Below are 288,358 nucleotides of genomic sequence, written 5' to 3'. Positions count from 1 at the left end.
ACCCCTATGGGTGTGGCCGTAGGACCTTCCCTTTTATGAACCATTGGACAGCTGGGCATCCCAGTTAGTGCATCACCATGGGGAGTGGTGCGAGGGGGGAATTGGGCACTGACAGTATTTTATTCGCTTTAGTCATATGGGCTCCACAGTCATTCCTTATGCAGTACGGGGCCTGCCATTGTCCAGGTTTCGCACCAGTATATTCCTACTGAAAAGACCAAACTATGTGCAAGCCGTGTCTTCATCACCAGGGAAATATTCCTCAATTTGAAGACCTTGTTCAGTGACCTCATTATTGATTTGCCCATAGATATTCTCCTATTGACTTCTGGTGTCATCTTGAGTCATCATCGATCCGAGTAGGTTGACGTCCTTTACAACTATTTACACCACACACGTTATATATACAACATAGAACTTGCAACATCAAAAAAGAAATGTTGTGTAATGATAGAAATCTTAGGATGGAGACGTTACTGACCTGCAAAGGATGGAAAAATGGAAACACAGTTTTTAAATGTCTAATTTAATTCGGCCTGGAGTCTGAGCCACATGTAGAAATCCCGGCACTTCCAGCCTCTGAGATCATTTATGGTCGTCTGAGGAAGGTTCTGCTGCTGAATACAGTACTGTGCAAAAGACTTATGCAAGTGTGGAAAAAATACTACAGAATAAGAATGCTTTAAAAAAATAAAATTGTTACTATATTAATTTTATTCATGAATAAAATGCAAAGTGAATGAACACAAGATAAATCTAAATCCCATCAATATGTGGCGGGCGCCCTTTGCCTTCACCAATTCTACTAGGTCGGTTCTCCAAGATGTTTGGAACAACCTCTTAGTGAGTTCCTTAAAAAAGCAATTTGATGAAAAACTGTGTGCACGTGTACAGAGAAGAAGTGATGAAGACAAAGGGCGGTCACCAAATATTCATGTTCATTCACTTTCCATGTTGATAATTGATAAAAATAAACAATAACACTTCTATTTTTAAAGCTTCTTACTTTGCAGCATTTTTTCCACACCCTGCCTAATACTTTTGCACAGTACCGGATGTGTATATACGTTTGTACCTGTATGTGTGTATGATTGTCCTGGTTCACTCACATAGAATAAGCAGAGATAATGATGGACTCTATAGATCCGCACATTCTTGCACATTAAACTCGGAGGGGCAGGTTGTCGTTCCTTTACCATAATCACTCTCATAGTGGTACCAGTGTACATAGGGCATAGTGGGCTCCTTATACTGTTCTTACTGGGAGGAACTGGTAATACAGAAATGTCACGTCCATACTCTGCTGTATCATTTCCTGCCTTTGGTTACAGGCACGGAGCAACTTGTTTCATCATCCAATTCTTACTATTACAAATATACAGAAACTACTAGTAAGAACATGGAGGAAAAGCAGGGCCAGAATGGGACAAAAAAGCAGCCCTGCCACACAAACCCCACCAGCCCACAAACTATAACACTCCTCACCCCCAGTAAACTTTGCTATACTTTGTCGTGAAAAAAACCAAAAACACAAGGATCCCTAAAATATAACTTTTAATAAATAAAGCTAAAAACTCTTTGTTCCAAATTTAAAGACATTAATATAACTATACATAACCACAGGATTTATCAGATAAGGACTATCTGACCCTCTCAGGTGCCATAATACTGAACGTTACCTGCCTCCGGAGGTTGGCACCCTAAGTTTCTGTGGTTGGCGCCCCCGCTCCATGACGACTGGCCCTGATAGCCCTATATATATTTCCCTGTGATCCCTGGACCTCAGCGGTGCAAGCGTCTGCCTCCGTTCCTAAGAGTGCAGTGAGTGTAGGACCTGCGATGAAGTCGCGGTCTTGTGACTGGTCGCAACACAGGACAACACAGGCGTGTACTACGGAGGACAGCGAATGAACTTCAAGCCAATATTGTGGCCAGCATGCAGCCAGTGGGAAAGGAAAGGGTGAATCAAACACCGGAAAACACCGCCCATTGGACCGAAAACCGGTCCCGCCAAATTCAGGTGACAGGTTCCCTTTAAGGCATCAAAACTATGAATTCCACACATGTGGAATTATATACTTAACAAAAAAGTGTGAAACGACTAAAATTATGTCTTATATTCTAGGTTCTTCAAAGTAGCCATCTTTTGCTTTGATGACTGCTTTGCACACTCTTGGCATTCTCTTGATGAGCTTCAAGAGGTAGTCACCGGGAATGGTTTTCACTTCACAGGTGTGCCCTGTCAGGTTTAATAAGTGGGATTTCGTGCCTTATAAATGGGATTGGGACCATCAGTTGTGTTGTGCAGAAGTCTGGTGGATTCACAGCTGATAGTCCTACTGAATAGACTGTTAGAATGTGTATTATGGCAAGATAAAAGCAGCTAAGTAAAGAACAACAAGTGGCCATCATTACTTTAAGAAATGAAGGTCAGTCAGTCCGAAAAATTGGGAAAACTTTGAAAGTGTCCCCAAGTGCAGTTGCAAAAACCATCAAGCGCTACAAAGAAACTGGCTCACATGAGGACCGCTTCAGGAAAGGAAGACCAGGAGTCACCTCTGCTTCTGAGGATAAGTTTATCCGAGTCACCAGCCTCAGAAATCGCAGGTTAACAGCAGCTCAGATTAGAGACTAGGTCAATGCCACACAGAGTTCTAGCAGACGACACATCTCTACAACAACTGTTAAGAGGAGACTTTGTGCAGCAGGCCTTCATGGTAAAATAGCTGCTAGGAAACCACTGCTAAGGACAGGCAACAAGCAGAAGAGACTTGTTTGGGCTAAAGAACACAAGGAATGGACATTAGACCAGTGGAAATCTGTGCTTTTGCCTGATGAGTCCAAATTTGAGATCTTTGGTTCCAACCACCGTGTCTTTGTGCGATGCAGAAAAGGTGAACGGATGAACTCTACATGCCTGGTTCCCACCGTGAAGCATGGAGGAGGTGTGATGGTGTGGGTGTGCTTTGCTGGTGACACTGTTGGGGATTTATTCAAAACTGAAGGCATACTGAACCAGCGGCTACCACAGCATCTTGCAGCGGCATGCTATTACATCGGGTTTGCGTTTAGTTGGACCATCATTTATTTTTCAACAGGACAATGACCCCAAACACACCTCCAGGCTGTGTAAGGGCTATTTGACCAAGAAGGATAGTGATGGGGTGCTACGCCAGATGACCTGGCCTCCACAGTCACCAGACCTGAACCCAATCGAGATGGTTTGGGGTGAGCTGGACCGCAGAGTGAAGGCAAAAGGGCCAACAAGTGCTAGGCATCTCTGGGAACTCATTCAAGATTGTTGGAAGACCATTCCCGGTGACTACCTCTTGAAGCTCATCAAGAGAATGCCAGGAGTGTGCAAAGCAGTCATCAAAGCAAAAGGTGGCTACTTTGAAGAACCCTGAATATAAGACATATTTTCAGTTGTTTCACACTTTTTTGTTAAGTATATAATTGCACATGTGCTAATTCATAGTTTTGATGCCTTTAGTGTGAATTTACAATTTCATAGTCATGAAAATACAGAAAAAATTTTAAATGAGAAGGGTTGTCCAAACTTTGGTCTGTACTGTATGTATATATATATATATATATATATATATATATATATATATATACTAGATGGTGGCCCGATTCTAACGCAACGGGTATTCTAGAATATGCATGTCCACGTATTATATTGCCCAGTGACGTAGTATATTGCCCAGTGACATAGTATATTGCCCAGTGATGTAGTATATTGCCCAGTTACGTAGTATATTGCCTAGTGACGTAGTATATTGCACAGCCACGTAGTATATTGCCCAGTTACGTAGTATATTGCACAGCCACGTAGTATATTGCCCAGTGACGTAGTATATTGCCCAGTGACGTAGTATATTGCACAGCCACGTAGTATACTGGCCAGTTACGTAGTATATTGCCCAGTTACGTAGTATACAGCACAGAGCCACGTAGTATATTGCCCAGTTATGTAGTATACAGCACAGAGCCACATAGTATATTGCACAGCGACTGTAATAATTATAGGGGATAACTCAGGAGACTCTTTGCGTGGAACAAGACAACTACAGGACACAGTTTTATAAGTGGTAAAGTCTATGTTATCACACGGTGATTCATACAGGTGCAGAGAGAAACTCAAGTCAAAACACTTGGTGAAAATATCAAATGCAGCTCAGCAGTCTATAGGAAACTTCAGAGGAAAATGCAATCACGCGGAAAGTCTATGAAGCACAATTATTCTTGAGGATACTTGACGCGAATAAGTCCTTGCTTAGTCCAAAACACAGATAGATATGCTTATAAGGCAGTTCAAATAATATCTTAGGCTAGGTTCTCATTTCGTTTGTGTGTGAGCGCTAACGGACAGCATTGCTCGGCGAAATTAACGCTGTGCAATGCGTCCGTTAGCGCTCCCATTGCCAGCAATGTTAAAGCGCCTTGCTAGCGCGTGCCATTTTCGGCACGCGCTAGCGATGTGCCGTTCTTTTGTGGCGCGCCTCGGACGCTGCAAGCAGCGTCCGTGGCGCGCCCGAGGTCCGTTCCCCGCTCTGGCAGATCGGGGATCTGAGCTAGCGGGGACGTTTAACGCGACCCCTAAAAAGACATTGCGTTAGCGCAATCCGCTAGCGCTTAGCGCTAAACGTATTGCCCTAACGCAATCTGAACCTAGCCTTAGCGCAACCAGGGCGGTCTGGGTAATTCTCAGGTTCTTGCAAAGCAGCAACAGCTTACATGTCCAGCAAATGCAGATGGAAGTAAACACGAGCAGCAGATGAAGGAGGATTACTGGAACTGGTGTATGCAGCAGGAACTCAGAGCAGAGTAGCAGGATAACCCCACAGGTTCACAGGAGCAGGTAGATAGCCAGGGAGTAACCAGAGGTCAGGAGCTGGATGCAAGCCAGAATACTCTAGCACAGACTAAAGGCTGGGGTGGAGTTTTATAGCAGGAAGACACAGTGCACATGAGACCAAAGACGCCATCTTGGAAAAGGGCCGTAATGCACAAAAGGGTAATAAAAAATGTTCAGAGTCCTGACATTACTCTCTCCTTAGAAGCGGCCTCAGGATGATCCTGGACCTAGTTTCTCAGGGAATCTCTGATGAAAACGAGAAATCTTCTGTTGGGCATTGATGTTTTCCACAGGTTCCCAAGAGTCTTCCCCAGGGGGATATCCCTGCCATCTTATCAGATATTGGAGCCGATTCCTGCGAATCCTGGAATCAATAATTTCCTCCACCACAAATTGTTCTTGCCCATCAATCACCACAGGCTGCGGAGGTGGCACAACACGTCCCTGGAAGGTATTAGGAGATACAGGCTTTAGTAAAGATACATGAAAAACTGGGTGTACCTTCATAGTCCTAGGCTGCTTCAGCTGGCAGGCCACAGAGCTCACAATACCGTTGATCTTGAAAGGGCCAATTAATGTCTGTCCCAAGTTTTTGTGAAGGAACGTTTAACTTCAGATTCTTAGTTGATAACCACACGGAATCTCCTACCTTGAACATGGGTGCAGGTTTACGGAATCTATCAGCCGATCTCTTATAACGTTCTTGAGCTGTGGTCAGGGATTCCTTCAGAACCTCCAGATTTTGCCTCATCGCAGTCAGCCTTTCCTCCACTGCCGGAACCGGAGAATTAATTGGAGACCTAGGTAAGATACACAGATGATAACCCAGATTGGCAAAGAAAGGTGTAAATTTAGTGGAGGCGCTCTGAGAATTGTTATATGAAAATTCGGCTAACGGCAGCAACTCCAACCAATCATCCTGGAGATGGCTGACATAGCATCTTAGATATTGTTCCAGAGTCTGGTTGGTACGCTCAGCCTGGCCATTTGTCTGGGGATAGTAAGCGGAAGAGAGACAGACATTAATATTGAGTGCAGAGCAAAACCCCTTCCAGAATCATGAAATGAACTGCACTCCACGGTCAGAGATGATCTCATCCGGAACCCCATGCAACCGAAAGACATTCTGTATAACCAAGTTCACTGTATCTTTAGCTGAGGGGAGGCCGGTGCACGGAACAAGATGAGCAGCTTTAGTCAGGCGATCAACTACCACCATGATTGTATTCATGCCCCCGATGTAGGCAGCTCCATAATAAAGTCCATTGATATAGACCCCCAAGGGCGGGACGGAACAGGTAATGGTTGTAGAAGACCCGTAGGTGCCACATGAGGAGTCTTGTAATGAGCACATACCTCGCAAGAGAGAACATAGTCCTTGGCATCCTTCAGGCAAGTTGGCCACCAGAAGAATCGGCTCAGGAACTCTTGTGTCTTCTGTACCCCCTTGGGACCAGCCAACTTGGGGTCATGTACCAACTTGAGGATTTGCAGACAAACGACCTCAGGGACGTAGATACGTCGATCTCTGAACCACATGCCACCCTTAAAGACAAGATTAATATCCACATGTGGGTTGGCCAGAAATACATCACCGTCATAGGCCTCCCTGCACTCCTTCCACAAGTCCTGATCGTGGATAACTCCGATGAAATTGGCATCAGATAGAATGGTTTTGGACGGGGCTCCAGGTACGGAATCCGCAGCATGGATTCGGGATAAAGCATCAGCCTTCCCATTACGAGAACCTGGACGGTACGAGATAACAAAGTTAAATTGATTTAAAAATAAGTTCCAACGAGCCTGACGAGGACAAAGACATCTAGTGGATCTAAGGAACTCTAAGTTGCGAGGGTCAGTTAGCACTATGATCTGTTGTGCAGCTCCTTGCAGATGATGCCTCCATTCTTTGAAAGCCGCAATAATAGCCAGCAGTTCCTTGTCTCCCACGTCGTAATTTTTCTCTGCTGAGGTTAGTCTACGGGAAAAGAGAGCACAAGGATGTAGCAGACCCTTCTCTCCAGTTCTTTCGGAGAGAATAGCCCCCAAAGCATTATGAGAAGCGTCCACCTCCACAATGAAAGAAAGTGTTGGATCTGGGTGTATCAACAGCGGTGCTGATGTGAAACAGGTCTTAAGCCAATCAAAAGCTTCTTGAGCCAGTGATGACCACTTAAAAGGCTTTTCCTTCTTTGTCAAGGAAGTAATGGGACGGACAATATCAGAAAAATTTCGAATGAAGCGTCTGTAGAAATTTGCAAAACCAATAAAACGTTGGACCTCCTTGACATTCTTGGGTACCGGCCAGTCAAGGATAGCCTGAATCTTACCAGATTCCATGTGCAGCCCCTGGGGAGAGATGATATAACCTAAGAACTGTATCTCAGAACGATGGAACTCGCATTTCTCCGGCTTAATATACAGATGGTTCTCTTTCAGACATCTTAAAACAGTTTTGACATGTTCTTCATGTTCCTGTAGAGAGTCAGAAAAGATTAGTATATCGTCCAAATAGATCACTACAAACTGGTCCAACAAATCTCTGAAAATGTCATTAGCAAGGTGTTGAAATGCTGCAGGGGCGTTACAAAGCCCGAAGGGCATCACAAGAGATTCAAAGTGTCCATACCGGCATCTGAATGCTGTCTTCCACTCATCCCCTGGACGAATACGCACCAAATTATAAGCCCCACGAAGATCCAGTTTAGAGGACACCTTAGCATGGCGGACTCTTTCCAGTAATTCGGGAATCAGAGGCAAAGGGTAACGGTTTCGTACGGTTACCTTATTGAGTTCCCGATAGTCAACACAGGGTCTCAGGGTCCCATCCTTCTTCTTTACAAAAAAGATAGGTGCCCCTCCTGGTGAGGAAGAAGGACGTATGAAGCCTTTGGCCAGATTTTCATCAATATACTCCTTTAAGGCTTGAAGCTCAGGTGCCGCCAAAGGGTATACGTTACCAAAAGGAAGAGCTGCCCCAGGAAGCAACTCAATGGGACAGTCATAATGCCTGTGTGGAGGAAGCTGATCTGCATTCTTCTTGTCACAGATGTCAGAGAACTCTTTATATGCTGGAGGTAAAGAAAATACCTGTACATGTGGTTCCGTAGCCGTGGACTCAGGGACAGCATCTGTTAATGCTGAGTTGCTCCTTGTTGGAAAGATAATCTCCTTGGACTCCTAGTTGATAATTGGGTTCTGAGAACGCAACCAAGGAATGCCTAAAATCACAGGAAAATGAGGAGAAGAAATTAGCAAGAAAGAAAGTTGCTCCTGATGATTAGGCTCCAACAAAATTTCAAGGGGTACGGTCTCCTGATCCACAGGCCCAGAGATTAAAGGTGACCCATCCACTGTTTCCATGGTAATTGGAGAGGCTGTTTGCTGAATTTCAATACCATGTTCCTTGGCAAATGCGATATCCATGAAATTGCCACCTGCACCAGAGTCAATCATAGCTGCACTGGAAATCCACTGTCTTGAACACAGGATCTTAATAGGGAGAGAACAGTGAGAGTTCTTTTCCTTCAGCTCCTTGGGGGGTGAAGTCATAGAAAGTGAATGGAATACCGCGTTTAAAGGCAGGCTACATTCAGAGATGTCAGATTCATCATCACAGTTGTCATACTCCCCTACTGCTGCTAGCACCTTGTTAGGCCATCTAGGACACTTAGGACAATTGATCAAGAAGTGGTAAGACTGGCCGCAGTAGAAACATAGACTTTCACGAAGGCGATGCTCCCGGTGCTCATTGATCTCGTGCCTCTGAACGGAATCAATTTGCATGGGCACCTCCTCCACCTCCCGAGATGTTTTACCTGCAGGCTCTTTGGAAGGAAGGGAAAAGTTAGAAATACGGTTATATGCAGCAAACTTCTCCTGCCTACGCTCAGTAAGGCGAATGTCAATGCGCACACAATGCTGTATAAATGTCTCTAGCTCTTGTGGTGACTCAGAGCGAGCTAGTTCATCTTTTACAATACTAGACAGACCCCTTTTAAAAATAGGCAATTGTGCATAACTCTCCCAATTGGTATCTACCGCTAATCTCCTGAATTCAGTAGCATACTCAATAACAGAACGTTTTGCCTGGCGTAAAGACAATAAAGCAGATTCAGCGGTTGCACGGCGATTAGGATCATCAAACATTAATGCCATAGCGGCCAAGAAATCATCCAAGTTATTTTGTCAAGTTGAAAATATACTTTCTTATATACTTTTTGTACTTTTATATCTTATACTGTAAAACAATAAGTTTTTCCTATCTGCTTGCAAATGTAATTGTATTAAAGATGGCTGCCAGTGTTCATTCTTACTTTAGTTTAGTGTCTAAAGAGTTAAGTATCATTTCTCCTGAAAAGATAACTCAGGAATGTGAAGAAAGAAGTAACCACCGGGAGACGTTCTGACGAATCAGAGAGAGAGACTGAGCACTAGATGTATACTGCTTAAACCCCGCCTAATGCATTCCTTTTTCCTAAACAATAGTACTGTGTATTAAAAAAAAAATAAAGTTAGTTGCTGTACTGCTTCTGACAGATGTGGATGCAGGACATCAGCTAAACTTGAATCAGCTGCGTGCCTGAATCATTTTTACTCGGTACCAGATGTTCTGCGCTCACATTTTAATTTGGAATGACTGGTGAATGAGGGTTTATTGTCGTTACGACCCCGACAATTTGGAGCCCAACGGGGGGCGTGGACAGCGATCCGAGACCCTCTGGATCCATGCCTGGATGTCTGTGGATGATACCCGTAGTGGCTGACCTCGAGGACTGATCACCCTCCGAACACGGTAAGTGGCGATCATATACACTGTATGTGTCACACTTGCTAGTGTCTCAGCCGTTATTGGTTTGTCTGTGGTCTCCTTGGGTCCGAGAGGTGACCGGTTGAGTGGTGAGACCGAGCGCGATCCTGTGCCACGCTCTGAACCAGCAACTGAGAGACGTCGCATCCGGCGCGTCCTCATGTACACCACACCTCCACCGGTCATTGTACTCCGTTCAACCACCCTACCCATGACTATTGTTTAGTAGTGAAGAGGACTGAAAAATTGAGCTAGTTGTAGATTGTGGGGCAGCTTAGAGAAAGGGATAGGAAACGCAGCCTCTGTGATATTGTACTAACCGGTAATTAAGACGTCCCAAGTGGGGGACCACCAGAATTTTGAGTACAAATAGGTAATTAAGACGCCCCGTATGGAGCCACCAGAAATAGGTAATTAAGACGTCCCGGAACGGGACCACCAGAAACAGGTAATTAAGACGCTCTGTACGGGACCACCAGAATTTTTGTGGAGGGGTCTCATTAGGAGGCTGCCTCCCAACGGTTTAGAATATCGTGGCAGGATAGTCTGTAATCACTGTTGTTCAGGTTAGGGACAGACAGGAAACATTGAGCGTGAGGCTCTTTTCCTAGTACGTCGAACGTGAGGCTCCGTACTATATATATAGAACACAGTGTTGATATCACTGCCAGTGGCCTACTGCAGGAGGACATAGTATTCTGTGAAAAGATGTTGCGTCTCTTAAAGCAGAAGAAGTCCGTGCCCCACAAGTTAGATGAGGATGCTGTGGAAGTCAAGGCAATAGTAGAGTCACGGGAGGGCAAGAGGCAGTCAAGAAGCTTATCTGCGAGTTGCGCGAGGCTTGAAGAATGAAGGATGAAAATAGGTTGATGGAGAGGAAGGATCAGAGAATGCAGAACCCGTGTTTGGTTATAAAATGCCTTTGAACTGTGATCCCACAGATTGTAAAATGGCCGCCGTGCCACTGGTGATGAAAACGCAGTCCCAGCCACCTCCCTATAATGGCGGCAGGACGAGGTCTCTGGAAGCATGGGTGTGTCCTGTTTGTGGCATGCAGAATCCAACCTGGGTGGAAACCTGCCGTGTGTGTGTGGGGCGGGCCGTCCTTGATGCTCCGCCCAGACCACGGAGGATCATAGGAAAGTTTTGTAGAAATTGTCTGAAAACTGCTGCAATTTGGTACTGTGTAGAAGAGACGGAGCTCTTATCAGCGCGGAATACTGGATGGGAGGGGGGGGAGCAGACCGCTGCGCGACTCCTTTGTCATTTCTCCTCTTTTCTCCTTATCGGTGCTGCCTGTCAGAGAAAGGGGGGCATAGAGCTGGGCTTTTGCATTCTCCCTTCTGCGCTGAAGAATGCTGTGATTTCTCTTATCTACGTGTTTCTGGTAGGGAGGGTGCACGCATGTGGCTGCGCTCTTCAGTCTCTCTGTATTTTCTTGGTGTAGATTACGCGCTGGTAGATTTGTGTTCTGTTTAAGGCGACAATATTGTTTTGAAGTACAAAGAAATATTATAATCTGGAAATTTGAAAGTGAAATAGACCTGTGCCTAGTCTTAGAGGAAAACTTGTAAGTAATTGAAAGATTGGTAAAAGATTTACCTGTATCAAGTTGAGTGGTTGATATATATATATAGCAAATTGAAGATAAACAGGGGGGGGCTCCTTGTTAGATAATATGGTCTTTTCTCAGGAAATTAAGCCTCTACTCCCAACTGTAAGCCCTGTGCCCCTTAAAGCCAAGGCACCAATATATATATATATATATCCTGGACTGCCGAGAAGTTCTATGGGCGTCTTATGGTAGTGTCTAAAGATCAGGGATTCTCATTGTAATAAAAAGCCCATTCATACCTTTCTGTAGTAGACCCGATATTGAGATTTCCACTCCGGATGATGCATTGAAAATAGTAAAGAGTTTTCAAAAGAATTTAGCCCTGCAGGAAAGGAAAGGGGTTAAATCAGCAGCGCTTCTTACTCGCTACCTGGCCCCCACCGCTGCAGCTGCGAGGTCACAGCTATGTTCCTTATCTCTATGTAACAGAGTTCAGCCTCTGCCCTCCCCCCACTTCACACACAAGTCCAGCTTCACACTCCAATACGCCTTTAACCCTGTATGGGAATCTCACTCCCTCCCCAGCTTCGTTATGTCAATTTTCAGACCAAGAGCTTGCTTTAATCGGTGTAAATGGCAGACCCCCCAGCCTGGAAAGGCCCTTACATCTCCTCTTCCCGTGAAACCTTCACACTTACAAGGCCAGATTTTCCAAGAACCTGAAGTTTGGTTTCCCTGTCATTCACGCTACTACATCACACCTCAGGGCTCCCAGGTTCTTTTCTCAGTGGGGTATGGGGACATAATTACCCACCAGGTAGGAGCCATAGTGAACCCAGCTAATTCTACCCTGTCACATAGAGGTGGTTTGGCCCAACAGATAGCCAATAGGGGGGGGGGGCAGCCATAGCCCAAGAGTGTCAGGCCTACCTTGCCACTTGTAGCCCCTTGCATCCAGGAGACGCTATGTCCACTTAAGGAGGGAATTTGCCCTGTGATATAGTGTTACACACCGCAGGCCCTATATATGATTCCAAGACACCCGAGCACTGCCGTCAGGAATTGCAGACAGAGCTCACCTATGCAGGACATGCTACAGGTGTGCTGACTCAGCTTCATGGAGACAAACAGAGACCTGTTGCTTATTACAGCGGCCGCCAGGATAGGGTGGAAAGAGGAAATCCCTTATGTGTTTGGGCTGTGTTGTCTGTCCAGCTGTTGCTACACAAATCTTCAGAGATTGTTTTGGATTACCCACTGATGGTCCATACCCCACACGATGTATATAGTATCCTTAATCAGGTACAATCTAGGCACATGTCCATGGCTGGACAGCTGCGACTTTGGTGTGCTATTCTCATGCCTACTAATGTGACTTTGAAAAGGTGCACTGTCCTAAACCCCACTACTTTTCTCCTAGTTCCTATGGATCCAAAGGGGGGAGGAGTAGGTGACATGAAAAAGGAGACTCTTTTTCTTTCTAGAATGGATCCAGAGGAACAAGATTAGGTTTCCAAACCACATGATTGTCTAGAATTGATGTCTCAGGAAACGGCTGGTCTCTAGTGTGCCTATTCTAATGCTGATTTTGAGCTTTTTGTAGATGGATCCCGTCACCAAGATGACCAAGGACGCTTCTGTACCAGATATGCTGTGGTCTCAGAACATGAGGTAATCAAGGCAGAGTCAATGCCAGCTCATATGTCTGCACAAGAAGCAGAGCTCAAGGCGCTTACAGAAGCGTGCAAACTAGCAGAAGGTAAGACTGTAAATATCTACACTGATTCCAGGTATGCTTTTGGCATTGCACACAATTATGGGCCTATCTGGAGAGCCAGGGCTTTCCTGACAGCAAATGGCCACCCCATTAAACATGCTGAGGCAGTCCAGCAACTTATGAATGCACTACAGTTTCCCACCGAAGCAGGCATCATAAAGGTAAAGGCACATACCAAAGGCACTGATGGACGGACAAAGGGTAACGCACTGGCAGACCAGGCTGCCAAGAAAGCAGCAAGCACTCCTGTAGCCTCTAAAGTACATCACCTAGACACCCCACCATCTCCACTTGTGTTGAAAGACATCTTAGCCCGGTTACAAGAACAGGCAAGTAAGGAGGAGAAAAATAGGTGGCAAGAGATAGGGGCTTGCTCTGATACCGTCACTGGACTATGGGGGAGGGGTGAAAAGGTCTGCCTACCACAGGTACTGTACCCAATGATGGCACAGGTTCTGCACGGGAATGTGCACCACTCGAAGACGGCCATGTGTGACACCCTACAGAAACAATGGATTGCCCCCGGGGTTTTCCACCTGCGCAGAAAGGCAGGTACAGAGCTGCATGATATGTGCCACATATAATCAGGGTAGGACAGTGAAAACCACATCCAAACACACTCCCCGACCACTTTACCCATTCCAGAGACTGCAGATTGATTATATTCAGTTACCCAGGGTAGGGACGTATGAGTATGTGTTGGTCTGCATTGATTTATTTTCAGGTTGGCCAGAAGCCTACCCAGTTGCCAAAGCTATGGCTAAGACAACGGCGAAGAAACTGATGGCTGAGATCATATGCAGGTATGGAGTTCCTGAAGTCATTGAAAGCGATTGGAGTTCCCATTTTACTGGAGAGATCATGTCAGAGGTAATGGCAGCACTGGGGGTAAGTCAAGCATTGCATAGTCCATACCATCCACAGAGCAGTGGAAGAGTGGAGAGACTAAATGGAACTCTTAAGCTTAAAATCCAGCAGGCAATGGCAGAGACTGGTAAACCATGGACAGAATGCCTTCCTCTAGCTTTGTTTTCAGTAATGCTACGTTCACATTTGCGTTGTGCGCCGCAGCGTCGGCGCCGCAGCGCACAACGCAAACAAAAATGCAGCAAAACGCATGCACAACGCTGCGTTTTGCGCCGCATGCGTCCTTTTTTTAATTGATTTTGGACGCAGCAAAAATGCAACTTGCTGCATCCTCTGCGCCCGGACGCGGGCGCCGCAGCGCCGCATGCGGCGCAAAACGCAAGTGCGACGCATGTCCATGCGCCCCCATGTTAAATATAGGGGCGCATGACGCATGCGGCGCCGCTAATGTGAACGTAGCATAAGATATACCCCAAATAGGAAGACAGGACTGTCACTGTATGAGATTCTGTTTGGCAGGAGCCCCAGTCTTGAATGTTTCTTTCCACAACAGTTGCAGCTCAAGTACCAGGACTTGACTAGCTATGTGCAGGCCTTACATGGACACCTTGCCAAAGTGCATTTAACTGTCTTCAGTTCTCTTCCAGACCCAGACAAGGTTCCTGGACACCACCCCTTTGTGCCAGGAGACCTGGTGTATGTGAAAAAGTTTGTGCGCAGAGATTGTCTCCAGACAAGATTTAAAGGACCCCACACGGTGATCCTGGTCACCCCCACTGCAGTAAAACTTGAAGGAAAGAGCACCTGGATCCACGCCTCACACTGTAAAAGAGACCGAACCAGTGTTTAGTCACAGTAGTGACTGAAGGGAAATGTTGCTGTTGTTTTTGACCTTGGGACTGGGGGCCATCCTCGCCCCTACCTCTTTGGCCCCTATTGTAAATAAGAATCCTGGTCCCACTATTCTCTGGGTAAACCTGACCGCCCCGGTGAATATCTGGCGATTTGATTTCTGTGATGTAGTCAAGTGCCTCGAGACTGAACGGGTGGTAGAGAGAATCATCCAGTTTTATATGTGTGTTACCAGAAATTACAACAATAACTGTTATTATTGGTCAGATGCTGCCTGGAATACAGGGGATGATTGGGGATATAAACCTAGCGAAGCCATATTCCCTAAGGATGGGACAGGTAGAAGTCTTTGTGAGAGAATGCATCTAACAGCCCTTCTGCAACCACTCAGGGGCTGTAAATGGGGTAGAAGCTGTCACCCCCTCCTCCTAAATCTTGAAAACCCCCAATCTGCTGATCTGCAGATGTTTGTACTGGGAAGACATTATAATTATGTATTTAGTAGTGGATATTATGGGAACTTAGGCCACATACAGCTCCGGGATATTAACTCCAAACCAACCAAGGCCCGTTACCAGTACAGCTAAACTAGGCCCAGGTGAGCGTTTGCAAAATGTAGTTAATGAAGTAATCCCCATTCCAGGTCTCAGTTGGCAAGAAGTTTTCTCCATAGAAACCCAAACAGCCCCAAGGAAAAACCTATGGTTAGAATGGGTGAGATACAATGTAAGAGTCCAGAACATCTCTGTAGGATGTATTGCTTGTGCTGCTGTGAATACACACCTATACACACATGCATTGCTTTTTCCTGATGACAACACCACTGCCTGCGTCATGAATCTGTTGAAAGGTCTGAAGCCCACTGATTGCCCAGATTATGTCCCACTAATTCATGAGAAACCCAAACTAAAGGTTCCAGGAGAAGTAACCGTATTAGCTGACAATTACACCTGTTATAAATCCCATGACACCACAGGTACACCAGTAGGGATCTTTGTGACAGGTTTCTGCAAGGAGAACAGTTCTCTAGATACTGACTTGCTAATTAAACATACACAATATATGTACGACATTTATTGGTTATGTGGAGATGGTAAGCTCCGTCCTAGGTTGCCTAATGCCTGGATAGGCCAATGCACCCTTGTTAAACTAGCCATGCAGTTCAAGATTTTACCTTGGGATCCAGAGGCACCTGATGAAGCTACCAGAAAGAGGAGAAGCCTTGATCAGCTCCACATGAGTTATGAAGAAGATCCACTAGTATATATTGATGCCATTGGAGTGCCAAGGGGGGTGCCTGACCAGTTTAAAGCCCAGAACCAGATCTATGCTGGCTTTGCTTCTATAATCCCACAGGTGCAGATTAATAAAAATGTTGAATGGATCAAATATATATATATATTACAGTGAACAAAGGTTCGTCAATTATAGCTGTGATGCCTTTCAGGATATAGTTGAGGACTTGGGCCCTAACACTTGTATGACCCGTGCTGCAACCCGACCTAAGAGAATTACACTGAATCCTGTCCAGACAAGATCACATGTAGTGACATAAGAAGCTGACACAGGATTGTGGTTGGTGGATAGTGGGGACATTAACTTTTAGGAGTAGGCTGACAGTAATCCTTTTGGGAAGGAGCTGTAGACCAGCATGTCATGTCACTCCCCACCACCAGAGAACCAACCACATCAGGTAGGGTAAGACAGATACAGGAGTATTATCCCTGGAGGCCCTCTGACTAGCTAGCTGCGCAAAACAATTGGCTGACCCTGAGAACCAACCTTTCTCATTCTACAGACAAATAATGATCATATGATGGACGTATAAGTGTACCTGGGCAGGCCTAGGGAGTTAGTGAGCACAAAAACAGGTGACGTGCTAGGACGCAAATTAAGATTTTCTACAGATGTGACAAAGGAGAGAGTGTAGAGCTATACTTTGGACGGTTACAGCTGAAATGGGAAGATATGGAGTACAGTCCCATAAACCCACTTGATGTTAGAGTATTGGTAAATACATTCATTGACGGTACGAAATATAGACAGCCAGATCTGAATGGCAAAATGTAGATCCAAAAGACCTGAAGGTTGCTAAAAGAAGTTGAACAAATTAGGACAATAAGACGACGTGTCATGTATGCTGGAGTGGACACATCTTTCTTCTCCAATTGGTTAGGTGGGATCGAGGGATTCCTTCAACAAGCTTGTCTAGTACTGATTGCCCTCCTTATAATTGAATCGATAATTCTCTGTTGTGTTATTCCCTAGTATAAAAAGGTTATTGCCAAAGCAACTCCAACTGGCACCTTCCTCAATCAAGAAGTAGACTTACCAGAGTACGATGGTACTGATCTAGGAGAGATTCCTAAGTATATTCCTCTCAAGAGAATAGACAAAAAAACCCCATTCTCAGATGATACAAAGAGATTTAGTTTAGGGACAGTGGGAGAACTCCATGTGAGGTTAGTCTACGTTCACATTTGCGGTCTGCGCCGCAGCGTCGGGCGCCGCAGCGTCGCCGCATGCATCATGCGCCCCTATATTTAACATGTGGACATGCGTCGCACTTGCGTTTTGCGCCGCATGTGTCCCTGCGGCGCCCGCGTCTGGGCGCAGAGGACGCAGCAAGTTGCATTTTTGCTGCGTCCAAAATCAATGAAAAAAAGGACGCATGCGGCGCAAAACGCAGCGTTGTGCATGCGTTTTGCTGCGTTTTTGTTTGCGTTGTGCGTTGCGGCGCCGACGCTGCGGCACACAACGCAAATGTGAACGTAGCCTTAGTGAAGGGTTCAGCTGCCTGGAGGCCTCTCGCTAGGGGAGAGTTTCTGAGGTGTCTGGATGAAGAAATCCACCTCCCTTTTTCCCATCACATGGACAGTCTCAAAGGATCTTTCTTAAGGGAAAAACTTAATGTTTAGGGGGGAATGTCAAGGTGAAAATATACTTTCTTATATACTTTTTGTACTTTTATATCTTATACTGTAAAACAATAAGTTTTTCCTATCTGCTTGCAAATGTAATTGTATTAAAGATGGCTGCCAGTGTTCATTCTTACTTTAGTTTAGTGTCTAAAGAGTTAAGTATCATTTCTCCTGAAAAGATAACTCAGGAATGTGAAGAAAGAAGTAACCACCGGGAGACTGTTATGATCCCAATGACAGAGGATCTCTGATATTCCGGCAAGATAGCAAAAATATAAATACTGCTCTAGGGAGGTGGAAACTGGGCTAACCGCATACCTGATCCTGACACAAACAACTAAAAGTAGCCGGTGAACGTGCCTACGTTGGTTCTAGACGTCTCGAGCCAGCCGGAGAACTGACTACCCCTAGAGGGAAAAAATAAGACCTCGCTTGCTTCCAGAGAAATTGAACCCCAAAGATATAGAAAGCCCCCAACAAATAATAACGGTGAGGCAAGAGGAAAACACAAACGTAGAGATTAACTAGATTCAGCAAAGTGAGGCCCAATAGTCTAGATAGCAGAAAATAGATAGTGGACTATGCGGTTAGCAGAAAACCCTACAAAACATCCACGCTGAACATTCAAGAACCCCCACACCGACTGACGGTGTGGAGGGAGAACATCAGCCCCCTAGAGCTTCCAGCGAGTCAGAAATCAAATGTAAAGCAAGCTGGACAAAAACACCGAATAAGGTGTGAGGTTAGTCTACGTTCACATTTGCGGTCTGCGCCGCAGCGTCGGGCGCCGCAGCGTCGCCGCATGCATCATGCGCCCCTATATTTAACATGTGGACATGCGTCGCACTTGCGTTTTGCGCCGCATGCGTCCCTGCGGCGCCCGCGTCTGGGCGCAGAGGACGCAGCAAGTTGCATTTTTGCTGCGTCCAAAATCAATGAAAAAAAGGACGCATGCGGCGCAAAACGCAGCGTTGTGCATGCGTTTTGCTGCGTTTTTGTTTGCGTTGTGCGTTGCGGCGCCGACGCTGCGGCACACAACGCAATGTCGCCACTCCTCAAATGCCCACTTCATGGCCAACAACTCCCGATTACCAACATCGTAGTTCCGCTCAGCAGGCGAAAATTTCCTTGAAAAGAAGGCGCATGGCTTCATCACGGAGCCATCAGAACTTTTTTGCGACAAAACAGCCCCTGCACCAATTTCAGAAGCATCAACTTCAACCTGGAAGGGAAGAGAGACATCTGGCTGGCACAAGACTGGTGCTGAAGTAAACCGACGCTTCAGCTCCCGAAAGGCCTCCACGGCCGCAGGAGACCAATTCGCAACATCAGAACCCTTCTTGGTCATATCCGTCAAAGGTTTAACCACGCTGGAGAAATTAGCGATAAAACGACGGTAAAAATTAGCAAAGCCCAAGAACTTCTGCAGGCTTTTAACAGACGTGGGCTGAGTCCAGTCATGAATGGCACGGACCTTAACTGGGTCCATCTCCACAGTAGAAGGGGAAAAAATAAAACCCCAAAAAGAAACCTTCTGTACCCCAAAGATACATTTTGAGCCCTTCACAAATAGAGCATTCTCCCGCAAAACCTGAAACACCATCCTGACCTGGTTCACATGGGACTCCCAATCATCAGAAAAAAACAAAATATCATCCAGATAAATAATCATAAATTTATCCAGATATTTCCGGAAGATGTCATGCATGAAGGACTGAAACACAGAAGGAGCATTAGATAATCCGAAAGGCATCACCAGGTACTCAAAATGACCCTCAGGCGTATTAAATGCCGTTTTCCATTCATCTCCCTGCTTTATGCGCACAAGGTTATACGCACCACGAAGATCTATCTTGGTGAACCAACTGGATCCCTTAATCCGAGCAAACAAATCAGACAACAATGGCAAAGGATACTGAAATTTAACAGTGATGTTATTCAGAAGACGATAATCAATACAAGGTCTCAGAGACCCGTCTTTCTTGCCCACAAAAAAGAATCCTGCACCAAGAGGGGACGAGGATGGGCGAATATGTCCCTTCTCCAAAGACTCCTTTATATAACTCCGCATCGCGGCATGCTCTGACACAGATAAATTAAAGAGTCGTCCCTTAGGAAACTTACTACCAGGAATCAAATCTATAGCACAATCACAGTCCCTATGAGGAGGAAGGGCACTGGACCTGGCCTCATTAAATACATCCTGAAAGTCTGACAAAAACTCAGGGATCTCAGAAGGAGTAGAAGAAGCAATAGACAACAATGGAGAATCGCCATGAATCCCCTGACACCCCCAGCTAGACACAGTCATAGCTTTCCAATCTAAAACTGGATTATGGGCCTGTAACCATGGCAGACCCAAAACGACAACATCATGCATTTTATGCAGTACCAAAAAACGAATCACCTCCTGATGTACAGGAGTCATGCACATGGTCACCTGCGTCCAATACTGAGGTTTATTCTCTGCCAATGGCGTAGAATCAATTCCTCTAAGAGGAATAGGATTTTCCAAAGGCTCCTGGACAAAACCGCAGCGCTTGGCAAACGACAAATCCATCAGACTTAAAGCAGCACCAGAATCCACAAAAGCCACAACTGAGTAAGAAGATAATGAACAAATTAAAGTCACAGACAAAATAAACTTAGGCTGAAAAGTACCAATGGCGACAGGATTAACTTTTTTCTTTAGAGCATGCTGAGATAACATGTGTTGAATCACCACAGTAGAAACACAACCCATTTTGACGTCTATGATTTTGTCGCTCGGCTCTGGTCAGAATTCTGTCACATTGCATAGAATCAGGTGACCGTTCAGACAGCACCGCCAAAGGATTATCAGATTTGCGCTCCCGCAAACGTCGATCAATTTGAATGGATAGAGCCATTCAATCATTTAGACCTGTAGGGATAGGAAACCCCACCATCACATCTTTAATGGCTTCAGAAAGACCATTTCTGAAATTTGCGGCCAGTGCACACTCATTCCATTGAGTAAGCACGGACCATTTCCGAAATTTTTGGCAATATACCTCAGCTTCGTCCTGACCCTGAGAGATAACCAGCAACATTTTTTCAGCCTGATTTTCAAGATTAGGCTCCTCATAAAGCAAACCAAGTGCCAGAAAAAACGCATCAACATTCACCAATGCAGGATCTCCTGGCGCCAGAGAGAAGGCCCAATCCTGAGGGTCGCCGCGCAAGAAGGAAATAACAATCTTAACTTGCTGAGCGGAATCACCAGAGGAACGAGGTTTCAGAGACAGAAACAATTTACAATTATTCCTAAAATTCAGGAATTTAGATCTATCTCCAAAAAACGGCTCAGGAATAGGTATTTTTGGTTCAGACATAGGGCTATGGATAACAAAATCCTGAATGCTTTGCACCCTAGCAGCAAGCTGATCCACACTAGAAGTCAAAGTCTGGACATTCATATCTGCAGCAGAGTTTCAGCCACTCAGAGAAAAAGGGGATGGAAGAAGCTAGGCAAACTGCAGCAAAAAAACAAACAAAACAAAACTCAGAACTTCTTTTTAATCCCGCTTCTGCGATGCATTAAACATTTCCTTTTGGCCTGGCATTCTGTTATGATCCCAATGGCAGAGGATCTCTGATATTCCGGCAAGATAGCAAAAATATAAATACTGCTCTAGGGAGGTGGAAACTGGGCTAACCGCATACCTGATCCTGACAAAAACAACTAAAAGTAGCCGGTGAACGTGCCTACGTTGGTTCTAGACGTCTCGAGCCAGCCGGAGAACTGACTACCCCTAGAGGGAAAAAATAAGACCTCGCTTGCCTCCAGAGAAATTGAACCCCAAAGATATAGAAAGCCCCCAACAAATAATAACGGTGAGGCAAGAGGAAAACACAAACGTAGAGATGAACTAGATTCAGCAAAGTGAGGCCCAATAGTCTAGATAGCAGAAAATAGATAGTGGACTATGCGGTTAGCAGAAAACCCTACAAAACATCCACGCTGAACATTCAAGAACCCCCACACCGACTGACGGTGTGGAGGGAGAACATCAGCCCCCTAGTAGAGCTTCCAGCGAGTCAGAAATCAAATGTAAAGCAAGCTGGACAAAAACACCGAATAATGCAAACGATCCAAATTGTACAAAACAGACTTAGCTTTTCTTGCATGAGGCAGACTGAAAGGAATCCGGAGGAGACCAAATAGGTCTGGATACAACGATGCCAGGCAAGAGACTGAGTCCAGAGGAGACTCAAATAGGAAACACCTGCTGCTTAACGACACAGCTGGAGCTCAGGCCTGCAACAAGACATACCTAACACAATACCGTTAGTGACCACCAGAGGGAGCCCAGAAACACAGTTCACAACAGGAGACGTTCTGACGAATCAGAGAGAGAGACTGAGCACTAGATGTATACTGCTTAAACCCCGCCTAATGCATTCCTTTTTCCTAAACAATAGTACTGTGTATTAAAAAAAAAATAAAGTTAGTTGCTGTACTGCTTCTGACAGATGTGGATGCAGGACATCAGCTAAACTTGAATCAGCTGCGTGCCTGAATCATTTTTACTCGGTACCAGATGTTCTGCGCTCACATTTTAATTTGGAATGACTGGTGAATGAGGGTTTATTGTCGTTACGACCCCGACAATTTAACCGTGGGTCACGAGACTCAATCATCGGATCCACCCAGGCGAGCGCTCGTGCGGTCAGCAGCATTATTACACACAATACTTTGGATCTATCATTAGGAAAACGGTCAGCATGCACATCAAAATATAGCATACATTGATTCACAAAGCCACAAAATTTGTCGCTATCACCATTAAATCTGAATGGGGGCAACGTAGGTGGGCTAGCTGGTGGCGGTTGCCCAGAGGGAAAAGTCGCTTGTGCAGCTATTTGCGTGCTTATGTCCTGAAAAGCCCGTCCATACTGGGACTCTATGCCAGCAAGTTTGTTTTCCTGGGCTGCCATGCGGGTGCTTAAGTCCTGCAAAGTCTGTCCAAACACTTGTTGATTGTGTTCAAAGCTTCCAAACTTCTTTTGCAGACCCTCCACATCTTTCTGCAGTGATCTAATTATGGAAAACACCTGCTCTAGTCTGCTTTCTGCAGTCATTGTTCCAGCAGTCTCCTTTTTTTTTAGGCTAGAGTATCCTGTAATAATTATAGGGGATAACTCAGGAGACTCTTTGCGTTGAACAAGACAACTACAGGACACAGTTTTATAAGTGGTAAAGTCTATATTATCACACGGTGATTCAAACAGGTGCAGAGAGAAACTCAAGTCAAAACACTTGGTGCAAATATCAAATGCAGCTCAGCAGTCTATAGGAAACTTCAGAGGAAAATGCAATCACGCAGAAAATCTATGAAGCACAATTATTCTTGAGGATACTTGACACGAATAAGTCCTTGCTTAGTCCAAAACACAGATAGATATGCTTCTAAGGCAGTTCACATAATAGCTCAACCAGGGAGGTCTGGGTAATAATCTCAGGTTCTTTCAAAGCAGCAACAGCTTACATGTCCAGCAAATGCAGATGGAAGTAAACACGAGCTGCAGATGAAGGAGGATTACTGGAACTGGTGTATGCAGCAGAAACTCAGAGCAGAGTAGCAGGATAACCCCACAGGTTCACAGGAGCAGGTATATAGCCAGGGAGTCACCAGAGGTCAGGAGCTGGATGCAAGGCAGAATACTCTAGCACAGACTGAAGGTTGGGGTGGAGTTTTATAGCAGGAAGACACAGTGCACATGAGACCAAAGACGCCATCTTGGAAAAGGGCAGTAATGCACAAAAGGGTAATAAAAAATGTTCAGAGTCCTGACAGCGACGTAGTATACAGCACAGAGCCACGTAGTATATTGCTCAGTTACATAGTATATTGCCCAGTGACGTAGTATATTGCCCAGTGACGTAGTATATTGCCCAGTGATGTAGTATATTGCCCAGTGACGTAGTATATTGCACAGCCACGTAGTATATTGCCCAGTTACGTAGTATATTGCACAGCCACGTAGTATATCACCCAGTGACGTAGTATATTGCCCAGTGACATAGTATATTGCCCAGTTACGTAGTATATTGCCCAGTGACGTAGTATATTGCACAGCCACGTAGTATATTGCCCAGTTACGTAGTATATTGCACAGCCACGTAGTATATTGCCCAGTGACGTAGTATATTGCCCAGTGACGTAGTATATTGCCCAGTGACGTAGTATATTGCACAGCCACGTAGTATACTGGCCAGTTACGTAGTATATTGCACAGCCACATAGTATATTGCCCAGTTACGTAGTATATTGCCCAGTGACGTAGTATATTGCCCAGTTACGTAGTATACAGCACAGAGCCACGTAGTATATTGCCCAGTTACGTAGTATACAGCGCAGAGCCACGTAGTATATTGCACAGCGACGTAGTATACAGCACAGAGCCATGTAGTATATTGCCCAGTTACGTAGTATATTGCCCAGTGACGTAGTATATTGCCCAGTGACGTAGTATATTGCCCAGCCACGTAGTATATTGCCCAGTTACGTAGTATATTGCCCAGTGACGTAGTATATTGCCCAGTGACGTAGTATACAGCACAGAGCCACGTAGTATATTGCACAGCGACGTAGTATACAGCACAGAGCCATGTAGTATATTGCCCAGCCACGTAGTATATTGCCCAGCCACGTATGTCACAGGTTAAAAAATAAACATATACTCACCTTCCGAGGGGCCCCTTGTAGTTCTGTCACCTGTGTTCGGTTCAGGCGGCAGCTTCTGGTCGGAGAGTGTGATGATGTCGCGGTCACATGACCGTGACGTCACGGCATGTCCTTCTCGCGCAGGCGCGCAGGGCCTGCGATGACGTCGTGGTCACATGACTGTGACATCATGGCAGGTCCTCGTGCAGGCGCGCAGGGCCTGTGATGACGTCGCGGTCACATGACCGTGACGTCATGGCACGTCCTTGTCGTACACCAACCTTAGCACCGGAACCTGCCGCTTGCATGGACCGGTCACCGGAGCGTCGGAAAGGCGGCGGAAGGTGAGTATATAATGATTTGTTATTTTTTTTTTTTTTTTAACATTAGATGTTTTTACTATTGAGGCTGCATAGGCAGCCTCAATAGTAAAAACTTGGTCACACAGAGTTAATAGTGGCGGTAACGGAGTGAGTTACCCGCGGCATAATGCGGTCTGTTACCGCTGGCATTAACCCTGTGTGAGCCGTGACTGCGGGGAGTATGGAGCGGGTGCAGGGCACTGACTGCATGGGAGTAGGGAGGGTCTAATCGGACTGTGCCCGTCGCTGATTGGTGGCGGCAGCCATGACAGGCAGCTGGCGAGACCAATCAGCGAATGAATATCCGTGACAGAAGTTGCCGACAGAGAGACGGAAGTACCCCTTAGACAATTATATACATATATATATATATATATATAAATCCAGAAACATTCTCTTCTTTCTTTGTGCTGCTCCAATTTTCTTCCATATATATATACATATATATACCGTATATACTCGAGTATAAGCTGACCCCCCTAATTTTGCAACAAACAACTGGGAAAACTTATTGACTCGAGTATAAGCCTAGGGTGGAAAATGCAGCATCTACCGATAAATGTCAAAAATAAAAATAGATACCAATAAAAGTAAAATTAATTGAGACATCAGTAGGTTAAGTGTTTTTGAATATCCATATTGAATCAGGAGCCCCATATAATGCTCCATACTGTTCATTATGGCCCCATAAGATGCGCCATATACAAATATGCCCCATATAATGCTCCGTGCAGTTCTTTATGGCCCCATAAATGTCCCATATAATGCTCCATGCAGTTCTTTATGGCCCCATAGATGCTCCATATAATGCTCCATGCAGTTCTTTATGGCCCCATAGATGCTCCATATAATGCTCCATGCAGTTCTTTATGGCCCCATAGATGCCCCATATAATGCTCCATGCAGTTCTTTATGGCCCCATAGATGCTCCATATAATGCTCCATGCAGTTCTTTATGGCCCCATAGATGCCCCATATAATGCTCCATGCAGTTCTTTATGGCCCCATAGATGCTCCATATAATGCTCCATGCAGTTCTTTATGGCCCCATAGATGCCCCACATAATGCTCCATGCAGTTCTTTATGGCCCCATAGATGCTCCATATAATGCTCCATGCAGTTCTTTATGGCCCCATAGATGCCCCATATAATGCTCCATGCAGTTCTTTATGGCCCCATAGATGCCCCATATAATGCTCCATGCAGTTATGGCCCCATAGATGCTCCATATAATGCTCCATGCAGTTCTTTATGGCCCCATAGACGCTCCATATAGCATTGTGCCACATGTAATGCTGCTGCTGCTGCACTAAAAAAAATAAAATGACATACTCACCTCTTGTCGCTGCTCCTCAGCGTCCTGTCTCTCCGTGCTGACTGTTCAGGCAGAGGGCGGCGCACACACTAGTACATCATCGCGCCCTCTGACCTGAACAGTCACTGCAGAGGACGCGGAAGGCGAGGTGGCGGTGGAACGCGGAAAGGTGAATATGAAATACTCACCTGCTCCTGACGCAGTCCCTGCATGTCCCACGGTCTTCGGGAGCGGCAGCTTCTTCCTGTAGTGAGCGGTCACATGGTACCGCTCATTACAGTAATGAATAGGCGGCTCCACCCCTATGGGAGTGGAGTCCATATTCATTACTTTAATGAGCGGTACCAGGGACCACTGAACAGGGGAAGAAGCTGCAGCGCCTGAAGACCGTGGGACATGCGGGTACCGCGTCAGGAGCGCAGGGAGCAGGTGAGTATTTGACAGGCGTCGCTCCCCCTCACCCGCCGACCCCCCCGCCTTCCATGACTCGAGTATAAGCCGAGAGGGGCACTTTCAGCCCATTTCTTGGGCTGAAAATCTCGGCTTATACTCGAGTATATACGGTATATATATATATATATATATATATATATATATATATATATATATATATATATATATACTGCTCAAAAAAATAAAGGGAACACTACAATCCCACATCCTAGATATCACGATATCGCTGAATGAAACATTCCAGTTGTAAATCTTTATTCATTATATAGTGGAATGCGTTGAGAACAGTAAAACCTAAAAATGATCAATGTAAATCACAACTAATATCCCATGGAGGTCTGAAGTTGGAATGATGCTCAAAATCAAAGTGGAAAATCTAATTGCAGGCTGATGCAACTTCAGTGGAAATGCCCCAAGACAAGGAAATGATGCGCAGTATTGTGTGTGGCCTCCATGTGCCTGTATGACCTCCCTACAATGCCTGGGAATGCTCCTGATGAGGCGGCGGATGGTCTCCTGAGGGATCTCGTCCTTTGTCTCTGTTCTAGACCAACTGTCTATGATTTTTCTTCACTTTAGTATACACGCACCATAGAAATACATTGTCATATATCCAATGTATCTTTATGGATATGTATATTGTGTTACTGAGTTCAGTGCCTGCACTGAAGATGACCAAATTTTCACCTTTGTCTTGTTATTGCCTGCGGCTCTGTGGTAGAGCAACAGCATATGAATGTAGAACCATGAGTTTGATTCCTGAAATCAGGAGAAAAAGCTAATATATAAAACTAGATTTTTATAATTGGTCATTATTATTTTTACTAATTTTATAGGAAAAAAACATTATTTTTCTTCACTTCAGTATACAGGGACCATAGAAAAACATTGTTATATATCCAATGTATCTCTATGTATATTGTGTTACTCGGCTCAGTGCCTGCAATAGAGGTCAAGGTGACCAAATTCTCTCCTGTGTCTTGTGATAAGCTGTTGCTCAGTGGTAGAGCAACAGCCTATGATCGTGGAGAAGTGAGTTCAAGTCCCGGTGAGTGCTAATCAGAAGATTATATATAAATTAATGTATGAAGAATTCTTGCTCACTGAGTAGTAAGGGTACGTGTCCATGTTCAGGATGGACAAAGTGGAAAACCTGCTCCGCCCAAAGCTTTGCCCCCTTCTGTAGACGCGATAATGCCGGATGTGTTCATTGCACACATCTAGCATCATCGCACCCCACATATAGGGCTCTGTGTTTTACCTTGCGGCAGCGCAGCGTCCCCGCAAGGTAAACGGACATGCTGCAATCTAAAAAGACGTGCCGCATGTCTGGAATCGCAGGGCCGCCGGGTGCGTGTTACCACACATAGTGGAGACAGGATTTCATAAAAACCCCTCCACTATGCTGTAACATCTGGGCTCTACGCAGCATCAAACACGCAGCATTTCCTGAGCGTGGAAACATACCCTAATGAGTGTTAAAAAAGGTGGATATAGATTCTGTGATGGGATGCAGGGGTAGATATACAGGACTATGTGAGGTACATATGGGGGTTGCAGGACTATGGGGTAGATATGGGGGTTCTGTGGGTTTGCAGGGACATATGTAGGTGGGTATATGGGGGTTGCAGGACTATGTGGGAGGTAGGTATGCAGGGGTAAATATGGGGGTTGTAGGGCTATGTGGGGGGGTACATATGCAGGGTTGCAGAACTATGTGGGGGTACATATTTAGGGCTATATCTAGGGGTACAAGTACAGGGCTATGTGGGGGAGACTACGAGACTGTGGGGTTGTAGGGGTATGTGGGACATATGTGGGGGGTATGTATGGGGGCTGCAAGACTGTTGGGTGATAGATATGTGGGGGTTGCAAGGCATATGTGGGGGTATATGTGGGGGTTGCAAGGCATATGTGGGGGTAGATATGCAGGGGGCATATATAGGAGTTGCAAGACTATATGGGGGGTACATATGTGGGTTGCAGGGCTATGTGGGGGTACAAATGCAGGACTATGTGGGGGTAGATATGCTGGGTACATATGTGGGTTGCAGGGCTGTGAGGAAGGTGCATATGTAGGGGTACATACGGGGTAGATATGCAGGACTATGTGGGGGTACAAATGCAAGACTATGGAGTACATATGCAGGTGTGTGTGGTTGCAGAGCTAAATGGGGTGTAAGTAGGACTATGTATGGGGGTTGCAGGACTATGCGGAAGCACTATGTGGGGAGTACATATGGGGGTTGCCAGGCTATGTGGGACATATGTAGGACTATGTGTGGGGGTATATGCAGGTCTGTGAGGTTGCAGAACTATATGTGGAGGGACATGTGCAGTCACTGTGTACATACCGCACATTACATTATTGATCCTGAGTTACATCCTGTATTATACCCCAGAGCTGTACTCACTATTCTGCTGGTGCAGTCACTGTGTACATACATTACATTACTGATCCTGAGTTACATCCTGTATTATACCCCAGAGCTGCACTCACTATTCTGCTGGTGCTGTCATTTTGTACATACAGGCCCTTCTCACAAAATTAGAATATCATCAAAAATGTAATTTATTTCAGTTCTTCAATACAATAAGTGAACCTCATATAATAACGTAATTACAAACAGAGTGATCTACCTTAAATGTGTATTTCTGTTAATGTTGATGATTATGGCTTACAGCCAATGAAAACCCAAAAGTAAATTAGAATACTTTATAACACCAGCTTTAAAAATGATTTTAAAATCTGAAATGTTGCCCTAATGAAATGTATGTTCACTAAATGCACTCAATACTTGGTCAGGGCTCCTTTTGCATCAATTACTGCATCGATGTGGCGTGGCATGGAAGCGTTCAGCCTGTGGCACTGCTGAGGGTTATGGAAGCCCAGGTTACTTTGATAGCAGCCTTCAGCTCGTCTGCATTGTTGGGTCTGGTGTTTCTCATCTTCCTCTTGACAATACTCCATAGATTCTCTATGGGGTTAAGGTCAGGCTAGTTTTCTGCCAATCAAGCACAGTGATACTGTTGTTTTTACATCAGGTATTGATACTTTTGGCAGTGTGGACAGGGGCCAAGTCCTGCTGGAGAATGACATTTCAATCTCCAAAAAGCTTGTCGGCAGCGGGAAGCCTGAAGTGCTCTAAAATTTCCTGGGAGACGGCTGCGCTAATTTTGGTCTTTATAAAACACAGCGGACCTACACCAGCAGATGACATGGCTCCCCAAACCTTCACTGACTGTGGAAACTTCACACCAGACCTCCAGCAGCTTGGATTGTGGCCTCTCCACTCTTCCTCCAGACTCTGGGACATTGATTTCCAAATGAAATGCTAAATTTACTTTCATCTGAAAACAACACCTTGGACCACTGAGCAACAGTCCAGTTCTTTTTCTCCTTGGCCCAGGTAAGACACTTCTGGCATTGTCTATCAGTCATGAGCAGCTGTGTGGTGGCTCTGTGGCTCTGTTGTAGACCACCAGTCTATGAATTTGGAGACTTAAGTTCAAGTCCTGAACACAGGAAAAAACTACTTTTATAGCAAAAATCATTATTTTTCTTCACTTCAGTATACAGGGACCACATAAATACATATTATACAATAATACATGTTATATATCTAATGTATCTCTATGGATATGTATATTGTGTTACTGGGCTCAGTGCCTGCAATAGAGGTCAAGGTGACCAAATTTTCACCTGTGTCTTATTATTACCTGTGGCTTAGTGGTAGAGCAAAAACCTACGAATGTGGAGATGCATACCTCCCAACTTCTGGGGAAGGGAAAGAGGGACAAATTTTAGGCCACACCCATTTCACAACTAGCCACGCCCCAACCACACCCATTTAGCACTTCTGATCACAATGTTTCGTTAACAATAATTATGAACAAAAAAATATGGCCACACATGACGCTCCATACTGTACAATGGCCACACACGACGCTCCATACTGTACAATGGCCACACACGACGCTCCATACTGTACAATGGCCACACACGACGCTCCATACTGTACAATGGCCACACACGACGCTCCATACTGTACAGTGGCCACACACGACGCTCTATAATGTATAATGGCCACACACGATGCTCCATACTGTACAGTGGCCACACACGACGCTCCATACTGTATAATGGCCACACACAACGCTCCATACTGTACAGTGGCCACACACGACGCTCCATACTGTACAGTGGTCACACACGACGCTCCATACTGTATAATGGCCACACACGACGCTCCATACTGTACAATGGCCACACACGACGCTCCATACTGTACAGTGGCCACACACGACGCTCCATACTGTACAATGGCCACACACGACGCTCCATACTGTACAATGGCCACACACGACGCTCCATACTGTACAGTGGCCACACACGACGCTCTATAATGTATAATGGCCACACACGACGCTCCATACTGTACAGTGGCCACACACGACGCTCCATACTGTATAATGGCCACACACGACGCTCCATACTGTACAGTGGCCACACACGACGCTCCATACTGTACAGTGGCCACACACGACGCTCCATACTGTATAATGGCCACACACGACGCTCCATACTGTACAGTGGCCACACACAACGCTCCATACTGTACAAGGGCCACACACGACGCTCCATACTGTACAGTGGCCACACACGACGCTCCATACTGTACAATGGCCACACACGACGCTCCATACTGTACAGTGGCCACACACGACGCTCCATACTGTACAGTGGCCACACACGACGCTCCATACTGTATAATGACCACACACGACGCTCCATACTGTACAGTGGCCACACACGACGCTCCATACTGTACAATGGCCACACACGACGCTCCATACTGTACAGTGGCCACACACGACGCTCCATACTGTACAATGGCCACACACGACACTCCATACTGTACAGTGGCCACACACGATGCTCCATACTGTACAGTGGCCACACACGATGCTCCATACTGTACAATGGCCACACACGACGCTCCATACTGTACAGTGGCCACACACGACGCTCCATACTGTATAATGGCCACACACGACGCTCCATACTGTATAATGGCCACACACGACGCTCCATAGTGTACAATGGCCACACACGACGCTCCATACTGTGCAGTGGCCACACACGACGCTCCATACTGTACAATGGCCACACACGACGCTCCATACTGTACAATGGCCACACACGACGCTCCATACTGTACAATGGCCACACACGACGCTCCATACTGTATAATGGCCACACACGACGCTCCATACTGTACAATGGCCACACACGACGCTCCATACTGTACAATGGCCACACATGACGCTCCATACTGTACAATGGCCACACACGACGCTCCATACTGTACAGTGGCCACACACGACGCTCTATAATGTATAATGGCCACACACGATGCTCCATACTGTACAGTGGCCACACACGACGCTCCATACTGTATAATGGCCACACACGACGCTCCATACTGTACAGTGGCCACACACGACGCTCCATACTGTACAGTGGTCACACACGACGCTCCATACTGTACAGTGGCCACACACGACGCTCCATACTGTACAATGGCCACACACGACGCTCCATACTGTACAGTGGCCACACACGACGCTCCATACTGTACAATGGCCACACACGACGCTCCATACTGTACAATGGCCACACACGACGCTCCATACTGTATAATGGCCACACACGACGCTCCATACTGTACAATGGCCACACATGACGCTCCATACTGTACAATGGCCACACACGACGCTCCATACTGTACAGTGGCCACACACGACGCTCTATAATGTATAATGGCCACACACGATGCTCCATACTGTACAGTGGCCACACACGACGCTCCATACTGTATAATGGCCACACACGACGCTCCATACTGTACAGTGGCCACACACGACGCTCCATACTGTACAGTGGTCACACACGACGCTCCATACTGTACAGTGGCCACACACGACGCTCCATACTGTACAATGGCCACACACGACGCTCCATACTGTACAGTGGCCACACACGACGCTCCATACTGTACAATGGCCACACACGACGCTCCATACTGTACAATGGCCACACACGACGCTCCATACTGTACAGTGGCCACACACGATGCTCTATAATGTATAATGGCCACACACGACGCTCCATACTGTACAGTGGCCACACACGACGCTCCATACTGTATAATGGCCACACACGACGCTCCATACTGTACAGTGGCCACACACGACGCTCCATACTGTACAGTGGCCACACACGACGCTCCATACTGTATAATGGACACACACGACGCTCCATATTGTACAGTGGCCACACACGACGCTCCATACTGTACAAGGGCCACACACGACACTCCATACTGTACAGTGGCCACACACGACGCTCCATACTGTACAATGGCCACACACGACGCTCCATACTGTACAGTGGCCACACACGACGCTCCATACTGTACAGTGGCCACACACGACGCTCCATACTGTATAATGGCCACACACGACGCTCCATACTGTACAGTGGCCACACACGACGCTCCATACTGTACAATGGCCACACACGACGCTCCATACTGTACAGTGGCCACACACGACGCTCCATACTGTACAATGGCCACACACGACACTCCATACTGTACAGTGGCCACACACGACGCTCCATACTGTACAGTGGCCACACACGACGCTCCATACTGTACAATGGCCACACACGACGCTCCATACTGTACAGTGGCCACACACGACGCTCCATACTGTATAATGGCCACACACGACGCTCCATACTGTATAATGGCCACACACGACGCTCCATAGTGTACAATGGCCACACACGATGCTCCATACTGTGCAGTGGCCACACACGACGCTCCATACTGTACAATGGCCACACACGACGCTCCATACTGTACAATGGCCACACACGACGCTCCATACTGTACAATGGCCACACACGACGCTCCATACTGTATAATGGCCACACACGACGCTCCATACTGTACAATGGCCACACACGACGCTCCATAGTGTACAATGGCCACACACGACGCTCTATACTGTACAATGGCCACACACGACGCTCCATACTGTACAGTGGCCACACACGACGCTCCATACTGTACAATGGCCACACACGACGCTCCATAGTGTACAATGGCCACACACGACGCTCCATACTGTATAATGGCCACACACAACGCTCCATAGTGTACAATGGCCACACACGACGCTCCATAGTGTACAATGGCCACACACGACGCTCCATAGTGTACAATGGCCACACACGACGCTCCATACTGTACAATGGCCACACATGACGCTCCATACTGTACAGTGGCCACACACGATGCTCCATACTGTATAATGGCCACACACGACGCTCCATACTGTATAATGGCCGGCCACACACGACGCTCCATAGTGTACAATGGCCACACACGACGCTCCATACTGTGCAGTGGCCACACACGACGCTCCATAGTGTACAATGGCCACACACGACGCTCCATAGTGTACAATGGCCACACACGACGCTCCATACTGTACAGTGGCCACACACGACGCTCCATACTGTACAGTGGCCACACACGACGCTCCATACTGTATAATGGCCACACACGACGCTCCATACTGTATAATGGCCACACACAACGCTCCATAGTGTACAGTGGCCACACACGACGCTCCATACTGTACAATGGCCACACACGACGCTCCATAGTGTACAATGGCCACACACGACGCTCCATACTGTATAATGGCCACACACGACGCTCCATAGTGTACAATGGCCACACACGACGCTCCATACTGTGCAGTGGCCACACACGACGCTCCATACTGTACAATGGCCACACACGACGCTCCATACTGTACAATGGCCACACACGACGCTCCATACTGTACAATGGCCACACACGACGCTCCATACTGTATAATGGCCACACACGACGCTCCATACTGTACAATGGCCACACACGACGCTACATAGTGTACAATGGCCACACACGACGCTCTATACTGTACAATGGCCACACATGACGCTCCATACTGTACAGTGGCCACACACGACGCTCCATACTGTACAATGGCCACACACGACGCTCCATAGTGTACAATGGCCACACACGACGCTCCATACTGTATAATGGCCACACACGACGCTCCATAGTGTACAATGGCCACACATGACGCTCCATAGTGTACAATGGCCACACACGACGCTCCATAGTGTACAATGGCCACACACGACGCTCCATACTGTACAGTGGCCACACACGACGCTCCATACTGTACAGTGGCCACACACGACGCTCCATACTGTATAATGGCCACACACGACGCTCCATACTGTATAATGGCCACACACGACGCTCCATAGTGTACAATGGCCACACACGACGCTCCATACTGTACAGTGGCCACTCAAGACGCTCCATACTGTACAATGGCCACACACGACGCTCCATACTGTATAATGGCCACACACGACGCTCCATACTGTATAATGGCCACACACGACGCACGACGCTCCATAGTGTACAATGGCCACACACGACGCTCCATACTGTACAATGGCCACACACGACACTCCATAGTGTACAATGGCCACACACGACGCTCCATACTGTACAGTGGCCACACACGACGCTTCATACTGTACAATGGCCACACACGACGCTCCATAGTGTACAATGGCCACACACGACGCTCCATACTGTACAATGGCCACACATGACGCTCCATACTGTACAATGGCCATTGGCCACATTATGCTCCATACTGTATAATGGCCCCACATGATGCTGCGTACAGTATATTTGCCCCACATGATGGTCCATACAGTATAATGGCGCCACATGATGCTTTGTACAGTATAATGGCCCCACACGATGCTGGGTATAGTATAATGGCCACACATAATGCTGGGTGCAGTATAATGGCCACACATGGTTACCCCACCCCCATCATTGCCTTCTCCATCACTACACACAAACACCTTTCACCGCGCTCCCTCGCAGCAGCCGGCAGCTTCCACTCCCACGGCGCTGAATGGTGTCATCCAGCTGCGCCGCTGACTGCTCACGTCGCTGCAGCTGTGATACGCCACTGATAAAGACCTCCGTTTCTCCTGTGCCAGTCAGTGTCAGAGCGAGGAGCAATATCTGCTCCGATCCGACACAGCCAGCGTCCGCTCCATACACCTCGTACACATGCGACTCCGCTCCATACACCTTGTACATACACGACTCTGCTCCATACACCTTGCACATGCGGCTCCGCTCCGTACACACACGGCTCCGCTCCGTACACCTCATACACACACGGCTCCTCCCCATACACCTCGTACACACACGGCTCCTCCCCATACACCTTGTACACACACGGCTCCGCTCCATACACTTTGTACACACACAGCTCCGCTCCATACACCTCGTACACACACGACTGCGCTCCATACACCCTGCACTTGCGGCTCCGCTCCATACACCTCGTACACACACGGCTCCGCTCCGTACACCTCGTACACACACGGCTCCGCTCCGTACACCTCGTACACACACGGCTCCACTCCGTACACCTCGTACACACACGGCTCCGCTCCGTACACCTCGTACACACACGGCTCCGCTCCGTACACCTCGTACACACACGACTCCGCTCTGTACACATTGCACACGCTGCTCTGCTCCGTATACCTTGCACAGACACGGCTCCACTCCGTACACCTCGTACACACACGGCTCCGCTCCGTACACCTCGTACACACACGGCTCCGCTCCGTACACCTCGTACACACACGGCTCCACTCCGTACACCTCGTACACACACAGCTGTTGTGGATTCTGTTTTTGGGCTCCCTCTGGTGGTTACAACTGGTACTGGGTGACTTTGGTGGGGTGCGGTCTCTGGTTTCCACCTGTCCATCAGAGGCTGGGTGTTTCCTATTTAACCTGGCTTTCCTGTCATTCCCTTGCCGGCTATCAATGTATCAGTGTGTCTCTGTTACCTTTGCTACCTGCTCCTAGGCCTTCAAGACAAGCTAAGTCTGGATTTCCCTGTTTCATGTTTGCTTTCATGTTTTTAGTCCAGCTTGCAGATATGTAATTCTCTGCTGCTGGTTGCTCTAGTGGGCTGAAATTACCACTCATGTACCATGAGTTGGCACATGAGTTCAAGTAATTTCAGGATGGTATTTTGAAGGGTTTTAAGCTGACCGCGCAGTTCACCTTTTGTATCCTCTGCTATCTAGCTTAAGCGGGCCTCATTTTGCTGAATCTGTTTTCATACCTACGTTTGTGCCTTCCTCTCATTTCACCATCATTATATGTGGGGGGCTGCTATTTCTGTGGGAATATTTCTCTGGAGGCAAGATAGGTCTGTGATTCTTCTGATAGGGGTAGCTAGATCTCCGGCTGGCGCGAGACGTCTAGAGTCCCCCCAGGAACGTTCCCCGGCTGCTGTTAGTTGAGTGTTGAGGTTCAGGATCGCGGTCAGCTCAGGTTCCATCACCCTAGAGCTCGTCCTGTTTTTGCCCGTGTTATGTTGCTAAATTCCCTGCCATTGGGAACATGACAGAATAGCCGGCCCACAAAGTGTTAATTGTTTGGGCTGAAGCAGGAGAAAAAGAAGTGTTGAAGGGAAATTTTTTTTTTTTTTTCCCCTCAGAGTTTTGCTGCCTAGCCCTTAATTGCTGTCTAGCTGCTTCTTACCTCCTCTTAACCCTTGAATGGCTCTGACCTTAGCTGTTTAACATGGATGTCCAGAGTTTGGCTTCCAGCCTGAATAATCTTGCTGCAAAAGTTCAAAACATACAGGATTTTGTTGTTCACACTCCTATGTCTGAACCTAGAATTCCTATTCCAGAGTTTTTTTCTGGAGATAGATCTACCTTCCTGAATTTCAGGAACAATTGCAAATTGTTTCTTTCTTTGAAATCTCGCTCCTCTGGAGACCCTGCTCAGCAGGTCAAGATTGTAATATCTTTCCTGCGGGGCGACCCTCAGAATTGGGCATTTGCATTGGCACCAGGGGATCCTGCATTGCTCAGTGTGGATGCGTTTTTTCTGGCACTGGGATTGCTCTATGAGGAACCTAACCTGGAGATTCAGGCTGAAAAGGCTTTATTAGCCCTCTCTCAGGGGCATGATGAAGCGGAAGTATATTGTCAAAAATTTCGGAAATAGTCGGTGCTTACTCAGTGGAATGAGTGCGCCCTGGCTGCAAACTTCAGAGATGGTCTTTCTGAGGCCATTAAGGATATTATGGTGGGGTTCCCTGCGCCTACAGGTCTGAATGAGTCTATGGCTATGGCCATTCAGATTGATCGGCGTTTACGGGAGCGCAAACCTGTGCACCAGTTGGCGGTGTCTTCTGAACAGGCACCTGAGACTATGCAATGTGATAGAATTCAGTCCAGAAGTGAACGGCAAAATTATAGGCGGAAAAATGGATTGTGTTTTTATTGTGGTGATTCAGCTCATGTTATATCAGCATGCTCTAAACGCACAAAAAAGGTTGATAAATCTTTTGCCATTAGTACTCTGCAGTCTAAGTTCATTTTGTCTGTAACTCTGATTTGTTCACTGTCATCCATTTCCGTCAATGCCTATGTGGATTCGGGCGCTGCCCTGAGTCTTATGGATTGGTCATTTGCCAAACGCTGCGGTTTTAGTCTCGAGCCTCTGGAAGTTCCTATTCCTTTGAAGGGAATTGACTCTACACCATTGGCTATGAATAAACCGCAGTACTGGACACAGGTGACCATGCGCATGACTCCCGTTCATCAGGAGGTGATTCGCTTCCTTGTACTGTATAATTTACATGATGTACTAGTGCTTGGGCTGCCATGGTTACAAACTCATAATCCAGTCCTGGATTGGAAAACAATGTCTGTGTTAAGCTGGGGATGTCAGGGAGTTCATGATGATGCACCTCTTTCAATCGCTTCATCTACTCGTTCTGAGGTCCCTGCGTTTTTGTCTGACTATCGGGATGTTTTTGAGGAGCCTAAGCTCAATTCGCTCCCTCCTCATAGGGATTGTGACTGTGCTATAGAATTAATTCCTGGCAGTAAGTTTCCTAAGGGTCGTTTATTTAATTTGTCAGTGCCAGAGCATACTGCTATGCGGAATTATATTAAGGAGTCCTTGGAAAAGGGACATATTCGTCCATCTTCGTCCCCTCTGGGAGCAGGTTTTTTTTTCGTGGCAAAAAAAGATGGTTCCCTGAGGCCTTGTATAGATTATCGCCTTCTGAATAAGATTACAGTCAAATATCAGTATCCATTGCCATTATTGACTGATTTGTTTGCTCACATTAAGGGGGCTAGGTGGTTCACTAAGATAGATCTTCGCGGTGCGTATAATCTTGTGCGGATAAAGCAGGGTGATGAGTGGAAAACCGCATTTAATACGCCTGAGGGCCATTTTGAGTATTTGGTAATGCCTTTTGGACTTTCTAATGCTCCTTCAGTCTTTCAGTCCTTTATGCACAATATTTTCCGTGAATATCTGGATAAGTTTATGATTGTGTATTTGGATGATATTTTGGTGTTTTCTGATGACTGGGAGTCTCATGTTCTACAGGTCAGGAAGGTGTTTCAAGTCCTGCGGGCCAATTCTCTGTTTGTGAAGGGCTCAAAATGTCTCTTCGGAGTCCAGAAGATTTCTTTTTTGGGGTACATTTTTTCTCCTTCTACTATTGAGATGGATCCCGTCAAGGTTCAGGCGATTTGTGACTGGACACAACCTACATCTGTTAAGAGTCTTCAGAAGTTCTTGGGTTTTGCTAATTTTTATCGTCGGTTCATTACTAATTTTTCCAGTGTTGTTAAACCTTTGACTGATTTGACTAAAAAGGGTGCTGATGTTGCTAATTGGTCTCCTACGGCTGTGGAGGCCTTTCAGGAACTTAAGCGCCGGTTTTCTTCTGCTCCTGTGTTATGTCAACCAGATGTTTCACTTCCTTTTCAGGTTGAGGTTGATGCTTCCGAGATTGGAGCGGGGGCGGTTTTGTCACAGAGAAGTTCCGATGGCTCGGTGATGAAGCCATGTGCGTTCTTTTCTAGAAAATTCTCGCCCGCCGAGCGCAATTATGATGTGGGTAATCGGGAGCTTTTGGCCATGAAGTGGGCATTTGAGGAGTGGCGTCATTGGCTTGAGGGTGCTAGACATCGTGTGGTGGTCTTGACTGATCACAAAAATCTGATTTACCTTGAGTCTGCCAGGCGTCTGAATCCTAGACAGGCTCGTTGGTCGTTGTTTTTTTCTCGTTTCAATTTTGTGGTTTCATACCTGCCAGGTTCAAAGAATGTGAAGGCACAAACGTAGGTATGAAAACAGATTCAGCAAAATGAGGCCCGCTTAAGCTAGATAGCAGAGGATACAAAAGGTGAACTGCGCGGTCAGCTTAAAACCCTTCAAAATACCATCCTGAAATTACTTGAACTCATGTGCCAACTCATGGTACATGAGTGGTAATTTCAGCCCACTAGAGCAACCAGCAGCAGAGAATTACATATCTGCAAGCTGGACTAAAAACATGAAAGCAAACATGAAACAGGGAAATCAGGACTTAGCTTGTCTTGAAGGCCTAGGAGCAGGTAGCAAAGGTAACAGAGACACACTGATACATTGATAGCCGGCAAGGGAATGACAGGAAAGCCAGGTTAAATAGGAAACACCCAGCCTCTGATGGACAGGTGGAAACCAGAGACCGCAACCCACCAAAGTCACCCAGTACCAGTTGTAACCACCAGAGGGAGCCCAAAAACAGAATCCACAACACACGGCTCCACTCCGTACACCTCGTACACACACGGCTCCGCTCCGTACACATTGCACACGCTGCTCTGCTCCGTATACCTTGCACACACACGGCTCCACTCCGTACACCTCGTACACACACGGCTCCGCTCCGTACACCTCATACACACACGGCTCCACTCCGTACACCTCGTACACACACGGCTCCGCTCCGTACACCTCGTACACACACGGCACCACTCCGTACACACACGGCTCTGCTCCATACACCTCGTACACACACGGCTCCACTCCGTACACCTCGTACACACACGGCTCCGCTCCATACACATTGTACACGCTGCTCCGATCCACACACCTTGTACACACACAACTCTGCTACATCCACACTGTAAACACCTCCTGACCTCACACATGCTTACCTTCCAGCGTCATGACAACCAGCAGAGTCCTGTACACGAGGTCCTCCCGTTCATGTGACCCCTGACTCCTCCCATCCTGTGACTTCATCACAGGTCCTGAGCCTGTGCGCACAGAGCAGCCAATATGCTGCAGTTCTCTAGTCTGCGGGCGGGTGCAGGGGCTCAGGGACTGGGTGATATGTACACCTCCCAACCAGCGCGGGACAACTAATGTCCCTCCCGGGATCCCGGGGCTGACTGTCAAAATCAGGACAGTCCCGCGGGATCCGGGACGGTTGGGAGGTATGGAGATGTCAGTTCAGGTCCTGGTGAGTGCTAATCAGAAGCTTTTATATAAATTAACGTATGAAGAATTCTTGCCCACTGAGGAATAATGAGTGTTAAAAAAATTTGGATATAGACCCTGTGATGGGATGCAGGGGTACATTTGGGTGTAGATATTGAGGACTATGTGGAGGGTACTTATGCAGGGGTAAATATGGGGGACCAAATGGGGGTTGCAGGACTATGTGAGGGGGTAGATATGCAGGGGGTATATATAACCTGTAACATTATACTTTTCAAGAAAGGCATCCAGTCCCCTCCTAAATTTAAGTAATGAATCACTCATTACAACATCATACGGCAGAGAGTTCCATAGTCTCACTGCTCTTACAGTAAAGAATCCGCGTTTGTTATTATGCTTAAACCTTCTTTCCTCCAGACGTAGAGGATGCCCCCTTGTCCCTGTCTCAGGTCTATGATTAAAAAGATCATCAGAAAGGTATTTGTACTGTCCCCTCATATACTTATACATTAACATAAGATCACCCCTTAGTCTTCGTTTCTCCAAACTAAATAGCCCCAAGTGTAATAATCTATCTTGGTATTGCAGACCCCCCAGTCCTCTAATCACCTTGGTCGCTCTTCTCTGCACCCGCTCTAGTTCAGCTATGTCTTTCTTATACACCAGAGACCAGAACTGTGCACAGTATTCTAAGTGTGGTCGAACTAGTGACTTGTATAGAGGTAAAATTATGTTCTCCTCATGAGCATCTATTCCTCTTTTAATGCATCCCATTATTTTATTTGCCTTTGTAGCAGCTGCCTGACACTGGCCACTGAATATGAGTTTGTCATCCACCCATACACCCAGGTCTTTTTCATTGACGGTTTTGCCCAGAGTTTTAGAATTAAGCACATAGTTATACATCTTATTACTTCTACCCAAGTGCATGACCTTACATTTATCCCCATTAAAGCTCATTTGCCATTTATCAGCCCAAGCTTCTAGTTTACATAAATCATCCTGTAATATAAAATTGTCCTCCCCTGTATTGATTACCCTGCAGAATTTAGTGTCATCTGCAAATATTGAAATTCCACTCTGTATGCCCCCTACAAGGTCATTAATATGTTAAAAAGAAGAGGGCCCAATACTGACCCCTGTGGTACCCCACTGCTAATCGCGACCCTGTCCGAGTGTGCTCAATTAATAACCACCCTTTGTTTCCTATCCCTGAGCCAGCTCTTAACCCACTTACACATATTTTCCCCTATCCCCATTATTCTCATTTTATGTATCAACCTTTTGTGTGGCACCGTATGAAAAGCTTTTGAAAAGTCCATATACACTACGTCCACTGGGTTCCCTTGGTCCAGTCCGGAACTTACCTCTTCATATATGGGGGTTGCAGGATTATGTAGGGGTACAAATAAATGCAAGGCTGTGGGGGTTCATATGGGGAATGCAGTACTATGTGGGGGTATATATGGGGGTTACAGTACTATGAGGGGGTAGATATGCAGGGGGTATGTATGGGGGAGTGTATATGCAGGACTGTGGGGGTTGCAGAACTATGTGGGGGGTACATATGGGAGTTGCCGGATTATGTGGGGGGTATATATGGGGGTTGCCTGATTATGTGGGCGGTATATATGGGGGTTGCCAGATTATGTGTGTGGTGGGGGGGGGGGGTAGATATGCAGGGGGGTATATAGGGGTTGAAGAACTATGTGGAGGTACATATGGGAGTTGCAGGGCTATATGTTGGTACATATTCAGGACTATGTAGGGGTACAAATGCAGTGCTATATGGGACAAATGTAGGACTATGAATGGGGGTACATATGCAGTACTATGTGGAGGGATACATATGCCGGGCTGTGGGGGTGCAGGATTATATGTGGAGGTACATATGCAGTGCAGTCACTGTACATACATTACATTACAGATCCTATAGGTGTGGCGCTCTTTCTAGGATAAAACAGCCATGTTTTTCTAATCCTGGACATCCCCTTTAACAGCTAAGCTTTTTGTATCATACTAATGATCTTGCATCACTCGCAGACTTTGTTCCTCTCATACACTATTCACTAATCTGGGAAGATCCTCCATAAAACCTCATAATATTTCTCAGTCACCTAAACTCAGGCAAACAAGGAGGCTGAAGCGTCTGTAGCGAGACACAACACATCTCCACAAATGTCCCTCAGATCCATCCTCACTTTATAGGGTTGTTCCGTGGCTTCCCTTGTACACTCGGCAGGTCACCTACTTATGTAGCAGATTTATATGTCAGCACCAACAAGTTGTACAGAATTTTTTGTTTCATGTTGTGGAAATCCTATTTACACACAATCTAAGAGGATATAACAAGAATTCATGATCACAGCCTGAACTGATGAGTGACAGCGAAGATATAATAATGTTAAAAAATATATATATATAAGGTTTTAACAAAAACAGACTGGACATCTAAAAACCAATGTACCATATAAATTATTTTGCTAGCTCAGCAAATAAAAAAGTCCGGTGTTATACTACCACAAGGGCAAAGTATGTAAGCATCTTGTTACTAAGGGTCAAAACAGTCCATCAAAATCTTATCTTGGCAGCTCAACTACTAAGTGCTCAGGAACAGCGCCACACATGTGGTTGTGGCTGTGTGTGGTACTGCAGCTCAATATCACTCTGCACCCCTGCGCAACAGCTGCCAGGCCACGTTCTTGGCAAACCTACTGTATATAGTCCTAAATCACATATAAATCACAGGAGCAGCTCCTCCATCCTTACAAGATCGGAGCTGGAATCCTGTGGATCTCAGTCAAAATGGGACATGAACTTTGCACAATCCCAACTACGCATGGAAACCGCAAACTCAAAGTTCACTGATCAGCCAATCACGCAATCCGGATATGTAGCATATATATATATATATATATATATATATATATATATATATATATATATATTTATTTACACAGACAGTATGTGTCTGTATAGTAACAATGTTTCTAAAGGCGGGTGACAACCCTTGTGGCGACCATTACAAAGGAATGTCACTCAGTAGTGTCAAACTAAAACAGTTTAATATTCCAAAGCTAATACTATGTCGCAATCCATGAAACTTGTGCCACAAAGGGTGTATTAGTTATAAGTGACCTTCGATTGTGTGTGAACTGGCTGATCAGGTGGCCGCCATTAGTGGTAGTTGACGCCATAGGGAAGGGAAATCCCACTGGGATGTCTAATATAATGCTGATCCCTTACATCTGGTATGAATCAGCATCGTTCCTTTATGGTAGACTACTAATGTACAGTATAAAGTGTATATATCTTATATTCAGCTTTAAATAGAATATTACTGCAACTGAGGCCACATTATGCCAAAACTGAACCATGGAGTAACTTGAAGCTTCAGCTCAACGCAAAATGGGTAACAAGCTCCCACCTATCAATATGTGCCATTTATAATACTGGGGTCTTATGTGGTAGAGGGGACTTTAGGCATTAGATATAAGGTTTACACTAAACTGAGACTTTGTATCTCTTCTTGTTCATTCATAAACACGCTGTAAGAATCCTCATCGCTGTTTTCCCGGCCTCGTCCTTGCTTGCTCCTCATCAGATATGGGACCATATCCCATATTATAAGGTCCATCATCCGACCCAAGGAATAGTTAAATTTTGGGGGGTCGTGCTGCGTTCCGGCCCTCAGTGAGCTCATATGGATGATATGATTTGACACATGACTGGACATTTTCTCAGCTTCACTTCTCAGCTATTTCTCCTTGTTTTTAGGATTTAGATAGGAATGTTCTTTTTATTCCGTCAATGAAGGAGAAGAATAACAAGTGGTCGAGGGCTTCACCCTGGGGGTCTCTGCTTAGCTTGCAATCAGTCTGTCATCTGATTCTATATTCATGCTGGGACATGGGGCTGGGGTCTTTCAAGATGCCCTATTATGTCATATAAAGCAGCATCATAAACAGGAAAGAAATTGTTAACCTGTTAATCTGTAACCTGTGAACCTGTTAATGACCAGGGATTTCCATTATACACCTGCCCAGCGGATGCCAGAATAACACTTACATGGACAGAGTCCATAGGGCTTTATACAGTAGATGTCAGGCAGTACTGTCCTATTGTAACTTTTCTACTGTATTGTGTGAAGTCTGGTTGTCCTCTAGTGGTCAAAGAAAAAAGCGCACTTAAAAAATTAAAACCAAACACTACATGAAATCTAATTCCCTCTTGACTCATCTTCACTTTCGATTTTTTTGTTATCACCTTCCAACAGCTAGAATGCGTTTATATTTCAGTTCATAGAGTTGTATCAGGCATATTTTTTAGCAGGGCGTGCTGTAGTTTTAATCATCACTATTTTGGAGTACTAGTAACAACAGATGAGGTCACAGCTCACCTCCTCCTTCTCCTGTACTATGACTGATAGAACTGCTATACACAGTAGATAACATAGCGTCCACCATTCACAATAGGTGATGTCACAGCTCACCTCCTCCTCCTGTACTATGACTGATAGAACCTCTATATAAAGTAGATAACACAGTATCCACCAATCACAATAGGTGAAATCACAGCTCACCTCCTCCTCCTGTACAATGACTGATAACACCTCTATATACTGTAGCTAACACAGGACCCACCAATCACAATAGGTGATATCACAGCTCACCTCCTCCTCCTGTACAATGACTGATATCACCTCTATATACAGTAGATATTGAAGCGATGGCCGGAGGACCACCACGGTGCAGGAAGACTACTGTACACAAGATGAGGTGCAAACAACAAAGGGTAGATTTATTGGAAGGCAAGGGATGAAGTGAATGAGGAAGATGCAAACAGGGGTATACAATGGTAAAAGACATTTTACAAGAGTTATAAACTATATCTTTCCCGTAAAATAGCACGGTGCTACAACTATTACAGACTCAAAATATGTCTAGCAAGCAAATGTAAACAATAAACAAGTGATGATGCTACTCTACATATAACCTCCCTGGCCTTTACTAAGCAGGCCACACGGCTCCCGTGTACTGACTATTGAAGCCTACACTAGGCCCTAACAGGTGCCCCAAACAGGAACAGACTCACGGTGATGTTGGAGAATCAGCTCCAGTCCCAGGGGGGCCCCCAGCAATCTAATATGGTGGTGCGCACGGCTTTCTGTCAGCTCTGTGAAGCGTGGTCTTCTCCTTGCTTCTGGATCCTAGGGATGCTCCTGGAAACTGTAAAACCCTTTCTCTGTATCTTCGTGGCTCTCTTGCAGCTATATCAGGGCACAGTTCTTCTCTCTTTCAGCTATCAGCACAAAAAGTCCTCTCTGCTGCAGCCTCAGCTCACACACACTGCTCCAGCTCCACACCTGCACTCTGCCAGACTAGTTCATCACACCGACTATTGCAGAGGAGAAGCAGAACATTCCATCACGCCAGACAAGGGGGTGCAGCCTCTTAAAGTGATAGCGTGTTCCTTACTGTCCATAACAGCACCACCCTCTTACAATAACACAGGATCAACCATTCACAATGGGTGATGTCACAGCTCACCTCCTCCTCTTCCTGTACAATGACTGATAACATCTCTATATACAGTAGATAACACAGGATCCACCATTCACAATAGGTGATGTCACAGCTCACCTCCTCCCCCTCCTGTGCAATGACTGTTAATGCCTCTATATACAGTAGATAACACAGGACTCACCATTCACAATAGGTGATGTCACAGCTCACCTCTTCCTCCTGTACAATGACTGATATCACCTCTATATACAGTAAATAACACAGGATCCACCATTCACAATAGGTGGTCACAGCTCACCTCCTCCTCCTGTACAATGACTGTTAACGCCTCTATATACAGTAGATAACATAGGTCCACCATTCACAATAGGTAATGTCACAGTTAACCTCCCCCTCCTTCTGTATAATGACTGATAACACCTATATATACAGTAGATAACTGTTGTGAACTGTATTTCTTGGCTCCCTCTTGTGATCACTAGCGGTATGACACTTTGATTGTCTTTCTCCAGGTTGGTACCCACCTGGTTCGTTAGGCCTTGGGTGTTCCTATTTAGACTTCCTGGAAGCTCAGTCTAGTGCCTGGAATTGATGTAATTAGTCTATGTCTGTTTTCTCCTGACTCCTGGTCCTCTGATTTTTGCAAGAAAAGCTAAGTCCGCTTTCTTATTTTGGTTTATTGCATTTGTTCTTATTTTGTTCCAGCTTGTACAAAATGTGATTCCTGTTTTTGCTGGAAGCTCTAAGGGGGCTGATATTCTCCCCCCACACCGTTAGTCGGTGCGGGGGTTCTTGGATATTCAGCGTGGATATTTTTGTAGGGTTTTTGCTGACCGCATAAGTCCGCTTCCTATTTTCTGCTATTAATTAGTGGGCCTCTCTTTGCTAAATCTAGTTCATACTTACGTTTGTCTTTTCTTCTTACCTCACCGTTATTATTTGTTGGGGGCTTGTATTTAACTTTGGGGTCCTTTCTCTCGAGGCAAGTGAGGTCTTATTTTCTCTGAAAGGGTTAGTTAGTTCTCCGGCTGGTGCGAGACGTCTAGAACCAACGTAGGCACGTTCCCCGGCTGCTTCTAGTTGTTTGTGCTAGGATCAGGTATGCGGTCAGCCAAGTTACCACCTCCCTATGAGCTGGTTTTTGTGGTTGCGGACTTAGCTACAACTCCTGAGATCCTCTACCACTAGGATCATAACAGATAACACAGGACTCACTATTCACAATAGGTGATGTCACAGCTCACCTCCTCCTCCTGTACAATGACTGATAACGCCTCTATATACAGTAGATTACACAGGATCCACCATTCACAATGGGTGATGTCACAGCTCACCCCCTCCTCCTGTACAATGACTGTTAATGCCTCTATATACATTATATTACATTATATAGGTGATGTCACAGCTCACCTCCTCCTCCTCCTGTACAATGACTGTTAACGCCTCTATATACAGTATATAAAACAGGATCCACCATTCACAATAGGTGATGTCACAGCTCACCTCCTCCTCCCTTACAATGTCTGATAACATGTATATATACAGTAGATAACACAGGATCCACCATTCACAATAGGTGATGTCACAGCTCACCTCCTCCTCCTCCTGTACAATGTCTGATAACACCTCTGTATACAGTAGATAACACAGGATCCACCATTCACAATAGGAGGTCACAGCTCACCTCCTCCTGTACAATGTATGATAACACCTCTATGTACAGTATATAACACAGGATCCACCATTCACAATAGGTGATGTCACAGCTCACCTCCTCCTCCTGTACAATGACTGATAACACCTCTATATACAGTAGATAACACAGGATCCACCATTCACAATAGATGATGTCACAGCTCACCTCCTCCTCCTGTACAATGACTGATAACACCTCTATATACAGTAGATAACACAGGATCCACCATTCACAATAGGTGATGTCAAAGCTCTCCTCCTTTCATAACTTTTGTCCAGATTAGAGCATGCTCATATAACGGTTCTCTACTAACGCATAGGATCAGAGTTCGTTTGCTGCTGCTAAAGTCCATGGGAAGAACAGGAAGTACAAGTCTAATGTTAGGACCAGTGTACAATGTGAAATTTGCCCAATTTATTTTTAATATACACTCCTTGACATTGAAATTACAACACCAAGAAGGTGGAAGATGGAAATCCCAGGAACTAGACATTGCTAATATGAAAATTATGTAAAATGGAAACAAAGTGTTCATAACATCTGGTTTTCTTCAGTCTGGAGTATGAGCCACATGCAGAAATCCCGGCACTTCCATCCTTGGCTGCTATCACTGAGGTTATTAATGGTCGTCTGAGGAAGGTTCTGCAGCTGAATGCACTTGGGCAAATCATCAAGATCCTCTGCTGGCAGCTCCTGTGTAATCACCAACTAATGACAGACCCTATTTTAACCCGATCTGAATGGACAGAAGTGGTGTGTGTATTATAACAGCAATCACATGTTCAAGTTTCCTAATTAAAGACAAAAAAAAGAAAGTTAGACTGTAAAAATAAATAAATCCGTTCATTGTTCCTAATACACGTGTTGTTTCCTGAAACCACAGGAAGCTGAAGACTAAAAAAAGCTCCTATGGCTAATGTGAAAGTTGCAGGGTTTCCATTTATTACACTGGTCTACAAAAAAAATAAAATAAATTTCTGGCATGGACTTTAAGAACAGTTTTAGACTAATTTGAGGGTGCTGAATTCAAATCTGATCTTATAATTTCTCTATCACATCACGTTTTTGAGCTATAGGTATATAGCCCATTTTCAAGAATTCCATGATAAATATAAGTAGTGTATGAAAAGTGCCGGTTTATACTGTTCCCTAAGGTAAATTTAGTTTTCATTTAGTCTCCCAATAAATCTGAGAATATCTTTGTTTTCTTTGAACATGCAGAATTCCCATTTGTTATGATAACACCCTTGTTTTCTGTGCTACTAGGATAGCAGAGCATTGGGTGAAAACTGAATGGCCTCAGCGACAGAGTTTGGCATCTGGCGATAAGAATGTCATCCATGATCCTCTAGTGGATAGGAAGGACATTGTCTTTCCTCCCTTACACATAAAACTTGGATTGATGAAGCAGTTCGTCAAAGCTCTCAATCACAGTGGAGAATGCTTTAACTATACATGTTCAACTTTTCCTGGTCTTAGTGAAGAGAAGAAAAAGGCTGGAATAGTTGATGGACCTCAAATAAGAACACTTATGAGAGACCCAAATTTTATCACATCAATGAATGAGACAGAAGAAAGAGCTTGGAATGCATTTTGTAATGTGCAGAAGTTTCTAGGGAATAAGAAAGCAGACAACTATGAAGAGATTGTGGACTAATGAGTCTGCGAAATCTTGGATGTAGAATGAGTATCAAGATTCACTATTTACACAGCCATTTGGACTTTTTTTCCAGAGAACCTTGGGGATGTGAGTGAGGAACAAGGGGAGCGTTTTCATCAGGATATTAAAACAATGGAAGAACGGTATAGAGGCCGGTGGGACTCACATATGATGGCTGACTATTGCTGGAGCTTGATGAGAGGCAACCCAGAAGCTGTACATCACAGATCAGCCAAGAAAAGAAAGTTCAAATAACTGCTATTTGTCATTCATCTGTGTGCCATATATATGTGTTTTTATATCTTGTATTTTAATTTTGGAAGTATATTTGATTTGCTGTACATAGACTTTGTAATCTTTGTTATTCCTTGATTAAAAATATACAATGTAGTATCGAAAATCATGTGTTTTTATCATAAAACATTAGATAGGAGTAATTTTCATCAAAAATTGAAAATATCTCGAAATCCTGATGTGATAGCCAAAAACGAAGTTCATATTCGTAATCAGCAGCCAAAATTGACTTAAAATATGTTTTAAAACCTTTTGCCAGAAAAATTGCGTTGACCAGTGTTATATTTGTAATACAGATTATGATGGGGAAAACATATTGGCAGAAAAACTTCATTCAAACAACAGGTCCGCTTCTGATGACACCTTCCCTTTAAAAACAAAATGACAAAATTGTGTTTCTTATTTATTAAAGAAGTCACATACACCCCAAAGTGACATCAGGAGAGACTGCAGGTCGCCCTGAAAGTCTCCCACAGCCGTCCCCAGAAAAATACCAATAATGTCGGTCTCTGAATTAAATAAAAACAATAAAAATATATAAAAGTTTTTAATTAAAAGCAGTAAAAAACCTAATAAAAACCTATATTAATTTAGTATCGCCTGAATCGTACCGACACCTTAAAGGGTCACTGTCACCCCCTCCAGCCGTTATAAACTAAACGAGCCACCTTGTGCAGCAGTAATGCTGCAGTCTAACAAGGTGGCTCTTTTAGTTTTTGATTCATTTATTACCTCAAAAAAGCGTTTTAAAAATTGGCCACAAATACCAGATATTATACCTGGAGGCGGTCCGAAGCGTCCTGTATGAATCCCCCAACTGCCGTCACTCTTCTCTTCAGGGCCGATGGTCCCCGCCCCCTGAGCGCTGTTATCTTCTGAAATCCGGCGCCTGCGCTGTGCGTGCCTGCCTGGGGCCTGCGCAGTGTTGTCAGTGCGGCCACCTGAATCCCCCGCCCCGCACTGTTATTCATTATGCACAGTGCGGGGCTGGGGTTCCTGGGAAGGCGGGGGAGCGTCGGAGCTGGGGAGCGTCGGAGCTGGGGAGCGTCTAAACAGTGCAGTGCGCATGCCCAGGAACCCCAGCCCCGCACTGCACATAATGAATAACAGTGCGGGGCGGGGGATTCAGCAACAGTGTGGCCGCACTGACAATGAACACTGCGCAGGCCCCAGGCAGGCACGCACAGCGCAGGCGCCGGATTTCAGACGATAACAGCGCTCAGGGGGCGGGGACCATCGGCCCTGAAGAGAAGAGTGACGGCAGTTGGGGGATTCATACAGGACGCTTCGGACCGCCTCCAGGTATAATATCTGGTATGTGTGGCCAATTTTTAAAACGCTTTTTTGAGGTAATAAATGAATCAAAAACTAAAAGAGCCACCTTGCTAGACTGCAGCATTACTGCTGTACAAGATGGCTCTTTTAGTTTATAACGGCTGGGGGGGGGGGTGACAGTGGCCCTTTAAAAAATGAAACCCCAAGAGACACCTGCAGAACTGGTTGTGGGAAAGTGACTGCTATATTGGAGAAAAACTGTGATTTTTATCTCACAGTATCCATGTAATTAATGCTATATAACAACTATACTCAGTATTTATTTGTGGTGTATAAGTAGGATACAGCCGTCATTTTTTTGGTGGGATTTCCTCAAAAGCGTCATATTTGCGACACAAGCCATCAATGAGCAAGCGATTAGCAGAGAGGCGTTTGATTGGTGAATTTTGCTGAGACCATGAAACCCCAAATAACCAATAGCATAAGCCGTTTTCTACTGGCCAATGAGCTTCCATAATTCTCTGGGAGCTGTCATCGGCGGCCATGTGATTCTGAGTAGCCAATGAGCGGCCGAGGCTGAGCGGCTGTACGCAGGGGTAGTTTGGACTGCGCGAAGCTCCGTAGTTAGAGGTAAAGGAAGGGAAGCAGAAGCGGCGAGTGGGGCCGCCTGGGAGCATGGAGCTGCTGCCTGTGTGCGCCTAACCGGAGCGGTACGTGTCTGCACACCTCCCGTGTACACACCCAGAGACGCACCGTGTGTACGTGTATCCGTAGTGACTGCTGCCTCGTATGTGCTGATACACAGTGACGGCACCAGGTGCTATTACACTGCTGACTGCCCGGAAACCTTTACCTTATATATGGTAATACCCAGGCCTCATAGTCCCGGAGCCCTGCCTTATATAGTGAGATACTCCGGCCCCTGTTCCTGATGACAGCGCTGTGTCTTAGTACTGGGGGTCTCTAGCTCTTCCCCACCTTATGTGACGCAGACAGCAATGACAGGCGAGGATCAGAGCGACTGACGGGGCCAAATTGTGACGGCTACACCAGTGGGTCCTAGTATCTACATAATGGCATGTTCTATGCAGTGTTCCCATTGTGCAGGGGGTCCTGTGGGGCGTTCCCTGGGTGCAGTGGCTCCTGTGGGGCGTTCCCTGCGTGCAGTGGCTCCTGTGGGGTGTTCCCTGCGTGCAGTGGCTCCTGTGGGGCGTTCCCTGCGTGCAGGGGCTCCGGTGGGGCGTTCCCTGCGTGCAGGGGCTCCGGTGGGGCGTTCCCTGCGTGCAGGGGCTCCGGTGGGGCGTTCCCTGCGTGCAGGGGCTCCTGTGGGGCGTTCCCTGCGTGCAGGGGCTCCTGTGGGGCGTTCCCTGCGTGCAGGGGCTCCTGTGGGGCGTTCCCTGCGTGCAGGGGCTCCGGTGGGGCGTTCCCTGCGTGCACGGGCTCCGGTGGGGCGCTCCCTGTGTACAGCGGCTCCGGTGGGGTGTTACCTGTGTGTGGTGGGTCAAAACTGGACCATGGAGCAATTTTGATGGGTCGATATTTTGCTGGGAAGCCTTGGGTCCTTGGACCATGTGGATGTGACCTGTACCCCCTAACACTGCTCTGGCCACGTACCTCTGTTGATGGCAGCTTGTCTCCCCGGTGGCAGTGGCCTCTCGGCAGGTTAGTGCCTCCTGCCACATTGCAACAGATCGGAGAGATGAAGGTGATGACTTCACCAGATCTCAGTCTGATCGATCATCGATGGGATGTGCTGGAAAAAGAAATCTGATCTGCTGCCAATGTCTTGGTGCCAGATCCGCCGGGACATCTCCCGAGGTCTGGTGAAGTCTATGCCTCCGAGGGTCAGAGACTCTTTTTTTTGTCCAATAAGAGGAAACCTACAGAATATTAGGCAGGTGATCAGCCTATATAGTGATACACGGTACAGCACTGTGTCCTGGGGTACAGCTGAGCCCCCAACCTTACAAATCGTCATACACCTTCCTCTGCACCCGGTGACAGTGACGACCTTCTAGTACCCCATGTGCTCGATGACTCCGACATTTACAGAATGACAGCTTCTCACCATATCACTGAAGTATTCCCACGGATTCTTAGACAAGCAGAGATATATTGGGGTTAACAAATATGTAACCCACCTTATAGATATGAACACGTGAAAAGAGCCCCCTAACAGAAACTCACCATAAGTGTATTTACTAGCGACAGGTACAATGTATAAACTGATCCTTTCTGCATAAGAATAACCAGCAGCTTAAGTGTCGCAGTTTGCTGGAAGTTGTAGTTCTGTAAAAGGCACAGTTTGGGGATCGCTATATTAGATGCCCTTGTCCATTACAGTCAGGTTCCTGCTTTGTTTTTTTTCTAGGGGCTTTATATGAGTGAGAGCTGGAGTCTGTTAATAAATCTCCCCCGACAGCGCTGACCCTTTATTCCCAGAGTATCCCGGCACCTGTCTCTGTGCGCTGTGACATTACTCAGCATTTGCTGCCTACAAGCTTCCATTGACTTCATCATCAGTCATTTATTACATTAGTTTAATCACCGAGACTGAACCGCAGCCAAGAACTGGGGACGCGGAGATCAGACTTTATTTTACACGCAGATAATGGTCTTGTATCTCTCACTGATTAACACTTTATGCTCCCACCTCTGTCCAGTTAGGAAAAACTCATGTTAGTTACTGGGGTTCTAAATTATTACTGATCCACAGGAAAGGCGATAAGTTGCTTATTGTGGGGTGACCCAGGAACGAGGGTGGCTGTCTTGAGTTCTCCTTATGAATGGAGTCTTGCACCATCCATCACTTTGGATGGAGCTGCATAGTCCCTTCATATGGCGGTCTTAGAACTCTCTTCTCCTGATCGCTGGGAACCCAACGCTGACGTAGATCAATATCTTGGTTTAACCCCTTTAGAGAGGTTACATTTTTCAATGTTAGATATTTGGGGTCTGACTCATTGCTAAAACAAGGGGGGAGACCGGCTTCTCCCAACTAACACATGAACGGATGCAACTATAAAAAAAAAAAAAGCTAATGGCTATTTATATACTTTCCATAGGAGACTGGTGCCCCCTATTTTAGTGATCGGTCAGACCCCCACAGATCTGGCATGTGGGCAGGTGACACATGTGAAATGGTGGAATACTCTGCTTTCCTTGAGCCATTAAGAGTTAAATCTCCTATGTATTGGGGGATAGAGGATGGGTCTCTGCATAATGAGCAATTTGCCTTTCTGGAACTTTGTAAAGCTGAGTGATTAATCCAGTGAGTGCCGTAATGATGCAATGAACAGACACAACTGGGCTACTCAGATTTCCTTTTTTCTGTTGTCGCTCTCCTGCCCCTGTAGGGTTAACAGATGCCATCACTCTCATCATCCTGTCATCTTCCACTAATCTCTCCTGTCGCTCTCCTGCCCCTGTAGGGTTAACAGATACCATCACTCTCATCATCCTGTCATCTTCCACTAATCTCTCCTGTCGCTCTCCTGCCCCTGTAGGGTTAACAGATACCATCACTCTCATCATCCTCTAATCTCCCTTCCGGTCTGACTCCTTTCTTATCCCCAGCCCTCACTGTGATGTGACTCTTCGGATTATCCCCTCCACTTGTCACCTGTCTCGTCATTGTACCTTGTGCCCCCCACAGCGCCCGTGCTCTCTCCTCCATGGCTACGTCATCCGAAGAAGTGTTACTGATCGTCAAGAAGGTGCGACAGAAGAAACAAGATGGGGCCCTCTACCTGATGGCCGAAAGGGTTGCCTGGGCCCCCGAAGGGAAGGACCGGTTCACTGTGAGCCACATGTATGGAGACATCAAGTGTGAGTGAGCACCGAGGGGACATTTTTTTTTTAGGCAGACACTTTTACTGATAAACCCACATCTCAGATACATTGTGGGTTGGAACACGAGGCTGCAGAAGGCTTGAAGGGCTGGTCCAGGTTGTATGTAGTATTAGACTTCATCTCCATTGAAGTGAATGAGCTGCAATAGCACAAACAACCTGTAGACAGGTGTGGTGCTGTTTTGTTTTTGTTTTTAAGAAAGCAGTCATAGCTTTCTAATCTCACTCCCATGTATGACTTGTCCCTATTTGCTGCTTCCAGGTCAGAAAATTAGCCCCGATGGCAAAGCAAAAGTCCAGCTTCAGCTCGTCCTGCACACGGGAGAGACCACAAACTTCCATTTCTCCAATGACAGCACAGCAATAAAGGAGAGAGACGCCGTAAAAGAGCTGCTGCAGCAGCTGCTCCCGAAGTTCAAACGGAAGACGAACAAGGAATTGGAGGAAAAGAACAGGTGAAGACTCTGAAATAACCTCCTGTCTGAGTAGTGATCGCGGCCTCTTAAAATGGCTCTTTCAGTCTCAGGTTCAGAATCTTTCAGGGATTAACTTTCCTCTTTCCATTGGCTTTTGACAGGTTCAAATAATAAACTCACTCTCCCCAGGTTCAGCCATGTCTCTTTGCTGCTTCTTCGGTCTTTGTTGACTTGCTTCAACAGTTTCTTCACTACTACAGCACGTGTGACTGCTGCAGTCAGTCACTGGGTACAGCATTTCTGCTAGTTATGATTGGCTGCAGTGGTTACTTGCTGTGTAATCATGATATCACCACTGCAGCTTGTCGGCAAACATCAGGTCAGCAGCGGAGAGCCAGTGCTGGACATGGGGAATACGTGGGTGTCTCCTGAGATTATTATTTTGACCTAACGGAAGTCGATCGTGAGTAAAAAGTGAATCCAGGAAACTTTCATAACTGCAAACAATGAGGTTTCCTTACACTGACAGCTCGTAGAAATCTTGAAAATAAAGAATTTAGAAAAAGTTCATAAAAATGTTTTATTCTCTCCTCGTAGGATGCTGAAGGACGATCCGGTCTTGTTCCAGCTCTACAAGGATCTCGTGGCCAGTCAGGTGATCAGCGCCGAGGAGTTTTGGGCTAATCGTCTGAGCCTCAACTCCTTGGAGAACAGCCTGTCCAATAACAAGCAAGACGTGGGGATCTCAGCCGCTTTTCTGGTGCGCTTTTAGTCTGGATTGTATTGTTTGTGTCCGGTGTACTTATTGTATTATCTGAGGGAGTCATCAGTGGAGATAGCGTCGCGCAGATATCAGGTCATTGATAATGAAGGAGAACATTACACCATTATATTAGACAATACACAATGGGCTAGTGTCTGCTGCCAGATCCAAGAGAAAATAAGCAGAAGAGGAAGTCCCAGTCTGGAATCTAAATGTCTGGCCGCTTCCACTGATTATTGGATATGCAGAAATTTGCCTAACAGCAGGCAATAAAATCAAATCCGCATTACTCACCCCGCTGCTTCAGCACCCATCAGTTCAGAGGTCCCCACCCTTCTTGCTTTGGTTACGTCACCGTACATCGTTTGTGACTTCGGGTGATACTGACTCTTGACCATTGATTTGATAGTCGAGTTATGGGTATTTTATTGCATCACCTACTTTTAGGTAAATGTCACCAATTACTGGAAAACTCTGTTGATTTCACTCTTCCCTGTAATTAGCAGATGGTGTATATATTGCTAATCGATCACAATGTATTTTGGGGCTTGAGTAATTTCAAGTACAAACATTAATGCAGAGAAACACTTGATTAATCCAACAGTCTTTTCCAGTTGTGGCAGATGAGATAATAGTAATTAACCATCACTTCCAAAAAAAATTGTGACTTCTTGCCAGTTTTTGTTGTTTTGTTTTTGTTATCCAACCATAGTTAACATTTTTTTTATTACAGAAAATGTATCTGGTGCTTTGCACAAATTAAGTTCAATTTTTTTTTTTTAATTTATTTTTAAAGGCTGATGTTCGTCCCCAAACTGATGGATGCAATGGTCTGAGATACAACCTGACTCCGGACATCATAGAGTCCATATTCCGCACATATCCTGCAGGTGAGATTGCAGTGGATATTCTGGATGACAGCGGTTACCCCAACCACATGAGAGATGGAGTTGTAGCGAGCATGTGCTACCACTGTTAAAGGGGTTTCTACTACTCTGACAACTCCCTTCTCGATCCCTGTGTTTCACATCAGTAAAGTAACACTCTGCTGGCACAGTTCCAGCAGTGTCGGCACCGGCTCTCCCGGGCATTCCTGCCACCAATCATGTTTTGTGAGCCTCGAGAGAGCCAGTGCTGACACCGGTGCTAAGTATAAGTGTTAATGTTTTACTGGGAGCAAACAAAGGTATTCAGAAGGGGATATCCGATTGTGGACAGCTCCTTTAAGTGGCGGTCACACATACTACTGTTTTATTTGCACTGGGAACTGTGGAGTCCCATTCTTGGTATTGATGGGTCCAAAGTGATCTTAAGTTTATCCTGTGTATAGATGACAAATTTTGTGTATGGGACAACTCCGTCACAGAGAACATACAATCTACAGGCAGGTATGTGGCTCCTGGTTGGATTTGAACTGGGGACCACATTGCTGCAAGGAAAAGTTGATGACCATGAAATCTGCTGCCCAGCGCATTCACCCCAGCCAGTCACAACCATTTCAGAATACATTACAGTCCAGTCCTGCATCTGATAGTCCACAAATGCTCGATGTGTGCAGCCTATATCTGATTCCGAACTGCATAATAATGTGAACCAGATTTTACACGCACCTCACATGAAGTTGTGCATTTTCTGGATACTCAGTAACCATTCCTGGCAGTCGTGAATTCATTATTCCTGGACTTATAACCTCCATTTTCCTTTCCCTTGCAGTGAAGCTGAAATATGATGAAAACGTTCCCCACAGCTTAACAGAAAAAGAGTTCTGGACCCGCTTTTTTCAATCTCATTATTTCCATAGAGATCGACTCAACACTGGATCCAAAGACTTGTTTGCAGAGTGCGCCAAACTCGACGATAAAGGTCATTAATTTTGGTTTCCGTTCTTTATTCCGTTCTTTGTAGAGCACTAGCCTACTCTGCATCTGACACTGATACCGGCATGGTCAAGTGGGTCACAGGGAGTAAAAAGGTTTTTAACACACTCTATAACATCTGCACTGGTCCTGGTGACTTGTCGTAGCACCCCATGGCCACAACCGACAGTCACCAGAAAGTCAGGGAGGACCCTGGGGACCATTGTCACGGAGCACACCATCAAATTGAAATGGAAGCAACTTTGGCAATGCCGCTGTGTCTATTGTCTATATTCAGTTTTTGTAAAGGATAATGCAAACAGTGACTTCTCCCTGCTCTTATCTGATCACTCCTGCTGGTAAAGAGAATTATTCCTATGTGGTTAGGGAAGTAAAATAAGAGCATTATAAGTCTCACTATGGTTAGATGCTTATTTTTAAATTAGACTAGAAAAGGTTTTAATAGGTTTATACATTCATTTGGAAACAGATTTTCAAAGCAAGTACACCAGCATCATCAGGTCTAAGCTAGGTTAATGTATGCAGGTTTTATTGTGAAATCTCATGACAGATGAGTTTTAAACAAGTTATTCTTAGAAGACATTACATAGCCATTGTTCCAATTTTTACATGGTTTTCTCTTAGCTGAACCTTGGCACAAGCGATCCTCGGGGTTCAGGATCCTCTGGGCTCAGGGTCCTCACAGTTAAGGACCCTCAGGGCTCAGGACACTCTTCATATCTACACTTCCACATAATGAACATGTCTATTGATCTTTTACTAGGTCTGAAATCCTTAGTTTCCCAAGGGGTAAAAAATCCTATGTTAGATTTGATGTCTCTGGAGGACAAGTGTCTGGATGAGGTAAGGCCGTAGATTGTATTCTGTCGTTCTACTGACTATTGAGCTTTATATTTCAGCAGAAATCCCATAATGATGGAGCTCTGGTTCTGGCTCGTATCTTGCATAGACGGTTATGTATGAATCTGAAGCCATTCGGGATTTTACTGCCGAAATTCTGCAGGGATCAGTCCCATGTGGACGTAATCTTAGGTTAAGTTCACACATGTATTTTTGGTCTTGCACCATTTGTATCCTGTTTGCAGCATGGAATAATGTGGTCTCGTTTATTACCTAGACCAGTGCAGATAAATAGCAGGCAGCTCCTGCACCCGTCTGCCATGTGTTCAAGTGCACAGAGCGACACGTGGAGCCCGTCACATCTGCAACTTGTGTATGTGACTTGCCTGATTTTTCACCTGGCTATCTGAGCCCACCTTTAAAGACACAGATATTATCTGCTTGGGAAATCCTCTTTACTAGGAACCAGTAATTGCTTTAGAACTTTTGCATAGGATAATATTTTACAAGTAGACTGCAGAAGCAGCCATGCGTTGTTGATGCAGCCAGTTTAGCAATGGTGACTGTGCTTGCCATCACTGTAACTTCAGCATATTAAATAATATCAGAAACCGGAGAACAAACTTTTATAATTTCCTCGTGTATCAGAGCAGGATCTGTTTACTGCACATTAAAGGGTTTTCCACGGTCATCATTTTGATGGTCTATCCATGGGATAGGTCATCAATATTCGAGCAGTGGGGTCCGACACCTTTTACCGCCAACGATCAGCTGTTTTCACCGCTGGAGTTGCAAACATTTGTTGATTCGGGTAGTCGGACTGATCCTATATCGATGACCTATTGTAACGACGGGTCCTTAGTATCAGACATGGAGACAACCCCTTAATGCTTCGTTATCCCCAGTGATCTTGTGGCTTCTAAGGTGACTGTGATTGATCTTCTTTTTCAGGGATACGGGATTTCGTCTGTGCCATCAACGTCAAGTGCAAAATCTGTGAAGGAGAATAGCAACGCTGCCATCATCAAACGATTCAACCACCACAGTGCCATGGTGCTGGCGGCGGGACTGCGAAAAGAGTGAGGCTTTCCTCCATATAGTACTCAGATCTGATGCTGCCCGTAGACATTTTTTGTTTAAGAAGTTTTTTATTGAAGGATATAATATTCATATTCACAACATATGCAATACAGAAATCAATACAATAGTATACAATTTTACATCTCATGGGTATTATACAATAGAAACATGTAACATTGCAATCAGAGTCCATGAGAACAATAGAATCAACAGCATTGCACACTCAAAAAGAAATGGCCTTCATTTTTAACTTATTTTATTTCTTTTTCCAAACACCAAAATAAAAATAAAAGAACAAACCAATAACTTTACATTGTCAGTATCACATTAACCTACTGGTAACAATTATTAAGTGCATTGTCGCTTCAGTCACACCCTAGCATGCCCTCCATGACAAATCGGAGGATCTCCTGCTAGTATCCTATTAATATACCACGAGGACTGTTCAAAACAAGCCATAAGATGGGTTTTCATCTCCTCAGATAACATATTGATAAAACTCTCCCAAGTATCAAAAAAGCGGGACACCAAACGATCTTCGCCCAGCTGTGCCTCTATCCATTCCATACGAAACACATGTTTTAATTTATTTAGGAACATTGTCAGCGTAGGAGGTTCCGCTGTTATCCACTGTTGTAAGATACATTTTTTCCCCACCATGGAAACTATAGATATCAGACGTTTGGCCCCTCTTGTGATTCTTGATCCCTCTCCCGGCCATATTCCCAATATCGCCCATTCTGGCGTACAAGGCATATAATTTAGGAGGTGATCTAGACAAAAATTTTCCACCTCACTCCAAAATCCCCTAATCACTGTACAATCCCAAAACTGGTGGTAAAGATCAGCCCCAGGAGCCTCACATTTCAGACAATTAGCCGATTGAGATAAACCCATAAGAAACGAACGATGTGGGGATACATATGTGCCATGGTACAATCTAAGCAACATCTCCCTATAAGAAGAAGCCGGTAAGGCCTTCCATATATAAGACATTGTCCTGAGGATATGTTCCAAAGTTAAATCTGGAAAACGAGTAAGCCATCTTGGGAGACCTGTTTTTCGTTTAGTATAGTCCACCTCCCCTCTCAACAAGCTATAGAATCTGGAAGTGGAGTAAAATAATAAGGACCCGTTTCGTAACATGGTGTCTAGTGGGTTATCCCAATCAAGCTCCGAAAGCCGTACTCCTACCCCTGTAGCATAATCCTCCAAAATTGCGCAATTCACAAGACACCCCACAGTCAAAGGAAGGCATCGCCTAATATATGTCCAAGAGTATGGTCACCGTAGACATTTTTTAACATACCGACATTTTGTTCTTGAAAGGTCGAGATATGAGTTATTTGCTCTATTTTGGCGTTATGTAAATTTCATTCTTTTTGGGGTTCTGGGAAAAAAACAATTCTCAATTATGCCGATACGTCTTGGGTTTAGTTCTTACTCTCAGTTATAAATAACTTTATTCTCGGTCCTTGCAAATATTTTCTCCTTCGCCACATTGGGGGACACAGGACCATGGGTGTTATGCTGCTGTCACTAGGAGGCTGAAACTAAGTTGAGACAAAAAGAGTTAGGTCCTCCCCTGCAGTATACACCCTCATGCTGGCTTCCCGAGACCCAGTTCAAGCTTAGTGTCCGTATGAGGCACACTGGATTTAAACCTTCTTTTCTGGACGAAGGGGCGACGGATTCTTTCATGTTCCGATCTCCCCGAACCAACAACAGGCGAGCACGGGAGTTTTACCTCTCCGTATCCTCTCCTGCGACGTGGGATGCCACTGCCTGAGCTGACTTTTGGGGCGACAGGCCCCTTCAAGGGCACCGATCTCCCCCCTGTTTTACAGATGAGCACTGGAGTGTCACCTCCAGTATCCTCTTCTGCAGCCAGGCCTTATTGCCGGACATCTGCCCTGCCCACCAGGTCTCACCCTCGGCTGTTCAGAGGCACCTTTCCCACTGTGGCGTCCGTGCAGCCCCTCACCTGCATCACCACTGAAAAGGTGGATGATGGAAGGAGGCGGACGGTTCCTCTCCACCCCCCTTTAAATGGGATGGTGGATGGAGGCTCCCCTAACCCTGCACCGTCCTTTTTTTTTCGACCTGGACAGGAGATCCGACGTTTTCAGGCCCCCTCGTGTTCCGGCGCTTTGGGAGGGCTCCAAGGCGGTAAGGGCTCCGTGACGTCTTTCCGGCGGTCCGCGGGTGTGCGCCAGCCGAAGCCGAAAATTTAGTCCCCGGCTTCGGCCTAGTACAGGCCGCATCCCGATAAGCCCCACCCACGCTCGCGTCATTCTTGCGGCTCCGCCCCCGGTCCTGGCGCTTCTCGCTCCCTGTGAGACTACCCCACAAACTCTCGCAGCCATCTTTCCCTCTGCACAGCAGAGCCGGCCGGTTTCTTTCACACGCCTGCAGCTCTGGAGGTTCTTTTCCACGCCACCTATCTGACTTGCGGGGCACAGGACCTGGGTAAGGAGACGACGCTTAGCGCTTCCCTGCAGCAGTTACCCCTCAGCTTCCACTAGCAGCCTCTTTTCTCACTTTGGGGTACAACATGTCAGTCAAGGGGTAAAAAGACCACCAAGGTGCATACCACCTTTTTTACTGCGTGTACCACCTGCCAGGCCTCACCCTCGGCCTCAAAGTTCCCCTCTCTGCCCTGCCTGTGATACCCAATGTGCCCAGGAGCCCTCCGCCGCTACCGACCCCAGTGTATCTAGCCCTCCTCAGTGGGCCGCGTCTGTCACAATCCATGGCTTCGTTGGCCAAAGCGATTGAATCCCTTCATGACCCCTCTGGGGAGCGGGGCACTCTTTCATGGGTTAAGAGATCCCTCTATATCAGGGGAAGCGTCGGCCAGCAGGGGCCGCTCTCACCGCAAGGAGGCACGGTCATCCAAAATACGGATCCTGTTGTGAACTATACTTTTTGGCTCCCTCTTGTGGTCACTAGTGATTTGGCACTTGGATTGTCTTTTACCAGGTTGGTGCTCACCTGCTTCGTTAGGCCTGGGGTGTTGCTATTTAAACTTCCTGGATTCTCAGTCCAGTGCCTGGCTTCGTTGTAATCAGTTCACTTCTGTTTGCTCCTGTCTTCAGGTCCTGGTTCTTTGCAAGATAAGCTAAGTCCTGCTTTCGTACTCTTGATCATTTGCATTGTTCATATTTTTTGTCCAGCTTGTACAATATTTGATTCCTGTTATTGCTGGAAGCTCTAGGGGGGCTGATATTCTCCCCCCACACCGTCAGTCGGTTTGGGGGTTCTTGGATATTCAGCGTGGATATTTTGCAGGGTTTTTTGCTGACCATATAAGTCTTCTTACTATATTCTGCTATTAGTCAGTGGGCCTCTCTTTGCTAAATCTAGTTCATTCTTACGTTTGTCTTTTCTTCTTACCTCACCGTTATTATTTGTTGGGGGCTTGTATTACTTTGGGGTCTTTTCTCTGGAGGCAAGAGAGGTCTTATTTTCCCTGATAGGGGTAGTTAGTTCTCCGGCTGGCGCGAGACGTCTAGAATCAACGTAGGCACGTTCCCCGGCTGCTGTTAGTGTTTGCGCTAGGATCAGGTATATGGTCAGCCTAGTTACCACTTCCCTATGAGCTGGTATTTATGTTTTGCAGACTTTGCTGTAATCTTGAGGTTCCCTGCCATTGGGATCATAACAGTAAGCCAGGCCAATAAATAGTTAATGCATTGCTGAAGTGGGATTAAAAGAAAAGAAGTTCTGAGTTTTTTTTTTTTTTTTTTTTTTCTTCCTCCCCTTTATCTCTGAGTGGCTTGAAGCTTTGCTGCAGACATGAATGTTCAGACCTTGATTACTAGTGTGGATCAGCTTGCTGCACGTGTGCAGGGCATTCAGGATTTTGTTGTTAGCAGTCCTATGTCAGAGCCTAAGATACCTATTCCTGAGCTGTTCTCTGGAGATCGATTTTAAATTTAGGAATTTTAGGAATAATTGTAAATTGTTTCTATCTTTGAAACCTCGTTCGTCTGGAGATTCAGCTCAGCAAGTTAAAATTATTATCTCCTTCTTGCGTGGCGACCCTCAGGATTGGGCTTTCTCGTTAGCGCCAGGAGATCCTGCATTGGCGGATGTTGATGCGTTTTTTCTGGCGCTCGGATTGCTTTATGAGGAGCCTAATCTTGAAATTCAGGCAGAAAAAGCTCTACTGGTCATCTCTCAGGGCCAGGATGAAGCTGAGGTGTACTGCCAAAAATTTCGGAAATGGTCCGTGCTTACTCGATGGAATGAATGTGCTCTGGCCGCAAATTTCAGAAATGGCCTTTCTGAAGCCATTAAGAATGTGATGGTGGGTTTTACAATTCCTACAAGTCTGAATGATTCTATGGCGCTGGCTATTCAGATTGATCGGCGTTTGCGGGAGCGCAAGTCCGCTAAACCTCTGGCGGTGTTGTCTGAACAGACACCTGTCTCAATGCAATGCGATAGAATCCTGACTAGAACCGAACGACAAAATCATAGACGTCAGAATGGGCTGTGTTTTTACTGTGGTGATTCTACACATGTTATATCAGCATGCTCTAAACGCCTAACCAAGGTTGTCAGTCCTGTCTCCATTGGTAATTTGCAGCCTAAATTTATTTTGTCTGTGACTTTAATTTGTTCATTGTCTTCCTACCCTGTTATGGCATTTGTGGATTCAGGTGCTGCCTTGAGTCTTATGGACTTGTCGTTTGCCAAGCGCTGCGGTTTTGTCCTGGAGCCTTTAAAGGTTCCGATTCCTCTCAGAGGAATTGATGCTACGCCACTGGCGGAAAATAAACCGCAGTATTGGACACAAGTGACCATGTGCATGACTCCTGAACATCGGGAGGTGATTCGTTTTCTTGTTCTGCATAAAATGAATGATTTGGTCGTTTTAGGTCTGCCATGGTTACAGACCCATAATCCTGTTTTGGATTGGAAGGCTATGTCTGTCTCAAGTTGGGGTTGTCAGGGAATTCATTGCGATTCTTCGCCCGTGTCTATTGCTACTTCTACTCCTTCAGAAGTTCCTGAGTATTTGTGTGACTATCAGGATGTATTCAGTGAGTCCAGGTCCAGTGCTCTTCCTCCTCATAGGGACTGTGACTGCGCTATAGATTTGATTCCTGGCAGTAAATTTCCTAAGGGACGATTATTTAATTTGTCTGTACCCGAGCATGCCGCAATGCGTTCTTATGTCAAGGAGTCTTTGGAGAAGGGGCATATTCGTCCATCCTCTTCCCCTCTCGGTGCGGGATTTTTTTTTTGTGGCCAAGAAAGACGGGTCTTTGAGACCTTGTATAGACTATCGGCTTCTGAATAAAATCACTGTTAAGTTTCAGTATCCGTTGCCGCTATTGTCAGACTTGTTTGCTCGGATTAAGGGCGCCAAGTGGTTCACCAACATAGATCTTCGTGGTGCGTACAACCTTGTGCGCATTAGGCAGGGAGATGAATGGAAAACTGCATTCAATACGCCCGAAGGTCATTTTGAATACTTGGTGATGCCCTTTGGGCTCTCTAATGCCCTTTCAGTGTTTCAGTCCTTTATGCATGATATCTTCCGGAAGTATCTGGATAAATTTTTGATTGTGTATCTTGATGATATTCTAGTTTTCTCGGATGATTGGGATTCTCATGTAAAGCAGGTCAGGATGGTGTTTCAGGTTTTGCGTGATAACGCTTTGTTTGTGAAGGGCTCAAAGTGTCTCTTTGGAGTGCAGAAGGTTTCCTTTTTGGGTTTTATTTTCTCCCCTTCTGCCGTGGAGATGGACCCAGTCAAGGTCCGAGCTATTCATGATTGGACTCAGCCCACGTCTGTTAAGAGTCTTCAGAAGTTCTTGGGGTTCGCTAATTTCTACCGTCGCTTTATCGCTAATTTTTCTAGCGTTGTTAAACCTTTGACGGATATGACCAAGAAAGGTTCTGATGTGGCTAATTGGGCTCCTGCAGCCGTGGAGGCCTTCCAGGAGCTGAAGCGCCGGTTTACTTCGGCGCCTGTTTTGTGCCAGCCTGATGTCTCACTTCCCTTTCAGGTTGAAGTGGATGCTTCTGAGATCGGTGCTGGGGCTGTTTTATCGCAGAGAGGCTCTGGTTGTTCTGTGATGAGACCATGTGCCTTTTTCTCTAGGAAGTTTTCGCCTGCTGAGTGGAACTATGATGTTGGTAATCGGGAGTTGTTGGCCATGAAGTGGGCATTTGAGGAGTGGCGTCATTGGCTCGAGGGTGCTAAGCATCGTGTGGTGGTCTTGACTGATCACAAAAATCTGATGTATCTCGAGTCTGCTAAGCGCCTGAATCCTAGACAGGCTCGTTGGTCATTGTTTTTCTCTCGTTTTGACTTTGTGGTCTCATACCTGCCTGGTTCGAAGAATGTTAAGGCTGATGCTCTCTCTAGGAGCTTTGTGCCTGACTCTCCTGGAGTCTCGGAGCCAGTTGGTATTCTTAAAGAGGGAGTGATCTTGTCGGCCATATCTCCGGATTTGCGACGTGTGTTGCAGAGATTTCAGGCTGGTAGACCTGACTCGTGTCCACCCGACAGACTGTTTGTTCCTGATAAATGGACCAGCAGAGTCATTTCCGAGGTTCATTCCTCGGTGTTGGCAGGGCATCTGGGAATTTTTGGTACCCGAGATTTGGTGGCTAGGTCCTTTTGGTGGCCTTTCTTGTCACGGGATGTGCGGTCATTTGTGCAGTCCTGTGGGACTTGTGCTCGGGCTAAGCCTTGTTGTTCTCGTGCTAGCGGGTTGCTTTTGCCCTTGCCCGTCCCGAAGAGGCCTTGGACGCACATTTCCATGGATTTCATTTCTGATCTTCCGGTGTCTCGGGGAATGTCTGTCATCTGGGTGGTGTGTGATCGTTTTTCCAAGATGGTCCATTTGGTACCCTTGCCTAAGTTGCCTTCCTCTTCCGATCTGGTTCCTTTGTTTTTTCAGAATGTGGTTCGTTTACACGGCATTCCGGAGAATATCGTGTCCGACAGAGGATCCCAGTTTGTGTCCAGATTCTGGCGATCTTTTTGTGCTAAGATGGGCATTGATTTGTCGTTTTCATCTGCCTTCCATCCTCAGACTAATGGTCAAACGGAGCGAACTAATCAGACACTGGAGGCTTATTTGAGATGTTTTGTTTCTGCAGATCAGGATGATTGGGTGACCTTCTTGCCATTGGCTGAGTTTGCCCTCAATAATCGGGCTAGTTCCGCTACTTTGGTTTCGCCATTTTTCTGCAACTCTGGTTTTCATCCTCGTTTTTCCTCGGGGCATGTTGAGTCTTCTGACTGTCCTGGGGTGGATTCCGTGGTGGATAGGTTGCAGCGGATTTGGAATCATGTGGTGGACAACTTGAAGTTGTCACAGGAGAAGGCTCAGCGTTTTGCCAACCGCCGCCGCGGTGTGGGCCCCCGACTTCGTGTTGGGGATTTGGTTTGGTTGTCTTCTCGGTATGTCCCTCTGAAGGTTTCCTCTCCTAAGTTTAAGCCCCGCTTTATTGGTCCTTATAAAATTTTGGAAGTTCTTAACCCGGTTTCTTTTCGTTTGGATCTTCCGGTGTCGATTACCATTCACAACGTGTTCCATAGGTCTTTGTTACGGCGGTACGTTGTGCCTGTGGTTCCTGCTGTTGAGCCTCCTGCTCCGGTGTTGGTTGAGGGCGAGTTGGAGTACGTGGTGGAGAAGATCTTGGATTCTCGTCTCTCTAGACGGAGGCTCCAGTATTTGGTCAAATGGAAGGGCTATGGTCAGGAGGATAATTCCTGGGTGGCCGCCTCTGATGTTCATGCGGCCGATTTGGTTCGTGCCTTCCACGCTGCTCATCCTGGTCGCCCTGGTGGTCTTGGTGAGGGTTCGGTGATCCCTCCTTAAAGGGGGGGTACTGTTGTGAACTATACTTTTTGGCTCCCTCTTGTGGTCACTAGTGATTTGGCACTTGGATTGTCTTTTACCAGGTTGGTGCTCACCTGCTTCGTTAGGCCTGGGGTGTTGCTATTTAAACTTCCTGGATTCTCAGTCCAGTGCCTGGCTTCGTTGTAATCAGTTCACTTCTGTTTGCTCCTGTCTTCAGGTCCTGGTTCTTTGCAAGATAAGCTAAGTCCTGCTTTCGTACTCTTGATCATTTGCATTGTTCATATTTTTTGTCCAGCTTGTACAATATTTGATTCCTGTTATTGCTGGAAGCTCTAGGGGGGCTGATATTCTCCCCCCACACCGTCAGTCGGTTTGGGGGTTCTTGGATATTCAGCGTGGATATTTTGCAGGGTTTTTTGCTGACCATATAAGTCTTCTTACTATATTCTGCTATTAGTCAGTGGGCCTCTCTTTGCTAAATCTAGTTCATTCTTACGTTTGTCTTTTCTTCTTACCTCACCGTTATTATTTGTTGGGGGCTTGTATTACTTTGGGGTCTTTTCTCTGGAGGCAAGAGAGGTCTTATTTTCCCTGATAGGGGTAGTTAGTTCTCCGGCTGGCACGAGACGTCTAGAATCAACGTAGGCACGTTCCCCGGCTGCTGTTAGTGTTTGCGCTAGGATCAGGTATATGGTCAGCCTAGTTACCACTTCCCTATGAGCTGGTATTTATGTTTTGCAGACTTTGCTGTAATCTTGAGGTTCCCTGCCATTGGGATCATAACAGGATCCGCACTTCCTCTCCTGAGCATTCACCATGCCATTCAGCCTCTGGTAGCTCCACTTCTCTCTCACCCTCTCCAGGGACTCGTAGCGATCACGACTCTGAGTATGAGTCTGATGCATCCTTAGATCCGGATGCTCCGGAGTTTAGATCTACTGTTGACTCCCTCATCGAGGCAGTCAATCATGCGCTAAAAGTGTACGATGACCCTAATTCTGCACCGGACCATTGTCTCCTTTACGAGAACCAAGCGTTCCCATAAGGTGTTCGCCTCTCACCCAGATTTCCTGGATATAGTCCGGCGACACAGGGACCGACCGGATAAACGTTTTACAGGCAAAAAGGCCCTGGAATCGAAGTATCCCTTTTCCGCAGATCTTGTTAAAGATTGGACGGAATCTCCACTAGTAGATCCTCCAGTATCGCGCTTGGCTACCAAGACTTTCTTATCCGTACCTGATGGTGCTTCGATTAAAAATCCCACAGAACGCCAGCTAGATTCCCTAGCTCGCTCAGTGTACGAGGCCTCAGGTTCCTCTCTATCTCCTTCCTTCGCGGCGGCTTGGGTCGCCAAAGCGATGGTTTTCTGGGCAGATGCCCTGGCAAAATCCATTCAGGAACAGGATCTCCCGTCTGAGGCAGCGGACCTTGCCAAACAAATTGCCATGGCTGGAGATTATGTGATGTACGCGTCTTTAGACGCAGCGGACTGTGCGGCAACTGCGGCTTCAAACGCCATCACCATAAGGAGAGCTATCTGGCTTAGAGAGTGGCGCGCAGGTTCCTCCTCAAAGAAGTCTCTGATTTCCCTTCCTTTTCAGAGCGGACGCCTCTTTGGAGAAAAATTAGACCAGCTTATTTCCGACGCTACAGGTGGGAAGAGCAAGTTCCTCCCACAACACAGGCCAAAAACTGCTTTTCAGCGGCAACAATATTTTCGCTTTCGGCCCTTTCGCAGTAGCCCATTCTGGTCCAACTCAGCAGCCTCTTCCAGGTCAGAACGATCTCCACGCACAGACAGAGACTCCCGGCCTTCATACCGGCCGAATCAGTCCTGGCGAGGAAAACCTAGACAACCCAGAACCAGAGGGTCCAGGCCTGCCAGATTCCCTTCACAATGACTCGGGGACTCTCCCAGTCGACACCTCCAAAGTAGGCGGACGTCTTCTTCTCTTTCAACAAGTCTGGCTTTCCGTCGTCCACGACGAATGGGTCAGAGATTTGGTGTCTTCTGGTTACAAAATAGAATTCTCCGCCTCTCCTCCAGCAAGGTTTTTCCCCCCTCGTCTCCCAAGTTCGGGGGCTCAATCTCACGCACTTCATCGCGCCATCAAATCCCTCCGCCAAAACGGGGTCATTGTTCCGGTCCCAGAACACCAGAGATTCAGAGGTTTTTACTCAAACCTCTTCGTCGTTCCGAAAAAGGACGGAACGGTGCGCCCTATTGTGGACCTAAAGCTCCTAAACAAGTACGTAAAGGTTCGGCACTTCAGGATGGAGTCACTCCGGTCAGTCATCTCCTCAATGGAGACAGGCGAATTCCTAGCATCAGTAGACATCAAAGATGCTTATCTCCATATCCCAATCTTCCCGCCACATCAAAAGTTCCTCCGCTTCACCATCCAAGAGGACCACTTTCAATTCACGGCCTTACCCTTCGGCCTTGCCACTACGCCCAAGGTATTCACAAAGGTCATGGCGGCGGTCATGGCCATTCTTCACTCCCGAGGAGTGGTCGTTTTGCCATACTTAAACGACCTCCTGATAAAGGGTCCGTCTTATCAGGCCTGCGAAGCAAGCGTCCGCATTACCTTGGATTCTCTTTTGCGCCTGGGATGGTTAATCAACTTGGACAAGTCCTCCCCCATTCCTACACAACGGACCTCCTTCCTAGGCATGATCCTGGACACGTCAAAGGGGCTGGTCTTGCTACCTCGGTCCAAGACCCAAGAGCTTCAGCAGGGAGTTCGGACGCTCTGTCATCCGCACCCGTGGTCCATTCGGTTTGCCATGAGGATCCTGGGGAAAATGGTGGCCGCAATAGAAGCGGTTCCCTTCGCTCAGCTCCATCTCTGCCCTTTACAACAGGCTCTGCTGGACAATTGGGACAGGAGTCCCTTGTCCCTCATCGGCCATGTCCTCTGTCCCCACGGATCAAGCAAGCCCTCACATGGTGGACTCTAAGATCATCTCGCCTCCAGGGGAGGTCTTTTCTCCCGATCCGCTGGCTGGTGGTGACTACCGACGCCAGTCTCCTCGGTTGGGGAGCGGTGTTTTGCCACCACACTGCCCAGGGGATTTGAACAATTCGGGAGTCGAGACTTCCCATAAACATTTTGGAGATTCGAGCGATCAGACTTGCTCTGAGATGCTTTCACTTCCTGCTCGCGGGTCACCCAGTTCGAATCCAATCAGACAACGTCACAGCGGTGGCGTACATAAACCATCAGGGGGTACCCGCAGCAGGGCGGCGTTGCAGGAGGTCTCCCACATTCTCCGTTGGGCCGAGGCCAACCACTCCACCATTTCTGTAGTGCACATTCCAAGCGTCGAAAACTGGGCGGCGGATTTTCTCAGCCGTCAGGGTCTCGCCTCGGGGGAGTGGGAACTCCATCCGGAGGTTTTCCAGCAGATTTGCCTTCTCTGGGGGACTCCGGACGTGGATCTGATGGCGTCCAGAATGAACGCCAAAGTTCCCAACTTCATAGCATGTTCTCGGGATCCCCAGGCCATCGGGGTGGATGCACTGATATCCCCGTGGCATCAAGTTCCAACTCCCGTACGTGTTTCCTCCGCTTCCCTTACTACCGAAGGTGATCCGAAAAATCAAGGCGGAGGGGGTTCCGGTGATTCTTGTCCCCCCGGATTGGCCACGTCGCGCATGGTACGCTGTGCTCGTTCAGCTCGTATCAGACGTCCCCTGGCGGTTACCAGACCGTCCAGACCTGCTTCGCCAAGGGCCGATCTATCACCAAAGCTCAGGGGCCCTACGTTTAACAGCATGGCTGTTGAAACCTGGATTCTAACTCAAGCTGGTTTCTCCCAGCAGGTCATCCCCACTATGATAAGCGCTCGTAAAACGTCTTCCGCTTGCATCTATCACCGCCCTTGGAAAACCTTCTTCTCATGGTGCAGGCTCCGAGGTCGACCCCCGCTTGTTTTCTCAATCCCTACCATTTTGGATTTTCTACTGTCCGGCATGGATTCCGGCCTGGCGCTCCGTTCCCTCAAAGGTCAGATCTCAGCGTTATCTGTGTTCTTCCAACGTAAGATCGCTGCCAACTTGCAAGTCAGGACCTTCATTCAAGGGGTCTCCCACGTGGTACCCCCCTACAGAATGCCTTTAGAGACCTGGGATCTCAATTTGGTTTTGGGCGTGCTTCAGGAACCCCCGTTCGAACCTCTGCAGGATGTCCCGCTATCTGTCCTCTCCTGGAAGGTCGCCTTCCTTGTGGCGGTGACATCTATCAGACGGGTCTCGGAGTTGGCCGCACTATCCTGCCGGGCGCCTTCTCTTTCCTTTCACCAGGACAGAGTAGTCCTACGCCCATCTCCGGATTTTCTCCCTAAGGTGGTTTCATCTTTTCACCTTAACGAAGATATCATTCTTCCCTCCTTCTACCCACAGCCAAAACACAGGGTCGAAAAAGCCCTGCACACCCTGGACATGGTACGGGCCCTCAGGAGGTACGTTTCTAGGACTGCTCCCTTCCGCAGATCGGACTCCCTCTTTGTCCTCCCGGAGAGTCACAGAAAGGGTTCAGCCGCGTCTAAGGCCACAATAGCCAGATGGATCCGTTCTACAATTCAAGAGTCCTATCGGGTCAGTGGCAGGCCTATCCCGGCTGGGATTAGAGCACACTCCACTCAGTCGATGGGTGCTGTTATGGACCTGGTGGTTAGGTGCACCTGGAATGACCTGATGGTTAAACTAGAAGACAGGACAAGCTCTGGGAAGTGGGAACTCTGCTGACCGCAAATCCTAATCCTATAACACACACACTAGAAATAGCTGTGGAGCGTACCTAACTCTCCCTAGACGCCTCTTCACAGCCTAAGAGCTAACTACCCCTAAAGATAGGAAAATAAGCCTTACCTTGCCTCAGAGAAATTCCCCAAAGGTAAAGGCAGCCTCCCACATATATTAACTGTGAGTTAAGAGGAAAGTCACAAACACAGGGATGAAATAGGTTTCAGCAAAGGAGGCCAGACTTACTAAATAGACCGAGGATAGGAAAGGGATCTATGCGGTCAGCACAACAAACTACAAAAAGCCACGCAGTGTGTGCAAAAAGACCCCCGCACCGACTCACGGTGCGGAGGTGCCACTCTGCAACCCAGAGCTTCCAGCTAGCAAGGCAATATCATGTTAGCAAGCTGGACTAGAACTTAGCAAGTACTAAGAAATATATTCAGTACACAATGAACAACAAATGAACTAGCAGGGACTTAGCTTCTGCTGGAGTAGACAGGTCATCAGAAAGATCCGAGAGAGATCTGAACCAGTACTGATACATTGACAGCTGGCATGGAGTAACGATCTGAGTGGAGTTAAATAGAGAAGCCAGCCTAGCCGCAAACGAGGGCAGCTGAGGAAGCAACCTCAGAACCAGCAGTTCCACTCACAGCCACCAGAGGGAGTCCACGGACAGAACCCGCCAAAGTACCATTCATGACCACAGGAGGGAGTTCGAGAACGGAATTCACAACAGGGTGCTTCCTGGGCCATCCGGCACCAGGCAACGGCGGAGCAGGTTTGCAAGGCTGCAACGTGGTCGAGCCTGCATACTTTCACAAGACACTACAATGTCCACATTCAATCGTCTACGGATGCGGCCCTTGGCAGATGTATTCTGCAAGCGGCTTTCGCGCATTTATAGTCAGATGGTACACAAAGTTATTTGGTTGTATTGTTTCCCACCCAGGGACTGCTTTGGGACGTCCCATGGTCCTGTGTCCCCCAATGTGGCGAAGGAGAAATAGGGATTTTTGTCTACTCACCGTAAAATCCTTTTCTCCGAGCCACTCATTGGGGGACACAGCACCCACCCTGTTAGCCTTACGGCTCGTTACCTTTTTGTTTCTTGACTTTCTCTGACATGTTATACTCTGTTATGTAATATATTGTTATTAATCTCCTACTGCTTTTGCACTGAACTGGGTCTCGGGAAGCCTGCATGAGGGTGTTTACTGCAGGGGAGGAGCTAACTCTTTTTGTCTCAACTTAGTGTCATCCTCCTAGTGACAGCAGCATAACACCCATGGTCCTGTGTCCTCCAATGAGTGGCTCGGAGAAAAGGATTTTACGGTGAGTACACAAAAATCCCCTTTTTTTTTTTTTATTTTTTTTTTTGTAGTTTTGGTCATTTAAAACACTTCACAGAACATGTATCTGTGTCTTTATATTTCTAGAGCCATAACATGACTATTTTTATGTTTCCATCAGCTGAGCTGTATGAGGGCTCCTTATCTGTGAGATGAGTTGTAGTTTTGATTGGTGCCACTTTGGGGTTCAAATAACTTTTGAAACCCTTCATTCAGCTTCTTGATTACGCAGAGAGCAAACTTCAGTCTCCACGAAGAAATAAGGATCTTAAGCTGTTCTTATATCTTTGTAGGAGCTTCAACTTGGTCTTTCCATAACAATACTCTAATTCTGCTACGCATACTTAAGTTTATTTATTCATTTTTTACAAAGTGTTGTTCCCAAAATTGTAAGTTAACCTTTTCATGTGATAGAGGATAATTTACTGACCATTGGTGGTCCAACTGATGAAATCCAAAGTGATCCAGAGTACATGGCTCAGGATCCCAGGAACCAGGATCGGTAGAGCCCTGACTTGAATGGAGTAGTGATGAGCGAGTGGGCTCGTTACTCGGATTTTCCAAGCATGCTCGGGTGGTCTCGGGTTGCCTGTTTGTTAGGAAATCCCCACATGTATTCAGGCTGTCAAGCAGCTGCAAATCATGCAGCTGCGGGCCACTCGAACCTAATCTCTGAGCACGCCATAAATACTTGGAGACCACCCGAGCATGCTTGGGGAAACCCGAGTAATGAGCACACTCGCTCATCACTAGAATGGAGCGAATATCTTACATTTTCTTTATTCATTGTCTATAGGACTGCCGGAGAAAGCTGGTGAACAGCGCATCGCTCTTTCCATCAGTCCCATAGACAATAGAGGTTCTGCTTGCACACAACCTCCCCATTCAAGACTGGGCTCTGCTAAGATCTAAAGCCCTATTCTCGGGATCATATCCGCAATTGAACCTCTATTGATCAGTAAGTTATCCTCTGTCATATGTTAAAGGGGATGACGTACGATTTTGGCAATGACCCTTTGACTTTGCCAGCTGCCACCATTTGAGGGAGCTCACTGTAAACGGTTTATACACTGAACTCAATCAGATTGCAGTATACAGTATGTTCCTTGGCTCCCCCTAGTGGTGACTGCTGGTGGTCAAAATGGTATTGTTTAACACCTTCATGACCTTTGATGTATATTTACGTCAAAGCGCGGATGAAAATGTGCATTTAACAGAACCCGCTGCTGTTTAATCAGTTAAATCCCACTATCAATCACTGAAAGCGGGATTTAACACGCACTGGCCAGAAGCTCGTTATTCATACTGCCCATCGGCATCCCTGTCACATGATATTGAGGCACCGATGGGTTGTCAGGACAGCTGATGACTTTTTTGGCACAAAAAATAAGTTCATACTATGCCCCAGAGCCCAAAAAATGAAAACTCTACAGGTCTCGGAAATTGGCGACATACGGTAAGGGAATTTTTTTCCACCACTTAAAAAAAAAAAAAAAAAAAGACACCTATACATGTTTGGTACTCGTACTGACGTGGCGAGTCATATATTGCCAGGTCGGTTTTACCATATAATGAACACATGATGTGTGTGTATATATATATATATATATATATATATATATATATATATATATATATATATATATATATATATATATATATATATATATATATTCCGTTGTGGAATTGCACTTTTTTTGCTATTTCATTTGGAGTTTTTTTCCCACTTTCCAGTACATCACAACATGAAAAAATGAATGATGTCATTCACAATTACAACTCGTCCTGCAAAAAACAAGCCCTCAAATGGCAAAGGGGACGGAAAAATAAAAAAAAAAAATGTTATGGCTCTTGGAATAAGGGGAGGAAAATACAAAGGGCAAAAATAGGAAAATCACCAGGTCATAAAGGGGATTAAAGGGAACATGTCAGCAGGATTTAAACCCCTCGTCCATAGTGAAGGAGTAAGCATCGGCTTCATGATGTTAGACCAACACACATTGGTAGATGACTGTCACTGCAGGCTTACTACGGTACATAGTAATCGACTAAGACTTTTTCTTTTATTGCAGAGAAGCACAAAATGACCAAAACAGTGAGACGAGCAGCACAGATGGCAATTCCCGGGACTCTGACTTCTTCCAGCCCCCTGTAAAGAAGGTAAGAAATAAGGGGTAGACGTCAGCTAAATGGTGCCAGCGAGGTCAGGCTCTTGCATGAGTTCTTTAGTGTCGGCCCCGTTTCATTTCCTATAATAAGTTACTGCAGATCTTCCATATGTATCAGCGCCGTTGTCGATTGTTGTAGGTGAAGTTGCAGGAGGCCATAGACTACGAAGATTTAGAAGAACAGAACGGTATCAAACCAATAGCACTAAACCTCAAGAAATCAGATAGGTAAGATGACACAAATGACACAGAAAAAAAGGCTGCTTTCTTGTAAAAACAGCGCCTCCCCTGTCTATATGGGGTACACGCCATTCATTTAGATGGACCAAAGCTGCAATGTCTGACACGACCTGTGGACAGGAGAAGCCCCGTTTCTTAAAGAAAACAGCAGCGTCTTTTTCATAATTCTGTACGACCCCTTTAAAGAGTTAAAACCCGTTTTTCTTTGCTGTTTGTGTCTGCGTTCATTGCTCTGTTGTTGTATTTCTCCAGGTATTACCATGGTCCTACCCCGGTCCAGTCCCAGCAATACACAACCAGTCAGGATATTATTAACTCCTATAATAGTATTAAACAACAAATGGAAAACTATGTACCAAGACTAACTCAGGTGGGTGCAGTCTGTGGCCATAGCGACTACTGGATTTAAAGCGTAAATTTAATCTTTTTTTTTTTTTTTTTTTTCCTAGTCAGTTTGACAATTTAAGGGATTGTCCAGCATTCATTTTTTTCCCTAAGGCATGAGCTGGTATAAAGTAAGAGGCATGCTCTCCTCCTGTCACCCATGTACATACAGCGTAAGCTGCGCCACTTGTCAGGACATGACTGCACCGTCCAGATGACGTAGGATTGCTAAAACCTGTGATTGGCTGCAGTGGTTACGCATCTGGAACAGAATCATCAGAGATACACCTGATGACGAGCTGTTCCACTCACCTGATCGCTTTGGTGGTCCTGGAAATTTTAGGCAGTGCAGTCGTTGCTCTGCATCCACAGGGTGACAGCAGGAGAGTATGTGTCCGTTAGTTATTTTATACCAGCCTGTGCCTTCGAAAAATAAAAAATGATGCCGGGAAGTCCTTTTAAAGGAACATTGAAGCCAAAACAGATATCCTGTGTTATTCATGTTCTCCAGGTTTGAATGGGACAGAACAGGACACAGCATTTCAGGAACAACATAATGAATGTTTAAGTCAGATTCACAGATACACTAGACATGTATGGCCACATGTGTACCCAAGGAAAAGATGTAGTGTGTACCCATGGAGGAGCTGTATGGCCACATGTGTGCCGTGGAGGAGCTGTAGAGCCACGTATGTACCATTGGAGGAGCTGTATGGCCACGTGTGTACCCGTGGAGGAGCTGTAGGGCCACATGTGTATCCGTGGAGGAGCTGTAGGGCCACATGTGTATCCGTGGAGGAGCTGTAGGGCCACATGTGTATCCGTGGAGGAGCTGTAGGGCCACGTGTACCCGTTGAGGAGCTGTATGGCCACGTGTGTACTGTGGAGGAGCTGTATGGCCACGTGTGCACCATGGAGGAGCTGTATGGCCACTTGTGTACCCGGTGGAGGAGCTGTAGGGCCACGTGTACCCGTTGAGCTGTATGGCCACGTGTGTACTGTGGAGGAGCTGTATGGCCACGTGTGCCCGTGGAGGAGCTGTAGAGTCACGTGTGTACCTGTGGAGGAACTGTATGGCCACGTGTGTACCTGTGGAGGAGCTGTAGAGCCACGTGTGTAGCATTGGAGGAGCTGTGTGTACCGTGGAGGAGTTGTAGGGCCACATGTGTACCCGTTGAGGAGCTGTATGGCCACGTGTGTACCCGTGGAGGAGCTGTAGGGCCACGTGTGTACTGTGGAGGAGCTGTGTGGCCACGTGTGTACCCATGAAGGCGCTATATGGCCACGTGTGTACCCGTGGAGGAGCTGTATGGCCACATGTGTACCCGTGGAGGAGCTGTAGGGCCACGTGTGTACCCGTGGAGGAGCTGGATGGCCACGTGTGTACCCGTGGAGGAGCTGGATGGCCACGTGTGTACCCGTGGAGGAGCTGTGTGCCCACGTAGAGGAGCTTAATGTATCTTCCTTTGCTGGGTTCTGCACATTATCCCTTTTGGGAATATTATATTTAGATCATACTGATCTTATGTTACATTATGTTACATGTCACATAGAAAGTTGGTGCAAAAATGAAAAAATGAATTGCTTCTTTTCATTCTGATTTAGGTTCTATCAAACAGCGCTGCTAGTAGTACCATATCTGCTTTGTCCCCTGGGGGAGCCTTGATGCAAGGAGGGACCCAGCAAGCCATAAACCGTGAGTTCTGATCCCACTTCCACAGTGCAGTGACCGCAGCGTCATCCTGGCGGCCAAATGATCATATTACGTACAACTCAGTGTTTTAGTTTCCACTTTATTGTTTAGCGTTAAGGTACCTTCACACGAAACGACTTTACAACGAGAACGACAACGATCCGTGACGTTGCAGCGTCCTGGATAGCGATATCGTTGTGTTTGACACGCAGCAGCGATCAGGATCCTGCTGTGATGTCGCTGGTCGTTGATTAAAGTTCAGAACTTTATTTGGTCGTCAGGTCGGCGTGTATCGTCGTGTTTGACAGCAAAAGCAATGATGTCAGCAATGTTAAACATGGAGCTAACGACCTGTGAGAACGATAAGTGCGTCACCGCTATGTCACAGGATCGCTCCTGCGTCGTTCTGGAGCTGCTGTGTTTGACATCTCTACAGCGATGTAAACAGCGACGCTGCAGCGATCGGATCGTTGTCGTTCTCGTTGTAAAGTCGTTTCGTGTGAAGGTACCTTTACACAGACGCACGGGCTGAGATCCTGCAGAGCTTACAGTCCATTTGAGTTGAGTGCAGTGCTTCCTTTCGTCCTATAGGGCCATATCTCTCCATTGATAGGGTATCCATGTGTGATCGCTGGTGACTGGACCCCCCACTCTTCACCGCAGTACATGACATGCCACCGGACGCTGGTTCTGGTCCCATTTATCTGTTTATTTTTATGTCAGGTGACAAAGCCGAGAGACCAGTGGCACGATGTTGGAAGTAATAAGGGAACTGACCCCCACAGTCACGTTTCAAAGACAGAAAATATTCCAAGATTCCATTAATCTTCATTTAAAGAAGTTGCTTAAACTATGATAAAACCCATTGGAACTTGCCTATTGTCCAGACGATTTAGTGCTGACTTTCTGACGGTTCTCAGTATTTGCTTGTACATGTCTGTGGTCATCTGCTGTCCTACTGGCCTCATTGCTGAATGATGGGAGTCATGATTCCAGTAATAATTCACAGGTCATAGCTGCTTATAAAGAGGCTTTAAAGTGCTTTTTGCACCATTTCTTTAATGACCCCATAGTGCCAGGAGAACGTGCACCCCTATAGGTGCTGAATAAAGTATCGCTGTCCTTTTTAGAGATGGTGCCAAACGACGTCCAGTCTGAGCTGAAGCACTTGTACGTGGCGGTGGGGGAGCTTTTACGCCATTTCTGGTCCTGTTTCCCCGTCAATACTCCCTTCTTAGAAGAAAAGGTAAGTGTCGTTAGCGCATATTAGTTCTGGGAGCTGTATTGTTAGCGCACTAGTTTAACACTTTATTCCCATCCCAGCCCACCCTTGTTTTAAAGGTCCCCACTTTTAACCCCTTCATGACCTTGCCGTTTTTTGCAATTCTGACCAGTGTCCCTTTATGAGGTAATAACTCAGGAATGCTTCAACGGATCCTAGCGATTCTGAGATTGTTTTTTCGTGACATATTGGGCTTCATGTTAGTGGTAAATTTAGGTCGATAATTTCTGAGTTTATTTGTGAAAAAAACGGAAATTTGGCAAAAATTTTGAAAATTTCGCAATTTTCACATTTTGAATTTTTATTCTGTTAAACCAGAGAGTTATGTGACACAAAATAGTTAATAAATAACATTTCCCACATGTCTACTTTACATCAGCACAATTTTGGAAACAAATTTTTTTTTTGCTAGGAAGTTATAAGGGTTAAAATTTGACCAGTGATTTCTCATTTTTACAACAAAATTTACAAAACCATTTTTTTTAGGGACCACCTCACATTTGAAGTCAGTTTGAGGGTTCTATATGGCTGAAAATACCCAAAAGTGACACCATTCTAAAAACTGCACCCCTCAAGGTGCTCAAAACCACATTCAAGAAGTTTATTAACCCTTCAGGTGTTTCACAGCAGCAGACGCAACATGGAAGTAAAAAATGAACATTTAACTTTTTAGTCACAAAAATGATATTTTAGCGAAAAATTTTTTATTTTCCCAAGGGTAAAAGGAGAAGCTGGACCACGGATGTTGTTGTCCAATTTGTCCTGAGTATGCTGATACCTCATATGTGGGGGTAAACCACTGTTTGGGCGCACGGCAGGGCTCGGAAGGGAAGGAGCGCCATTTGACTTTTTCAATGAAAAATTGGCTCCAATCTTTAGCGGACACCATGTCGCGTTTGGAGAGCCCCCGTGTGCCTAAACATTGGAGCTCCCCCACAAGTGACCCCATTTTGGAAACTAGACCCCCCAAGGAACTTATCTAGAAGCATAGTGAGCACTTTAAACCCCCAGGTGCTTCACAAATTGATCCGTAAAAATGAAAAAGTACTTTTTTTTCACAAAAAAATTATTTTAGCCTCAATTTTTTCATTTTCACATGGGCAACAGGATAAAATGGATCCTAAATTTTGTTGGGCAATTTCTCCTGAGTACACCAATACCTCACATGTGGGGGTAAACCACTGTTTGGGCACATGTTAAGGCTCGGAAGGGAAGGAGCGCCATTTGACTTTTTGAATGGAAAATTAGCTCCAATCGTTAGCGGACACCATGTCGCGTTTGGAGAGCCCCTGTGTGCCTAAACATTGGAGCTCCCCTACAAGTGACCCCATTTTGGAAACTAGACCCCCCAAGGAACTTATCTAGATGCATAGTGAGCACTTATAACCCCCAGGTGCTTCACAGAAGTTTATAACGCAGAGCCGTGAAAATAAAAAAATAATTTTTCTTTCCTCAAAAATGATTTTTAGCCCAGAATTTTTTATTTTCCCAAGGGTAATAGGAGAAATTGGACCCCAAATGTTGTTGTCCAGTTTGTCCTGAGTACGATGATACCCCATATGTGGGGGTAAACCACTGTTTGGGCGCACGGCAGGGCTCGGAAGGGAAGGCACGCCATTTGGCTTTTTGAATGGAAAATTAGCTCCAATCATTAGCGGACACCATGTCGCGTTTGGAGAGCCCCTGTGTGCCTAAACATTGGAGCTCCCGCACAAGTGACCCCATTTTGGAAACTAGACCTCCCAAGGAACTAATCTAGATGTGTGGTGAGCACTTTGAACCCCCAAGTGCTTCACAGAAGTTTATAACGCAGAGCCATGAAAATAAAAAATAATTTTTCTTTTCTCAAAAATGATTTTTTAGCCCAGAATTTTTTATTTTCCCAAGGGTAATAGGAGAAATTGGACCCCAAATGTTGTTGTCCAGTTTGTCCTGAGTACGATGATACCCCATATGTGGGGGTAAACCACTGTTTAGGCGCACGGCAGGGCTCGGAAGGGAAGGCACGCTATTTGGCTTTTTGAATGGAAAATTCGCTCCAATCATTAGCGGACACCATGTCGCGTTTGGAGAGCCCCTGTGTGCCTAAACATTGGAGCTCCCGCACAAGTGACCCCATTTTGGAAACTAGACCTCCCAAGGAACTAATCTAGATGTGTGGTGAGCACTTTGAACCCCCAAGTGCTTCACAGAGGTTTATAACGCAGAGCCGTGAAAATAAAAAATGTGTTTCCTTTCCTCAAAAATATTTTTTTAGCCCAGAATTTTTTTATTTTTGCAAGAGTAACAGGAGAAATTGGACCCCAAAAGTTGTTGTCCAGTTTCTCCTGAGTACGCTGATACCCCATATGTGGGGGTAAACCACTGTTTTGGCACACATCGGGGTTCGGAAGGGAAGTAGTGACGTTTTGAAATGCAGACTTTGATGGAATGCTCTGCGGGCATCAGGTTGCGTTTGCAGAGCCCCTGATGTGCCTAAACAGTAGGAACTCCCCACAAGTGACTCCATTTTGGAAACTAGACCCCCAAGGGAACTTATCTAGATGTGTGGTGAGCACTTTGAACCCCCAAGTGCTTCACAGAAGTTTATAACGCAGAGCCGTGAAAATAATAAATGTGTTTCCTTTCCTCAAAAATATTTTTTTAGCCCAGAATTTTTTATTTTTGCAAGAGTAACAGGAGAAATTGGACCCCAAAAGTTGTTGTCCAGTTTCTCCTGAGTACGCTGATACCCCATATGTGGGGGTAAACCACTGTTTGGGTACATGCCGGGGCTCGGAAGGGAAGTAGTGACGTTTTGGAATGCAGACTTTGATGGAATGGTCTGCGGGCATCATGTTACGTTTGCAGAGCCCCTGATATGCCTAAACAGTAGAAACCCCCCACAAGTGACCCCATTTTGGAAACTAGACCCCCCAAGGAACTTATCTAGATGTGTGGTGAGCACGTTCAACCCCCAAGTGCTTCACAGAAGTTTATAACGCAGAGCCGTGAAAATAAAAAATAATTGTTCTTTCCTCAAAAATTATGTTTTAGCAAGTAATTTTTTATTTTTGCAAGGGTAACAGGAGAAATTGGACCCCAACAGTTGTTGCCCAGTTTGTCCTGAGTACGCTGGTACCCCAAATGTGGGGGTAAACCACTGTTTGGGCGCACGTCGGGGCTTGGAAGGGCGGGAGCACCATTTGACTTTTTGAACGCAAGATTGGCTGGAATCAATGGTGGCGCCATGTTGCGTTTGGAGACCCCTGATGTGCCTAAACAGTGGAAACCCCTCAATTCTAACTTCAACACTAACCCCAACACACCCCTAATCCTAATCCCAACTGTAGCCATAACCCTAATCACAACCCTAACCCCAACACACCCCTAACCACAACCCTAACCGCAACACAACCGTAACCCTAATTCCAACCCTAATCACAACTGTAACCCCAACACACCCCTAACCCTATCCGTAACCCTAACCACAAGCCTATTCTTAACCCTATTTCCAACCCTAGCCCTAATTGCAACCCTAACCCTAAGGGTATGTACCCACGTTGCGGATTCGTGTGAGATTTTTCCGCACGATTTTTGAAAAATCTGCAGGTAAAAGGCACTGCGTTTTGCCTGCGGATTTACAGCAGATTTCCAGTGTTTTTTTGTGCGGATTTCACCTGCGGATTCCTATTGAGGAACAGGTGTAAAACGCTGCGGAATCCGCACAAAGAATTGACATGCTGCGGAAAATACAATGCAGCGTTTCTGCACGGAATTTTCCGCACCGTGGGCACAGCAGATTTGGTTTTCCTTAGGTGTACATGGTACTGTAAACCTGATGGAAAACTGCTTCGAATTCGCAGCGGCCAATCCGCTGCGGATCCGCGGCCAATCCGCTGCGGATCCGCGGCGGATCCGCGGCCAATCCGCTGCAGATCCGCGGCCAATCCGCTGCGGATCCGCTGCCGATCCGCTGCGGATCCGCGGCCAATCCGCTGCAGATCCGCGGCCAATCCGCTGCCGATCCGCTGCGGATCCGCGGCCAATCCGCTGCCAATCCGCTGCAGATCCGCGGCCCATCCGCTGCCGATCCGCGGCCGATCCGCTGCGGATCCGCGGCCGATCCGCTGCGGATCCGCGGCCGATCCGCTGCGGATCCGCGGCCGATCCGCTGCCGATCCGCGGCCGATCCGCTGCGGATCCGCGGCCGATCCGCTGCCGATCCGCTGCCGATCCGCTGCGGATCCGCGGCCGATCCGCTCTGTGTGCACATGCCATAACCCTACCCCTAACCCTAACCCTACCCGTAACCCTAACCCTACCCCTAACCCTACCCCTAGTTCTAACCCTAACCCTAGTGGAAAAAGAAAAAAAAATATTTTCTTTATTTTATTATTGTCCCTACCTATGGGGGTGATAAAGGGGGGGGTTTATTTATTATTTTTTTATTTTGATCGCTGTGGTAGAACCTACCACAGCGATCAAAATGTACCTGTAACGAATCTGCAAGCCTGCAGATTCGGCGGGCGTACTGAGCATGCGCCCGCCATCTTGGAAGATGGCAGCGCCCAGGGAGAAGACGGACCGACTTCGGGAGGATCGGTAAGTATGAGGGGGTGGTGGGGGGGTGGATCGGAGCACAGGGGGGGGATCGGAGGACGGGGGGAGCGGACAGGAGCACGGGGGAGCGGACAGGAGCACGGGGGAGCGAACAGGGGGACGGAGGGGGGTACCTGACAGAACGGAGGACTGGGGAGGAGATTGGGGGCGGTGGGGGGGGGCCAGTACATGATTTCCAGCCATGTCAGATGCTATTGCAGCATCGGCCATGGCTGGATTGCAATATTACACCATTTTCATAGGTGAAATATTGCAAATTGCTCTGATTGGCTGTTGCACTTTCAACAGCCAATCAGAGCGATCGTAGCCACGTGGGGGCAAAGCCACCCCCCCTAGGCTGGAGTACAACTCCCCCTCTCCCTGCAGATCGGGTAAAATAGGAATTAACCCTTTCACCCGATCTGCAGGGATGCGATCATTCCATGACGCCGCATAGGCGTCATGGGTCGGGAAGGGGTTAATGACTAAGGGGGACCCCCAGGGTGAGGTCTACCCCGGCGGGAGCTTTCCTCTTAGGTATTCAGTCCCTGATTATCAACCACTATGTAGATTTTAGCAGCACACGTGATGGTCTGGATTTCTATTATTTGGCAAATTTGCAAAAATTGTGTTTTGTTTTTTTTTCCAGCTCATTAAGATGAGAAGTAACTTGGAAAGGTTCCAGGTGACTAAACTGTGTCCATTCCAGGAGAAGGTGAAGAAGCTCTACCTTAGCACAAATGTAAGTCCGGTATGAGGTTTGGTTATTTGTCCAGCACGTGAGAGGGACCCATGCTGTCCCCAGTAATGCACAAGGACCTGGAAGATTTAGAGTTGGTGCAAATCAGTTGGAAGGACCCGATCCATCGGCAGGAGCCCAGAAAACCACCTCTCACCTGACGGCATCCACGGCTCTTCTTTTGATTTGCTGGTCTGGCATCGTCATTGTCACGTGACGCATGTGACATCATACCAGGTTGTCAAATCAAGCGAAGAGACGCTGATGCCGCCAGGTAAGAGGTGGTCCTCCGGGCTCCCATCCAGCACTGGCCGATGGACTGAGGTCCTGACAAATCTATTCACACCAACTCTAAACCCCCGAGGAGTCCATTATTCCTGCTAAGAGTGTGGATGAGTCTCCAGGGGATTCCTAAATAAATGGACTATGTTATAATCTGTAATATACTAAGATTGTACAGTCACTTAATGTAGCTGCACCCTAATTAGTTTCAATAAGGGCCAAAGGCTGCTGCCGCTCCCCTCTGTGCACATTACATAAACACCGTAATGCCTGTATTGGAATATTGGAAACCCTCATTAATTGTTCAACGCCTGGTGCACAGAAAACAATTTCCAGAATGAAAATCACCAGCACAAGCTCGGTGAAGACCCTGAACAAGCAGGAAATGTTGGAAGAATTTAGCTCTGAAGTCAGCAGAACACAGAGTGCTGCTCTGGAGTATTATGCAGAATCTAATATAGGATCAGTCCAGGATCAGTAATGTAATGTATGTACACAGTGACTGCACCAGCAGAATAGTGAGTGCAGCTCTGGAGTATAATACAGGATGTAACTCAGGATCAGTAATGTAATGTATGTACACAGTGACTGCACCAGCAGAATAGTGTGTGCAGCTCTGGGGTATAATACTGGATGTAACTCAGGATCAGTAATGTAATGTATGTACACAGTGATTGCACCAGCAGAATAGTGAGTGCAGCTCTGGAGTATAATACAGGATGTAACTCAGGATCAGTACAGGATCAGTAATGTAATGTATGTACACGGTGACTGCACCAGCAGAATAGTGAGTGCAGCTCTGGAGTATAATACAGGATGTAACTCAGGATCAGTAATGCAATGTATGTACACGGTGACTGCACCAGCAGAATAGTGAGTGCAGCTCTGGGGTATAATACAGGATGTAACTCAGGATCAATAATGTAATGTATGTACACAGTGACTGCACCAGCAGAATAGTGAGTGCAGCTCTGGAGTATAATACAGGATGTAACTCAGGATCAGTAATGTAATGTATGTACACAGTGACTGCACCAGCAGAATAGTGAGTGCAGCTCTGGGGTACAATACAGGAGGTAACTCAGGATCAGTAATGTAATGTATGTACACAGTGACTGCACCAGCAGAATAGTGAGTGCAGCTCTGACATGTAAGCTGTAACATCTAACTGATGCTGAACAGTTTATTCTCCACATTTGTAGTTTGTCTCTGGTGCTTAATTCTGTGATGTTTTTTTCCTTGCAGCTGACGAGTCACTTAGAAGAAATGCTTCAAACAGCCTACAACAAGTTTCAGATGTGGCAATCCCGCCGGATGTTAAAGAAAACGTGAGGTTTTCTTTCTAGGACTAAAAAAAATTTAAAAGCAAAAAAACATATGTCTCGCAAATTGCGACAGGTAAGCCCATGTAGGAAAAACAGATCTTAATCGTAACACCTGGCAGACGTGAGTGGCGCGAGGTGTTGTTCTGCTGAGGAGCCTCACACAGTCGGCGGCGCCGATCCGAAGCAGCAGGAGAAACTACGACAAAGTAGAACCTTAAAGGAACCAAAAGTTTTTTTTCTATTCAAGCGGCCAAAAACAAAAAGGAGGTGCTGACGTCACATGATCCTGTTCTGTGCGGTCACTCAGGAAGACGCGAATCCTCTCCATAAGAAGCTGCTCCAGAAAAGTCGCTTATTTTTCTTATTCCTGAATATTCTACTGACCATTTGATACAATTCTGGTTTCTTTGCAGTTCCCAATGACGGCTACACGGCACAGGGTGCGGGGTCCGGCTCTCGGCTTTACGTAGATTTTATTTCACGTTTGTACCTGTTTATACTTTTGGTAATTTTCTCTTTTTGAAAGTTAAAAAAAACTTTTGCAAAAGTTATAAAACTTTCACCCCCCTCGTCCCCAAAACAGGAGCATTAGTTGCACTGCCGGGTTCGTCTCATGCAATTCATATATGCAAATTCTTACGTACATTGTTCGTATTGGTCAGAATGGCCGAAGGGAGAGGCAAAACAAAATTTTTTTATATTTTTCATGAACTTCCCGGGATATTTGGGGAGGATCATCCTCTCCTCATGACTGTTATGGTACAGTCGGCGACTGATAATCATCGGCCACTGAGGAACGTGACCGAAATCGGCAAGTCTGTGCCATAAAACATCATTTCATTTTTGGAATCTGCGCATCATCGGACGACGTGTTGTATTACAGGAGATGGTTTCTATGTCGTATTCTCCTCTCTGGCAACATTATTATCTATGCAGATGGGACGATGGCCGGGGAGGTCGAATTTTATTTTTTTTTCTCCCATTTTGCTTTAGAGCAAGGTGTATTCAGTCCTCGGCATGTTGCTTCTTTCCACCCTTTCCCCAGATATTGAACCTACCATGATGATAACTATAGTTTGTTTTTAACTGTAGGTGCGTCTGAAATGAGCATTGTATCACTGGACTTTTTTGAGCCAGGATCTGTCACTTGAAGTGTTGCAAATGGATTCCTTGTTCTGCAGCCAATGTTAAACAGATCTCCGACTTTTTTTTTTTTTTAATAAATAAAATTAAAAAAAATAATTCCTAATTTCTTATGGTGTGGTACTTACTGAAGGGGTTACGGAATCCAAGAACTGAAGGTTCACAGTTGTGCACTGGTTAATTTCATATTCGATAAAATGGTGAGTGCAGCGCTGGAGTATATCTCTGGATCAGTACAGGATCAGTAATGTAATGTCTGTACACAGTGACTGCACCAGCAGAATAGTGAGTGCAGCTCTGGAGAATAATACAGGATGTAACTCAGGATCAGTAATGTAATGTATGTACACAGTGACTGCACCAGCAGAATGGTGAGTGCAGCTCTGGGGTATAATACAGGATGTAACTCAGGATCAGTAATGTAATGTATGTACACTGTGACTGCACCAGCAGAATAGTGAGTGCAGCTCTGGAGTATAATACAGGATGTAACTCAGGATCAGTAATGTATGTACAGTCATGGCCAAAAGTATTCACACCCCTGCAATTCTGTCAGATAATACTCAGTTTCTTCCTGAAAATGATTGCAAACACAAATTCTTTGGTATTATTCTCTTCATTTAATTTGTCTTAAATGAAAAACTACAAAAGAGAATGAAGCAAAAAGCAAAACATTGATCATTTCACACAAAACTCCAAAAATGGGCCAGACAAAAGTATTGGCACCCTCAGCCTAATACTTGGTTGCACAACCTTTAGTCAAAATAACTGCGACCAACCGCTTCCAGTAACCATCAATGAGTTTCTTACAATGCTCTGCTGGAATTTTAGACCATTCTTCTTTGGCAAACTGCTCCAGGTCCCTGATATTTGAAGGGTGCCTTCTCCAAACTGGCATTTTTAGATCTCTCCACAGGTGTTCTATGGGATTCAGGTCTGGACTCATTGCTGGCCACCTTAGAAGTCTCCAGTGCTTTCTCTCAAACCATTTTCTAGTGCTTTTTGAAGTGTGTTTTCGGTCATAGTCCTGCTGGAAGACCCATGATCTCTGAGGGAGACCCAGCTTTCTCACACTGGGCCCTACATTATGCTGCAAAATTTGTTGGTAGTCTTCAGACTTCATAATGCCATGCACACGGTCAAGCAGTCCAGAGGCAGCAAAGCAACCCCAAAACATCAGGGAACCTCCGCCATGTTTGACTGTAGGGACCGTGTTCTTTTCTTTGAATGCCTCTTTTTTTTCTCCTGTAAACTCTGTTGATGCTTTTGCCCAAAAAGCTCTACTTTTGTCTCATCTGACCAGAGAACATTCTTCAAAAAAGGTTGTAGGCTTTTTCAGGTAAGTTTTGGCAAACTCCAGCCTGGCTTTTTTATGTCTCGGGGTAAGAAGTGGGGTCTTCCTGGGTTTCCTACCATACAGTCCCTTTTGATTCAGACGCCGACGGATAGTACGGGTTGACACTGTTGTTCCCTCAGACTGCAGGGCAGCTTGAACTTGTTTGGATGTTAGTCGAGGTTCTTTATCCAACATCCGCACAATCTTGCGTTGAAATCTCTTGTCAATTTTTCTTTTCCGTCCACATCTAGGGAGGTTAGCCACAGTGCCATGGGCTTTAAACTTCTTGATGACACTGCGCACGGTAGACACAGGAACATTCAGGTCTTTGGAGATGGACTTGTAGCCTTGGGATTATTCATGCTTCCTCACAATTTGGTTTCTCAAGTCCTCAGACAGTTCTTTGGTCTTCTTTCTTTTCTCCATGCTCAATGTGGTACACACAAGGACACAGGACAGAGGTTGAGTCAACTTTAATCTATGTCAATTGGCTGCAAGTGTGATTTAGTTATTGCCAACACCTGTTAGGTGCCACAGGTAAGTTACAGGTGCTGCTAATTACACAAATTAGAGAAGCATCACATGATTTTTCGAACAGTGCTAATACTTTTGTCCACCCCCTTTTTTATGTTTGGTGTGGAATTATATCCAATTTGGCTTTAGAACAATTCTTTTTGTGTTTTTTTTCATTTAAGACAAATTAAATGAAGATAATAATACCAGAGAATTTGTGTTTGCAATCATTTTCAGGAAGAAACTGAGTATTATCTGACAGAATTGCAGGGGTGTGAATACTTTTGGCCATGACTGTACACTGACTGCACCAGCAGAATAGTGAGTGCAGCTCTGGAGTATAATGCAGGATGTAACTCAGGATCAGTAACATAATGTACAGGATGTAACTCAGGATCAGTACTGGATCAGTAACATAATGTATGTACACAGTGACTGCACCAGCAGAATAGTGAGTGCCGCTCTGGAGTATAATACAGGATGTAACTCAAGATCAGTAATGTATGTACACAATGACTGCACCAGCAGAATAGTGAGTGCAGCTCTGGAGTATAATACAGGATGTAACTCAGGATCAGCAATGTGATGTGTGTACACAGTGACTGCACCAGGAGAATAGGGAGTGCAGCTCTGGAGTATAATACAGGATGTAACTCGGGATCAGTAACATAATGTATGTACACTGTGACTGCACCAGCAGAATATTGAGTGCAGCTCTGGAGTATAATACAGGATGTAACTCAGGATCAGTACTGGATCAGTAACATAATGTATGTACACAGTGACTGCACCAGCAGAATAGTGAGTGCAGCTCTGGAGTATAATGCAGGATGTAACTCCGGATCAGTAACATAATGTATGTGCACAGTGACTGCACCAGCAGAATAGTGAGTGCAGCTCTGGAGTATAATACAGGATGTAACTCAGGATCAGTACTGGATCAGTAACATAATGTATGTACACAGTGACTGCACCAGCAGAATAGTGAGTGCAGCTGTGGAGTATAATACAGGATGTAACTCAGGATCAGCAATGTGATGTGTGTACACAGTGACTGCACCAACAGAGTAGTGAGTGCAGCTCTGGGGTATAATACAGGATGTAACTCAGGATCAGTAATGTAATGTATGTACACAGTGACTGCACCAGGAGAATAGGGAGTGCAGCTCTGGAGTATAATACAGGATGTAACTCAGGATCAGTAACGTAATGTATGTACACTGTGACTGCACCAGCAGAATATTGAGTGCAGCTCTGGAGTATAATACAGGATGTAACTCAGGATCAGTAATGTCATGTATGTACACAGTGACTGCACCAGCAGAATAGTGAGTGCAGCTCTGGAGAATACACGATGTAACTCGGGATCAGTAATGTATGTACACAGTGTCTGCAATGCTGAAAAGGGAGTGCAGCTCTGGCATATAATATAGGATGTAACTCAGGATCAGTAATGTATGTACACATTGACTGCACCAGCAGAATAGTGAGTGTAGCTCTGGGGTATAATACAGGATGTAACCAAGGATCAGTAATGTAATGTATGTACACAGTGACTGCAATGCTGAAAAGGGAGTGCAGCTCTGGCATATAATACAGGATGTAACTCAGGATCAGTAATGTAATGTATGTACACAGTAACTACACCAGCAGAAATAGTGAGTGCAGCTCTGGGGTATAATACAGGAAGTAACTCGGGATCAGTAATGTGATGTATGTACACAGTGACTGCACCAGCAGAATAGTGAGGGCAGCTCTGGAGTATAATGGAGGATGTAACTCACATCGTGTACACATCGAAGGGTCTATTATACAGTATTAGTTTAGGAATGAGCCTGTGGCCCAGAAAACCATTTCTGTGTTTAACTCATGGAGAAATATATGTGAGCAGTTGGGGTGTGAGTAGGTTTTAGCCTGTGAGTGTACAGAATAGCTTAACATCTTGTATATAGGGCGGCATTGTGACTCAGTGGTTAGTACAGTACTATATATAGGGCGGCATGGTGACTCAGTGGTTAGTACCATTGCCTTGCAGTGCTGGGGTCCTGGGTTCAAAATCAACTAGTAACTATTCACTACAATATGCAAATTGCTTCTCCAGAGAGGAGGAGGACTTGAACTCCATAGCGCCACCTGTTGCAAGTAGCGATGCTACAAGTCATTGTTGACTTTTTTACGAGCCTTGCAATATGACTTTGGATAAAAGCCAAATTAGTATCTCAATTTGCAGATACGGTGTTTTAGGCTATTGCCCCTCATCAGTGCAAAGTATGAGAACTGATTTGGCTAGGTGAGAGGCTCTGGACTGAGGTCTAAGGGGTGACATTTCTCCTTGTGGAGAGTGAAACCTCCTTACCTTGCACACCATATCCAGTATGTCACTCTCCAAAAGGAGAAACCTTACCCCCTTAGTCACTACAAAGACGTTCACTCCTAATGAAGAGCGCAGTGCAGCCGGTTTGGCCACTAGAGGTCCCCACATCTGCAGCGTTTTTGGCCTGTAGATTTATCAATTCCGCTGCAGAAAAATCCGCAGAGGACCATTATACGTGTACACATAGCCTTAAGGTACCTTCACACTGAACGATATCGCTAGTGATCCGTGACGTTGCAGCATCCTGGCTAGCGATATCGTTGAGTTTGACAGGCAGCAGCGATTAGGATCCCGCTGTGCCATCGTTGGTCGGAGCAGAAAGGCCAGAACTTTATTTCGTCGCTGGATCTCCCGTAGACATCGCTGAATCGGCGTGTGTGACGCCGATTCAGCGATGTCTTCACTGGTAACCAGGGTAAACATCGGGTTACTAAGCGCAGGGCCGCGCTTAGTAACCCGATGTTTACCCTGGTTACCAGCGTAAACGTAAAAAAAACAAACACCACATACTTACATTCCGGTGTCTGTCGTGTCCCCCGGCGCTGTCCTTCTCTGCACTGTGTAAGCGCCGGGGGACAGATACCGGAATGTAAGTATGTAGTGTTTGGTTTTTTTTACGTTTACGCTGGTTACCAGGGTAAACATCGGGTTACTAAGCGCGGCCCTGCGCTTAGTAACCCGATGTTTACCCTGGTTACCTGGGGACTTCGCATAGTTGGTCGCTGGAGAGCTGTCTGTGTGACAGCTCTCCAGCGACCACACAGCGACGCTGCAGCGATCGGGATTGTTGTCTAGATCGCTGCAGCGTCGCTAAATGTGACGGTACCTTAAATGTGCATATTTTTGGCTGCCGATCACTTCTACAGCAAATTTTGGAAAATCTGGACTGCCATTGATTTCTGCAGATTGTTACCTTATGGTAAAATACACAACATTTCTGACCCCCTGTTGATGGACTTGCACATTTTAGCATATGAGATTCTAAAAAAGTGTCCAAAAGTTGTATGTATTTCGTGCCTCTTAATTTCCCCAGCTCATGTGAATATTGGGACACATCCTTTCGGGAGAACCTTGTGACCGGCCAGCTTCCCAGTCATTTCATTGATGAAAGGCGTCTATTGTGAACCTGTCGCAATTTTTCAGCGTGTTTTGTAATGCTTGCCAAAGAAAAGTATCATGTTAATTCTTTCCATGTGTAAATTGAAGCAAAAGATGCAAGTTTTGCCGCAGTTTTTGGCAAAGATTTTGCAGCGGCGATGCACCGAAAACCTCGCCTTATTGATAAATATAACAATGCATCAAAAACCACTTTGCAAAAACATGTTAAAAACCGTGTGTCCTTACAAAAATCACGCTCCATAATTAACTCCCCAATCTACTAAATAAAATGCCCCATACATAAAAGTATTAAAAATAGCCAATGTTTATTTTATTTTTTTACTTTAACTGTTGATTTTTCACTCCATACTGCACAGTAATTATCGTTTTTATTTATTTGCCTTTTAAATCAGATGGTGATTTTTTTTGAGAGGTCTCATTACTGCAATGTGTGGACGCAGCGTTAGGTGATGTTCACACCTTGCGTTTTTGCTACAAATTAAGTTTCTTTTTTACAGTACCAGCAAACGCGATTAGATTTCAGAAATCTCCTGCACACGCATGTTTTTTTTCCCATGTCTGATTTGGAAAACTATAGAATGTCTCTTCTTTTGGCCATTTGGGCATTTTTTCACCCAGAAAGTGCAGCAGAAACGTTTCCATTGATTTTTTTGCAGCAGGATGTGAAACCCATTTATTTTTGTGATTTTTTTCCAGAGTTTACAGCATAGACTTGAGGTCATCACATGAGCAAACAGTCATTAGCACAGTTTAATTAAATTAGTGATATGTGTTAAAATAAACAATGCCCTGAACGGGCATTGTTGATCACTCAATGCCCCACAAATGCATTAGGTAACCCATGCCTGAACAATTAATCTCCCCCTGCTGTTTTTAAGGTACCGTTACACTAAACTACTTACCAACGATCACGACCAGCGATACGACCTGGCCGTGATCGTTGGTAAGTCGTTGTGTGGTCGCTGGGGAGCTGTCACACAGACCGCTCTCTCCAGTGACCAATGATCAGGGGAACGACTTCAGCATCATTGAAACTGTCCCCCTTGTAGCACCCAGGTAACCAGGGTAAACATCGGGTTACTAAGTGCAGGGCCGCGCTTAGTAACCCGATATTTACCCTGGTTACCATTGTAAAAGTTTAAAAAAAAAACAAAACACTACATACTCACATTCCGATGTCTGTCACGTCCCCCGCCGTCAGCTTCCCGCACTGACTGTGTCAGCGCCGGCCGTAAAGCAGAGCACAGCAGTGACGTCACCGCTGTGCTCTGCTTTACGGCCGGCGCTGACAGTCAGTGCGGGAAGCAGACTGCGAGGGACCTGACGGACACCGGAATGTGAGTATGTACTGTTTGTTTTTTTACATTTACGATGGTAACCAGGGTAAACATCGGGTTAGTAAACGCGGCCCTGCGCTTAGTAACCCGATGTTTACGCTGGTTACCCGGGGCCTTTGGCATCGTTGGTCGCTGGAGAGCGGTCTGTGTGACAGCTCCCCAGCGACCACACAACGACTTTCCAACGATCACGGCCAGGTCGTATCGCTGGTCGTGATCGTTGGAAAGTTGCAGAGTGTGACAGTACCCATAGTGATGAGCAAACATGCTCGGATTACGTCTTATCAGAGCATGCTCGGGTGCTATCCGCGTATCTTGGACGTGCTCATATATTATGCTCAAGTCCCTGCTGCTGCATGATTTGTGGCTTTTTGACAGCCTTAACACATGTGGGGATTCCCTAACAAACAGGCAATCCCTGCAAGTGTTGTCTAACAGCCGCAAATCATTCAGCTGCTGGGACTCAAACATGATATACACGAGTACGCCCATATTATCGGATAAAACATCAGAGCCCATTTGCTCTTTACTAGTCTGCATCATTTGGAGGACAATCATACAGTCTAATTGAAAATGAACAATCGAGGAAAAAGCCATGATTATCTCCCTCAATCCTGTAGAACCCAAAGTCCTGAAATGGGAGCTGAGGGATATAAAAAGGGGCCTGGTCCTGTTACCAATGTTATTCTACAGGACTTCAGCCTAGGGACCCAGGTCCCAGCTGGTGGATTACAGAAGTGCTTCACTGCCCCACAAATTTGTCCCCTCCGGATGGGGGGGGAAGGATGCCCCAGGTGGGGCAGAAGGATGGTCCCGGTGGGGCTGTCATCCCCGCCCCCATCATGTATGGGGCAGGAGGAAGATCCTGGTGGGGCTGAAAAGCATTAGTGCGCATGCGCCGGCGCACTATGTACCGGAACACAGTGAAATACTTCCGGGACATAATGCGCCGGCGCACTAATGGTTTTCGGCTTTGCCTGCAGTTGGGCAAAGCATACTGCGCGTGTGCGCAAGGGAAGATTGCCTTGCGCAGGCGTGTACTACGGAGGACAGAGGATGAACTTCAAGCCAATATTACAGCCAGCGGGTAAGGAAAGGGTGAATCAAACACCCGAAAACACCGCCCATTGGACCGAAAACTGGTCCCGCCAAATTCAGGTGACAGGTTCCCTTTAAAGTGAGAGTAAGTGGCCTTTGATGTGAACGTTACTTTTTTCTAGATCACAAAAATGGAACATTGTGCACTATATAGGATTCAGAATCAATGGAAGATGAAAAGCACCCCGAAAGCTAAACATATTCCAAATTTATTTTTTTTTTAAGGCAGAAAAATCCACATAAAAACCAAACGATGTGAACGAGTCCTTATTGTAGGAACGCACCAATTTTTTATGTGGATTTTAACTTTGGCCCCCCTTCTAAAACTCAATAAAACTCTTCATGTGAACGTATGCGCGATCAATTTTTTTTTGCTCCGATTGCAGTAAAACTTCAGCTTTTTTCTACAATTTTCGAAAGAAAACAAAATGCGTTGTGACTGTCGCTCTGGGCTTCGTTCACACTGCTATTATTTGGGAGAGGGCTGTAAAATCCATAGCAAATAAAACAAAAACTGTGTGAACAGTCCCTTATACACAAATCATAGTGTTTTTATCTTCTCGTATGACTGTGACTCGAGGAGTTGCCATTTCAGCACTTTTCCCCTTTGCTCCGGACAGGAGGACGTCACATTCCGGAGCAGTCACCGCCGAACAGGAGACGCCGCTCACTAATGAGAGGCATGTGACACGGCGGTGAGACCCAGCACAGTGACTCCACCCTGTTCCGAACACACAGCCAATCACAGGCCTCCATATAAAAGTAGCTACCACAGGCCGCCAATCACCAAGCCTGTCTTATCCTCCCTCATAAATCTAGCCCCTCCCCTCTAATCAGACTGTGGCTCTCACAAGACTTCACCAGTTCCTGAAAGAATCTGCTCGGTGACTGTGAGCGCCGCGGACACCGGAGACGGTCTGTATGTTCGGGGATTACCCTCATTCCGATACGTTGTTGCTCTTAGTTTTAGATTTTTAGTCAGTTTTATGATTTTCTTAGCTTTTCTTTACTTTATGTTGCCCAATTATTGTTGGTTAATTTTCGCCTGACCCGACCGTCTTTCCGGAGTGGAACGGGACACCGTGAAGTGAAGCTGAGGCGCCATGGCGATTACTGGACGTTTATGAAACTGGCTAAAAGGAAAAAAAAAAATAAAACATTTTTTTTGTTGTCCATAGCAACCAATCCCAGTTCAGCTTTCATTTCGGATAGTGCTCTTCAAAAATGGAAGCTGTGCACTGATTGGTTGATACAGGAAAAAAGACAGGTCGGGAGGCAGGTCCTGGCGGGGCCCATGACAGGTCGGGAGGCAGGTCCTGGCGGGGCCCATGACAGGTCGGGAGGCAGGTCCTGGCGGGGCCCATGACGGGTCGGGAGGCAGGTCCTGGCGGGGCCCATGACGGGTCGGGAGGCAGGTCCTGGCGGGGCCCATGACGGGTCGGGAGGCAGGTCCTGGCGGGGCCCATGACGGGTCGGGAGGCAGGTCCTGGCGGGGCCCATGACGGGTCGGGAGGCAGGTCCTGGCGGGGCCCATGACGGGTCGGGAGGCAGGTCCTGGCGGGGCCCATGACGGGTCGGGAGGCAGGTCCTGGCGGGGCCCATGACGGGTCGGGAGGCAGGTCCTGGCGGGGCCCATGACGGGTCGGGAGGCAGGTCCTGGCGGGGCCCATGACGGGTCGGGAGGCAGGTCCTGGCGGGGCCCATGACGGGTCGGGAGGCAGGTCCTGGCGGGGCTGCCCCTCCGGATTTGGGATGAAGGTCCGGCCAAGGCTAGAATGCCTCATTCTGCTTTTTCTGTAGTTGCATTTTTGTCAGTACATTTTGTGAGGTTCCCTTTTAACACCAACCATTAGACTGAACGCTTTTACTGACAAATGCAGTAACGGCACTGTCTCTTGTGTGGATGACTTGTCACAGTCGCCCAGGACTGGCACGCGCTACATCCACTCTTGCAGCCAGGTGGCCTCTGTATTTTGGGCAATGTAAAAACACAGCTCCAATTTCTGATCACCTGTAGACATTGCAGCGATACATTGTCCTCCTGATGTCTGAGCATCTCTCTTCTGCCCATTGTTGGTTGACATCTCTGCTCTTTGCATTTCCTCCCAACACAATGGAGCTATTAGTCTTGTAACCCATTCCTCACTCAGATCTGCACCCATCATCTGTCTACAGATGCTGCAATACTTCACTTCTGCAAGTTATTCTGCAAGTTATCACGGGTGACTGACTGCAGCGGGGAAGTCAGTGTCACAGGACAGGACTGATCTCTGCTCATCTCCCCCATTCAGGGTCCACAGCTGCAGATAATGGAGTCTTGTGACTTGCATTAACCGTTTCTTCTCCTGATTGTATAATTGGTCAGGGGAGGGGTGAATAGTGTGGGAAACACTGAAGCATTAAATAATCCACTAGTTCTGATAGTCTGGCATTAGGCGTCAATATAAAATTACATTTCTCAAAATACCCTAATAATCCAGAATATCTGATAATTTGGCGCCTTTTGCGTTCCATTACTTTTGTGCCATGATTTCACAAATTTGTAAAAATATTTGCAGCTTCAATGTGACTTTAAAAAATTGCAGCAAGAAACGGAAAGTGATAGAAATTTCTGAACGTTTTTTAAGGGCACCTATTGGGGAGCGTATGTATCATACGACACTAAGGATCGGGATAACGGATGAGATCAGCGGCGCCACAATCCATCACTTCTGTAATGACCTTCAGAGGAGGATGAGGACCTGAAATATAATCAATACTGGGCAGGAAGTGGCCGGGAACATAAGTCTTACTGTAGAGCAGCCAAGGTTTTATGTCCTTGATGCGCCTTCCAGAGACCTGTGATGTGACAGGAGGAGAGAGAAGAGGAGCAAAACCACAGGCACAAAGCCGAGTATTGTAACCAGAGAGGAAAGTCACATAGATACTGCTCAGTGCAGCTTAAGAATCCCCCTAGGGCAGTATTATAATACTTATATCCTTGTACATAAGGGGCAGTATTATAGTAGTTATATTCTTGTACATAGGGGGCAGTATTATAGTAGTTATATTCTTGCACATAGGAGCAGTATTATAGTAGTTATATTCTTGTACATACGGGGCAGTATTATAGTAGTTATATTCTTGTACATAGGGGAAGTATTATAGTAGTTATATACTTGTACATAGGAACAGTATTATAGTAGTTATATTCTTGTACATAGGAGCAGTATTATAGTAGTTATATTCTTGTATATAGGAGCAGTATTATAGCAGATATATTCTTGTTCATAGGGGCAGTATTATAGTAGTTATATTCTTGTACATAGGGGGCAGTATTATAGTAGTTATATTCTTGTACATAGGAGCAGTATTATAGTAGTTATATTCTTGTACATAGGAGGCAGTATTATAGTAGTTATATTCTTGTACATAGGAGCAGTATTATAGTAGTTATATTCTTGTATATAGGAGCAGTATTATAGCAGATATATTCTTGTTCATAGGGGCAGTATTATAGTAGTTATATTCTTGTACATAGGGGCAGTATTATAGTAGTTATATTGTACATAGGGGGCAGTATTATAGTAGTTATATTCTTGTACATAGGAGCAGTATTATAGTAGTTATATTCTTGTATATAGGAGCAGTATTATAGCAGATATATTCTTGTTCATAGGGGCAGTATTATAGTAGTTATATTCTTGTAAATACTACAAGATACATATAAGAAACAGAAACATTAATTGTAAAGAACTGTAAACCACCTGGAGGTTAATATTCACCTTCGGAATCTCCCTGATGTTCCTCCCATCCCCCGGCTCTCAGAAGTCGTGGAGTATTTCATAATCTGGAGTGGGTAATCATCTCTGTTCCTCTTCTTAAGTCATTAGTCGTTTATTTCCTAATAACAGGGAAGTCGCCAGACTGATGATTGGACATATGGGTGTAGGTTCGGGGGTGACAAACTGATTAAAAAAAAATCGGCCTCACAGATGTTGCCAATAAGACTTGGCGGCAAATATTTGACACTAATTTTATAGTTACTACAATTAATATATTTTCACTTGTTTCAGGGAACGTGATGTGCAGGAAAGAGCGGTCTTTCCTCCATGAGTGCCCCCGTGCCAGAAGCCCCCAGCCATGTTCTGGCAGAATTTGACTCCCTCGATCCTTTGCTGTCCATCCTGCGCTTAGATTCCAGCAGATTAAAGGTATCAAAACATTTGAATTATTTTTTATATTCAAGGCATGTGTATCCAGGGAATTGCATTATTATAGAAGAGTCTCGGTGTGCCCTATCCTATATCACATTCATTATATAATCTCTGCTTAACGTCAGTGAATAAAAACATTCTTGGCTGCAAATTTGACTTTACACTGATACATTGTAGCAGACCAGCGGGTTTCAGCTCATAGAGCATTGTGCAAACTGGATATAATTGTAACGAACGGTGAAGTATTAGACCCAGATAGAATGGCGGCTGTGCTTGTTACAATGTATCAGGTTTCACACTCCGGGTGTGAATATGGAAGTGTTTGGTCACTGACAACAAGCAGAGGTCTTGAAAATAGTGACGACTAAAAGCAAAAACTGTATAAGAAAGTTCCAGTATATTTTATTATGGAATACATAGTCTTTATTCATATAACACAGGAAAACCCTATAAATGATGTTTTTGAAGCTTGTTGGATCTGCCACCATCTTTATGCTGATTAATCAGTGCTTTACGAGGATTGCTTGTCCTTGTAGTGCACGTGTTTGGACGTGTCCAGGAGATGGCTGGTTCTTGGCAGTTCCGGGGGAGGCCTGAACCTCATCCAGAAAGACGGCTGGAAACAGAGACTCTTCCTTACCCACAAGGTATAAGGGATCTTTGTTTCGGAGTATCCACTTTTCATATCAAAGCTCCCATCATTAACCTCTTGCATCATTATTGTGGTTTTAGGAGGGCGCCATCTCCAGGGCCGCCTGCTGCCCCCATGATGACGACTTTGTGGCTGTTGCAACCAGGTATTGACTTTGTTACAACTTCTTCCTGTAAGAAATAAATAATAAGGAAATATATATATATATATATATATATATATATATATATATATATATATATATATATATATATATATATATATATATATATATATATATATATATATATATATTTTTATACAAATGAAAAGTTCTGTTGTTTTCCAATGTACTTTTTGTTTTTCAACATTTCCAATTGCAGTCAGTGAAGAGAACATTTCAGGTTGGCACCCAAAGCCTGATGATATGTTTAGATCTAATAATTCTGAGAATTGAGAGTTTGATACAAACCCCATTCATTGACAGCAAGCAGAGATCTGAAACATAAAATATAATATAGTTGTAGAACTTTTAATAACAGATGTCGACATCTGGGGTTTCCCATTAAACAGAGCTGATGCTTATAGTAATCGGTGTTCTGGATATTGTATGGCCTCACCAGTCACTAGGTGTTTGATAAATGGCTCTTAGGGCTTTCGGCATCCTTCGCCTTATGTGGCTGATAACTGAGAACAATGCTGCATAAGCTAAAACCAATGTTGCGTTTTGAGGTCCACATCTCATCGCTCCACTCTCACACTGTTCCTCCAGTCAGGGAATCGTGGTCGTCTGGGAATTAAACCAGGAACGTCGCGGGAAGCCAGAAAGGATCTACGTGTCGTCCGAGCACAAGGGTCGCAAGGTGACCGCCCTCTGCTGGGACTCTGCAGCGCTGCGCGTGTTTGTCGGCGACCACATGGGCAAAGTGTCTGCCATCAAATTAAACTCTTCTAAGCAAGGAAAGGTGAGCGCAAGCCATCTGATAACGCTCCACTAAGGTCAAGAATGACCGCTGCACTTATGGAATTACTGGCATCAACATGAGCTGCGCTCCTATCGCTGCTGTTACCGGCAGATGAGTTTATGGGAGTTTGTTTTTTGTTTTTTTATTTTGCTTTATCACTTTTTACCTTTTGGCAATGGTGGTGCTCTCTTGGCCCAAGATATATGCAAGTGACAAACGTCTTACTTGCTTTACTAAATCTTCAGTGTTACCTTTTCAGCTCTGCTACCTCGTGTCACAGTCTTGATCAGTGCCTCCAGCTCCCCTTTGTTGCCTGTTTGAGTCTGTGGTAGTCATAAATCCATTTTCTAGCTCCTTAGAGGCTTCGGCTGCTATTTTTCCACTTTTGCCCACCATGCTTTACACTGCAGACTGCTGTGTTGTGAATTTGCTTTTTGCTCCCTCTAGTGGTTACTAGTTTTTTGACTCTGGTTTTTCTGTCATTCCTTTTATCCGCACCTGGGTCGTTAGTTAGGGGTGTTGCTATATAAGCTCCCTGGACCTTCAGTTCAATGCCTGGCAACGTAGTTATCAGAGCTAGTCTGCTGTGCTCTTGTCTACTGATCCTGGTTCCAGTTATATCCGCTAAGTCTGCCTTTTGCTTTTTGCTATTTGTTTTGGTTTTGTATTTTTTGTCCAGCTTGTTCCAAATCTATATCCTGACCTTTGCTGGAAGCTCTAGGGGGGCTGGTGTTCTCCCCCCGGACCGTTAGACGGTTCGGGGGTTCTTGAATTTCCAGTGTGGATTTTGATAGGGTTTTTGTTGACCATATAAGTTACCTTTCTTTATTCTGCTATCAGTAAGCGGGCCTATCTGTGCTAAACCTGGTTCATTTCTGTGTTTGTCATTTCCTCTTACCTCACCGTCATTATTTGTGGGGGGCTTCTATCCAGCTTTGGGGTCCCCTTCTCTGGAGGCAAGAAAGGTCTTTGTTTTCCTCTACTAGGGGTAGCTAGATTCTCCGGCTGGCGCGTGTCATCTAGAATCAACATAGGAATGATCCCCGGCTACTTCTAGTGTTGGCGTTAGGAGTAGATATATGGTCAACCCAGTTACCACTGCCCTATGAGCTGGATTTTTGTATTCTGCAGACTTCCACGTTCCTCTGAGACCCTCGCCATTGGGGTCATAACACTGCTGCTCTTTTTTTTTTTTTCTAAAGATACTACGTAGAGATTACTTATTTGCCGACAAAGAATCGAAATATGGAAGATCAAGGAGCAGCTCTTATTTATTTATTTTTTTTCTTACGTGCTACCTTAATCCTTTCTTGCCCAGGCAGCTGCTTCTTTCGTGATGTTCCCGGTCCAGATAATCACCAGCGTTGACTCTCGGGTGGTGCAGCTGGATTACATGGATGGCCGTCTGCTCATCTCCTCCCTGAGCCGCTCCTATTTGTGTGACACTGACAGGTGAGCTGCACTACCTGTATACACTCTGGGGCACCCCCTTGTGGATGGGCTGGATAGTGGCACACAGACATGTATATGTGGAGACCTTGATGTGGTTGTTGATTTTAGAGAAAAGTTCTCAGGAACCGTCTATCAATAATTCTACTTATCTGTCATCATCCAGGGAGAAATTTTGGAAGATCGGCAACAAGGAGAGAGATGGGGAGTATGGGGCCTGTTTTTTCCCTGGAGGACGGAGCTCGGGGTCTCAGCAGCCCCTCATATACTGCGCTCGGCCTGGATCCAGGATGTGGGAGGTGAACTTTGAAGGAGAAGTGCTGAGCACTCACCAGTTCAAGCAGCTCCTGTCCTCCGCACCTCTGCCGATCATTAACACCAGGTGTGTAATGACTCCGCTGTGACTGAGGATCCTGTTTCTTAAAGACATAGTCCTACAGAAACTGCTGCTCTTCACCACTAGGGGGTGCGTAATGCCATTGTGTATATATTGCGTCTATTGGACCTGTATCAACAAGTGTATGCATACAGCTCCCTCTTGTGGCAGCTGGCAGAATTAAGAATTTTTCACATTTTATTCTATTGCTGTAAAAAAAAAAAGTTTTATGCTGCGACCAGAGGCTAAAATGTGTTATACTTCAAGATAATGTATGTACACAGTGACTGCACCAGCAGAATAGTGAGTGCAGCTCTGGAGTATAATACAGGAGGTAACCTAGGATCAGTACAGGATAAGTAATGTAATGTATGTACACAGTGACTGCACCAGCAGAATAGTGAGTGCAGCTCTGTAGTATATAATACAGGATGTAACTCAGGATCAGTATTGTAGTGTATGTACACAGTGACTGCACCAGCAGAATAGTGAGTGCAGCTCTGGAGTATAATACAGGATGTAACTAAGGATCAGTAATGTAATGTATGTACACAGTGACTGCACCAGCAGAATAGTGAGTGCAGCTCTGGGGTATAATACATTACATTACTGATCCTGAGTTACATCCTGTATTATATACTCCAGAGCTGCACTCACTATTCTGCTGGTGCAGTCACTGTGTACATACATTACATTACTGATCCTGAGTTACATCCTGTATTATATACTCCAGAGCTGCACTCACTATTCTGCTGGTGCAGTCACTGTGTACATACATTACATTACTGATCCTGAGTTACATCCTGTATTATACCCCAGAGCTGCACTCGCTATTCTGCTGGTGCAGTCACTGTGTACATACATTACTGATCCTGAGTTACATCCTATATTATATACTCCAGAGCTGCACTCACTGTTCTGCTGGTGCAGTCACTGTATACATACATTACACTACTGATCCTGAGTTACATCCTATATTATATACTCCAGAGCTGCACTCACTATTCTGCTGGTGCAGTCACTGTGTACATACAGGATGTAACTCAGGATCAGTAATGTATGTACACAGTGACTGCACCAGCAGAATAGTGAGTGCAGCTCTGGAGTATATAATACAGGATGTAACTCAGGATCAGTAGCAGGGCCGTATTTGCCAATAGGCACTCGAGGGCACGTGCCTAGGGCGGCGACATTGCGGGGGGCGGCACCTGAGCAAGGTTTTTTTTTTTTTTTTTTTTTTTTTTTTTTTTAGCCTCAGGTTACAAGCGACCGACCGCCCCGCCCCCCTCCTCCGAGTCCCACCTGCCCTCCTTGAAGACAATACTCACAACTCACACCGGGCGGATAGGAGGGGGCGTGGAGAGCAGCTGCACCATCCAGGAAGTGTCTTCTCGCGCTGCAGCTCGGAGGAGGCATGGGGCTAGAGAAGGAGGAGGCTGACGCTCGCATTTTCATGGACGAGTTCAGCCGCTCCTCTGCCCCGATGTTGACGCTGGAGAAATCGCATGACAGTCAGCCGGACCGGGACCCGCAAGACTTGAACGGGCACCTGAAGGTGAGTGCTGTGCAGATGTAGCAGAGCCGAGCGGTCCCGGTCTGGCTAACTGGCAAATTCCCCACACGCCATCCAAGTCCTGCTCTGGCACCCCTGTGTATGCCAGGGCTGCAGGCATGGTATATACCTGGTCCTACGGGGGAATATATGAGCCATATGCATGGCTCATATTCCACCCCCCCCCCCACCCCCCCCAGTATGCATGGCTGATGGGCCATCGGGCATGAGCCATGCATACAGGGGGGGTGAATATGAGCCATGCATACAGGGGGGGGTGTGTGTGAATATGAGCCATGCATACAGGGGGGGGGGGGGGAATATGAGCCATGCATACAGGGGGGGGGTGGGAATATGAGCCATGCATACAGGGGGGGGGTGAATATGAGCCATGCATACAGGGGGGGGGGGGTGAATATGAGCCATGCATACAGGGGGGGGGGGGGTGAATATGAGCCATGCATACAGGGGGGGGGGGTGAATATGAGCCATGCATACAGGGGGGGGGGGTGAATATGAGCCATGCATACAGGGGGGGGGGGTGAATATGAGCCATGCATACAGGGGGGGGGGGTGAATATGAGCCATGCATACAGGGGGGGGGGGTGAATATGAGCCATGCATACAGGGGGGGGGGTGAATATGAGCCATGCATACAGGGGGGGGGGTGAATATGAGCCATGCATACAGGGGGGGGGGTGAATATGAGCCATGCATACAGGGGGGGGGGTGAATATGAGCCATGCATACAGGGGGGGGGGGGTGAATATGAGCCATGCATACAGGGGGGGGGGGGGGTGAATATGAGCCATGCATACAGGGGGGGGGGGTGAATATGAGCCATGCATACAGGGGGGGGGGTGAATATGAGCCATGCATACAGGGGGGGGTGTGAGCCATGCATACAGGGGGGGAGTGTGAGCCATGCATACAGGAGGGGGGTCATTATACAGTATCATGGAGAACTGTGTGGCCATTATACAGTATTGAGCATCATGTGTGGCCGTTATACAGTATGGAGCATCATGTGTGGCCCATGGCAATTATACAATATGGAGCATCATGTGTGGTCGTTATACAGTATGGAGCATCATGTGTGGCCGTTATACAGTATTGAGCATCATGTGGGATCATTATACAGTATGGAGCATCATGTGTGGCCATTATACAGTATGGAGCACTGTGTGGCCATATTTTTTCGTTTATAATTATTGTATATAAAACATTGTGATCAGCAGTGCTAAATGGCTGTGGTTGGGACGTGGATATGGGTGTGACTAGTTGTGAAATGGGTGTGGTCAGAGGCGTGGCCTAAAATTTGCCGCGGCGCGCTACGCGCACCGCACACTTTGTGCCTCCTTCCCTTCTTCAAAAGTTGGGAGGTATAGTACCACATTTGCCAGATCATGGCAAGTGCCGCAGATACCATAGGGAATGAATGAGGCCAACCGCAGTGTTGCCGTAAGTGATCCATTACGTGGCAGATGCAGAAAAACTGCCCCATCTGCTGCAAAAGGCGACTTTCACATCAGCGATTCTTGCCAAAGTCCCTGCCAATAGTGTCATACTCACCGATTGGGGGGGGGGGGCAGCACTGAAAGTGCCTAGGGCAGCAGAAACTCTAAATACGGCCCTGATCAGTAGTGTAATGTATGTACACAGTGACTGCACCAGCAGAATAGTGAGTGCAGCTCTGGAGTATATAATACAGGATGTAACTCAGGATCAGTAATGTAATGTATTATACCTCAGAGCTGCACTCACTATTCTGCTGGTGCAGTCACTGTGTACATACAGGATGTAACTCAGGATCAGTAATGTAGGTACACAGTGACTGCAGCAGCAGAATAGTGAGTGCAGCTCTGGGGTATAATGCAGGATGTAACTCAGGATCAGTAATGTAATGTATGTACACAGTGACTGCACCAGCAGAATAGTGAGTGCATCTCTGGAGTATAATACATGTATGTACACGGTGACTTCTCTTTAGGCACATTCTGTCTACTATAAGATTTGCTTTGTGCCGTTGTCTGCAGGTCGGACCCCCAGTATGATGCCTCCCCTGGCCCTCCTCAGTCTTTAGCTTTTGCCAAGCTCCTGTTTGTTGGGTAAGGAGTGAGATGATGGTTTCCTTCTTTCCTCCGGAGCAGATTATAATGGATCTGAACTATTGTTTTGTTCTTTACTGCAGTGATCATAGCGTTGTGACGTGGACAGAGCGGGGGATTTATGTGTTCATCCCTCAGAATGTTCAGGTTTTGCTGTGGAGTCAAATGAAAGGTAAGTCGCTGAACTGGACATTGAACATTTCTGGCTTTTTTTTTGAGAAAGTGTTGGGCCCCATCCCAAACTTCTGAATAGACCAATCTCTCAAGCATTTATCAGACCAATGTGAAAAACTTGTACACCAGAAAAAAATCCCCAAATTAATTTTTATCCTGTGTGATGCCCTTGATTTGGGGACCCATCCTCTGCTGTGCCACCGCGACCTACACTCCCCCATTTAGCTATTTACCAGTGCTGGGGGACGGCGTGTTATCTACGTTTTTAAGAAGGAAAAAATAGCAGAATTTCAACCATGTGCCTCCCTCTGCAGGTATCCAGGACGTATCTGTGTACAAGAATGAACTCTTCTGCCTCCACATAGACGGGAAGATCTCCCACCTCTCCCTGCTCCCTGTGGACAGATGTGTGGAGCGACTGATGAAGAGGAACCTTTGGGGTGCAGCGGCCAGAGTCTGCCATATATTCCAGGGTGCCGTCATTACCAGCAAAGTGAGTGAGACGACGTCCACTCATACCCTGATGTCTGTATATTGGGGGTAACCTGCCATGTTAAATCTAGGCGACATCCACTCGTACCCTGATGTCTGTATATGGGGGGGGGGGTAACCTGCCATATTAGATCTAGGCGACATCCACTCATACCCTGATGTCTGTATATTGGGGGTAACCTGCCATGTTAGATCTAGGCGACATCCACTCGTACCCTGATGTTTGTATATGGGGGGGGGGGGGGTAACCTGCCATATTAGATCTAGGCGACATCCACTCATACCCTGATGTCTGTATATGGGGGGTAACCTGCCATGTTAGATCTAGGCGACATCCACTCATACCCTGGTGTCTGTATGTGGGGGTAACCTGCCATGTTATATCTAGGTGACGTCCACTTGTACCCTGATGTCTGTATATTGGGGGGTAACCTGCCATGTTTTATCATCTAGGCACGAAAGGTGTTATCTATTGAAAAAATGGAGCACCTAAAGGCTCAGCTCGATCTGGTGATCCAGCAAGACCTGATCGCTCAGGTGGAGGATGTCCTGTCCAGAGCGGAGCCCATGGACTCTGCCTGCAGCAGCAGGAGGAGCAGCATCTCGTCTCATGTAAGCAGCAGAGTTGCATCATTTTTTTTTTTTTTTTTTTTTTTATATACAGTATTCGATGCTGTGGAGCGATGGTTGCATGGGTGGACACAGCCTTTATTAATACTTTGGGGTGACACGTCATTAGAGGTGATCTTTATCTCAGATCGGGTTTTTTGCTTCACAGGAAAGTTTTAACGTGTTGGACTGTGGAATCTATCGGGTGATCAGTCGCAGGAACAGTCAGTCCGACGAAGACTCTGGGTCTCTGCACAGTCAGACCCTGTCGGAGGACGAGCGGCTGCGGGAGCTTTCTGTGCAGCCGGATGAAGAACAGGCAGAGCTCGGTAAATCGTGCAGTAATTGTTAATGGAAACAGGAGGATATATTATAAATCAGCGGAACTCTGAATGCAGCTCTGGAGTAAAATATGTGATCTGACCCAAGTATCGTCTGAAAACAAAAAATGTCTATCGTGCCTTCCGCTCTGCTCCTCATTAATGAGTGCTACCCTCATCAGATCTCGGGCGCATCAGTTTTTGATTTTCGCTCACATTTATTTTATTTTCTTTATTTTGCCATGCACGTTCTGCTCATCAGACACCGTTTCTCATGCCTCAGTGAATGCGGACAACGATCGGACCGAGTCCCACCTACCATTTAACATCTCATTACCATTCCGCTCCACCTCACCCCGTGTGTCTCTTCAACAAGTGAAAGAAAGGTAAATCAAGGGTTAACCTCTTGACACTGACACTTCACACACAATATCATATTTGGTCCCAAATGTGTAAAAATGTAAAAAAAACTAAATAAAAAAATAATTAAATATTGCAGTACCACTTCATACCACTGGATGCCACTATGTACCACTGCAGGAATGTAGTTTCTCCCCTATACTAAATATTTGGGGGCCCATTTAATGTTATGGAGTTTCGGTGCAAAATCATAAGCACTTGATATTTATAGACCTAAAATTCCACTTCAATCTTTTTCTTTTTTTTTCTCCTGACAACTTTGTTACCATCCTCATCAATGAAATTTATCTGAGATGTGGACACTGGTGTGGATGGTCACCCACAGAAATACATGGCCAGAAAATCTGCAGGATGTTTTTTCTTTGTCATTCATTATAATTTCTGACTATACAGATGTTTCCTGTAAGGATTTAACGTCTACAAAAAAAAAAAAAAATTAAAAACGGAAATAATATGCGTTCTGAGTTTTGCCTATAACCTAAGCCCCCTCCCTGCATTGATTTTGGTTCCAGTGTTTCCAGTTTTGTTCGAAAAACCACAGAGAAAATTGGGACCCTCCATATGAGTCCTGAAATAAGGAGGAAGCAGGAGCCGACAGATGAGCGACCCCAGGAGGTGTCTGTTAATGGGGTGTCCCAGCCAGAGGAGGAGAGGACTGAGTGAGTCCATTATGACCGAGTAGGGAGAGTGGATTGTAGCGGGAGGAAGGGTTTGTACTGTGTTCGCTGATTTTTGGGGGTGATGAGTTCTCTTAGAATTATGCTGCACTTACCAAATCCTGCCACTAGGTGGATCTCTCTTGGTCCATTGAAGTTAATTTAACGTCTGTCATAAACACTAGAGATGAGCGAATAAATTTCCAGGACCCTGGTGCACGACCCCATCAGTAGTCCGTGACTGCTGGTCAGGAGCCCTGTGAAGCGCCTCCTACCTGCCGTCATTCCTGGGTCCTCTTTAGATTAAAGGGAACCTGTCACCCCCAAAATCGAGGGTGAGGTAAGCCCACCGGTATCGGGGGCTTATCTGCAGCATTCTGTAATGCTGTAGATAAGCCCCCGATGTATCCTAAAAGATGAGAAAAAGAGATTAGATTATACTCACCCAGGGGCGGTCCATCTTCTTACGATGACGTCCTCTTCTTGTCTTCATGCTGCGGCTCTGGCGCAGGCGTACTGATTTGCCCTGTTGAGGGTAGAGCAAAGTACTGCATTGCGCAGGCGCCGGGCCTCTCTGATTTTTCCCATCGCTTGCGCACTCCAGTACTTTGCTCTGCCCTCAACAGGGCAAATCAGTACTCCGGAGCCGCAGAGTGAAGACCAGAAGAGGACGTCATCTGATGAAGATAGGAGGCGCCGGACCGCAGCGTGACCGCCCCTGGGTGAGTATAATCTAACCTCTTTTTATCATCTTTCAGGCTATATCGGGGGCTTATCTACAGCATTCCAGAATGCTGTAGATAAGCCCCTGTTGCTGGTGGGCTTACCTCACCCTCGATTTTGGGAGTGACAGGTTCCCTTTAACTGGTCAGTGCTGTTGGGTAGGAAGCAGCTCCTGACCGTAAGCCACGAACTACTGATGTGGCCGCTGGTCTGGGATCCTGTGAATTTATTCACTCGTCTCTATTAACGACCATTTATTTTTTGCAAATCTTTCACTCTTGCATTACAGATTGGATCTCGTGCAGCGTCCTGAGCCCTCAGTAGAAGAAATTCTAGTAGATGAGCTGAAATCTGCAACTTCTGAGACCCTGTAAGTAATGAATGTGAGCACTTATAGCTGCGATAACAAGCGGGCATTTTTATTGTACAAGATCTTTTGTGTTGAGTACTTTCTCCATATTAGTTTCCATATTGAATGAATCCACATAAAAGTGGAGTGACTGTACATAAATTACGTTAACTGTGTACATGAATTGCGTATTCCGCACTGATTTTTTTATTATACCCCAGAGCTGCACTCACTATTCTGCTGGTGCAGTCACTGTGTACATACATTACATTACTGATCCTGAGTTACATCCTGTTTTATACTCCAGAGCTGCACTCACTATTCTAGATAAACTTGGCTTCAAGTGACAACTATTGTCTAGAGAACTTGATCCCCACAATCCTTGTGGATTTTCCAATTCTTATTTCTGCTTTCTTTAATAGACATAGGATGCAAGAGCCTCAGGTCCTGTTTGAGGTGGAAGCCATGAGGAAGATCTTAAGCTTTTGGCTCGGGTACCTTGATAAAGCTCTTTGGCCCCAAGACCAACCCAACCGGAGCCCAACTGAGTCTTCTCTGGGCACGCAACAGTGTTCTGGAGAAGTAAGCGGCCTCCACATGGACCCCACAGATGAACCAGAGAGGTTGGAGGAGAAGACAATGGTCCATCTTCCGTCAGGGGAGCATCTGGGCTTCCAGGTTGACGCTCCCTTTCTTCTAGAAGAGTCCTTACACCGGGACGTGTCTCAGCTTGCCATGATGTGCCTGGAGTTCAGAGCGTTTAGTACTGAGGCTCCTCCAGATCCGGACGCCTGCGCTACTCAATTCATACAAAAGTACTTATTTCTTCTTGACCTTAAAAGGTTAAAACGCTGTATTGTCCTAAATTATGGAGACACCCCGGAGGTCTGGAGCACCTACATAGAGGGGCTAAAAGGTAATGGATCTGAACCGGGATGAGAAATTACATTAATTATTAAACTGTTGGATGATCCTTAGAACAGGTGATCGAGACAGATCTAATATTAACCAATCAGTGGCTTCCACCTTACATGTACGACAACATGCGTACTGCCTGGCTCAGGAGCTGCGTACTGCCTGGCTCAGGAGCTGCGCTCTCTCCTTACACCATGGATGCTCGCTGTATTACGCAGCCGGCACCTGACAGAAGCTGATGTCACTGTCAAGAGCTAGCTCTGATCATAATGTAATACCGTTTAATTCCACTCTCAAGCATTTAAAAGGCTTTAATATGGTGCCCGTCAGTTTTGATGGCCATCGGCCCCCTTCGAGATGCATTTGTGGGCGTGCCGATTGGTCTCAGGATGGCTTGAAGGCCTTGTGTCTGCAATGATAGAAGTCCTATTGAAGTCCAGTGAGATCATCAATGCAAAGTATAAGTATGGCCTTTGGAAGAAGAGTGGGGAAAAAAAATAAAGTGCAAAAAATAAAAATATCCCCTGGTCTTTTTAAGGGGTTGAAGGCTTGTCTTGGGACATAATGGGTGAAGGTGCACCTGGTGGGCCATCCCAGATTGTGAAGCTATTGGGCTCCAAGTGAAGTTTGGCTTCGAAGTACCATATTACTTTGGTTTGGGGTTCTGTGTTTTTTTTTTTTTTTGTTTTTTTTTTAATATATAGCCTCATTCAACTACATGCTATGCAGATTGAAGACATAATGTTCTATCTGCTGTACAGTGCACTGCCTCTCCATGCTACACAGGATGCAGGATTCCTCTAAACCCTGACCACTTGCGTTTTCTGTTTTCAGAGCTGTCAAGTTCAGCGCCAGAGGTCCAGGCCATCAGAAATGGTGACTTGGGGAGAGCGATCCAAGCGTTGACTGATCTGGAGCCTTGGGATAGCCCTCTCCTGCTGGCGCATGTCTCCAGGTATCTCCTAATATTTTCATATTATCTAATGCTACATTAGGGGCTTTACTCTTGCGTATAATCTGTATAGATACATTTGTGATGGTGTTTTTATTTATTTTTTTTATCTTTGCTTCTTTCAGGATTTATGAAAAGTTTGGTGAAGCAGCAGCGAGGGCTCTCATCACGTTTTACCCGTCAGTCTTACCAGCCGATGTTGTACGGATCTGCAGCGACCATCCGGGACACTTTCTAGCTTATCTCGACAATCTCATGAAGTCTAAACCCGAGGAGCAGAGGTAGAATGCAAATAATCGGGAGTTGGTAGGAGCAAAAGCGGAAATATCTTCTGAAAAAGGGACTCCGAAATTCCCCACCGGAACGAAGCAGTTGCCGCACATGTGTTCAACCACGCCATTCATTGTCTATGTGACGGCCATGGATAACCAAGGGCTTAAGTCTATCTCCGGCAGTCCCGTAGACAATGATTGGAGTCTGAGGTGCTCATGCATGTCCACCACTCTATTCTGATGGGGCATTTCAGAACTGGGAGCCCCAGCAATTTACCACCGATTGTATGGATACGTTTTAATTTTCCAAGCCCATTTTTAAGAAGTTACTTATTGCAGTAATGTTGTGATATTATTATCATGCACTATATTCTGGTATTGTAGACTATCTCTACTACAGTCCCTTGCTCAGCCTGAGTCTCTAAAGCTGGACTGGCTTCTTATGGCCATTTGTCACGATGCTCCTCACCCCAGCAATACCATGAACCCCAGTGGAAACGCAAGGTGAGCAGTTTTGTGTTCCTTACAATCCATATTACCTGTTTTTTATTTCTTGCTCCTGTCTGGCTTGTCTACATGATGGTGTACAGCACCCCTTCCTAGCACCTACCTGCTCCAACTACATGCCCACGGTGTTTGGGATTGCTCCTTGTTCTTACCTGATGCCATATGTATTGATGTATTTGGCATTTCCCTGCCAAGCACCAATATCTCTGTCCTGCTGCTCCTTGCTTCTTTCTTGCATGGTACCTGTAGTTTGCAATGTGCATTTATGTACCTTATGACCCTTCCTCCCAGGCCGCAATCACATCTGTACACGTGGGGGTATGGGCAGCTCATGTCACTTCTGATCAAGCTGCCGTCAGACTTTGCAACCAAAGAGAAAATGTTGGAAATTTGTAAAACATTTGGGTAAGAAGGTGACGATCTGTCTGTCTTAGTATATATAGCGGAGGGCGCGTTTTTAAATGTCTCTTTGCTCCTTTACCTTTTAGTTATTGGCCGGGTTTCATCGCACTTTGTTTGCAGCTGGAGAAAAGACTTGAAGCCCTGACCACCATAGTCCACCTTGATGACCTGCAACTAATCGATGAGAAAAATGGTTAGTAAATCAATAGCTGACTGTTCATCCTCCAGGGTATCGGCAGATAGTTGATCCGTTTTTACTGAAGAGCAGCAGCATAAAGTATGGTGGAGAGAGCTAATTGGGTTTTATGTGTGTTGTTTTTTTGTCTCTCCTTTTTTCATATATTTTTGTATAATATTGATATGTAATTAGGTTTATTACCAGAGACGATGGATGAATGGAAATATATAGTATATCTAGCCCAAAACCAGCACCAGCAACACAGGACTGTGAATGGAGATGCCTCAACTGGTGATTATTCTGACGGGACAAACTGCATTAGCGTGGAGAATGCGGCGCTGCTGTTGGCAAAAGTGATTGGTCCAGATCGTGCAATGCCGTATTTACAAGACTGGGGTGTGACGGAGGCATTATCTGACAGATATTCGAAGATATGTGATATTATGAAAGTGTCAGAGAAAAGACAAAGGTACAGTGTCCTATTATATTAGTTATCACTAATAATACTGCCCCTATGTACAAGAATATAAGTACTATAATACTGTTCCTATGTACAAGAATATAACTACTATAATACTGTCCCCTATTTACAAGAATATAACTACTATAATACTGCCCCTATTTACAAGAATATAACTACTATAATACTGCCCCATGTACAAGAATATAACTACTGTAACGCCACAGGGTGTGACAAGGTAAAGTGGGCTCACTAGACCACTGATGGTGCAGTGGCGGCTGTATACCCGATACTCAAAAGACAGGAGAGTGGATCTCATAAACCAAAAGATATTTATTAACAAGGTAAAACAAAAAAGAAACAGGTGTCAGAGGGAAAGAACCTCTGGATCACAACACTGTACCACGTAGCGGAGCACCGGGCAAGGTGTACCCCTATACAGGGATTCCCCCGTCACAACACCAGGTGGCCTGAATGCTACGAATCCAGGACCAGAGGACGACCCATACTGACAAACTAGCAACACAGTAGAATTCTTGGGCCTGCTGGTGGAGAGAATCCCAGAAGCTCCATGAAATCCAGCAAGGTTGATCCCACTGGTAGCAGGGTCTGGAGGATTCCGTGAGGAGAGGCAAGACAACTTGGAGTGGGAACCGGAAAGACCAGAGGAGTCCAGAATGGGATTCGCCAGAAGAGGACTCTGTGAAAATAGAAATATAAGTAAAGTGCAGAGCGTGGCCTGAAGCTGAGGCAACAATCCAAAGAATGAACACATTGCCCAGGCACCTCCCTTAAGGGGAGGGTGCTTTTTATGCACAGATCATCAAAACACAGACAGCCCTAATAGCGAACAGGTGTCCTGCTGTTTCAAGTATGTTCAGGAAGCGGGGCGCGGCTCCTAAGAGCATTTCCAGGAGACCTGCCAAGAGGATGCAGGTTCTTAGCAGAGAAAGAAGCCGCTGATCGTCTGGAGCCACGGACAGGGTGGGTAAGGCTGTGTGATAGGCGCCGGTCTCCCTGCACAGCGGAAACCGGACCTGCGGCTGAGGGCATGACAGTACCAACCCCCCCCCCCCCCCCCCCTTCTTCAAACCTGTCAGGAACCTTCTAAGAAGAACTGGGGCATTAATTTTCTCCTCAGGCTCCCGGGATCTCTCTTCAGGGCCGTATCCCTTCCAGTCAACCAGAAAGAGTGACTTGCCCCCTCTTTTCTTCATGGCCAGGATGTCCTTTACTTCATAAACGTCCTCGGAACTGACAGGAGAAGGAAAATTACCTGGATCCTGGGTGAAGCGGCTGAGAACAACTGGTTTCAGCAGGGATACATGGAAGGAGTTATGGATCCGTAAGGAGGCAGGCAATTTCAAACGATAGCACACATCGTTGATTCGGTGGAGTACTTCAAAAGGACCGATCAAACGAGGAGCCAGCTTATAAGAAGGGACTTTAAGTCGGATGTGCCTGGAAGACAGCCATACCTTATCTCCGGGATGGAAAGGTGGAGGATCCAGACGTCTCTTATCCGCATGTTCCTTGGTTCGAACCAATGCCTGCTCCAGTGAGGTCCTCGTCTCAGTCCAGACTTTTGTGAAGTCCTTGGCCAGGGACTCAGCTGCAGGATTGCCGGAAGCAAGAGGCAGTGGAGTCGGGATCTTAGGATGCTGTCCATAAACAATGAAAAATGGGGAGTTAGAGGAGGACTCACCGACATGATGATCGTTGGAAAACTCAGCCCATGGCAGCAGGTCGGCCCAGTCGCTGTGGTGACCATTCACGAAGTGTCGCAGATAGTTGGTGAGGACTTGATTCACTCTCTCCACTTGGCCATTAGATTGTGGGTGATAGGCCGAGGAGAAGTCCAGGGTGACATCCAACAGTTTACAGAGGGACCGCAGGAATCGGGAAATGAATTGGACTCCTCTGTCAGAAACAATGTGGAGTGGAAGTCCGTGATTCCGAAGGACCTGCTGAATGAAGAGCTCTGCAAGTTTTGGAGCGGAAGGAAGACCAGACAGTGGAGTGTAATGTCCCATCTTGGACAGCCGGTTTACAACAACCCAGATTACTGTACAACCTGTTGATGCTGGCAGATCTGTGATGAATTCCATGGCAATATGTTGCCAGGGAGCAGACGGAATAGGGAGCGGGAGGAGGTGACCGGCTGGCAGTTTCTTGGATGTTTTATTACGAGCACAGGAGGGACAGGCTGCAACAAAGTTCAGAACATCTTGGCACAAGGTGCACCACCAGTAGTGTCAAGAAATTAGTTGTAACGTCTTCTTTTCACCAGCGTGTCTGGCAAGCTTAGAAGAATGACCCCAGCGTAGAACTCGCTTCTTGTCTCTTTCAGTTACAAGGGTCTTACCGGGAGGGAGCTGCGACAGCCTGACTGGAGCTACCGTGATCATCTTGGACGGTTCAATGATATGCTGAAGCTCCTCTTCAAGGTCGTCTGACAAGAAGGACCTGGAAAAGCGCATCGGCTTTGATATTCTTCTCTGCAGGACGGAAATGGAGAGAGAAATTGAACCGAGCAAAGAATAATGACCAACGAGCCTGGCGAGGATTGAGTCTTTGAGCAGACTGAAGATAGGACAGGTTCTTATGATCAGTGTAAATGATGACTGGATGAACTGCGCCTTCAAGCAGATATCGCCATTCCTCTAAGGCTAGCTTAATTGCCAGTAACTCTCTATCACCAATTGAGTAGTTACGTTCACAGGGTGAAAATGCCTTGGAGAAGAAACCACAGGTCACCTTCTTACCGGTAGGCAGTTTTTGTCTGAGGACTGCTCTGGCTCCGGATAATGAGGCATCCACTTCAAGGAAAAACTGTTTGTTGATCATAGGCCGATGAAGAGCTGGTGCGGTTGAGAAGGCTTGTTTGAGGGAGGCAAAAGCTGATTCGGCCTCAGGAGTCCAATCCTTAGGTTTGGAACCCTTACAAGTCAGGGCAGTGAGTGGTCTTACCAGAGAGGAGAAATGGGGAATAAATTGCCGATAGTAGTTGGCGAATCCTAGGAGCTGCTGAATGGCCTTGATTCCCTCCAGGTTTTGGCCACTTTAACACGGCAGAGACCTTCTCTGGATCAATCTCGAGACCTGTATCTGAAATAATATAGCCAAGAAAGGGTAAAGACCTCCGTTCAAACAGACATTTCTCAAACTTTGCGTAGACGATTCTCCCTCAATCTTTGAAGAACATTCCTCCTGTGAGTTGGTAAGTCGGGAGAAAACGCCAGGATGTCATCCAGATACACCACCACACAAACATAGAGCAGGTCACAGAATACATCATTGACAAACTCCTGGAAGACGGCGGGTGCATTGCTTAACCCGAAAGGCATGACCAGATATTCGTAGTGACCATCTCGCGTGTTGAAGGCGGTTTTCCACTCATCCCCGGATCGTATCCTGACGAGGTTGTAAGCCCCATGGAGATCCAACTTGGTGAAAATCCTGGAACCTCGAAGCCGATCAGAGAGCTCTGGAATTAAGGGAAGAGGGTATCTGTTCTTTACCGTTATTAGGTTGAGACCACGGTAGTCGATGCATGGACGAAGAGACCCATCTTTCTTCTTGACGAAGAAGAACCCAGCTCCAGCTGGGGAGGAGGACTTCTGGATAAACCCTCGAGCCAAATTCTCCTTGATGTAATCGGACATGGCTTGAGTCTCAGTAGGAGAAAGAGGGTAGATCCTACCTCGAGGCGGAGTAGATCCAGGGATTAGATCGATGGGGCAATTGTAAGGCCTGTGCGGTGGAAGTGTCTCGGCTTCCCTCTTGTTGAAAACATCTGTGAAGGACCAGTAGGCAGACTGTAACCTGGGTAAAGCTGCCGGAGGCCGTGGGGTAGAACCAGGCCGTAGTGGTTTGAGGCAGTGTTCGTGACAAGACTGACCCCATCGAAGGACATCTCCAGACCGCCAATCCAGGACAGGTTCATGGAGGCGCAGCCACGGAAGACCTAGAAGGAATGGTGGAGAAAGATTCGGTAACACATAGAAGGTAATTTTCTCCCTGTGGAGTGCTCCGATTAGAAGCTCCACCTCTTCGGTGATACCGATAATGGCATCTTTCAGGGGTCTACGATCTACGGAGGCGATGCGCCAGGACCGCTGCAGTGGAACAATTGGAATCCCGAACTGCCTGGCCACGGCTTGCTGGATGACATTTCCACCAGATCCAGAGTGGCCGTCTCGGAGAACCGCACCTTCCCGAAGATCACCTGTATGGATATGGTTAGCGGGAGAGAAGAGTCATTCTCACCTAGGGAGGTCTCCCTTACCTGTCCTAGGCGGACGAGTTTTTCTGACCTCTCAGTTCCACTGCATTGACCGGAAGTGGAGCGTCCACCATAATGATATGCATTCCTCGTGGGAATCTCCTCCTGCTGATTTCTCTTCACCTTTACGCGGTCAAGCTCCATGGGCTCATCCTCAAAGACCAGAGCAGGACAAAGCGGAAACCGAGGTTTCGGTGAAGAAGACGCTGGATGAGGAAATTGCTTGTCGAGAAGCCTCTCTCTGGAGCGCTGCTGAAGACGCAGGTCAATCCGAATGGCGAGGGATATGAGAACATCCAGGGTCTCGGGAAGGTCCCTGCCTGCCAATTCATCCTTGATTCTTCCAGATAACCCTTGCCGGAAGACTCCGACCAGGGGCTCATTAGTCCACTGGAGCTCCGAAGCCAAGGTGCGGAAACGGATGGCATACTGACCGACAGAGAGAGAGCCCTGTTGCAAATTGAAGAGAGACTCCACGGCAGATGTGGCACGACCAGGCTCCTCAAATATTTTGCGGAATGTGTCCAAGAATACCTGCAGATCAGACACGATGGGATCATTCTGCTCCATTAGGGGGTTGAACCAAGCTAAAGCCTCTCCCTCCAGATGAGAGGCAAGGAAAGCCACCTTGGCCATGTCTGTCTGAAAATGCTGAGGCAAAAAATGAAAATGCAGCAAGCATAGGTTGAGAAATCCTCTGCACAACTTGGGGTCACCATAGTAATGAGGAGGCTTGCAGAGACGAGGAGGACAGGGTCTCATGGTGGGCTCAACCGTCGGATGCTGTACCTTAGTTAACCGGTCATCCACAGAGGTCATGTAGTTCAACAAGCGGGTCTGTGTCTCATGTTGGCGATTGAATTCCAGACGGAGCTCTGCTAGCTGGGTCACGTTGGTGGACTCGGCAGCCTGTAGAGTAGATAAGCAGGTATCCAGAGTTTGCATGAAGGCAACTAGCTGATCCTGGCTTTGACAAAGCACAGCTAGCTCTCTCTGGACTGAGAATCGGGTATCAGCGGAGTCCATGGCCTGGGCAAACTGTAACGCCCACAGGGTGTGACAAGGTAAAGTGGACTCACTAGACCACTGATGGTGCAGTGGCGGCTGCATACCCAATACTCAAAAGACAGGAGAGTGGATCTCATAAACCAAAAGATATTTATTAACAAGGTAAAAACAAAAAAACAGGTGTCAGAGGGAAAGAATCTCTGGATCACAACACTGTACCACGTAGCGGAGCACCGGGCAAGGTGTACCCCTATACAGGGATTCCCCCGTCACAACACCAGGTGGCCTGAATGCTACGAATCCAGGACCAGAGGACGACCCATACTGACAAACTAGCAACACAGTAGAATTCTTGGGCCTGCTGGTGGAGAGAATCCCAGAAGCTCCATGAAATCCAGCAAGGTTGATCCCACTGGTAGCAGGGTCTGGAGGATTCCGTGAGGAGAGGCAAGACAACTTGGAGTGGGAACCGGAAAGACCAGAGGAGTCCAGAATGGGATTCGCCAGAAGAGGACTCTGTGAAAATAGAAATATAAGTAAAGTGCAGAGCAGAGCGTGGCCTGAAGCTGAGGCAACAATCCAAAGAATGAACACATTGCCCAGGCACCTCCCTTAACCCCTTAAGCCCCGAGGGTGGTTTGCACGTTAATGACCAGGCCAATTTTTACAATTCTGACCACTGTCCCTTTATGAGGTTATAACTCTGGAACGCTTCAACGGATCTTGGCGATTCTGACATTGTTTTCTCGTGACATATTGTACTTCATGTTAGTGGTAAAATTTCTTCGATATAACTTGCGTTTATTTGTGAAAAAAACGAATATTTGGCGAAAATTTTGAAAATTTCGCAATTTTCCAACTTTGAATTTTTATGCCCTTAAATCACAGACATATGTCACACAAAATACTTAATAAATAACATTTCCCACATGTCTACTTTACATCAGCACAATTTTGGAACCAAAATTTTTTTTTGTGACGGAGTTATAAGGGTTAAAAGTTGACCAGCAATTTCTCATTTTTACAACACCATTTTTTTTTAGGGACCACATCTCATTTGAAGTCATTTTGACGGGTCTATATGATAGAAAATACCCAAGTGTGACACCATTCTAAAAACTGCACCCCTCAAGGTACTCAAAACCACTTTCAAGAAGTTTATTAACCCTTCAGGTGTTTCACAGGAATTTTTGGAATGTTTAAATAAAAATGAACATTTAACTTTTTTTCACACAAAATTTATTTCAGCTCCAATTTGTTTTATTTTACCAAGGGTAACAGGAGAAAATAGACCCCAAAAGTTGTTGTACAATTTGTCCTGAGTACGCTGATACCCCATATGTGGGGGTAAACCACAGTTTGGGCGCATGGCAGAGCTTGGAAGCAAAGGAGCGCCATTTGACTTTTCAATGCAAAATTGACTGGAATTGAGATGGGACGCCATGTTGCATTTGGAGAGCCCCTGATGTGCCTAAACATTGAAACCCCTAACAAGTGACACCATTTTGGAAAGTAGACCCCCTAAGGAACTTATCTAGATGTGTTTTGAGAGCTTTGAACCCCCAAGTGTTTCACTACAGTTTATAACGCAGAGCCGTGAAAATAATTTTTTTTTTTTTTTTTCACAAAAATGAAATTTAGCCCCCAGTTTTGTATTTTCACAAGGGTATCAGGATAAATTGGACCCTAAAAGTTGTTGTCCAATTTCTCCTGAGTACGCTGATACCCCCTATGTGGGGGGGAACCACTGTTTGGGCGCATGACAGAGCTCGGAAGGGAAGGAGCGCCATTTGGAATGCAGACTTAAATGGATTGGTCTGCAGGCGTCACGTTGCATTTGCAGAGCCCCTGATGTACCCAAATAGTACAAACCCCCCACAAGTGACCCCATATTGGAAACTAGACCTCCCAAGGAACTTATCTAGATGTGTTGTGAGAACTTTGAACCCCCAAGTGTTTCACTACAGTTTACAACGCAGAGCCGTGAAAATAAAACATATTTTTTTTCCCACAAAAATGATTTTTAGCCCCCCAAATTTTTATTTTCCCAAGGATAACAAGAGAACTTGGACCCCAGAAGTTGTTGTTCAATTTGTCCCTAGTACGCTGATACCCCATATGTTGGGGTAAACCCCTTTTTGGACGCACGGGAGAGCTCGGAAGGGAAGGAGCACTGTTTTACTTTTTCAACGCAGAATTGGCTGGAATTGAGATTGGACGCCATGTCGCGTTTGGAGAGCCCCTGATGTGCCTGAACAGTGGAAACTCCCCAATTCTACCTGAAACCCTACCCAACCTCACCCCTAACCGTTTACTGAACATTTTCTGACAGTCATAAGTGCCACGTATTTAAGTGCCACGTATTTAAGTGCCACGTATTTAAGTGCCACGTATTTAAGTGCCACGTATTTAAGTGCCACGTATTTAAGTGCCACGTATTTAAGTGCCACGTATTTAAGTGCCACGTATTTAAGTGCCACGTATTTCAGGCACTGAAAAATACGTGGCACGTAAATACTTCAGTGCCACGATATTTCAGTGCCACGTATTTCAGTGCCACGTATTTCAGGCACTGAAAAATACGTGGCACGTAAATACTTCAGTGCCACGATATTTCAGTGCCACGATATTTCAGTGCCACGATATTTCAGTGCCACGATATTTCAGTGCCACGATATTTCAGTGCCACGATATTTCAGTGCCACGATATTTCAGTGCCACGATATTTCAGTGCCACGATATTTCAGTGCCACGATATTTCAGTGCCACGTATTTCAGGCACTGAAAAATACGTGGCACTGAAATACGTGGCACTGAAATACGTGGCACTGAAATACGTGGCACTGAAATACGTGGCACTGAAATACGTGGCACTGAAATACGTGGCCACTGAAATATCGTGGCACTTATATACGTATATACGTATATAAACGTATATTTCAGTGCCACGTATTTCAGGTTAGGGGTAGGGTTAGGGGTGGGGTTAGGGTTTTTTGTTTTTTTCTTGTTTTCTTGTGTTTTTCTATAAAAACGCATGCGTTTTACCGCGTTTACATGCATTTTTTCACACATGCGGTTTTTTTAAAAAACGCATGCAGATAAAAACGCAAGTGTGAAACCAGACTAAAAGACGCTTTTTATAGCAAAAAAGTTTTTGCGTCTCCACATTTTGAGACCTATAATTTTTCCACATTTTGGTCCACAGAGTCATGTGAGGTCTTGTTTTTTGCGGGACGAGTTGACGTTTTTATTGGTAACATTTTCGGACACGTGACCATTTTTTTTGAACCAGTTACAGAAGAAGAAGTAAGCAGGCTCCTTGCATCTTCTCGCCCGACCACTTGCACCAGCGACCCCATTCCGTCGCATCTCCTCCAGTCCCTTTCCCCGGCTGTCACCTCTCACCTAACAAAAATATTCAACCTTTCCCTCACTTCCGGTATTTTTCCCTCCTCATTTAAGCATGCCATCATACATCCACTACTTAAAAAGCCCTCCCTCGATCAAAATTGTGCCGCTAATTATAGACCTGTCTCTAATCTTCCCTTCATCTCTAAACTCCTGGAACGCCTGGTCCACTCCCGTCTTACCCGCTATCTCTCAGATAATTCTCTTCTCGACCCTCTTCAATCTGGTTTCCGCTCTTTACACTCTACTGAAACTGCCCTCACTAAAGTCTCTACTGACCTACTAACAGCTAAATCTAATGGTCACTATTCCATGCTAATTCTCTTGGATCTCTCCGCAGCATTCGACACTGTGGATCATCAGCTCCTCCTCACTATGCTCCGCTCCATCGGCCTCAAGGACACCGTTCTCTCTTGGTTCTCCTCCTATCTCTCTGGCCGATCCTTCACTGTTTGTTTTGATGGTTCCTCCTCCTCTCACCTTCCCCTTACTGTTGGGGTTCCTCAAGGATCAGTCCTAGGCCCCCTCCTCTTCTCTTTGTATACTGCCCCTATTGGACAAACAATCAGTAGATTTGGTTTCCAGTACCATCTCTATGCTGACGACACCCAATTATATACCTCTTCTCCTGTTATCACGCCGACCTTTTTAGAAAACACCAGTGATTGTCTTACCGCTGTCTCTAACATCATGTCCTCCCTCTATCTGAAACTGAACCTGTCAAAAACTGAACTCCTCGTGTTCTCTCCCTCTACAAACCTACCTTTGCCCGACATTGCCATCTCTGTGTGCGGTTCCACCATTACTCCAAAGCAACATGCCCGCTGCCTTGGAGTCATCCTTGATTCCGAGCTTTCATTCACCCCCCACATCCGATCACTGGCTCGCTCTTCTTATCTGCATCTCAAAAACATTTCCAGAATTCGCCCTTTTCTTACTTTCGACTCTGCAAAAACTCTTACTGTCTCACTTATTCATTCTCGTCTGGACTATTGTAACTCTCTACTAATTGGCCTACCTTTTACCAGACTCTCCCCGCTCCAATCTGTCCTGAATGCTGCTGCCAGGATCATTTTCCTCGCCAACCGTTACACCGATGCCTCTACCTTGTGCCAGTCATTACACTGGCTACCCATCCAATCCAGAATCCAGTACAAAACTACTACCCTCATCCACAAAGCACTCCATGGCTCAGCACCACCCTACATCTCCTCTCTGGTCTCAGTCTACCAACCTACCCGTGCCCTCCGCTCTGCTAATGACCTCAGGTTAGCATCCTCAATAATCAGAACCTCCCACTCCCGTCTCCAAGACTTTACACGTGCGGCGCCGATTCTTTGGAATGCACTACCTAGGTTAATACAATTAATCCCCAATCCCCACAGTTTTAAGCGTGCACTAAAAACTCATTTGTTCAGATTGGCCTACCGCCTCAACGCATTAACCTAATTATCCCTGTGTGGCCTATTAATAAAAAACAACAACATAATCACGTTCCTCCATCATGTTCTCATACACTTTATGCAGTTAATAGCCTCTGTGTCTGTACTGTTACATACTTAGGCAGTTAACTGGTTCATGCAGCTTTACATGAACACCCGAGCCTTACACTATGGCTGGTCCAAATAACTAAAGCAATTGTTACCATCCACCTCTTGTGTCTCCCCTTTTCCTCATAGATTGTAAGCTTGCAAGCAGCAGGGCCCTCATTCCTCCTGGTATCTGTTTTGAACTGTGATTTCTGTTATGCTGTAATGTCTGTTGTCTGTATAAGTCCCCTCTATAAGTTGTAAAGCGCTGCGGAATATGTTGGCGCTATATAAATAAAATTATTATTATTATTATTATTATTATTATTATTTATCACTTTTTATTCCGATTTTTGTGAGGCAGAATAACCAAAAACCAGCTATTCATGAATTTCTTTTGGGAGAGGCGTTTATACCGTTCTGCGCTTGGTAAAATTGATAAAGCAGTTTTATTCGTCGGGTCAGTACGATTACAGCGATACCTCATTTATATCATTTTTTTATGTTTTGACGCTTTTATACGATAAAAACTATTTTATAGAAAAAATAATTATTTTGGCATCGCTTTATTCTGAGGACTATAACTTTTTTATTTTTTTGCTGATGATGCTGTATGGCGGCTCGTTTTTTGCGGGACAAGATGACGTTTTCAGCGGTAACATGGTTATTTATATCCGTCTTTTTGATCGCGTGTTATTCCACTTTTTGTTCGGCGGTATGGTAATAAAGCGTTGTTTTTTGCCTCTTTTTTTTTTTTTTCTTACCGTGTTTACTGAAGGGGTTAACTAGTGGGCCAGTTTTATAGGTTGGGTCGTTACGGACGCGGCGATACTAAATATGTGTACTTTTATTGTTTTTGTTTGTTTTTTTTAGATAAAGAAATGTATTTATGGGAATAATATTTTTTTTTTTGTATTTATTTAGGAATTTTTTTTTTTTTTTTTTACACATGTGGAAATTTTTTTTTTTACTTTGTCCCAGGGGGGGACATCACAGATCGCAGATCTGATAGTGTGCACAGCACTCTATCAGATCCGCGATCATACTTTCATCGGAGCAGGCTGCAGCTTTCATCTGCAGCCTGCTCCGACCCGGGAGTGCTCCCTGCAGGACCCGGATACAGCCCCTCGGCCATTTTGGATCCGGGGACTGCAGGGAGAAGACACTCGGTACAAGGTGAGTACATTCCCTTGTACCGATCGTCTCAGGGAAGCCCGCAGGGAGCCCCCTCCCTGTGCGATGCTTCCCTGTACCGCCGGTACACCGCGATCATGTTTGATCGCGGTGTGCCGGGGGTTAATGTGCCGGGGGCGGTCCGTGACCGCTCCTGGCACATAGTGCCGGATGTCAGCTGCGATATGCAGCCGACACCCGGCCGCGATCGGCCGCGCTCCCCCCGTGAGCGCGGCCGATCGCGTATGACGTACTATACCGTCACCGGGAATTAAGGCCCACCCCACCTCGACGGTATAGTACGTCAGATGGGATTAAGGGGTTAAGGGGAGGGTGCTTTTTATGCACAGAGCATCAAAACACACACAGCCCTAATAGCGAACAGGTGTCCTGCTGTTTCAAGTATGTTCAGGAAGCGGGGCGCGGCTCCTAAGAGCATTTCCAGGAGACCTGCCAAGAGGATGCAGGTTCTTAGCAGAGAAAGAAGCCGCTGATCGTCTGGAGCCACGGACAGGGTGAGTAAGGCTGTGTGATAGGCGCCGGTCTCCCTGCACAGCGGAAACCGGACCTCCGGCTGAGGGCATGACAACTACTATAATACTGACCCTATATACAAGAATATAACTACTATAATACTGCTCCTATGTACAAGAATGTAACTACTATAATACTGTCCCTATGTACAAGAATATAACTACTATAATACTGCTCCTATGTACAAGAATATAACTACTATAATACTGCTCCTATGTACAAGAATATAACTACTATAATACTGCCCCTATGTACAAGAATGTAACTACTATAATACTGCTCCTATGTACAAGAATATAACTACTATAACACTGCGCCTATGTACAAGAATATAACTACTATAATACTGCTCCTATGTACAAGAATATAACTACTATAATACTGGAGAAAAACCTTCTTAAAGTCTGAATTTATTGCAAAAAGCTAAAAGGATGTATCATCCATGTGAGTAATGCAGTATATCTTGGAATATAACTACATAGCAACAGTGATGTGTTTTGATAGGAATGAACTTAATCCTCGTTATTAGACATTGCTACGCTCACCTTGCCGCTTGTTTTTGCAGAGCTCTGATCCAGTCTATGCTGGAAAGATGTGAAAGATTTCTGTGGTCCCAGCAAGTATAACGACACCAGCTCCGAAAACATTGTCCTGGCGCGTGAACTGCAGTAAATCTATAAATGGCAGCTGATATTTCCTTGCCTCCTCGGAACGACAAGGTTAACGTTGATAAGTCTGTTACATGTTACTGATAGAGATAGATAGATAGATAGATAGAGATATATATATATATATATATATATATATATCTCTATGTGATTATATAATCCGGGTGCCAAGAGATCCGTATAACTGGAATCAAAGACTCCACAATGTAAGATGCGACTTCAAGGAAATCGAGTGATCAGACAAGACGCACGGATCCGCTGTGCTGGAAAACTCTTCTCTCTATTTCTGGGTCTGACATTTTCAGAAAGACACAGAACCGAATCACCGCACAATAGTACTTTATTAGTAACTCAAGTATTTAGGACTTTGAAGTGATGCTCTAATCGCCGCTATTAAAAGTTCAAAGCGAATATTGGAAGGTGCTAGTTGCTAGATTTATTATATAACTTTCTGTAGTTTGTAGAAATTCTAATATAAAGTCAGAAAACTTAAGCAGAATGCTAAAACCTATTCGTTTTGTCAGTGATCACCATTAGACAGCTCAATATTTTTATCCCTATCATTAGTTCTTGGTTTCATAAAGAATGGTAAAAGATGTTGGTGCTTTTTCTTATATACAGAGCTCCAAATCCCCAGCTCCTCCTCAGCCTGATGCTAAATTTCAATCTGCCTGCAGTCACCACTAGAGGGAGCTCACTAAAGACTTTATAGTGATTAGTGTATAAATTCTAAGTAGTGAGCTCCCCCTAGTGGTGCCTGCAGGCGGATAGAATTTTTAGAATTGAGAAGTCACCGAGAACTTTTCCTAAATATCTATTTGAAATATTGCCTTTTTTTTCTTCTAAAGTAAGCACAGATTTATCACAACTTGTGACATTTTTTTAAAAAGCCAAAACTGAGATAGATATAGATATATATAATTTTATTTTTTATTTTTTTTAATCTACAGCTAGACAATAATCCTTAATAATATAGTAGTTACAAAGTCTGTTACTTAGGATCATATCGTGAGGTTTGGTCATTGAGTTATGTAGAATGAAGGAAACAAATCTATGTGGGGACATATTCTGTATATCAGGGGTCTGATTCTCACTGTCCCAGGGATGAGACCAACCAGAACAGAAAACCGGTAAATTAGGGAGGTTCTGGTACAGGGGCAACACTGCCACGCTCGTCTTTAAAGAGTGTTTTTTTTAGGATTAGAAAAAAATAGCTGCTGCTTTACTTATTAAAAAAAAACCAACAGTGCCACACTTGTCCATAGGTTGTATGCGGTATTACAGCTCGGCTAAATTTGCTTGAATGGAAAAAACAGGTTCTCTGTATGATATCCCGGCCTTTTGTCTCTTGTGTAAATAAGCTAAAGTGTCCAATATGATTTATAATAAATTATATCCACGAGTCATGAGTCCATATGGACAAGAGGGGAAAACACAATGTTATTTAACTTTTCGGGGAATATTTATTAACCCCTTAAGCCTCGAGAGTGGTTTGCATGTTAATGACCGGGCCAATTTTTACAATTCTGACCACTGTCTCTTTATGAGGTTATAACTCTGGAACGCTTCAACGGATCTTGGCAATTCTGACACTGTTTTCTCGTGACATATTGTACTTCATGATAGTGGTAAAATTTATTCGATATAACTTGCGTTTATTTGTGAAAAAAATGGAAATTTGGCGAAAATTTTGAAAATTTCGCAATTTTCCAACTTTGAATTTTTATGCCCTTAAATCACAGAGATATGTCACACAAAATACTTAATAAATAACATTTCCCACATGTCTACTTTACATCAGCACAATTTTGGAACCAAAATTTTTTTTTGTTAGGGAGTTATAAGGGTTAAAAGTTTACCAGCAATTTTACATTTTTACAACACCATTTTTTTTTAGGGACCACATCTCATTTGAAGTCATTTTGAGGGGTCTATATGATAGAAAATACCCAAGTGTGACACCATTCTAAAAACTGCACCCCCCCAAGGTGCTCAAAACCACATCCAAGAAGTTTATTAACCCTTCAGGTGTTTCACAGGAATTTTTGGAATGTTTAAATAAAAATGAACATTTAACTTTTTTTCACACACAATTTATTTCAGCTCCAATTTGTTTTATTTTACGAAGGGTAACAGGACAAATTGTACAACAACTTTTGGGGTCCATTTTCTCCTGAGTACGCTGATACCCCATATGTGGGGGTAAACCACTGTTTGGGCGCATGGCAGAGCTCGGAAGGAAAGGAGCGCCATTTTACTTTTCAATGCAAAATTGACAGGAATTGAGATGGGACGCCATGTTGCGTTTGGAGAGCCCCTGATGGGCGTAAACATTGAAACCCCCCACAAGTGACACCATTTTGGAAAGTAGACCCCTTAAGGAACTTATCTAGATGTGTGGTGAGCACTTTGACCCACCAAGTGCTTCACAGAAGTTTATAATGCAGAGCCGTAAAAATAAAACACATTTTTTCACAAAAATGATCTTTTCGCCCCCAATTTTTTATTTTCCCAAGGGTAAGAGAAGAAATTGGACCCCAAAAGTTGTTTTGCAATTTGTCCTGAGTACGCTGATACGCCGTATGTGGGGGGGGAACCACTGTTTGGGCGCATGGCAGAGCTCGGAAGGGAAGGAGCGCCATTTGGAATGCAGACTTAGATGGATTGGTCTGCAGGCGTCACGTTGCATTTGTAGAGCCCCTGATGTACCCAAACACTAGAAACCCCCAACAAGTGACCCCATATTGGAAACTAGACCTCCCAAGGAACTTTTCTATATGTGTTGTGAGAACTTTGAACCCCCAAGTGTTTCATTACAGTTTACAACGCAGAGCCGTGAAAATAAAAAATCTTTTTTCCCACAAAAATGATTTTTAGCCCCCCAAATTTTTATTTTCCCAAGGATAACAAGAGAACTTGGACACCAAAAGTTGTTGTCCAATTTGTCCCGAGTACGCTGATACCCCATATGTTGGGGTAAACCCCTGTTTGGGCGCACGGGAGAGCTCGGAAGGGAAGGAGCACTGTTTTACTTTTTCAACGCAGAATTGGCTGGAATTGAGATCGGACGCCATGTCGCGTTTGGAGAGCCCCTGATGTGCCTGAACAGTGGAAACTCCCCAATTCTTCCTGAAACCCTAATCCCAACACACCCCTAATCCCAACGGTAACCCTAACCACACCCCTAACCATGACACACCCCTAACCCTAATCCCAACCGTAAATGTAATCCAAACCCTAACTTTAGCCCCAACCCTAACCCTAACTTTAGCTCCAACCCTAGCCCTAACCCTAGCCCTAGCCCTAATCCTAATGGGAAAATGGAAATAAATACAGTTTTTTAATTTTATTATTTTTCTCTAACTAAGGGGGTGATGAAGGGGGGTTTGATTTACTTTTATAGTGTTTTTTTTTTATATCTGATTTTTATGATTGGCAGCTGTCACACACTAAAAGACGCTTTTTATAGCAAAAAAGTTTTTGCGTCTCCACATTTTGAGACCTATAATTTTTCCATATTTTGGTCCACAGAGTCATGTGAGGTCTTTTTTTTTTGCTGGACGAGTTGACGTTTTTATTGGTAACATTTTTGGACACGTGACAGTTTTTGATCGCTTTTTATTCTGATTTTTGTGAGGCAGAATGACCAAAAAACAGCTATTCGTGAATTTTTTTGGGGGGAGGCGTTTATACCATTCCACGTTTGGTAAAATTGATAAAGCAGTTTTATTCATCGGGTCAGTACGATTACAGCGATATCTCATTTATATCATTTTTTTTGTGTTTTGGCGCTTTTATACGATAAAAGCTATTTTATAGAAAAAATCATTATTTTGGCATCGATTTATTCTGAGGACTATAACTTTTTTATATTTTTGCTTATGATGCTGTATGGCGGCTTGTTTTTTGCAGGACGACGTTTTCAGCGGTACCATGGTTATTTATATCCATCTTTTTGATCGCGTGTTATTCCACTTTTTGTTAAGCGGTATGATAATAAAGCGTTGTTTTTTGGCTCATTTTTTTTTTTTTTTTTTCTCTTACGGTGTTCACTGAAGGGGTTAACTAGTGGGACAGTTTTATAGGTTGTCGTTACGGACGCGGCGATGCTAAATATGTGTACTTTTATTTTTATTTTTTGTTTGTTTTTTTATTTAAAGAAATGTATTTATGGGAATAATTTTTTTTTTTTTTCTTTATTTAGGAATTTTTTTTTTTTTTTTTTTTACACATGTGGATTTTTTTTTTTTTTTACTTTGTCCCAGGGGGGGACATCACAGATCGCTGATCTGACAGTTTGCACAGCACTCTGTCAGATCAGCGATCTGACTGACAGCGCTGCAGGCTTACCAGCGCCTGCACTGGACCCGGAAGTAATCCCTGCAGGACTCGGATGCAGCCCCGTGGCCATTTTGGATCCGGAGCCTGCAGGGATAGGAGGTAAGAGACGCTTGGAGCAACGCGATCACATCGCGTTGCTCCGGGGGTCTTAGGGAAGCACGCAGGGAGCCCCCTCCCTGCGCGATGCTTCCCTATACTGCCGGAACACTGCGATCATGTTTGATCGCAGTGTGCCGGGGGTTAATGTGCCGGGGGTGGTCCGTGACCGCTCCTGGCACATAGTGCCGGATGTCAGCTGCGATAGTCAGCTGACACCCGGCCGCGCTTTCCCCGTGAGCGCGGCCGATCGCATATGACGTACTATCCCGTCACTGGGAATTAAGTCCCAGGTCACCACGACGGTATAGTACATCATATGGGATTAAGGGGTTAAGGTATCTGCTTGCTGTGAGTGAATGGAGCAGGGTGAGGACCATATGGTGACACGGGAGCAGCAGGTCATGGGGGCAAAAATGGGAATGCAGTGACTTATATGAAATAGACCTTCCATTATACTCTCCCTCATTCATCACGGCGAAAGTGGTGATTGTATCTGATCGATGGAAGGACATCACAGCTAGCTAACAGTCTTCTGATTATGTTGTGGAACTACAAATGACAACTATTTTTCAGACAAGTCATTCTGGTAAGTGTAGTTCTATAATTAAAGAAAAAAAACTAATCTCCTTAGATCTAAAAGGTGTAAAGTCCGGTGCAGTCAGACTTGGACAAATTGAGTGTTGTGAGTGTTTGGGCATTACATCAGGTTCAGTGTGAAGAAATGTAAAGTCATGTATTTTGGCACTAATGACCTGTGGCCATCATATGCTGTAGGGAGAGCAAAACTAGGAAAGTCACTTGTAGAGAAGAGAAGGATCTGGGTGCACTGGTCGATCAGACTAAATAATCTGCAATGTCAATCAGTGGCTGCTAAAGCCGGCAGGGTATTGTCATGTATTCTAGGAGGCTTGGACTCGCGGGACAGAGGTGTAATACTATAGCTATACAAAGTGTTATAGCGCAACCTCATCTGGAATATGTAGTTCAGTTTTGGGCAGACAAACGGACAACTCGGCAGCTCTGAGCGACTTGTTCCATCATCTTGGGCAGAGCGCAGAGTTTACTTATTGCCTGCAGTGGTGTAGTGACGTTAGTACGGTAGGATAAATTACACTGAGCGCAGCTTCTGAGACTCAGTGCTGGACCTGGGGAGGGTGAGTAAAGCTCAGTTTTTGTTAAGAAAAAAACAACATCCTCCACCTGTGGCCAGAGGGTCTCCGAAATCAGAAAACCCCCTTAAAAATTCTAACGTCTGTTACATGATACTTTTACATTCGAGTATAAAGTCTGGGTGTCATAAGATACAGCGTGCCACAGAGCCTACAGGACACGGGAACCAAAGACTCCACTATAGCCAGAAACCGATCATCAGCTTCAAGGAAATCAAGTGATCGCCTCATCTGTAACAGTGCGAATATCAAGCTATGAGTTTACGGTGAATTCTGGAAATAAAGAAAATGTTGATGTAACAGAATTCCTTTTTTTTTTTTTTTGCGCCTGACTGTCCTCGCACCACCAGATAAAATGTAATAAAAATGTGTGCAAAAGCTGGTATAAAAAATAACTACAGTTCGGGGCTCCAAAAGCAGCAATCCCTCACCAGCTCCATGGATGGAAAAAGAAAAAGTTACGCATCTCAGAAAATGGCAACTCAACTACTTATTTTTTTATTAGGTAATTTTTACCACCCTAAAAACAGAGGCAGAATGGCTTTTTTAACCATTTCTCTGCACTTGGATTCTCCACAACCCCCCCCCCCTCCTGTTTTTCAATAGATTATGTGGTCAAATGACAACAAAAAAAAAAACAAGCCCTCATACAGGTACGTTGGTGAAAGGATTAAAAAGTGGGGAGACAGTGCTCCTATTAATGCCGGAGATCCTAATTTTACAGGAAAATACATTTGGAGCAGATTCAGTCGATCTGTGTTATACTAAGGGCTCATTTCCACATGCGAGGCACACGTCCGTATCTTGCATGTGGAAACCAAGCTCTGGCGCCGGCACTTTGGAGCGGAGCGTGCAGCTCCATGTGTTCCTATGTGGCCGCACGCTCCGCTCTGGAGTGCCGGCTCTACAGCTTGGTTTCCACATGCGAGATACGGACGTGAGCCTCGCATGTGGAAATGAGCCCTAAGGCCGCATGCACACAGTATTTTACATCAGTATTTGTAAGCCAAAACCAGGAGTGGGTGATAATACAGAAGTGGTGCATATGTTTCTATTATACTTTTTCCGATTGTTCCACTCCTGGTTTTGGCTTACAAATACTGATGTAAAATACTGAACATGTGAACGTGGCCTAAAACTGTATTTTCTTCCCCCATAGCAACCAATCAGAGCTTAGCTTTTATTTTACCATAGCAACCAGAGCTTAGCTTTCAGTTTACCACCGTAACCATACCTCCAAACTTTTGAAGAAGTGAAAGAGGGACAAAGGCTGCTGCGTGCCGTGGCAAATTTTAGTCCACGCCCGACCACACCCATTTCACAACTAGTCACACCTATGTCCACGCCCCAACTCTGCACCCACTTAGCACTGCTGATCACACTGACTGGTACTGAGGAAAAGAAAGAACAGAGAGAGAAGAGAGAAAGGAAGAACAGAGAGAAAGAAAGAGAATAGAGAAAAAGAAAAGAGGAAGAACAGAGAGAAAGGAAGGACATAAAGAAAAAGGTGAAAGAAAGACAAAAAGGGGAAAGAAAGAACAGAAAGAGGGGAAAGAAAACAAAGGGGAGAGAGAACAGAGAGAGAAAGCAAAAAAGAAAGATTAGAGAGAAAGAACAGAAAGAGAAAGAAAAACAGAATGAAAGATTAGAGAGGGAAAGAAAGAACAGAGAAAGAAAGTTTCTATAAAGATACTACAGCAGCCCGGCTCCCATTGTAATGCCCACCTGAGCCTCCCGCTGCAGGACATATCATGATCTGCTCACATGGCCGACATCCCCGATTCCAAGGCGATCCCGCTGTCTGTGCTGTCGGACGAGGACACGGTGATGCATCTGAAGCATTCCCTGAAGTGCTTCCATGGTTCCATCACAATCTCCTCCCGAAATTACCTAATTTCCGGTCAGCTTCCAGCACATCACTTCCGGAGGAACGTCACGTGCGAGTTGCAAAGTGCTCCTCTAGGCTCTGCCAACAGCGGGGCAGATTCTCAAAATCGGGACTGTCCCGCTGGATCCGGGATGGTTGGCTGGTATGAATGCTCCCCACCTTGTACCCGCACGTCTCTGCACACCTCATACACGGTTCCGCTTTGTATGCCTCGTACACACACAGCTCCTCAGTAAACCACGTACACACGGCTCTGCTCCGCTCCGTACACACATGGCTCAACTCCGTACACTTCGCACACAGGGCTCCGTTTCGTACACACGCGGCTCGGCTCTGCTCCGCTCGGTACACCTCGTACACACACGGCTCTGCTACATCCACCCTGTAAACCCCTCCTGACCCGGCAACACATAAACTTCCCCTCATCCAGCACCGTGACAACCAGCACAGCAGAGGCGTAACCTATTAAAACTTAGCTTTCAATTTACCACCGCAACCAATCAGAGCTCAGCTTTCATTTTCCCAGATATGCATATGCATCTTTGGTTGGTTGCTGCTTGCAAAAAGCAGTTTTATTTCAGGCGATTTAGATCAATGTGGCCTGTTGTGTTTTAAATAGATGACAAGAGCTTGTATTAAAAAAATAAATAATTGCCATGTATTATCCCGGCCTTCTATCTGTTTTATCTTTGTGTAGAGATTTTGCAGGGTTCACATCACTTTCCAAAACGAGGGGCCCAGACTGAAGACAACGAAAGTCAAACGTGCTGTTTGTGAGGTGTTTTATCCCTCGCAGGCTTCTGTAGATGCGGCTGTGGTGGGTCACGTGATCTGCGGAGGCTTTCAAGTGTTACCTCACGGGACTGGGCGGGGCTTCTCGTGACGTCGGAGACGGGGAGCAGGATGGGTGAGTGGTGAGTGGCTGCTCCGAGCAGCGGGTGGTTGTCAGAGAGGAGGGAAATTGAAAGTGCCGGCGGCGGCGGCCGCATGATGGAGCCCCGGTGCGCGCCGCCCGCATGTCCTTCCCTGAGGCGCCGTTTAATGAATGCTATGACCCCCCCCCCCTCCGCGCTGTTCTGAATGGAAAGTTCCCGGATATTGACGCTGTAGGCTGCTGTTTGTGTCAGGTGCGGACGCTCCTCGCTCTTGAGGGGCTTTCTGTCTTTTCTGCCCCCACAGTTTTGGGGTCAGTGACGTCCTGAGCTCGCAGATCTCTCTGGATACCAGTATTTGACGTGATAGAACTTCCCCTTTAACCCCTTCATGACCCAGCCTATTTTGGCCTTAATGACCTTGCCGTTTTTTGCAATTCTGACCAGTGTCCCTTTATGAGGTAATAACTCCGGAACGCTTCAACGGATCCTAGCGATTCTGAGATTGTTTTTTCGTGACATATTGGGCTTCATGTTAGTGGTAAATTTAGGTCGATAATTTCTGAGTTTATTTGTGAAAAAAACGGAAATTTGGCAAAAAATTTGAAAATTTCGCAATTTTCACATTTTGAATTTTTATTCTGTTAAACCAGAGAGTTATGTGACACAAAATAGTTAATAAATAACGTTTCCCACATGTCTACTTTACATCAGCACAATTTTGGAAACAATTTTTTTTTTTGCTATGAAGTTATAAGGGTTAAAATTTGACCAGTGATTTCTCATTTTTACAACAAAATTTACAAAACCATTTTTTTTAGGGACCACCTCACATTTGAAGTCATTTTGAGGGTTCTATATGGCTGAAAATACCCAAAAGTGACACCATTCTAAAAACTGCACCCCTCAAGGTGCTCAAAACCACATTCAAGAAGTTTATTAACCCTTCAGGTGTTTCACAGCAACAGAAGCAACATGGAAGTAAAAAATGAACATTTAACTTTTTAGTCACAAAAATGATCTTTTAGCAACAATTTTTTTATTTTCCCAGCGGTAAAAGGAGAAACTGGACCACGGACGTTGTTGTCCAATTTGTCCTGAGTACGCTGATACCTCATATGTGGGGGTAAACCACTGTTTGGGCGCACGGCAGGGCTCGGAAGGGAAGGAGCGCCATTTGACTTTTTGAATGAAAAATTGGCTCCAATCTTTAGCGGACACCATGTCACGTTTGGAGAGCCCCCGTGTGCCTAAACATTGGAGCTCCCCTACAAGTGACCCCATTTTGGAAACTAGACCCCCCAAGGAACTTATCTAGAAGCATAGTGAGCACTTTAAACCCCCAGGTGCTTCACAAATTGATCCGTAAAAATGAAAAAGTACTTTTTTTTCACAAAAAAATTATTTTTGCCTCAATTTTTTCATTTTCACATGGGCAACAGGATAAAATGGATCCTAAATTTTGTTGGGCAATTTCTCCTGAGTACACCAATACCTCACATGTGGGGGTAAACCACTGTTTGGGCACATGGTAAGGCTCGGAAGGGAAGGAGCGCCATTTGACTTTTTGAATGAAAAATTATCTCCATCGTTAGCGGACACCATGTCGCGTTTGGAAAGCCCCTGTGTGCCTAAACATTGGAGCTCCTCCACAAGTGACCCCATTTTGGAAACTAGACCCCCCAAGGAACTTATCTAGAAGCATAGTGAGCACTTTAAACCCCCAGGTGCTTCACAAATTGATCCGTAAAAATGAAAAAGTACTTTTTTTTCACAAAAAAATTATTTTTGCCTCAATTTTTTCATTTTCACATGGGCAACAGGATAAAATGGATCCTAAATTTTGTTGGGCAATTTCTCCTGAGTACACCAATACCTCACATGTGGGGGTAAACCACTGTTTGGGCACATGGTAAGGCTCGGAAGGGAAGGAGCGCCATTTGACTTTTTGAATGAAAAATTATCTCCATCGTTAGCGGACACCATGTCGCGTTTGGAAAGCCCCTGTGTGCCTAAACATTGGAGCTCCTCCACAAGTGACCCCATTTTGGAAACTAGACCCCCCAAGGAACTCATCTAGAGGCATAGTGAGCACTTTAAACCCCCAGGTGCTTCACAAATTGATCCGCAAAAATGAAAAAGTACTTTTTTTTCACACAAAATTTCTTTTAGCCTCAATTCTTTCATTTTCACATGGGCAACAGGATAAAATGGATCCTAAAATTTGTTGGGCAATTTCTCCTGAGTATGCCGATACCTCATATGTGGGGGTAAACCACTGTTTGGGTGCACGGCAAGGCTCGGAAGGGGAGGCGTGCCATTTGACTTTTTGAATGGAAAATTAGCTCCAATCGTTAGCGGACACCATGTCGCGTTTGGAGAGCCCCTGTGTGCCTAAACATTGGAGCTCCCCTACAAGTGACCCCATTTTGGAAACTAGACCCCCCAAGGAACTTATCTAGATGCATAGTGAGCACTTATAACCCCCAGGTGCTTCACAGAAGTTTATAACGCAGAGCCGTGAAAATAAAAAAATAATTTTTCTTTCCTCAAAAATGATTTTTAGCCCAGAATTTTTTATTTTCCCAAGGGTAATAGGAGAAATTGGATCCCAAATGTTGTTGTCCAGTTTGTCCTGAGTACGATGATACCCCATATGTGGGGGTAAACCACTGTTTGGGCGCACGGCAGGGCTCGGAAGGGAAGGCGCGCCATTTGGCTTTTTGAATGGAAAATTAGCTCCAATCATTAGCGGACACCATGTCGCGTTTGGAGAGCCCCTGTGTGCCTAAACATTGGAGCTCCCGCACAAGTGACCCCATTTTGGAAACTAGACCTCCCAAGGAACTAATCTAGATGTGTGGTGAGCACTTTGAACCCCCAAGTGCTTCACAGAAGTTTATAACGCAGAGCCGTGAAAATAAAAAATGTGTTTCCTTTCCTCAAAAATATTTTTTTAGCCCAGAATTTTTTTATTTTTGCAAGAGTAACAGGAGAAATTGGACCCCAAAAGTTGTTGTCCAGTTTCTCCTGAGTACGCTGATACCCCATATGTGGGGGTAAACCACTGTTTTGGCACACGTCGGGGTTCGGAAGGGAAGTAGTGACGTTTTGAAATGCAGACTTTGATGGAATGCTCTGCGGGCATCAGGTTGCGTTTGCAGAGCCCCTGATGTGCCTAAACAGTAGGAACTCCCCACAAGTGACTCCATTTTGGAAACTAGACCCCCAAGGGAACTTATCTAGATGTGTGGTGAGCACTTTGAACCCCCAAGTGCTTCACAGAGGTTTACAACGCAGAGCCGTGAAAATAAAAAATCATTTTTCTTTCCTCAAAAAAGATGTTTTAGCAAGCAATTTTTTATTTTCACAAGGGTAACAGGAGAATTTGGACCCCAATATTTGTTGCCCAGTTTGTTGTGAGTACGCTCATACCCCATATGTGGGGGTAAACCACTGTTTGGGCGCACGTCAGGGCTCGGAAGGGAAGTAGTGACATTTGAAATGCAGACTTTGATGGAATGGTCTGCGGGCGTCCCATTGCATTTGCAGAGCCCCTGATGTGCCTAAACAGTAGAAACACCCCACAAGTGACCCCATTTTGGAAACTAGACCCCCGAAGGAACTTATCTAGATGTGTGGTGAGCACTTTCAACCCCCAAGTGCTTCACAGAAGTTTATAACGCAGAGCCGTGAAAATAAAAAATAATTGTTCTTTCCTCAAAAATTATGTTTTAGCAAGTAATTTTTTTATTTTTGCAAGGGTAACAGGAGAAATTGGACCCCAACAGTTGTTGCCCAGTTTGTCCTGAGTACGCTGGTACCCCAAATGTGGGGGTAAACCACTGTTTGGGCGCACGTCGGGGCTTGGAAGGGCGGGAGCACCATTTGACTTTTTGAGCGCAAGATTGGCTGGAATCAATGGTGGCGCCATGTTGCGTTTGGAGACCCCTGATGTGCCTAAACAGTGGAAACCCCTCAATTCTAACTTCAACACTAACCCCAACACACCCCTAATCCTAATCCCAACTGTAGCCATAACCCTAATCACAACCCTAACCCCAACACACCCCTAACCACAACCCTAACCGCAACACACCCGTAACCCTAATTCCAACCCTAATCCTAACCCTAATCCCAACCGTAACCCTAATCCCAACCCTAACCACAACTGTAACCCCAACACACCCCTAACCCTATCCGTAACCCTAACCACAAGCCTAATCTTAACCCTATTTCAAACCCTAGCCTTAATTCCAACCCTAACTCTAATTCCTACCCTAGCCCTAAGGCTATGTGCCCACGTTGCGGATTCGTGTGAGATTTTTCCGCACGATTTTTGAAAAATCTGCAGGTAAAAGGCACTGCGTTTTACCTGCGGATTTACAGCAGATTTCCAGTGTTTTTTTGTGCGGATTTCACCTGCGGATTCCTATTGAGGAACAGGTGTAAAACGCTGCGGAATCCGCACAAAGAATTGACATGCTGCGGAAAATACAACGCAGCGTTTCTGCACGGAATTTTCCGCACCATGGGCACAGCGGATTTGGTTTTCCTTAGGTGTACATGGTACTGTAAACCTGATGGAAAACTGCTTCGAATTCGCAGCGGCCAATCCGCTGCGGATCCGCGGCCAATCCGCTGCGGATCCGCGGCCAATCCGCTGCGGATCCGCGGCCAATCCGCTGCGGATCCGCGGCCAATCCGCTGCGGATCCGCGGCCAATCCGCTGCGGATCCGCTGCCAATCCGCTGCGGATCCGCGGCCGATCCGCTACCGATCCGCTGCGGATCCGCGGCCCATCCGCTGCGGATCCGCTGCCAATCCGCTGCGGATCCGCGGCCGATCTGCTGCGGATCCGCTGCCGATCTGCTGCGGATCCGCTGCCGATCCGCGGGCGATCCGCTGCCGATCCACGGGCGATCCGCTGCCGATCCGCTGCGGATCCGCTGCCGATCCGCTGCGGATCCGCGGCCGATCCGCTCTGTGTGCACATGCCATAACCCTACCCCTAACCCTACCCGTAACCCTACCCCTAACCCTACCCCTAGTTCTAACCCTAGTTCTAACCCTAACCCTAGTTGAAAAAAAAAAAAAAAAAATCTTTATTTTATTATTGTCCCTATGGGGGTGATAAAGGGGGGGGGGGGGGTTATTTATTATTTTTTTTATTTTGATCGCTGTGATAGAACCTACCACAGCGATCAAAATGTACTTGTAAGGAATCTGCCGACTGGCAGATTCGGCGGGCGCACTGAGCATGCGCCCGCCATTTTCCAAGATGGCGGCGCCCAGCGAGGAGACGGCCGGACACCGGGAGGATCGGTAAGTATGAAGGGGTGGTGGGGGGGTGGATCGGAGCACAGGGGGGGTGATCGGAGCACAGGGGGGGGGATCCTGAGCAAGGAGGGAGCGGACAGGAGGACGGGGGAGCCGGCAGGCGGACGGAGGGGACCGGAGGACTAACGGAGGGCTGGGGGGGCGATCGGTGGGTGTGGGGGGGGGTGACTTCAGGTTTTCCAGCCATGGCCGATGATATTGCAGCATCGGCCATGGCTGGATTGTAATATTTCACCAGTTTTTTAGGTGAAATATTACAAATCGCTCTGATTGGCAGTTTCACTTTCAACAGCCAATCAGAGCGATTGTAGCCACGGGGGGGTGAAGCCACCCCCCCTGGGCTGAAGCACCACTCCCCCTGTCTCTGCAGATCGGGTAAAATGGGAGTTAACCCCTTCACCCGATCTGCAGGGACGCGATCCCTCCATGACGCATACGCTGCGTCATAGGTCGGGAAGGCACAGACTTTCATGACGCAGCGTATGCGTCAAAGGTCGGGAAGGGGTTAATTAAAGGAATTTTCCATAGATGTCGAAGAAGCTGTGGCGGAGGCTTCTTCTCCCCTCTGTGTTGTGGATGTCATTTGTGTTTTACAGCAGCAGAGCAGTGGAAAAGAAGAACCCAAATCTCACCCTCCTGCATGAGAGCATGTATATGTCCGGCAGGGGCGACTGTCACCAGGCAGCGGTATATCGTGCAGAGCTGATGGGCCGGCGGAGGGTTGTGCTCCGGCGTCTCCTGATGAGCCAGATTCCCCTTACTCCAGTATTAATGCCGCAGTATGAGACCGTGCTTAAAAAATGGCCCCACTGGGGAGGAGCTGTTCTCGGATACGACCTCTCGGACGGGTGGAAGGATGCGGTGCTGCCTGGAGGATGGGGCGAGATGTGGCCTTTCTCCAGTACAGAAGGCCGAAAATGATGCTAATCTCCCATAGAGGGGCGGTGTTATTGATGTGCTGATTATAGTCGCCTCTTTCACGTATTGGGGCTGACAGATAATCGTCAGTTATTCTTACACGACCAGTGACGCGTGGGCACAGAGGGGTGGGAAATAAGGTTGATGCGGTGCACAGGACGGCAGTGAATGAAGCGTCTTTTTCTATGTGGAGGAGACTGGTCTCACGTTTTTGCTTTTTGAGGTGCTAAGGCTTTTTCTAGTCCAGGGGTGTCGCTCATTTTCACCCAGGGCCACATCAGAATTATAGCTGACTTCAAAGGGCCACTTGTAATGATAAGGACTCATGCAGACGTCTGTGCAACATGGATCGAGCACAGACTGCAATCTGGCCAGGGGCTGTAAGACTGCTGTCGGTTAGTAGTAGGGATAAGAGCTGTGCGAAGTACTGGCTGCAACTGCTGTGATTTAAAAATGGAGCCACACAATAGTGCTGTCTGACTGCATCCTTTGTGTTCACTTATTGTGCTGTCTGACTGCGTCCTTTGTGTTCACTTATTGTTGCTGTCTGACTGCGTTCTTTGTGTTCACTTATTGTTGCTGTCTGACTGCGTTCTTTGTGTTCACTTATTGTTGCTGGCTGACTGCGTTCTTTGTGTTCACTTATTGTTGCTGGCTGACTGCGTCCTTTGTGTTCACTTATTGTTGCTGTCTGACTGCGTTCTTTGTGCTCACTTATTGTGCTGTCTGACTGCGTCATTTGTGTTCACTTATTGTTGCTGTCTGACTGCGTCCTTTGTGTTCACTTATTGTGCTGTCCGACTGCGTCCTTTGTGTTCACTTATTGTTGCTGGCTGACTGCGCTCTTTGTGTTCACTTATTGTTGCTGGCTGACTGCGCTCTTTGTGTTCACTTATTGTTGCTGGCTGACTGCGCTCTTTGTGTTCACTTATTGTTGCTGGCTGACTGCGTTCTTTGTGTTCACTTATTGTTGCTGGCTGACTGCGTTCTTTGTGTTCACTTATTGTTGCTGGCTGACTGCGTTCTTTGTGTTCACTTATTGTTGCTGGCTGACTGCGTTCTTTGTGTTCACTTATTGTTGCTGGCTGACTGCGTTCTTTGTGTTCACTTATTGTTGCTGGCTGACTGCGTTCTTTGTGTTCACTTATTGTTGCTGGCTGACTGCGTTCTTTGTGTTCACTTATTGTTGCTGGCTGACTGCGTTCTTTGTGTTCACTTATTGTTGCTGGCTGACTGCGTTCTTTGTGTTCACTTATTGTTGCTGGCTGACTGCGTTCTTTGTGTTCACTTATTGTTGCTGGCTGACTGCGTTCTTTGTGTTCATTTATTGTGCTGGCTGGCTGCATTGACGGCGTGCACTGTTCACTCTGACAATGATACCTACCGTACTCCTTGTGCAGTCGTCGGCCTCTCTATTTACCGCTCGCTGCATTTGCTCAGATTCAGGTGGCATCAGCTCCCTGTGCCGGCTGCGTCCCCTTTGCTAAGCACTGGCTGTGTTGATGTAGTACTTATTAGTGGGGGTGGCTGCCATATTAGATTTTGACCTCTGGCGCACACTTTACTGCTCAGTCCGGCTCTCAGCTTTCCCCTTATGGAGAGCTGGTCGGAGCAGTGTTGAAGGTTCATGAGCTTGCGGGCCGCATAGATTTATACTTACTGTATGTTCTAGTCCAATTAATAGAAACCTGAGGTCCAAATAGTGTTGTAATTGTGATGTTAGTCTTGTCCACAATTACAAATGTCTTCACTGTCCTCAAACACTGACACATGGACATCCGATCTGCTCAGTGACGCACTGACGATTGCCACATATCTGTGTGCAGCGACCTCCGCGGAGCTCTGCAGCTATAATGAAGCATCGGGCCATCGGCAGCAGTGATCCTGCTATGTGCCCTGCAGTGGTGTCGTGTCTGTGTTCACACCATGCACTGAGAGGAGCCTTTGTAATTTAGATACTTTGACTCTTGTCTTTTTTTTTTTTATGTTATTAATCCTTTTTTTTTTTTCCCCACTGCTGCTTAAATATTGTTGACTGAGTATTTATAGTCATGTCATTCGCCTGCTTATTGTACTTTACAGTAGAGGGTTTGTTACTGTCTCGTCTTGTGCTTGGCAGCAGTGATGCATCGTATCACAGTTGTGTATATATCTTAGGAATTACAAGGATCTATAAATGTAGCAAAATAATTTTATTGCTGAAGTCTCCATGAATATTGTGTATGTTCCCCGAATCGCATCTAACAAGCCCCCTATAACCTCCTTATAGCCGCAGCAGTGCAATTTTATTTCAAGGTATGAGTCTAGTATTTCTTGGGGAGTCCTTTAGGCCTGAAGCGATTGGGGTCACGGCCGCTGCGCCCCCAGTTGTTTGCCCTCTGATCTGCCGCGCTGTCGGCAAGTCCTCTGCCACCGATGGTCTGGACACGTTCTCTGGCATTACTGCGATAAGATAGAAATGGACAAAGGCTTAGTATATAATGGCCATCACATCCAGAGCTGCCTTTAACGTTCTACTCATTTCCTGTTAACTCTCAAGTGTCGCTCCCCCACCTCTCTGCAGTTCCTCTTTACTTTTCCTTAAAGGGGTATTTAAGTTTGAAAGTTATCCCCTAACTTCCCAAACGCTGAAGGTCCAACTTCTGGGACCCCACCGATCCCGAGAACCAGGGCTCTGAAATGCCCCATGTGAATGACGCGGAGGTTGATTTATATGCACTGCCACTACATTCATTCTTGATGGGACTGCTGGAGATAGCCGAGAGCTGCTCTGCTGGGCTTAGGCACTGCTATTAGGATGAAAGTAGCAGCAGTGCATGTGATCGACCTCCGCTCCATTCACTTGGGACATTTCAGACCGTATATGTCTAGGATATGTAAATGATCAATTTAAGTAATTACCATTGTGTGTGATATGTAGATATAAACTTCACCACAATGGATGATCTCCTACATTTATTAAATCAGACATTATTGAATTTTTAAACATGCAACAAAAGACAACACCCAACCAAACCCCCTCGCATGTCCTACATTTATAGCTTAGTGATAGTTCTGATGGTTCTTGCGCCAGCCCAGGTCTATAGGGCCACTTACCTTATAACCCTAGATGCCCAGACTCCTCCCTTTCCTCGCTTAGCAGCATCGTAATTCCCCCGGGCATGGAAATACTTGTCAGCACCCTTGTAGTTGGCATCTCTCATATCTTTATAGGCTCGAGCCATGTCCCATGATCCTGCAACACATAAGTGCCCCCGCTTTATATTACATTTGGAGGGAAAATATTTATCCGAACAGTTAGAGCCGCTGTATAGAAATGAAGCAGAGAATTAGTTCCTTAGGCTACTTTCACATTTCCTTCTTTTGCAAGACATCGCAATGCGTCGTTCTGTGCAAAAAACGCATCCTGCAAAGTTGCCCGCAGGATGCGTTTTTCCTCCATAGACTTGTATTACCAACGCATCCCGACGTATGGGCACACGTTCCATACGTCGTGCACTGGATACGTCAGTATTTGGCGGACCGTCGTATCGAAAAAAAACGTTCAAGGGAACGTTTTTTCGTACGTCGGGTCCTGCAATTCCTACCGTGCATGCCCGGCCGGAACTCCGCGCCCCTCCTCCTGGGACTTTACAGTGGGCAGCGGACACGTTGAAACACTGCGTCCGCTGCTCACCTTGCACAGAATTTTCACAATGTCCGTCGGTACGTTGCTCCGACGCTTAGCGACAGCCGAGTACCGATGGAAATGTGAAAGAAGCCTTATATAACAAGTCCCCAATATACATTGTTATTGCACCCCCAGTGGAGAGATCTGGTAATTGCAAGACAACTAGAACATATTTTCCTTGACTTGCTTTAAAGAACTTGTAGAAGAACTATAAGGCTACTATGGGTTAATTTAAAGGGGTTGTCATTTACCAGACACTGGAGCAATAATAATGTGCAATCATCACATACTTATTAAACATGTGCACAGATTTGACAAGTTATAGCTCCCCCTAGTGGAGACTGAATGCCTAATTTCCCATCAAACTCTATATTTTAGTGAAGAGACCCATGTGTGTATGTGACTTATTTTCAAACAGTGCATAATGGAGAAAGAAATCTGTAAGTAACTTATAGCAGCCGAACCACAGACCCATAGAAGTCCGTAGCTTCATCATGTCTGGTCTTTCGGTACCTACCTTGCGCGGCCTGCTTCGTAAACCTGGCAGCGTCTCTAACATTGGTCTTGATTTGTCTGCCTTTGTTCTTCAACCATTGCAGCTGTGCCTGGGCCACCGCCACGGACAGCAGCAGCAGGACGAGCACTGACAGCCTCATTGGGAATCAGCAGGGGGCGCTCTTCTCTGCAGGGGATAAAACAAGCTTTTTATGGGACTGCAGCAGCGTGACAGTCATCACACACCCACTCTACATATGGCTGATATTCCCATCTGTGGCTGTCCAGCAGTGGCAGTACTACCATTCCTAGCCCGGGGCATCCTGGGAGTTGTAGTATTGCAACTGCCGGAGAGCCACAGATGGGAATTACTGCCTTGCATCTAAATCCCACTCTCCCACCGACACCAGTGAGGATTATTAGGGAGTCAATATTTATGCAGTTTCATAAATGTAAAATAAAAATAGATATTATCACTTTAAAGTGGATCATCAAAGCGGCCTTCTATAAATTAAGGAACTAATAAAATGAGGGTACTCCCTGAAGTGGTACTCCTAAATAAAATATAAAAATATCCAGACCCTGGATTTAGGTGTAGCAAGATGAAAGTTGGGGTAAATAACCTATTAAATGGGTTTTCCCTTCTAAAAAAAAGTTAATATATAAGTGAATCTTAAGCATGTTTTTGTGATGTAAAATGAGAGCAGCATGATGAAGGGGCAGAGAGCCTGATTCCTGGGATGTTACTTACTGGGATGTTTGGTGCAGTTTTGATAGCATCCCTTTGTATCTTATGTAGATGTAGTAGAGCTCATGTTGAGCTCTGTATAACTCCACCCGCAGTGTCCCGAGTACACTTCTCATTGTTGGTCAAACTGCCAATCAGAGGTGTGGGAAGGGTTACACAGATTAGCCGGACTGCTTGGCACAAGACACCTAGTCCTGCAGTGATAATCTCCTGCTGATAGAACATTGATTGTATTGAAACTTCAGCATTCAGCCTAACAAGATACACATCACTGGAATTGGGCTCTCTGCTACCATATGCTGCTGCTCTCAAATTACAGAGCAAAACCTGTTGACAGTCCTTTTTATTTGGCCAGCGTGGTGTAAGAAAGCAAAGCAGACTCTTCTCCCTCCTAGACAGGTGTCACTCTACGTGCCCCCCACCGGTCTCCCGGCATCAACATCTGATGATGTGGTGACTTGACCACTGCAGCCGATTAGTAGCCACTGATCGCCTGCAGCCTCCTGATTATTAGTGAAAAACCCCTTTAAATCCATGAAAAAAATTACCGTTCTCAATTTTTCAACTTAAAATATATTTACTTCTGTCTCAGTGGAGCCCAAATATCAGATGATCTGCATTATCAGATGGTCGTAATTTAAAATGCCTCCAAGGTGGAAGCTGAATAATATAATGCAGAAAAAAATCCAGATGTTTTAGATTATTTTGGATTAAATTAATTTCACTGCACATTTTAGTTCAGATTCATAAATCCGTCACTGAAAGGACTCTGTGGTCATTGCTTATTAGTGGCCTACTAAAAAAAAGTCATGTGGGCTCCCAAATTCTGCAGAATCTCCTCAGTGTGAGCAGTAAGAGCTGTAGTATCCTCTCACCTGTATGTGGGGTCCTCGGTCTGCGCGTCGCTCTGGGGTCTGCAGTGGAGATGGTGGGCAGTGCTGCTATTTATCCCAGTTGGTCTCTAGTCGTTGCACCAATCAGTGTCGTTGGAGCAATCACTAATTTGGTGACCGTGGAGAGGACTCTCTGGTCTGGACATTTCTCAATCTCAGAATTTCCTTTTTTTTTTTTTTAGGCGTGTTCCAGGTTTACGAGAATCTGGAGCCCTGCCTGGTGCACGAGGCTCGCAGTGCCCCGTCCAGTGTCAGGCAGGGTGGAGGGGGACTCTTGGAATTTCCACATGGACTTTGCAAAGGAGGAGAAAAAGATGTCATTTTCTGCAGTCTGAAGTGTTGCAAGAAATAAATTAGGATTAGTGCACTTCAGTGTTTATGTAGAGGGGGTGAGAGAAGGGAAATGGCTGTTGTAAGATGTAATGTCTGATTTACAAAGATCATGGTCAAATGTACAATTTGGGAATTTTCATTTTATACAGGAGGGTCCCCTGTTCAGACCCCAGAGTTGGGATGGTCTCTTACTTTAGGGGGGGCCCAGCAGGCCCATTTCATTACCATATAATGTACTGGAAAACTGTAAAAAAAAAATTCCAAGCCAAGTGCGATGAAATTGAAAAAAAAAAAAAAATGCATTTCCACAAATGTGCTTTGTGTGCGTGTGTGTGTGTTTCTGTGTGTGTGTGTATATATAATATATATAATATTTATACAGTACAGACCACAAGATTGGACACACCTTCTCATTTAAAGATTTTTCTGTATTTTCATGACTATGAAAATTGTAAATTCACACTGAAGGCATCAAAACTATGAATTAACACATGTGGAATTATATACTTAACAAAAAAGTGTGAAACAACTGAAATTATGTCTTATATTCTAGGTTTTTAAAGTAGCCACCTTTTGCTTTGATGACTGCTTTGCACACTCTTGGCATTGTCTTGATGAGCTTCAAGAGGTAGTCACCGGGAATGGTTTTCACTTCACAGGTGTGCACTGTCAGGTTTATTAAGTGGGATTTCTTGCCTTATAAATGGGGTTGGGACCATCAGTTATGTTGTGCAGAAGTCTGGTGGATACACAGCTGATGAATAGACTGTTAGCTGCTTTTTTCTTGCCATAATACAAATTCTAAGTAAAGAAAAACGAGTGGCCATCAATACTTTAACAAATGAAGCTCAGTCAGTCTGAAAAATTGGGAAAACTTTGAAAGTGTCCCCAAGTGCAGTTGCAAAAACCATCAAGCGCTACAAAGAAACTGGCTCACATGAGGACCACCCCAGGAAAGGAAGACCAAGAGTCACCTCTGCTTCTGAGGATTAGATTATCCGAGTCAGCAGCCTCAGAAATCGCAGGTTAACAGCAGCTCAGATTAGAGACCAGGTCAATGCCACACAGAGTTCTGATCTCTACAACAACTGTTAAGAGGAGACTTTGTGCAGCAGGCCTTCATGGTAAAATAGCTGCTAGGAAACCACTGCTAAGGACAGGCAACAAGCAGAAGAGACTTTTTGGGCTAAAGAACACAAGGAATGGACATTAGACCAGTGGAAATCTGTGCTTTGGTCTGATGAATCCAAATTTGAGATCTTTGGTTCCAACCACCGTGTCTTTGTGCGATGCAGAAAAGGTGAACGGATGGACTCTACATGTCTGGTTCCCACCGTGAAGCATGGAGGAGGAGGTGTGATGGTGTGGGGGTGCTTTGCTGGTGACACTGTTGGGGATTTATTCAAAATTGAAGGCCTACTGAACCAGCATGGCTACCACAGCATCTTGCAGCGGCATGCTATTCCATCCGGTTTGCGTTTAGTTGGACCATCATTTATTTTTCAACAGGACAATGACCCCAAACACACCTCCAGGCTATGTAAGGGCTATTTGACCAAGAAGGAGAGTGATGGGGTGCTACGCCAGATGACCTGGCCTCCACAGTCACCAGACCTGAACCCAATCGAGATGGTTTGGGGTGAGCTGGACCGCAGAGTGAAGGCAAAAGGGCCAACAAGTGCTAAGCATCTCTGGAAACTCCTTCAAGATTGTTGGAAGACCATTCCCGGTGACTACCTCTTGAAGCTCATCAAGAGAATGCCAAGAGTGTGCAAAGCAGTCATCAAAGCAAAAGGTGGCTACTTTGAAGAACCCTGAATATAAGACATATTTTCAGTTGTTTCACACTTTTTTGTTAAGTATATAATTCCACATGTGTTAATTCATAGTTTTGATGCCTTCAGTGTGAATGTACAATTTTCATAGTCATGAAAATACAGAAAAATCTTTAAATGAGAAGGTGTTTCCAAACCTTTGGTATGTACTGTGTGTGTGTATATATATGTATGTATATATATATATATATATATATATATATATATATATATATATATATATATATATATATATATATATATATATATATATGTATGTATGTATATATATATATATATATATATATATATATATATATATATATATATATATATATATATACATACACACTAGATGGTGGCCCGATTCTAACATTCTAGAATATGCATGTCCACGTAGTATATTGCCCAGTTACGTAGTATATTGCCCAGTTACGTATTATATTGCCCAGTTACGTAGTATATTGCCCAGCGACGTAGTATACAGCACAGAGCCACGTAGTATATTGCACAGCAACGTAGTATACAGCACAGAGCCACGTAGTATATTGGCCAGTGACGTAGTATATTGCACAGCGACGTAGTATACAGCACAGAGCCACGTAGTATATTATCCAGCCACGTAGTATATTGCCCAGTTACGTAGTATACAGCACAGAGCCACGTAGTATATTGCACAGCGACGTAGTATACAGCACAGAGCCATGTAGTATATTGCCCAGCTACGTAGTATATTGCCCAGCCACGTATGTCACAGGTTAAAAAATAAACATATACTCACCTTCCGAAAGGCCCCTTGTAGTTCTGTCGCCTGTGTTCGGTGCAGGTGGCAGCTTCCGGTCCCAGAGTGTGATGACATCGCGGTCACATGACTGTGACGTCACGGCAGATCCTTCTGGCGCAAGGCCAGCGATGACGTCGCGGTCACATGACCTTGACGTAATGGCAGGTCCTTCTCGCGCAGGGCCTGTGATGACGCCGCGGTCACATGACCGTGACGTCATGGAAGGTCCTTCTGGCATACCATCCTTGGCACCGGAACATCGCGAGGAGCGGGAAAGGCGGCAGAAGGTGAGTATATAATGATTTAAATTTTTTTTATTATTTTTAACATTAGATGTTTTTACTATTGACGCTGCATAGGCAGCATCAATAGTAAAAACTTGGTCACACAGGGTTAATAGCGGCGGTAACGGAGTGAGTTACCCGCGGCATAACGCGGTCAGTTACCGCTGGCATTAACCCTGTGTGAGCGGTGACTGCGGGGAGTATGGAGCGGGCACTGACTGCAGGGGAGTAGGGAGGGACTAACAGGACTGTGGCCGTCCCTGATTGGTCGTGGCAGCCATGACAGGCAGCTGGCGAGACCAATCAGCGAATGAATAACCGTGACGGAAGTTGCCGACAGACAGAAGGACGGAAGTGACCCTTAGACAATTAATATAGTAGATATACATATTCACTTGCTAAAACTGACTTGATATAATTGCATAATTGCTCAGGTCAGTAAGAGTAGTCAGATACCAAACATGTATAAGTTCTCTTTTATTTGTGGTGAAAAACAATTCCATAATTTGTAAGAAAAAGACTATTTGCTCATGTCGCCGCTTTCTGAGAACCGTAGCGTCCCCATTTTTTGGGATCTGGGACTGGGTGAGGGCTTCTTTTTTTTTTTTTTTGCACCCATAGCTAACATTTTTATTGATGCCGTTTTGGTTTATTACAATGTTTTGATTCCTTGTTATTACATTTTATTGCAATGTTATGGCATCCAAAAAATGTAATTCTGGCGTTTAGATTTTTTTTTCTCATTATGCTCTTCACCGATCGATTCATTTACCGTATATACTCGTGTATAAGTCGACCCTAGTATAAGCCAAGACACCTAATTTTGCCTCGAAAAGCTGGGAAAACGTATTGACTCAAGATCCGTTACTAAGCGGCACTAACTCTATGTAACGGATCCATTAATGCCACCCATTATCATAACGCATGTCAAAATCGGCATGCGTTAGCGATGATGCGTTACTTTGTGACGCACCCTCGAACGCGGTCTACCGCGTTTTCGGATACGTTGGGTCTAACGCACAACGAACGGACGCCTTCACTGTGCATAGAATTCTATTGCCAATGCAATGGTACTATGCGTTAGCGCCATTGTAGAAAAAAAGATTTTACCCTTCGCCATGACAGCACCCACTGGAGAGAGAGGGATCCGCCCCAAGGAACAGGAAACCTACAGAAGAGAATAACCGGGGTGGTCCGCCTCTCCTCCTCAGTTTAGGTTTCCTGTTCCTAAGGGAACCTCAGGATAATTCCACAGAAGAAAATACCTGGGATAAGGCATCCGCTTGTGCGGTCTCTGCGGGAACGGCAGGGGATGCGGTCCAGAGGCAGCATCGGGGGAGTTTCCGTTAGACGGCTCCCCCCTCGTCTGACGGATACAGTGAGGACAGGGTTCGGGGGAGGCCGCCCGGTCTCAGTGAGAAGCTCTGCGGGAAATTGCGGGCTGAAAAATGGCTTCGGGACACCAGCCGGGATATGGGAGGTCCGGGTGTCCGCCGCACAGGCCCCAGCAGCAGCAGCCGAGACACCGGGTAAAGCGGCGTTCCATTACGCTGGCCAAGGTAGGAAGCGCGGCCGCGCATGCGCAGAACAGCGCAAGGTCCTTTCCTGCCCCGGAAGTGATCATAGAATTTCCGGGGCATACAAAACAGTGGTGGGGGTAAGCGTGGTACACGCATGCGCAGTATACCGCGATAAAAAAAACCCTGAATCTTAAGGAAATGGCTTTTAAAAAGGGGGATTGTTGCGGGCAGACGGCGATGCAACATGTCATCCCCAGGCAAGACGGTAGACCCAGCAGGGGATTCAGCCAGCAGGAGGTCCTCAGACATCAGCCGGAAAAGTGATACCGTGGACTCTAGATCCAGGACGGCGCTTCGGCCCCTGATCCGGTACCAGAAAGCTTCACTGGGTGAGTGTTAACTCTCTACCTATTAAGCTGACACTATTTCCTGCCATATTCTCCCCCCCAGGCCAAAAAGAAACAAAAATCCAAGCATAAACAGTGTGCATTATGCGATCAACCTCTCCCAGATGCCTACCCTAAAAAGCTCTGCAAGCAATGTATTAGTGAAACCATGTAAGGTCCATCTATGTCAGTTACGGATATACGGACCATAATTAGAGAAGAATTACAAGCCATCACCCAACCCGGCGTACCCCTTAAAAAAACTAGCAAAGGAAAAGTTGCGACCAGCTCCGAGTCCGATAATGATCAAATAGTCGACTCGCATTCTTCACACGCATCATCCTCATCTTCATCACCATCAGATATTGAAGGTCGGTCATGTTTTCCTATTGAAGGGGTAGACAATTTAGTAAAATCAATCAGAAACACAATAGGTTGTGAAGAAACAAAAGATGACCAGACCACACAAGATATAATGTTTGCGGGGCTAGCGGAGAGGAAAAGGAGAGCTTTCCCAGTAATCCCAGCAGTTAAAGCGTTGATAGAGAATGGGAAAAACAGGACCAGAGAAGTTTTCTCTCATCAGCCTCCAAGAGAAAATACCCCTTTAGTGATGATGAACTGATATCATGGACTAAAATCCCTAAAGTGGACGCAGCGGTCGCCTCAACTTCAAAACAATCCACCTTACCAGTTGAGGATGCGGGCCTACTTTCTGATCCTCTTGACCGGAAAGCAGAGGCATCATTAAAGAGATCATGGGAAGCTTCCACAGGTATATTCAAGCCGGCAATTGCCAGAACATGCACTGCCAGATCCATGCTTGTCTGGATTGATCAATTAGACCAACAAATTGAACAAAGAATCTCTAGACAAAAATTGCGGGATGCTATACCATTGATTAGAGGGGCAGCAGCAGCCTTCATGACTGATGCATCAGCTGATTCACTACGCCTTGCAGCAAGATCAGCGGGTCTAGTGAATAATGCCAGATGAGCCTTGTGGATGAAGAGCTGGAAAAGGGACACGCAGTCAAAAACGAAGATCTGCGCTATCCCATGTGAGGGTGAGTTTCTCTTTGGGAAAGCCCTAGATGATATCCTCAAAAAGGCAAAAGAAAGGAAAAAGGCGTTCCCTGACCCATCAATTCCTTTCTATAGGAAGACTTTCAGAAGGAGACCATTCGGGGAAAAGGAGACAGAATGAAGGACCAACGCGGTGGGCCACAAAAGAAGAAAAGCAGAGGGGTACTATGTTTAAGGGACCCACCTTCCGCAGAGATAATAAATATTGAAACACTGGTCGCCCCAGTAGGTGGTAGACTAAAATTATTCTTCCCACAATGGGAAAAAATAACATCTATTTCATGGATTTTGAATATCATCAAGGAAGGAATTAAAATAGAATTCCTTCAAATTCCCCATGACTCATTTATTATAACAACCCTCAGCTCACCGATACAACAAAGAGCCCTTGAACTTGAAATTCAAAGCCTGATGGATAAAAATGTCTTAGTGAAAGTTCCAAAGGGACAAGAAGGTAGCGGTTTCTACTCTCCATTATTTCTAATCCCTAAACCCAATAGTTCTTTTAGAACCATTATAAATCTTAAAAGCTTAATACATTCATTCGAAACCATAAATTTAAAATGGAATCCATTAGATCCACCATTAAGCTCCTTTTTCCAAACTGTAAGATATTGATTTAAAAGATGCATATTACCATCTCCCTATCCATAACAGATACCAAAGATACTTCAGGGTCGCAGTAACACTCGAAGGGGAAATCCATCATTTCCAGTACACAGCCATGCCCTTTGGCCTCTACGGCACCAAGGATCTTCACAAAAGTGATGTTAGAGGTGATGGCCTACCTTCGTCAAAAGGACACTTTAATCATCCCCTACTTGGATGACTTTTTGGTTGTCGGAAATTCGACTGTTCTGTGTGCTAAACGTTTAGCTTACACTGTCTCATCTTTATAGGACCTGGGTTGGATCATCAACTTCGAAAAATCCAGACTCATCCCCCTTTCCCTCCAGACATTTTTAGGGTTTCATTTAGATTCTACAAAACAAAGATGTCTACTCCCTCAGGTAAAATTATCACTAATAAAAAATAAAGTAACTGCTGTGATAAATAAACCTTGAATGTCTCTAAGGGAAGCAATGTTCTTGTTAGGATCCCTTTCTTCTTGTACTGCAGCTGTCCAGTGGGCACAATACCATACACGGACACTGCAACAACAAATTCTTCGGGAGGAGAAACAACTTCTTGGCCACCTCGAATCAAAGATAACCTTATCGCAGGGAGTCCTACCTTCCTTAATATGGTGGTTAGATAGTAAACATTTAGCGAGGGGTGTCCCTTGGGTAATAACACCATCCCATACTTTTAACTACTGATGCCAGTCCCCACGGATGGGGCGCACATATGGGAGATAAGTTTTGCCAGGAGATATGGAATAAAGAGGAAATCCGATATTAATCTAACCTAAAAGAACTAAATGCAGTAAACTATGCATTTCGTCAATTTCTTCCACAGCTTCGAGGAAAACACATCAGAGTTTTTTCAGACAACACTACGACATTGGCATACCTAAACAAACAAGGGGGTACTCGATCAGACGCTCTAATGTCTTCTGCAGAAAAGATCTTGAACCTGGCCGAAAAACACCTGCTATCTCTCTCTGCCCTTTACATCAAGGGAGAGAACAATCAACAGGCGGACTTCCTAAGTCGATACACTCTACAACAGGGAGAATGGTGCCTAAATCCTCGCATTTTCCACAAGATAGCGTTACTATGGGGCCATCCTCACATAGACTTGTTCGCTATGAGACAGAACAGACAAGTACAGAAGTTTGTATCTCGATCCCGTGCAGACCACCCGGACATTCTAGATGCTCTTCAAATATCTTGGCAATTCAATCTAGCCTTCCCTGCGATAATTCTACTTCCTCAAGTCATACGGCAAATCAGAGAAGAACAGGCCAGGATAATATTAATAGCACCATTTTGGCCCAAGAGACCGTGATTCTCGTGCCTGCAAGCAATGTCAGTGACAGACCCACGGGTCCTTCCTTCAATCCCAAACCTACTTTCTCAGGGACCTTTCTTCCACCCCCAAGTGGACAACCTCCACTTGACGGCCTGGAATTTGAAAGGCAGATATTAAATTCTAGGGGTTTCTCAAAAGGGCTAATCGATACACTCCTGCATAGCAGGAAACAGTTTACTACAAAGATTTACACCAAAATATGGAGAAAAAAAAATTTCAATTCCATACTAATTCTGACTCCTCAGAAATCCCAATAGGACCTATCTTAGAATTCCTACAAAAGGGAAAAGAGTTAGGTCTTTCTGTAAATACACTAAAGGTCCACGTATCCGCTCTAGGCGCCCTCTATGGCCATAATGTTGCAGGGAATAAATGGGTGTCCCGTTTCATCACGGCCTGTGAACGAGTTAGTCCTGTTTACATACCTAGATTATTTCCCTGGGATTTAAACCTAGTCCTAGATTCTCTAACAGAACCTCCATTTGAGCCTATAGATACAGCATCTCTGAAACACCTGTCACTAAAAAGGCCTTCTTAGTGGCACTAACATCGGCTAGACGAGTCAGCGACATTCAGGCCTTATCAATAGATCCACCCTTCCTTCTGACATTTCAGGATAGGTTAGTTTTAAAACCGGACCCCTTATACCTCCCTAAGGTAGCAGGAAATTCCATAGATAACAAGAAATACATCTCCCCACTTTCTTTAAAGACCCCTCCACTCCTGAAGAACAAAAGTTTCACACTCTAGATGTCAGGAGAGTAGTTTTACAGTATATTGAAAGTACTAGAAGTTGGAGGCAGTGTAGGGCTCTGTTCATATCCTTCCAGGGGAAAAAGAAAGGGTATGGAGTCACGAGGGGTACCTTATCCCGGTGGATTAGAGACGTTATCCGGCTGGCCTACTCCGTGAAGAATAAGGAACCTCCGGAGGGCATTAAAGCACATTCCACCAGAGCTAAGGCATCTTCCACGGCCGAAAGGGGAAACGTTCCCATTGAGGACATATGTAAGGCGGCAACATGGTTGGCTCCTTCTACCTTCTATAACCACTATAGGCTTGATCTTTCATCAACTTCTGACCTAAACTTTGACAGGACTGTCCTCAGCACGGTGGTCCCCCCTAGGTGATGGTCTTTGGAAATCTCTCCAGTGGGTGCTGTCGTAGCGAAGGGTAAAAAGCCGGATTACTTACCGGTAATGCTCTTTTAATGAGTCCATGACAGCACCCAGTCACATCCCTCCCTAATGATTAATATGATATATACCAATTGAATTACTTCCTTTATAAAGTAGATAAGTTTTAAATATCGATATATATAATTGTCTAAGGGGTACTCTTCGTCTTTCTGTCCTCAACTTCCGTTACGGAAATCCTGCGTCGCTGATTGGTCTCGCCAGCTGCCTGTCATGGCTGCTGCGACCAATCAGCGATGGGCACAGTCCGATTAGTCCCTCTCTACTCCCCTGCAGTCAGTGCCCGGCGCCCGCATACTGCCCTCCAGTCACCGCTCACACAGGGTTAATGCCAGCGGTAACGGACCGCGTTATGCCACGGGTAACGCACTCCGTTATCGCTACTATTAACCCTGCGTGTCCCCAACTTTTTAATATTGATGCTGCCTATGCGGCATCAATAGTAAAAAGATGTAATGTTAAAAAATATAATAAAAAAAACAACCTGCTATTCTCACCTTCCGTTGATGCGCGCAAGGCTGCCGCCAGCTTCCGTTCCCAGAGATGCATTGCGAAATTACCCAGAAGACTTAGCGGTCTCGCGAGACCGCTAAGTCATCTGGGTAATTTCGCAATGCATCCTGGTAACGGAAGCTGGTGGCAGCCACGCACGCATTGCCAGAGCTTCGCTGGATCCCGGCGGGTGAGTATATAACAATTTTTTTATTTTAATTATTTTTTTTAACAGGGATATGGCGCCCACACTGCTGTATACTACGTGGGCTGTGTTATATACCGCGTGGCTGCTATATACTACGTGGCCAGTGTTAGATACTATGTGGGCTGTGTTTTGTACTGCATGGGCTGTCTTATATACTGCGTGGCCTGTGTTATATACTATGTGGCCTGTGTTATATACTACGTGGCCTGTGTTATATACTACGTGGCCTGTGTTATATACTACGTGGCCTGTGTTATATACTACGTGGCCTGTGTTATATACTACGTGGCCTGTGTTATATACTACGTGGCCTGTGTTATATACTACGTGGCCTGTGTTATATACTACGTGGCCTGTGTTATATACTGCGTGGCCTGTGTTATATACTGCGTGGCTGCTATATAGTACGTGGGCTGTGTTATATACTGCGTGGCCTGTTTTATATACTGCGTGGCCGTGTTATATACTGCGTGGCCTGTTTTATATACTGCGTGGCCATGTTATATACTGTGTGGCTGCTATATACTGCGTGGGCTGTTGTATAGTACATGGGCTGTGTTATATACTGTTTGGGCTGTATTATATACTGTGTGGCCTGTTTTATGTACTACGTGGCCAGTGTTCTATACTGCGTGGCTGCTATATACTGTGTGGGCTGTTATATAGTACGTGGGCTGTGTTATATACTGTTTGGGCTGTGTTATATACTGCGTGGCCACTGTTATATATTGCGTGGCCTGTATTAATGCATCGGGTATTCTACAATATGTATGTATGTATGTATGTATATAGCAGCCACATAGTATATAGCACAGACCATGTACTGTTTGTCTGCTATATACTACGTGGCCTGTGATATATACTATGTGGCTGCTATATACATACATACATATTCTAGAATACCCGATGCGTTAGAATCGGGCCACCATCTAGTAAATGATAAATACTTGGCCAAATACTGGCGGTCCTCCAGGTACTCTGAAATCTGAGGAGGAGAGGCGGACCGCCCCTTTTATTCTCTTCTGTAGGTTTCTTGTTCCTTGGGGCGGATCCCTCTCTCTCCAGTGGGTGCTGTCGTGGACTCATTAAAAGAGCATTACCAGTAAGTAATCCGGCTTTTTTGGCCTCAGCGTTAGTGCATCAGTTTAACGGATGGCACTAACACAATGTGAACCTAGGCTAAGCCGGGTATGCATTGTCCCCTAATCCCTATTCTGGTACGCATGGCTCCTTACTCCCGTCCTTGTCTGCGTGACTCCTCATTCCCGTCCTTGTCTGCGTGACTCCTCATTCCCGTCCTTGTCTGCGTGACTCCTCATTCCCGTCCTTGTCTGCGTGACTCCTCATTCCCGTCCTTGTCTGCGTGGCTCCTCATTCCCGTCCTTGTCTGCGTGGCTCCTCATTCCCGTCCTTGTCTGCGTGGCTCCTCATTCCCGTCCTTGTCTGCGTGGCTCCTCATTCCCGTCCTTGTCTGCGTGGCTCCTTATTCCCGTCCTTGTCTGCGTGGCTCCTCATTCCCGTCCTTGTCTGCGTGGCTCCTCATTCCCGTCCTTGTCTGCGTGGCTCCTCATTCCTGTCCTTGTCTGCGTGGCTCCTCATTCCCGTCCTTGTCTGCGTGGCTCCTCATTCCCGTCCTTGTCTGCGTGGCTCCTCATTCCCGTCCTTGTCTGCGTGGCTCCTCATTCCCGTCCTTGTCTGCGTGGCTCCTCAATCCCGTCCTTGTCTGCGTGGCTCCTCACTCCCGTCCTTGTCTGCGTGGCTCCTCATTCCCGTCCTTGTCTGCGTGGCTCCTCATTCCCGTCCTTGTCTGCGTGGCTCATTCCCGAGCGATCACGTGTCCCCCTCATTAAGGTAATGAATATTCTCTCCACGCCTATGGGAGTGGAGAGAGGTGAAAATTCATTACCTTAATGAGCGGGCATCCACGATAGCCAGGCGGCTGCTTTGAAGCCGGCGAATGATGCTGACACCTGCATGCGCTATAAGAGAAATTAATATTCATTGCCAGTGCAGTGAATATTCATTTCTCATTAGCAGCGGGTGCAGTTACAGCCACAGCCGCCGGCTTCTGCCTCCTGAGACCCGCTGCTCCGCCGCTCTCCCTCCCCGCGTCTTCTGGGACAGTGACTCCTGTATAAGCCGAGGGGGACATTTTCAGCATACAAAAAAATGTGCTGAAAAACTCCGCTTATACACAAGTATATACGGTAAACATATATTTGGAAATTATACTTATCATGTGACTGAACATACAAACCTACGAAATGAAGCACGACTTAATAATAATTTAAATATTAGGATCATTTTATAATATAAAAGCTATATAATAGCAAATCTCTCAACAGGAACAGATTGCGAGAGCCAGGTGATGTAAGTACAATGCAGCAGAAAACATTGTTTTTTACAGGGAGCCCTATATAATGACAATCATGTGACTGCGTATAATAAGAAATGGAAATATAACAGGAATTAATCCAATAGACCACAGTTTAAGGGTCTGTGGGAGAAACCATACACATATAGCAATGATTGTGTGCTCCCACCAAATACAAAGTGCACCAATGTCAAAGTAAAAAACAAGTTTGAGAAGGTCAAATTCTAATTAATCTCAGAACGGATTTTTCGGTACCAGAAACATCAAGACGTGTGAAACCGGCCTTACAGCATTTCCGTTTCTTATTATACGCAGTCTCATAATTATTGTCATTATATAGGGCTCCTTGTAAAAAAAAATGTTTTCTGCTGTATGATACTTAAATCACCCGGCTCTCGCAATCTGTTCCTGTTGAGAGATTTGCTATTATATACATTTTATATTAAAACATTTTTCTAATAAATATTTAAATTCTCATTAAGTCGTGTTTCATTTGGTAGGCTTGAGTATATGCGGTACTTTAAATTTTGATAGCTCGAACATTTCTGAACGCAATGATACAAAATAAAGTAAAAAAAAAATTTTATAAGGGGCATTTGAATTCTTTTAAAATATTTTTAACTTTTTTTTTTTTTTTTTTACTGTTTTCCATAGATCCCTTAGGAGATTTGAAGCTGTAATCATGCGATCTCCTGTGCTACACTTAGCAGGGCTTCAGCACGGCTGTGTGTAGCAGAAATCATGATCTTCTATGAACGCCGGCCAAGGGCCCCAGTTCATAGGAGATTCACGATGACTGGCACAAGACTTTCTTTCAGACTGTCATCACAATCGATCTTGTTATGGGCGCTTCCGGCCGGCACATGTTCAATGCCACTGTCGGTGGTTGACGGCGGCATTTAACTGGTTAACAGCCGAGGGTGGATCTCTGTCTTGTGCAGGGAAAGATGCGGTCTCAACGCCAGAACCCGCATCAAAGCCAGCAACATGACCTAGGTCGTGAAGTGGTTAATGGTCATCTGAGGAAGGCTTCGCAGGTGAATGCACTTGGGCAAATCATCAAGATCCTCTGCTGGCAGCTACTGTTATAACCGAACAATGACTGCCCTGATTTCAATGTTGAGATGTGTTATAAGTTTTTTGATTTTTTTTGTTTTTTTTTTCTCTTGTTTTTTTGTTTTTGTTTTTTTTTTTATTGCGGTGCATCCTTTAGTCAGTATTGGTACTGTTTTGGCCTGAAAACTACTTTTTGTCCCATTTCTTAGACAACGTGATCAAAAGCAACAAATATTATTATTATTATTTATTTTTATAGCACCATTAATTCCATGGTGCTGTACATGAGAAGTGGTTTCATCAAAATACAACTATCACTTACAGTAAACAAACTAACAATGACAGACTGATACAGAGGGAGGAGGACCCTGCCCTTGCGGGCTTACATTCTACAGGATGGTGGGGAAGGAGACAGGTAGGTCGGGGGTTGCAGTAGCTCCGATGCTGTTGAGGTGGCCGTGTGGTCATTACAGGTTGTAAGTTTCTTTGAAGAGGTGGGTTTTCAGGTTTCTTTTGAAGGATCCAAATGTGGTGGATAACCGGACGTGTTGGGGCAAAGAATTCCAGAGGATGGGGGATATTCGTGAGAAGTCTTGGAGGTGACTGGGTGAGGAGCGAATAAGAGTAGAGGAGAGAAGGAGGTCTTGGGAGGATCGGAGATTACGTGAGGGAAGATATTGAGAGACTAGTTCGGAAACATACGGAGGAGAAAGGTTATGGATGGCTTTGTAGGTCAGCGTTAGTAGTTTAAACTGGATGCACTGGGAAATTGGGAGCAAGTGAAGCGATTTGCAAAGAGGGGAAGCAGGAGTGTAGAGAGGAGAGAGAATTAGTCGAGCAGCAGAGTTATGGATAGACTGGAGGGGTGCGAGAGTGTTAGAAGGTAGGCCACAGAGGAGGATGTTGCAGTAGATGAGGTAGGAGATGATGAGGGAATGCACGAGCATTTTGGTAGAGTGAGGGTTGAGGAAAGGACGGATTCTGGGAATATTTTTGAGCTGGAGGTGGCGAGAGCTTGGATGTGCGGTTTTAAGGGCAGGGCAGAGTCAAGGGTTATTCTGAGGCTGCGGATTTTGGGGACAGGGGAAAGTGTGATTTCATTTATTTTGATAGATAGATCAGGTAGGGAAGATGTGCGAGATGGAGGAAAGATAATTAGTTCAAATTTGTCCACATTGAGCTTGAGGAAGCGAGAGAAGAAGGAGGATATGGCTGATAGACACTCAGGGATTCTGGAGAGCAGAGAGGTGACATCTGGGCCAGAGAGGTAGATCTGGGCGTCATCAGCATATAGATGGTACTGGAAGCCATAGGGCTTTATGAGTTGTCCCAGGCCGAGTGTAAAGATTGAGAAGAGTAAGGGCCCTAGGACAGAGCCTTGAGGGACACCAACAGAGAGAGTGGGATAAGGAGGTAGTGTGGGAGTAGGAAACGCTAAATGTGCGGTTGGTAAGGTATGAGGAGATCCAAGATAGGGCGAGGTCTTTGACACCAAAGGAAGAGAGGATTTGTAGAAGGAGGCAGTGGTCAACTGTGTCGAAGGCAGAGGACAGGTTTAGAAGGAGGAGTATAGAGAATTGTCTGTTAGCTTTGGCTGTAAGAAAGTCGTTAGTAATTTTGGTCAGGGCTGTCTCAGTGGAATGGTGGGGACGGAAGCCAGATTGTAGGTTGTCAAAGAGAGAGATGCAAAGTGAGAGGAAAGTTCAGCATGGACATGCTGCTCAAGGAGTTTGGATGCAAATGGGAGCGAAGATATGGGGCGATGGCTGGACATATCACTCGGGTCAACAGATGGCTTTTTCAGGATAGGTGTGATTGTGGCATGTTTAAAAGAAGAGGGGAAGGTACCAGAAGTTAGTGATAGGCTGAAGAGATGGGTTAGGGATGGGAATAGTGTAGTGGTGAGGTTGGGGAGGAGGTGGGATGAGATGGGGTCAAGAGCACAAGTGTGTGTGATTTGGAGAGAAGATGCGCAAGCTCCCCTTCAGAGATTTTGGAGTGGGAAGCTATGGGGTTAGGGCATTGGTCTGGTATACAAAGGGGTTGTGGTGGTTTGACAACAAAGACTTGCCTTGTTTGGTTGATCTTATTTTTGAAGTGCGTGGCAAAGTCCTCGGCAACGATTATGGAACTTGGAAGGGCAGTGGTGGGCGGAGAAGGGAGTTAAGTGTTGAACAACTGTTTGGAGTTGTGGGATAAAGAAGATACGAGGGTCGTGAAGTAGGCCTGTTTAGCAGAGGTGAGAGCTGATTTGAATGCGAGTGTTGCTTGTTTGAGTGCAGTGAAATAGTCTTGCAAATGTGTTTTCTTTCAACGCTGTTCTGCAATTCTGGATACTTGCCGAAGCTTTTTAGTTGTGTTATTGTGCCAGGGTTGTCTATTGATTTGTCGCACTCTGCTAAGCATGACAGGGGCGACCGTGACAATAGCTGATGCGAGAGTGGCATTGTAGAAAGCAGTGGCAGTGTCTGTCGTGGAGTGAGGATATAGAGGACAGTGGTAGGATAGAGTCAGAGTGTGTGTGGGTGTCTAGGTGTGCGATGTTTCTGCGGGGTGCGCATGTTGCTGGACATGGATGACTGGTGAGGAGGACAGGGATGAGAAAGTGAGTAGATGGTGGTCAGATAGAGGGAGAGGGGAGGTGGTGAAGTTAGAGAGCAGAGACGGGTGAAGACCAGGTCTAATGTGTGTCCGTCTGTGTGGATGGCTGCGGAGGACCACTGAGTAAGTCCAAAGGATGAAGTAAGGGACAGAAGTTTGGAGGCTGCTGACTGGTGGGTGTCAAAGGGGATGTTGAAGTCGCCTATGATGGTGGTGGGAATGTCAGCAGTCAGGAAGTGAAGAAGCCAGGTGGAGAACTGGTCAGTAAAGGCAGTGGCTGGGCCTGGAGGTCGGTATATGATGGCCATTTGGAGGGGGAGTAGATGCGGACAGATTGGACTTCAAAAGAGGGGAGGATAAGGGAGGGTAGAGGTGGGATTGGGTTAAAGATACAGTTGGAAGAAAGGAGACGGCCCACTCCTCCACCATGTCTGTTGCCAGGGCGAGCGGTGTGGGTGAAGTCGAGGCCACTGTAACATAGTGCAGCAGGGGAGGCTGTGTCAGAGGGTGTCAGCCATGTTTCGGTGATGCCCAGAAAGAAAAGATTACGAGAGGTAAAGAGGTCGTGAATCACGTGGAGTTTATTGCACACGGAGTGGGCATTCCATAGTGATCCAGAGAGAGGGTGCAGGGGGGTGGGTGTCATGGGCACGAATTTGAGGTGGGCAAGATTTTGGGAGTTTATATTGGGTTGGGAGCGATAGGAGGGGGTGGTAATGGGAGGTATGAGCTATGGGGGGTCCAGGATTGGGAAATATGTCGCCAGCAAATATGCAGGTTTTTTTTTTTTTTTTTTTTTAAATCTACAGAATGGAAAAGGTGGTGACGTGTATTTCTACGTGTTTGATTATTTTATGTATTTTTTTTTTTAAACTTAGCATGGTTCTCTATCCGTGAACCTACAATTTCTGTGGTTGTTGCAAAATGTTGGGAGCGCTGACTATTTCTTACCCCTTTTTAGAGGATATGTGATCACGTTTAATCTGGTTCTGCTGTATGACCGTTTATATTTAGACCCCAGTTCACGTAGATCGGCATTGTTCGTTGGTCTTGATGATGGGACGCTTTAAAGTCAGACGCTTCTGATTCATAAAGGGGCATCTGCCATGTGCCACGACACAGATGTTACTCCAGTTTAAGGCTGGAGTAAGATTTCTGGTGTAAGGAATGCCACATCATGTCATGAATTTTGCAGCTTATCAAAGCATTTTTGTGCCAAACTTTATAGCAATAATACCTTGATGAATCAGGGACATCATTTTTTATTTTTTTTGTGTGTGTGTGTGTGTATAGATATAGATAAATATATAGATATATAGCTCAAAAAAATAAAGGGATAAAGGGAGCACTAACATACATCCATTGCAAATTTTTATACATTGCATAGTGGAATGTGTTCAGAACAATAAAACATAACAATTATCAATGTAAATTAAAATGAATATCCCATGGAGGTCTGGATTTGGACTGATACTCAAAATCAAATTGGAAAATCAAATTACAGGCTGATCCAACATCAGTGGAATTGCCTCATGACAAGGATAAGATGGTCTGTATTGTGTGTGGCCTCCACGTGCCTGTATTACCTCTCTACTGTACAACGCCTGGGCATGCTCCTGATGAGGCTACGGATGGTCTCCTGAGGGATCTCCTCACAGACCTGGACTAAAGCATCCGCCAACTCCTGGACAGTCTATGGTGCAACGTGACGTTGATGGATGGAGCGAGACATGATGTCCCAGATGTGCTCAGTTGGATTCAGGTCTGGGGAACGGGCGGGCCAGTCCATAGCTTCAATGCCTTCATCTTGCAGGAACTGCTGACACACTCCAGCCACATGAGGTCTGGCATTGTCCTGCATTAGGAGGAACCCAGGGCCAACCGCACGTCTGCCACATGTGCTCAGTGTGAACCTGCTCTGATCTGTGAAGAGCACAGGGCGCCAGTGGCAAATTTGCCAATCCTGGTGTTCTGTGGCAAATGCCAAGCGTCCTGCACAGTGTTGAGCTGTGAGCACAAACCCCATCTGTGGACATCGGGCACTCAGACCATCTATCTATCTATCTATCTATCTATCTATCTATCTATCTATCTATATATATACACTCACCGGCCACTTTATTAGGTACACCATGCTAGTAACGGGTTGGACCCCCTTTTGCCTTCAGAACTGCCTCAATTCCTCGTGGCATAGATTCAACAAGGTGCTGGAAGCATTCCTCAGAGATTTTGGTCCATATTGACATGATGGCATCACACAGTTGCCGCAGATTTGTCGGCTGCACATCCCAAAGATGCTCCATACAAGGCAGGATAGATCCATGCTTTCATGTTGTTTACGCCAAATTCTGACCCTACCATCCGAATGTCGCAGCAGAAATCGAGACTCATCAGACCAAGCAACGTTTTTCCAATCTTCTACTGTCCAATTTCGATGAGCTTGTGCAAATTGTAGCCTCAGTTTCCTGTTCTTAGCTGAAAGGAGTGGTACCTGGTGTGGTCTTCTGCTGCTGTAGCCCATCTGCCTCAAAGTTCGACGCACTGTGCGTTCAGAGATGCTCTTAGGCCTACCTTGGTTGTAACGGGTGGCGATTTGAGTCACTGTTGCCTTTCTATCAGCTCGAACCAGTCTGCCCATTCTCCTCTGACCTCTGGCATCAACAAGGCATTTCCGCCCACAGAACTGCCGCTCACTGGATTTTTTTTCTTTTTCGGGCCATTCTCTGTAAACCCTAGAGATGGTTGTGCGTGAAAATCCCAGTAGATCAGCAGTTTCTGAAATACTCAGACCAGCCCTTCTGGCACCAACAACCATGCCACGTTCAAAGGCACTCAAATCACCTTTCTTCCCCATACTGATGCTCGGTTTGAACTGCAGGAGATTGTCTTGACCATGTCTACATGCCTAAATGCACTGAGTTGCCGCCATGTGATTGGCTGATTAGAAATTAAGTGTTAACAAGAAGTTGGACAGGTGTACCTAATAAAGTGGCCGGTGAGTGTATATATATTTATATACAGTGGGGCAAAAAAGTATTTAGTCAGTCAGCAATAGTGCAAGTTCCACCACTTAAAAAGATGAGAGGCGTCTGTAATTTACATCATAGGTAGACCTCAACTATGGGAGACAAACTGAGAAAAAAAAATCCAGAAAATCACATTGTCTGTTTTTTTTATCATTTTATTTGCATATTATGTTGGAAAATAAGTATTTGGTCAGAAACAAAATTTCCTCTCAATACTTTGTAATATATCCTTTGTTGGCAATGACAGAGGTCAAACGTTTTCTGTAAGTCTTCACAAGGTTGCCACACACTGTTGTTGGTATGTTGGCCCATTCCTCCATGCAGATCTCCTCTAGAGCAGTAATGTTTTTGGCTTTTCGCTTGGCAACACGGACTTTGAACTCCCTCCAAAGGTTTTCTATAGGGTTGAGATCTGGAGACTGGCTAGGCCACTCCAGGACCTTGAAATGCTTCTTACGAAGCCACTCCTTCGTTGCCCTGGCGGTGTGCTTTGGATCATTGTCATGTTGAAAGACCCAGCCACGTTTCATCTTCAATGCCCTTGCTGATGGAAGGAGGTTTGCACTCAAAATCTCACGATACATGGCCCCATTCATTCTTTCATGTACCCGGATCAGTCGTCCTGGCCCCTTTGCAGAGAAACAGCCCCAAAGCATGATGTTTCCACCACCATGCTTTACAGTAGGTATGGTGTTTGATGGATGCAACTCAGTATTCTTTTTCCTCCAAACACGACAAGTTGTGTTTCTACCAAACAGTTCTAGTTTGGTTTCATCAGACCATAGGACATTCTCCCAAAACTCCTCTGGATCATCCAAATGCTCTCTAGCAAACTTCAGACGGGGCCGGACATGTACTGGCTTAAGCAGTGGGACACGTCTGGCACTGCAGGATCTGAGTCCATGGTGGCGTAGTGTGTTACTTATGGTAGGCCTTGTTACATTGGTCCCAGCTCTCTGCAGTTCATTCACTAGGTCCCCCCGCGTGGTTCTGGGATTTTTGCTCACCGTTCTTGTGATCATTCTGACCCCACGGGGTGGGATTTTGCGTGGAGCCCCAGATCGAGGGAGATTATCAGTGGTCTTGAATGTCTTCCATTTTCTAATTATTGCTCCCACTGTTGATTTCTTCACTCCAAGCTGGTTGGCTATTGCAGATTCAGTCTTCCCAGCCTGGTGCAGGGCTACAATTTTGTTTCTGGTGTCCTTTGACAGCTCTTTGGTCTTCACCATAGTGGAGTTTGGAGTCAGACTGTTTGAGGGTGTGCACAGGTGTCTTTTTATACTGATAACAAGTTTAAACAGGTGCCATTACTACAGGTAATGAGTGGAGGAAAGAGGAGACTCTTAACCCCTTCCCGACCTTTGACGCATACGCTGCGTCATGAAAGTCTGTGCCAATCCGACCTATGACGCAGCGTATGCGTCATGGAATGATCGCGTCCCTGCAGATCGGGTGAAGGGGTTAACTCCCATTTTACCCGATCTGCAGAGACAGGGGGAGTGGTGCTTCAGCCCAGGGGGGGTGGCTTCACCCCCCGTGGCTACGATCGCTCTGATTGGCAGTTTCACTTTCAACAGCCAATCAGAGCGATTTGTAATATTTCACCTAAAAAAATGGTGAAATATTACAATCCAGCCATGGCCGATGCTGCAATATCATCGGCCATGGCTGGAAATACTTAAGTGACCCCCCCCCACACCCACCGATCGCCCCCCCAGTCCTCCGTTATGGGGTCCGGTCCCCTCCGTCCGCCTGCCGGCTCCCCCGTCCTCCTGTCCGCTCCCTCCTTGTTTGAATTCACCCCCCCTGTGGTCCGATCACCCCCCCTGTGCTCCAATCCACCACCCCTTCATACTTACCGATCCTCCCGGTGTCCGTACGACTCCTCGCTGGGCGCCGCCATCTTCCAATATGGCGGGCGCATGCTCAGTGCGCCCGCCGAATCTGCCAGCCGGCAGATTCCTTACAAGTACATTTTGATCGCTGTGGTAGGTTCTATCACAGCGATCAAAATAAAAAAAATAATAAATACCCCCCCCCCCCCCTTTATCACCCCCATAGGTAGGGAGAATAATAAAATAAAGAAAATATATATATATATATTTTTTTTTCGTTTTCCACTAGGGTTAGGGTTAGAACTAGGGTTAGGGTTAGAACTAGGGGTAGGGTTACGGGTAGGGTTAGGGGTAGGGTTAGGGTTATGGCATGTGCGGATTTGGCTGCGGATCCGCAGCGGATTGGCCGCGGATCCGCAGCGGATCCGCAGCGGATTTGGCTGCGGATCCGCAGCGGATTGGCCGCTGCGAATTCGTTGCAGTTTTCCATCAGGTTTACAGTACCATGTACACCTATGGAAAACCAAATCCACTGTGCCCATGGTGCGGAAAATTCCGTGCAGAAACGCTGCGTTGTATTTTCTGCAGCATGTCAATTCTTTGTGCGGATTCCGCAGCGTTTTACACCTGTTCCTCAATAGGAATCCGCAAGTGAAATCCGCACAAAAAAACACTGGAAATCTGCTGTAAATCTGCAGGTAAAACGCAGTGCCTTTTACCTGCGGATTTTTCAAAAATCGTGCGGAAAAATCTCACACGAATCCGCAACGTGGGCACATAGCCTTAGGGTTAGGGTTGGAATTAGAGTTAGGGTACCGTCTCACAGTGGCACTTTGATCGCTACGACGGTACGTTCCGTGACGTTCCAGCGATATCCATACGATATCGCTGTGTCTGACACGCAGCAGCTATCAGGGACCCTGCTGAGAATCGTACGTCGTAGCAGATCGTTTGGAACTTTCTTTCGTTCGCGTTCGCTTGTAACCAGGGTAAACATCGGGTTACTAAGCGCAGGGCCGCGCTTAGTAACCCGATGTTTACCGTGGTTACCAGCGTAAAAGTAAAAAAAATAAAACCGTACATACTCACATTTCGGTGTCCTTCAGGTCCCTTGCCGTCTGCTTCCCGCTCTGACTGTCTGCCGGCCGGAAAGTAAGAGCACAGCACAGCAGTGACGTCACCGCTGCGCTCTGCTCTCACTGTACAGCGGCACTCAGTCAGAGCAGGAAGCAGACGGCAAGGGACCTGAAGGACACCGAAATGTGAGTATGTACGGTTTTTTTTTTTAACTTTTACGCTGGTAACCACGGTAAACATCGGGTTACTAAGCGCGGCCCTGCGCTTAGTAACCCGATGTTTACCCTGGTTACCCGGGACCTTGGCATCGTTGGTCGCTGGAGAGCGGTCTGTGTGACAGCTCCCCAGCGACCACACAACGACTTTCCAACGATCACGGCCAGGTCGTATCGCTGGTCGTGAACGTTGGTAAATCGTTATGTGAGACGGTACCCTTAGGGTTGGAATTAGGGCTAGGGTTGGAAATAGGGTTAAGATTAGGCTTGTGGTTAGGGTTAAGGATAGGGTTAGGGTTGTGTTGGGGTTACAGTTGTGGGTAGGGTTGGGATTAGGATTAGGGTTAGGGTTGGATTTAGGGTTACGGGTGTGTTGGGGTTAGGGTTGTGGTTAGGGGTGTGTTGGGGTTAGGGTTGTGATTAGGGTTATGGCTACAGTTGGGATTAGGGTTAGGGGTGTGTTGGGGTTAGTGTTGAAGTTAGAATTGAGGGGTTTCCACTGTTTAGGCACATCAGGGGTCTCCAAACGCAACATGGCGCCACCATTGATTCCAGCCAATCTTGCGTTCAAAAAGTCAAATGATGCGCCCTCCCTTCCAAGCCCCGACGTGCGCCCAAACAGTGGTTTACCCCCACATATGGGATACCAGCGTACTCGGGACAAACTGGGCAACAACTATTGGGGTCCAATTTCTCCTGTTACCCTTGCAAAAATAAAAAATTACTTGCTAAAACATAATTTTTGAGGAAAGAACAATTATTTTTTATTTTCATGGCTCTACGTTATAAACTTATGTGAAGCACTTGGGGGTTGAAAGTGCTCACCACACATCTAGATAAGATCCTTTTGGGGTCTAGTTTCCAAAATGGGGTCACTTGTGGGGTGTTTCTACTGTTTAGGCACATCAGGGGCTCTGCAAATGCAACGTGACGCCCGCAGACCATTCCATCAAAGTCTGCATTTCAAATGTCACTACCTCCCTTCCAAGCCCTGACGTGCGCCCAAACAGTGGTTTACCCCCACATATGGGGTACCAGCATACTCACAACAAACTGGGCAACAAATATTGGGGTCCAATTTCTCCTGTTACCCTTGTGAAAATAAACAATTGCTTGCTAAAACATCTTTTTTGAGGAAAGAAAAATGATTTTTTATTTTCACGGCTCTGCGTTGTAAACTTCTGTGAAGCACTTGGGGGTTGAACGTGCTCACCACACATCTAGATAAGTTCCTTGGGGGGTCTAGTTTCCAAAATGGGGTCACTTAGGGGGGGTTTCTACTGTTTAGGCACATCAGGGGCTCTGCAAATGCAACGTGACGCCCGCAGACCATTCCATCAAAGTCTGCATTTCAAATGTCACTACTTCCCTTCCGAGCCCTGACGTGCGCCCAAACAGTGGTTTACCCCCACATATGAGGTATCAGCGTACTCACAGCAAACTGGGCAACAAATATTGGGGTCCAATTTCTCCTGTTACCCTTGTGAAAATAAACAATTGCTTGCTAAAACATCTTTTTTGAGGAAAGAAAAATGATTTTTTATTTTCACGGCTCTGCGTTGTAAACTTCTGTGAAGCACTTGGGGGTTGAACGTGCTCACCACACATCTAGATAAGTTCCTTGGGGGGTGTAGTTTCCAAAATGGGGTCACTTGTGGGGGGTTTCTACTGTTTAGGCACATCAGGGGCTCTGCAAACGTAACATGATTCCCGCAGACCATTCCATCAAAGTCTGCATTCCAAATCGTCACTACTTCCCTTCCGAGCCCCGGCATGTGCCCAAACAGTGGTTTTCCCCCACATATGGGGTATCAGCGTACTCAGGAGAAACTGGACAACAACTTTTGGGGTCCAATTTCTCCTGTTACCCTTGGGAAAATAAAAAATTGTGGGTTAAAAAATCATTTTTGAGGAAAGAAAAATAATTTTTTATTTTCATGGCTCTGCGTTATAAACTTCTGTGAAGCACTTGGGGGTTCAAAGTGCTCACCACATATCTAGATTAGTTCCTTGGGAGGTCTAGTTTCCAAAATGGGGTCACTTGTGCAGGAGCTCCAATGTTTAGGCACACAGGGGCTCTCCAAACGCGACATGGTGTCCGCTAATGATTGAAGCTAATTTTCCATTCAAAAAGCCAAATGGCGTGCCTTCCCTTCCGAGCCCTGCCGTGCGCCCAAACAGTGGTTTACCCCCACATATGGGGTATCATCGTACTCAGGACAAACTGGACAACATTTGGGGTCCAATTTATCCTATTATCCTTGGGAAAATAAAAAACTCCGGGCTAAAAATCATTTTTGAGGAAAGAAAAATAATTTTTTTATTTTCATGGCTCTGCGTTATAAACTTCTGTGAAGCACCTGGGGGTTTTAAGTGCTCACTATGCATCTAGATTAGTTTCTTGGGGGGTCTAGTTTCCAAAATGGGGTCACTTGTAGGGGAGCTCCAATGTTTAGGCACACAGGGGCTCTCCAAACGCGACATGGTGTCCACTAACGATTGGAGCTAATTTTCCATTCAAAAAGTCAAATGGCGCGCCTTCCCTTCCGAGCCTTGCCGTGCACCCAAACAGTGGTTTACCCCCACATATGAGGTATCGGCGTACTCAGGAGAAATTGCCCAACAAATTTTAGGATCCATTTTATCCTGTTGCCCATGTGAAAATGAAAAAATTGAGGCTAAAAGAAATTTTGTGTGAAAAAAAAGTACTTTTTCATTTTTACGGATCAATTTGTGAAGCACCTGAGGGTTTAAAGTGCTCACTATGCATCTAGATAAGTTCCTTGGGGGGTCTAGTTTCCAAAATGGGGTCACTTGTGGAGGAGCTCCAATGTTTAGGCACACAGGGCCTCTCCAAACCTGACATGGTGTCCGCTAACTATGGAGATAATTTTTCATTCAAAAAGTCAAATGGCGCTCCTTCCCTTCCGAGCCTTACCATGTGCCCAAACAGTAGTTTACCCCCACATATGAGGTATTGTCGTACTCAGGAGAAATTGCCCAACCAATTTTAGGATCCATTTTATCCTGTTGCCCATGTGAAAATGAAAAAATTGAGGCTAAAAGAAATTGTGTGAAAAAAAAGTACTTTTTCATTTTTACGGATTAATTTGTGAAGCACCTGGGGGTTTAAAGTGCTCACTATGCTTCTAGATAAGTTCCTTGGGGGGTCTAGTTTCCAAAATGGGGTCACTTGTGGGGGAGCTCCAATGTTTAGGCACACGGGGGCTCTCCAAACGCGACATGGTGTCCGCTAAAGATTGGAGCCAATTTTTCATTCAAAAAGTCAAGAGTCAAATGGCGCTCCTTCCCTTCCGAGCCCTGCCGTGCGCCCAAACAGTGGTTTACCCCCACATATGAGGTATCAGCGTACTCAGGACAAATTGGACAACAACATTCGTGGTCCAGTTTCTCCTTTTACCCTTGGGAAAATAAAAAAATTGTTGCGAAAAGATCATTTTTGTGACTAAAAAGTTAAATGTTAATTTTTCCCCTCCATGTTGCTTCTGCTGCTGTGAAACACCTGAAGGGTTAATAAACTTCTTGAATGTGGTTTTGAGCACTTTGAGGGGTGCAGTTTTTAGAATGGTGTCACTTTTGGGTATTTTCAGCCATATAGAACCCTCAAACTGACTTCAAATGTGAGGTGGTCCCTAAAAAAAATGGTTTTGTAAATTTTGTTGTAAAAATGAGAAATCACTGGTCAAATTTTAACCCTTATAACTTCCTAGCAAAATAAAAATTTGTTTCCAAAATTGTGCTGATGTAAAGTAGACATGTGGGAAATGTTATTTATTAACTATTTTGTCACATAACTCTCTGGTTTAACAGAATAAAAATTCAAAATGTGAAAATTGCTAAATTTTCAAATTTTTCGCCAAATTTCCGTTTTTTTCACAAATAAACTCAGAAATTATCGACCTAAATTTACCACTAACATGAAGCCCAATATGTCACGAAAAAACAATCTCAGAACCGCAAGGATCCGTTGAAGCGTTCCTGAGTTATTACCTCATAAAGGGACACTGGTCAGAATTGCAAAAAATGGCAAGGTCATTAAGGCCAAAATAGGCTGGGTCATGAAGGGGTTAAAGAAGAAGTTACAGGTCTGTGAGAGCCAGAAATCTTGATTGTTTGTTTCTGACCAAATACTTATTTTCCACCATAATATGCAAATAAAATGATAAAAAAACAGACAATGTGATTTTCTGGATTTTTTTTTCTCAGTTTGTCTCCCATAGTTGAGGTCTACCTATGATGTAAATTACAGACGCCTCTCATCTTTTTAAGTGGTGGAACTTGCACTATTGCTGACTGACTAAATACTTTTTTGCCCCACTGTGTATATGTGTATATGTGTGTATATATATACATATATATATATATATATATATATATATATATATATATATATATATATATATATATATATATATATATATGTATATATATGTGTATATATATATATATATATATATATATATATATATATATATATATAATCGGACACACACTGTTATTACACCCTCAGGGAGAATAAGCTGTGAAACTTCTGGAACCACACTGCATCATGTGTTGTGCAATCCTGTGCACGTGGAGAGTTCTGGATGGTCCCAAGTTGCAGAATTTACTATATATAGAGGGGTTGCACCACCCGAATGCGGGAAGTAAAATGACCATTTCAAAATTCTGAGAGGCCAAGGCACCGATTCATCCAACTGTTTTGCCAGGAATTGGGCATAAAACATTTTAAGTCACAAAACATTTCCACTTTTCACAACAGTTTTGCCAAAGTGAGCAGAGCTGTGGCGGGATGGGCATGTGTCGGCACTGAGCGGTGGTGGGATGGGCGTGTGACAGCACTGAGCTGTGGTGGGATGGATGTGTGACAGCACTGAGCGGTGGCGGGATGGGCGTGTGACGGCACTGAGCTGTGGCGGGATGGGCGTGTGACAGCACTGAGTGGTGGTGGGATGGGCGTGTGACTGCACTGAGCTGTGGCGGGATGGGTGTGTGACTGCACTGAGCTGTGGCGGGATGGGCGTGTGACTGCACTGAGCTGTGGCGGGATGGGCGTGTGACGGCACTGAGCTGTGGCGGGATGGGCGTGTGACAGCACTGAGTGGTGGTGAAATGGGCGTGTGACTGCACTGAGCTGTGGCGGGATGGGTGTGTGACTGCACTGAGCTGTGGCGGGATGGGCGTGTGACTGCACTGAGCTGTGGCGGGATGGGCGTGTGACGGCACTGAGCTGTGGCGGGATGGGCGTGTGACGGCACTGAGCTGTGGCGGGATGGGCGTGTGACGGCACTGAGAGGTGGCGGGATGGGCGTGTGACAGCGCTGAGCGGTGGTGGGATGGGCGTGTGACTGCACTGAGCGGTGGCGGGATGGGCGTCATGGCACTGAGCGGTGGCGGGATGGGCGTGTGACAGCAGTGGCGAGATAGGGGTGACTGCACTGAGCGGTGGCGGGATAGGCGTGTGACGGCACTGAGCGGTGGCGGGATGGGCGTGTGACGGCACGGAGCGGTGGTGGGGTAGGGGTGATGGCACTGAGCGGTGGCAGGATGGGCATGTGACTGCACTGAGCGGTGGCGGGATGGGCGTGTGACGGCACTGAGCTGTGGCGGCATGGGCGTGTGACAGCACTGAGTGGTGGGATGGGCGTGTGACTGCATTGAGCTGTGGTGGGATGGGCGTGTGACGGCACTGAGCTGTGGCGGCATGGGCGTGTGACAGCACTGAGTGGTGGGATGGGCATGTGACTGCACTGAGCGGTGGCGGGATGGGCGTGTGACGGCACTGAGCTGTGGCGGCATGGGCGTGTGACAGCACTGAGTGGTGGGATGGGCGTGTGACTGCACTGAGCTGTGGTGGGATGGGCATGTGACGGCACTGAGCTGTGGCGGCATGGGCGTGTGACAGCACTGAGTGGTGGGATGGGCGTGTGACTGCACTGAGCGGTGGTGGGATGGGCGTGAGACTGCACTGAGCTGTGGCGGGATGGGCGTGTGACTGCACTGAGCTGTGGCGGGATGGACGTGTGACGGCACTGAGCTGTGGTGGGATGGGCATGTGACGGCACTGAGCGGTGGTGGGATGGGCGTGTGACTGCACTGAGCTGTGGTGGGATGGGCGTGAGACTGCACTGAGCTGTGGTGGGATGAGCGTGTGACAGCACTGAGCGGTGGCGGGATGGGCGTATGACAGCACAGCCTCATCTAATTCATAACTAGCTGTGGCGTCCATACACCAGAAATCTAACTCCAGTCGCGGAGGTGCACGCTACTCGACAGCAGTTACTGATTCATTAAGATGCTGAATTAATCCTGTCTAACTCTAGAGCGCCCCCTTATGAATACCAGCTTGAACATTGATGAATCAGGACTTACATTGTTAGAAAGCATGCCTAAAATAATCTTTCACTGTAATTTTCAGTTTAGTCTCCGTACCTCCTTCAATTGTCACTGCCCCCTCTGATTCTGGAAAAAAAAAAAATCTTTTTTTTTTTTGTGTCCCTCCATTCTAAAGTTTTGCACCATTACCTTTGGTAAGGCATATTTTCCATTCAAGCAACTGGGCGTGTACCACACAACGTCTGTGGAAGGGGCCGTGTTTTGATTGGCCAGTGTAAGAGGGGGGAATAAAAACACAAATTTTGTAGTACACGCCCAGTTGGCTGAAGGGAAAATTTGCACATGGGGTCTACAAAAATACATTTATTTTTTGGGAAAAACTGCAGCCAACAAAGGTGAGGAGTCAAGCACGTGTGAATATATACTAATTTTGCATACTGGGCGGCAAAAGTTGCAAAGTGAGAATTAACCTTTATAATGAACCTAATGAACGTGGCAGCATTTTGGTAAAGTGGGTGTTTTTTTTTTGTTTGTTTTTTACTATAGGCTAAACTGGATTTATGTGAGGGCCAAGGGCTTCTATTATATGTGGGTGGGGACATAGAGGTTGGAGCCTTGTACGGTGGAGCAGGTGTTTGCCTCTGTTGTTCTCCCCTTGTTTGTACCCTGTCTTTTGAATTAGTAATTGGGGGGCATAATATATTGGCAGGCTCCTGTTGTGCAGTGTGTATGTGACAGATACTCTGGAGACCGTGCCGAGATTACACCTTTATTAGTTTAAGGTTAAATTCATTGTTGAATTGTACTGATCCCGAGTTACACCCTGTATTATACTCCAGAGGTGCACTCACTATTCTGCTGGTGCAGTCACTGTGTACACACATTACATTACTGATCCTGAGTTACCTCCTGTATTATACTCCAGAGCTGCACTCACTATTCTGCTGGTGCAGTCACTGTGTACACACATTACATTACTGATCCTGAGTTACCTCCTGTATTATACTCCAGAGCTGCACTCACTATTCTGCTGGTGCAGTCACTGTGTACGTACATTACATTACTGATCCTGAGTTACATCCTGTATTATACTCCAGAGCTGCACTCACCATTCTGCTGGTGCAGTCACTGTGTACATACAGTACATTACTGATCCCGACATACATCCTGTATTATATACTCCAGAGCTGCACTCACTATTCTGCTGGTGCAGTCACTGTGTACATACATTACATTACTGATCCTGAGTTACCTCCTGTATTATACTCCAGAGCTGCACTCACTATTCTGCTGGTGCAGTCACTGTGTACATACATTACATTACTGATCCTGAGTTACATCCTGTATTATACTCCAGAGCTGCACTCACTATTCTGCTGGTGCAGTCACTGTGTACATACAGTACATTACTGATCCCGACATACATCCTGTATTATATACTCCAGAGCTGCACTCACTATTCTGCTGGTGCAGTCACTGTGTACATACTAAATCATACATTTACATGTGGCAACTTTCTTGGCACCATTTGCATGTTTGACTTTGGCATCATAGAATCATATCATTTTACGCCATTACGGGCCGGATGGCCTGGACTTCTTGTTTAAATGATCTGATGTATTAAATTACTGTACCTTATGACAACATCTCTCTTGTGTGCAAGCTTCCAATTAATATTTGTACCATGTTTGATTGCTTCATTGACATCCCGCATACTTGTTATGTGGGTCGCCATGGTTTCATGCCATACCTGCGTGATTTCCGGCTGGATGGCCGCCTTTGTGGGCACTGTGTACTATATTGGATAATGCTAATATTATATGTGACCCTACATTTATAACTTTATTACATACAAGCTTGTGTGCTGGTTTTCAAATCACATCCGCACCATGCTTGATTAGTCTACTGATGTCCCGCATATCCTCTATGTGTGGGCACACTGTATCATATTGGGTAATGCTAATGCCACATGTGACCCTATGCATATAATCCCAATATATGCAAGCTTCGTTGTACAAAATTCATGATGTTCTACATATACATTAATTTGGTTGTCATGGTTTCTCCTTGCCGACGTCCTTTCCGGCCATATGGCCGGTCTTCTGCGCTGACACCACTTGGTATTCTTGCGCATGCGCTCTATACTGGGAACAACGCCATTGCTACTTCCGGTCTCCGGGCCGGTGTTTCTCCTGCAGCTGAGGTCGATCCTTCTATTGTGTAAGTGTATTTAAGAGGTAAGGTTGGCATACTTGCCCCTGACGAAGCTACCTTGTGTGGCGACACGCGTAGAGCATAGACCCACGGACCTTTTTTGCACTTGACTGACAGGACGGAATGAGACCTGGGGACCCGCACATTTGATTGATACACATGAGTATGAAGCTCCTTGTGATATGAATGCCTGACTGGTATAATTTGGATCAGTATGGGCGCTTGATTTTGTTACATTTTGCAACTTACTATAGCCTTTTGGGAAGAAGGCAGATACAGGGGGTATATGACTCCACATGCATTGTAGGTGGGTGATTTTTTTACCCACATGCTGGTAGCCCCTTTACTATGCTCTGAAGGTATTTGTTATGGTGGGGACCTTTCTTTACTATGAATACCAAAGATTATCTTGAATAACTGTTTAGCAACTATTATATGACCAATTGTTTTTGGAAGGGTTACTCTCTAATCCCCCTGCCTAACCTTCTCAAGTGCCAAATTATATCTCGGTCCGTGGGATATGTTTTTCTCCTTTGTCATTGTGGGTATTTTCTTGCCTTTTAATTGTTTTTAATGTTGCTGCTTGCTTAACTTTTTCTAATAAATATTTATATTTGGGAATTCATCATTGTCCCGTTGATCTCCAATACAACATGTCTTTTTCTGTGTGATTTAGTTTGAGGTTTTTCATGTTGAGGTAGATTCGAGACATTTTCTGATTTGATATATTAGTGGTGGTGCCCTCCATTCTTTGATAATGTGTCACTGTGTACATACATTACATTACTGATCCGGAGTTACATCCTGTATTATACCCCAGAGCTGCACTCACTATTCTGCTGCTGTAGTTATTTTGAAGATTATTTAAAGGGAACCTGTCACCCCCAAAATCCAAGATGAGCCAAGCCCACCGGCATCAGGGGCTTATCTACAGCATTCTGTAATGCTGTAGATAATCTCCCGATGTAGCCTGAAAGATGAGAAAAAGAGGTTAGATTATACTCACCCAGGGGCGGTCCTGCTGCGGTCCGGTCCGATGGTAATAGTCATTTTTTGAATGAACACCTTCTACAGGTCCTTCTCAAAAAATTAGCATATAGTGTTAAATTTCATTATTTACCATAATGTAATGATTACAATTAAACTTTCATATATTATAGATTCATTATCCACCAACTGAAATTTGTCAGGTCTTTTATTGTTTTAATACTGATGATTTTGGCATACAACTCCTGATAACCCAAAAAACCTGTCTCAATAAATTAGCATATCAAGAAAAGGTTCTCTAAACGACCTATTACCCTAATCTTCTGAATCAACTAATTAACTCTAAACACATGCAAAAGATACCTGAGGCTTTTAAAAACTCCATGCCTGGTTCATTACTCAAAACCCCCATCATGGGTAAGACTAGCGACCTGACAGATGTCAAGAAGGCCATCATTGACACCCTCAAGCCAAGAGGGTAAGACCCAGAAAGAAATTTCTCAACAAATAGGCTGTTCCCAGAGTGCTGTATCAAGGCACCTCAATGGTAAGTCTGTTGGAAGGAAACAATGTGGCAGAAAACGCTGTACAACGAGAAGAGGTGACCGGACCCTGAGGAAGATTGTGGAGAAGGACCGATTCAAGACCTTGGGGAACCTGAGGAAGCAGTGGACTGAGTCTGGTGTGGAAACATCCAGAGCCACCGTGCACAGGCGTGTGCAGGAAATGGGCTACAGGTGCCGAAGCGCCTGACCTGGGCTACAGAGAAGCAGCACTGGACTGTTGCTAAGTGGTCCCAAGTACTTTTTTCTGATGAAAGCAAATTTTGCATGTCATTCGGAAATCAAGGTGCCAGAGTCTGGAGGAAGACTGGGGAGAAGCAAATGCCAAAATGCCTGAAGTCCAGTGTCAAGTACCCAGTCAGTGATGGTGTGGGGTGCCATGTCAGCTGCTGGTGTTGGTCCACTGTGTTTCATCAAGGGCAGGGTCAATGCAGCTAGCTATCAGGAGATTTTGGAGCACTTCATGCTTCCATCGGCTGAAATGCTTTATGGAGATGAAGATTTCATTTTTCAGCACGACCTGGCACCTGCTCACAGTGCCAAAACCACTGGTAAATGGTTTACTGACCATGGTATTACTGTGCTCAATTGGCCTGCCAACTCTCCTGACCTGAACCCCATAGAGAATCTGTGGGATATTGTGAAGAGAAAGTTGAGAGACGCAAGACCCAACACTCTGGATGAGCTTAAGGCCGCTATTGAAGCATCCTGGGCCTCCATAACATCTCAGCAGTGTCACAGGCTGATTGCCTCCATGCCACGCCGCATTGAAGCAGTCATTTCTGCCAAAGGATTCCCGACCAAGTATTGAGTGCATAACTGAACATTATTATTTGATGGTTTTTTTGTTTGTTATTAAAAAACACTTTTATTTGATTGGCCGGGTGAAATATGCTAATTTATTGAGACAGGTTTTTTGGGTTATCAGGAGTTGTATGCCAAAATCATCAGTATTAAAACAATAAAAGACCTGACAAATTTCAGTTGGTGGATAATGAATCTATAATATATGAAAGTTTAATTGTAATCATTACATTATGGTAAATAATGAAATTTAACACTATATGCTAATTTTTTGAGAAGGACCTGTATTTGTTTCAGGGCTTAGACATTGTCTGTAATTGACCCTTGGGTGATCCCTCATGAGAGGTCGGACTGGATAAATATTGAGAAACCTTGTATCACAACGATGAGATTTTGTCGCAATAAACACTCAATATCTGATTTTTTTTTTCCAGTCATTATAATTTTTTATTGAAGGGTTCTCAGGTTTTTGTGGTTTTGCAGCAATCTGTTTATTTCTTATGCAATAATTATTATTTTATTTTTTTTTTTGTCGGGAGATGAGAGAAGATCCCTTCGGTTGATTTTAGACTTTAGCCATCAGATCTCTGGAGGAGAAATCTAATATTCCTCATCGTATTCTGTAGTTTGCCTGTAATGATAAATGTACGGATTAGTGTTCTGATACCTTGTGCAGATTATTAAAGATATTGGGTTATGACTAAGAGGGGTTTTCTATCCAAAACAAGTTATCACCCGTCCACCGGACCCTACTAAGCCCCCTGTTTTCCTATGGCTGCTTCATTCACCTGCGGCCCAGGGAGAACAGAGGACACAAGTTACTAATCTGGTGATCGGTGGGGGTCTTGGCAAATATGGGCTTGTGGGTTTTTCGGTTTAATTATTTTTAAAAAGGGGAAAGAGAATAAGTTTGTCTCCCATCACAACAAAAGATTGTTTTTTTAGAAATCCAACATGCCCAATCCTTCATTTCTATCATCATTTGTTGGGAGAACCCCCCATACAGAAGGTGTGTGACGAGTTTTAGGACCCCAGTGTCCTTTTCCATTTGAGCCCTTATCCTCTTCATGGGTGGAGATCAGTGTCCAGGTTTCCATGTTAGTTTAGCGCCTGACAGTGAGGCCAAAACGCCACCAATTGCCGAACGATTTTGTTTCACACTTGTGCAGTCATTTGTTCACCACGGCCCATCACAGCCTTGGCCAACAGTTCCACCACCTCGCGGCCACACTGTCTGGCCCAAACCCTTACAGACAGATCAATGGAGAAGGTCCCCGCTGCTGGTGATAGCCTTACAGCCATAGACAAGTATGACCTAAGGTTTGTGAAGGGGACAAGTATGGATTATTTATAAGATCTATTGTTTGTAGGTGATGGTCACACAGAATTTCTTGAGGTTTTGTTTTGGAACAGATTTTTTCAAAAATACTACCCAAAACCTGCTCGGAAAACTGTTCCCATTCAAATCTACAGTAAATCCACTTTGATGTTCACATGAAAAGTTTTTTCAGAATTTTTTTTTTTTTCCTGAAGAGGTTTTGAAAAACATGCCTCAAAAAGCTATGTGTGTGAACATTCCTCAGATTAGTCAACTCTGGACCCGTATTAAAATATAAGCAATGTATACTCGCCTTCTGCTGTGGCGCTATTCCCAGCGGTGACATGATGTAGTCACATGCAGCCAATGGGCGGCCGTTCGTCATCCGCCTTCACTGACTCATGTGAGTGGACGTCCACCCTAACCAAAGAGTCACCACCAGGAATAGGCTGCTAATCACCCGACAAACAAGCAGAATTCTCATCAGTCAGGTAAAGTTCTAATGTTCAAAATCGTTCTCGGCAGCACATCGTCCTGTATAAACTGGGTGATCGTCCCTACAGTTTTGATTGCAATATGAGATGGGAGCCAGTTTGACACCTTTGACAGCCCGGCACAGGAAGCTCGCCAGGTATTGATGTCTTTTTTTGGAAATGGCACTCGTCCTGATTTGATGTAAGAGTTGAGTTACGAGATTTTTTGGTTTTTAGTAATACATGTAACTGGAGGAGACTTTTGGGGTTTGGGCACTTTAGTAATAGATTCCTGGCCAAGTTTCTTTTACCTCTTATATCCAGAGTTTCTGCCTCGCCTTCCTCCTTTATGTGATCCATATCCTCCAGCTCTGCCCCATTCTTCTTCCCCATCACCATAATCTGATCCGTATCCATTTCTGCCCGATTGAGCTCCTTGATTGCAAGAGCCAGATTTCTTGCGTCGTCCTCCACATCCTCCTGATGAGCCAGACTTCTGTGCTTTCCCAGAAAACTTATTTCCAAGACCTTGTAGTAAACCGTTCAGACCACCCCCCGAGCCCAGAGCCGAGCCAGCCTTCTGGAGTAGTCCAGACAGTGGACAATTACCGTTAGAGCCAGCCTTCTGGAGTAGTCCAGACAGTGGACTATTACCGTTAGAGCCAGCCTTCTGGAGTAGTCCAGACAGTGGACTATTACCGTTAGAGCCAGCCTTCTGGAGTAGTCCAGACAGTGGACAATTACCGTTACCATCTTCTGAACGGGAACCCAAAAGCTGGCCAAGGCCTTGGAGCTTATCTTGTTGACCACCTTGAAATGATGGGTTTGGTAAACCTAGATTTGGGACAAGTCCAGACAGCATGTCCATAATTCCACCCTGAGATGCTTTTTGATCTCCGTTGCCACATCTTCCTGCAGGCGGACCACTATAGTCTCCTGAGGAGACACATAACATTGATGTAAGAAACACCGCCGAAACAATAATTTCATCTACCACTTAATAAAGACCCTCCAAACTTTGACACCTATGGTGGCTCCTCACACATCACTTATTGGGATGAAGCCACCACAGATTTAACGGCTTGCTTTATTTGCACAAAATGTTCAACTTTTATCAATTTTCCACCACTCCTGCCAAATTTTTAAGAGGATGGCGAAACATGTGGCCAATATAATTTACTCCAAAAATTGCCTTATTTCAATAGTTAATCCAGCAGAGAGGGGGCTCACTTGGCTACTAAATAAAGGGACAACTCCATTCTACTTACCTCGACCTCCATACCCAGGTCCCTGACCAAAGGGTCCGCTCTCTGCAAGATGTAGGATCATGGCGAACAGCGCAGTGCCGATTATAGGCTTCATTGTCTTGTGGATCTGTGTAGGGTAATAACATTATTTAATGCTCAACATTGAATATCACAGGATGGACCATTTATATGGATACACCTGGGTGGACCATTTATAAAGATGCCATCCAAAATGGCCGCCATGGTCACCACCCATCTTAAAAAGTTTTCCCCCTCCCATATACTAATGTGCCACATACAGGAAGGTGATATCACCAACCCTGTATATAATCTACAAAAACAGTTGTTTTTTGGGGTTCTTGTTTTACTATTAGAGGAATGTGTCCGACACTGATGGTGTTGAGACGACATTTCTGACAAGTAAAAAAAAATGTAACCGGGAAAAAAAGCAGGATCTGTACCAACATTTTTCCAAAAAACACAGCCCACATACCCAAACACCCATACACAAATCGGCACTATAAAATCCTGGATTTCTTCATATGTGCATCCTCCAATGTGGTGTACATGATGCAATGTACAAGGAGCACCTGATAGAGCCGACATTGGAGAAACGAAGCAAAAACTACAAATGAGGATGAACTTACCCGGACGCCTGCGAGGTCATGTTTCTTTGGACCAGAACACAGTGAGACCGATTTAAGTCTTAATACTGAAAGGTTATTTAAGAAGACAGAGAAAAATCTTGGATTTTTAGCTTAAGGCTGAGTCACACATAACGATATCGTTGCAACGTCACGCTTTTGGTGACGTAGCAACGATCCCGCTAACGATCTCGTTATGTGTGACAGCGACCAACGATCAGGCCCCTGCTGGGAGATCGTTGGTCGTTGGGGAATGATCAGGACCATTTTTTGGTCGCTGATCACCCGCTGTCATCGCTGGATCGGCGTGTGTGACGCCAATCCAGCGATGTGTTCACTTGTAACCAGGGTAAATATCGGGTTACTAGGCGCAGGGCCGCGCTTAGTAACCCGATATTTACCCTGGTTACCATTGTAAAAGTTAAAAAAAAAAAAAAACAGTACATACTCACATTCTGATGTCTGTCACGTCCCCCGGCGTCCACAGGGTTAAAACTGCTTTCGGCAGGAGCGCTGCTAATGCACGCGCTGCTGCCGAGAGCTTACCTGCACTGACGTCACCGCTGTTACTGCCGGCGCTTTTTACTTTTACAATGGTAACCAGGGTAAATATCGGGTTACTAAGCGCGGCCCTGCACTTAGTAACCCAATGTTTACCCTGGTTACCCGGGTGCTGCAGGGGGACTTCAGCATCGTTGAAACTGTCTTCAACGATGCCGAAGTCGTTCCCCTGATCGTTGGTCGCTGGAGAGAGCTGTCTGTGTGACAGCTCCCCAGCGACCACACAACGCCTTACCAACGATCACGGCCAGGTCGTATCGCTGGTCGTGATCGTCGGTAAGTCGTTTAGTGTGACGGTACCTTAAGGAAGTTCAGGTGTTTGACAAAAGGACAAAATCTAACACTTGGATTGATGCCTCTACATGGACACTTCACACCTCTACCAGAAGTGGTTACTCCCACCACCTCTCCAGTTGTAACAAAAACCTTAATTTTGCACCTACCCATTGTCTAATCAGAAAAATAATGTATAATTCCTGGAATACTTTTGTATTTTTTGGCATAGAAGTATTTCACAATCATTAGAAAAGGTGAAAAAAATGCTTAAAAAAAAAGGAAAAAAAAAAACGACAAAGAATTGACATACTGCAGATTTTAGAAATCTCATTCACTTTTGCTGGTACAGAAAAATGCATTGTTTTTCATGGCAAAAATGCAACATATGAACATCCCTGTAGACCCCTGTCCTACTAAGGCCATATCTCATCCTGTAGAATGTAAGCCCGCAAGGGCAGGGTCCTCACCCCTCTGTATCAGTCTGTTATTGTTAGTTTGTTTACTGTAAGTGATGTCTGTAATTTGTATGTAACCATGGAATCAATGGTGCTATATAAATAAATAATAATAATAATTTTCGCAATGAAGACGCAGTAGGTTGCATCATATTGATGGAGGTCTGACATTCACCTCCTCCTCCAATCAGCTGAACATACAAAGTGTACAGAACTGGAACAGAAGTGCTCCATAGACTTTTTAGTGGTTTTTGGGTAATTCTGCACATATTTAGGAGCTGAGCTGCAGTATCCCAGAATGGCCACTATACAGTAGAGGCGCTGTGGTATTCCAGCTCTGTAGGTTATTTACTTCCAGCAGCCTCTGCACCTGATTCCATACTATTGGGGGGGATCTGGGTGACACACCCTCACTAATCTCAAATTCATGACTTTTCCCAAGGTGAGGTCATCAATATCTTTGTACCATTCAAGCCCTTTAAAGAAGGAACAAACCTCCAGAATTTTTTTTTTAAGCAATTCAGGCTTTAGTCTATTCCGTGTATGATATAACTTACTGTGGCTGCAGAGTGACCGGAGGGATCACAGGACACCTCTTCTTAAACGCATTTATGGCACCTGCCTCTGAGGTCAGTATTATATAGTCTATGGGGAGCGAACGTTTTGTTTTTGTTATTTAGGGATTTTCTTATTTTTCGTTATCATTTGTCCAAACTGAAAGGTCAGGTGATTAGCACAAGGTATTAAGTATCCACTAACTGACCCAGGAATTATCAGGGGTTTATTTTTATAGGGATACATTAAAGGAGAAGTAAACCTAGTGAGAGCAGCGATATCGGCTATATGAATGGGTGTGAATATATCTGCAGGATCTGGACATACGGGATATAAAGTAGTGATTATAGGGACAAGAAATGGTCTAAACTTCAGGTGTTCATATTATTATAGTGCTTTGGAACAAAGCACTATATTGTAATTAAAGAATGATGCCCCACTGATGCTCAGTAGCGTTTAGGTCTGGAGACATGCTTGGCCAGTCCAGCACCTTTACCCTCAGTTTTTGTAACAAAGCAGTTGAAGTTTGGGGTCGTTATATTGAAATACTGCTCTGCTGTCCAGTTTCTGAAGGGAGGGGATCATGCTCTACTTCAGTATGTCACAGTATGTGTTGACATTCATGGTTTCTGCAAAGAACTGTAGCCCCCCACAGCTGGCAGCACTCACACAGCCCCACACCATGAGGCTATGTGCACACCCTGCGGATTTTGCTGCGGGTCCGCAGCAGTTTTCCATGAGTTTACAGTACCATGTAAACCTATGGAAAACAAAATCCGCAGTGCACATGCTGCGGAAAAAAAACGCGTGGAAACGCTGCGTTGTCTATTCCGCAGCATGTCAATTCTTTGTGCGGATTCCGCTGCGGGTTGCCCCTGCTCCATAATAGGAATCTGCAGGTGTAAAACCGCTGGTGGAATCCGCACAAAAACCGTGGTAATTCCGCAGTAAATCCGCAGGTAATCCGCAGTGCTGTTTACCTGTGGATTTACAAAGACGGGTGCGGAAAAATCCGCAGAGATCCCACCTACGTGTGCTCATACCCTCAAACTCTCACCACCATGCTTGACTGTAGGCAGGACATACTTGTGTTTGTACTCCTTACCTGGTTGCTGCTACATACTCTTGACACCATCTGAACCAAATGAGTTTTTGTCACATCAGACTGCAGGACATGGTTCCAGTAATCCATGGCCTTAAGGCTATGTGCCCACGTTGCGGATTAGCCTCTGGAATTTTTTGTGCGGATTCTGAATCTCTTGGCAAAAAAACGCAGGTGCAGATTTTGTGCGGATTTCTTGCGTTTTTACCCCTGCAGATTTCTATAATGGAATGGGTACAAAAACGCTGCAGATCCGCACAAAAGTGACATGCTGCTTCTTTTAATCCGCAGAGTTTCCGCACAGAATTTTCCGCACCATTAGCACAGCATTTTTTTTTTCATTGATTTACATTGTACTGTAAATCACTTGTGGATCTGCAGCGTTTCTGTGAGGTAAAAAACGCTGCGGATCCGCAGGAAATCCGCAACGTGTGCACATAGCCTAAGTCTGCTTGTCTTCAGCAAACGGTTTGCAGCTTTCTTGTGCATCATCTTTGAGTCTTCCTTCTGCGACGACAGCTGTGCAGGCCAATGTGATAGTGTGCGGTGGCGTATGGTCTGAGCACTGACAAGCGGACCCCCCACGCCTATAACCTCTGCAGCAATATGTATGGTCTGAGCACTGACAGGCGAACCCCCCACCCCTGTAACCTCTGCAGCAATATGTATGGTCTAAGCACTGACAGGCGAACCCCCCACCCCTGTAACCTCTGCAGCAATATGTATGGTCTGAGCACTGACAGGCGAACCCCCCACCCCTGTAACCTCTGCAGCAATATGTATGGTCTGAGCACTGACAGGCGAACCCCCCACCCCTGTAACCTCTGCAGCAATATGTATGGTCTGAGCACTGACAGGCGAACCCCCCCACCCCTGTAACCTCTGCAGCAATATGTATGGTCTGAGCACTGACAGGCGAACCCCCCCACCCCTGTAACCTCTGCAGCAATATGTATGGTCTGAGCACTGACAGGCGAACCCCCCCACCCCTGTAACCTCTGCAGCAATGTGTATGGTCTGAGCACTGAGTGGCGGACCCCCACGCCTGTAACCTCTGCAGCAATATGTATGGTCTGAGCACTGACAGGCGGACCCCCCACCCCTGTAACCTCTGCAGCAATATGTATGGTCTGCGCACTGACTGGCGGACCCCCCACCCCTGTAACCTCTGCAGCAATGTGTATGGTCTTTCCACTGACAGGCGGACCCCCCACCCCTGTAACCTCTGCAGCAATATGTATCGTCTGAGCACTGACAGGCAAGACCCCCCACCCCTGTAACCTCTGCAGCAATATGTATGGTCTGCGCACTGACTGGCGGACCCCCCTACCCCTGTAACCTCTGCAGGCCACACTCGTATGTCTATTCTGACAAGACAACCCTGGATATGATGCTGAGCAGATGCACTCCTTCTGTGGTCGTCCATGGTGAGGCCGGTTCTGAGTCACCTATCTTGTTAGACACCGTATGGTCTTGGCCACCATGTGCAGCTCAGTGTCAGGGTGTTGGCAATCTTCTTATAGCCTCGGCCATCTTTATGTACAGATTGTGAGAGCAAGAACACCAAATGTTACACCCCTGCTCCCCATTCACACCTGAGACCTTCTAACACTGAGTCACATGACCCTGGGGAGGGAAAATGGCTTATTGGGCACAATTTGGCCATTTTCACTTAGGGGTGTACTCACTTGTGTTGCCAGTGGTTTAGACATTAATGGCTGCATTGAGATATTTATAGGGCACCACATTTACACTGTTATACAAGCTGCACACTGACTACATTGTATCACAGTGTCAGATCTTCAGTTTTGACCCATGAAAAGAAAGAAAATATTTACAAAAATGTCAGGGGTGTGCCCACTGTTATGATATACTGTACATTACTGATCCTGAGTTACATCCTTTATTATTATTATTATTATTATTATTATTTATATAGCAAATAAAAAAAGGAGGTGGAAAGTGCTTGGATGTGTGCTTTGAAGGACAGGGCAGCGTCAAGGTTTACTCCGAGGCAGCAGACTTCCAGTACGGGGGAAAGCGTATACTCCAGAGCTTCACTCACTATTCTGCTGGTGCTGTCACTGTGTACATACATTACTGATCCTGAGTTACATCCTGTATTATACTCCAGAGCTGCACTCACTATTCTGCTGGTGCAGTCACTGTGTACACACATTACATTACTGATCCTGAGTTACATCCTGTATTATACCCCAGAGCTGCACTCACTATTCTGCTGGTGCAGTCACTGTGTACATACATTACTGATCCTGAGTTACATCCTGTATTATACTCCAGAGCTGCACTCACTATTCTGCTGGTGCAGTCACTGTGTACATACATTACATTACTGATCCTGAGTTACATCCTGTATTATACTCCAGAGCTGCACTCACTATTCTGCTGGTGCAGTCACTGTGTACACAAATTACATTACTGATCCTGAGTTACATCCTGTATTATACTCCAGAGCTGCACTCACTATTCTGCTGGTGCAGTCACTGTGTACACACATTACATTACTGATCCTGAGTTACATCCTGTATTATACCCCAGAGCTGCACTCACTATTCTGCTGGTGCAGTCACTGTGTACATACATTACTGATCCTGAGTTACATCCTGTATTATACTCCAGAGCTGCACTCACTATTCTGCTGGTGCAGTCACTGTGTACACAAATTACATTACTGATCCTGAGTTACATCCTGTATTATACTCGAGAGCTGCACTCACTATTCTGCTGGTGCAGTCACTGTGTACATACATTACATTACTGATCCTGAGTTACATCCTGTATTATACTCGAGAGCTGCACTCACTATTCTGCTGGTGCAGTCACTGTGTACATACATTACATTACTGATCCTGAGTTACATCCTGTATTATACCCCAGAGCTGCACTCACTATTCTGCTGGTGCAGTCACTGTGTACACAAATTACATTACTGATCCTGAGTTACATCCTGTATTATACTCGAGAGCTGCACTCACTATTCTGCTGGTGCAGTCACTGTGTACATACATTACATTACTGATCCTGAGTTACATCCTGTATTATACTCCAGAGCTTCACTCACTATTCTGCTGGTGCTGTCACTGTGTACATACATTACTGATCCTGAGTTACATCCTGTATTATACTCCAGAGCTGCACTCACTATTCTGCTGGTGCAGTCACTGTGTACACACATTACATTACTGATCCTGAGTTACATCCTGTATTATACCCCAGAGCTGCACTCACTATTCTGCTGGTGCAGTCACTGTGTACATACATTACTGATCCTGAGTTACATCCTGTATTATACTCCAGAGCTGCACTCACTATTCTGCTGGTGCAGTCACTGTGTACATACATTACATTACTGATCCTGAGTTACATCCTGTATTATACTCCAGAGCTGCACTCACTATTCTGCTGGTGCAGTCACTGTGTACACAAATTACATTACTGATCCTGAGTTACATCCTGTATTATACCCCAGAGCTGCATTCACTATTCTGCTGGTGCAGTCACTGTGTACACAAATTACATTACTGATCCTGAGTTACATCCTGTATTATACTCGAGAGCTGCACTCACTATTCTGCTGGTGCAGTCACTGTGTACATACATTACATTACTGATCCTGAGTAACATCCTGTATTATACCCCAGAGCTGCACTCACTATTCTGCTGGTGCAGTCACTGTGTACATACATTACATTACTGATCCTGAGTTACATCCTGTATTATACTTCAGAGCTGTATTCCCAATTCTGCTGGTTGTTACTGAAAACAGTCAAGCTTGTCATTAGGCACATTAACTAACTAGCAGCTTCTAAAATGAAGCTTGCAATAATTATGGATATAACTGAGGTTTAATGAAGGGATGTTTTACATTGACTTTCTACATTTATATATACGATTTATTTAGCTATTAATTAACGATCGGTAGGTTTGTGTGACCATGGGAACAGGAGAACCGTTATATCCATTAGCCTGGGGTGTAAAGGGCTATTATAGGTTACACTTCTTTGGGTATGATATATGTAGTTGTATTGGTAATAGTTTGTTTTTTTTCTCCAGAGAAGGACGAGGTCGACTCCAGCCCGAATCGCCCAGATATGAATCGCAACCCGTCCCCACCGACAAGCGATGATGAAGAGGAGCAGAAGGAAGACTCCATAGGGAGCACCGTGTACAGCAAGCACTGGTTCTTCAGCACCCTGACCAGGCTCATCCAGGTGATCGCTGCACATCCTCGCAGTCTATACTCTGCCTTTAAATACCTAATATTATTATGTGGGGCCCAGCATACCCAGGTATCACTGCCGCACCGAACTCTGAACACTAGATATGTATTGGTCTATGATCGTGATTCTCTTCGTTTTTAGTTAGTCACTGAAAAAGACAAATCCCAGCCTGCTGCTGCTGGTGGCGAGGAGATCTCGATGGAGCTGGATGAAGACATGGAAAACGACATTTGTAAAGTTTGGGACATGTCGATGAATGAGGTATGGAGACAAATGGGAGGATAGTGGAAAGGTTCTGCAGCAGCACAGAGTATTTCTGGAGCGGGGCATGCTAATTTTATGGGAGGTCAGACTGAAAGATACTTATTGTAGAGTAAACTTTGCTCCTCAAACCCTCTGTTCTGCTGGGAATCCTGCTCTTTACGTGTTGCTACGTTGTAGGCTGACCTGCCACATGATCAGCACGTGCCTACCCTGAAATACTCTGTGCTGCTGTGTAATCCTTCTACTTATATGGCTACCAACAACCTCTGTGCATTCCTTTCCTCTGAAATACTCTGTGCTGCTGGGCTCTGCTCTGTGTCCTCCCACAGGATAAGCATATATGACCAGGAAAGTGTGCTAATTATGTGGTAGATCACAGATTGACAAGTAACATAACGGAAGATCTCGGAGCCCAGCAGCACAGAGAATTTCAGGAGCCGAGTTCAGATGTTGGAAGTCATAAAGTGAGTTACATATTGGAACACATAGCATCTCCAGCAGCATGGACTGTCCCAGGAGAGGGGTTTGCGGATACTTGTGGGAGGATATAGAAGAAGAGAGAAAGAACTAGAAGGTTTTTTTTATTTTTTTAAGCAGCACAGAGCATTTCAGGAGGAAGCGGTGCTGTTCTTGTGCAAAGTCACAGTAAGGGCTCATGCAGACGTCCATGCAACAGGGTTAATGGACGGTGTGGTCACCGGTCAAATAGAAGTATGTGACGCGGCCACGCTTAAGTTGGGAGAACCACGACCAGTCCGTGCTCGGTCAGTGAAGTGTGGGGTACAGTGACCTCTTCACATAATGATGACATGGCTGTGACCTCCCTTGTCTGATAACATTTCAGTACATTAAGGGTGCATCGTAATCTTTGATCCGTAAAGGTCAGACAATTATTGTTTATTTCGCTGTCTGGAATTTTCCTACTTTCTGTTGCCAATCTACAAACACACAATTGTAAATGTCAGATTAGGATTAACCTTTCACGATTGGATTAGACATTGTGTTTGTGATAAGGATCCGCACATCTCAAATTCATGCTATAAAATCCATATCGGGGGTCTGTACAGAGTATTTGTGAGGGGACGCAGTCAGACGACCGTATAAATCGGACCGAGATCAGAACGCAATGCACGGACTGACCAGTGGCTCTCCCGACCCGAGCGTGACAGCTTTATGCATTTCTGTGCAGTTGCCAGTTGTGTTGGGAGAGCTGCCGGCCAGTCTGTGCATTGCCATCCGATCGCTCTCTGATTTATGCTGCCATCTGATTGCGCCCTTACATATAAAGTTGGTGTGTGATGCACAATTTAGCTGCTCAAGCAACATGAGGGATTGAAGACTGCAAGCCGTCATCCACAGCTTTCCTTATCAGGCCGTAGATGTAGCAGTGCTGGCTGATGCCATAGGTGAGCAGGGATTATCGCACAGACATACAATGGAGAATATATTTGGAAAAGTATTTGATACGCTGCCGATTTTGCAAGTTTTCCCACCTACAAAGAATTGAGAGATCTGTAATTTTTATCGTAGGTACACTTCAACTGTGAGAGACAGAATCTAAAGATGCAATCCTGAAAATCTCATTGTATGATTTTTGCATAATTAATTTTCATATATTGCATGAAATAAGTATTTGATAAAATAGAAAAACAGAACTTAATATTTGGTACAGAAACCTTTGTTTGCAATTGCAGAGGTCAGATGTTTCCTGTAGTTCTTGATGAAATTTGCACACACTGCAGCAGGGATTTTGGCCGCCTCCTCCATACAGATCTTCTCCAGATTTTTCAGGTTTCGTGGCTGTCACTGGGCAACATGGAGCTTCGGCTCCATCCAAAGATTTTCTATTGGGTTCAGGTCTGGAGGCTGGCTAGGCCGCTCCAGGACCTTTAAATGCTTCTTACAGAGCCATTCCGTAGTTGCCCTAGCTGTGGGATTTCGGTCATCGCCATGCTGGAAGACCCAGCCTCGACAGATCTTCAATGCTCTTACTGAGGGAAAGAGGTTGTTGGCCAAAATCTCGCGATAAATGACCCCATCCATCCTCCCTTCAATACGGTGCAGTCGTCCTGTCCCATTTGCAGAAAAGCACCCCCAAAGTATGATATTTCTCCCGGTGTTCTTAGGGTTGTACTCATCCTTCTTCCTCCAAACACAGCAAGTGGAGTTGATGCCAAAAAGTTCTGTTTTGATCTCATCTGACCACATGACCTTCTCCCATGCCTCCTCTAGATCATCCAGATGATCAATGGTGAACTTCAAACGGGCCTGGACATGTGCTGGTGTGAGAAGGGGGACCTTGTTTGCCCTGCAGGATTTAAATCCATGACTGTGTAGTGTGTTCGTATCGGTATTGTTTGATACTGTTATCCCTGGTCTCTTCAGGTCATTGACCAGGTGCTCCGTGTAGTTCTGGGCTGATTCCTGACCTTTCTCAGAATCATCCTTACTGCACGAGGTGAGATCTTGTATGGAGCCTCAGACCGAAGAAGATTGACAGTCATCTTGGGTTTCAAACAGGTGCAATTAATCCAGGTAATGAGTGCAGAGTAGGAGGCTTCTTACAGAAAAGTTTTACAGGTCTGTGAGAGCAGAATTCTTGCTGGTTGATCGGTGATCAAATACTTATTTCATGCAATAAAATACAACTTAATTATTTAAACATCATACAATGTGATTTTCTGTTTTTATTTTTAGATTTTATTTCACAGTTGAAGTGTACCTATGATAACAATTACAGACCTCTCCATTCTTTGTATGTGGGAAAACTTGCAAAATCGGCAGTGTATGAAATACTTATTTCTCCTACGCCTCATTGGGGGACACAGCCCGTGGGTGTATGCTGCTGCTGCCACTAGGAGGCTGACACTAAGTGATACAAAGAAGGTTCTCTCCTCCCCTGCAGTATACACCCTCCTGCTGGCTCTCAGCTCCTCCCCTGCAGTATACACCCTCCTGCTGGCTCTCAGCTCCTCCCCTGCAGTATACACCCTCCTGCTGGCTCTCAGCTCCTCCCCTGCAGTATACACCCTCCTGCTGGCTCTCAGCTCCTCCCCTGCAGTATACACCCTCCTGCTGGCTCTCAGCTCCTCCCCTGCAGTATACACCCTCCTGCTGGCTCTCAGCTCCTCCCCTGCAGTATACACCCTCCTGCTGGCTCTCAGCTCCTCCCCTGCAGTATACACCCTCCTGCTGGCTCTCAGCTCCTCCCCTGCAGTATACACCCTCCTGCTGGCTCTCAGCTCCTCCCCTGCAGTATACACCCTCCTGCTGGCTCTCAGCTCCTCCCCTGCAGTATACACCCTCCTGCTGGCTCTCAGCTCCTCCCCTGCAGTATACACCCTCCTGCTGGCTCTCAGAGAACCAGTTCTTGCTTAGTGTCCAACAGGCGAGCACGGCGAGTATACCTCCCCGTACCCTCTCCTGCGACGTGGGAAGCCATGCCTGAGCTCACTTCAGGGGCGACGGTTCCTTCGGGTCCCGATCTCCCCACACCAGCAGCAGGCGACCACATGGAGTGTCGCCTCCATGTATCCTCCTCTGGAGCCAGGCCTAATGCCGGACAACTGGCCCTGTCCACCCGGGGACTGAACTCCGTGGATGTACAGAGGCCCCTCTCTATGGCGTCCGAGCAACCCCCACTGTCCCACCACTGTGAAAGCGGATGGCACAAGGAGGCAGACGGTTCCTCTCCACCTCCCTAACAAAGGGAGGTTTATCCCTCTATCCCTGCACCTGCAGTAGAGTCCGTGCGCTTTCCTCGGTGCTGAAATCCAGTCATCGCGGAGGCTCCATGCCGGGACGCGCACCAATGGTGAGTGGATCCAGTCAGCCGTGAGCTTCTACAGTGGGATATTCACATGCTCACAGGCAGCCTCAGCTTCCCTGTGGCCCACCTCCCTGAGGTAACTCTCTGGCCGGCTACAAAAATTTAGCCCCCGGCTTCGGCCGATGTGTAGGCCGCATCCCGGAAGCACCCGCACGATGGCGCACTAAGGCGGCTCCGCCCACCTTTTCTGGCGCTTCTTCCCTGGCACGGGAGCGATCGCTTCCCTCGGCAATGCTGGTATTGCTCACGCCGGCTGCAGAAATTTAGGCCCCAGCTTGGGCCTATTCATGGAAGTAACGAGGCTCCACCCACATAGTGTTTGTGGCTCCGCCCACCAAATTGGCACCTCTCGCTCTCTGCGAGACTTTACCACCTCTGCAACTCCCAGTGGCCATCTAGGTCCACCCTGCCGGCACACACACACACACACACGGTCTATGGTTTTGCATTAAAGAGGCACAACGACTCTGCAACCGAGTAAGGAAGTACTGCATAAAGGTACAGGACCAGTATTCCTGGTCTTAAAGGCAAATGACCAGTATTCCTGGTCTTAAAGGTACATGACCAGTATTCCCTAGTCTTAAGGGCACATGACCAGTCCGAAGCCGGTCACCCTAAATGAGCTCAGGAGCCCTCCGCCGCCGATCCCAGCTTATCCCAGAGTACCTAGTTCCCTGAGTGGGCTTCGTCACTGCCGCAACACATGGATTCTCTGACAAGAGATTGAATCCCTCCGTGACCCCTCTGTGGCTCGGAGTGCTCGCAGCACCAATATAGATGTCCCTTTCCTTCATGCGAGCCGTAGGCTAGCAAGAGCCACAAGTTTTCTAGAAACGTACAGGCGTCTCGAAACGTACACGCGCCTAGAAAACGGAAGTTTCATTTCCTGATCCCTCATCAATGATTTGCTGAGAACAAGTCTCTGAATATGGATCGGATATTGCCTTGGTTCCAGACTCACCAGAACTTCAGAAAAGGATGGATTCGCCTATTTATATCATCAACCAATCTCTGTAGATGGATGAGGAGTTTGGTTCTACTCTAGATCACGCAGTGTCCCACATGAGGAAACTAAACTCCCTCGCAGAGGATTTGCCATTCACCCGGATAGAGAGCGTCCGGATAAGCTATCCATTGGACAGAAACCTCTGCAAGCGCGGTATCTTTTTTTTTTTTTTCTTCAGCCAATATGCAAACACTCGGGTCCACTCCACGTATACCCACCTAAGACGTGAGATGCCATGCTTGGTCTGATTCTTAGGGGCGACGGGTCCTTTTAAAGGGCACCGATCTCCCCACACCATCGATAGATGAACACATGGAGTGCCGCCTCCATGTATTCTCTACTACAGCCAGGCCTAACGCCGGACAACCAGCCCTGTCCACCCAAGGACCTTAACTCTGTGGATGTACAGTGGCTCCCTTTTTGGCGTCCAAACACACCCTCTGCATCTCCACTATTTAGCAGATGATGCAAGAAGGCGGATGATCCCTCTCCACTTCCCTGTTAAGAGGATGGTGGATCGAGGGTTCATCATTTTATCTCCGCACCATCAAACGACAGCGGCGATAGCAAGAGATATTTTTTTCCTAACCTTCTGCATGCAGCCGCGCATTCTGCCACTTGGCATATTAACTGGGTAGAATCTCCTGTGGTATGCCTACCAGTATCCCTACCCGATGGGTCATCAATTTAAAATACAACGGACTGTCAGATAGCATATCTAGTTCGTTCCGTGTTGCGGCCTCCAGGTCAGCGCTCTACCCTTCCTTAGCCGCCGCATGTGTTACTAGAGCCATGTTCTCTTGGTCAGGGACCTTAACTATTTTGATTTCCTATAGACTCAAACAGCAGTGGATCAGTTGTCCAGGACGGTCTACTGTAGATCTAAGGGATCTTGGTTCCAAAATGGGGACCGAAAAGTAAGACCAACCCTGAACCTCAAACTTCTACCAAGCTTGACAAGGTCCCCCTTCTTCGGATGGAGTTCCTCCGCTCAGCCATTACTTCAACAGAAAAAGGGTGGAGTTTCTGGCATCCACCGACATTCGGGATGCTTACCTTCACATTCCTGTGTTTTCTCCTCTGCAAAAATTCCTTCGCTTTCCCTATTGCGAACAGCATTTTCAAATCACGACCTTGTCCTTCGGCCTTGCTACCGCACCCAGAGTGTTCGCAGGGGTTATGGCAGCTGTCACGTTCCTCTTGCACCCTAGAGGCGTAGTCATCCTGCCCTATCTGGTCGACTTTCTAGCCGCTCTTCCAGCCCTGCGCTGAGTCGTCTATATCTCTTGCTATACCCTCTCTCTCCTGGGCTGGCAGCTAAACTTAGACAAGTTTTTCCCTCATTTCCAGCCCAGCAGATATCCTTTTTTGAGGATGATCCTGGAATCTTCCAGAAGGTTGGTGATTCTCCCTTGAGACAAGGCTGTGACCCTTCAACAGGGAGCTTGTGCACTTGTTCACACTCCCCTCTTTCCATTCGATTTGTTAGGAGGGTTCTGAGGAAAATTGGTGACGACAATCGAAGCATTTTCCTTCGCTCCTCTCGTTTTCTGCAGCTCAATCAGGCTTTCAGAGGGTAGTCTCTGAGCTCCTTCCTCATCCAGGGGAGATCCTTTCTCCCAGTTTAATGGTTATTAGTGACTACCGATGCCAGTCCTCTTCTCCTAATCATTGTTCTGGGTATCCGAACGGTATGGCTAGTTTTACGGCAGGTTCACTGCCTTCTGGCGGGTCACCCAATCCGTTTCAATCGGACAATCCCACGTCTGTCCCATACGTCAATCATCTAGCAGGTACCCACGGTCAGGTGTCATGGCCGAGGTACCTCACATTCTCTGTTGTGCCACGATCTATCATTTGGTGATCTCGGCACTACACATCTCAGGAGTAGAACTGTGGTTGGCGGACGCTGCCAGGGTCCCGCCTCATGTGAGTGGGAACTTCACCCGGAAGTCTTCCATCAGATCCGTCTTCTCTTGAGCACTCCAGATGTAGGTCGGATGGCGTCCAGACTGAATGCCAATGTACTATAAGTTCATGGTTCGGCCTCAAAGTCCAAAAGCCATCACAGTGCATGCTCTGGTCCTTCCATGGCACCAGTTTCTTTCACCCCTCTTCCACTACTTCTGAGATCTTTTCGGAAGCAGGAAGGGCCCCAGTGATCCTGGGAGATCCGCACTGACGATGTCAGGTTTTTCTCGTTTAAAGAACTAGTATTTTTCTGTCTTATTGCAACAAAACTGCAAATATGGACTTCCTCGCAGGGAGTCTTCACATGTGGTTCTTCCCTATCGCATACCGTTAGATGTTTGGGACCTTAATGATCCTGGGAGTCTTACAGTAGACTCCTTTTGATCCAAACAGACTTTACTATCAGGGAAGGTCGCCCCTTTTTTCTCTGCGATCTCCTCATCCTGACGAGTCTTCCGAGCTAGCCGCTCTGTTCTTTCAGACTTTTTCCCTTATTACCATCAAGGCAAGGTTGCCCTCAGGCCATCCCCGCACCTTGTTACCAAGGTGGTATTGTATTCCCACAGTTATGAGGGCATCGTTCTTCCCTTATCTCTTTCCGCACCAGCCCACATAACGGAATGGGTTCCCCATATTGTGAACGTGGTAAGTGCTCTCAGTAGGTACGTCTTGAGGACGGCGTCCTTCCGAAGGTTGGACACTTGATTTGGGCTACCTGACTGTAAGAGGACAGCTTCCTGATGGTTTCAGGAAGGGTTTAGCCGTTTCATCGGCCATGTTAGCTTGGTGGATTTGTTACACCATCCAGGAGTCCTTCCGTGTTAGATGTCAGCCTATCTCCCTGTCTATCGAGGTTTCTTTGATTCTAGGCACCAGACGTTGGCACAGCACACCTGCAAGCTTGCGAGGTCGTCCAGTCCGCATGCATTCTTAAAGCACACTAATTCCCAGACTTCCACAGATGTGAGTCTGGACAGGCGGACTCTGCAGGCCATGGTGTCACACTTGTAAGTAGCGGTTAGGCTACTTTCACACTAGCATCGTGCACTGCACGTCGCTATGCGTCGTTTTGAAGAAAAAACGCATCCTGCAAAAGTGCTTGCTAGCGACGCAGTGCAACACGACGCAACCGTCGTGCGACGGTTGCGTCGGACCGTCGCCACCAAAAAACGTTGCATGTAACGTTTTTTGGTGCGTCGTCTGCAGCATTTCCGACTGCACATGCGCGGCCGGAACTCCACCCCCGCCTCCCCGCACAACGGGGGCATCCGCTGCCCCCGTTGTGCGGCGCTTCCACACTATGCGTCGGTGCGCTGCAACGTCGCATAGCGATGTGCAGTGCACGACGATAGTGTGAAAGTAGCCTTACATAGGGCCTGATGTGATGTTGTCCCCACCCAGCGACTGCTTTGGGACGTCTCACGGTCTGTGTCCCCCAATGAGGCGTATGAGAAATAGGGATTTTTGTGCACTCGCTGTAATATCCCTTTCTCCGAGCCATTCATTGGGGGGCACAGCTCCCACCCTATTATTAGCTTGCGCTTGTTTTATAATTTAACATGCTATACTCTCATATATAATGTGACATGTTATACGCTCATATATTGTTTATTGATCTCCTACTGCTTTTTCACCGAACTGGTTAAATGAGAGCTGGCAGGAAGGTGTATACTACTTTTTTTGTATCACTTAGTGTCAGCCTCCTAGTGGCAGCAGCATACACCCACGGAAAGGATTTTACGGTGAGTACACAAAAATCCCTATTTTCACCACAGTACACCTCTAAGTCGAGGACAGATGGAAATTATCACCTTCAGACCTCGGCTGATGACTAGAGTTGAGCGAATTTGTTCGGATTTGGTCGCTGAATCTGAATTTGCCATATTGGTGCTCTATTCGTGCCGATTGTATGTTTGATGATTGGTTCTGAACATATTCAGTAAATTCTACTCCCATTGACTCTAATGATATTCAGCTGTGTTCCAATATTCTATGCCGATGGGGGCGTGGCTATGTAGCTGTGGAGGAGAGACGTGCCTCGTGAGAGCTCCGGCCGTCCTGATCGTATCCTGCCATTAAGACCCCTTATTTACCAGCGGTATCGGCTGGCATTGGCGCCGTGGGACCCCAGGAGTCGGGTAACCTTCCCGAACGGCTGCCGTGAGGACCCGGGACTCAGAAATCTGTGAGTGGCCTGGACGGACGGAGGGTACCTGTGCAGCGGCGGCCATCTTGGTGCGCGCGCTCCAGCGGGATAGGACGCAGCGCCGGCTTCTTTTGATACCGGGCTTCTCCTCAGCTGGACCCGGTGGAGCTGCGGACTTCAGCGGTGAGCGCGGTGCTGCCCGGGAGGTGAGCGGATAGCCTGGGATAATACAGGGGTCGTGTGATGTGTGCCCTGAAAGATTGGGCCCTGCGCCCCCCCCCCCCCCCCCTGCCAGACAGACACTTCTCCTGCCGGCGCCATAACTTTGGAGGGATTAACCCCCTCCCTGCTGATCCTCCTGTGGAGACTGTGAGCCCACTCCGATATATAGCACCTCAGTGACTGCTACAACTGATACCTTTTACAACTCTCTATACGCCAGCTACCTGTTCAGTGGTCTTCTTTCTCTGGGATACAGCCCTATATCCTGTTGTGCCCGCTGACTTGTGTAGCTCCTTCTGCTGTCCACCATGCATCACTCCAAAGGAGCAGGGGCTGCTGACAAATTAAGGAAATACGCCAGGGAAGATCCCCCTGATAATGTACACGCTCTCAGGAATAATTCTACGCCGGCCCAGCGTAAAAATCGCCTCTCCGATAGTAATGAGGAGGGAGAGCAAGAAGAACTGACCCTTAAACAAGCATCTGAGCAATTAATGCAGGCTATATCCCTCACTAGATCATCCCTTACTGAAAAGATAGAGGACGTGCACACTGAGGTGGGTCGTCTGCGGCATGACATGCAGGCCATGAGAGGGCGTATTTCAGAGGTTGAAACACGAGTGTCCCATATAGAGGATACTATCACCCCTATGGAGACTACCCTGGGAAAAGCCGCTGGTTCTATAAATGCCTGGAAACAAAAGGCAGATGACCTGGAGAATAGATTACACCGCAATAACATTCGAATTATTGGCCTGCCAGAACGCTCAGAGGGTCAGCAGCCTGAACAATTCCTGGAAGATTGGCTTAAAACCTCTCTGGGGAACGGATTCTCCTCAACATTCTCGCTGGAGAGGGCCCATAGGGTCCCAACGAGACCTCTCCCCCCTGGAGCTCCGCCTAGACCTCTTTTGGCACGCCTCCTCAACTGCAGGTATAGGGATGCTATTCTTCGCTTGGCGCGGCAGAAGGGTCCTATCAAATTCAACAATGCTACCATATCGATTTTCCCGGACTTCTCCATGGAGCTCCAGAAACAGCGGGCGCGGTTTATGGAAATCAAGAAACAACTTCGGGATAAAAATATTATTTACTCCATGCTTTATCCAGCTCGACTCCGCATTGTCCACGACAGTTCCTCCTTATTCTTCACGGACCCGGCGGAGGTTGCCGAATGGTTACGGTCCTACAGGGTGTCTACTGTGAAAATAATCCTTAAAAAAATTCCATCAGACCAAAAGATATAGTATAAAATATATTTTTATTTTAAAAATAAATGACAATAACAGGAACACACAAACAAAATATATGGAAATTTTTATTAAAAAAATATTTTAAAAAATAATGTCCACAAATTATTTCATTATTAGAATATAAAATGTATAATAAACAGTATTGGTATTATATAAACTCCTCCAGTCGAGGTATTCTAGGGATTGATGAGTTAATATAAAATATAAATCCCGTATGTGCAGGACATGGCAATCCTAAACTGATCAGTAAAAATTAAATAAATATAATGCAGCAAATAATATTATAATAATATACTGAGTGAAACATTAAATAAAATAAATTAGTGAATAATATGTATGTATATCCCCATATATATACACACACCCTCCATGAGTAGCAACCAAATATTCAATTTATAATAAAGTGCAATAGTGCATTGATAAAAAGTTGCATACAAAACCAAACAGATGTGATTATAAAAATAGTGCACAAGGAATTCAACAATTAATATATTATTACTATCAACGTGCTGCCAAAAATGCCAACCTAATATAAACAATAGTATGTTAGTACTGACCAGTTTCAGGATGCCACTGCCCCGCACAGGAGTCGTGTGTGAATAATTTTTCTTTCCTCAAAAATGATTTTTAGCCCAGAATTTTTTATTTTCCCAAGGGTAATAGGAGAAATTGGACCCCAAATGTTGTTGTCCAGTTTGTCCTGAGTACGATGATACCCCATATGTGGGGGTAAACCACTGTTTGGGCGCACGGCAGGGCTCGGAAGGGAAGGCACGCCATTTGGCTTTTTGAATGGAAAATTAGCTCCAATCATTAGCGGACACCATGTCGCGTTTGGAGAGCCCGTGTGCCTAAACATTGGAGCTCCCGCACAAGTGACCCCATTTTGGAAACTAGACCTCCCAAGGAACTAATCTAGATGTGTGGTGAGCACTTTAAACCCCCAAGTGCTTCACAGAAGTTTATAACGCAGAGCCATGAAAATAAAAAATAATTTTTCTTTTCTCAAAAATGATTTTTTAGCCCACAATTTTTTATTTTCCCAAGGGTAACAGGAGAAATTGGACCCCAAAAGTTGTTGTCCAGTTTCTCCTGAGTACGCTGATACCCCATATGTGGGGGTAAACCACTGTTTTGGCACACGTCGGGGTTCGGAAGGGAAGTAGTGACGTTTTGAAATGCAGACTTTGATGGAATGCTCTGCGGGCGTCAGGTTGCGTTTGCAGAGCCCCTGATGTGCCTAAACAGTAGGAACTCCCCACAAGTGACTCCATTTTGGAAACTAGACCCCCAAGGGAACTTATCTAGATGTGTGGTGAGCACTTTGAACCCCCAAGTGCTTCACAGAAGTTTATAACGCAGAGCCGTGAAAATAATAAATGTTTCCTTTCCTCAAAAATATTTTTTTAGCCCAGAATTTTTTATTTTTGCAAGAGTAACAGGAGAAATTGGACCCCAAAAGTTGTTGTCCAGTTTCTCCTGAGTACGCTGATACCCCATATGTGGGGGTAAACCACTGTTTGGGCACATGCCGGGGCTCGGAAGGGAAGTAGTGACGTTTTGGAATGAAGACTTTGATGGAATGGTCTGCGGGCATCATGTTACGTTTGCAGAGCCCCTGATATGCCTAAACAGTAGAAACCCCCCACAAGTGACCCCATTTTGGAAACTAGACCCCCCAAGGAACTCCTCTAGATGTGTGGTGAGCACGTTCAACCCCCAAGTGCTTCACAGAAGTTTACAACGCAGAGCCGTGAAAATAAAAAATCATTTTTCTTTCCTCAAAAAAGATGTTTTAGCAAGCAATTTTTTATTTTCACAAGGGTAACAGGAGAAATTGGACCCCAATATTTTGTTGCCCAGTTTGTTGTGAGTACGCTGATACCCCATATGTGGGGGTAAACTACTGTTTGGGCACACATCAGGGCTCGGTAGGGAAGTAGTGACATTTGAAATGCAGACTTTGATGGAATGGTCTGCGGGCATCATGTTACGTTTGCAGAGCCCCTGATATGCCTAAACAGTAGAAACCACCCACAAGTGACCCCATTTTGGAAACTAGACCCCCGAAGGAACTTATCTAGATGTGTGGTGAGCACTTTCAACCACCAAGTGCTTCACAGAAGTTTATAACGCAGAGCCGTGAAAATAAAAAATAATTGTTCTTTCCTCAAAAATTATGTTTTAGCAAGTAATTTTTTATTTTTGCAAGGGTAACAGGAGAAATTGGACCCCAACAGTTGTTGCCCAGTTTGTCCTGAGTACGCTGGTACCCCAAATGTGGGGGTAAACCACTGTTTGGGCGCACGTCGGGGCTTGAAAGGGAGGGAGCACCATTTGACTTTTTGAACGCAAGATTGGCTGGAATCAATGGTGGCGCCATGTTGCGTTTGGAGACCCCTGATGTGCCTAAACAGTGGAAACCCCTCAATTCTAACTTCAACACTAACCCCAACACACCCCTAATCCTAATCCCAACTGTAGCCATAACCCTAATCACAACCCTAACCCCAACACACCCCTAACCACAACCCTAACCGCAACACACCCGTAACCCTAATTCCAACCCTAATCCTAATCCCAACCGTAACCCTAATCCCAACCCTAACCACAACTGTAACCCCAACACACCCCTAACCCTATCCGTAACCCTAACCACAAGCCTAATCTTAACCCTATTTCAAACCCTAGCCCTAATTCCAACCCTAACCCTAAGGCTATGTGCCCACGTTGCGGATTCGTGTGAGATTTTTCCGCACGATTTTTGAAAAATCTGCAGGTAAAAGGCACTGCGTTTTACCTGCGGATTTACAGCAGATTTCCAGTGTTTTTTGGTGCGGATTTCACCTGCGGATTCCTATTGAGGAACAGGTGTAAAACGCTGCGGAATCCGCACAAAGAATTGACATGCTGCGGAAAATACAACGCAGCGTTTCTGCACGGAATTTTCCGCACCATGGGCACAGCGGATTTGGTTTTCCATAGGTGTACATGGTACTGTAAACCTGATGGAAAACTGCTTCGAATTCGCAGCGGCCAATCCGCTGCGGATCCGCGGCCAATCCGCTGCGGATCCGCGGCCAATCCGCTGCGGATCCGCGGCCAATCCGCTGCGGATCCGCGGCCAATCCGCTGCGGATCCGCGGCCAATCCGCTGCGGATGCGCGGCCAATCCGCTGCGGATCCGCGGCCGATCCGCTGCCGATCCGCTGCGGATCCGCAGCCAAATCCGCACTGTGTGCACATGCCATAACCCTACCCCTACCCCTAACCCTACCCGTAACCCTAACCCTACCCCTAACCCTAACCCTACCCCTAACCCTACCCCTAGTTCTAACCCTAGTTCTAACCCTAGTGGGAAAAAAAAAAAATATTTTCTTTATTTTATTATTGTCCCTACCTATGGGGGTGATAAAGGATGGGGGTTTATTTATTATTTTTTTATTTTGATCGCTGCGATAGAACCTACCACATCGATCAAAATGTACTTGTAATGAATCTGCCGGCTGGCAGATTCGGCGGGCGCACTGCGCATGCGCCCGCCATTTTCCAAGATGGCGGCGCCCATGGAGAAGACGGCCGGACACCGGGAGGGACATCGAAGCTAGGTAATTATGGGGGGGTGGGATCGGAACACGGGGGGGGGGATCGGAGGACCTGGGGAGCGGACAAGAGGACCGGGGGAGCGGACAGGAGGGAGGAGGGGAGCGGACAGGAGATCGGGGCAGAAAGGACGACTGGGGGGGCGATTGGTTGGGAGGGGCAGATCGGGGTCTCCAGCCATGGCAGATGCTATTGCAGCATCGGCCATGGCTGGATTGTAATATTTCACCATTTTCATAGGTGAAATATTACAAATCGCTCGGATTGGCTGTTTCACTTTCAACAGCCAATCAGAGCGATCGTAGCCACGGGGGGGTGAAGCCACCCCCCCTGGGCTGAAGTACCACTCCCCCTGTCTCTGCAGATCGGGTGAAATCGGAGTTAACCCTTTCACCCGATCTGCAGGGACGCGATCTTTCCATGACGCCACATAGGCGTCACAGGTCGGATTGGCACCGACTTTCATGACGCCTACGTGGCGTCAAAGGTCGGGAAGGGGTTAAAATAAAAATATATTTTATACTATCTTTTGGTCTGATGGAATTTTTTTAAGGATTATTTTCAGAAGTGTTTTTCCTCAGTTTATACAAATTGTATTTCTGGTATTTCTTTCTATATAGCTTTTTGTCTACTGTGAAAGACTCCTAATTTGCCCTTTCTGTCTAATGGCAACATAAAAAGGAGCTCTTCATATGGGTGCTGAGCTTAACAATAATACCGGACGCTGAGTCAGTGAGGGTATCCCCTTTTCTATTTGATCGTAGGAGTACAGGATTGTACTCTACTGTTCAAGTTATGTTGTGTTTGGTTTTTTGTATTAGTTTTGATTGTTCAATGTGTACGGTCGCAGCCAATACTATTTTTATGCCTTGTGTGGTGTCTCTGAACCTGACCCGAGTAATAATTCACATCTTCCTTTCTTTTAAGTATAAACATGGGATCTGAGATCATATTTATGACCTGGAATATACGAGGTATTAAAACCCCCCGGAAGAAAATCAAAGTATTCTCGCAGATTAAACGGTATCGCCTGCATATTGTAACACTAGTGGAAAGCATCTGACTAGAGATACAGCCCGATATACACAAAAAACGTGGGTGCAGTGGTCTCTCCACGCATTCCACACCAGCTACTCGAGATGGGTCTCTTTGTTAATACACAGGGATGTTAGATGGGAGGCCAGGGAAGCACGACGGGATCCTGAGGGTCGCTTTGTCTTTGTGCATGCATTTGTTAACTCGCGAGAATATGTGATATTATGTATCTATAACCCCCCCAGCTAGCACGTCAGTCCTTCGCATGGCATTGGGTTTCTTATTAAATTATCCTGACGCTAGTGTTTGTATGGGAGATTTTAACCTAGTCATGGATGGTTCTCTGGACAGATTGAGACTGGATGACGTGACGACTGGGGAGCTCCTGTCCCGGCCCCCCTCCCAGTTGGCGTTGTTTATGGGTGGTAGCTTATGGCTGGACTTATGGAGAGTGCGTCACCCTGAGACTAAAGGGTATACCTGCCACTCGTCCACCAGGCAATCTTTATCTCGCATAGACTACATATTCGGTTCTAGTAATTTGGCACTGTGGGTGGATAGTGTTGAACATGGCAATAGAGGGATTTCGGACCACAGTCCAGTTATCCTTAAACTTAAATATGGCCAATCATATAATAATATGTCCTGGAAGTTGAATCCTTTCTGGTTAAAATTAATTGACTCTAGTGTTAGAACGGTTGACCAGCTGAATTGTTTCACCTCAACTCATCCGGAACCCCAAAATCTTGGTCTGTTTTGGGATACCCTAAAAGCCTATTTAAGGGGTGCTTGTCCTCCACAATTTCCTATATTAAAAGGATGACGGCGAGGGAAGATGATGAGATAAAGCAGCGGCTGAAAGACTCGGAGGCTGCCTATATAACTAGTCAAACTAGTGGTAACAGGGCTGAGTGGCTCGCCTCCCAGAGGTTATATGCTCAACATGCGGACGCTAAGTCAAAACGCAAATTATTCTTTACCCATCAATCCTACTTTGAACTAGGGAACCAGACCAGTACACTCCTTGCTTTCTTAGTACGCCAACATAATACCTCTAACACTATACTACAAATCCGCACACTTGACGGCTCGCTGGTATCTTCTACAGATGAGATACTTCAATGTTTTCATGATTACTATGAAGCGTTATATAGATCTGGTAGTGGTCTTGATGTTTTTGAATGTTTGGATTATTTATCAGATATAGTGTTTCCTTTATTGAGTCCAACCCAGCGGGCCTTTTATGGACGCTGAGTTCACCTTGGAGGAAGTAGAACATGCTATGGCGGATATGGCCCCCGGGGAAGCCCCTGGGCCTGATGGGTTTCCCATTGAGCTTTACAAGAAATACCGTGATCAACTGGCGCCACTCTTATTGAAGGTACTTCGGGAAATATGGGAGGGAGGATCTATGCCCGAAACATTTTATGATGCAAATAAAGGAAAGAGGGGAAGGATCCTTTGGAATGTGGATCGTATCGTCCTATATTGTTGGTAAATGTAGATTATAAAATCTTTACTAAAATCTTGGCTACTAGACTGAACACAATCATATTAGACCTTATAAACCCAGACCAGACTGGCTTTATGCCTGGAAAAAGCACCTCCATTAATATTAGACGGGTTCAGTCAGTGATTCAGTATAGCTCTCTAGAAACAGATAATAGCTGGGCATTGGCATCGTTAGATACAGCCAAGGCTTTTGACTCTCTCGAGTGGCCCTTCCTATCTGCGTGTTTAAGGAAATACGGTTTTGGGGATACATTTTTGAGAGGGATAGATATACTATATATGAAGCCCAGGGCACGTATAGTTGTGAATAATGCCATTTCTGAGCCCTTTTCCCTATATAGGGGAACTCGTCAGGGATGTCCTCTATCCCCGGCTCTCTTCGCCTTGGCAATAGAGGCTTTGGCAATAAGCATAAGGACCTCCGATGACATTAAGGGAATAAATATTGCAGATCGAGTGGATGCCATTGGTCTTTATGCTGATGACATGATAATATTTATGGACAAAGTAGAGGAAACGTTACCACAAGTGATAGCGACTATAGATAAATTTAGTAAATTCTCCGGTCTCTATATAAACTGGGATAAATCTGCTTTGTTCCCTCTCTCACATACCCCGGCACCCTGCCTTGAAACTCTCTCGTCGCTACCCATTGTCTCCAGTTTCAAATATTTAGGTATCCACATGTCTAAACATAGCCAATTAGATCTGCAACTTAATATCTATCCACTATTAGATTTGGTTAAAATTAAATTTACAACCTGGAACAAACTCCCGCTTTCTGTCGCCGGCCGTATTAACCTAATAAAAATGATATTGCTCACTAAACTTAGCTACTGCCTTCAACATAGTGCCATGCGCATACCCAAACACGTCTTTGCGAGTTTAAATTCCCTGGTTACATCCTTTATATGGGGAAAAACTAGACCCAAACTTAAATTATATGTATTACAGAGGCCGAAGCAGGGGGGTGGGGTGGCTCTGCCGGACTTCTACTTATATTATCTCGCCGGCCAGGCTAAGGCGATAAATAAATGGATGCCCAATAATTCCCTGCCTAACTCGGAGAGCCATTTGTTTCATTCTGCCCGGGTTGATTAGTTCTAGAAACCCCAGTGGACAGAGAAAGTTAATGCTCCCCGTTTGCTGCCTTTGCTCCGGCTGGCACGATTAATATGGAGGCAAATTAAAGTCATTGGATTTGTAGATGTAGTAGTTAAAATGCCCCTGTGGAATAATAGTTACTTTCCGGGATTATTGAGCCATCCATCCACTGATTTTTGGATTTCATATGGTGTTCTCTCGGTGAGAGATGTATATAACCAAGGGATCTTTGTATCCTTTGAACAACTACAGAATACCCACAGTATTCCGAGATCTCAGTTCTTCCGTTATCTACAGCTAAGATCAGCCTTTCAATCACAAATGCGGAATATGGGTACAGATCGAGCTATTTCATCTTTACCTTTGATAGGTATTCTCAACTCACAGGGCCCTCAAGGACTTATTTCCTCCTTATATACTTATTTGTTGTCCATGGGAGTTGGGTCTACTATAAACTCTGTCAAGGGGAAATCCTCCCATTTCCCCTTGACAGAGTTTATAGTATAGATATAGACTTCTTCCTGATGTATCGGGAGAAGACTGGGAGGATATTCTGGAGTCCCCAACTAAAGTCTCTCCCTCAATTAATAATAAAATGACCCAGTTGTATATTATATATCAGTCTTATTTGACCCCGGTGCGACTTTTTAAAATGGGCCGCCTCCGTTCGTCAGATTGCTTGCGGTGCCATTCAAGTGATGCAGATTTCATTCATATGATTTGGAAGTGCCCTGTTATTCTTCATTATTGGAAGGAGGTGACGACATTATTAACATCCTTATTACTGATTCCTGTCCCAATTGAGCCACTGATCTGCTTGTTTGGGGTGTGGGATGCCGAAGCTTGGGATCATTATACCGGAATATTTCTACGAGAGGCACTTTTTATGGCACGGAAGGTGTTAGCATTATGATGGATGGGTGGTTCCTGCCCATCTCTCAGAGCATGGGTCGATCTGGTGAATTCGATCATCCCGTATGAACGTACACTATATCAAAATAGAGGATGTCCAGGTAAATTCGAGAAGATTTGGGGTAAATGGAACTCTTCTTATAATACTTTATAATCCCCATTAACTTGACAATTATGTGAGAGTTGGGCTCGTGGTTTGGGGGGCATCACTTAAAGGGTGAAATCTGTATGGAACTTTCTTCTTGGCAGCGTACTATTAAAAGTTAATGTAGTTAAATGTTATATAATAGGTGATTTATAAGACGTCAGTGATTCAACATGCACAGTTTGTTACTTTTGCAATATTTTTAGATATGATGATGCATTGCACCTATCTGTATTCCATACTGTAATTGATAATAACAAATGCAAACGTGTGTATTGTATAGTTTATTCTGGAATTAATAAATACATAGTAACATAGTAACATAGTTAGTAAGGCCGAAAAAAGACATTTGTCCATCCAGTTCAGCCTATATTCCTATATTCCATCATAATAAATCCCCAGATCTACATCCTTCTACAGAACCTAATAATTGTATGATACAATATTGTTCTGCTCCAGGAAGACATCCAGGCCTCTCTTGAACCCCTCGACTGAGTTCGCCATCACCACCTCCTCAGGCAAGCAATTCCAGATTCTCACTGCCCTAACAGTAAAGAATCCTCTTCTATGTTGGTGGAAAAACCTTCTCTCCTCCAGACGCAAAGAATGCCCCCTTGTGCCCGTCACCTTCCTTGGTATAAACAGATCCTCAGCGAGATATTTGTATTGTCCCCTTATATACTTATACATGGTTATTATCGCCCCTCAGTCGTCTTTTTTCTAGACTAAATAATCCTAATTTCGCTAAACTATCTGGGTATTGTAGTTCTCCCATCCCCTTTATTAACTTTGTTGCCCTCCTTTGTACTCTCTCTAGTTCCATTATATCCTTCCTGAGCACCGGTGCCCAAAACTGGACACAGTACTCCATGTGCGGTCTAACTAGGGATTTGTACAGAGGCAGTATAATGCTCTCATCATGTGTATCCAGACCTCTTTTAATGCACCCCATGATCCTGTTTGCCTTGGCAGCTGCTGCCTGGCACTGGCTGCTCCAGGTAAGTTTATCATTAACTAGGATCCCCAAGTCCTTCTCCCTGTCAGATTTACCCAGTGGTTTCCCATTCAGTGTGTAATGGTGATATTGATTCCTTCTTCCCATGTGTATAACCTTACATTTATCATTGTTAAACCTCATCTGCCACCTTTCAGCCCAAGTTTCCAACTTATCCAGATCCATCTGTAGCAGAATACTATCTTCTCTTGTATTAACTGCTTTACATAGTTTTGTATCATCTGCAAATATCAATATTTTACTGTGTAAACCTTCTACCAGATCATTAATGAATATGTTGAAGAGAACAGGTCCCAATACCGACCCCAGTGGTACCCCACTGGTCACAGCGACCCAGTTAGAGACTATACCATTTATAACCACCCTCTGCTTTCTATCACTAAGCCAGTTACTAACCCATTTACACACATTTTCCCCCAGACCAAGCATTCTTCTCATTTTGTGTACCAACCTCTTGTGCGGCACGGTATCAAACGCTTTGGAAAAATCGAGCTATACCACGTCCAATGACTCACCGTGGTCCAGCCTATAGCTTACCTCTTCATAAAAACTGATTAGATTGGTTTGACATGAGCGATTTCTCATAAACCCATGCTGATATGGAGTTAAACAGTTATTCTCATTGAGATAATCCAGAATAACATCCTTCAGAAACCCTTCAAATATTTTACCAACAGTAGAGGTTAGACTTACTGGCCTATAATTTCCAGGTTCACTTTTAGAGCCCTTTTTGAATATTGGTATATTGCTATGCGCCAGTCCTGCGGAACAGACCCCGTCGCTATAGAGTCCCTAAAAATAAGAAATAATGGTTTATCTATTACATTACTTAGTTCTCTTAGTACTCGTGGGTGTATGCCATCCGGACCCGGAGATTTATCTATTTTAATCTTATTTAGCCGGTTTCGCACCTCTTCTTGGGTTAGATTGGTGACCCTTAATATAGGGTTTTCATTGTTTCTTGGGATTTCACCTAGCATTTCATTTTCCACCGTGAATACCGTGGAGAAGAAGGTGTTTAATATGTTAGCCTTTTCCTCGTCATCTACAACCATTCTTTCCTCACTATTTTTTAAGGGGCCTACATTTTCAGTTTTTATTCTTTTACTATTGATATAGTTGAAGAACAGTTTGGGATTAGTTTTACTCTCCTTAGCAATGTGCTTCTCTGTTTCCTTTTTGGCAGCTTTAATTAGTTTTTTAGATAAAGTATTTTTCTCCCTATAGTTTTTTAGAGCTTCAATGGTGCCATCCTGCTTTAGTAGTGCAAATGCTTTCTTTTTACTGTTAATTGCCTGTCTTACTTCTTTGTTTAGCCACATTGGGTTTTTCCTATTTCTAGTCCTTTTATTCCCACAAGGTATAAACCGCTTACAGTGCCTATTTAGGATGTTCTTAAACATTTTCCATTTATTTCCAAATGAATAAAAAAAAATATATATATTCGATGCCGATCGTATTTGTAACCGAATCCGAACAAATTCGCTCAACTCTACTGATGACACCTTAGCGTAATACAGAATTTAGGAGCCTAATGGTGTGGACCGAGGTACCGATCAGTTATTAGGACACTTGGAAGGCTACAAACAATGGGGATCAAAGGGAAAGTAGAAACATTTTGTGACTGGAATACCCCTTAACCCCATTGCATCCCGCACTGTACCATGCCCCAGTTGTCACCCACTGTAACAGCAGTGACTGGAGTTGGCTCTAATCACTGATAATCACATATACTATTAGTCATATAGATTCCATGTAATTGTGATTTTATTCTATTCCAGGAGGTGGCGCTCTTCCTTAAGGAGTTTAATGCTCCAGAAATATTTTTAGGCATCATCTCAAAGTCAAAATGCAACCGTCTAACAGTAAGTAATAAAATGCCGGATTATCAGACTGATATACAGAGTACAGCGTCCTGTAAAATGTCTCTTCCCTTCAGGAGATCTGTGTGGGGATCCTGGGTAACATGGCGTGCTTTCAGGAGACATGTATAGCCATCAGTAAGAATGAGGACTTGGGGTAAGTGCTCGGAGCTCAGTACTTACCACTGTTTGATCAGAAAGCAATAAGCGATTGACTTTTAACTGTTTTCGGCTTTGCTCATGACTTTTGTTCTTCTCGCCATTTTGTAGAGACTTCCTGCTGCTGCTGATGTGTGACACGGACCCCCCAACCCTGCTGGAAACTACCAGGTAGGTGCATGTATCATCACAAACATGCCTGAATTATCGCCGGAATATGGTGTCAACATACGAGAAGGTCCTGTTGGATCTCCTCAGCCTTTTCCAGATTCTATGAATGTCTATGAACAGAGAAAACATAAAACAAGTAAAAATCGGCAAATTCTATTTTATGTGTACAATGAGTACACCTGTCCATTGTCAGTAAATACTGAAATAGTAAATTTTGACAGACATTTTGAGGGGTGGAGATGGAGGTAAGAAATCTTTTTAGCTGAGCACTGATCTCCTCCAAGGAGAAAGATGGACTCCACTGACGTTCTACTGAGAGTCTTAGGAGAACTGGGTGCTTCTTAATGATTCTTCCCCTGTTTTAATGATCAGTCGGGGGTTCAGTACACAATCCACAACCAAACTTCTAAAACTTAAAAAAAAAAACAACTGTTGTGAGCTTGTCTCAGTTCCTATTTCCGGTGGAGTGAATGAAGGCTGTGTAGGAATTTATCTCTTGCCCTCTTACCCCTTTAACTTACTCTGCCGCAGCAGCTGCGCCCCAGTATAATCTTTGTCGTGTGTCTGGTGAGGTTGTTATTCCGGTTTTCAGAATTGCCCTCTAGAAATGCCCATGGAAGATGTGGAGGATATTGTTAATCTTAGAAAGCTCATTTCATGCCCCCTATTAAAGAATTCTGAATTAATGGTGAGGGTCTCCTTTTCAGGATCCTGATCTTTTATCCAGAATGTTATATGCATACTCCTTCTCTCTTGGGACCAGTCTTGTCCTATATCACACATACAACCTATTAATGGGGATGTGTAATGCTTTCCCTGCAGGAGGAATGAGCCCTTACTTCCAGGCTATCCCACACTGATCGCTGGAGGTCCATTATGTTTAGATCATGTCATAAAGTGTATAGAAATGTAGAGAAGTAAATCCCACAAGACGTATAAGCTTTATCCTAGTCCATTCTCTGTTCCAGGCTGCTGCTGACATGTGTATCTCAGGTTGATGTGGTGAGCACTTGGTTGGAAAGGATCAAGAAACGACCGAGTGTCCGAGACCACCTCTGCTTCATCATGAGCAGCTCCACCAATGGTACAGTATGTAAGGCTATGTGCACCTCACTTTATTGCCTCCGATAACCCTATACACTGGGAAAAGCTTGTGACTTGTATGTTGGACACCTCATCAGAGCCTCCGTATAACAATCACCAGCGAACAAAAAGTCATGAGTTTAATGGAGTCGTTTTTTTCTGCTGGATGGAGTACCATAGAACACTACACTGTTCTGCATCTTCTCTTTTTCTGCTATATAGTGGGCAGACAGAAATCAAAAAGACGTATTCCTTTTTTCTACTCAGTCGGAAATAAAAAACTAAGATGAGCAAATTGTTCTAAGACAATAGACTCCCTATTCTATATAGCTCTACTGTACAAGTATTTCCCAACATACACTGTAAAGACAGGGCAAAATCACAGTGTGAACATAGCCTAGTAAGTCCGGTAGGCGCAGAGATGTCATTAACCCCTTAATGACAGCCAATACGTCTTTTAACTGACCTGAGATATAAGAGAATAGCCTCCACATACAGGTGACAATCCAGCAGCTTTCGGCTGTACACTACAGCTGACAACTTGTTGCATCAGTCACGATCAGTGTTTGCACCGTCCAAATCTGTTTAACCCCTTAGATGCTGCTGTCAATAGTGACTACTTCATTATAAATGGTTAACAGACTGTGGGGGCTTCCTCCTAATCCCAATTGGTGCCCTCAGATCATGATTGTGTGGTCCTGATGTTTGCGATTGGCAATTCATGACCAAATTCTGGTCTAAGAGTCTGCCGGCTGTTGTAACCTGTTCAGAAGTTAGAGGCATTTAGGTGGTAAAAATGCACATTGTCATTTCTGTCATGTCACCTGACAGCAGTTTTCAATATGTCAGGGGGTGCTGTTTTTAAAGTGGTATCACTTTTGGGGGTTTCCCAATATATGGGAACACTAAATGCACTTCAAATATGGCTTAGTCCCTAAAAAAATAAATTTTGTAAATTTCCTTGAAAAAATGAAAAATTACTGCTACAGTTTTAAACCTCCTAAAATGCTAACAAAATAAAAGAACATTTTACAAATGGTGCTGATGTAAAGCCGACATGAGGGAAATGTTATTAATTCATGTTTTGCTGTGGCATAACTATTTGGATTAAAGGGACAATTATTAAAAGTTTGAAAATTGCAAATTTTTTAACATTTTTCTCAAATTTCTGATATTTTTTATAAATAAACACGAAACCTATCAACCTAAATGTACCATTATCATAAAGTATAATGTGTCGCGAAAAAACAATATCAAAATCACTGGGATTTATTGAAGCTTTCCAGAGTTATTACCACATAAAGTGACACTGGTCAGATTTTAAAAATTTGGCTCCGTCACTAAGGGGTTAAGCACCAGAGACTTCTCATATAAGGCTCTACACCTATTCTGTATATAACCATTGCTTTGTATTATGGCTCCGGATGGCAGCTGTATATTTAGTGAGTACAGGATCAGATCCCGTCAGGACAAACTGTTCCTAATAAATAAAATCTCTCATCATTAATTCCCAATATACATTACCGTATTCCGTTCTGTTAGCCCCAAGTCTTATCGAAGTACTATGTAAATGAATATAGAGACTATATACATATGAAATACCACAACCTTCCAACGTTCATTGTATTGGAGATCTCTGCCTGCTGTCAGTGAATGAGGACACTGGTACATAGTCCTGCTTGCAGTGAATAGATCTGTATACAGTCCACACCGGGGATGCACATCCTGCAGCCTGGGGGCCACATGCGATCGCACTGTTTTTGCGGCCCCTCAGCCGACTGGTTACAGACATGCCTGTCTGTTGACTGCTCACATGTATTGCCAGGGTGAGGTGAGCACTAATGCTACACTATGTGGCCGTCTATGGGTTCCCCGTATGTCTGTAAAATGGGATCTTCTGCCCCCTTGTAGCACTGCAGGAAGGATTACATGAAGTGGAGAGTTGGCCATCCGCTCGGCTACGAGTAAACTGTAAACTCAGGGGCATTTAAACTGGGGAGGCGCTAGGCAGGGCTGCCCACTAATACCCCTTATTTTTGCATTGGCATGTCAATTGAGAGAACCAAGGGGTTTTGTGTTACTCAGATGTGGGAAATAGAGGACTGTGTGCCTGTATGCGGATGGCATGCTGCTTTTTATAACTGACATCATTACCTCAGTAGGTCTAATAATGAGTATAAGGCCAGGGTCACACTTGTGAGTGCAATGTGAGAAGCTCGCGCCTCAATACCCGGCACTGCCGCCGGCATTCGGACCGGAGCGTTCAGCTGCATAGAAATACATGCGGCCGCACATTCCAGTGTGGGACACCGGCCTTATAGTGAAATTTGGTCAGTGGTCAGGTTTGTTGATCAATTGGGATAAGCCCGTTTTACTACCAATAGACTCCTTGCCCTCCTCTCAAACATTAGAGGAGTTGTCCACTACTAGGATAACCCCTTCTTAAACTAAGGGTACCGTCACACATTGAAATTTTCATCGCTGCGAAGGCACGATCCGTGACGTCGCAGCGATCGTATGATCATCGCTCCAGCGTCGTAGACTGCGGTCACACGTTGCAATCACGGCGCTGGAGCGATGCCGAAGTCCCCGGGTAACCAGGGTAAACATCGGGTAACTAAGCGCAGGGCCGCGCTTAGTAACCCGATGTTTACCCTGGTTACCAGCGTAAATGTAAAAAAAACAAACAGTACATACTCACCCGTCGGTGTCCTTCAGGTCCCTTGCCGTCTGCTTCCTGCTCTGAGTGCAGCCGTACAGTGAGAGCAGAGCGCGCTCTGCTCTCACTTTCCGGCCGGCACTCAGAGCAGGAAGCAGACGGCAAGGGACCTGAAGGACACCGACGGGTGAGTATGTACTGTTTGTTTTTTTACGTTTACGCTTGTAACCAGGGTAAACATCGGGTTACTAAGCGCGGCCCTGCGCTTAGTTACCCGATGTTTACCCTGGTTACAAGCGAAGACATCGCTGGATCGCTATCACACACAACGATCCAGCGATGTCAGCGGGTGATCAAGCGACGAAAGAAAGTTCCATACGATCTGCTACGACGTACGATTCTCAGCAGGATCCCTGATCGCTGCTGCGTGTCAGACACTGCGATATCGTAACGATATCGCTAGAACGTCACGAATCGTAACGTCGTAGCGATGGAAATTTCAATGTGTGACGGTACCCTAAGTGTTTGTCCCCGATAAAATAATAAATCCGATTCTCACCTCCTGTGTCGGCGCCGTTCCCGCAGTGTCGGCACTCTCTCTCTCCCCGGGGCTGTGATGCGGTATGGTGACACGTGATGCCGACACCCAATCGGCGCTGGAGCCACTGTCTACTCCGCCTTTGGTCAATGTGAACATGAAGAGGAAGTCTGGGATTAGCTGCAGCCAGAACTTCATCTTCCTGTTTAGTTTGTCCGAAGGCGGGGACAGTGGCACCAGTGCTGAATGGATGCCAGCATCACATGTCACAACACCGCATCATAGCCCCGGGACCGCGAATGCTGACACCGCGGGAATGGAGCCAGCACAGGAGGTGAGTATAGGATCTATTATTTTATTGGGGCCGAACATTTAGTTTTAAGAAAGGGTTGTCCTAGTAGTGGACAACCCCCAAAATGTGGGATAGAGGAAATAGTTATATGGGCTTCTCAGGGTGTACTTAATTCCCACCGATCTGGTGTAATACAATTCTCAGTGAACTGTTAGAACTGGGGAGATTTTCTGGTTGGTAACCAAGAAAGATTTGCATGCTAGATCAGTAACACACACATTCTACCCTTTAAAAGTTTGCAGCAGCTTCAAGAAGAATTTAATTTGCCAAATAATGTCTTTAATCAATATTTGCTAATTAGACATGGCCTTCTGCTCAATCAAGCATAGACCTTGGCATATAAAATCATCCTGTAGTGGATGCTATTGCCTCTGCTGATCGCCTCCATGCCACGCCGCATTGATGCAGTAATTGATGCCAAAGGAACCCCGACCAAGTATTGAGTGCATTTAATGAACATACATTTCAGTAGGCCAACAATTTCGGATGTTAAAGTCATTTTTTCTCAGTCGCCCATGACAGCACTACCAGAGAGGGGATCCGCCCTTCAGGGACAGGAAACCTATAGGATAAAAGGGCGGTACCTCTCCCCTGCATCAGTTTGGTTTCCTGTCCCTGACAGGGAACCTCCTAGGAATCGGTACCTGAGAACCCGGAGCCGGCCAGTCGGGTTATGGCAGCGAGAAGGCCCCTGTTCCGGCTGGTGCGGTGTCCGAAGTCGCCACTGCTGGGACCGATGGGTCTGCAGAGTGCGCAGGGAGAAGCGCAGCCGGCACTCCGGATAGGAGGTAGGGGCTTCAGGGACCCGGACGCCAGGAAGACAGCGCCGTAGCCACTACAGCCGCAGCAGCAGTGCCACCACCAACGTAAGCCGGATGTACAAAGGAAGAGGTCCTCCACCGACACTCGCAATACCCGGTCCAGCAGCCATTCTACACAGCGTAGCAAAGGCTCCAGTGTTGTGAACCAGCCGACACCACCACCTACGGATCTGATACAGGATCCTACACCTCCTCCAGAACCGGTACCTGTGGCTGCGCAAGATGGGTGAGTGATCTCCGTGAAAGTTCACTAGTGTAATGGGGTCCCCTCTTCTCCATTTATTTTAGGCAAGGAAAAGAACGGGGAAAACTAAACACAGAACCTGCCCACTGTGTGAGAAACCCTTTCCGCAGTCCTGGGATAAGAAGTTGTGTGATTCTTTTATAGGACAAGTCCTCTGTGAGGAAACCCCTAACTTATCCTCTGAATTACGATCAGTAATAAAATCAGAGGTAGAGACAGCATTTAAATCCCTTAAAGGAGAAAGGGTTAAGAAAAAAGCACCCATACCCTATTCCCACTCCAATTCCTCTATTTCTGATTTTGGAGACTCGGATAGACGGGATTCTTCCTCCTCTTCCTCAGATAATGAGAGCGGAGGTCGCCACTGCTTTCCTTTAGATGAAGTTGATGCGCTTGTGAAAGCAGTAAGATCAACCATGGGTGTCCTAGATCCACGGGCTGACAAGACAGTACAGGACATAATGTTTGGAGGATTAGGCCAAAAAAAGCGCAGGGTATTTCCAATTAATGAAAACATCCAAGCCTTAATTAAAAGGGAGTGGGAAAAGCCAGAGAGAAAAAACTCGTCAGTACCATCCCTTAAACGGAAATATCCCTTCGACTTCATGGGATAAGGCCCCTAAACTTGACGTAGCAGTAGCCAAGGCCTCAAAAAAATGTGCTTTACCCTTTGAGGACATGGGGACACTGAAGGATCCTCTTGATAAAAGAGCGGATACCTTCCTTAAAGGGGCATGGGAGTCAGCAGGCGTATGCTTAAGGATGGCAATAGCTGCCGCATGCACTTCTAGATCCCTAATGATTTGGATTGATAATTTGGAAAAACAACTAAGGGATGGCGTGTCGAGAAATAATGTAATAGAATCTATTCCCATGATTAGAGGGGCGGCAGCCTTTCTCGCAGACTCATCAGCTGACTCAGTTAAACTCACTTCCAAATCAGCAGCCCTATCAAATGCAGCCCGTAGAACCTTATGATTAAAGAGCTGGCCAGGCGACCTACAAACCAAACAGAAACTTTGCTCAATCCCTTGTGAAGGAAAATTTTTGTTTGGGGAGACCCTGGATGATATTTTACAAAAAGCAGGAGACAAGAAAAAAGGGTTCCCCATCCTGGCCGCACCATTTGCTAAACGGCCCTTTCGGAATAGAACGTTTTTCCGGAGACGGCCGCCAAGGGAGCAGAACAGATGGGATGATGGGAAAAGGAGAGATAGGGGATTCCTTTTCGGTAATTCCCCAAGAGATAAAAAGACCACTAAGTGACATCTCCCCCCGGGTGGGAGGGAGGTTATCTCAATTCCTCCCGGCCTGGGAAAAAATTTCAACCAGTGTCTGGATATTGAAATTGATAAAATCGGGGCTTCAAATAGACTTTACTTCTCTTCCTCCCCAAAATTATGTGGTCACCCTGATAAAATCCTCTCCGCAACAACAACAGGCGTTAGAACAAGAAATTATGAAGCTCATAAACAAAGTCGTCATCCAGGAAGTTCCCACAGAGGAAAAAGGAACAGGTTTTTATTCCCCATTTTTCCTGGTTCCAAAACCAGACGGAACCTTCCGCACGATAATAAACTTGAGGAAGCTGAACAGCTATGTAAAGAACCAAAGGTTCAAAATGGAGTCAATAAAATCAACAATAAAAAAACCTGTTTCTGGACTGTTTCATGATAGTGTTGGATCTCAGCGACGCGTATTATCACGTCCCCATCCACAAGAACTCCCAGAAATACCTCAGACTAGCAGTAGTCATGGGAGGGGAAGTAAGGGAATATCAATACAAAGCTCTTCCCTTTGGCATATCAGTTGCACCCCGCATATTTACCAAATTGATTGCGGAAATGATGGCCCACCTGAGAGAAAAAGACATCTTGATAATTCCATACTTGGACGACTTTCTGATTGTAAGCAATTCAGCCCAACACTGTCGTCAACAATGCGACAGAGTGATAGAAACTCTGACAGAGTTAGGTTGGCTAATCAATCTTCAGAAATCAAAACTAGAACCGACCCGAGTTCAAGAGCTTTTGGGCCTAACCTTGGACTCAATAACACAGGAATGTCGCCTCCCAGACCAGAAAAAAAAAACAAACTAAACCTTGTCTCAAAAGCTCGCTCAAACCCTCGTATGACCCTAAGAAGGGCAATGTCTTTACTGGGGTCCCTTTCTGCCTGCCTCCCGGCAGTCCAGTGGGCACAACTGCACACTAGAAACCTCCAGTGGGACATTCTGAGGAATCAGAATATATTAAGGGGACGTCTAGAAGACCACATCACTCTAAATTCAACCACTATTCATTCCCTAGTTTGGTTGGATCCCAACAACCTATCAAAAGGGGTCCTTTGGGTAATAGTTGTACATCAAATAGTTACCACAGATGCCAGTCCCACGGGGTGGGGAGCTCACCTGGGCAACAATGTCACTCGGGGAATCTGGAGTGTTCAGGAATACAAAGCTTCCTCAAACCAAAAAGAACTCTGGGCGGTGGGCCGCGCTCTATTATCTTTCCTTCACAACCTACAGGGGCATCATGTCAGGGTGTTTTCGGACAATCAGCGGTCGCCTATCTGAATCACCAGGGGGGGACCAGATGTCACACCCTTATGAAGGCCGCTTCCGAAATATTCAGTTTAGCGGAGAACAACTTCCTATCCCTTTTCTCACTACACATAAGAGGAGTAGAAAATCAGAAAGCAGAGTTCTTAAGCCGTACCCATTTAAGGCAGGGGGAATGGATCCTGAATCAAACCGTTTTCAATCAGATTACAAAGCTTTGGGGGGTCCCTGTAATAGATCTTTTCGCCGATGTAAAAAACAGGAGGGTAAAAGAATTTTGTTCTCTAGACCCAAGGGGGGGCCCTCGGGCACTGGATGCATTCACGATTCCGTGGACTCAGGGTCTCACATACGCTTTTCCCCCTCCTATACTTATTCCGGCAGTTCTGCGGAAAATCAGACAGGACAGGGCGAGAATCATCCTAATAGCCCCCTTTTGGCCCAAAAGGACCTGGTTTTCCTGGCTGAGGATGCTATCGGTCACCGATCCCTGGGTCCTTCCGGATCTTCCGGACCTCCTATCACAGGGACCGGTGCTCCACCCTCAGTCAGAGAATCTCCACTTGACAGCGTGGAATTTGAGAGGTCGCTACTAAAAGGAAGGGGCTTTTCGGATAAATTAGTTTCCACACTATTAAAAAGTAGGAAAACGGTAACCACCAAAATATACGGCAAAATCTGGAAAAAGTTTCTGTCCACCTCTGGGGTGAAATTACAAGATGGGGTCCAAATTCCTAAGGTACTAGAATTTCTACAAAAAGGTTTAGACCTGGGCCTCTCAGTAAGCACCCTGAAAGTGCAAATAGCGGCCTTGGGGGCATTATACAGTGAAAACATAGCTGCTAATCCATGGGTGACACGGTTTATCAAAGCTGCTATAAGATCAAAACCCATAAACATAAAAAAAACTACCAACTTGGGACTTAAACCTAGTCTTGTCAGCTCTAACAGAACCCCCGTTTGAGCCTATAGATTCATTATCCCTTAAAACTTTATCACTTAAAACGGCCCTTCTAACAGCCTTAACATCTGCCCGTAGAATAAGTGATCTCCAGGCCCTATCTGCAAAACCTCCCTTTACACAAATCCTGAATGATAGGGTTATCCTGAGAACAGACCCTGCCTATCTACCCAAGGTTGCGTCCAAATTTCATAGGTCCCAGGAGATAATCCTTCCTTCTGCCCAAATCCAAAAAATAAGAAAGAGGAAAAATTCCACACACTTGATGTGAGGAGGTGTCTAGCTCAATACTTAGAATCTACCCAGCGGCATAGGAAGGAAGGGTCTCTCTTTGTCTGTTTCCAGGGACCCAGGAAAGGACTCAAAGCTTCCAAGGGCACTATAGCACGCTGGATAACACATGCGATAGCCTTGGCGTACTCGTCCACAGGAAACACAGTTCCCGAGGGGCTGAAAGCGCACTCTACAAGAGCTATGGCGACCTCCTGGGCCAAAAGGTCGGAGGTATCAATAGACCAAATCTGTAAGGCGGCCACCTGGTCATCACCTTCAACCTTTTTTAGACACTACCGCTGAGACCTAGCCTCTTCACCTGACTTAACCTTCGGAAGAAGGGTTCTGCAGGCTGTGGTCCCTCCCTAAGCAATAATCTCTGCAATTCTCTCTGGTAGTGCTGTCATGGGCGACTGAGAATAGTGTAGTTACTCACCGATAACGGTGTTTCTCAGAGCCCATGACAGCACCTGCTTATTCCCCCCTCATCACGTGTGCGGTGAGCACTTTTATTTAAATGAAGTGTGTTTTTCTAATATAGGCACGGTGTATACCTGATAAGTAATATATTAAAAGTGTATATTTTTTTGTTGTTGTCACTAACCTGGAGGACCTCCGATGCTCTGTAAACCAAACTGATGCAGGGGAGAGGTACCGCCCTTTTATCCTGTAGGTTTCCTGTCCCTGAAGGGCGGATTCCCTCTCTGGTAGTGCTGTCATGGGCTCCGAGAAACACCGTTATAGGTGAGTAACTATGCTTTTCAAGCTGATGTTATAAAGTATTCTAATTTACTGAGATAATGACATTTGGGTTTTCATTGGCTGTAAGCCATAATCATCAACATTAACAGAAATAAACACATGAAATAGATCACTCTGTGTGTAATGACTATATAATATGAGTTTCACTTTTTGTATTGAAGAACTGAAATCAATTAACTTTTTGATGATATTCTAATTTTGTGAGCAGCATGTGTAGCTAGGAGTCCTCCTTTCTGCTGAGAAGTAGATACAGTTGTTTCGCTCAGGGCTTTGTCTAGCCTAGGGTCCTACAATGAAACCAATCCCAAGGGCCACAGTGGACAACCCACTTCTCCTGCAATCCCACATCTGTGTGCCACAGTCCGAGCATGGACAGACTGTTCGCTCATCACACGTACTTCACCGTATAGTACAGAAGTATTTCTCTCCTGATCTGCACCATTGCTGCAGAGACCGCTATAGACTGTAAACTATAAAATGACTCTCCCACCTGCATTCTTGAAAAGAGGATTTTTAATAAAAAGTAAATTGCAAAGTTGCTTGGTTTTTTTTTGTTTTTTTTACAAGCGCTTTTCAATTTGTTCAGATGCTTTTAGGAGCATGAGACAGCCCCTTTAAAGTAACACAGGAGATCTCTGTACGTAAAATATTATTTAATGTGATGGACAGAAGAATTAGCTTTTATTTTGCTTTCTGTATGTTTTTTTCCAGGGGATCTGCTGGTTAAAGTTGGGGAGCTGGTGGACAAACTTTTTGATGTAGATGAAGAATTGATGATTGAATGGATAAATCCTGGATGCCAACAGACGGGAACATCGGAAAATGACAATGAAGAGACGCCACCAATGCTCGGACTGGTGCCATCACTGCTGGAGGCCGCAAAGCAGCTAAAGTGAGTCCTTACTTACCTGCTGTTCATTTTCCTCCTCCAGCCCTGATAAACTCTGTGTAAATTACATAAAATAGAGCGCAGGATCGGGCAATGCTCCGTATAGTTGTATCCAGCATTAACCCCTGCCCTCCCATGCTCTCACAAGGTCGATTCACACTTTTTTCTCCCTTCTGCATTACTAAGATGTGACATAGGAACATGAATCTGACAGTTTCTTGATTCCCTTTTCCAGGAATGACAGTCCCGAGGGCCTTGAGGTCTATATGCACACACTACAGCTGGTGTCGACTGTGGATGAGGGTATTCATGCCATAGGTAGGTCCTCCGAAGAGCCAGAAGGTGGGACGTGAAGCTGCCTGGGGCAGAAGCCTCATCAGTGTATTGTGGCCCCTATAGCTGGGTTACTCCTAGTAGATGCAGTAGTGTGAACTGTGGAGTAAACACTGAACCCCGTAACCTCATCCTTTTGAGTAGACGTCACCATAAAGCTTATATCAATGCTTTACATATCCAGTAATTTAATTGTGATCTGTGCCCCCCTCCAGTACAATATCCAGAAGATGCAAAGCAGACATACGAGTTCTTGTTCGATCTCACGTGCAGGGAGTTGTGCCAGCCGGACGACCCTCCTGTCATCATACAAGAGCAGAAAATCATCTTATCCTCTGTCCTGACCGTCATGTTTGTCATGTTCGCATCCCAGACGGATCAGGAGTACACAGCGATCAGGAAAAGTAATTCTCAGTTCTATGTTGTCTGCAGCAACCTGGATTATACGGTGTAATTACTGCTTCACCAGTGGAGGGCGCTAGTCCTCAGATTAATGAGCGGTGGATTATATCGATCTCCAGCATCATGGCTTTCTGTTTCCAGATCTCACTCTCATTGGGAGCCTGACCCGGATCTTGGAGAATCAGGAGATGTGTCCAAGGAAGAGCCATGATAAAAGTCTTCCTGATCAAGCCGAGCCAGAAGATGATGTAACCGAGGAAGATTTCCATTTAAAAATCCTAAAGGATGTCTGCTGCGAATTTCTATCTACCATCTTGTCTCAATTGACAAAGGTAAAATAAAAATAATCAGATTACTCCATTGGATGCCATATTACTGAAGTTCTCTGCCCCCGGGCATTGCTTGTACGGAGACGTTCTGCATCGTGCAGCCTTGTGTGGTTAGGGGCATAAGATAATAAATGATCTCTGCACCTTCACAAAAATATATAATTTCTAAATCAAATGATTGCAAGTGATGTTGCCATTCCACTGCGCCAATTACTAAGGTGTCTCCCTTCTGTGTAACTTGCTCGCCCCTGCCTGATCCACCTCCAGCAACAGAGCAGATTGTATGGGACGGGTCCTTGTCTCCTGCCTAAAATTGCATGAAGGTAGAAGAAAGGTTTTGCAAACAAAGCAAGCAAGCTATTGGGCAGAGGTAAAAGCAATGCATTCTGGAAAGTAAAGGAAAGGCATGTCCAGCCCTTATAGTGCTGGCAGAATGCTGACCTATAGGGAACCGAGCAATTCTAGGATATTAGACTGATTTGTACTCCAAAAGGAATTGGAAAGGTTTAGTTGGGAGATGAAAAATATTTTTTCTTTCTTGGAACAGCGCCACACTTGTGTACAGGCAGCGGTTGGTATTACAGCTCTGCTGCATTCACCTGCCTATTACACGGCTCTTTCTCATGTGGACTCCTTAATGCCACATGTTGTATTCTCTCCAGGAGAACATACTAGAGGCCCTCAAGGAAGGACACATCACCGAGGAGACGTCCTTGTGCGCGCTGCGGACTCTGCTCCCGCTCTATGGCACGTCTGTGAGTATTTTATATTCAGACTTTTTGAAAATGACTAATTTCCCCTTTTATCTACGGTATAAAGCTGAGTGTGTCGCCATTCCTACCACCTGCTGTAATGGCCTAATGTCTTCCTTGTGTTTGTAGGTGAACAGCTTTATTGAGGTCTTGGGTGAAGCCGACCCGACGCTGGCGGAAACTCTAAAGAAAGAGATCAATGCGGACTCGTGAGCCGCAGCCTCCTCCTTCTCGGCCGTCACTGAGCTCCTGTCTGCAGCGACATCTCCTGGGATGAGAGCACTTCTTATGTCCTACAGTTAGGACTGACGAATGTCAACCAGCAGGTGGCGCTGTAGATTTTTGCTTTTTCAATAAAAGAAAAAAAAGTTTCTCCAGAGTTCGTGTTAACAAAAATATCAGCAGCCGGATACGGTCAAATTCTGCTGTCACTGCTAATATTTTCTAGTATTAAACCATTTTTGATCCGATGCTGGATCAATAGAATTACACTAGTTAGGTATTTTTATGGCACAAAATGAATGTCCATCTATTCCTGTGGGTTTCACTTCTGCTACATTGAAGCAGCGGAGATCCAGCACCTGTTCCATTTTTGCAGATGAGGATTATAGGGATGTTCCCATGTGTGACTCCGCTCACTATAAGATGGGATACTGGCTGATTTCTTGCTGCTAACGAGAACTGATGTCTTATGTAGAGATTGGGGGACAATTCTGAGATATTTTTCTATGGATTATAAACCTGAGTTTCATTATTTTCCTTTGTGCCCTAGACATTAATTCTTCCTGAAAATCCCAATACTCATCTGTACGATTATTGTAAATCGGCAATTATTAGATATTCCACTGCTGAATTGTGCCTATGTCTCAGATCTGCCATTTATTGCAGCCTGTATCCTACATGTGCGGCTCTGTGGCCGCAGGCCGTGTCTCCTATGAGGAACTCGTTCACAGAATACAGGCTGCCATAAACACAGTTTATAATCTCTGGGCGTTTCCTGGGGATTATCTGCTGGTTATAAGAAAGTGGAGAGGCGTTATTGCCACTAGGCCTCTCATCTAATGGAGAATATCAAAACTTAAAAAAAAAAAAAACAGCCTTGTGTTGTTTGTATTTTTGTTTTGTAATTTCATTGCAATGTTTTGTAAAAAAAATAAAATAAAAAATAAAAATTTTTTGATGGAAATGACCCAGATCTTTTATAACTGTTTCCATGGAAAAAAGCTAGAAACAAATGCACGTTATTCTAGGTCAGTCTTGCTTTTTCACTTCCTAAAATTAGGCCAGAGCCCGATTCATTAAGACCGGCGATGTTCACACTGGTCTTGATGTGGATCCATGCTGGAGTCAGACGCTCCTGATTCACGGTGCACGCCTCTTCATGTATCTGGAGCGTCTGATGAGTCGCCGAAATTTTGCAACTTTTCAAAACGTTTACACCAGAACTCTGCAAGACTTTACAGCACTGATGATTAATCCCCTTCCCAACATGCGAAGTTCATGCACAACACATGGGGGTGCAAAGGATGGCGCTGTGAAGAGACCCAGATCTAACTGCTGTTGTTTAACCCCTTAAATAGTGCTATAGATATTCAAGATGTGTGACCGCAGGGTGCCGATGGGTTTAGATAGCAGTTGGAAGCCCTGCACCTGTAATGTTGAGAATCCTGTGATGCCCGGCCACAGGCCAAGCTTCATTGGAGACCATGACTTTATCTATATACTGCAATATAATCTTTAAAGAAAAAAAAAAAAAGGTTGAAAATGTATCACCCAGAATTTACTCAGTTATATATATAGACATTAAAAAAAGCAAGACATTGAATGTTTGCAAATGTATCACAATATAAAATTATTTAACCAGTACGATAAATGCATTCATAGCGTTTCAAACTTTTTTGCATTACAGCGTTCCTCTACTTTTCCCCAAAAATGCATAAAAAAACATTAAATTTATTAATATCACAATATGAAAAAAATGCCCTTTTTAATACATGTTACACAAGTCTTATTTAAACAATAGGACATTATCTGATGACTCCTTCCCTTTGATTTAAATAAAAGTTGCAAACTAAATAATGAATAAAGCACAAAAATAAGTCACTATTAAAACTACTTTTGCTTCAGAAAAAAAAAACGAGCGAAGACAATGAGGAAACAGGGAAAAGTAGGTGTCCAATACCATAAGAGATGGCGGCTCGTGCACCTGTGTCCACTGCTAGCAGCTTTCCACATAGAACGTCTCTTCCATGTCCATTCTTGTTCAGGGTTTTTTCTATGGTTTCTCTCACACTGCTGTATAACACGGCCGCGTGCTATGTGATGATTTATCAGATGGCACCCGGCCCAGTGTTATACAATGGGGCAGTGCAGATCTGCGATTTTCACATGTTGATGCAGCATGCTACAATTGGCAGCGAGACTCTGATCACATCCCCCTATATGAGTCTACGGGTGCATGCAAAACCTCGAACTGCACTCGGATGAAATATGAGTGCAGTGCGATATACTTGCACAGTCAATGGAGAAATTAATTTCTCTGTCTTCTCCGCACCTCTGATACGATTCTCTCATACAAGAGAATCTGATAACATCGGCAGTCTGATCCGTCACCTCTTAGTGTGCTCCGATACTTTATTTCTCCATTGTCTCTGTGCCCGCACATCTGTCTGCACTCAGTTGACACCCACGTGCCCTCCGATATGTCACACGCACCCTCAGATTTGTACGGGTGTACGTGTTCCGAATATCTGAGCCACTCGCAGCATGCGTCGATTGTTTTCTTAGGCCGAATCGGCGTGAGAAAATTATTGCACATTTGCACTGCCCCATAGTGTAACACTGGGCTGAAGGCTATCCGATAAAACATGGGCGAGCACTCGGCTGTGTCATACGCCAGCATGAGCGAGCCCTTATAGGGAGGATTGGTCCTAAACTTCTGCTTGACATTACACATCTTATGTGCAGGTCTACAGGTTATTCCATTTCGGGGTTCACTTACTTTACAGGACCTCTGCTGAAACTGGGACAGATTATGCAGTGTTTGGCCGGTCGCCTACTGGACTAATCCCAGGTCAGGTGACTTTATTTAATTAGTCTCATCTGATAGTTTTTGCAGAGTAATCCTGTCTCAGGTCGGATTAAGGTTCTTGTTACAAGTTGTTTGTTTACTCGGCAAGTTATTGTACTGTAAATAAATCCTCTTTGTCCCCTATGCTGACTTGTGCGCTGTGTCCTACATGTCTGGTCTATTCCTGTACAGCTCTCCCGATAGGACTGACCGTACCACCAAACCCAGGAGGACCATGTTATGTAGTGATGACTTATGTCCTCACTTGCTGATTGTCACAGACTAACCCATTAGGACCCCCATGGTCGCTCATGGACCGGAGCTGTGGTGCTCTGCAGAGCGCAGCGGATTCCTCTACATAGGTACTAAAGCATTATATAAATGTGCTGGGTGGTATTGTACTCCCACTCCCACGATGGCAGTTTTGGCAGTGGGGACGCCCCCCGCAAGCTGGTACCGTTGTGTTGGTAATATGAATCTACTTTGTGAGTAATAAAAGGTTATACCTACAATGAAAATTATCAGCAGTGGGATAGGTAATAACTTGCTGATCACTAGGTGATTCCACCACTGGGGCCCCCACTGATCCAGAGAAAGGGGCTCTGGGGGGCCCTGTTTGAATGGAGCGATGATCCTGCAAGTGCATTATTGCTCCATTCATTGTCTAAGGGACTGTTAGCCAGGCACTGTGCTTGGCTATGTCCAGCAGTCCTATGGTGAAGAATGGAGGGGTGATGGGCTTGCAGGACCATTAAAATGTAGCTATACAGATCTCTGGATCATTAAGGAATCGCTATCAGCAAGTAATCACCTATTGTGTAGATTGCTGATAATTTACGTTCACGTCATAACCCCTTAAAATAATTTATCAAATCAGGGGGAGAAGAGCACAGTACCGCACTGGTCCATGTGTTGTTTGTTATTGCAGCTTAGTCCCATTGAGTTAATACATCACCATGGCGGAGTGCTGTGTTAATCAAGTAGATCCCTAATCCAAGACAACGGCGTGTCCTACTGGCCTAAATCTTGCACTTACAAACAGACACATAATAACTGTACTGTGTGATCACTGTATATACAGGCGGAGGTCTATACAGGTCCTTCTCAAAAAATTAGCATATAGTGTTAAATTTCATTATTTACCATAATGTAATGATTACAATTAAACTTTCATATATTATAGATTCATTATCCACCAACTGAAATTTGTCAGGTCTTTTATTGTTTTAATACTGATGATTTTGGCCTACAACTCCTGATAACCCAAAAAACCTGTCTCAATAAATTAGCATATCAAGAAAAGGTTCTCTAAATGACCTATTACCCTAATCTTCTGAATCAACTAATTAACTCTAAACACATGCAAAAGATACCTGAGGCTTTTAAAAACTCCCTGCCTGGTTCATTACTCAAAACCCCCATCATGGGTAAGACTAGCGACCTGACAGATGTCAAGAAGGCCATCATTGACACCCTCAAGCAAGAGGGTAAGACCCAGAAAGAAATTTCTCAACAAATAGGCTGTTCCCAGAGTGCTGTATCAAGGCACCTCAATGGTAAGTCTGTTGGAAGGAAACAATGTGGCAGAAAACGCTGTACAACGAGAAGAGGTGACCGGACCCTGAGGAAGATTGTGGAGAAGGACCGATTCCAGACCTTGGGGAACCTGAGGAAGCAGTGGACTGAGTCTGGTGTGGAAAGGCGTGTGCAGGAAATGGGCTACAGGTGCTGCATTCCCCAGGTAAAGCCACTTTTGAACCATAAACAGCGGCAGAAGCGCCTGACCTGGGCTACAGAGAAGCAGCACTGGACTGTTGCTAAGTGGTCCCAAGTACTTTTTTCTGATGAAAGCAAATTTTGCATGTCATTCGGAAATCAAGGTGCCAGAGTCTGGAGGAAGACTGGGGAGAAGGAAATGCCAAAATGCCTGAAGTCCAGTGTCAAGTACCCAGTCAGTGATGGTGTGGGGTGCCATGTCAGCTGCTGGTGTTGGTCCACTGTGTTTCATCAAGGGCAGGGTCAATGCAGCTAGCTATCAGGAGATTTTGGAGCACTTCATGCTTCCATCGGCTGAAATGCTTTATGGAGATGAAGATTTCATTTTTCAGCACGACCTGGCACCTGCTCACAGTGAATGGTTTACTGACCATGGTATTACTGTGCTCAATTGGCCTGCCAACTCTCCTGACCTGAACCCCATAGAGAATCTGTGGGATATTGTGAAGAGAAAGTTGAGAGACGCAAGACCCAACACTCTGGATGAGCTTAAGGCCGCTATTGAAGCATCCTGGGCCTCCATAACATCTCAGCAGTGTCACAGGCTGATTGCCTCCATGCCACGCCGCATTGAAGCAGTCATTTCTGCCAAAGGATTCCCGACAAAGTATTGAGTGCATAACTGAACATTATTATTTGATGGTTTTTTTGTTTGTTATTAAAAAACACTTTTATTTGATTGGACGGGTGAAATATGCTAATTTATTGAGACAGGTTTTTTGGGTTATCAGGAGTTGTAGGCCAAAATCATCAGTATTAAAACAATAAAAGACCTGACAAATTTCAGTTGGTGGATAATGAATCTATAATATATGAAAGTTTAATTGTAATCATTACATTATGGTAAATAATGAAATTTAACACTATATGCTAATTTTTTGAGAAGGACCTGTATATCTGTTTACAAAATCTGCTGCAACTTTTATTTTTTGGGTCAGTTCTTAAAGAAAAAAAACACGTCCTGCACATCTTTAGTATTAAATGAACGCACAGGTGCACTAATAAGCTATGTGGTTAATATACTAACATATATGATGTGACTAATGAATACATGAACTCCAATATTGCTGCAAACGCTAAAAAACGTAAAAGGTACTTGTTGTTTTTTTTTTTTATCAGAGAACGCAAAAGCCATCCAACCACGTCAAGGTGACCTTTTAATATGGACGGTCCCTAGCCACTAAATCTCGTACCAATGTGCCAAAAAAGCCTCATGACTGGGAGTGAAAAGGAAACTCACCATTGTTCACAATTAAAATCTTATGTAGCAAAACCTGAGATAAAAACAGTGAGCCAATATCGCACCATTAATAAATGGCAATAGTGCATGAAATAACACGGGGTGCTTAGTAAAAGCCATCCCACCACATCATGGTGACCCTATTCGGGATGGTCCTAACCTCCAGTATAAAACCTTACCATGGCGTAAATGTGAATAAGGACCGAGACCCCAACTGATGGACATGGGTGGATAAGGGTTCTGGGCCGTGGAGAGGGGGAAAAAAAAAGGCCCTCACACCTTTCATATAAAATTAATACACAGATACAAATACACTATGTGGCCAATAAACTAACATAGACATACAACAATGCATCAGTACACAGTGACTGATGAATGCATGGACTCCAATATTGCTGCAAACGCTAAAAACCATATTAAGAGATACACCGTGACATTGTTGGATGGCTTTAACGCTCTTTGATAAAAAATGCCAAGTGTCTTTAACGTTTGCAGCAATATTGAAGTTCACGTATTCATTAGTCACTTACGCATTGTGTATGTATTTGTTCTTAAAGAAGTTCTCTACACTGTGTTCCAAATTATTATGCAAATTGGATTTAAGTGTCAGAAAGATTTAATTGTTTTATTTTTCAAATAAACTCGTGGATGGTATTGTGTCTCAGGGCTCAATGAATCACTGAAATCAATCTTAAACACGTGATAATTAGTTTTCCAGGTGATTCTAATTAAAGGAAAACTACTCAAAAATGATGTTTCACATTATTATGCAGGTCACAGGTTTCAAGCAGTATGGGAAATAAAAAGGATCTCTCTGCTGCTGAAAAGCGTTAAATAGTGCAATGCCTTGGACAAGGTATGAAAAAATTAGATATTTCACGAAAACTTAAGAGTGATCATCTAACTCTGATGAGATTTGTGACTGAAACAGAGCACAGACAGAGTTCATGCAAATAAAGGCATAATGAGGAAGTTTTCTGGCAGACAAATTAATTGGATTAAGAGAGCAGCTGCCAAAATACCATTACAAAGCAGCAAATAGTTATTTGAAGCTGCTGGTGCGTCTGGAGTTCCTCGAACCTCAAGGTGTAGGATCCTTCAAAGGCTTGCTGTGGTGCATAAACCTACTATTCGGCCACTCCTAAACAGTGTTCACAAGCAGAAATGGTTGCAGTGGGCCCAGACATACATGAAGACTAATTTTCAAACAGTCTTGTTTACTGATGAGTGTCGAGCAACCCTGGACGGTCCAGATGGATGGAGTAGTGGATGGTTGGTGGATGGCCACCATGTTCCCAACAAGGCTGCGACGTCAGCAAGGAGGTGGAGGAGTCATGTTTTGGGCTGGAATCATGGGGAAATAGCTGGTAGGGCCCTTTAAGGTTCCTGAAGGTGTGAAAATGACCTCAGCAAAGTAAATAGAGTTTGACTGACAACTTTCTTCCATGGTCTAAAAAGCAGAAACGTGCCTTCAGGAACAAAATCATCTTCATGCATGACAATGAATACCTCTGAGTAATTGGCTGCTATGGGCATAAAAGGAGATAAATTCATGGTGTGGCCACCATCTTCCCCTGACCTCAACCCTATAGAGAACCTTTGGAGTATCATCAAACAAAAGATCTATGAGGGTGGCAGGCAGTTCACATCAAAACAGCAGCTCTGGGAGGCTATTCTGACTTCATGCAAAGAAATACAAGCAGAAACTCTCCATAAACTCACAAGTTCAAATGATGCAAGAATTGCGAAGGTGACATCAAAGAAGGGGTCCTAGGTTAACATGTAACTTGGCCTGTTAGGATGTTTTGGAGTTAAATAGCTTTTTTGTTCAGTGAATGTGACCTCCTAATGCTGCAAATTCCACAAATGAGCATTTTCAGTTCTTTAAACCATATCAAATGTTTAGAAATACTACTGTGCCTAATAATTTGGAACAGTGCATTTTGAGTTTTTATTCATTTTGGAGACTATACTGTTATCATTGGGAGGTGTCTTCAATAAAATTCGATGTATACTCTAACGGGTGATGACTTTTATTAGACTGACTGTCATTTACACTGACCATTTAGGAAAATCCGAGAAAAATGTCATTTGCATAATAATTTGGAACATAGTGTAGAATTAGAAGACATGGCTGCTTATATCCAAGAACAGTGCCACACATATCCACAGGTGGTTGTGGTGTTACAGCTCAGTTTATTGCCACAGTCTGATGATGAGTATTTGGTAAGTTGTTTTTTTTCCAAAAAAATGCAAGTAACCTACATTGACCTAATGGGTGCAGAAAATTTGCAACATCAAAAGGTCATCGTGGGCACACAGCTAAAGGCATCTGAACTGCAATACCGGACACAACCCATGGACAGGTTTAGCACTCAGTATGAAGGAGAGCGGCCATGTTTTGTTCTCCTGGACACCCAATGTTATGATTCTAGGTTTCTATTCTCGCTCCGATCTCCGTACAGTCATTAGTGTGACTGCGGTATATGGAGACGTGAAGAGTCGGCCAGGTAGGCGGCACGTGGCGCTCGCCAGCCCGTAATACGATTATATCTGCTATTCACAGTCTGGATAAGAACGTCTTATCTCCTTGTGTCCACTGGACGCTCGGTGTCTGATACGCAGGATCAAGTCATGTGAGCGTCCGACTAAAGTCACAGAGAAACGAGAGACCCTGCTCTACATGGAAAGACCCTTACAGGGACCTGATAAGAACTACGGCTTCATTTTCCCTGGAAGAGATATGCTACTTTTTTTTCTTTATTATATATAGAATTTTTTTCCTGTATTATCACCACCTGTAATTTAATAGCATTAACCCATTAATTCTCCAAGACTCACATATTGATGGCTTAGATCATCCCAGTCTCAAACTTTTGACCCGACTCTGTTACCCCCACAATCATCTGATATCGAAGATCTACGCACTGCAGTACTTGGCTGCGTATGTTGCTCACATCCGGAGTGGATGTTGGATATGTGGGGGGGTCCCGAATGTCAGACCCTCAACCTATTGTCTCCTTCCCCCCATCCTGTAGAATGTAAGCCTGCGAGGGCAGGGTCCTCGCCCCTCTGTACCAGTCTGTCATTGTTAGTTTGTTTACTGTAAGTGATATCTGTAATTTATATGTAACCCCTTCTCATGTACAGTACCACGGAATCAATGGTGCTATATAAATACATAATGATCTAATATTGATAGGAAAGGTCAATATCTTAGTACCGGACAACCCCTTTAAGCAGGATGGCTGCTGTCATAGAGTGACTGACGTGTATGTTCGATGTGTGGACTAGGCGATCACACATGGTACCAGGATTTATGGGCCCTGCCCCCTCTTGTCTAAACAGCTGGGGTTACAATGGCCCGGTGTGCACAGTCTATGGCGGCCGATGCCTTGTATAAATATTGTATCTGTTGGCGCACAGAGTTTTGTAGACGACACTTGTGTTTAGATAGGAAGCCATAACGGCAAGAGCCCATCTGCCCGAGAGGAAGCGACGGGTCAATTACTGCAATAAAACCTCCCGGATCATTTCCTGCCACTATCCCGCTATCTACTGTCAATAGGCAGATATTAAACTCCGGGATCCGGGGCGCGCAGCCTTATCCAGCTCAACAATGAGGCCTGGACGCCGCCGCCCGGAGGACATGACGGCAGAAGCTTCGCTTTATTAAAAAGATCTTGTTTAATTTGACATCACGGGATTTGGCAGAGGTCGGAGGTTTCTGTGGATCCGGTCCTGAGGATATCTATTATTAGTCCTGAGAGGGTGACATGCTGGTGTACACAGTGTAAGGATGTAGTGTATATAGCGTGGACGTGTCAGACGCCTCCATGCTGCGATTACATATGTAGGATCGTACGTAAATCATTGCCCAACTCCAGACTTGTCTGTAGATCTGCACTCATGAAAAGTCATGACTGTGCCTGGAAACTGCATTCCATGTACTATAGTGTCATGCAGGGTTCTGCCTGTTAGGTCAATGGGGGTAAATGATAAAAAAAAATCATGGCTTCAAAAAAATAAAAATATCTACGAATCATTATTTTCTTCTCAAACCAGAGTGACTTGAGAGAATTCTGAATACCAGAAGACACCACTAGGGGGAGCACAACACAGATTTAATAAGGAGAACTGTATACCGTAGTTCTGTAAGGAGTGAGCTCCCCCTAGTGGTGGCTGCAGGCAGAGAGAATTATATCATGTCATTCTATGGCTCCCTGAAAGGACATGGAATATTTTCATCTCTGAAACAAATATAGCTAAGACCCCATATATCTATATATATAATTGTCTAAGGGTTTAATTCTGTCTGTCCTGGAAATCCTGCGTCGCTGATTGGTCGAGGCCTGGCTTCCTCGACCAATCAGCGACGGGCATTGTCCTCCACTGCTGTCAAGTGCCGCCATTGTGTTGTCTAAGGGTCTAATTGTCTGTCTGTCTCGGAAATCCCGCCTTGCTGATTGGTTGAGGCCAGCCGGCCTCGACCAATCAGCGACGGGTCACAGTCTGCCGCAAATTCTGGAATCATTGTCCTCCACTGCTGTCAAGTGCCGCCATTGTGTAGGGTGTGTGCCTGCGTCTCCCTGTATGGGCGGCATCTCCCTGTGTTTCTATCTTAGAATGGGTCGTAAACGAAAATACGCCAATGAGGATGACAGAAAAGCAGCAGCAAGAAAACTACAACATCGGGAACAGGAGACACCACAACAAACTGCTGCTAGACAAGCCCAGGATGCGGAATCTCACAGACAACGTCGCCAACCGGAGACACCACAACAAACTGTTGTACGACAGGAACAACATGATCGCCAAATTCATAAAAAACGAATGCTCTACCAACTAAGGCACGACCAGGACAATATTCAACAACTTGCACATTACGTAACAGACAATGAAAGTACAATTCATGAACACTACTGTGGGAATATGAATGCAGTTTGCTCTAAAGGTACCGTCACATTAAGCGACGCTGCAGCGATATCGACAACGATGCCGATCGCTGCAGCATCGCTGTGTGGTCAATGGAGAGCTATCACACAGACAGCTCTCCAGCGACCAACGATGCCGAAGTCCCCGGGTAACCAGGGTAAACATCGGGTTACTAAGCGCAGGGCCGCGCTTAGTAACCCGATGTTTACCCTGGTTACCAGTGTAAATGTAAAAAAAACCAAACACTACATACTTACATTGCGTCCCTCGCCTTCAGCTTCCCTGCACTGTGTAAGCGCCGGCCCTAAGCACAGCGGTGACGTCACCGCTGTGCTTTGCTTTACGGCCGGCACTGACACATTCAGTGCAGGAAGCTCTGAGCAGCAGCGCAGACGCCGGGGGACGTGACAGACATCAGAGGGTGAGTATGTAGTGTTTTTTTTTTTTTTTTACTTTTACAATGGTAACCAGGGTAAATATCGGGTTACTAAGCGCGGCCCTGCTTTTGCTGTCAAACACGACGATACACGCCGATCTGACGACCAAATAAAGTTCTGAACTTTCAGCAACGACCAGCGATATCACAGCGGGATCCTGATCGCTGCTGCGTGTCAAACACAACGATATCGCTATCCAGGACGCTGCAATGTCACGGATCGCTATCGTTATCGTTGCAAAGTCGTTTAGTGTGAAGGTACCTTAAATGCGACTCTCTGAATTTCATTGATGAAAAACCATCTGACAATCAGTTTACTCAATGCTGCCAAAAAGGAAAAGTTATGCTACCGAGACCTCACTACTCAGATCTGTTTGAGCAGTTGATGAAAGGAATGCATCAACACAGTAGAAATTTCATGGAAAATATCAGAAGCATCAACAGTTCTCATGCATTTGCTTCATTCGGTGCCAACATTGCACCGCCCCCTGGATTCGGACCGTATTGTTTTAAAATTCACGGCCAGATCTACCACCGCACTGGAACACTTCACCCAGAAATAGGACAACCACCAAAATTTGCACAATTATACATCATTGATACAAATGAGGCTACAGAACAAAGGATGAACCTAAAAGAAAACGAAAAGTGTGATGCTGAACTGATGAAGCAAATTGCTGTACATTTACAAAAAATAAGCCCATTTGCTGCCGCATATCGCATGCTAAAAGACGTTCAAGCTGAGGAGGAACAGAGGGCTATACAAAATGGTACTGAAATGCCTTCTATTGTCATGGCCATTAAACAAGAACGTAAACAAACGTAAACAGAATCCTCGACTTTACAACAAACCACGTGTAAGTGAGGTCGCAGTTGTTTTTCAAAACGATGATGGAGAGCCTCCTTTTCAAAGGGATATATTAGTCCATCTTAAGCCAGACCAAAACAACCCTTTGGTTCCTAAGACACAACGAATTAGCATTTTGCACAGCAACCTTGATGCTCTTCTGTATCCGCTATTCTTTCCAAGAGGGGAACAAGGGTGGCATGAAAACCTAAACCAACAAGGAACTTCAAGAAGAATTACACAGCTGCAATACTACAGTTTTCGTCTGTCTGTCCGAAATTACTTCAATCCTATTTTAAACGGTGGGAAACTGACACAACAGTACTTAGTTGACGCATATGTTAAAATTGAAGCTAATCGTCTAAATTTCATAAGAATGAACCAAAAACAACTTAAAGTTGAAGACTACTGCGTTCTTCAAGAACATTTGCAAAAACAATCAATTGAAAAGGGAATTCCAATTGGAAAAACAGTAATCCTCCCATCGTCGTTTGAAGGTAGCCCCCGCAACATGCAACAGCGTTATCAAGATGCAATGGCAATAGTAAGAAAGTTTGGAAGACCTGACATTTTTGTGACAATGACCTGTAATCCTAAATGGCCGGAAATTAAAATCTAGAACCCTGGCAAAAAGTTGAACACAGGCCGGACTTAGTCGCACGCGTATTTCGACTGAAACTCATCAGCCTTTTGAAAGACATCAAAAATGGGCTTTTTGGAACAGTCGTAGCAATGGTACACATCATAGAGTTTCAGAAACGAGGTCTCCCACATGCGCATATACTAATTATCTTAGACGCAGATTCCAAGATTCGTATGGAGGAAGAAATCGACAATATAGTGTGGGCTGAAATTCCTAACCAAGAAAAGTATCCTGAACTGTATAATATTGTAGTCTCTCATATGGTTCATGGCCCATGTGGTGTAGCAAATCCAAGAAGTCCATGCAAGGAAAACGGAAAGTGTACAAAAGGGTTTCCAAAGGAGTTGAAACAGCACACTGTTAAAGACTTGGATGGCTACCCATCTTACCGGCGACAACACATTGATAACATTGCTTGCAACAAAAAAATTATAAATAACTCATGGATAGTCCAATACAACCCGTACTTATCAAAATGCTACAACTGTCACATCAACGTAGAAATCTGCTTCAATAAAAAGTGTAAAATATCTTTTCAAGTACATCTACAAGGGGCATGACAAAGCTAACATCGAAATACAACAGAAAACAGTCAATCACAATGAATCATCAACTTTTGTTGACTCAAGATATGTCAGTGCTCCAGAAGCTGCTTGGAGGATATTTGCGTTTCCAATGCATTCACAGTCCCATGCCATTATACGTTTAGCTATTCATTTACCAAATCAACAGCAGCTTTATTTCTTTGAAGATGCTGAAGTCAAAGATGTCTCAAAAACTTTAAGCACGACATCAACATTAATGGAATGGTTTTTGCTGAACCAACGTGACGGAAACTCAAGGCACTATTTGTACCGAGAGATTCCAGAGCATTACATTTGGAATAACACTTAGAATCCAAGACAACGAGGAGTTAGCAGAATAATTGGACGCATGTATACTGTTAGTGTCAAGGATCAAGAAAGATATTGCCTTCGGCTGTTACTACTACATATCAAAGGAGCTAAAACTTATGACGATTTGAAAACAGTTAACGGAGTATTGCACGATACATTTAAAGCTGCAGCTTTGACTTTAGGACTTCTATTGGATGATACTCTGTGGAAACTTACTTTAGAAGACGCAGTTACCCTACATATGCCTAAGCAACTTTGTGAATTGTTTGCCTACATCTGTGTATTTGGACCGCCTACAAATCCAGCTCAACTTTGGACAAATTTGAAAGAACATCTAATCGAGGACTACTGCTTACGTCTTCACAACAGAAGTGGAAGTTGTCAAAATTGCGAATCTTATGCCATGCAAGATGTCCAAAATATCTTACTACTACATGGAAAAACGTTTTCAGACTTTAATTTGCCACAGCCTGCCATTCAAGTTCCACAAGTTCCAGAGTATGACGAAGCTTATGAATTATTGTTGGCAACAGAGAAAAGAAACTCCTTTGATGAACAAGAACGGATTGCATATGACACTATTGTGAGCGCTATAAAAAAACCAAGCAGATGCAAGGCCAAAATGTTTCTTTATTGACGGTCCAGGAGGGAGCGGTAAAACATACCTCTATGAAGTTATAATGCATCACGTTAGAGGGTTGGGAAAAGTCGTATTGCCATCGGCTACAACAGGCAAACCTTTTACGAGGAGGTCGCACTATCCATTCACTCTTTGGGATACCAGTTCCAGTCAATGAAATCTCTATTTCCAGAATTAAACAAGACACATTTGCAGGAAGACTGTTAAAAAATGCACATGTTTTCATACTTGACGAGTGCACCATGGCACCCAAATATGCTTTGAGCGTAATTGACAGACTTCTGCGTGAAGTAATGACTACAAATGTTGCTGAAAAAAATAAAATTCCGTTTGGAGGTAAAGTTTTTGTCATTGGCGGAGATTTTAGGCAATACCTTCCAGTCATACCAAATGGAACAAGAACAGATGTTATCGAGTCCAGCTTAAAAATGGCTGACCTTTGGAAACAGTTCAATAAACTCCAACTAATTAACAATATGCGATCTTCTGACCCAGAGTATAGCAACTGGCTTCTTAAACTTGGCAACGGTGAACTTAGCAACGAATACAACCTTTGAGAAGATATTATTGAAATACCAGAAGACGTGTTGTGCACTGACTGCATCGTAACTGATGTTTTTGGACAATGCATTGAAATTGATGTGAACGACCAAAGCAGTGTTGAGAGGGCCTCTTCTCATGCAATTCTCTGTCCCACGAACGATGACGTGGCTCTGCTAAATTCCCGTGTGATGGATAGAATGCCTGGAGAGTATAAGTTGTACAAAAGTGATGATTCAGTAGATGTAGATAATGAAGATGAACGAGAGCATTATCCAGTTGAATTTTTAAATAGTCTTACTCCATCAGGAATGCCATCCCACAGACTTCAACTGAAAGTTGGAACAATCATAATGTTGCTGCGGAATCTAAATACGAAAAATGGTCTATGTAATGGAACTCGCCTTATTGTTACTGGACTCCATTCTCACGTCATTCAAGCAAGAGTGATCACTGGATCAGCAAAAGGAGATGAAGTGTTCATTCCACGCATTGATTTATGTCCTTCAGACACGGGTCTTCCATTTAGGCTTCGGCGTCGACAGTTTCCAATAAAACCAGCTTTTGCCATGACAATAAACAAGTCACAAGGTCAAACTCTACACCGTGTTGGCATATATCTACCGCAGCCCGTTTTTGGTCATGGACAACTCTACGTTGCATTTTCAAGAGTTAAAATGAGATCCAACGTCAAGGTGCAAATTCTTCCTACCCCTTTACAAGGAAAGTTGCTTATAGGTAGTCAAAAGGTATTCACAAGAAATGTGGTGTACAAAAATATTTTGGCTTGATATTGTTAATAAATATATTATGGTGTCAATGTCCTTCTTTTGTCGGATGATTTATTTAAATACAGTTACAGTTCATGTAATATGGTTTATATATTTGATGATCTGTTTCATAATTTAATTCAATTGTATTAAGTTCTATGACTAATAAAATTTAATGATAATAAATATATTTTACCCATTATTGCATTATCCTTCAATCTTCATAAATAAACTACATACATATTCTAGAATACTACGCTATATACTACGTGGCCGGCCGCGAACAATCAGCGACAAGCGACAGGGATATGGCGCCCACACTGCTAAATACTGCGTGGGCTGTGTGATATACTGCAGGGGCTGCTATATACTACGTGGCCAGTGTTATATACTACGTGGGCTGTGTGACATACTGTGGGGGCTGTGCTATATACTACATGGTCAGTGTTATATACTACGTGGGCTGTGTGATATACTGCAGGGGCTGTGCTATACTACATGGGCAGTGTTATATACTACGTGAGGTGTGTGATATACTGTGGGGGCTGTGTTATATACTACATGGGCAGTGTTATATACTACGCGAGGTGTGTGATATACTGTGGGGGCTGTGCTATATAGTACATGGGCAGTGTTATATACTACGTGAGGTGTGTGATATACTGCAGGGCTGTGCTATATACTACATGGGCAGTGTTATATACTACGTGGGCTGTGTGATATACTGCAGGGGCTGTGCTATATACTACATGGGCAGTGTTATATACTACGTGGGCTGTGTGATATACTGCAGGGGCTGTGCTATACTACATGGGCAGTGTTATATACTACGTGAGGTGTGTGATATACTGTGGGGGCTGTGCTATATACTACATGGGCAGTGTTATATACTTAGTATATAGCAGACAAATAGTACGTGGCCTGTGCTTTATACTATGTGGCTGCTATATACATACATACATATTCTAGAATACCAGATGCGTTAATACAGGCCACGCACTATATATAACACAGCCCACTTACTATATAACACAGGCCACTTACTATATAGCACAGCCCACGCAGTATATAGCAGCCACGCAGTATATAACACAGGCCACGCAGTATATAACACAGCCCATGCAGTATATAACTGCGCCGCCCTCTGCCTGAACAGTCTGCGGAGAGACGGGACGCTGAGGTGAGTATGTGATATTTTGTTTTTATTGCCTCAGAAGCAGCATTACATGTGGCACAATGCTGTATGGAGCGTCTATGGGGCCATAAAGAACTGCATGGAGCATTACATGGGGCATCTATGGGGCCATAACTGCATGGATCATTATATAGAGCATCTATGGGGCCATAACTGCATGGAGCAATATATGGGGCATCTATGGGGCCATAAAGAACTGCATGGAGCATTATATGGGGCATCTATGGGGCCATAACTGCATGAAGCATTATACTATGTGACTGGGCAAAATACTACGTGGCTGTGCAATATACTACGTGGGCTGCGCAATGTACTGCGTGGCTGTGCAATATACTACGCATACATATTCTAGAATACCCGATGCGTTAGAATCGGGCCACCATCTAGTGATGAATAATTGTGCAAATTTTGGTGGTTGTCCTATTTCTGGGTGAAGTGTTCCAGTGCGGTGGTAGATCTGGCCGTGAATTTTAAAACAATACGGTCCGAATCCAGGGGGCGGTGCCATGTTGGCACTGAATGAAGCAAACCCATGAGAACTGTTGATGCTTCTGATATTTTCCATGAAATTTCTACTGTGTTGATGCATTCCTTTCATTAACTGCTCAAACAGATCTGAGTAGTGAGGTCTTGGTAGCATAACTTTTCCTTTTTGGCAGCATTGAGTAAACTGATTGTCAGATGGTTTTTCATCAATGAAATTCAGAGAGTCGCATTTAGAGCAAACTGCATTCATATTCCCAGACATGGAAGATTTTCATCTCTGAAACAAATATAGCTAAGACTCCCTATAATTATATATAATAGAATTAGTCAGTGCACAATTTATTCATAATGGGTCAATAGTGACTGGTAGGATTGCTGCTTCCAATAGGTGGCACTATAGAGTTCAAGTCCTTTTTCTTTCTGTAGAGGCAATTTGTGGAAATGATTTATTCATAAAAAATACAAAAGTTACAGGTCAAAGTTTTAACTTGTGATAGATGTAAATGTGATGTATGTCTACACATGGGGAGTAAGTAAGAAGTCAGTGAGGAGGTCCTGAAGCCATCAGGATGACAGGTCCGGCAGACGGAGTGATCATACCGCACACAACACCTGGACATGCCAGATCCCAGCGCGGGGTGGGGTTTCTCTTTAATCAGCCAGTATCACAGATCTGCCATAGGGACCCTATAAGAGGTTTCTGCAGGCTGCGCACACAGGACGGCCACGTGAGAAGTCAGCGAGCGATCACCCAGCCCGTGCATCTCTTTTATGTCCCATGGATGACAGATAGAGAACATCAGTTTGTTATTCTGCCGCTGAGAGATGGAGACAGAATTATTCTCTCCAGGTGCAGGACAAAAGGAAGCTTTGATGGGGATTGTGCCATGGTCCTCTGGGACAGAACATCAGCTGTCATCATGTCTCCTCCTACAAACATACTAACAATGCGATGGTGACGGCATGGACCTGCAGTGTTTTCAGCGGTGATCAGGAGGGGCCCACTGGTCCGTGCTTTTCAGCTATAGCGCCCCCCGCAGGTTCCCCCAGGAATTTGACACCGGGGTATATTCGGGGCCTGATGGGGCTTGGAGAGCTGCCTATTGCACCACGAATAATACATCATCCAGTAAATCAATGATCTCCATCCCTGCAAGGCCAGCGTTACACTGTGGTTACTACAAGCCCCAGCATAACCTAGAGGTGAATAAATGCACAGTGCAACAGTGAGAAACTACAAGCCCCAGCATAACCTAGAGGTGTATAAATGCGCAGTGCAATAGTGAGGTACTACAAGTCCCAGCATAACAGGTGCACAAATGCACAGTGCAATAGTAAAGTACTACAAGTCCCAGCATAACCTGGAGGTGTATACATTCACAGTGCAATTGTGAGGTACTACAAGTCCCAGCATAACTATAGATGTGAAAAAATGCACAGTGCAATAGTGAGGTACTACAAGCCCCAGCGCAACCTAGAGGTGAAAAAATGTGCAGTGCAAGAATGAAGTACTACAAGCCCCAGCATAACCTAGAGGTGTATAAATGCACAGTGCAATAGTGAGGTACTACAAGCCCCAGCATAATCTAGAGATGTATAAATGCACAGTGCAATATGAGGTACTACAAGCCCCAGCAGAACCTTAAGATGTATAAACGCACAATGCAACAGTGAGGTACTTACTAGCCCCAGCATAACCTAGAGATGCACAAATGGAGAGTGCAATAGTGAGGTACTACAAGCCCCAGCAGAACGTAGATGTGAATAAATGCACAGTGCAATATGAGGTACTACAAGTTCCAGCATAACCTAGAGGAGTATAAGTGCACAGTGCAATAGTGAGGTACTACAAGTCCCAGCATAACCTAGAGGTGTATAAATGCACAGTGCAATAGTGAGGTACTACAAGTCCCAGCATAACCTAGAGGTGTATAAATGCACAGTGCAATAGTGAGGTACTACAAGCCCCAGCAGAACCTTAAGATGTATAAACGCACAATGCAACAGTGAGGTACTACAAGCCCCAGCATAACCTAGAGGTGTATAAATGCACAGTGCAATAGTGAGGTACTACAAGGCCCAGCATAATCTAGAGGTGAAGAATGCACAGTGCAATAGTGAGGTACTACAAGGCCCAGCATAACCTAGAGGTGTATAAATGCACAGTGCAATATGAGGAACTATAAGCCCCAGCATAACCTACAGGTGTATAAATGCACAGTGCAATAGTGAGGTACTACAAGCCCCAGCATAAACTAGAGGTGTATAAATGCACAGCGCAATATGAGATACTACAAGCCCCAGCATAACCTAGAGGTATATAAGTGCACAGTGCAATAGTGAGGTACTACAAGTCCCAGAATAATCTAGAGACGCACAAATGGAAAGTGCAATAGTGAGGTACTACAAGCCCCAGCATAACCTACAGGTGTATAAATGCACAGTGCAATATGAGGTACTACAAGTTCCAGCATAACCTAGAGGTGTATAAGTGCACAGTGCAATATTGAGGTACTACAAGACCCAGCATAACCTAGAGGTCTATAAATGCACAGCGCAATATGAGGTACTACAAGCCCCAGCAGAACCTTAAGATGTATAAACGCACAATGCAACAGTGAGGTACTACAAGCCCCAGCATAACCTAGAGGTATATAAGTGCACAGTGCAATAGTGAGGTACTACAAGTCCCAGAATAATCTAGAGACGCACAAATGGAAAGTGCAATAGTGAGGTACTACAAGCCCCAGCATAACCTACAGGTGTATAAATGCACAGTGCAATATGAGGTACTACAAGTTCCAGCATAACCTAGAGGTGTATAAGTGCACAGTGCAATATTGAGGTACTACAAGACCCAGCATAACCTAGAGGTGTATAAATGCACAGCGCAATATGAGGTACTACAAGCCCCAGCAGAACCTTAAGATGTATAAACGCACAATGCAACAGTGAGGTACTACAAGCCCCAGCATAACCTAGAGGTATATAAGTGCACAGTGCAATAGTGAGGTACTACAAGTCCCAGAATAATCTAGAGACGCACAAATGGAAAGTGCAATAGTGAGGTACTACAAGCCCCAGCATAACCTACAGGTGTATAAATGCACAGTGCAATATGAGGAACTACAAGCCCCAGCTTAACCTAGAGGTGTATAAATGCACAGTGCAATAGTGAGGTACTACAAGCCCCAGCTTAACCTAGATGTGAATAAATGCGCAGTGCAATAGTGAGGTACTACAAGCCCCAGCATAACCTAGAGGTGTATAAATGCACAGTGCAATAGTGAGGTACTACAAGGCCCAGCGTAACCTAGAGTTGTATAAATGCACAGTGCTATAGGGAGGTACTACAAGTTCCAGCATAACCTAGAGGTGTATAAGTGCACAGTGCAATATTGAGGTACAACAAGACCCAGCATAACCTAGAGGTGTATAAGTGCACAGTGCAATAGTGAGGTACTACAAGTCCCAGCATAACCTAGAGGTGTATAAATGCACAGCGCAATAGTGAGGTACTACAAGTCCCAGCATAACCTAGAGGTGTATAAATGCACAGTGCAATAGTGAGGTACTACAAGCCCCAGCAGAACCTTAAGATGTATAAACGCACAATGCAACAGTGAGGTACTACAAGCCCCAGCATAACCTAGAGGTGTATAAATGCACAGTGCAATAGTGAGGTACTACAAGTCCCAGCATAATCTAGAGGTGAAGAATGCACAGTGCAATAGTGAGGTACTACAAGGCCCAGCATAACCTAGAGGTGTATAAATGCACAGTGCAATATGAGGAACTATAAGCCCCAGCATAACCTACAGGTGTATAAATGCACAGTGCAATAGTGAGGTACTACAAGCCCCAGCATAAACTAGAGGTGTATAAATGCACAGCGCAATATGAGATACTACAAGCCCCAGCATAACCTAGAGGTATATAAGTGCACAGTGCAATAGTGAGGTACTACAAGTCCCAGAATAATCTAGAGACGCACAAATGGAAAGTGCAATAGTGAGGTACTACAAGCCCCAGCATAACCTACAGGTGTATAAATGCACAGTGCAATATGAGGAACTACAAGCCCCAGCTTAACCTAGATGTGAATAAATGCGCAGTGCAATAGTGAGGTACTACAAGCCCCAGCATAACCTAGAGGTGTATAAATGCACAGTGCAATAGTGAGGTACTACAAGGCCCAGCGTAACCTAGAGTTGTATAAATGCACAGTGCTATAGGGAGGTACTACAAGTTCCAGCATAACCTAGAGGTGTATAAGTGCACAGTGCAATATTGAGGTACAACAAGACCCAGCATAACCTAGAGGTGTATAAGTGCACAGTGCAATAGTGAGGTACTACAAGTCCCAGAATAATCTAGAGGTGAATAAATGCACAGTGCAATACTGAGGTACTACAAGCCCCAGCATAACCTAGAGATGCACAAATGGAGAGTGCAATAGTGAGGAACTACAAGCCCCAGCATAACCTACAGGTGTATAAATGCACAGTGCAATATGAGGAACTACAAGCCCCAGCATAACCTAGAGGTGTATAAATGCACAGTGCAATAGTGAGGTACTACAAGCCCCAGCATAACCTAGAGGTGAATAAATAGACAGTGCTATATAGTGAGGTACTACAAGCCCCAGCATAACCTAGAGGTGAATAAATGCACAGTGCTATATAGTGAGGTAATGCAAATTCTGGCAGAGGGGAAGAGTTTTAGGCTATGTGCACACGTAGGAAATGTGGTGCAGAATTTTCTGCACAAAATTCGCATCTCCTGGCAGAATCCACAGCCGCGGATTTGCTGCGGTTTTTATGCGGAATACATGCGGATTTTGTGCAGATTTTTATCATGGAGGGGTGCAGGAACGCTGCAGAGCCGCACAAAAGAAGGGACATGCACTTCTTTGAAATCCACAGCAATTCCTGAATTACTGATTTTTCCGCACCATCTGCACAGCTTTTTTTTTTTCCATTGAATAACAACATACTGTACATCACAGTGCGGATCCGCAGCAAATCTGCATCGTGTGCACACAGCCTTATGATGCAGCTGCAGGAAGGAGGAGGACGGTGCAGGCGGCAGCTGTAGGGCTGATGTAGCAATGGTGGGCTGCTGGCAATAATCTGCAGGGGGCCCTATGTACAGGGGGCCCTATGTACAGGTGGCCCTATGTACAGGTGGTCCTGTGTATAGGGGGCCCTATGTATAGGGGGCCATGTGCAGGTGCCACGATGTCCCCCAGAGCGTTGGCCTTGTACACTAATTTACAGGTTGTTTTCCGTACTGGGGCTCAGCTCCTGAAACTTATGGCAGACACAACCCATGGACACTGGTTTGGAGGAAGGCAGCCATGATTTCTTAGCCTAGGTAGACGTTTAATCCCTGGACTTATAAACATTAACCTATATATTAATGCGACTGCTCAGAGATCTCGATTACTGAATCATCACCATTCATTGCTATGGCCTTTGCTTAGAGAAAGTTCAACATAAGATACAATAAGTAACTGGCTGCTGTAACCCACAACCCCCAGCGGAGGGCGCAGTGAGGTGTCATTGATGGTGGGGGCTGAACCCCTTCTCCCCCCCTCACACTTGTCCTTGGGCATCACACAGTGATACATCTTCTATGGCTCCTGATGCCAGTCCTGTGTGCGGACTAATTACCGCGGCCTACGTGCCATGTGCAATGATCCTCCGGCTGGCGCGGGGCCAGCCCCGAGTTACTGCACAGCTGACTGCCGGGTACAAGACATAAATTACAATTAATGATTAAATTGCTGACATTTCCATATTAAGATAAAGATTCGGTTTATCGGGGGAAATCTGCCGCTTCGTACGTGTCTGTCGCCGCCGCTGGGCGTTACATCATCAAGTAATAGGATGATGGTTCTCCATCTGATACAGAACCACAACTCCCAGCGGTCAGGAGCAAGAACATACTGGGAGTTGTAGGTTTACAACTGCTGGAAAACCACAAGTTGACTGATCTAACTAACAATTAAAGGGGAAGTCTCACAATTAAAGGGCATCATGCATCGGGGGGTTTGGGGGCGCACACACACTATTGTCATTAAAGTGGACTGTTCACCAGATTACACAATATGAGCTGTATACATTAGTCAAATAAATCTTTTGGACCGGATGAGGCTGGTGTACTTACTTGGAAATCTGTCAGAGCGGCTGTATAACCTTGATATTAAAGGGGTTTGTGTTATCTTCCAAAATTGCAAAGTTTTTGTAAATACTTGAAAATTTACCTCTATGAAATCTAAATCTAAAAGCAGCCGCCACTGTGATAGCCATTAGACAAGAAAAACCAATGAATATAGCAATCCCGGGCCGAGGTGTAGTACAGTGACACTATTAGGCGGCATTACTCAATCATATCATTACGCCATACAAAGCGCCTGCAGCCCGGCCTCTATTGTACCAGGAGCCGTGGAATAAACAGATATTCATGTCCTGTCTCCTCCACATTATTTATGCATCTCATTAAACAAATGAAATGCAAATATTAGATGAATCGTATCCTACAGTGCGGAGCGTGATCCTGTAGGTTTACTCTGCATAGGAAGCATCCGATCCCAGGAAAAATATAAGTATTGTGTGTTTTATTCCAGCTCAAGTGCCTCCTATTAGAGGGCGTCTGTGTGTGTGCACACTCTGCAGACATCTGCAATTTATCTTCAGAAATCCAAAATGTATCCACCCATCTGATATCTATCCATCTCTATTTCATATCAAACTCATACCCATATAACCATCACTTACCCCTCTGCCACCTACTCATTATCCACCAACCTCATATCCATCTGCCACCTACTTATTATCAAACCAACCTTACTCATCTGCCACCTACTTCTTATCAATCTTCCTCATACCCATCTGCCACCTACTTCTTATCCACCAACCTCGTACCCGTCTGCCACCAACATCTTATCAATCTTCCTCATACCCATCTGCCACCTACTTATTATCCACCAACCTCATACCCATCTGCCTCCAACTTCTTATCAATCTTCCTCATACTCATCTGCCACCTACTTCTTATCCACCAACCTCTTACCCATCTGCCACCATCTTATCAATCTTCCTCATACCCATCTGCCACCTACTTATTATCCACCAACCTCGTACCCATCTGCCACCAACTTCTTGTCAATCTTCCTCATACCCATCTGCCACCTACTTATCCACCAAGCTCATACCCATATGCCACCAACTTCTTATCCACCAACCTCGTACCCATCTGCCACCAACATCTTATCAACCTTCCTCATACCCATCTGCCACCTACTTCTTATCCACCAACCTCGTACCCATCTGCCACCAACATCTTATCAATCTTCCTCATACCCATCTGCCACCTACTTCTTATCCACCAACCTCGTACCCATCTGACACCAACATCTTATTAATCTTCCTCATACCCATCTGCCACCTACTTATTATCCACCAACCTCGTACCCATCTGCCACCAACTTCTTATCAATCTTCCTTATACCCATCTGCCACCTACTTATTATCCACCAACCTCGTACCCATCTGACACCAACATCTTATTAATCTTCCTCATACCCATCTGCCACCTACTTATTATCCACCAACCTCGTACCCATCTGCCACCAACTTCTTATCAATCTTCCTTATACCCATCTGCCACCTACTTATTATCCACCAACCTCATACCCATCTGCCACCTATTTCTTATCTACCAAGCTCATACCCATCTGCCACCTACTTCTTATCCACCAACCTCATACCCATCTGCCACCAACATCTTATCAATCTTCCTCATACCCATCTGCCACTTACTTATTATCCACCAACCTCGTACCCATCTGCCACCTACTTCTTATCCACCAAGCTCATACCTATCTGCCACCAACTTCTTGTCAATCTTCCTCATACCCACCTGCCACCTACTTATTATCCACCGACCTCATACCCATCTGCCACCTACTTCTTATCCACCAAGCTCATACCTATCTGCCACCAACTTCTTGTCAATCTTCCTCATACCCACCTGCCACCTACTTATTATCCACCGACCTCATACCCATCTGCCACCTACTTCTTATCCACCAAGCTCATACCTATCTGCCACCAACTTCTTGTCAATCTTCCTCATACCCACCTGCCACCTACTTATTATCCACCGACCTCATACCCATCTGCCACCTACTTCTTATCCACCAAGCTCATACCTATCTGCCACCAACTTCTTATCAATCTTCCTCACACTCATCTGCCACCTACTTCTTACCCATCTACCTCATATCCATCTGTCAACTACTTCTTATCCGTCTACCTCATACCCATCTGCCACCTACTTCTTATCCACTAACCTCATACCAAGCTGCCACCTACTTCTTATCCACCAACCTTATACTCATCTGTCAAATACTTCTTATCTACCAACATCATACCAATCTGCCTACTTCTTATCCCAAGTCATATTGCATGACTCGTTAAAGGGTTGATTGTGACTTGTAGGATCGCTACTACCAACAGCTGGCGCTATAGAGTTAAGTCCTCTTTTTCTCAGAAGAGGCAATTTGCATATTTTACTTCTTATCCATGTATTCATACCCATATGCCTCCGACTTCTTATCCACTAACCTCATACCAAGCTCCAACCTAGTTTTTGTCCTCCAAACTCATACCATCTGCCACCTACTTCTTATCCACTAACCTAATGCCCATCTGCCACATACTTCCTATCCATCTACCTCGTACCCATCCAACCATCTCATATCTTCAGATCTGCCTCATAACCATCTATCTCCTAGCCCCCTAATATTCATTCACTTTCTACTCATCTAACAGCCATCCTCCTCATACCCTTCTTATCCTTCCACTCATCTATAATTAATTTTCATTTATCTCTTGCCCATAACCTTCATACCCATCTATGAAAGACAGCAGTAACGCAGATAAACCGCCATTTTTACAACTCACACCAAGTCAGTCAATATACAGCAGCACGTGAGAAGTTCTAAACCATAACCTTTGATCATTATCCATAATATGTATGTAACCAAACATAAAATCCAAAATGGTATTAGATCAACAATATGATATATAGGGCTGCTAAACCTCTGTATGAGAACAGCCTACTAAAAAAATGATGACATCCATCGTATTAATAGAGCTGCCGCATAACAGACTAGTGAGGGGGATAAATGAATTCAGTATTGAAATGATAAGTACCATCATCTGGACAGTGCAAATCCCACCAACAGTACCTACATCCCACCAATGTCTGATCCCTCAATCCAACCCCATAAACCTCATACCTATGTACCACCTACTACCCACCCATCTCATATTTACCCAACAATATACCGTACCTCATGTCTATTCATCCACCTCATAACTAGCTACCCATCAAGAGGTTTGGAAAAACCTCCCTGTTGAGTTTCTTCAAAAACTTTGTTCAAGCCTAGAAGAACTGAAGAAGGCAAACAGTGCATTCACTTTGCAATTTGTTAATTGATAAAAAGAAATGAACACTTTTTTTTTTTAAAGTGTTCTTACATTGCAATAGTTGTTTCACACCTGCCTAAAATTTTTGCCTAGTATTTAATTTTAGCTGTAATATAATATGAATAAAATAGAAGTGCAAAACCTGCCTTTATGTAAAGTTTATGTAAAGTTTTTACTAATTGTGTTGGAGGGGAAAAAAAGTCTTTAAAAAAAAAGTGTGAAGGAGAATTTTTATGTTGCTGTCGTGTATTAGTTTTTGGGGGGGTTTTTAAGTTTTTTTCCTTGTTGTGGGTTTTCTCATAGAAGGAACTCAAATAATGTGATTGGCAGACTGGTAAAAGCAGAAAAGGGACGAGATTAATACAAGTTACTACTAATGAGCAGGCGGAGGGGACATGAGGGCATATTCGGAGCAGTTGATTTGATGTCGGGGCTGTGGCGAGGCAGGGAGCGCACGTACCTCTTTATTTACGTGGGCGAGTGTCTTTAGTGACTTATTAAAGAGTAATGAGCATTGCTGTCTTTGATGATCTTTTGTGACGAGACCTGAATAAATAACTGCTGAGTATCACAGTTAATTAGGAAACCACATCGCCGCTCTCCCGCTCGCTCTTTGATGGATGTTTTGCAGTCTCCACGGCGGGGCAGCGTATTTTGCTCTGCAGCCGCACAGTCCTGATTATTGCTCCAAAGAACCTAACACAACAGCGGTAATAGGTTCCATGTAATGTTTCATTATGTAAAATTAAAGGGATAGGATAATAAAACATAAGATATATTGATTTACTTAAAGGGGTATTTTCATCACTCCTTTTAGAGTCTGATATAGAGGCGGTGTGCATGTTTGACCACTGCACGTTTCTGAAGTTGTGCCGTGGTGGTGCAGAGCAAAGACCCCCATTTTAGTAACCAGTGGGGGTCTCAGCAATCTGACCTCCTTTAGTCTAACATTTCCTATGGAGCAAAACTGGAATTAATCTATGATAATGATGATGGAGAACGCACTGCTTTCCTATTCTTAGTATGTCAGATGTAGCAGAGCGGACACCACCAATCCTGAATGTCCTCCTACTGACTATCAGAAAGTACAGTATGATCAGTTCAGCACAAGTACGTAGATAAGTTCAGGTGGTCCAAATATTGGAGGACATGATGATGATTGACCAGTACTAAGGTATGGAAGGATGTGCCCATTGGTTTTACTTGCAGTTCACAGCCCCAATGCACACTCTCCCACAGGACCCCCAAATATATCACAGATTCTTATTAGTACTGGTCACAGACATCTTCTGGGCCCCATTTGACTGCAATCTCTGCACCCACTATAGTTACATCCTTGGCAGCGCCATTGAGCCACCATGGTAGAAGGTATATGGTATGCGCCATGTAAGAAGTAGAGTTGAGCGAATTTTTCAAAATTCGGTTCCGATTATGATCGGTGGTGGATATTGTATTTGCAATATTCGCCAAACACAGGCAAACATCATTGGAGTCAATGGGATTAGAAATGATCGAATATGTTCAGAATCGATCGTCAAACATAAATTCGGCACGAATAGGGTACCGATATGGCAAATTGAGATTCGGCGACTAATTCCAAACATATTTGCTCAACTCTCCAACATATATCTGCTCCCCATAAAAATCTATTGCCTCCTTCTGAACAATATTTTTGGATAACCCATGCTCAATATGAGACTAATTCTATTTCTTGGGATTTGGGTCTTCAAGAATGACAGTCTACAGCCTTACCCCCAGATCTATCATCACCGCAGGTGAACGCCAGTGACCGGCTCTTTGCACTACTGCCCTTGTGTCCAAAAGAAGATTAAGGGATACATGAGAATCCCAGCATGAGAGCGAGGAGAGACAGGGTGCGAATAAGTACTCAGCAGATCTGGGATTAGACTCAACTAATCCCGTCTGTAGAAGGATTTCATCTCCCACATATTTTACTGTAAACTCACTACAAGCGGCTGGAAAGTTCTCACATTACAGAATAAAGTCTCTTTAAGAGCGCTTGCTGCACCTCAGTCCACTCACCACCTTCAGAGGATAAGACGAGCCTTTCTCATTATCCTTACTGCCTCTAATTAATCTTATTTAAGGTCCCTTCTCCCTACAATGAAGAACTGTAGACTTGTGGCAGAATGGAGGGTGGGAATGGCAAATGTGAAGGAAGAATGCAAAGTGGCTAATTAAAGGGCTCGTTCAGACAAGCACATTTTACAGTGGCATGAAAAAGTTTGGGCACTCCTGGTCAAAATTACTGTTATTGTGAATAGTTAAGTAAGTTGAAGATTAAATAATCTATAAAAAGCCTAAAGTTAAAGATGGGCAAAATATATATGTCATCTTTACATTTAAAACATTTAAGAAAAGAAAATGGGCCGATAGAAAAGTGTGGGCACCCTTGGAGATTTGTGTGCTTAGATAACTTTGACCAAGGTTTCAGCCCTTAATTAGCCTGTTAGGGTTATGGCTTGTTCAGTATCATCGTTGGGGAAGACCAGGTGATGTAAATTTCCCAGCTTTATAAAAACCCAGCCTCCTCTAACCTTGTGCCAAAAAACATCAGCCATAGGTTCTTCTAAGCAGCTGCCTAGCACTCTTAAAATAGTGGAGGCCACAAAGCTGGAGAAGGCAATCAGAAGGTAGTAAAGCATTTTCAAGTTTCTCTTTCCTCGGTTTGAAATGTAATCAAGAAACGGCAGTTACCAGGAACAGTGGAGTTCAAGATAAGGTCTTGAAGACCAAGCAAAATTTCAGTGAGTGCTGTTGGTAGGATTGCTAGTGAGGCAAAATGGAAACCCCACTTGACAGCAAAAGACCTTCAGAAAGATTTAGCAGACTCTAGAGTTGTACATTGTTCTACTGTTCAGAGACACCTGCACAAATAAGGCTTTCATGGAAGAAAGTCAGCAGAAGAAAACCTCTCCTGCGTCCTCACCATAAAATTCAGCATCAGAAATATGCAAAAGAACATCTAAACAAGTCTGATGCATTTTGGAAACAAGTCCTGTGAATCGATGAGGTTAAAATAGAACTCTTTGACCACAGTGATCAAAGCTATGTGTGGAGAAAAAAAGGACACAGAATTTCAGGAAAAGAACATCTCTTCAACAATTAAGCATGGGGGTGCATCAATCATGCTTTCGAGTTGTGTAGCACGGGGAACATTTCACAGGTAGGTGGAAGAATGGATTAAATTACTTTTCAACAAATTCTTGATGCAAACAAAACACTAGCTGTAAAGAAGCTGAAGTTGAAAAGAGGAAGAGGATGGCTTCTACAAATGGATAATGATCCTAAATAATCCACAATCCACAACAGATGACCTCAAAAGGCGCAAGATGAAGGTTTTACAATGGCCCTCACAGTCCCCTTATCTGAACATCATTGAAAATCTGTGGCTAGACCTCAAAATAGCAGAGGATGGAAGACGACCCAGGAATCTCACAGAACTGTAAGAATTGTCCAAGGAAGAATGGATGAAAATCCCTCAAACAAGAATGGAAAGACTCTTGTCTGGCACCAAAAAGCGTTTACAAGCTGTGATACTTGCAAAAGGGGGTGCTACTAGGAACTAACCATGCTGGGTGCCCAAACTTTTGTATTTTTTTTTGTAATTTTTAAAATGTATAAAAATGAAAAACCTTTTTTTGCCTAAAATACAAAGGAAATGTGTCATCTTTAACTTTAGTCCTTTTAGAGATCATTTCATCTTCAACTTGCTTAACTATTCACAATAACAGTAATTTTGACCAGGGGTGCCCAAAGTTTTACACGCCACTGTGTGTACAAATGCTATCAATGTTAATATCAGATACCACACAGACCAATGTTACTGAATATTTCACAGTGTCTGTGGGTTCAAAGTGTCTGTCTTTTGAGAATGCAGCAAAAAATGGGCGAAAATTGCATGAGAATTGCCATAAGTCACATCATTTTAGCATAACCTCACAGTTACCCCCAAATTATGCAACTTTTCAAAACTTTTTACTGGTTTAAAAGTTTTGATGAATAAGCCCCATTGTGCGATAAAAACCAGAACCTATACTGATCATCCATATTACGTCCTATTTTTATTGATCTATTACCATTCTTAACCTAGGAAAATGTATTCCATCATGTATATTTCATACTATTGATACTGAGGAGAAGAGCAGAAGGACTACATACAGTTGTATCAACTTATTAAATGAAATTAGGACAAAGGATATACGGATTTGTGGCCTCATAAAGTAACAAGTTTTTCGTTCACCGACAGTAAACTAATGTCTTCAAAATGAAGAGGAATTGAAATAAACTGATTACCGTGAATTTACATTTTTCAGTGATGTCCTTTTCTGTCATTATAGGGCTGATGAACATAAATACACAACATATACACCGCTCCTAGGTGAGCCTCCTATTTGTGTCGCCATTACTATCGTCACTATTACCACCTATCCTGATTGTTCCGCTATCATATAAACTTCACTATCAAAAACATCCTTTATAAATGAGCTCAGTGTATACACTGCCATCACCTCATCATTCGTCTCAGTGTGTAAACACCTTCTCTACCTGCACAGATACATTTCCGTGTTGGGACAACGAGCGCTGACGTCTGTTTGACCAGATATAGTCACAGAGGGCAGTACATTGACACGACACAATATGCAATCATTAGACACGTAATGCTCGCTCTTTACAAGAATGTCTCCCGGATAAGAACACTAAAAACAGCAGGAAATAAGTGACCTGGGTTTAAAGGGCTTCTAGTTTCCTGATACAGAGCTCCAAACCTGCATACGTAGAGCCGAAGAACATCCCGGTATGCAGTAAGCTCCTCAGCTCCCTCTAGTGGTGGCTGCACTTTTATACTTTTTGTATAGCGCTAACATAATGCCCAGCACTTTATCGTCACCATCGGGGCTCAAAATCTACATTGTTTTCCAGGATGTCTTTGGAGTGTGGGAGGAAACCGGAGAACCCAGGGGAAACCCTCACAAACACAGGGAGAACAACATTCAGCCGCCCCCAGTTTGCATGTGCAAAGGGGCCTTTAAAAAATTCTGATCAGCCTGTTAGGTGAAAGGTATTCAGTGTTTATCCTTTGGATACAGGACATTTTTGGAAGAATTTTCAAGCTTCTATATATGTGTTCCCCACATGGGTCCTGTGGGTGGTTGGAGAAGTTTCAGCACCTCCCTGGCTGGACAGCTCCCTCCATACTCAGCATCTGTCATCTGAGCAGCTGCTGCCATTCAGGTCCACACAGAAAACTCCACAAATACACATCCATGAAATAGCTGAATGACAAGGTGCTGAGCGGACACACTCCTGATCGCTCCATAGTGGAAATGTACAAAGGCCGAGGAGTGGAAACACCGTATTAAGGACTAGTCAGAGTCTCTACAATATGGTGTCATTAGATCGATAGGACAAAAGCAGAAAGGGAGGAGATGGCTCAGTCTGAAATAAAATAATCACACCTGAATCTCACATGTAAAGCGCCAGGGAATAAATGGCGCTATAATAAATAATAATATCAGGTCTCAGCAAATACTATTATTCCCTTCATCTCAAGAAGATGTTTTTTTCCTGTTATGTTCCAGGAGTTGTTCCTTATTGAGAAATGCACCTTGTCATTAGTGGTTCTGTTGTAATATCATCTCCTATGTACAAGAATATAGTAAAATATCACACCTTAAGTATAATAAAATTATTATATATTTCTGGAGGATCATATCTATTTGGGACTATTTCGCCCATAGCCTTTCTTCTATATAATGAAAATGTGCTGGCAGGTTTCTTAAAAAAAAAAAGAAAGAAAATAAAATTATATAGAATATACAGTATATTTTTTATATTTCTGGAGTATGTTCGTCCGTCCCCCCATCCATCCATCCCAGCTGTCTGACATTTATCTAAGCTCTTATATTTATGTCATATCCGTATATCTCTTTAAGGGTCCCTTTCCACTTGCGAGATAAAAAACGGTCCGTAATCTGGACCGAAAAAACGGATGGAACGTATGCGATTTTCATGCGAGTGTCATGCGAGTACAATGCGATTTTTAATCGCATCATCCGTTTTTTATAATCGCATCATCCGTATGACATCCGTATTACTGTCCGATTTGTACGCACCGGTGTCCTTTGAAAAGCCGGCAATTCAGCGCGGTGTACAGTAAAATCACACTGACAGGTTAGAATAGAGTAGATATATACACATAGAATAGGTATATATACATATATATATGTCAGTGAGACACCTATATATGTATATTTATATTTAATGCAGCGCTAGATAGCATAAAAGCCGCTAATTCAATTGCCGGCTTTTAATTTCTCCTTCACAAACCCGACATGATATGAGACATGGTTTACATACAGTAAACCATCTCATATCCCCTTTTTTTTGCATATTCCACACTACTAATGTTAGTAGTGTGTACGTGCAAAATTTGGGTGCTGTAGCTATTAAATTTAAGGGTTAACTCGCGGAAAAAATTGGCGTGGGCTCCCGCGCAATTTTCTCCGCCAGAGCGGTAAAGCCAGTGACTGAGGGCAGATATTAATAGCCAGGAGAGGGTCCATGGTTATTGGCCCCCCCATGGCTAAAAACATCTGCCCCCAGCCACCCCAGAAAAGGCACATCTGGAAGATGCGCCTATTCTGGCACTTGGCCACTCTCTTCCCACTCCCTGTAGCGGTGGGATATGGGGTAATGAAGGGTTAATGCCACCTTGCTATTGTAAGGTGACATTAAGCCAGATTAATAATGGAGAGGCGTTAATTATGACACCTATCCATTATTAATCCAATTGTAGGAAAGGGTTAAAAAACACACACACACATGATTACAAAGTAGTTTAATGAAATAAAGACAGCGGTTGTTGTAATAATTTATTGCTCTCTCAATCCATCAGGAACACCCTCGCTTGGCAACATAATAAACGCACAAGATACATACCCTCAGATGTCAGATCACGTCCCACGATGTAATCCATCTGAAGGGGTTAACTAATATTACAGGCAGGAGCCCTGCTAATGCAGCTGTGTGCTCCGTGCCTGTAATTCCCCGGCGAATGAATGAAATGTAGGTCATTGACCTACATTTCCTTCAGTCGCGGTGATGCGCCCCCTGGTGGATGTCCTCATATGACCTGGAGCGTGGGAAAAAGTTCCCAGGCTGCAGTTTATGAGAACATCCACCAGAGGGCGCCTCACCGCGACTCAATGTAAGTACAGATCCTGCTTTCCTTTCAGCACCCGGGGGATTACAGGCACCAGTGAGTGGTTTATCGCAGCTCTGCCTGTAATATTAGTTAACCCCTTCAGATGGATTACCTCGTGGGACATGATCGGACATCAGAAGGTATGTATCTTGTGCGGTTATTATTTTGCCAAGCGAGGGTTTCCTGATGGATTGAGAGAACAATAAATTATTACAACAACCGCTGTGTTTATTTCATTAAACTACTTTTAAATCATGTGTGTGTGTTTTTTAACCCTTTCCTACAATTGGATTAATAATGGATAGGTGTCATAATTGACGCCTCTCCATTATTAATCTGGCTTAATGTCACCTTACAATAGCAAGGTGGCATTAACCCTTCATTACCCCATATCCCACCGCTACAGGGAGTGGGAAGAGAGTGGCCAAGTGCCAGAATAGGCGCATCTTCCAGATGTGCCTTTTCTGGGGTGGCTGGGGGCAGATGTTTTTAGCCACGGGGGGGCCAATAACCATGGACCCTCTCCTGGCTATTAATATCTGCCCTCAGTCACTGGCTTTACCGCTCTGGCGGAGAAAATTGCGCGGGAGCCCACGCCAATTTTTTCCGCCATTTAACCCTTTATTTCAGCAGCTACAGCGCTGAAATTTTGCACATACACACTACTAACATTAGTAATGTGGAATATGCAAAAAAAAGGGGATATGAGATGGTTTACTGTATGTAAACCATGTCTCATATCCTGTCGGGTTTGTGCAGGAGAAATGAGAAGCCGGCAATTGAATTAGCGGCTTTAATGCTATCTAGCGCTGCATTAAATATAAATATACATATATAGGTGTCTCACTGACATATATATATGTATATAGACACATTCTATGTGTATATATCTAGTCTATTCTAACCTGTCAGTGTGATTTTACTGTACACCGCGCTGAATTACCGGCTTTTCAAAGGACACCGGTGCGTAAAAATCGGACAGAACTCGCATGGTGCGAGTGCTGTGCGATTTTTTTCTCGCACCCATTGACTTGCATTGGCGAGTCTCGTCCGAGAATCGCAGCAATACGCAGCATGCTGCGATTTTTTTCTCAGCCGATCCAGATTTTTCTCAGTCCGATTTCGGCTGAGAAAAAAATCGCAAATCAAAAGACACCTATTAACTAACATTGGTCCGAGTGCAATCCGATTTTTTATCGGATTGCACGCGTCCGTTTTCCTCGCAAGTGGAAAGGGACCCTTATATCCATCTACAGTTGTGGCCAAAAGTATTCACACCCCTGCAATTCTGTCAGATAATACTCAGTTTCTTCCTGAAAATGATTGCAATCACAAATTCTTTGGTATTATCTTCATTTAATTTGTCTTAAATGAAAAAACACAAAAGAGAATGAAGCAAAACATTGATCATTTCACACAAAACTCCAAAAATGGGCCAGACAAAAGTATTGGCACCCTCAGCCTAATACTTGGTTGCACAACCTTTAGCCAAAATAACTGCGACCAACCGCTTCCAGTAACCATCAATGAGTTTCTTACAATGCTCTGCTGGAATTTTAGACCATTCTTCTTTGGCAAACTGCTCCAGGTCCCTGATATTTGAAGGGTGCCTTCTCCAAACTGCCATTTTTAGATCTTTCCACCGGTGTTCTATGGGATTCAGGTCTGGACTCATTGCTGGCCACCTTAGAAGTCTCCAGTGCTTTCTCTCAAACCATTTTCTAGTGCTTTTTGAAGTGTGTTTTGGGTCATTGTCCTGCTGGAAGACCCATGACCTCTGAGGGAGACTCAGCTTTCTCACACTGGGCCCTACATTATGCTGCAAAATTTGTTCGTAGTCTTCAGACTTCATAATGCCATGCACACGGTCAAGCAGTCCAGTGCCAGAGGCAGCAAAGCCACCCCAAAACATCAGGGAACCTCCGCCATGTTTGACTGTAGGTACTGTGTTCTTTTTTTTGAATACCTCTTTTTTTCTCCTGTAAACTCTATGTTGATGCCTTTGCCCAAAAAGCTCTACTTTTCTCTCATCTGACCAGAGAACATTCTTCCAAAACGTTTTAGGCTTTTTCAGGTAAGTTTTGGCAAACTCCATCCTGGCTTTTTTATGTCTCGGGGTAAGAAGTGGGGTCTTCCTGGGTTTCCTAACATACAGTCACTTTTCATTCAGACACCGACGGATAGTAAGGGTTGACACTGTTGTACCCTCGGACTGCAGGGCAGCTTGAACTTGTTTGGATGTTACTCGAGGTTCTTTATCCAACATCCGCACAATCTTGCATTGAAATCTCTTGTCAATTTTTCTTTTCCGTCCACATCTAGGGAGGTTAGCCACAGTGCCATGGGCTTTAAACTTCTTGATGCCACTGCGCACGGTAGACACAGGAACATTCAGGTCTTTGGAGATGGACTTGTAGCCTTGATATTGCTCATGCTTCCTCACAATTTGGTTTCTCAAGTCCTCAGACAGTTCTTTGGTCTTCTTTCTTTTCTCCATGCTCAATGTGGTACACACAAGGACACAGGACAGAGGTTGAGTCAACTTTAATCCATGTCAACTGGCTGCAAGTGTGATTTAGTTATTGCCAACACCTGTTAGGTGCCACAGGTAAGTTACAGGTGCTGTTAATTACACTAATTAGAGAAGCATCACATGATTTTTCGAACAGTGCCAATACTTTTGTCCACCCCCTTTCTTATGTTTGGTGTGGAATTATATCCAATTTGGCTTTAGGACAATTCTTTTTGTTTTTTCATTTAAGACAAATTAAATGAAGATAATAATACCAAAGAATTTGCGTTTGCAATCATTTTCAGGAAGAAACTGAGTATTTTCTGACAGAATTGCAGGGGTGTCAATACTTTTGGCCACAACTGTATCTATTTCAAGGAAAAAAAAAAGCAGGACTCCATCTCTAGAAGAAAAAAAATTGGACTTGTGTTTAGTCACAATATAATTATCAGGACAACTGGTAAATTGTCTTGCACCCACATTGCCTTATATTAGTGCTGCTTTAAAGGGGTTGATCAGTATGTTAAGACTAGGTGCAGACGGACATATTTTTTGTCATGTGACAAAATCGGTTCAATTATACTAACTACATAAGAGTGCAACCTGATTCTCTTGGATGAGAAGATGGAGAGAAAAAAACCTTCAACATATTCTCCATTGTGCCAGTTTGTGGAAATTGGACTGCACTCAGATGTCACTTGAGTGCTGTCCAATGGTTTCCATGGACTCACTGTCTGAATGCGATGAGAATATTGGATCAAACTTGGCCATGCAGCAATTTTACAAGCATGGGCACTCTCCTATATCATAACATTGGTTCTAGTGTGGCCCAATGTTTTGTCGGATTGCACTCAGACCTATATTATGGCCGTCTGCACAAGCCCCAATATTGATGGCTTATCCTTAGACACCCGGCACCCCAACCGATCAGTTATTCCCATTGTTGGCGCTTTCACATTTATGTTTCTCTTGCTTCTCTTTCAACAAAATACTTTAATTGTGTGAAAATAGAACTAAAACTTGTCCACATTTATCGTTGGCAACTTGTGACACCAGCTTTACATATGAAATTTCCCATGTCCTTCATGATATCATTTATTTCCGATCACGAGCGTTCCTCCTTATTTTTGGGAGCCGGGACACGTCATCTTATTTGCCTTCATTATTGAATACTAATGAGCTGCTGCTAATGTCACCTTTGACGTTGATCTCTCCCATTTTATTTTCCATTTGCTTCTGGCAGGGATTATGACAGTCGCCCCCCCTCCTCAGTATAAATACTTGTGCCGGGCTCAGGGTGATGAGAAGATCTAGTGTCACCCAGACCGTGCACTACACACCACCGAGCACCGAGCCCTCTGCTGCATCCACAGAGCCATGTACAACCGCCGAGCCGACAGACCCCGCAGAGTAAAGTCCTTTGACTCCATGAACATAAGTTTTGATGATAACCACATAAATAATGAGGTAAGAATAAAATAGTGGCTAAATATCTTGACATTTTTTTTCCATTTTTTTTAAATTCTAAGTAATTTATTCTCATTATACAATAAAATATTTAACTCAATTTACAGTAATTATCGCTCTTTTATTAGCAATGTTTTTTTTTTAAATTACATGAAAACACTAATTTTGACTGTAAAAATGAAAAAAAAAAAACATTGATAATTTGCTTGTCAGATGTAGCAGAGCTCGGTTTGTCTTCTGTCACAACACTTATATCACAAGTCTCATAATCTGGTGCTTGGCATAGGACTGCAGCTAAACCCATTTTATTTTGTAGAGTTATCGGAAACTATTAACAAGACATCCTAAAGATTAAAATGGCAAATTCTGCTCTGATACATTTACACAAAGTTGTAACATTTACGTTCAGGACCAATCACTTGGCACAGTGGATTCTTTTCCAGCAGATCGGTCATGACACTGGATAATCCGGTTGCTAGACTCCTGTATTCACTTTATATTTTATTGTCTTCATAGATTTTTTTTGTGCTATTTCTCAGAAACTCATTAAATAACATACAAAAAATTATCAGCAGCGACAGAACAAACTGCGAGTCGTTATCAGAGGAAACTAATTACATTGCAAATGTAGACACAGCGAGAACGAGACGCTGTGCAAAGATCACAACATTTGTTTAATCAATCATTTCATAAACAGGCACAGATTTATTTATACATGAAAAGATTGATTACACAAATATTGCAATATATATATATATATATATATATATATATATATATATATATATATTCTGAATGTAACTCTGCAGTATATAGGATATTATTTGGCTTTCTTAAAGACGCTTGAGCATTTTGTAACTTTTTAGTACATAGTTATTACATTTCTAATATAGTTTGTGCTGCCGATCCTGCTCTTTTATTGGATACAATATTGTATCTAGTCTATGCAACCATCTAGGAGCTAAACAGCCTGGGCTCTCGACTGATACATTGCAGCAAACTAACAGATGTGTAGCTCCTGCAAATGTGTTTAAAGGGACCCCGTCAGCAGGTTTGTGCTCAGTGACTACAGACAGTGTCAGGTCGGCGCCATTATACGGATTACAATGATACCTGGTGATGAAATCCGTCTTGTGGTTGTTGTATAATCTTTATTTTCAGTTTTGAGTTAATGATCTGTTCGTGCTCTGGGGGGGGGTCTCATGTGGTGCCCTGATTAAGTATTAATCAGTATGGCATTATTATTATTATTATTATTATTCTTTGCTTATATAGCGCCATCTTATTCCACAGCGCTTTACACACATTATCATCACTGTCCCCAATGGGGCTCACAATGTAAATTCCCTATCAGTATGTCTTTGGAATGTGGGAGGAAACCGGAGAACCCGGAGGAAACCCACGCAAACACGGAGAGAACATACAAACTCCTTGCAGATATTGTCCTTTGTGGGATTTGAACCCAGGACCCCAGTGCTGCAAGGCTGCAGTGCTAACCACTGAGCCACCATACAGTGCTAACCACTGAGCCACCATACAGTGCTAACCACTGAGCCACTATACAGTGCTAACCACTGAGCCACCATGCTGCCCAACAACTACCTGTTCTGACATTACCTGTAGAAAACTGAATGCAATACTATCTATAATTGTCCTAGGGGAGAATCGGTGAGAGGATTGGGACTAATGAGCATAGCCTCTGCCTGCACCCATAGCAGCCTCACCGAGGAAGCCGCTGACTCTGTCCTGCTGATTGTCTCCATCAATCAGGACCAGCTCCCTCCTGTCCCAACTGCAGCACTTCCCATTACAACTCCTCTCACCACATGCACCTATACAAAAGAAGTCTTAATACCAAGGCTTGTGGATAGTTGCAAAACAAAGATATTTGCTGATTTTCTTAATAGCAAGTTGCCACCCCCAAGAAATTGCCGCCCTAGGCGCTGGACCTCCAGTGCTTAGTGGTAAATGGAGCCCATGACTGAAAGAGAAGCTGACAACACTGGATAAAGCAGTGTCTGAACCTTTTCATTACCTGAATGTGGATGGTTTAGAAAGCTAGGGATTAAGTGAAATCTCATCTGCAGGCTTCTTAAGAAGGACACAGGTCTAGTCACAGGTGTGCAAAGTGACCACCCTGGATTCTAAAATGAAAAGAGAAACAGACAGTGGTGCAGATATAAAGAGGGAGGCCGGAGGCCGCACTAATCCTATGATATATAAGATTATTTTCTATAATATCCATTGAGGTTCTCAGGGAGTATTCACACTTTGAAGACAGACTGCGGATATCGCAAGGATTCTTGCAAATTTGCAACATTTACATGACTTTACATTAATTTTACAATGACCGCATTGGGAAAATGAACCTTATTGTGCTCACTAAAAACAAACACGACTCAGTGCACAAACCTGTTCTTAATGGGCCAATACATTTTCTAAGGGTATGCGCACACGCTGCGGATTCTGCTGCGTATTTTTCCGCAGCGGATTTGTAAAATCCGCAGTGCAAAACCACTGCGGTTTTCACTGCGGATTTTCTCGTGGTTTCTTCTGCGGATTCCTCTGCGGTTTTTCAACTGCACTTTCCTATTGGTGCAGGTGTAAAACCGCTGCGGAATCCGCAGAAAGAATTGACATGCTGCGGAAAATAATCCGCTGCGTTTCCACGCGGATTTTTCCGCAGCATGTGCACAGCGGGTTTTTTTTCCGATAGGTTTACATGGTACTGTAAACTTTGGGAAAACTGCTGCGGATCCGCAGCAAAATCCGCAGCGTGTGCACATACCCTAACACTACTCTTCAGAGCTGCTAAGGGTGTATCTGGGTCCAAGTGCCGGCATCTTACGTAGTAACAGAAATGGGGAGCACAGAGGTAAGACTATCAGGAACATGGCAGATAGAGGTGCTGCAGCTTACTTCTTACCATCTCATATAAATGCATAATACACTTTATATTTGTATGTAGCAGTCAACACGTGACCTCAGGGGACTGTCCGAACAGATTTAGCATTACAGTATATATGTAGAGTCTGCTACATGGAAACAGATTGAGGTACAGATATATATGCATGTACGTTGGATACAACCTGCCCTTTAAGTTTGTAGGCTTTTGGCCTGAGATGTGTCTGATAGAAATGGTTGGGGTCCTATTGTTGAGGTGTCACCTTGTCATGGCTGGTGGGATCTGATAGAAATGGTTGGGGTAATTTTGGAGAGGTGTCAGCTTAACATGGCTGGTGAGCTCTTATGGAAATGGTTGGGGTCCTATTGGAGAGGTGTCAGCTTGTCATGGCTGGTGGGCTCTGATTGAAATGGTTGAGGTCCTATTGGAGAAATGTCACCTTGTCATGGCTGGTGGGCTCTGATAGAAATGGTTGGGGTCCTATTGGAGAAGCATCACCTTGTCGTGTCTGGTGGGCTCTGATAGAAATGGTTGGGGTCCTATTGGGGAAGCGTCACCTTGTCGTGGCTGGTGGGCTCTGATAGCAATGATTAGGGTCCTATTGGAGAGGTGTTTAAGTTTGTAGGCTTTTGGCCTGAGATGTGTCTGATAGAAATGGTTGGGGTCCTATTGTTGAGGTGTCACCTTGTCATGGCTGGTGGGATCTGATAGAAATGGTTGGGGTAATTTTGGAGAGGTGTCAGCTTAACATGGCTGGTGAGCTCTTATGGAAATGGTTGGGGTCCTATTGGAGAGGTGTCAGCTTGTCATGGCTGGTGGGCTCTGATTGAAATGGTTGAGGTCCTATTGGAGAAATGTCACCTTGTCATGGCTGGTGGGCTCTGATAGAAATGGTTGGGGTCCTATTGGAGAAGCATCACCTTGTCATGTCTGGTGGGCTCTGATAGAAATGGTTGGGGTCCTATTGGGGAAGCGTCACCTTGTCGTGGCTGGTGGGCTCTGATAGCAATGATTAGGGTCCTATTGGAGAGGTGTTGCATTGTCATGGCTGGTGGGATCTGATAGAAATGGTTGGGGTAATTTTGGAGAGGTGTCAGCTTAACATGGCTGGTGAGCTCTTATGGAAATGGTTGGGGTCCTATTGGAGAGGTGTCAGCTTGTCATGGCTGGTGGGCTCTGATTGAAATGGTTGAGGTCCTATTGGAGAAATGTCACCTTGTCATGTCTGGTGGGCTCTGATAGAAATGGTTGGGGTCCTATTGGGGAAGCGTCACCTTGTCGTGGCTGGTGGGCTCTGATAGCAATGATTAGGGTCCTATTGGAGAGGTGTTGCATTGTCATGGCTGGTGGGCTCTGATGGAAATGGTTGGGGTCCTATTGGAGAGGTGTTGCCATGTCCTGGCTGGATGGCTCTGATATAAACAGTTGGGGTCCTATTGGAGAGGTGTCACCTTGTCGTGGCTGGTGTGCTGTGATAGAAATGGTTGGGGTCCTATTGGGGAAGTGTCACCTTGTCGTGGCTGGTGGTCTCTGATAGAAATTGTTGGGGTACTATTGGAGAGGTGTCGCCCTGTCATGGCTGGTGGGCTCACATGAATTGGCCACATTGTGCACTAAATTCCTTTATTTGATAATTATATTCTATATAGCAGTAATCCATCCAAATGTCACATATTCAATGTTTGCATTTATCTTAGTACATTGTGTGCTGCCACAAACTGGTTTATAAGTATGCACAAATATATCCATGATGTATCTTCTAGTTCAATAAATCAAATTATATGAAGAACGAAGACAACAAAGAAAATAATGAGAGTGTGGCTGAAAGGAGCCGAGCATCTGTGATATTTTCCCTGAAAAATGAAGTTGGAGGACTCGTGAAAGCGCTCAGACTTTTTCAGGTAGATTGTGACTGGTTTCTGACGTTTCCTTTATGGTTTTATATTTATGTTCTGTTATTATTTACAAATCTTGACAAACTGCAGAAAATAATACGATTATAGAAACCGGAAGATTGATGAAAAGGGAATTTTCATTGGCAGCTGGAAAGTTTTAAAGGCTCCAATTTCCACTCCAGAAGTATAGAAGTATTTAGAGAAAGGATCCCCCATTGCTGTATATATTTATTATACACAGTTCATATAAGAAAATAAAAACAATGACTGGTAAATGCTCACCTGTATCATGAAATCTGTATTGTATGTCTGTTCTCCTTAGGAAAAGCATGTTAATCTCATTCACATTGAATCCCGAAAATCAAAAAGAAGAAATTCGGAGTTTGAGATTTTCCTGGACTGTGACAGTAGCAGAGAGCAGCTGAATGAGATCTTCCAGCTTCTCCGGCCACATGTCAATCTGATCTCCATGAATCCCCCGGAAAACTTCAGCGTTGAGGAGGACGGTAAGAGCTAAGATGTCAGACATGGGAATCTTCACTCTTCTGCAGATGATTGATAGGATATAAGCATATATCTCTTTAATTTACAACTTTCCCAAATGCGTATGCACTCCATACACCATGATCCCTTCATTTCTTTTTTTTAAAGAAACACTCCAGAAAAAACGGTGTACCTAGTAAAAGTCCTGCAGAATTTAAAGGGCATTACCAGTTAATCCTGATATCATATGTTAGGGCTAGACGTGAAGGGAAGGAGCATCAATGTCATGCCTCAGCCTCTCCCCCTTCCTGTCTAGCCCCAACATTTGAGATCTTGATTTACTGGTGATGCCCTTTAAATTCTGCAGTCGTGGCAGGAGGGAATCAAAATGGGAGGATTGCATCACCATAGCTTTCCTGGAAGAAACGGAATACTTTCATTTAACAAAAAAAAAAAAAAGATTAATGTAATAAAAATATATATAAAAATGCTGTATATTTAAAAATGAAAATATTATAGCAAAAATGTACTTTTTTATAGATATGGAAAGTGTTCCTTGGTTTCCTACCAAAATCTCTGACCTGGATAAATGCGCGAACAGAGTGCTGATGTACGGATCTGACCTGGATGCAGACCACCCTGTAAGTAAAAGCTCCGCTCCAGTGTGTACTCCTAGAGGACCACCAACCCTGAAGTCAGCAGATTAATGGAGTGCAGTAGAGTTTTAACAATATAATGTATAATAAATATTTTTAGAGCTTGTATCCATTGCTTCTTACCCCTGTATAACATATCCATGTTTTCCCGGTCCGAGTACAGACCAGAACTTCTCACCCAAGGGTCATTGCTGGGGTGCTCGTCAGTTTTGGGGTTAGACATACTGTATTTTATGATTTCTACCATTGATCGTTTACATTTTTTCCCCTTAGGGTTTCAAGGACAATGTGTATCGCAAGAGAAGAAAGTACTTTGCAGATGTGGCCATGAACTACAGATAGTAGGTGTACAGTCTTGTGAATGCATGTATAGTAACGGGGATGTCCACTTTATTCAAACAAATTAATATTTATCTCCTCATAAAAATAAATTAATATTGCTTTACGGGTTTATTATAAAATTAAACAATTAAAAAAAAAAAAATCTAGCTTCCACATTGACCACTAGAGCGCACACTATAGACTCACATCTCCTGTTTTTTGCATTTCTCCTGACAGCTTTGCTGTACAGACATTGACAGAATAAGCAGAGTCTTCTCAGAGTCATTAAAAGGTGGGATAGCTGAAGGGGTTATCAAGTGAAGAAAAGTTATCAGTAATAACTTACTGAGCAATGGTGGTCTGAGTACTGATTTGCAGACCAGAAATGTTTATCACTGTAAAGCCGGGGTCACACTAGACCGTAATACGGACGAGTGCTATGCGATAAAAAATCGCATAGCACTCGGCCCAATGTTAATCTATGGTGCAGCTCCCATCATCCGATATTTTCTCCACCGTATTTCGGATCCGAGGGAACTCGCAGCAGGCTGCGATTGTCAGCGTATCTCGGCCGAGACTCGCCAATGAAAGTCTATGGGTGCGAGAAAAATACGGATTACACACGGACCATGCGTGTGCATTGCGAGAAATACGCAGCGGTGTTCTATAGAAAAGCCGGTAATTCAATTGCCGGCTTTGCATTTCTCCTTCACAAACCCGACAGGATATGAGACATGGTTTACATACAGTAAACCATCTCATATCCCCATTTTTTTTGCATATTCCACACTACTAATGTTAGTAGTGTGTATGTGCAAAATTTCAGCACTGTAGCTGCTAAAATAAAGGGTTAAATGGCGGAAAAAATTGGTGTGGGCTCCCGCGCAATTTTCTCCGCCAGAATGGTAAAGCCAGTGACTGAGGGCAGATATTAATAGCCAGGAGAGGGTCCATGGTTATTGGCCCCCCTGTGGCTAAAAACATCTGCCCCCAGCCACCCCAGAAAAGGCACATCTGGAAGATGCGCCTATTCTGGCACTTGGCCACTCTCTTCCCACTCCCTGTAGCGGTGGGATATGGGGTAATGAAGGGTTAATGCCACCTTGCTATTGTAAGGTGACATTAAGCCAGATTAATAATGGAGAGGCGTCAATTATGTCACCTATCCATTATTAATCCAATTGTTTGAAAGGGTTAAAAAACACACACACACATGATTAAAAAGTATTTTAATGAAATAAACACAGCGGTTGTTGTAATAATTTATTGCTCTCTCATTCCATTTTCAGACCCTCGCTTGGCAAAACAATAAACACACAATATACATACCCTCTCTGATGAACTGTCACGTCCCACGAAGTAATCCAGGTCATTGACCTACATTTCCTTCAGTCGCGGTGATGCGCCCCCTGGTGGATGTCCTCATATGACCTGGAGCGTGGGAAAAAGTTCCCAGGCTGCAGTTCATGAGAACATCCAGCAGGGGCGCATCACCGCGACTGAATGTAAGTATAGATCACTGCTTTCCTTTCAGCACCCGGGGATTACAGGCACGAGCGAGTGGTTTATCGCAGCTGGTGCCTGTAATATTAGTTAACCCCTTCAGATGGATTACTTCGTGGGACGTGACAGTTCATCAGAGAGGGTATGTATCTTGTGTGTTTATTGTTTTGCCAAGCGAGGGTCTGAAAATGGAATGAGAGAGCAATAAATTATTAAAACAACCGCTGTGTTTATTTCATTAAAATACTTTTTAATCATGTGTGTGTGTGTTTTTTAACCCTTTCAAACAATTGGATTAATAATGGATAGGTGACATAATTGACGCCTCTCCATTATTAATCTGGCTTAATGTCACCTTACAATAGCAAGGTGGCATTAACCCTTCATTACCCCATATCCCACCGCTACAGGGAGTGGGAAGAGAGTGGCCAAGTGCCAGAATAGGCGCATCTTCCAGATGTGCCTTTTCTGGGGTGGCTGGGGGCAGATGTTTTTAGCCACAGGGGGGCCAATAACCATGGACCCTCTCCTGGCTATTAATATCTGCCCTCAGTCACTGGCTTTACCATTCTGGCGGAGAAAATTGCGCGGGAGCCCACGCCAATTTTTTCCGCCATTTAACCCTTTATTTTAGCAGCTACAGTGCTGAAATTTTGCACATACACACTACTAACATTAGTAGTGTGGAATATACAAAAAAAAGGGGATATGAGATGGTTTACTGTATGTAAACCATGTCTCATATCCTGTCGGGTTTGTGCAGGAGAAATGAAAAGCCGGCAATTGAATTACCGGCTTTTCACAGATATCGCGCTGAATGAAATATAAATACAGAATATATATATATGTGTCTCAATGATATATATATATATATACTGTATATATGTTTTCCCGAACATTTGAGCACATAAATCCATTAGATGTCGGTTTTGCAAGCCTGCGAGAAAATCTCGGCATACGGATGCCATACGGATGTCACACGGATCATTTGATGCGAGGAAATCGCATCCTCGCACTGCACACGGATCACTGTTTTTGAAACATTTGTGCGATTCTCGGCCGTGAAAAACGGACCGTTTTTTTATACGTTAAGTGTGTCCCCGGCCTTAGAATGGGGCACGCCTGATGGCCGCTTCTTTCATTATCCAGGAGGTTGTGAAAAAAGCTGAGCACAGAGCTTAGCAATCCCATAGGGTATGAATGGAGCAGAGGTTGAGCATGTGCACTGTGGCTTCAATGTAAAGGGGATAAAAGTTCAATAAGTTCAAAAAGTTAATCTTAGACTTAGCAAAAAGATTCTCAGGACCCTCGTCCAGCAGCCATGTCAGTAGTCCATGGCCACCGGTTCAGAACCTTAGGAACCACCTACTACCTGCCGGCATCCCCAGTGCTTCTTCTGATACATAGGTCAGGCACTACGTCATTATGGCGGCATAATGCACACATCGCATTGCACTGGGGCTGCAAATCAGAGATACCGGCCGCTAGGAGAAGGTTCACATGGCTCTGGTAGGCCGACCACTGGACCAGCGTCCTGTGAATTTTTTTGCTTAAGGCCATTAATTTCAGCTGAAGCAAGCAGACTCCATTACATTGTCCGTACAGACGACACAGGGATAAAGTGTCTCTCTCTAGTATGGCCTATAGACCATTACCGGATATTAGTATTCTTATTCATTTATGATATAAATCACTAATAATCTTAGTATTACAATACATTCTATGGTAACTATAGTAACCAATCTTTCACAGCGGGGACCCAATACCTCGTATTGAATTTACTGAAGAGGAGGTGAAGACTTGGGGCACAGTTTTTCGAGAGTTGAATAAATTATACCCATCCCACGCCTGCCGAGAATATCTCAAGAACCTTCCACTATTGACCAAACACTGCGGATACCGGGAAGATAATATTCCCCAACTAGAAGACGTTTCAAGATTTCTTAAAGGTAAAAGAACGATTAGGACGTCAGTGTATTAGGAGGGTCCATATGGGAACATATAGAGGAAGTTTTGACACCCGCTGATGGCCGGACCGGCAGGAGTATGTGATATTTAGGGTTATGCTCCCTCCTAGTGTACAGCAGGGGGAACGACAGATAGAGCTCAGTTTTGGACTTTGCACAGATATTCACAATTCGATATTTTTTTTGCAGAACGCACAGGATTCACAATCCGACCTGTCGCCGGATATTTATCTCCTAGAGACTTCTTGGCTGGTTTAGCATTTCGGGTTTTCCATTGCACCCAATATGTGAGGCACAGTTCAGACCCCCTGTACACCCCTGAACCGTAAGTACAGTAAATGCAAGTTTCTAATACTGGGGTAGTTAACCATTTCTGTAAATTGTTGCAAGATCTCTGATTGCTGACTGTAAAAGTGAAACCGGGATGAAAACTTGTCTGACCTACACACAGCTGATGGACCTACATTTTTATTTTAATTATTATTTTTTTAATTAAAGGTGTCAGATCTGTAGGAAATCTACATTTGGATTTTATCCTAGAATTTGCTGCCAATTTCACCAAGAGGGAAATAAGCAACAAAAATCAGTATAAAAAATATACAGCATGCATCGAAATACGCAATGGAAAAAGTATGGGGGGGGGGGGAATGGGATTTTGAGGATATCACTCCAGAAAATGACAAAGTGTATCAGAAAGTTGCATCTCCAAAGCTCTTTGTCTTCTCAAAATGTATGCACATTGAATGCATTACTTTGGGATCAAAATCAAATAAGGAACGGTGGCAGCCATGTCTGATATTGCAGCTCACATTCATTCAAGTGAAGGCATGTAGACACCTTCAGGGGCAATTTGTTGAGCATTTTTCATTAAAATCTTGCAACATTTGACTTTTGAGGCTGTATGTTTCTTTTCTCATTGCTGGCCGAAGAAAGAGTTCCCTGAGATTCCATCAGCGAGCTCCTACTGTCAGTAGTTTGTTTTTTTTTTTTTACATTTTGCTTTTAATGAGTTTCTCTCAGTTGATGTATGACCACAAACCACATCAAAAGTTGAGCTGAACTTTCAGGTGTTTATAAATCAGCTCAGAAAAAGAGTTACAAACTCTGTCACAATGAGCTCACTGACAGATTCTTAGTTAACTCAGTTTGCAGCCTTTAGCAACTCAAGGCTAATCGTAGCAAAACAGAGCAAAAGAAAAGGCTAAAAAAATCCTCCTGAAGATGTCCATATCTTTGGATGCAACAACAGCCAATAGTCAAGAGTAGCAATAATTTTGGGGGAGAAAAAAAAAATATTATTTTTTTTTTCTAGTCTATTACAATAGAATAACAAATAACATGAATACTATGAAAGCTTCATGTCCAACTTAACTTTTCCCTAATGAAGACCTAGTTTCTCTCTAAGGCCTCCTTAACACATCTGTATAAAACGCGTACAGGGAAAAAATGTAGCTCGAGCACCTGTGATACTCGGAGCGCACCCGATCCAAACTCGAGTAGTGAGCACTTGTGATACTCGATCATGTAGCGAGCACTTTCGTTCATCACTAGTATTGGCCTTTGTTATTCATGCCGCCGGAAAAAAAATGGACATGGGCATAGCGCCATAGGTTGTGATGATGGGTATGTGTGCCATCTGTGAAAAAAGCAGATTCCCCACGTCCTGAGATTTCAGTATTTGCTACTTCCAGCATTTTAACACCACAGTTATATACAGTGTATCTACATCACGTTAACATTATTTTCCCTTCATGTTTTTAGTGACACTTGCCATGAGATCCTTGGGCACGTTCCTCTTCTGGCTGAGCCGAGTTTTGCGCAGTTTTCCCAGGAAATTGGCTTGGCATCTTTAGGGGCATCGGATGAAGCGGTGCTGAAGCTGGCGACTGTACGTATACATCTGAAGTACAATAATAGGGAGATAATTATCAGCACAATTATAATAATCAGAAGTATTATAAAACTAGTAAAAAAAAAGAAGGACATTATTTTTCATTTTTTCCCAAAATGATGGATTGATATTATAACAGTGCAGCCCACTTAGAAATGAATGAGAACAGTAACCGGGGTACAATGTCGCCTCCACTGAACATGCGGGATTTTTTTTGCATGCTCCTGATAAACAGTCTTGTAAAATTATTGCATAAAACATGGATTAAACAGAATCTGTCATATTGAAAATGGTACCTGATCTGTAGGCAGGAAGTAATAGGGCAGGAGGAACGTAACAGATTGATAAACATTTTTGCGGGAAAAGCTCTATAAAACTTGTACGTCATTGATTAAAATCCCTGGTGTTTGTATGGTTGAGTCCAGTGGGCGGTGCTACTCAGTGATTGACAGTCTTCTACGGGTGACTGTGCAGGCAGAGATAGCTGTCAATCACTAGTAGAACGCCTACTGGACCCATATACATACAGATGTAACACCAGGAATAAAAATGAATACAAGTTATACGGAATCTCCTCCAACAAACCTATACCTTCGGCTTGACTTCTCCATCTCTGTACCATACCGTCTACCGATCAGACTCCGCGTACAACGTGACAGGTTCCCTTTAACGTCCCCCTGATCTCTTCCATTATTGGCTGACTGATCACTCTGCGGTGGATCTCAGCATTTGTGGTCTCCTCCTCCAGAGACAGACAGTGGGGGACAGCTTCTGCTGCAGCCAGTTACTTTACAGTCAGCCATGGGAGAAAACGGTCTGATCTTCTGGGAAACATATAATATATCGTAGCATTATAGTTGCAATATGAGACAATAAAGGATAAAACGAGAGTATAATATAATATTGGAGGGAGGAATGTAATTTGTTTCACCCTTTTATTTAAATATTTTTTCAGTGCTACTTTTTCACAGTAGAATTTGGATTGTGCAAACAAGAGGGGAAATTAAAAGTGTACGGGGCTGGACTGCTCTCCTCCATTAGTGAACTCAAGGTAAGATTCCACGCAGTGATTATAATAGAAGGAAATGGGATTACAGTATTCTATAAATGCAGCCGGGGATATTGGAGAATAGTACAAAATATTGTCTGATATTTTCTATCTATACAATTCTGAAATAATGTAGTAACTATATAACGGACAACAATGTAATAAGTTTGTACTTGCAATACCATTGTCTGACCACATGGAGCGCTAAGAGAAGGCGAGTTCATAAGACACTAGGTGACTAGGAGCACAAAGCTTTGGCACCAGTAGAACAATGAGCTAAAGCTCCCCCTAGTGGTAGAAATAGTAAATGCCTTTATTTATCTTTAATAAATAGAAACATGTAAATAAGACATTTTCTTACTGTTACAGAATGTAGCAACAAGCGTTTTTTGTGTTAAGTCAGAAACATAAATGTTTAAATTCACTTTGTTCTCATCTTTCCTTTCTAGCACTCACTCTCAGGGAATGCCAAAGTAAAGCCTTTTGACCCCATGGTGACCTGCACTCAAGAGTGCATCATCACCACCTTCCAGGACGTCTACTTCTACTCCGAAAGTTTTGAAGAAGCCAAAGAAAAAATGAGGTAAAGTGAAAAACAACCCAAAATATGTGACTTATATATCCCTGACAACAAAGTTTATGCCAGCCCGGTCTGCATGTTGTCAGAAGTCCCAGATTAGTTGGGACTATCCAGATTTTTTTGGGAAAAAATCCACAGTCAAAAAGGGGCAGAGTTACACAAATGTCACACAGGAGAAGCGGGCGGCTTCTCAAACTTTTGCCATTTCTGGGTGGAATTGGGTTCCAAGGTGGAATAAGAACTTGAAGGGAATCTGTCATCTAATCTGAGAGCAGCATAATGTAGGGACAGAGACCCTGATTCCAGCAATATGCCACATACTGGGCTCATTGCTCTAGTTTTGATAAAAATCACAGTTTTATCATCAGATCCTTCTCCATGTAGTCATCCATATTCGTACACTGTGTGTAACCCCACCACAAGTACTTGCAGCTTTTTGTGTACACTGTGCAGAGACAGAAAGCAGCCAATCAGTGGTGTGGGCGGGGATATACAGAGCTCAGCAGTCAGAGCACTGCAAGATCTGCAGCAGAGAAAACAGTGATTTTATCAGAACTACAGCAAGCAGCTCAGTAAGTAGCACATCACTGGAATCAGGGTCCCTTCCCCTACATCATGCAGCTCTAAGATGGGATAGTAAAAACCTGGTGCGAGGTTCCCTTTAAATGCCACTACATTTTCAACAGCAATGGTAATAAGAATGTATTTTTACCAACAGGGAGTTTGCAAAGACCATCAAGCGACCCTTTGGACTGAAGTACAATCCATACACCCAAAGCGTGGAGGTCCTTAAAGACACCCAGAGTATCACCATTCTGGTGAGCGAACTGCGCCATGAACTAGATATTGTCAGCGACGCTCTGAATAAGATGAATAAGCAGCTCGGGGTTTGATCGGATGATCGGGGGGTCAAGGTGCGACCGTCTGCACAATCTGTGATTTCATGAATAATCTGCTTGTTTCCGGATATTGTCTGTGTACCATTTCTGTCCTAGCACTTGAAGTGTCCAGAGATATATTTTTGTAAATGAATGAGATGTAGTACAATCATCTGTATGTATGTGACCCGCTCTCATACTATAGATTTTTATGGTTGCCGTGATTTAAATGACTTTACTAAATCCAGAAAGTATCTCCTCCTACGTAGGTGTGGATCTTCTGCTGTGTGTACATATATAGGATGCAAAAAAGTGTCTTCACGCTGGGGTTTTTCCCTTAAAGGGGTTGTCCACTGCAAGAAAGTTACCTATATATACATTTCCTTTATAAATATATAGAGAGTTTACCAATGTACTTCTATTTTCCAAAAAACCTTAAGAAATCAGTGTTGTTCCAGAATCAGAAATTTCATTTTCAGCCTTGAGCTCCACACAAGAGAATGGGGGTTTGCTGACTGCCCCATTTCAATGGCTAAGCCAGCCCCCTTTTTCATCACTAAGATACAAAAGCAGTGAAGGGGGCTGGCTTAGCTATTGAAATTAGACAGTCAGCCAGACCTCCTCTCTTACAAGCACTGATGAGGTGATGACGCAGGAAACACTCCTGTATCCAGAAAAATCCTGGATGTGGGGCTGCCGGGACACAAAATTGAGACAACTATAGAAATTAAAGTATACTACAAAGTCTACATCCTTATATGAAGAATACATCTACTGACAGTATTTCTGAAATGGACGAGGACCTTTAAACTTGTCATCACATATAACGCACCTTCCACCCGGAAATTATAAATACTCCCTTACATAGACTGGCATGGGCACCTTTCATCCTTGAGAAATCTGCTGACTAAACTGATCATTCCAAATATACAATCTGTTCATAAATGGAACCATGATGCATAAACTTCCACTGATAAATATGAAAGTTAGACTATCAGTTTTTTACCCAGATTTGAACCACTTGCAGTACCAAGCCTGACCACATGGAGTGCTGTGTGGAGAAAGCACAACGCACTGTCAATCAGGCAAGAGCAGCACAATAAAGCACCACGCAATGATAAAAGAGATAAAAGTGAGTGCGATAACCTGCAGTCACATATTAGACCTGACGATGTGTCTCCCCGATGTATCCGATTACAGAAATACAAGTGTCTATGTAGGGCGCTCAGAAATATGAGGTTTTCTGCTGGAGGGCTGGAATCCCAAAGCACAGATTGCTGGGATTCCTAGGTCTATGGTACCAGATATAGGGCAGCGCGGCCATTGTTCTACTTCTTATACATTGTTGCTGTAGTACAATGGAGGACTCGGATCTCATGACCTGATCCTGATAATCAGCTGAATGGATTAATGACAAAGATCCCGGCCGCATCCAACTCACCACAGTAAGCCGCCTATCAGTCACGTTCATGTAATGACTCACATGTCTTATTAGACTCCTGTATTGGATCCATCATGGTTATTTTATGCTATTTAGTAAAACATTCACATTGAAAAACTAATTCCATTTGCCAGAAAAAGCTCATGTATAGGGCCGATAAATGGAGGGGGCATTTATGGCTAGTCTTAGGAGGGAAATTGGGGCTTTTGTCCAGAAATGTTGGAAAGTCACAATAATAAAAAAAAAAATCTTGAATATATATATATATATATATATATATATATATATATATATATATATATATATATATATATATATATATATACACTCACATACATATACATACACACTTTGGTCTTTTTAATTTTCCAGATGTATTATGTTTTTTTTTTTTTTTTAATCCAGACTCAAAATCCTAAATCTGATTATTCACACGGTGCCTACACATTGATTGTTATTGTCACGGCCCATTTTCTTACTTTGTATGTTTTTGTCATATTGTGTTTCTTTAGGGCTATTTACAACAATAAAATGTATTTAAATAATCCAGTAAGTGTGGTGTTTCTATTCCTTTTTTTGTCCTTTTTACATCTACCATTAACAGTATCTGAAAGATGACAGTTTTGCACAATTTTCCAAGTTATCTAATGACCGAAAAAACAGAAATAAAAAAAATACAGAAAAAAAAAAATCACTGAGAAGGCTGAGAACTCTAGGGCATGTTCACACATAGGGTTTATGATGGACTTTACACAGTACCAGTTAAATGAATGGGATGCCAACAGATCTCATCTACATGTCGCTGAAAATTTCTGAGTGGAACTTGATCCGTTGTGCGGATTTTTAAATCGGCATCATGTCAAATCTATGTGCAGACTTCATATTTGGCAATGGTAGGGCCGAGTTCACATGCTGCATATTTGGTGGGGACTTTTCCACTTGTGAGGTCTCATTCACACGTCAGTTTTTTTTTCGCGTACGAGAAAAACGGACAAAGTTTCATCAGTGAATTTCAACAAAGTTTGGTCCCGGTGTCATCAGTTTCTTGTCCATGAAAAAAAAACAAAAAAAACAACACCTTCTTGTATGTAACAGTCTCGGACAGGAGAGCGATCTGATTTTTTTTTTTCACCGACCCATAAACTTACGTTGCTGATTTTGATACTCAGATCATAAATCAGACATGTGAATGACCCCATTCATTTTTAGAGGTACAACACAAATAGCTTGTACGCCAAAAAACGCAGAATGTGGATAAGGTTAGGATAAAATTTATTTTGCAGGTGCTGGAAAATCTGCACTAAATAAGTAACATGTTAAGCCTGACTAAGCGCAAAATCAGAGGCAAAATTACAACAAATCTGTTCTAGAATCCTAATATTAAGCTGCTAAAAATGTACACCATATATGCAAAGTGTGAATTTACCCTTACAGGAAGTAAAGGTACAATACTGACCTGCTACTAGCACCGTTATGTCTGGAGGGTCAGTCTTCTCTTTGTAAGATTCCGGTGTCAGATTATCACTGCGTCTGTATTAAATTAATTTTGCATTTTTTTTCATGTGATCTACTGTAATCTCTTTGCTCCTGGAAATATTACATCCTGAATTGCTACAAATTACTTAGTGAATTGTCTTCTAGCTGGATCCAAACAAGTCCTCACAAATCAGTATAACCATCCGTGCAATGCCTGAGTCCCACAGCCGGTGTAAGCAATTCGTGATCTGATACCTTATGTTATAACTTGTCTCTTTCCACCAAGTTTTGCAAAACTTCCATTCCCATTAAGGACACAGAGGTCACTTTTTTTTTTTTTTTACAGAGGATGCTAGGAGTGGTACTTTTGCTGCAACATTACAGTCAATGGTTAGACACAGCAATTGGGGGCTGAAAAGACATAAGAGGGTGAAGGGACGTATCATGGGGGAATTATTACAATCAGATTTGTTTGTGGCTGTATTGCTTTTTGTTTGTTAGATTTATCAAAGTCTTGCAAACTTTTTGATGCATCTTTTCATATAAGGCTCCTTTCACACTAGCGTCGGTACTACGTACCGACGGATGTTGTGAAAGAAATGCATTGTGATGTCCGGGAAGGAGGGGGCGGAGTTTTGGCCACGCATGCGCGGTCGAAAATGGCGGACACCACGTGCAAAAAAAGTTACATGTAACTTTTTTGTGCCGACTGTCTGCCAAAACCATGCGTGTATGTAGCCATACGTCGCAATGCATCGCTAATGCACGTCTATGGAGAAAAAAAGTAGAATAATTTTTTCTTGTGTTTAGGGTTAGGGTTAGGGTTTACTTGTTTTTTTTGTGTTTAGGGTTAGGGTTTTCTTGTTTTTTCTTGTGTTTTTCTATAAAAACGCATGCGTTTACATAGACAGCAATGCATTTTTTTGCCGCGAATAAACGCATGCGGTTTTTTTTGCGGCAAAAAAACGCCGCTAGAAATTACTACAGGTTGCATTTCTGCAAATGAACGCACGCGTCAAAAAATTGCCGAAAATGCGTCAAAACACACGCTAAAAAACGCATGCATTTTTTCATGTTAAGTATAGAAAAAAAAACGCATGCGTTTTTTAGCGCTAAAACGCTGCAGATCAAAACGCAAGTGTGAAACCAGTCTAAGGCTGCGGTCACACTACCAGTATTTGGTCAGTATTTTACATCAGTATTTGTAAGCCAAAACCAGGAGTGGGTGATAAATACAGAAGTGGTGCATATGTTTCTATTATACTTTTTTCCACTCCTGGTTTTGGCTTACAAATACTGATGTAAAATACTGACCACATACTGCTAGTGTGATGGCAGCCTAAGGCTGTGTGCACATGATGCGGACTTAGTGCGGATCCGCAGCGTTTTTTTTCCGTGCAGAAATGCTGTAGATCCGCAAAGTGATTTAGGCCATGTGCACACGTAGAAAGGAGCTCTGCAGATTTTTCCGCAGCGGATTTTAGAAATCCGCAGGTAAAAGGCACTGCGTTTTACCTGCGGATTTACAGCGGTTTTTATGCGGAATTTGTGCGGATTCCACCTGCGGTTTTACACCTGCGGATTCCTATAGAGAAGCAGGTGTAAAGAGCAGCGGAAACCAAACAAAGAATTGACAAGCTGCGGAATGTAACCCGCAGCATTTCCGCGTGTTTTTTTTCCGCAGCATGGATCCACTGCGGATTGTGGTTTCCATAGGTTTTCATGGCACTGTAGACGCATGGAAAGCTGCTGCAGACCCGCAGCTGCAGATCCGCTGCAGATCCGCAGCAAAATCCGCAACGTGTGCACATAGCCTTACAGTACAATGTAAATCAATAGGAAAAAAAATGCTGTGCTAATGGTGCGGAAAATTCCGCATGAAAAACGCTGCGGATCAAAAGAAGTAGCATGTCACTTCTTTTGTGCGGATCTGCAGCGTTTCTGCACCCTTCCATTATAGAAATCCACAGTGGTAAAAAACGCACAAAATCCGCATAAAAAAAAGTGTCAAATCTGCACCTGCGTTTTCTGCCAGGAGATGCGGATTTTGTGCAGAAAATTCTGCACCCCAATCCGCAACGTGTGCACATAGCGTAAGGCTATGTGCACATGTTGCAGATTTCCTGCAGATCCGCAGTGTTTTTTTTCCCGCGCAGAAACGCTGCAGATCCGCAAGTGATTTACAGTACAATGTAAATCAATGGCAAAAAAAAAAAAAATGCTGTGCAAATGGTGCGGAAAAATCTGCACGGAAAACGTAGCAGATTCAAAAAAGGACCATGTCAATTCTTTTTGCAGATCTGCACCCATTCCATAATAGAAATCTGCAGGGGTAAAAAAAATGAAGAAATCCGCACAAAAATCTGCAACGTGTGCACATACCAAAAAAAGGCGCAGATTCTGACCTGTGTTTTCTGCCAAGAAATGCAGAATCTGCACAGAAAATTCCACAGTCAAATCTGCAGCGTGTGCATATAGCCTAAACCCATTCGGTGTAATTTACCATGCACACTCAATTTTTAAAAGTGGCGAAGACACATAAAATTGCAAAAAGTCCCAGATTTTTCCACAAATAAAACATGCTAAAATTTGCAACTTGATGTATTCTCGTTTCTGTATTTTAGTACTTGCAGCTTTTATTATTAGGTGATTTATTTTTCATATGATTCCTCATAGAATCAAAATTCATAATAACAAAAATGTACATTTGCTTTAAAAAATAAAAAACAATGGAAGAAAAACATCAGGAAGTTGGTTAAAAAAAAAAAAAAAAGATCATACCTACAGTATGCTAGAAAGAAAGTGAAAAAACACACAAACAGAAATTAAGTGAAAAAAGTACCACCTAAAGTCCGCAGGAGATTATCACTAGAGGACTCGTAAACTTTATGCCATGTAGTCCTCCATATTCATGAGCTCTGTATAACACTACCCCTACTACTGATTGGTAGCTTTCTGCCTATGCACAGTAGCGAAAACAGGGAATTTATCAAAACTGCAGCAAGCAGCTATGTATGTGATACATTACTAGAATCAGGGTCTCTGCCCCTACTTCATACATGCTACTTTAATGCTGCTCTCAGACAGGTAGCAAAAGCCTGGTGACAGATTCCTTTTAAAGGGAACCTGTCATCAGGTTTTCACAATATAAAGTTCTGCCACCACCTTTTTTTTTTACAGTATTCTAGTAAGCTGTATATATGTGTCCCCAATCCCCTCTGCATAGCACAAAAAATACCTTTTATTATACCCACATACAGTGCAGTCCGGTCCGATGGGCGTCTCTGGTCTTGTTCGGCGCCTCCTCTCTCCCCACAATTGTAGTCCTCCTGCCCTGCTCCATGACACGTCCTACATCTGCAGCGCCCCAGAGTCCTGGTCATTGCAGTAATGTCATTCTTCCACCAGGGGGAGTGATATTACGTCTGTAGGCAATAAAGGAGCTCTTCTTTCCAGGTATCACAAACCATACACCACACTTCCTACTCCAATCCACCAGGGGGAGCTACGCTCCTATCTATTAGGGCACTCCTCACAGAAGGGTAAAACTGGTGGACTGGATAGGAAGTTAGTCAGACGCTGCCTGGGCTTGACCCAGTGAGTTCCTGTCAGGCAGACGGGGGAAAAGGAGGAACATCGGAGCTGCAGACAGAGGGTCCCTGTCAGGGATGGGATCCTGTCGGAGGCCTAGCAAGATAGAAAGACACGGAGCGGCGTCTGCCCCACGTGCGGCAGTATCCAAAGAAAGGACACGAAGAGAATTGTGTTGCAGAGGGTGAGACACGAAGTCAAAGCACAAGGAGATAACACCAGAAGGAGTTAAGCCCTGAAATAGGCTGCCTCCTTCTGAGGCGCGTAGCCGGTGGCCGGAACACCGAGGGAGCAACCCTCTGCAAGCCTTGCTCCAGAGACCGGCAGGACAGTCAATTCCAAGTTGGCTGCCCGACCTTAATATCTAAAAAGACACGGTGGCAACTTGTGGGGGTCGGGACGTCTCTAGGGTCCCTATAAACAAGCCTCAGGCCATCAGTCATACGGGTTTGTCCTATCCATACCATCTGGGGGACAGAGAGGAAGAAATAACATCTAGAACATCTACAAGAGTTGTGAGGACCTTACCGAGAAGCTCAGCAGGGAGGTACTACAACACACAGGCGCTAGAGGAAGGCTACTGATTTCCACCTGGATAAGGGGACTCTAGATTTGCCTTCAGACAGGCCGGACTCTGCCTGCCCTGTGATCCGGTGCCCTGGACTGTGGATGCTGAAGTCTTCAGTAAAAGGTAAAGAGACTGCAACCTTGTGTCCTCGTTATTCACTGCGCCTTACATCATCCACCATCTACACTTCTGGGAAGCCCTGGGGATACACTTAACCTGTGGGAAGGTATACCATCTAGCTGCCATCACATCACCCCAGCGGACTCCTAAGCAGCGTCGGTCCCCCTGACTGAATACCACAGGTGGTGTCACGAACACTATTCCAAACTATTCCTTTTATTGGAAGCCCCTCAAAGGGCCACGGACCGGGTCAGCCACCGTGGCATCCCCCGAACCGAAGGACCCGGTACCGAGTACCCCATTGCCCTTACGTGGGGGCGCTCCACATCAACCATACAGTGTCCTCCATTCGCACTCCTGTGCTGGCGCACTTCTCTATGACTTGCCGAGGGCAGAGCAAAGTACTCAGCATGCTCCGGGAAAGGTGAAAGCGCCGATGACCTGGAAGTAAAGCAACGCATGCACACCACAGTGTTTGCTCTACCCGCGACAGGTCAGAGGGAAGAGCGCATGGGAAGAAGTGAGATAAGGGGACCATGTGTGGATATGTAGGGCACATCATCCACATAAAGCAGGGCAGGAGCACAGAGATGCCAAGAAAGTGGAGATACTGTATCAAGACCAGCGATGCTCATAAGACCAGAACGCAACATGTGGGGATATAATAAAAGTGCTATGCAGAGTGCATTGTGGACTTACAAACAGCTAACAAGAATGTTGTAAAATAGGTCTTAAAGGTGATGGCTGTACTTTATTATAAGGAAAACCTGGTGACAGGTTCCCTTTAAGACTTTGTTACCCCAGTGAGTTTTTTAGCTATGTTTTGTCTAAAAAAAAAATGCAAGTAACCTATTTTACTTAATGGGCGTACATATAGTGCAAAAATCCACAACATCAAAAACTCACCAAAGTTCATCTTGGGAAGTTCCCACGTAGCCTAAGGGTATGCTCCCTTGTTCAGATTTTTTAGATTTTTTTATGTATTTTTTTTGTATGTCCAAGCCAGCAATGGATCTTAGACGTAAGACGCCTATGAAGAAAAGATTGAGACGATATCTCTAGTATCCACTTCTGGCTTCTGCCTTTAATAACTGCATAAAAATACTGAATGTGTGAAAGCAACCTAAGACACTAACCCTGGACAATCTCAATAAAACAATTCATTACTAGGGATGGGTGAACCCGAACGGGATCCATACCGAACACCTAGTCTCCGTGCACAGACCTTGAACACGAACTTTTCCAGGAAGTCCGTGCTACTGTTCTAGCAGTAATTAAAACATTTAAAAAAAAATGGCTTGTGGTCCCCGCCATTTTTGACAACCAGCCAAGCTAATGCATATAGCTTGGAGCTGGTATTCTCAGACTGGGAAGAGGCCATGGATATTGGCCTTCCCCAGCCTAAAAATAGCAGCCCAAAGCCGCCCCAGAAAAAGCGCATCTGCCTGACATTTTGCTTGGTTCTTCCCACTTGCTCTGGTGCGGTAGCAAGTGGGCTAATATTTGTGGGGTTGATGTCAGCTTTGTAATGTCAGCTGACATCAAGCCCAGGGGTTAGTAATGGAGAGGTGTCTATAAGATGCCCCCATTACTAACCCCGTAATGAAAAATAAAGACACAAAACAGAAAAAAGTCCCTAAGCTCAGTGTATCCTGTGTGCAGGGAGGTCACATCATGCCACTGCTCAGCAATGCATCCAGATGTAGCTGAGTTGGGCTCTTTTTGGAACAAAATTGATTGTGGTCAGACAGGTGAGGAATGTGGTTTTTATTATTTTTATAGTGATAAATGGATAAAAGAGGGTGGGAAGTTTTTATTTCAAATAATGGAGTTTTTCTGTGTCCTAGTGCAGCGCCCCAGAGTCCTGGTCGTTGCAGTATTGTCGCTCTTCCACCAGGGGGAGTGATGGTACGTCTGATGGCACTAAAGGAGTTCACCTGACCAGGTATCACAGTCACACACTACACTTCACACTCCAGTCCACCAGGGGGAGCAAAGGTTCTATTTACTAGGCCACTCCTCACAGACGGGTAAAACTGGTGGGTTGGATAGGAAGTTAGGCAGAACGCTACGGGGTTTGACCCAGGGAAGACC

The 288,358-nt window shown here is 45.0% G+C and overlaps 6 protein-coding genes across 11 annotated transcripts; 4 read left to right on the top strand and 2 right to left on the bottom strand.

The window, feature by feature from the left end:
* The first annotated feature begins 51,929 nt into the window (after positions 1-51,929).
* On the top strand, positions 51,930-88,086 carry GTF2H1 (general transcription factor IIH subunit 1). Of its 2 annotated transcripts, none has more exons than XM_077287144.1 (15): positions 51,930-52,038; positions 55,064-55,236; positions 55,522-55,714; positions 56,273-56,435; positions 57,235-57,328; positions 58,152-58,301; positions 59,079-59,158; positions 60,107-60,234; positions 76,248-76,335; positions 76,483-76,571; positions 76,836-76,953; positions 78,573-78,663; positions 79,791-79,906; positions 85,173-85,265; positions 86,790-88,086. In XM_077287144.1, exons 2-15 carry the CDS (start codon positions 55,083-55,085, stop codon positions 86,874-86,876), a joined length of 1,644 nt encoding a protein of 547 aa, XP_077143259.1. In that variant the 5' UTR covers positions 51,930-52,038; positions 55,064-55,082; the 3' UTR covers positions 86,877-88,086. The 2 variants fall into 2 exon arrangements, with proteins under 2 accessions (XP_077143259.1, XP_077143258.1); XM_077287143.1 differs by having other exon boundaries at positions 51,962-52,118.
* An 8,479-nt stretch (positions 88,087-96,565) lies between these two features.
* HPS5 (HPS5 biogenesis of lysosomal organelles complex 2 subunit 2) lies at positions 96,566-127,202 on the top strand. Of its 2 annotated transcripts, none has more exons than XM_077287141.1 (23): positions 96,566-96,704; positions 99,845-99,982; positions 100,522-100,632; positions 100,718-100,782; positions 101,389-101,581; positions 102,900-103,033; positions 103,197-103,412; positions 106,995-107,066; positions 107,150-107,238; positions 107,555-107,733; positions 108,186-108,344; positions 108,511-108,670; positions 108,924-109,047; positions 109,594-109,740; positions 110,750-110,830; positions 111,232-111,725; positions 112,559-112,679; positions 112,802-112,957; positions 113,333-113,452; positions 113,747-113,860; positions 113,944-114,050; positions 114,228-114,504; positions 126,998-127,202. In XM_077287141.1, the coding sequence occupies exons 2-23, from the start codon at positions 99,881-99,883 to the stop codon at positions 127,056-127,058; spliced, it is 3,282 nt and encodes a 1,093-aa protein (XP_077143256.1). In that variant the 5' UTR covers positions 96,566-96,704; positions 99,845-99,880; the 3' UTR covers positions 127,059-127,202. The 2 variants fall into 2 exon arrangements, with proteins under 2 accessions (XP_077143256.1, XP_077143257.1); XM_077287142.1 differs by lacking the exon at positions 96,566-96,704 and adding an exon at positions 99,608-99,627.
* An 8,187-nt stretch (positions 127,203-135,389) lies between these two features.
* SAAL1 (serum amyloid A like 1) lies at positions 135,390-227,948 on the top strand. 4 transcript variants are annotated; one of them, XR_013221493.1, is made up of 14 exons: positions 135,390-135,504; positions 191,427-191,584; positions 191,735-191,854; positions 213,392-213,475; positions 213,550-213,629; positions 213,743-213,802; positions 214,771-214,886; positions 224,767-224,947; positions 225,180-225,262; positions 225,493-225,681; positions 225,821-226,011; positions 226,671-226,763; positions 226,890-227,634; positions 227,721-227,948. XR_013221493.1 is itself a non-coding variant. In XM_077287135.1 (13 exons), the coding sequence occupies exons 1-13, from the start codon at positions 135,501-135,503 to the stop codon at positions 226,971-226,973; spliced, it is 1,443 nt and encodes a 480-aa protein (XP_077143250.1). In that variant the 5' UTR covers positions 135,390-135,500; the 3' UTR covers positions 226,974-227,948. The 4 variants fall into 4 exon arrangements, 3 of the variants coding, with proteins under 3 accessions (XP_077143250.1, XP_077143253.1, XP_077143252.1); XM_077287135.1 differs by having other exon boundaries at positions 226,890-227,948; XM_077287138.1 differs by having other exon boundaries at positions 135,474-135,511; positions 226,890-227,943.
* Positions 143,903-147,739, bottom strand: LOC143809562 (serum amyloid A-5 protein-like). The gene is made up of 4 exons (XM_077292612.1): positions 147,516-147,739; positions 145,915-146,079; positions 144,824-144,962; positions 143,903-144,169 (listed from the first exon to the last, which is right to left on the bottom strand). The coding sequence occupies exons 2-4, from the start codon at positions 146,051-146,053 to the stop codon at positions 144,031-144,033; spliced, it is 417 nt and encodes a 138-aa protein (XP_077148727.1). The 5' UTR covers positions 146,054-146,079; positions 147,516-147,739; the 3' UTR covers positions 143,903-144,030.
* Positions 181,179-276,555, bottom strand: LOC143806518 (uncharacterized). The gene is made up of 4 exons (XM_077287139.1): positions 276,443-276,555; positions 183,781-183,886; positions 182,824-183,448; positions 181,179-181,352 (listed from the first exon to the last, which is right to left on the bottom strand). Exons 1-4 carry the CDS (start codon positions 276,443-276,445, stop codon positions 181,322-181,324), a joined length of 765 nt encoding a protein of 254 aa, XP_077143254.1. The 5' UTR covers positions 276,446-276,555; the 3' UTR covers positions 181,179-181,321.
* Positions 264,765-280,740, top strand: TPH1 (tryptophan hydroxylase 1). The gene is made up of 11 exons (XM_077287134.1): positions 264,765-264,941; positions 269,610-269,747; positions 270,064-270,247; positions 270,765-270,865; positions 271,154-271,221; positions 274,457-274,653; positions 274,861-274,996; positions 276,433-276,559; positions 277,518-277,613; positions 278,060-278,193; positions 278,909-280,740. Exons 1-11 carry the CDS (start codon positions 264,852-264,854, stop codon positions 279,081-279,083), a joined length of 1,446 nt encoding a protein of 481 aa, XP_077143249.1. The 5' UTR covers positions 264,765-264,851; the 3' UTR covers positions 279,084-280,740.
* Positions 280,741-288,358: the final 7,618 nt, after the last annotated feature.

Source organism: Ranitomeya variabilis, chromosome 2, assembly GCF_051348905.1.
Source record: "Ranitomeya variabilis isolate aRanVar5 chromosome 2, aRanVar5.hap1, whole genome shotgun sequence".
NCBI lineage: Eukaryota > Metazoa > Chordata > Amphibia > Anura > Dendrobatidae > Ranitomeya > Ranitomeya variabilis.
The sequence above is the reverse complement of the archived record's forward strand: the minus strand, read 5'-3'. Positions and strand labels throughout refer to the sequence as shown.

Coding starts and splice junctions, on each gene's coding strand:
- SAAL1 (XM_077287135.1), top strand. Junction 191,585..191,734: donor CCCTGACCAGGCTCATCCAG/GTGATCGCTGCA, acceptor CTTCGTTTTTAG/TTAGTCACTGAAAAAGACAA. Junction 226,012..226,670: donor TCTTGTCTCAATTGACAAAG/GTAAAATAAAAA, acceptor TATTCTCTCCAG/GAGAACATACTAGAGGCCCT.
- GTF2H1 (XM_077287144.1), top strand. CDS start 55,083: ATGGCTACGTCATCCGAAGAAGTGTTACTGATCGTCAAGAAGGTGCGA. Junction 57,329..58,151: donor ATTCCGCACATATCCTGCAG/GTGAGATTGCAG, acceptor TTTCCCTTGCAG/TGAAGCTGAAATATGATGAA. Junction 76,336..76,482: donor TCCAGCCCCCTGTAAAGAAG/GTAAGAAATAAG, acceptor CGATTGTTGTAG/GTGAAGTTGCAGGAGGCCAT.
- LOC143809562 (XM_077292612.1), bottom strand. CDS start 146,053: ATGAGGCTGTCAGTGCTCGTCCTGCTGCTGCTGTCCGTGGCGGTGGCC. Junction 144,963..145,914: donor TACGAAGCAGGCCGCGCAAG/GTAGGTACCGAA, acceptor TATGTGTTGCAG/GATCATGGGACATGGCTCGA. Junction 144,170..144,823: donor TGGGCATCTAGGGTTATAAG/GTAAGTGGCCCT, acceptor ATCTTATCGCAG/TAATGCCAGAGAACGTGTCC.
- TPH1 (XM_077287134.1), top strand. CDS start 264,852: ATGTACAACCGCCGAGCCGACAGACCCCGCAGAGTAAAGTCCTTTGAC. Junction 270,248..270,764: donor CTTCAGCGTTGAGGAGGACG/GTAAGAGCTAAG, acceptor ACTTTTTTATAG/ATATGGAAAGTGTTCCTTGG. Junction 277,614..278,059: donor CCTCCATTAGTGAACTCAAG/GTAAGATTCCAC, acceptor TTTCCTTTCTAG/CACTCACTCTCAGGGAATGC.
- LOC143806518 (XM_077287139.1), bottom strand. Junction 183,449..183,780: donor ACCTGGGTATGGAGGTCGAG/GTAAGTAGAATG, acceptor GTGTCTCCTCAG/GAGACTATAGTGGTCCGCCT. Junction 181,353..182,823: donor AGAAACTCTGGATATAAGAG/GTAAAAGAAACT, acceptor TTATCATTACAG/GCAAACTACAGAATACGATG.
- HPS5 (XM_077287141.1), top strand. CDS start 99,881: ATGAGTGCCCCCGTGCCAGAAGCCCCCAGCCATGTTCTGGCAGAATTT. Junction 108,671..108,923: donor TGAAGAACAGGCAGAGCTCG/GTAAATCGTGCA, acceptor TCTGCTCATCAG/ACACCGTTTCTCATGCCTCA. Junction 112,958..113,332: donor TCTAAACCCGAGGAGCAGAG/GTAGAATGCAAA, acceptor CTGGTATTGTAG/ACTATCTCTACTACAGTCCC.